Below are 288,358 nucleotides of genomic sequence, written 5' to 3' on the forward strand. Positions count from 1 at the left end.
GACTGGAGTTTGAGTTTGGCACGTCCCCGATGACGTGGGTATTTGTGATTGGAACTGGCGTGACGGGATCTCTCTGGGCTTTTCTTACACCTCCTGGAAAATGCAGGTGTCTCACTTACCTGCAGAAAGGTAGCACTGCCAGATGGATGAAGAGCCAACTCAGGGCTCACCTTGATGAGATTTTTCTGACTGTACATCTAATTTTTAATTGAAAATAGTATCAAAGTGTTATTCGTGAATGTGATAAAGGAGTTACGAAAGTGATGGAGTGTAAAAGAATATGTAGGTGGACCAGAAGGGCCTTAGTGGTTTTCCTTCCTCCCCGTAGCCCCGGATGACTGGGAGGTCACGGTTATTGGTGAGTTTCCCAATTGAACCAGACGCTGAACTATCCCCGACACTCGGCGATGTCCACTCCCATTAGGAGGTGCTCAGTTATGCACAGAATGTTCAACTTGGCTTCTCTGTGGAGCAACTGCAGGGCCTTCAGAAGGGCCGGAGAAATGCACGGCGTGCTCGGAGGCCAGTCACCCCCGGGTCCAGGGCCAGACGCCAGCATCGATGCACTGGAGCTGGTCCACGTGCAGAACGTGGGCTCCTCTCTGACGGCACACAGCTGCGTCCCTCCAGCCGCCCGGGCAGCTCTCCTGGGTGTTCTCGAGGCCTCAGCAAACAGCTCAGCTGGGGTTGAAGCCAGTTTGGAGACTGGTTTGCACTCTGAGAAAACGCTCCCTGCCTTCTCGCCTCGGCCGTCTCCACACAACCCGGATGTGTGTGCGCTGACCTTGGGGTCCAGCGTTGTCTCCCTCGGGTTCTGGGAAGACCTGCAGCTCCCAGCCCCAGGGGATGTCAGCTCTGCCTCGTGGAGCTTCCCCCTCACTCAGGAAAGCGGGGCACGGATGAGGTGACCCCAGCACATCGAATCTTACTTTCCATCTTGCAGCATTTCCTTGTGTATGAGAGCACGGCCACCGTGGAGATAGAGGCTGCTTTCTCAGGACACGTCACCGCAGGACCCTGGTCACCCAGCACAGAACTCGAAATACTGTGGCGGCCCCGGACGTGCTCCGGGACTCGGGGCCCTCCCTCCCGCCTCACCAGGCAGGGCCGAGGCGGCTCCCCGTGCATCCGGGAAGGAAAAGCATGTTCCTGGGCCCAGAGCGGGGCGCGTGTGGCAGGGCGGCGGGGGGAGGGCCGGGCGCTGTGCTCATCACAGGGCAGGAAAACTGGGAAGTGGACGGAACCGCGGTCAGAGTAGGAGCTTGAACACTGGCTGGCGCTGGCAGGCGCGCACACCTACCTCAGTGACACGGAGCGGCTCTGGGCAACGTACCCACGCTCCCTCCTTACAGCCCCTCCACCGCCAGCCCCAGGGGTCTGCATCCGCCACTCAAAGAGAAGGACCCAGCACCCAGGAAGGTTAGTGCTGTAGACGGAATGGGTCCCCCCGCCCAGTAATTCATACGTTGAAACCTAACCCCCGTGTGCTGTTGCTGGGAGGTGGGCCTTTGGGAGGCGATGAGGTCATACAGGTGGGGGATGAGTGTGATGGGATGAGTGTGATGGGATGAGTGTCCTTATGAACATCCCAGAGACCCCCTCACCGTGTAAGGACACAGGAACCAGGACTCGAGCCCTCGCCAGACACTGAATCTCAGGGCACCTTGATCTTCTCAGCCTCCGGAAGTGTGAGAAATAAACATCTGTTTTTTACAAGCCACCAGTCTATGGCATTTTGTTATAGCAGCCCGAGCAGACTAAGACAGCCAGGTAACTCAGCCTCATCACAGGTTTTGTAAGTGGAAGAACAGGGGTTTGATCCCAGACAATGAAATTCCAGAGGCCCTGTTTTTATTAGGAAACGTGGCCCAGAGGCAAAGACCGGCAGTGCAGGGTGGCACAAGGATACTCGGCCTTTCTTTGCCACCATCTTTGAACAAGCCGTTTGAACTCCATTGGTGTTCAAACCATGTCTCACTTAATAGGAATTCACTGATGTAGATACATTTTCTTTTCATTCTCAGGACACGGCTTATTATTTTTGTTTTTCCTAAATGCAGATTATGAATAGAGCTGGCTTTTAAGGCTAAGCCAGAGGCCTTGGAAAAGCAAAAGTAGGGAATTAATTTTGTTTTTAATACACTTGAACTCTGGAAACATCTTTTTCCTCTACTTATGTGCATGGTTCAAGTAGACTTAAAATAATGTATTATACTTTCAGGTTAAATAATAGCATTATGTTTTATAAAAAGAAGAGGCCTATTAGCCTTAAAATGGAAAGAATAATTTCAAACACTCCAGAGACAAAAAGAAAATAAGCATTTTCTAGAATCATCACCTATTGTGAGGTGTGTGCATGTATTTTTTTAAAACCAGGACGAAAGTGCATGCTGACAGCCTGGGTTGTGTGAGCAGTGCCAGTCACCGGCCCCTCCACGCTGCCCCTCCCCTGCCTGATGAACACGAGAGCAGCAAAACTTAATCCATGAAGGTCTTCACTGGTTCTTTATAGATGCCAGGGTTGTTTGATATTGCAAATTAAGGGGAAAATCCTGTAAGGAAGTACATTTGCAGAATTTCATAACGTGCAGAGTATGTAGATCATGAATTTATTTAAATTTTACTCAGGATCCCAAAATACCTTTGGGGTCAGACTTTCTGTCACACAGATGTGGCACCTGAAGCAAAGGTCTCACCCAGAGCAGCCCCTGCCATCCCGGCCACGCCGTCACAGGCGCCAGAAGCCCCCTGCCCAGCAGGGCTGGTGGTCTCTGCAACACACTTGGACGTGGGCTGCACACATCTGTTTTATTCAAGACACAAGTTCCGGGGCAGCGTCTCCTAGACAAGCAAACTGTGCATAATCGTCCAGGGCTGTAGCCTGAGAAGGCGGTGAAAAAGCAATTCTTTCTGCCATTGGGCCATAACCAGAGTGACCAGAGCTTTCCAGAGTCACAGCTGTAAGTCCTCTGGACAGCGCCAAACATGCAACCCATCAGGCTCACGTCAATAACAAGCCTGCTGCCTATTTTCACATCTGGATTCTTCCAGCTTCTTGCCAAGACTCCGGCACTCAGTGTAAGAATGGTGAGCGGCGTAGGTGCTTCTGGGAGAATCCCGAGTGCTTGCTTCTGAAGGGACACAAAGCTGCAGAGGAAAAGAGTGTCGGCTTCCGTGTCTGCGACACAGGAGGACCTCATCGGCAAGTGGGGACTGGCCGGCAGGAGCGCACGGCGCTCGGAGCCCCTTCCTGGGCAAGCCTCCACCAGCCCGCGATGCCCACCTGACGCCCTGGCTTCGGAGCCTTGTTCCACAGCTACCGTTGAAACCAAACCCCAGCCATTTTCGAACGTGTGGTTTAGGGCGCGTTTCAGTTTACTCACGAATAGAAACGGAGAAAAACTTCTTATGCCAAAGACAAAGCACGCGAGCCAGTTCAGGGGCGACTCTACTAGGCCGCTGCCACGGAGAGGACGTGCACTCGTGGGAAATGTGGGGGTCTCATCGAGGGGAATAAACGAGAGCGTGATCGCGAGTCCCAGAAGCCACACGTGGAGGGGTGAGCTGGGTCTCACCGGACCGCGCACGAGAGCAGGTGGTCTTTGTGGGTGGCCACTGCTGGGGACGCCATGGGGGGGGGCTTTCGTAACCCGGGCTGTCTCCCCCAGAGCACAGAGCTCAGGCGAGCTCCACCTCGTCACCTGCCTCCCGGGTCTTTCCAGGGGCCGGGCTCCAGCCCCAAAGCAGCCAGCCAGTCAGCTGGGCCGGCCTCCGTGGAGCCCTGCACGAGCCTCTGTTCACGGCGGCAGGATCCACAGCAGGCCGAACCAGCATCTTCCCTTTTCAGGAAGTTCACCTGGAGACAGAACAAGAGGATGCAGACCAGCCAGCAGAGGACAGAGAAGTTGAAACGCCACACAGACGAAAAGCACGAGACAGCAGGACCATGGGGTGTCAAGAGGAAACTCTCGGGAACCTGGGAGGAGGGGCTGGAACTGGGGTGGGGGGAGAAGCAGGAGAGGCAAAGACAGTGACGCCCCCCCCCCCCGAGTCACCACAAGGCAGGGGACCCACTACCGCCGGCTGCTAAGGGTACACGCTCGGGAGGAGCCTGGTGTCTGACCCTTGTATTAACACTCCAGACTTGACGGCCACCGCTGCCTCAGAAAATCTGGTTTGAGGATCTAACATAGTTTATGTAATTCTATTATTAGTAATAACATTAAGTGTTTGTTTGTTTTTTACAAATTTTAGAATACACACATAAACAAAAAGAAAAATTAAAAATCACCTCTTTGGTTTTACCAGCCAGACAGAGCAATGTTCAGTAGGTGGGTTTTTTTCTATATTTACCCAGGCAGAGTTAATCACTCATGTATTTTGGATCCACCTTTGTTAGAGGTTTAAAAAAGTAGATGAGGCCACAATAAAATGAGAAAAATGCAGTAAACTTTTCTTAATGCAAACTGTAGTATATTTAAAAGACTCATTTATTTAAAAATTAGGGACCTAAGCTTTTCAAGTATTTTGGTGTTGAAATTTTATTTCTTTTATGAAACATTCAGTGGTTATAGGTCAAAGAGGGACTATTTGTTGATGTGATTTTAGCTTGGGTTTTTAAAAATGTTTCTAATGTTCTTAGTTTTTAGCAAAATTAAAAATTGACAAACATGTCAGGATTCTGTTGTTTTTGGAAATTTTACTGCTGCATGAAATTCTAAAGTGTGAGAAGTACTAACCTAGTCTATGCGGAGATTGAGGACCCCCTGGGAGCTTTCCATACCAGAGTGACAGTTACGGAGAAAGCTCTAAATTCCCAATCCTTAATGGATGTTCACCCACATTCACATCGGCTTTCTTCCAGAAGCAGCTTATGCCACAGCTGCAAGGATCTGGGGAAGCAGAAACACTGCACAACACGTAAGATACTATTGTTTATTTATTAGGTGTTGGTGACATCACCACCCATGTGTCACCATGCCATTCCTTTGTTTAAAGGGTCTCTTTACCACTTCAGGAAAGAAGGTATAGGTATATTTCCCACAATGTGGAATAAATCACAGCCACAGTTCCACCCACGGAAAAAAAGCCAGCTCAAGATATCCCAGGCCCTCTTATCATCTCCCAAGTTTACAACTGAAAAGAGAAGGGAAATTACTGAGCCCGCATTCCAACAGTCAATGACATCCAGCCATTTAACAGACAGAGAGGGAGAGCGAGGGGCAGTGGGGACAGGGGGCGGTGACCGGCCTACTTCACACCCTCAGGACAGACAGGGTCCCACACGGAGCGGGGAAGGTAAGCCTCACATCCGTGGGCCCCATCAATCTTTGTGAAAGCCTTTCTGAGCTTGAAAAGCCCATGATTTTTCAATTAGCCGTTAAAATCACTGCTGCCATCCACCATAAGCTCTCCTCCTGGAGACATCTGTAACAGATGAGGAAGGAGAGTCAGCAGCTGCAGCCACCGAAGGGTTAACAGCAAATTACCCACCCGGACAGGACAGTATGGGGGCTTCGGGCTGGGGGGTGGAAAGCTCGCGCCCCCTTGCATGGGTTCAACGGATGACAACCACCCAACCAAGCCACTCAACAGGGTGCCCCGTTCCTGCAGGCCAGAACTTTCTGAATAAAGCTGTAGACGCAATTGCAAAAACTATTTCATGACGGATAATGACTTGACATGGCAGTGATGTGTATGCATCTCTGCAGTGCATACAGATGTCCAATTATAATGCTGCACACCTGAAACTTACAGAACAAAACAACAGAATGGAAAAGAATAGGGAAAAAAATGTACACCTACGTATAGCTGAATCACTTTGCTGTACAGCAGAAACTAACACAACATTGTAAATCAACTCTACGTCAGTACAGTAAATTTTAAAGAACTAAAAAACAAAACAAAATTATTTTAGAACAATTCTCCTTTTTCTATACAAACAAACACAGACGTGAATTCAAATCCTTGCTTAACTTCTTCGTTAAGCCTCCGTTTTCACAGGCACAAGATACCTAGAGTGCTTGTCCTGCCACCTCGAGGGCTCTGGACCTGCGCCCTGAAGGAGCCGATGGCAACAGGCCCTGTCACTTAGCACCATTCTGAGCACAGATACGAGGCTGAAAGGTAAAGACTGGCCGGTAAAACTGAGTGCTAACGTGGAACCAGCAGATCTCTGTAATCCAGCTGGACGGCACGGCCGAGACAAAGGCATCGGCTCTCACGCGGCACAGGAGTCCGCGGCGCAGAGGCAAAGGCGAGCACCGGCGGCTCTACTGGGAAACCAGAGCCGGGGCGGCACCAGCCTGCGCTCTGCACGCTGGACTTTACCGGACTGCTCCCTTCCTCTTCGCAACATCCCACGTCTGGATCTAATTATTTCCCCCAACGCACAGAACAGGTAGGTGAGGCTTAGCACCCCGGGCATGACCGGCTCTGGAACCCACGCAGGCGACTGCTGTCCCCTCCGGGACCCTCCAGCCCTGGCAGGAGCTTGGGCTCCTTCGCCAATGCTGGGTTGTGTTCTTTCAGCTCCTACTTTTTCAGTTGGATCTCATTTAATTGTTGTCATTTCATGCACTCACCTCGGGGCCCTGGGGTGCCCTCTGCACCTTTAAACACATCAGGCACAGAGCACACAAAAATAAATTCAATTTCAATCTTTCCACATGGTGAAAGGCAGCCACTTATAATAGAACCCTGATGTGTCTGTCTAAAACCCTCTGAGGAGCACCTCTTGGGGGAGAAAAAACTACCAATGCAACAGTTTCACAATCTCAGAAGTTAGGTCAGAAGGAAGGGGAAAAAAAGAAAGAAAAAGAGAAAGAGGAAAGAAGAGAGAGAGAGAAATGGATTATGTTCTTTTTCTTCCTAATTCATTATCCTGCTGTGTGAATTTCAAATAATTTTGAGGCCATTTCACCATAAATTTTGAGCTGAATTCTACACACCTTGGCTAAAGAAAATTTGTTTCAGGACACCCAGAAAGCCACAGATCGCTGGTGATGGGATTCTCAATGCAGTTTGCTTTTGTTTGTCTTTCCTTCCCCATTTTCTAAAAGTCTAAATTCAAGGGAACCATGGTCAGAGAACAGAAAATTGAAGGAGGCTTGCAGAGAAACAAACTCAGCTTCTATTTTCCTTCAAGGGGAGCGAGAATGCACACACATCGGGGTGGCCCTGCTCCCAGCATCACCCCCGGGGGCCCCATACTGCCTGCTCTCCATGGAAACTGGAAAAGGCGGCTGCTCTGACCCCGAACGGCTGACCCATACCGGTCTCCTGAGAGGGCTCCGTCCACACATCTGGCCCGCAGTGGGAACTCCAGGATAAAACACACCAGAGCCAACGCCTGCCCAGAGGATGAGGGGCAGGAAGGTGGGGGGCAAGAGAAGCCAGGGCCGCCTGCCCTGCGGTCAGCCAGCCCGAGGGCGAGGCACCCACCGCTGCGTGTGCACCAGTCCTGGGGCGGCCAGGCCTTCCAGCCCTGAGGGCAGGGATGCTGGGCCGTCGTGGGGCTGCATCTTGCAATCCTTCATGAGAAGCTGGGCTTTCACAGGATACTTCCCAGCATTCAAATGTCGACACGTGCTCACATTCAAGCCTCTGCACTGGCCACCACTGTGTGGGCAAAGGAAATGGCCGTGGACTTGGAGCCCCAGGGGCCGTCCTCTGCAGCCCGTCTCCACTCCCAGGCCGTCAGCCGCCTCATGTGCTCTTAAATGCAGCCACTTTCTTCACTCCCAGTACTGACCTGATTCCGGCAGACAGCTTTGCGCCTGTCCTCCCAGGCTGAGACCCTCCTCGGACCTCCTTTCAAAACAGGAGGCTTTTGCTCAAGGAGAAGTAGGGGACAATGGGCCCCTCACGTCCACCCGATGGCCTGGTGCCTGTGCTGTGCTGGTGCTTAAACATCTTGACTCTCAGCCCTGGGAAAAAGTCACTTAGGACACCGCATCTTAAAGTCTCTGCATTGTTCCCTCTCGTTATGTAACAGAGGACCCTGAAACTTCGGGATTTAGAAAAGCAAACATTACCATCTCCCATTCCTGTGGACGAGCTCAGTGGGGTCCTCGTGATGTAGGCGTTGGCTGGGTTGTGTCACCTCATGGGGGCTGGCTTCCAAGTTGGCAGAGGCCGGGTTCCCTGCCCCGTGGGCCTCTCCGTAGGGCAGCTCACAAGGCAGGAGCCCACTTCCCGGGGAGGGGACCCAGGAGGAAGCCAGGGGCGGGGAGGGGCGGAAAGGCACGCGCTCTGTAACCTCATTGCAGCGTGACAGTCCGTCCCTTCCGGATCCTACTTGTGAGAAGCACATCTTCGGGTCCAGCGGCATTCAGGAGCAGGGAGTTTCGCCAGGAAGAGGGGACCCTCCCAGGCAGTGGTGACACGGTTACGAATAATCGTTGTGGAAACAGCAGCCCCACAGAGGTGACAGGAGCGCCCAGGAACAGCTCCAATGCACAACCGCTGTCCCAGCGTCACTACTCACAAGGCCCTCTTTTACTCCCGCAAACGCCCCAATCCAGATGATAAACTACATGATGCTTGCCCTCCTGATAAGCCACCACCACTGAAATGTGTCCACAAGACGGGATCCGAACTTCCCTCCAATCAAGCTTCCTGCATTTGTTCTCCCAGGCAGTCGGTGGTCCCCTCTGTCCTGCCCCACGAGGCCTCCACGGAGCACCCACCATCTGCCTTTCTCTGCCTTAGTCCATATTCTTTTACCATATTTTTTACCACCTAAGTGTCTTCTTACTTTGAAAAACGATCAAATGATTATACATGCCAATATAATTTTATGGGATTGTGTGGAGTGCCGATTTTAGATTTATAGTTTGTTTATAAACATGTGTGGATATATTTTGTATATTATGAGGCAATGGCCTTATTTATCACGTATCATGCTTATTTATCAAAACAATACATGGGTGATACCATGAAAAACTTTCTGAAAACTTTCAACTGTTTAAAAATTTTGCAGGTGAAATGAATATGCCATGAGGGCAACTTTTTGCATTTGCTGTCTGAATGGTTTCTCAAACGCGATCGTGGAGAATCAGTAAGTAAAAGGCGATGTGAGCTTAATAGGAAAATGCTTCTGTTATCTGAACTGTGTTACTATTAGTTGAGTCTCTTTTTGAGGAAGTGCCTATCCACTTTTTTTTTCATAAACATTTCCTAAGGACAAAAGTATTTCTGAACATATGGGCCATGTCTCTGTTTTGGATGTAAAAACTTCTGGCATTTCGCTGACTTCATTTCATTCTGAGTCATTCTCTCATTTGCTATAAACATCAGGGTATTTTGATCAATTAGGAATAACTGAGATAGTTTGAGAATAACACGGCTATCAATGTCTTTCCCAAATGGGTGACTGATGGGCCAATGGGCTGTCTTCCTAATTATTTTTAAATCTGTATTTTCTATTTATTTATTGTTTCTGAAGCAGATGGTCTGAGTAGAGTTTTTGTTAAACTCCAGATGAAATGCTGGCTCGTCCGGTGCTCACAGTAAATTAAACAAAGACTGACCCGGCCAGGCGCTCAGAGGGCTCGATCCGTGCTGCCTTCGTAACTTGGTCGCTACTCTCAAACCTTAGAGGGGATATAATCGAGAACTTGCAATCCTTATATGGATAATCCCTACAAGGGTTCCGTGAGTTCAAGTGACGAAAGATCTTTCAAAACTGTGCTCCCGGTGGCCTGGTCTGCTGTGCCCTGGAACTGTGCAGCTCCCTGGTCTACAGGTGTACACACACACGCACACACACACACACACACACACAGACATTCATTCCTTCCTTTGGGAAAAAAAGTATCGAATACTGATCAAGGTACTGCAATACTGCCTAAAGCACTGGCCGAGACAAGCAAAGCGTTTGCTCCCATGAAACTTAAATTGTAACGAGAGACGCAGACAAACAGGTCAACAAGTAAACAACCATTTCAAGTCTCAAAAGGAGCTGTGAAGATATAAATCATGCAGTTTGAAGGAACGGAAGGTATGAAGGGGGTGAAGCCTATTTTAAGGTCAGGAAGGGTTTTCTGAGAGGGTGACTTTTAAGCAGAAAGGTGTATGTTGTGAGCGACCAAGCAGTGCAAACACCCGGGGGGCACAGCATCCCGGCCGAGCGCCACGAAATGCCAATGCCTGGGGGGCAGGTTCAGTCCATTCTGGGGACGGAAAAGCATTGCTTGAGCTGGTAGGTGCTTTCAGCTCACTGGGGAAACAAGAAATGGTTGGAAGGGGGCTCTTGGCTCCAGGCTGGTCCTCCAAAATGGAGGGTGGCCAGCTGGAACCTAAGGCTCCCACCATTCAGCAGCCCACCATTTCCCCGGGCTTCCATTCCCGCAGCCCGATTCTGACTGTTTCCTACGCCGAAGCCAAGTGGCCTCCCATCCGTCCAGCCGGGTCCCCATCCTGCTGTGCTGGGAGGGGCGCTGGGAGTGAGGTGGGGAAGGGGCATCTGCTCACAAGGTAGAGAAGCCCTCATTTCCTACAGACCCAAACTACCAGGAAGAGCCCCGCTTTCCCCGATTCTTTGAATCTTCCACCAACTGAATTCTGTAAATTAACCTATGGAATTCCATACATGAAACGAGGTTTTTCAACCTTGGCATTTAGACCAGAGAACTTGTGGTGTGAGGGCTGTCCTGACCACTGCAGGGCGTCCACTGGGACTCCTGGCCTCTATGCCCTGGATGACATTAAGGTCCCCCAACTTGTGACAAGTCAGTATCTGGCCTGTATCCAGACCCCAAGCCATTCTCCCAGGGTGGCCCATCAAGGCTTCCTGTGAAACCACAACCCCCCTGGTTTTCTTTTCCTTTACGTATTACTGACGTTAGCTTGGAAAAACTCACATACTCACTCTGAATTTCCGTCTCTTTATCTTCAAAATAAGTATGAAACTACCCCCCTCATGGGTATCTTGTGAGGATTAACTAAGAAGGTACATGTAAAGTACATGACACAGTAATTTTTCAATACAGTCAAGTTGCTTTTTTTTCCCCAAAGCTGCACAGCTACTTAATGGCAGCTCTGAACTAAAAGCCTGATCTCCTAGTTCTACAGCTTCTCTGTGTCCTCCAGGACTAAAGTTTTCTACAATATTCTCAGATGCCATAACTGGTAGGTCCTCCCCTCTCTTGAAATGTTTTGAAAGGAATGACCTGAATGAAGGGAGGGGGCCCAGGGCGGGGAGGCATGAGGCGGACAGAGAGAAATCCAAGTGGTTCCTTCTACTGCTGTATCCCCTCCCGACACAGGCTGTGGGAAGTAGGCCACACAAGGCGATTTGGGGGCTGATTTTACACAGGGAACAAATCGCTTCTGAAGAAAACTGTTAATTTTCTACACTAATTTCACCAGCAAAGAAAGGGTTTTTGCCGGTGTTTTGTTCTTCTAATGATCATCTTCCTGACTTCGTGGACATCCAAATCTAGACGGTTTAGAGTTTCACAAAGACAAATGAAGAGAGATGCTGAGTGAGGCCGAAGCTGGTCCTTCCCTTCCGGAAGCCCGCCTTTCACTCGACCCTTTGCCTCGGCTCTGACAGCAGCAAAGCGCCTCAGGCTCGGCTGTGAAGCCCAGGACGACAGAGCAGCATCCTTACGAGTCAGTTGATGCTGACGCAGTTGAAGTGTTTGGAGAAGCCTCCTGGGAACGAAAGTGCAGTCCAGCTTTTCTACAGTATTAAATGTCACGCCTCACTTTTCCGAGGCAGCGGGCCCTGCATGAGGCTCCTCAGGCCTTTCGAAGGCCCCCTGACCACAGCTGGGAGTACCGCCCTTTCTTAATGCGGCCTCACTTCACTCTCTTTGAATCAGGGGACCTCCCACAACTACTGGAATAGCCATCAGAGGTCATAAAGACCCCCGCCAAGGACTTCAGGAGCACTCGGGGTTCAGTGTCAGACCTCGCTATCCGGGGCGCGTACCTGGGGCGCCAGCTCCCCGTCCGGTTCCCTCTGTCCAAGGGCAGAGCCGCGTGCTGCCCTGTCCAGGGGAGGAACCTCTGCCCACAAGCTGCACGAAGACACGCGCTCTGGTTTTATTTTCCCCTCGAGCCAAATGGATGCTTCGCGAATGTGCGGCCACACTTGTGCAAGCCCTTCTCTATGCCGTTACTAGGAGATTCCTTCGCGAGGGTAGGACTGAAATGTAGGCTACTTTAAGCAGGCCCCAGCCCACCATGTCTCTGCCTTGTCCCACCGAGGATGGACCGTTATCCAGTGCATTCCTGATCTGTGGACTCCCCACACCCACGCATACAGGGGAGTGGAAAACGGATGGGAAAGCTCAATCCAATCTCATCTTGGAGTTTTGTTACTATTTTGCTAGTATGACACACACACAAAGTATGTATTTTACAAACATTTCTGAGCACTTCCCGTGTCCTGGGTGCTGCCCCAGACACCACGGACTAAGCAGCACTGACAGCGATCCCCGCCCCAGCAGAGCCCTCGGCTGACAATCATCCCCGTTTCCGCTCTCTCATCTTCCCCTCCCGACGTGCCAAAAGGGTGAGGCCTCGTGATCCCCATTTTACCGAGAAGGAAACCAAAGTGTAGAGAGATTAAAATCTCCCCAAAGGTCACCAACTAGAAAGCGTCAAAATGTGAATCTGAGTCTTGATACGTCAGGAGGCAAAGCCCTTCCCAGGGCACAGCTTCCTGAGGCTCCTCCACGTCGACTCACCCCCATGTGCTTGGAATCCCATGCTGGACTTTTGAAAAAAATTAAACCAGAGAAAAATTCAATGGGAAATTGATCAGCTTTCTTATCTGCCAAATCTGGACAAGATATTCAGACACGACACTTTCTGGGCTTTTAACTTTCCATAATATTTCTATCCTAATGTCTCAAACAGGAATTTAAGAAAACACCTACACACACACACACACACACTCACGCACGCACACACGTGCACACAGAGGCACCTGGACACATGCACACACACCTGCGTGCACGCACATGCATGCACACTCACACGCGCATACACACCTGCCCTAGGGCAGTAAAGCATCGTGCCCAGTGAGAGGTGACCGCAGGCTCACTTTGCTCCGTGTATTTTCCAGGTCCACACTATGTAAGAGGAAGAAGTCGTTGCTTCCTGCATAAGATGAGGAGTACGACTTGATTTATTAGTAAAAGCCTATTCAGCTTCCGGGTTAGACAACTAGTGATCAATGCAGCCTGAAGTCTCTGATTCCAGAGTTTCAGGAGCAGACAGTGAGAGTCTGGGGCAGCAGGGGTTTTAGCCAATGGCATCCTAATCTATGTGGCCTCTGAGGACAAGAATTGGGGCCACAGGAGACAGAGGACACATACATACATGAGCTGGTCTGTTTGCCAGTTTAATCAAGATCACGGGTTTTCAGCCTTTCCTTTTGTTTCGTTCGAGCCAGGAGCCCTATCTCCAACTCAGATCACGCAGAGATGCCCCCAACCACAAAGAGATCAAGGCGGAGCTGCTCTAGGCCGAGAGGGACCCAGCCCTCGCCCCTCGGAGGAGCCTCTGCCGTGGGGACCCCTGGGAGACACCCAGCCACCGTTCGTGGTGTGGATGGATGCAAAGGCCTGCATGGTGATGGCCGTTGCGCTAAAGCCTCCTGGGAAGAAGCAGCAAACATGGAGGAAAAGTTAGAGAGAAAGGAGGGAGGGAGGGGAACACATGAGCTGACCTAGATTGCCTTTTTTTTTATACCTTGAAAACGTTGATCTTATATTTTAAAATTTGCTTTTAACGGATAATGACTTCAGCACAAATTATAGGAAGGCCAAAACATGAAGGATTACAGGGATACAATATGTTAAATGTAATTTTCAAAGGTCCTTTTTTGTGAGGAATTACAGTAAATTTCTCTGAATACCAAGTGACTTTGAACTAATTTGTGCTGTGTGGCCGTCCGCTCTGTAACGGGACAGAGCTATTATTATGCTGTCAGCGAGGGGACCTCTTTTCTATACGTGTCTGCTCCCTATTCACAGAAAATCCTGCCTCCAAAATACTCTAACAAGTTGCTAAAACTAATGAAGAGGGTCATTATGCACTTTGAAAAGTCACGCTGTTATGTCGCTCTGGAGTCTTTGACTATACAAATGAAACATAATCTAGACCTTTCTTTTCTTTTTTTTTGAACTCTTTTTTCCTACTCTTTCCACAAGAGCTCAGAATGAAATCTTCATTCCTGACAGGTAATAAAGAGAAATGTTCACTCCTCTGACTCTTTAAAACACACCACACAACACAGATTTTCGGGGCAACCCAACACGTCAAATATTTTTTATAGTTATCAGATCATCTATTCCTCTTTGGGGTTCAGAAAGGATGTTTCTGTGCCCTTGGAGATGTGGCAGAAGAGAAAGCTGGGACTGTGTCAAGTCCAGTTACAGAAAGCACAGGCCCTGCCCATCCCTGCTCATCTGGTCCCCATCCCCCTCTCTGTGCACCGGCCCGTGCATCCAGGAGAAGGGCGACCGGTGGGCCCCCGTCCCTCGGGCCCTGCACCAGCTCCTAATTAGTCCTGCTGCCCCTGCTCTGCCCTCTCCCCACCTCTCCCCACCTCTCCCCAACGAAGACACTCCTCTCCACGCAAAGGCAGCCCCTTCTCTCCTTAGCTGCGCCCTCCCGTCTCCCCTCCTTGCTCCTTGAAGACGCCCACCCCACACTCTAGCATCAAGTGCCCCTTCCTTGGCCTAAACTGCCCTCTCTAATCCACTCTCGCCCTTCAGGACTCTGCCCAGGGGTCCGCTCCCCCATGATGGTGTTCCCCTCCCCCAGGGCTCGGCCAGGGGGCTGTTTTGTTATTTCCCACTGTACTCGGTCGCGGCCTACCTCTACCAAATGACTTAATCTCGTCTTATTATAATTGTCTGGGGTTGTGTTTTGTTATTTTTCTAATTAATAAATTTTACTTTTTCCAACAGTTTCAGGTTTACAGAAGAATGGAGGAGAAAGCATGAAAGGTCCTCACGTACCCCATCACCCCTCCCACCATTGCGCTTCCCCTGTTATTAGCATCTTGCATTAAATTTTCTCCATGTCGCTCATTTCTTCTTTATCACTGAATAAAATGCCGTTGTCTGCAAGTATCGCAGTTTATCTGCTCACCTGTTGAAGGACATCTTGGTTGCTTCCAGTTTGGGGCAATTAGGGATAAGACTGCTGTAAACATGTGTGTGCAGGTTTTTGTGTGGACGTAAGTTTTCAGCTCATCTGGGTAGACACGAAGAAGTGCAATTCTGGGCTGTACGGTAAGGACACGTTTAGCTCTGTCAGAAATTGTCACGCCGTCCTCAGAAGTGGCTGCGCCAGTCCGCGTTCCCACCGACAGTGAATGAGCGTTCCTGCTCCTCACCCTCAGCAGCGTTTGGTGTTGTCAGTGTTCCGGATTTTGGCCCTTCTCATAGGGGTGGAGTGGTATCTCGTTGTTTTACTTTGCATTTCCCTAAAGACATGTGATGTTAAACATCTTTTCAGATGCTTGTTATTTGTATACCTTCTTTGGTGTCCGTTCAGATCTTTTGCCCATTTTTTAATTGGGTTGTTTTCTTACGGTTGAGTTTGAAGAGTTCTTTGCGTATTTTGGACACCAGTCCTCTATCAGATATGAATTTTGCAAACATTTTCTCCCATTCTGCGGTTTGTCTTTTCATTCTCTCAATTTTGTTATGTTTTAATCTGCCTCAAGCCCCAGGAGGAAAGGTCTCAGGCTTTGTCTCGCTGGTCTTGGTAAGTCCCCCCACCTCGGATTCTGGCACATCAGCGCCACCGCCGACACCAGTATGCACCTGGGGACAGGAGAGCCTTGCTCGTTGCCCACCACTGCTGCGGAGGACGCCCTCCACCCACCCCCCCCAGCAGGGCTGGGACTGTCTCAGGAGAAGAGCAAGGCTGGATCTCATGGGCATGGTGGAGTTCGGTGTAAAGCGGCTCTTCCAGTGCAGGAGGCTTGGCTAGCAGTGGGCAGAGATCACGACCTGGGAGCTGAAGGTTGATGGGGCAAGACAAAGGTTTGGGGGGGAGGGTGAACTCTCAGCTGACGCTCCTTACAGAAGAGCTGATGGGCCTTTCTGGAAGCCCCTGCAAAGAGCAATAAAGTGATCTGCAGGAATACGAGTTTGCAGGAGCAGAGACGTTTCCGCAGTGAGGATGGTTGACGCAGCTGTGCCCTGCATGTGGACGGCTGGTTCTAGCTGGTGTCCGCTATCCCCACTCAGGGGTGCAGGCAGACGGACAGACAGCCGACCATGTCTCACGGCACTGGTAGCCTCCTCGTCTTCCCAAGTCCTGCTTTCTCAGACAGGAAATGCTGTCCAGCAAGAACATTCTGGAAAGACTCATGGGACATTTGCTCGTCTGCCCCAGGCCCTTTTTAACCCCGGACGACCACGCTTGCTTTCTCCTCTTTTAAACAGCAACTCTAAAGACATCTGTAAAGTACCACCCATGACTGCATCAAGAGCACAGAATTCAGCGTCTCACATCTTGCTGCACACTCAGTACAGTCCCAGGGTTGCTCTCCCTGTGTAAATCCCTGAGGACTGCCCCGTGATAAACTCACCCGGAAGGCTCCCCGTGTTTACTGCGACCACAGGATTCTCCTCTAATGCGGCTCTTCCAATGGAGGGGGGAGACCCTCCCCCGTAGTCCCCTCTGTGTTTTTATTCAGAGAGGTTGAAGTCTCTGACGGCTACAGAAGCATGAGTGATGGCTGAGGCTTCCCACCGTCCTCAGATACAGTGTTTTGTTTTTGTAACAGTGGTTCTTCTGATACTGGTATCGCTTGGCTATTCCTCCATAACCGCTGTGTGGGGTCTCCCCTCTGGGAGAGCTGGCCTGGCTTCTGACGCTGACCTCTGTGCCCCAGCCCCACTGCCCACCATTCCCCACTTGGAGCCCTCAGCTCCAGCAAGCACTGTCGTCCTTTCCGTCATGCAGACATTCAGGGCCCGTCCCTGCCCCAGGACCTTTGCACGTGCTGCTTTGCTCTCATCACATACCTCTCCCTCTGAGAGCCTTCTCTGACCCCCTACTGAGCGCAGCCACGTTCAGCTCCTCCTTAGCCGCTCTCCAGCTCTGTTATGCTCATCAATATCTAAAATCACACTGCGTTACTTATCTGCGTGTGTGTCTGTTGTCTGTCCCCTCCCAGCAGAAACTGAAAGTCCTCTCAAGGGCGGTAACACCATCTTGCTCCCGCCTGTATCCCTGGTCTCAGAACAGAGCCTGGCAGAGGGAGGAAACTCGCTCTCTGTTTATTAATGATTGAACACAGAAGTTTGGGCTAATGGAGACCCTGCATTCTTCACACTTCTTACTGCCCTCGTGCTGTAGCCCTTTAATGTTCAATCGGGAATGTGCTGCCGCGAAAAGCTTTCTGCACCCGTTTTATATGGTGCGTCTTTCCATTACGGACACTGGGATGTAAAGCGAGGGTCGCTGGTGCCTGAAGGCGCTCTCACCGATGGAGCACTTCCCGCACGTGCCGCAGCAGTGCAGCGTCCCCTTCCGGTGCTGGACCAGGCTCGGCCCCACCCCTTCCCCCGCCGCCGCCGCCGCCTTGAGTCTCTCCGGGAATCTCTACGACACTTTTGGTTTTTCTCTATTGGATCCTTTATCACATTTAATGTAATTGTTTGTCTTCCCAAATGTCTGCAGACTTTCTGAGGGCAGACTCCCTGGCTTTTTTATTCTTTCTTTTTTATTTTTATTTTTTAACTTTATTGCAGTATAGTTGATTTTCTATCTTTAGCACTTACCCCAGTGCTTTCGACATGATGGGAGCTCACCAAATGTTTGTAAACTTAATGAAGTCTTTCTCCACTATTTCTTTTCTGATGGCTTTAAAGACAATACCTTTAAGCGAAGTTTTCCCCACATATATGTACATTTATACATCCTCTTTTTACTATAAAGCCTATAAGATGTTCAGTGCAGGGTGCGTGGGGTTAAAGATAGTCTCCGAGAAAATTCACGCGGGAGCATTTTGGAGCTGGACCCTTTTGCCTATAGCCTCTGCGGTCATTCTTCAGTCAGCAAGTGGGATACAAAATAATCACCGACTAAGCAATTTCAGTTCTGTGAAAAGCTAAACCAGAGTGTGTTATATCCTAACCCTCCCCATCGCCTGCATCTCCACTCCAACCCCACGCAGCAGGAGAAGCACAAGGTCTAAACCCATCAGCCACTTGAACGTATGCGTTGGTGAGGATGACCGTTGTGATAGCAACCTACACTTATTCTACCTGAAACGACATGAGCTGTGGTGTGTCCCCTCTCAGCCCCATGCACACTGCCCAAGAGAAGGCCAGGCAGAGCGAGAAGGGGATGGTCGTCGAGAAGGTCCCTTTTTCTTCGACATTTCTTAGAGATCGTTAAAGCTAGGATGGCACCTCTGACACTTAGCGTTTTGCACTGGAGATCCAGGACTGAAATTTACAATGACTGATGATGTATTTCTCTTGTTCCAGAGAAAGAGTAAGACTAAGAGCATCTTCTCCCCACTTACACGGTGGTAACGTGAGGCTCGAGGGACGAACAAAGCAGGGGTTGGCACAGTGCTTGAGCCTGTTCAGCAGACACCACAAAGCGGCCGTTTTCTAGCAGAAAACACCTGAACTAAGGACCAAAAAGTATGACATGAGAAGCCAACCAATGGTCTAAGGAAATCTGTCACATGCTCACTGCAAGTCGTCCATGCATTTGTCTTTAAACATAGAGTCCAGGGCTTCCCTGGTGGCGCAGTGGTTAAGAATCCGGCTGCCAATGCAGGGGACACGGGTTCGAGCCCTGGTCCGGGAAGATCCCACATGCCGCGGAGCAACTAGGCCCGTGAGCCACAATTACTGAGCCTGCGCGTCTGGAGCCTGTGCTCCGCAACAAGAGAGGCCGTGACAGTGAGAGGCCCGCGCACCGCGATGAAGAGTGGCCTCCGCTTGCCGCGACTAGAGAAAGCCCTCGCACAGAAACGAAGACCCAACACAGCCATAAATAAATAAATAAATAAATTTAAAAACAAACAAACATAGAGTCCATAAATACACCAGGGGCCACTGCACCTCAATCATTTTATTTCTCAAGTCCCCATGAGGTGCATATGACTCTTACATTTTGCAAATGATGAAATTGAGACTCACTCAACACAAGAAAAAACAAAATTTATAACTATGTGAGGTAACAGATATTAAGTAAATGTACGTTGGTGATCATCTTGAAACATAGACGTACATCGAATCATTATGCTGTACACCTTAAACTCATACAATGTTATATGTCAAATATATCTCAATAAAACTGGGGAAAAAATTGAGGTCAAAGCAGTTAGGTAACATTTGCAAAAGGACACAGCTAATAAGTAACAGAGAATTTATAAGTTCTCTTCATCATGCAACCTACATCCATGAAAATACAAAAAAGGAGGTAAAAGTCTCCAAAGGGCAAAGGGAACTAGTAGGGAAGTTTTAAATACTGTCAAGGTGAAGTATGTCAGAGAACCGGGGCTGGGAAAACAGGAGCTGAACGGTGAGCATTCAGGGAATTGATCTGCAAAGAATAAGAAGAAATCAAATTGTCTCTGATGGGTGACGTATGCCTACAACTCTGAGAGATGCTCTTCTTGGGTAAAAATGGACAGTCGTAAGGAAAACGTTACAGGGGACACATGTGGATACGTCGGAAACAGAGGGACCCCCGCCCCAGCCTGAAGAGAGCGAGGGAAGGAGGAAAAAGAAGGGAGAGAAGCAGCAGACCCTATAAATGCAACGATCGGGGTCTCTTCTATGACGCTGAGCATCTAAAATGTAGGTGCTGAGGGGAACTCTCACCCCATCTCACCTGCAAGCAGACCCGTGTCCGCACTCTACTCGGCCCGCAAGAACCGCGAGATCAGTTCCAACAACCTTCCTCAGGGAAGTCGTTGCCTAAATTTCAAACATCTAGACTTAAAATGAATCATCAAGTCGGCTCCCCATGATCTACTAAAAAAAATATTTCTAAATGAATGTTGTGTACAACCTCCACTATTTCATGACTAAATAACAAGACCTGTTAAAAATATTTTTATAGCTAAAATCCTTCCAACATCAGGAGACCTCTGAGACCCAGCAGAACAAATGTTTAAATTCAGAATCTCCTCTTAAATAGATGCCAGAGCTAAAAGCTTCCTTGTTTCACAAATAGACATTCTAAACCCTGTTTTTTCCACTTTCAGATAAAAACTCTGGCAAGAAAATGGGTATTTTCTGTGCTTTCCAAAACAATCACTTCCAAATTCTCTTTTCTTCTTTGTTCAATAGGTAATCAGACTTCACAATAAACACAGATTTCCTGGGTCTTCCAAAGCTAACTAAGTGTACTCACAGGATTATATAAAACCTCCAGTCTTCATGACAAAACACACAGATTTTTCACACGAGCCCAGACTGCAATGCTCCAGGACGAATGGCATCATGCACTTTCTCTGAACCCATTGTTTTGAAATGATGAGGCCTGTTTTTCTGGGACAGACCAAGCAGCTTGGACTTGAAGAAATTAAAACTAAAATCATTTTCTTAAGTTATGTCTTCTTGACCCTTCTTTAATAAAATTGGTTATCTCTTGTTACACCTTTCTCTCTTCACTATTTAGAGAAATTCATAAATGTGAGATGGTAACCCCCGAGGAAAGTGACCCATTTTCATGCCACTTGGGTCACTTTTAGGGGATACATTTTATGGCCTACTTTGGACCCAAAGGTGGACACAAGACAAAAGCCCATCAACCTTCCATGAGCTAGATGGATGCTCATTCTTTCAATTTACTATGACACCTCTATTTCTCTGGGGCTTCTAGCTTACAGTGTATTATTATATTAATTTTGTTGACTTTAACAATATCTTAGAAGGTAAGTAGCATCTACACAAGTTTTCTAGTTTTACAGTTGAAGGAACTAAGACTCAGATGTCAACTATGGTGTCCCTCACAGAGACTCAGGTTCATCCCAGACTCTTCTCCACACCTCAGATGACCCCTGTCCACCACCTCCCCATCTACACAAACCAGCCAAGGCGTCCCCGTGGCCAGGGCCAAAGCTCTGGTGCTCCTGCTTCGTTCCCGCCCTCCCTTCACTTCACCTTCAGAATCTACCCCATCCTACCAGGCCCTGATGAACTACCCAGAGTAGAATTCGAGTGAAATGGTTAAAAACTCCAAAGAAACACCAAGCCCCATGTATCAGTATTTCATTTAAGCTTCATTTCAACCCTCAGCTCTTCAGTGCTAAATTATGAGTATTAAATTGCAATGGCTTTGTTCTTCTAAACCATAGGTGACCGATGGAACGTAGAACCTTGTAACCCAGAGAACTGTAAACTCACAAGATACCTCAACCAGGGTCTGAATGGTATTCGAATGTACCTGATAGACGTTCAGGAGACAGTCTGCCGTTTATATATGGATCTTCACCATCTACCCCGTATCTCCCAGATAAAAAAAGAAATGTATATCTGGTTTTGGCTATTATTTTTTGTTTGTTTGAACCAACGTTGAGTTTTATATTGATTTTCTGGGTTTTTTTAGCCAAATGAAATAAAGATGAATCTTTCCCACTATAAAAAATATTTAAAAAGCCAGGTGGTGGGTCCCACGGTGCAAATGTTGCCGCTATCTGCTTTAGCGCATCACAGGCATCTTTAAATTAACATGGTATTTTCCAACGATCTGTTTTTATTCAGCAGCCTTAAGGAGCCAATAATAAGGAAAGAAGAATGAGATCTTCCCGTGTCCCCTGGGTATGGAAGAAGCTGCCGCAGCCTCGCAGGGCACAGCAGTGAGGACCCCGGGCCCCACTCGTCCCGGGGAGCCTGGTTTGCATTCTCACCATCGTCACCATGTTTCATCACAAGCCCCCCCACCACCACCACCGTCAGAAGTAATCAGCCAACCACTCTCCCTCAAGATGACAGGACACACTCGGGCACTCTCTGCGACAACAATCTGCCCCGGCTGGAAGGGAGTCCCACGCAAACGCTCAGACACCAAGTGGCTCTTTCAAGCCAGTGCCAGTGACACAATTCACAAGGGAGCGCCATTTTGAAGCACTCACTCTGTCTTCCTTTGCACCTTGACGCCAATTCCTTTACAGCCCAAATCTGCAACTCAAAGCTGCATTTGGACATTGTGACACCATTTAATTGGCACCATCTGGACCTGATTTTGCAGGGATACTCTGGAGTTTCTGGGGCAAATTTTGCAAAGTGCAGTTCAACACTCCAAGTCATCAAACCAGAGGAGTTCCAGAAAAGGGGGGATAATGCCAGAAACATTTTGCTCTCAAGGGCAATGTGAGAAGAAAGAAAATGATGCCAAGGATGCCACACTGAGGTCTTAAGGAGAACCCACTAATCTTAAGCATCTGAACAAGGAAAGCGTGGATGCCGGTGGGTTTTTCTAGGTTCTTATCTAAAAGCGAAAGCTTAATTGTCTCAATCAACTCCCCAAATCCCTGCCAGGCTCCAGCCCTGGTATCATTCTTGATTTGCTCACACAAAAAGCAAAATTTGCCAACATTAAACATGCTCTGAGGACTTCTCTCGTAGGAGACAGAGCTAATGAATGACGTTACAGTTTGTGACCATAGATGGCAGAAAACCAGCATCCCACCAGGCACGACATCGACAGCAAGTCAGGTCATACAAATAATCACGGTTCAAGCAGACATGTTTATCTTTACTAATATATCATAACCTCATTTACATTTTTCTTGATGACTGAAAATTAATATTTGCACATTTAACTCCACAGATAATCAGATTTTCCCCAACAGTGGCAAACAAGTGAGGGCGGCAGCTTAGTTGCCTGGGAGCTTCCTGGTATCATTTCTCTGCCTTACTTTCAACAGAGAGGATCAAGTTACTACTTTAGAAAATAAGCAAAACAAATCATTAGTGATATTAATCATTGTCAGTTTATTTTTCCTCCTCTTTTTTATTTAGTTAGGTGCTGACATGTATAAGCTCTAAGTAAATTGAACGTCTACTTGTATTTTATTGCTCGTTACAAATCCTCAAACAACAGCAAGAGGCTCCGTTTATGTTAGAAACAGCAAAATCAATGTGGATTCTGGAGTTGCCCATGACGGATGGAAGCCCCACAGAGATGCTCCCTGCTCAGCGGAACCCTCAGGAATGTTGCTGCCGTTCAGAGCACAGGGGACCTGAAAGACAGCCCCCAGCCAGCTTCCACTGGTCCCACCGCCTGATTGCCGGGTTTGGCTCATTTGCAATGCGTACCCAGATCACTGACTTTCTTTAAGAAGTAAACCCTGAAGCAGAGAAGTCCTGGGCCATGTGTGAATACATTCTGGTGTTTGAAGTCTGTCCTCTACCAGGGCAGCCCTGCCATGGACCTTGGACCTGCGCTCAGGGCTGGGAGCCAGAGAAGGGGCCACCCGCCCTCCCAGGCAGCTGGTGACACCTGGTAAGTCACTTCTCCCTTTGGTCCTGGCCTCCTCATCCACAAATAGTTAAGCGTGCCTAAAATGCACACTTTCAGGGTTTTGTGTCCAACGCGTGCTATTGTCTGAGTCGCCCGTGACTGTGCGATGCCCTTGTCTTCTCAAGGCGGGAGTTATTCTAGGAACTGCCATCCACTTGTCATCCTTTTAGGATTCAAGACTCTTCACGTGTTTGGGTCTCACGGGATAATAAGGAAGGCCACCCGCTCCCATTCCTGCTGGGCCGCACGAATCCCGCCATCCCTCGGCAGGGACAGCAGGGTACTCGCTCCCTGTCAGATGCCTCGCTGGGCCCCGGGAGCCCCCAGATTCGACAGCCAACGTCTGCTTGCTTCGGTTCGCCAGCATGTACGGCAGGTGGACGTTCCCGGAATAAACTGTCCTGTGATGGGAAGACCCTTGTAACAGAGGGGTGGGGGACATGCCGGAGGTGGAGACGGCTGGCGTCTGGGTGGACAGAGGAGGGGCCCTGAGTGCGTGCCCTGCGAGCTGGTCCCTGGAGGACGCTCTTGACACGGTCAGAGGGAGGAGTGACCAAGGTGAATCTTGCCCCCGGGCTTGGGGGAGGGGGCAGAGAGGACAGACAGGGCAACAGGGGATGGAGAAAAGTCAGGAGGAGAGGTTTGTGGAACCAAGTGCATATCTTAAACACCTATCTTGACACAGGGATGATATTTTCACAGTAATCCATTTGCTGAATAAAACTAGAGCAACTATAAGTTACTATTTCTGCCTAGAGCTGACCTTTTCACCTTAAAGATAACCTGTTTTTTAAAATCCTGTTTAAAAAACCAAAAACCTGTATATTCTTCCTGTGAAAATGTATCGTGTGGTCCAGGGAAGTGTTGGGGTTTGTTAAGAACGTATCACTTCAAAGGGCCTGACTTTTCGGCCCCCGGCCTCCCTTCCCGACCGTTTGCCTGCTGACTCTGTGCTGCCGGTGTGGTCATATCCGCTGGGGAGTAGGAGGGTCCTGCCCACCGTCCATCGCTGCCCGTGAAGCTGTGTGCCGTGGGATCCAGTGCACGCCCCGGGCTGGCGGGCAGTTCCTTCAATGGGCTGTCTGAGTTTGCTGGTCCGAGGCCTTGGCTGTCCCATCAAGGGTCACCTTCACGTGTAAGGCAGCAAGCTGCTGCCGGCCGGGGATTCGGCAGCACGAGGGGGGTGGCGAGGCCTCCACGCCCGTGTTCTCGACAGGGCCAGGTGGGGAGGTCCCGCAGCAGCTGCCGTCAAGGGGGCTCCAAGTGTGTGCTCAGATCACTTATGGGGCAGGACTTTGAGGAAGGAGATCACAATGCACGGCAGTCCCTCTCTCCTGCTCCTGTTCTCCACGCATCTCGGGAGCCCATGCGGCAGCCGCCAACCGCCCCACGGGGCCCACTCCCACCAAGGGCAGGACCTCAAGCCCCAGTGGGCGGGGAGGGCAGTGCACGGGGCCCAGGTGAAGGGGTCCATCGCAGGGTGGAGGGAGCTCTCTCCTGCCAACACCCAAAAAACGGCGATTCTCAGACGATCACAGCCATCACGGGGCTCCCGGTTTCACTGTACGGCCCGGACACCTCTAGGATGCCTCCACAGACCCTGGGGGTACGGATCGGGCCTGGGGGTCCTCCCAGGGCCCCACCGTGATGGGCACAGTCTCGGAGGTTTACGTGGGCGCTCACATTTTAAAATTCTAGAGGTCAGAATGTTCCAAACCCAGCTGCCTAGAAGCAGGAGAGGAGCCTGAAGGTCAGTGCACGGGCCGGGCCCCTGCTCGACCCACGGAACACCAGCAGCACTCACTCCTGTGCTCGGCCAGAAATAAATAAATACCCAGCAAAACCAGGCAAGGTCCGCAAGGCATAAATGCAGACAGCCTCTCCCCGCAGGAGCGAAGCGAGCCTTCCTCACGCTGCCCTCTCTGCCCCCGCCGACCAGAATCTCCAGAACTCAGGCCGGGAAATCTCCTTCCTAAAAATCCCTGGGCCGGTTCTGACGTACAGCAGAGGGGTGGGCCGGAACCATCCCTGCCCTGGGTCACCTCAGCCCTGAGCAGACACCTGGCCGACCCAGCAGGGCTCCTCCAAGCCCCCCAGCTGTGGACGAGCCAGGAACTGCAGCAGATTCCAGCAGGGCCGCCCGGAGGTGGACCGGTTCTTTCACTACTAAGACCAGTTCTACTCCAAAGCTGTAAACCAGTGAAGCGGGCAAACCCACCCTGCGGTGCAGGCTGAGCCCCGGGAGACCTTGGCTCTGGAAGAGGCGTGTTAAGCCCGCAGGACTGTGCGTCCACTTTCCGCTCCTAAGTGAAGCTGGCGCTTCACGCTCTGCGGGCGGACCCCGCGGGAGCCACGGCGGTTTTGTGCTGACCCAGCCACCCTTTTTCACAGCCTGCGGGATACATTTTCAAAGCAATCCCTCAATGGTAAGCTCGGATGGGGAGCTCTGGAGCAAAATGCAGTGCATCACCCTCAGGAACCCTGAGACCCTTGGACCGGTGCCACCAGGTGCCACCAGACTCGGCCACGAAAGTAACGGAGTCACTGCCTGTGGTCTTCCGGAAAAACCATGATACAGCAGCGTGAATTTTTCCCAAGCACGTCACAGGATACAAACGTCTTACGTGCAGCCTCCCTGCGCTCCTGGAAGCGTGCTCTGCACACTGTCTGGAGAGATTAGGTACCTGCCTGGGGTCATGCGGTTCGCAAGGACCAGAGCCAGACCGAGGAGCAATGGGATGGCCCAGTGACAAGACACCTGGGCTCTGCATCCTTGGAAGAGATCAACTGAAAAGGGATCAGTCACTTCGGTCAGTTTACTACTAACTTACTTAGAACATATTTTAAGTGAGTAGGTCCGTGCATTTCCCATCACCTCCGGAAACACGCATCTTGGTGGGTTTCCCCAGGCTCTTCCACAGCCCCTGCGACACCTGGTCCCTTCTGCCCATCATTTGCTGGGGGTCTACAGCACACCACCCACCACGCTAGCCGACTTAATTTCATTAACAACTAAATACTTACTTTTACTAACTACTCAAAATACCACGTGTGAAGGGCCTATCAAACCCTCTCGAGCCCAGGCATCAGCCTCGGAGACTCAGAGGGCTTCCTTAAAATGGAGGCCCCGCCCTCAAAGGCAGGTAAGGGCACCTCGTCTGGGGAGGCTGCGCCCCGTCCTCTCTCAGCAGAAGTGCATCCATGTCCCTAATGACTCATGTTCCTTCCATAAAGTTTATTCCAGTAACACATATAAAGAGGCCAGCTCACGTCACATTGCAACTCATTATTTTTTTATTGAAGAATAATTGACACACAGCCTCATACTAGTTTCAGGCGTGCATCATAGTGATGTCGGATTTATATACATTTCAAAATGGTCACAGCGATAAGTCTAGTTACCATCTGTATTGAACTCATACAGATGAGTTCATATCTCGAGGATTTCTGCATCTATGTTCATCAATGATACTGGCCTGTAATTTTCTTTTTTGTGGTATCTTTGTCTGGTTTTGGTATCAGGGTAACGCTGGCCTTGTAAAATGAGTTTGGAAGTATTCCTTCCTCTTCAATTTTTGGAATAATTTAAGAAGGATAGGTATTAACTTTTCTTTAAGTGTTTGCTAGAATTCACAAGTAAAGCCATCTGGTCCTAAAGTTGTTTGGGGGAGCTTTTAATTACTTATTCATTTTTATTACCAGTAATTGGTAAATTCAGATTTCCCACTTCTTTATTATTCAGTCTTGGAAGACTGTATGTTTCTAGGAATTTATCCATTTCTCCTAGGTTGTCCAATTTGTTGGCATTTCATCGTTCAGACTAATATCTTATGATCCTTTTATTTCTTGGTATCAGTTGAGATTGTTACTTCTCCTCTTTCATTTTTTATTTTATTTGGGCCCTTTCTTTTTTTTCATGGTGAGTTTGACTGAAGATTTGTCAATTTTGTTTCTCTCTCCAAAGAACTAACTCTTAGTTTCATTGATCTTTTCTTTTTTTTTTTTTTTTTGTCTCTATTTGATTTCTTTCTGCTGTGATCCTTATTATTTCCTTTCTTCTACCTTCTTTGGGTTTTGTTTGTTCTTCCTTTTCTAGTTCCTTAAGGTATGAAGTTAGATTGTTTACCTGAAATTTTTCTTGTTTCTTCAGGTAGGCCTTTATGGCTATAAACTTCCCTTTTAGAACTGCTTTTGCTGCGTCCCATTGATTTTGGAAAGCTGTATTTCCATTTCATTTGTCTCAAGGTATTTTTTATTTCCTCTTTGATTTCTTTATTGACCCATTGGTTGTTTAATAGCGTGTTGTTTAGTCTTCACATGTTTGTGTTTTTTCCAGTTTTCTTCTTGTAAGTGATGTAAGTGGGATATTAAAGTCCCAACTATTATTGTATTACTGTCAATTTCTCCCTTTATGTCTGTTAATATTTGCTTTATATATTTAGGTGTTCCTATGTTGGGTGCATAAATATTTACAAATGTTATAGCCTCTTGTTGGATCAATTCCTTTATCATTATGCCATGCCCTTCTTTGTCTTTTGTTACTATCTTTGTTCTAAAGTCTATTTTGTCTGATGTAAGTATTGCTACTCCAGCCTTCTATTTTTTAATTGGAGTATAGTTGCTTTACCATGTTGTGTTAGTTTCTGCTGTATAATGAAGTGAATTCCATTTGCATGGAATACCTTTTTCCATCCCTTTGCTTACAGACTGTGTGTGTCTTTTAGATCTGAAGTGAGTTTCTTATAGGCAGCATATAGATAAATCTTATATTTTTATCTGTTCAGTTATCCTGTGTCTTTTGATTGGAGAATTTAGTCCATTTACATTTAAATTATTGATAGGTATGTACTTATTGCCATTTTGTTTATTTTTTTCTGGTTGTTTTTGTAGTTCTTTTCTGTTCCTTTCTTCTTCTCTAGTTCTCTTCCCTTGTGTTTTGATGTTTTCTTTAGTGTTATGTGTGGATTTCTTTCTCTTTATTTTTTGTGTATCAAGTATAGACTTTTAGTTTGTGGTTGCCGTGAGGCTCTTATGTAACAATCTGTACATAAAGCAGTCTATTTTAAAGTTGATGATTACTTAAGTTCAAATGCATTTAAAAGCACTACATTTCTACTCCACCCTCCACATACTTTACAACTTTTTGTTTTGTATATTCATTCATTATTTATTTTATTTATAGTTGCTTTTACTACTTTTGTCTTTTAACCTTCATACCAGCTTTATATGTGCTTGATACATCAACTTCACCAGATATTTGCCTTTACCAGTGAGTTTTTTTTGCTTTCAGATATTTTCTTATTTCTAGTTATGGCCTTTTCTCTTCCTCTTAAAGAAGTCCCTTTAACATTTCTTTTAAGGCCAGTTTAGTGGTGATGAACTTCTTTAGTTTTTGCTTGTCTGGGAAACTATCCCTCCTTCAATTCTGATAATAACCTTGCTAGACAGAGCATTCTTGGTTGCAAAGTTTTGTTCTTTTGTTTGTTCGTTTTTTTCCAGCACTTTGAATATATCTTGTCACTCCCTTCTGGCCTGCAAAGTTTCTACTGAAAAATACACTGATAGCCTTGTGAGGGGTTCCCTTATAGGTAACTAGTTGTTTTTCTCTTGCTGCTTTTTAAATTTTCTCTTTAACTTTTGACATTTTAATTATAATGTGTCTCTGTTTGAGACTCTCTGTGCTTCCTGGATCTGGATGTTTGTTTCCTTCCCCAGGTTAGGAAAGTTTTCAGCCATTATTTCTTCAAATAAGTTCTCTACCCCTTTCTCTTTCTTCTCCTTCTAGGACCCTATAATGGGAGTGTTAGTATGCTTGATGCTATCCCGGAGATCCCTTAAACTATCCTCATTTGTTTTTATTCCTTTTTCTTTTTGCTGTTCAGCTTGGGTGATTTCCACTACTCTGACTGCCAGATCACTGATTCGCTCTTCCGTATCATCTAATGTGTTGTTGATTCCTTCTAACATATTTTTCATTTCGATTATTATAGCCCTCAACTCTGATTGTTTCTTTCTTACACTGTCTAACTCTTCGTTGAAGCTCTCACTGTGTTCATCCGTTCTTCTCCCAACTTTGTTGAGCATCTTTATGACCATTACCTTGAATTCCCTATCAGGTAAATGACTTATCTCCATACCCTTAAGGGCTTTTTCTGAGGTATGTCTTATCCTTTTGGTCTTTCATTTGGAACATGTTTCTCTGTTTCCTCATTTTTCTTGGCTCTCTGTGTTTGCTTCTGTGTATTAGGGGAAGCAGCTACTCTCTCAGTCTTGGAGAAGCGGCCTTGTGTAGGCAATGATCCTTCTCATTCAGCCCTGCCCTAGCTCTCAGTTGTCTCTCAAACCTTTGCTGTTGTCTATACCGCCTGATTTTGTCTTAATAATCCCTGTTGTTGAGGGTGTGTTGAGACCTGTCAGTGTTCCAAGGGTAGGAATCTCACTTAGCTCCTACTCTCAGGTTGACTGGACGCCAGGCCCTCAGGCAGCCTGACTGGATGCTAGGCCCGCAGGCAGGAGCTTTTAAAGGATATAGATACAGATATAGATATAGATATACAGTCCTGTGGGGCAACAATCATAATTCCTGTTGGCCCCCAGACTACGAGATCCAGAGGTGCCCCCTGGGAAAGAGTTGGAAAACTCAAGGCTCCTGACGAGTGTACAGGTTCCTTTCTGGGGAGCTCATTGAGCTGTAGGGAAGCCAAGGGGGTGCTCAGGGATAGTGACCCCTCTTACTTTCCCTGGGGTCACCTCCTTAGCATCTGGATGTGAGGGAAACATGAGGCCTGTCCTTCAGGGTGAAGCTCCAGGCTAAGTAAATAGGCTTTTTTCACAGGAAGACTGGGGTTGTGTTTCAGTCGGCTTTCTGGGCCCCAGGGGTGGTGGCCGGACAAGAGCCGTTTTCATGGTTGTTACAGCCCCAGGGAGCTCAGGGACGCCAGCCCTGCCGGTCACCAGGGACACGTGATCAAGGGGTGTCCCCGTGTGGACTGTCCACACCCACTGACTTTAGGCAGCTGGAGAGTGTAGGGGCGGGGCTGGCTGAGCAGTGAGAGCCCCTTGTCTGCGCACACACGTGGCTTCAGGTCAGGGCCCAGGGATGCCAGGACTGCTCGCGCCCCACCCCCAGCCCCAGAGGGGCTGGCGCTCACCCCTTCAGCAACATGGCAGGACAGCACCCGCTCCCTCACCCCTGCATCCAGCTCGCCCGCCTGTGCTGGCAGCTTACACAGGGCACAATAATGGTGTCTGCCAGTGCCTGGGTCTCCAGGGGACATTTTCACTGTCCCCACCCCTCCGCCAATGCTCTCAGATTCACAAATGATGTTCCTTCACGTACAGTCTGGGAGCTTTTCCAACCACTTTTGTTTCACTGGTCTTAGGCGAGTGAGACCACATGTGAGCCCTTAAGAGGGGACTCTCGGTGTCCTGGGCACTTTGGGACACTTGGACGTCAGCCACATTGGTTTTCTGAGCCGGACACGTTGGGGGCTTAGCTCTGGTGCAGATCCCAGAGGCCAGGTGTCTGATGGGGGCCCTGCCCCTCAATCCTGCAGGAGAAGCCTGGTCCAGCGAGACACCCCCCGCCCCACCGCTGTGCGCCACCAGGTCCCTCTGCCTCCCCTGCCCGCCTCCCCATGGGCTTTCATCCTCTGTCCTGGAGCAGGTGCTCAGCTGGTTCTCAGGTTCCTTTCAGATGGAACTGATCCACAGGCAGCCGTGTCTTTACTGTGTCTGTGGGAGGGGAGGTGGGTTCAGGCTCTTCCTATAGCACCATCATGAACCGCCCCCATAGGTCGTTACTTTATTACAACCACTTTCTTCTGATTCTGTCTCCACCCGGTACTAGACCCATCTACTCATGGCTGTGGGTAGCACTTGTTAGAAACGGCACAGTCCTGGGCCTGTAAATGGCTCCATTAACAATAATTCACCAACTTACTCAGCACTTATTTAAATTTAGCAGATAAAGAACCAGGCTGGACAGAAAGTCATTAATAGCACTATTTATAATAATAACATTAATTCAGCACACTCACTATTCCAGGAACTGTGATGAGCCCTGTAAAGTTCTGTGAATTCAGTTTGACTTCAGGGAATCCTCTTATTAATCCTATGAGCCAAATGCTGGTACCCGCCCCACTGTTGGAAGGCAGGGGTATGACGGGCTAAGGAAACCAGCCATGATCACATGGGGGCTAAGAGCAGCTCCAAATCCAGAGTCCACAGAAGCCATGCTCTAAACAATCACTCTGTCTGCCTAGGAAGGAAAGCTCCAGATTGTCGAACTATCCCTTAGAAACCACTTCCTTAGATATTCCTTGGAATACCGCTTCCCAATCCCCAAATCCATAAATTCTGGGCTGACAATTGTACCAGCACACTTGATTTTAGGTCTCGATTGCACACCACTTCCAGTCTGCATGCTGGAGAAACATCCCCTGCAATGTTTCAGCACATCTTGGTTCCAACAAATAGGATAATTATAGGAGGGAGTAAGGAAGGAGCCATGTGGGCAAACGGTAACTAAAGCCTTTTAAATAACCCTCACAAAATTTCATGCCCAACTGCTGGTTCAGACTGCAAAACAAAGCTTTGAAGAAATACCAGGAAAAACTCATCTTCTCTTTTTTCCCGAGAAAATACAATTTTCATCAGACATTAAAGTCCTTTTGGGTAAAGAATCCATTCCAGTTGGCTAAGCCATTTATGAGACCTGTTTAACCCAAAATATAAATGCAATAAAATATGATACAGAATTAAGGACGAGATACTTAAGGATGACTTCTCAGGAAAACTTTCAAAAAACGTGAAATTATAGGTGACTCATCCTTCCAACTCTTATGACTAAAAAGAGGCATGTGACCCGTAGTGGGCCAACAGGACACTGTGTGAAATTCCTGTAGTGCTCATGAGCTTCTCTGAATTTGAAGAAATTCTCCCTCCTTCAGTCAATATAAATTTGAAAGCTTGAGAGCTTTGTGGTTGTCAGAAGCTACACGGCAAACCTAAAACACAGAATCAAATTGTGTTCCAGAGGTTTGTTGGTCTTTTCACGAAAGTCAAACCAAACCACAAAATCTCTTCAGATTCTTGAGGCCACAGGGTCTCATTAGAAACCAAAGCAAGAATTTTCTTACAAAACCATACCCAAAAATTGTCATGGTGAATGATAAATCCCAACCAGTCTCTATCCAGTGCCAAACAGCAAGGAGAAAATTATACGATTTCTTCAGTCTTTTGACTGAAAAAGACCTCCACCTGTTCTGGTGCCTCTACCCTGAGTGACCTACCCCTCCTGACGGAGCCCAGGGCATCCTCGAGACCCGGCCCTGTGTCACCCTGAAATTAGGAATAGGGACAGTGCTGTGTGACTCAGCCGGGACTCGGCCACCTCACCTGACACACCGATCGCTTCCGCATCCCTCCAGGTCGGTCGACATTTTAGTGACGTGCGACATCTAACACTGCAGTGTCTTCCAGCACCTTGATCACAAACGCTTCCCCAGTCATGAGGACTGGGATCCTGGCAGTCCTGCACCACGTGAGTGTAAAGTAGCGACCCTTCCCCTGCCTCTGCACCAGCACTAGGGCCTCACCCACTGCAGCCGGGGGCATCAACTCAGGAGGACCTGCACCCTACCCTGCCCTCCTCTGAGCAGGCCTAGACTTTAAAAGACTTTCCCGGACAGCTGTTACTCAAGTGCGGCAAAGGCAGAGCGCTGACCGCAGGAGACAGAAGGTTCTGGAACAGAAGCCACTGGGCATCTCCTCGCAGTCGTGCTGGGGGAGTGCCTAGCCCTGACCCTTCCCTGCGCCACAGACGCTGAGACGCGAAGGACAACATCCCACACACACCCTTTCAGCCACAGGTCCCGTGACACCAGAAGTCCCTGAGACTTTAAACGCCAGCTGCCATCGGGGTTCGCGGAGGCCATGCTCAGGCCGCCCCTCAGGACGGCCTCCCTCCCCGCCTCCCCCGCCCACGGCTCCTCCTCAGGGGCGCTTCCCCACGTTGCCCTGCTGCGGGGGGAGGAACCAGTCGCCCCTGTGACTGGCGCCCAGCCCGTGAGATCCTGAGAGCAGGACCCCGTCCCCTCCCCACTCCAGGCCCGTGGACACCTGCTTCCCAGCGGGGTCTCAGCGCATGCCTGCTGGACCTGAGGACGGAGGAACAAACAAGGGCTCCACTGGGGACGGACAGGCGGGCTGGAGACCGCGGATGAAGCTGGGCCAACGCCTGGCCCAGTGGACCCTGCAGCGGCTCCAGCCAACCCGAGTTGTGACCACAACCAAAGCTCTAACAGCCTCTGAAGTCAGAAATAAATCTCATTACACCCTTGGAAGCAGGAAATACGGAAGAGATCAGAGAAGTGGTTTTCATGAGATTTTAGGCTCAGAGCACCTGAAGTGTGTCTCATAAAATACGCATCAAAACTCAAGTTCACCGCTGGATGCAGATTTAAGGCTGGGCTGACCCGAGAGCCACCACACTCCTAGTGACGGAAGGGTTATCATAATAAACAAGGGACCCGTGACACGCAAAGGACCTCCCACCCCCAGCTGTCCTCCCAGCATGGTGTGGATGGTTTCCATATGGAGGTTTGCAAAACTATTTTACATTTTGGATAAAAGCCACACCCACTGTTGTCACGTCCCCCTTGTCCAGAATAAAACAAGGATGACAGATGCCCTCAATGCCCGGCATAAAAATACGAATGCTGTTTGCACATCAGCCCTGGAAGGACTCCCCAAAAGAGATGAGCTTTAAGGGGAATTTAGAAGAAAAGGCATATGCATTAGACAGACCCCAAAGTCAAACGCCTAAAGAAACATGAAAGGGAAAACTAAAATACAGGCACATGTGTTTAAAGAGCTGTTTGAAGGCTTAATGAGGAGCGTTAAATCGGAGCCATACTGTAGGATTATGGAGTTATTCCTGGCTTGAACCTTGCAAGATATTAAATGAACTCACGCTAATTTCTCTTTTTAAAAAATAAAATGGTAAGATCAAGAAAAGAATATTTAGTTTAGAATTGGCTGTCCATGGCTGTGCCCATCACTCATTTTCCTCTAAATCTCTCTCCTCCGAAAACAACTGACAGCCTGACAGATAAAAATATGCCAATATTCCATAAATAAAGAGCCATCAGAACAGACGTTAAGAGTAACTGATACACGCTAAGATGCTTCTCTCCTCACACAAACAAGCTATTATTTTAACAGAACTGTGTGGTGGATGCTTTCACCTGTCCAAATAGCAAAAGCAAGTCTCTGCAAAGTGGGAGTCAGAATGAAACGTGAACAGAAGCTCACAAGATTAACTGTACGGAAATGGAGCAATTTGGTGGCAGACAAGCACACCTTCCCCTGTGCAGCCATCAAAGTGACAGTCCTTTTGTTTGTAAATGCGCATTGCCTTGTGTTTAAATACTTTAACAGCACCCAAGGACAGAGCCAGACTTTCATGCTTCTAAACCATCTCTGGAATGTGTGTGGTGTGTCCATTGTTCATTGTGTGTCTGTGTGTGTGCATGCATGTGTGTCTGTGTGTATCTGTGTGTATGCATGTGTGTCTTGTGTGTCTGTGTGTGCATGTATGTTTGTGTCTGTGTAGATACGTGTGTCTGTGTGTCTGTGTTCATTGTGTGTGTCTGTGTCTGTGCATGCGTGTCTGTGTGTCCATATGTGTCTGTGTATGTGTCTGTGTGTATCTGTGTGTGTCTGTGTGTCTGTGTTCATTGTGTGTGTCTGTGTGTGCATGTGTATGTGTGTACCTGTGTGTGCATGTGTGTGTCTGTGTGTACCTGTGTTCATTGTGTGTGTATGACTGTGTGTGGCATGCATGCATGTCTGTGTTTATGCATGTGTGTCTGTGTGTGTGCATGTGTCTGTGTGTGCATGTGTATGTGTGTACCTGTGTGTGTGCATGTGTGTGTGTACCTGTGTGTTCATTGTGTGTGTGCATGCATGTGTGTCTGTGTGTTTATGCATGTGTGTGTACCTGTGTGTGCATGCATGTCTGTGTTTATGCATGTGTGTCCGTGTGTGTCTGTGTGTGCATGTGTGTACCTGTGTCTGTGCATGCGTGTCTGTGCGTGTCTGTGCGCATGCGTGTATGTCTGTGTGTGTGCATGCATGTGTGTCTGTGTTTATGCATGTGTGTGTGTGCATGTGTGTGTCTGCGTGTCTGTGTGTACCTGTGTGTGTGTCCATGCATGTGTGTCTCTGCGTGTCTGTGTGTGTGCGCACCCGCACACTTAGCTGTACTTGAACATCAAGAGCCACAGCTACATGGACCAACTCCACGTCTCAAAGGTGAGGCGAGGTCTCACGTCCACGTCCATCTGTGTGTCTCGGCAGGTGTGGGGTGCCCTCTGCAAACAGGGTGCTGCCCCCATAAAGCCACAGGCGGATGCAGCTGGCGACCAGCCAGGTCTCGGAGTTGTGTGGTATCACAAAAAGGACACAGGTCTCACGTCTTCTGAAAACACGGCTCCTGTTTAGGGCCCACATTTTTCTCTCCCTCTGCAGCTGTCTAACTATGAAAAGCTTGGAAGAGACATCAAAATGCGGCTATTTTTTACACGGGGCACATTCCATAAAACCCGAGCTTCTCCTGCGGAGTTGACACTTCTTCTCTGCTAATCCCCTGCCTCTCATCTTTCTCCCTCTCTCATCTCCCTAATCCATCTGATTCAACCGCCGTCTCCACTCACCTTCTGTGGCTCCAGGCCTGTGGCTCCACCCCCAGACCTCCACCTGCGCCCAGACCTAAAAACGGCACCACTCGCCTTGCTCTGGGACCCAGCGCGGCAAGGCCGCGTGCCCCAGAGCTCAGGCTCTGGGCTGTGCTGACCCCAACTCCGTGTATGAAAATGTGCCCACGTACGCTGTGTATGAACCAGACGCTGGGCGGTTAAAGTGTGGATTAGCTGTCAGCGATGGGGTGGTCAGAAAGCTCACTTGAGGCTCTGCAGTTCTGCTCAAAAACGTTCCTAACTTGCGTGATGTTTCCACGAAGATACATCAGAAGCAGGATTTAGCAGTCTCTTCTGCGATTTCATTACCGTTTTAAACAGCAGTTAATGGAATAGAACCAGGATGAAGAAATAGCTGCCACACGTGACTGCAGTATGACACCCAAAATGTAAAACGACCACAGGAAAGAGACCGCCGCTGTCTGTCTGCTCACAGACGGAGCCCCAGTCCTGCCCGGAGCCTCAACACGTACGTGTGTGTGTGTGTTAGGTGGGGACGAGGGTCACCACAGTCACCACGGCCTCGCCAGCCCCACGGGACACTTGCAGACACCGCGTGTCCTATCTGTTTCAGGGACAGATTGGGAAGATTCGTCGGAAGCATTTCGAAAGGGCTTTGGAGCCGCTAGAAAAATGCAGGCGTGAACTTCCAACAAGTCTCCAGAGGCAACCTGGTCACGGCAACCCTGGCACAAAGTGAGGGGAGAGGGTTTCCGTGTCTTTGGGGAGGGGGCACTGAATTAGGAAACAAAGGGTTGAATGGGTGCTAAATACTGAAAATATCTCAGCTCCAGCTCCCTCTTTCCATCCTAAATTCCGAATAACCCACCAAACAGGCCAAGGAATCACAGCAACATCCCCCTCCATGCCCTTTGCTTCCTTCCTTCCCCAAAATTTCCGTCTGTGGGTCTCATGTAAGTGGGTCCATGACCTTCTTGCCTAATTGTATCTTCCAAGGTAGCACAAACTTCCTGACACCTGTACACACACGTGCATGCACACATGAACACATACACACAAGGACACACCCTTGTGCACACACATCCCGCTCATAACACACACCACACACAACACGCACACGCCGCCCCCTCTTTCCTTCTTTCCCCCTTCCTGTCTGATCACCTCCCCCAGCCCTGAAAGACCAGCACCCCCATTCACCAGCATGGAAGCCTTCTGGGGAGAAAGAAGTCCGTCCTTTCCTGCACACGTGGTTTAGGACGCTTTTTCTCCCTGAAGCTCATGAAGAAAGCGACAACGTGTAGATTGATCATGACGCTGAAGTCCTGCCTCAGCCGTGACCCTGGCTGCCCTGGGACCTCGCATGAGCTCGTGACCTGGCCTCGGGGTCCTCGTCAGCTGACAGATGTGACACCCACCCTCCAGGGCACGTGGGAGGATTGAGTCCAGTAACAAACACCAAAGAACTTTGAAAAGCACGTAAACAGTTTAAACACGTTGTGCGTGGCTCGTTGATTAAATTAGAGTCGGCTCCAGATGCATTCCCACCTCTTTGAGGCAGATGTCATTGAGGGTGAGTACCACACTTCCTCCTAAATCATTCCTTGTCTCATCTCGCCCCGTGAAGAATTCTGTGTCTGGAGGAGACCCCCAATTCCCTGCCCCCAGGAGGCCCAGCACCCTGCAGTTTGGGGAGGGACGAAGCTCCTGTGCTCTCCTGGGGCAGATCCTGAGAACGCCGGGGGCAGATCCCACTTTTACAGCCCTAAAATTCTACATTTTTATGAGCTCTTTTTAAGGAAAAGAATACAAAATTACAAGTTGAAAATTAAGTACAGGACCTTAGAAGGGGCCTGGGCAAGTGAGGTGCCTCGTGGTAAATCTGCCTCTAAGCTGCTTCCCGATAGATGGAAGGTCCCCTGAAGACACGGCAGGGTCTTGTAATCTTAGAGGGGTCCTCGGGTCGGCGGGCAGTGTGTGCTCAGAACTGCTGTGGCCCTCCTGCTCCCACCTCCGGCAACACAAGTTAAATCACGTCCATCAGCAGCTATTTCGAGGCACCGCTTTCGGGCCAGGGCTGGTGCAAAGACACACGAGGCGGGTCCTGGAGGTGAGGACCCACAAGGGCAGTGGAGAAGGAGGATGTGCAAACGAGTGACCGTGACACAGGAGGTAAGTTCTACACTCACAGGATGGGCTGCGAACGCCTGTGGGCACAGAGGAAACAGCAAATCCTGTGCCCGCTCGGGAGGTGGCACTGAGCAGACCTTCAGAGGACTGCCTGGTATGTGGGCAGGAGCACGGGGCACATGTGTGTGACAGACCAGTGGCTGCAGCTGGTCCAGAGGCCCTGGAGCCTGGACCACGGCAGCAGCGGGCGGCGAGGGGACTGCCGCCATCATGAGGTGGCCAGCAAGGCCGGTCGGCATTACCAGGCAGATTTGGGTAGCCAGTAATCACAGAACACAGCATATCCACCAGGTCCCACTAAATAAAACATCATCTCACTGGATTTAAAGTGGGGACGGTAGCTAAGATGTCCATGTTAATCAAGCAATTAATCCATCAATGTATTTGCTGCATGCGCCGGCCCTGCTTCACCCTGAACCCAGGAGCGAATGACGAGATCCCTCCCCGTGGACACTTCGGGTTGGCCGGGGGGGAGAAGACCAGGACCCCCGGACAACATGAGAACCTTTCAGCGTTAATTCATTTGACACGGACTGTAAGTGCAAAGAAATTCAGAAACGGAGGGATTCCAGCGGGCTAGAGCCACAGAGGAGAGGAGCTTGAGTGTGTCCTGGGGGAGGACCTGCGGCTGTGGGCTCTGAGCATACGGCTGGGCCAGAGCCAGGGCCGGAGCCGGAGGTGGTTCTGGGCCGAATCGCACCGGGACCCCCTGTGCTGCAACATCATGGGTCCGGGGTCCTCGCACGGGTCACTCAACCTTCCTCATTTCCTCGTCACTCGTCTGCTCAACTGCCAGATGAAATAGATTCATCTCTTGTACTTCAAAATCATGTAACTAGATGTTCATAAAGCAAAGAGTATCAATTATGGGTTGTGTACATATTAAAAAGCGCTAAAGAAGAAAACTTGGACAAAGAGCTATTTTTAAAAAGGTGGTGGGTTTACTCTGGAGAAATGAAAACTATGTTCACACAAAAACCCGTGCATGAACATCTATAGGAGCTCTATTGAAAAAATCACCTAAAGATGGAAACAACAATGCCCTTCAATGTGCTAATGGATTTTTTTAAAATTGTGGTACATCCAGACAAAGGAATACTACTCATCTATAAAAAAGAAAGAACTATTGATACAGGACAAACTGTACGGAACTCAAAGGTTATGCTAAGTGAAAAAGCCAGTCTCAAACGTCTGTAAGTTGTATCATTTCATTTGGACATCTGTCCAATGTCCTCAAAACTACAGGGTCATGAAGAAGATCAGTGGTTGTCAGGAGTTCACTGTGGGGGTAAAGTATGAATACAGAGCGATACACAGAGAGGAGAAGCCATGGGACTGATCTGCATTCTAGCTTTCATGGTAGCTATACGTGTGTTACATTTTCTAGAACTATATGCCAAAAGAAGTGTCATTTACCATATGTTAGTTTAAAAAATAAAAGTAGAACTCTAAAAATTAAATAAATTAAAAGGTGGTGGGGAGAAAGGGGCACCGCTATGTGGATGACATTTTCTCTGTTGAGGTCGGGCGTGGGGAGAGCCAGCAGAGGGAGCCTCCAGAGCCGCCCCCCCCCCCCCCCCCCCCCCCGCCTCCTGGGAGCCAGATTAGCAGGCAGCCCCCGGGCTGGGGCGGAGGAACAACCCGCAGGTTTAGAGGCAAGCGAGCCCTGCCCCAGCAGAGTTTCCTGTCCTGAGGAAGTCAGTCCAGGGACTGTTCGCTGGCTCGTGTTCAAGGCAGCCGGCCTCCAGCCATCTGGGTCCCACCAAGCACCTGAAACTGTCCCTTAATGGAATAAACTGTGCAGTGTAAACAAACCAGAAGAGACGCATCTGTGGCCACGGGGAGCCCCTGACGTCTAAGAGGACGGTGGAGGCTGGTTCTGTGTGTGTTCTGGTCTGGACTGCATTTTCTTTCAAAGAATTCAATTTCTTTCCAGAGCAGGTGAGGAGAAGGAATGTGAGGCCGAACGATCAAATTTCATCCAAAAAGTACAGAAGTAATGGAATCAGCCATTACATTAATCCTAATCTTCAGACAGGTTTTTCTCAAAGTCAGCAGGTGCCAAGAAGTGGGCCAAAGGTGACAAGTGACACAATCTGCTCCTTCCTCCTGCAAAGGCCATAGCAAAACCCACTACCCTCACCCGACATCGCGAGGAAACTGCTCTTTTGTTGGACAAATAACAGATCCCAGTCATTATTTCTTCCTTAAACCCTTTGTCCGTGGTCTGAGATCAAAGCCGCCCTCACTTGCAGGAGGGGCTCCCAGCCGCCCCGAGGGGTCAGCGGGCCCCGGGCTGGGCCGGGGCCGCATTTCCAGGCAGTGAGACAGGAAGATCTCCAGGGGGACAGCTGCACTCTCTCCCGGGCTTGTCACTCACCAGTCGTGTGGCCTGAACAAAATGTCACGCTTTCTGAGCCCCGATTTCTTTCTCTGTAACTCAGAGATGCGCCCACCCCTCCTCCCTCAAAGGGTTGTTGGAAGGGCCATGCCGCCAGCAAGGCCGCCAGCAGTGCGTCCGTCACCCCAGGGGCAAAGCCGCATCTGCACGGTGGGGCGCTGAGGTCCGGGAGACGGCCCGCTGGACCGAAAGGTCTGGACCCCCAAGCAAGCCCCGCACAGCCCACTGCTCTGGGCCTCATGGCCTTCGTTCCCAAAACAAAGGATCCAGGGACCTCCCTGTTCTCAACACCCTTAATATAGAGGCGCCTCAACATTCCCTCCGGGTCTAAAATTCTGACTCTAATGCATAGCAAAGTACTTCGTAAAGTGTTAATTTTTACATAAACGTGAGGTTCTGTTAGTAAACTGCTCAACAGGCCTGGAGCCCCAAAATGGGACCAGGGGCACCCCACCTTCTCTGGCTCCACTCCGAGGGGCCCAGAGGCCTGGCGTTAGAATATCGGAGAAGAAGACACACCCCTCCAGCAAAGATGCTGGTTTCCTTGGGTTGGATGAAAAGAGCTTCCCAGGAAAGCTCCCCGCCCCGCAGTGATTCCTCACCTACGTAGTCCAGACTTCAAACCTTCCATCCCCAAACTTACTTGCAGAAAACCAGCTTCTGCAAACAGCCCTCCTCTGACTTAAATCCATTCACATACAAACAATATCTTTATTCCAAGGAAAAATGACCTTTTCCTCAGGCCTTGAAACACATTTGATCAATTGCAATGATCATTTTATAACATCAGTGAGAGCTCCTTTATTTTTAAGTGTTCAATAGGTATCTGAAGAGCTCTCCCAAGTAAATCGACAGAATTTTTAAAATATCAAGTTTCTCTTCTTAAAGCTCTATACAGCACGGAGACAAATACTGCTCAGATAAAAATCGGAGTGAGGACATTTGAGACCGTCCTAACACTCGGAGCTTCTCAAATACGTCCATCAAGGTCCCCTGAGAACAAAGAACCTTGAGTGAATAGTCCCGGAAGTCTGGGGACAGAACTGTACGTGGGCTGATGTCAAGCAAAAAACTGTCACTGAAGTGAGTGTTTTAATTTCAACATTCATGCAAAACGATTATTTTTTTTAACTTAATTTTTATTTTATATTGGGGTATAGTTGATTTACAGTGTTGTGTTATTTCAGGTGTGCAGCACAGTGAGTCAGGTACACATACACATATAGCCAATCTTTTTCAGATTCTTTTCCCATATAAGTTATTACAAAATATTGAGTAGAGTTCCCTGTGCTGTACGGTAGGTCCCTGTTGATTATCTATTTTATATATATTGATAGTAGTGTGTATATGTTAATCTCAAACTCCAAAATGTTTGTGTTTTAATGCATGATATTCCCTATGTGTGTTTTGATACAATGTGAATGTTTTAAATTATCCACCAGTTGAATTCCTTGACTCTGTGCTGCCACATCCTTGACACCTTTAATTCCAAGAATTAAAGTTCTTGGAAGCATCTCCGGGAAGCGGCGCCGCGCCTGCCTGTAACTGGTGGTCACTGTACACGGTCACAGGAGCTCTCGGAACTCAGCACAAGTAGGGCTATGGCTCAAACCTCTCGCTGCTGGGGTGTCTACACCCTCAAGTCCAAACAGGGAACAGTTCTGATGACATTTTGAGTGAGGAACTCCTTTTAACCTCCTTGGACTACTGGTGGCTCCACAAGTGTCAGGTAGGAATGGGTAGGAAAGACACCCCACCTCACGTCTTGTCCTGTCTATCTTGTCCCCCAGCTCGGAGTTGGAGCTGTCAAAGCCAACATTCTCTCTGACACATCCTACGGGTGTGCCACACACCTCCCAACTTCCTGTGGATTCTCAAGTACAAGCAGTGTGAAGGTGAAGTCAGGGCACGGGTACCATTTTTATTTACGTGTGAAATATCTCGGGGGTAATGAGGTGACCCTGCTACAGGCTCAATGTGGTGACTACAGCCTGTTTAAACTTGATCCAAAATCATACTTTCAGATGCTGCACCATCTTCTTACCATTTTATAAACGTATTAATTCACAAATGGCTGATTTCTCCAACTTTGACATTCACCTCACAATGGAGAAAAAGTATTGCCCTCCCTGTGAAAACACACACAAATTTACATCTACCTTCTCTGAGCAGGAATTCATCATCCAAAACTTTACAAAACTTGCTGTAAAGGTGTCCTTGGGTTTTTGTTTGTTGTGTAGCGGAATATGCTCATTAGCCTGCGAAACTAATATTAACTTCCAACAAGGCAAATCCCCGGATCCCTGTCCCAGCACAGTAAAGGCTGATTTCTCATGAGGCAAAGCCAGCCTCCTGCCCCTGGAAGCTCCTCTCGCTGCAACACGCAGCCTCCAGACAGAAGTGGGCCTGGAGGCAGGGGGGCACCTCTCCTCTTCACTGCCTCCACCTAACGTGGCCGCAGCCCCTGCCCATATGAGCGCTGGGCGAGCCCATCCTGGACCCCACCCTCTGCAAAGGAGGCCCTATTGGCGAGCCTGTATGGTCTTGGCCAAAGGGGTGAAAGCAAAGCTCTTCTGTGGCGTGGCCCCTGAGTGTGTGGAGTCCCCGGGATGAGGGGCCCCATTCGGGGTGAGCCTGGAGTGTGCAGTTGCAGGCACTGTCCCAGGGTCCAGCTCTAACCAACTGCTCCCATTAGAGCAAACTAGTCTTTCGAACAAGAGGCACTAAGACCTAAAATACAGGAAAAAGGACATTGGACTGAGGGGTTGGAAGAAAAGAAATACGGGGACAGGGGCCGCTGGGCACCCCAGACCAATGAGAGTAGTCTGCTTCCTTTGAGACAGAAGCATGGCCCTCAGCACGCACAAAAGGTAAAAATTCTCCCCTCTCTTGGAGAACAAAAAACATGTTCAATTAAGGAGCTCCTGCGCTAGAGGAAAAGGCAAGCGGGGCCCTTGACTCCACGAGGGGGCTTGCCCAGGGGAGCTGTTTGGAAAGTGAGATTTGTCTGCCACTGAAGTGCAGACTTTATAAAGAGTCCCACGCCCACCGCAGTCAAGATGCGCCGAAGTTTCGGGGTCCACATCCGCCCTCAGCGACAGAGGTGACGGTGCAGAATGGCTCCCACACGGGCACACGATGGGCCCTGACGTCGCCCAGCTGCTGCGGAAACCCCGGCCGTGGCAGCAAGGGCACTGGGAGCTGGATGCCTGGTGTGGGCGCCTTGGAGAGCCTGGGTGAGGTCGTGCCCTGTGCACTCAAGGGGTCGGTCAGCTTCTGGAGCCGCAGGGAGAGGACATTTTTAAACAGGATGGAATTTATTCCTACAACACAGCCGTCCCCCAAAGCCCTCTGAGCTGTCCTGGCCCCGTAATGGCCCAGAGAGGCCACGGGGACAGTGCCCCGGATATTCTTGTCCCCATCCTGTCACTTCCCGGCCTTCATCTAGGCCTCAACATTAAGCTGTAATTGTTCACTCTTCCCCATAAATGCAGGACCATAAGCTGCAAAAATGTAAGTGGAACAACATCCAAAAGTCCCAGATCCCGGGACCGGAATCTGTTTAAAAGAGGATTGAATAACTTAGCTATCGCGGGTGAGGGAGTAGGGTGCCCAGAAAATCCAAACCGAGTCCAGAAGCCAGAAAAGATGAGGACGTTGGCAGAGCTACTAGGTCTGAACTGCAAAACGCAAGGCCACCCAGGAGAGGTGACTGTGTATTTTTATCCCTGGGTAGCAGAGGTGATGCCACAGTCACCAGACACCCGGGAAGGCGTTCGCAGATGCCTATAGTAATTACCATTGCTTTGCAGGCAGAGCCCTGAGGATGACTAAGGACGAAGCCAATCCAGGGACAGCAAAGTACATCATTCTATTTCCTTTGCTATTTTTCCTAATAATGACAATTGTAATGAACATTTATGGAACGCTGGATTATACGCTGAGCATTGGGCCAAGCCCTTTATACGATTATCCCTTTCATTTCTAGAACTAATAGGCGTGAGAGGGAAATTTTTGAGTGACTGTGAATCAGACCTACTACACTGTCGGTTCCTTAAAGGCAGGCACTACATTCACTCATCCCAGCTCAGTGCTGGGAGAGGAGTAGGCATTCAATAAATGTTTGTTCTATCATTTTTGTGAAACCAGAAGCAGGACTTGTTAGCTACGAGCTGGTTAACAATATCAACCTGCTTGTCAGCCTTTAACCAGTGTTTATTAAACCTGTTTAATGTATGTTTAAAGAAGTGCATAGTTGGGGGCTTCCCTGGTGGCGCAGTGGTTGAGAGTCTGCCTGCCAATGCAGGGGACGCGGGTTCGAGCCCTGGTCTGGGAGGATCCCACATGCCGCGGAGCGATTAGGCCCGTGAGCCACAATTACTGAGCCTGCGCGTCTGGAGCCTGTGCTCCGCAACAAGAGAGGCCGCGATAGTGAGAGGCCCGCGCACCGCGATGAAGAGTGGCCCCCGCTCGCCGCAACTAGAGAAAGCCCTCGCACAGAAACGAAGACCCAACACAGCCAAAAATAAATAAATAAATAAATATATTAAAAAAAAAAAAAAAAAAGAAGTGCATAGTATTCAATCTCCTTTATATGATACTAAAGATGCCGCAAGAGAACAGGACATTTCATGGCAGGTCATTAAGAAAAGCATCATTTTCTCTCACCAGCATTTCAATGTTTCCAAGTTGAGTATTTCCATATAAATAGGAGACAGCATCTCAAATACCGAGAATAAAGATTTCCATCCTCTTTCATTGTCAGGGATTTTCAGTACTTCGAAAGAGAAAGATTTCTCAAGTCTATTATTTATAGCTGCAAACTCCTCTGAAATCATGTACTCAGTCTGACCAACAAGTACAGCAATTAGTACTAAGTATGGAAAGATGGGGCCACATCGGTAGAAAGGTTGAGCTCTACAGTGTGTCAATAAAAAGTATATTCCCTTTGAATGTTGGTAAGAAATGTACAAAGAGCAGTCCTCAATCTAAACAAGCTGCGATCCAAAAATGCACTTGTAAATAGTCCCTGGGAATTGAGAACGTATTTTCCCATGAACGCCAAGCTGTAGCTGACGGTTAGTGTTGGTGGTGAGGAGCCGGGAAGGCACTTGGCCAGAATCCCAGTCCTTGACCCATCGTCCTCCTGAGCGGTCTCGGTCGGCCTGCTGGGGCAGAGCCAGGAGGCGGCAGGACAAGCCCGTGTGCTACTACAGGTCACCCCGGCCTGGTGACTTACACTGGACCACACGTGGGCCACAGGGACTGAACCGTAACGAACGAGGCCAGAGCCTGGGCTGGAGGCTGCTGACTTCTGTCCGACGCTGGGCTTTGGAGGGTCGGTGAGGACGCTTTGCTCGTAACAAAGCACCACATGCTGGGGGCTCAAACAGCAGAAACACTGTCTCCCAGTCCTGGAAGCTGGAACCCCCAGATTGAGGAAGTCGGCCGGGCGCGTCCTCCGAGGCCTTGCCCCGTGGCCTGGGGATGTGGGCCCCTCCCCCTGTGTCCTCACACAGTCGTCCCCTGTGTGTGTCTGCATCCTAATCATCTCTCCTTATAAGGACACCAGCTATCAGATTAGGGCTCAGCTAACAACCTTTTTACCTGGATCACCTCTGAAAGGGCCTCTCTCCAGAAACGGTCACATCTCGAGCTGCTGGGGGTTAGTTCTCCAACACGTGGGTTTCTGCTCAAAGGTGTCCCTCCTTTTCAGAAGAGAGCAGCAAAGGAAAGACACATACCTGTCCCCAAGACCTAGAGCAGAACCGGCCCAGGCTGCCCAGACCAAGGACTTCTTAGGTGGGGAGGGAGCCCCCCAAGTGGCAGAAAGCCCCGGGCCCTCACACAAGCCACGAGGGAGAAGAAATCCCTCTGCAAGCCCTGTTCCCCTCGCCCAGCAAGAGGAGGACGTCAGCCATCCGGGAGCTTCTACCCACTCGCCAGCACCCCAGCCACGAGGCCCCTTTGTCTGGACACAGGACGTCAGGCAGGGAGGAGGGAGCGGGCTGGGGGAGGATGCCTGGAGCTGCCTCAGTAGGCTGGAGTGAATGACTGAGTTGTTTGGGGGGAGACCCAGCAAAAGCTTACTGAGCCCACAAAGTGGGAGAATTCTTCTAGTAAAGGTCCTGGGTCTCAAGAACAGAGACTCACTGGGAAGCAGAAGGGGACACTGGGGGAGGGGAAGAGTGTCCCCTCCTTCCATGAACTGCTGGGGGCAGAGGGGGGTCCTGGGCAAACTCTGGAGAACAGGTGAACTTTGACCTCTCGGTCCTCTGTATGCTTTTCCGAGTCCCTCTATCCTAGGGTCATGAGTTTCTGTTCAGATCTCTTCCAAAATCAGTGCTATGCTCTCTTCCTCGCCAAAATTCCCTATGCCATCACACCATTGCGTTAACGAGGAAAGGAATCGGATTGAGCTAACGCATGCAATGATATGCCGACAAATTATTCAGAAGTATTTCCATTTTAAAGGGGATCTAAGTGCATGTGAATCTACACCGGAGGAAACGAGGCAAGTATAACCATCAATGGGGATTCGACCGTGAGCTGTTCCAGGGCAGGAGCCGTGAGCCCTCACCTCTGCCCCCTGGACCACGCAGGTCTGAGAGGTGAGCCTGCACCCATGACGTGCGCCCCACCGTCCCGCCCACACAGGCTCCCCTCCTCCATTTCTGAAGGCAAAGGTGATCCGAGAGCTCCAAGCAGGCAACGTGGGAGGAGCGGGGGGGACGGCTGTGAAAGGTCACAGAACAGGAGCCCGTCCGACCTCTTCTCACGCACCAAGCGATGCTCTGGGAGCTGCGCGGACCTGAGCGCACAGCCCTCAAGAGACTCGCCAGGTCGGAGGCTGCGGCACGGGATGTGGTTCAGGCCCGAGGCACCCAGCCCTGCCTCTCAGCCCCGCCCCTCTGCGCCGCCACGGGCACGGGTGAGTCAGGGGAAGCTTTGCCACCACCCAAATACACTGGTACAAATACAACTGTGTCCGTACCCGTCTGTTAAGACCAAAGTAGACAACAGTGGTGAATCAATCAATAATTGTTGAAAGTTTCCAGTGAAAGACGCCGTGCCCTGCGCTGCGGGGCAAACAGAGCTGCGTAAGCCGAATGCCTTCCCTTAAAGAGGTTTAACATCTGGGTGAGCAGTGAGCCTGCTCGGGGCTCCCCAGCCTCCAGGCACAAACAAGGTCACCATCGCAGGGCCTCTGAGGCCCCTGCGCCACCAGAATGAGGGTCCCCAGGTAATGCCAGCTCTGCAGGTCGGGGTGGAGGGTTCCACCCAGTTGAGCGGGACCCCTGGAGCTTGTGACCTCAGCGGTCATGTGCCTCAGCTCCCACCTCTGGGCCCTCCCAGCCTGTGTTCTTCCCTGACATTCCTGCTCTGCACCTGGCGGCCCCCTCCTTCCCCTCAGACTTCCCTTGGGGCGAACATGCCCAGGCGCTCCCTGAAGGCCTTTGAGATCTGGACCCAGGACTCAGCAGGACAGCTCAGAAGTCCGAGACGGGCGTGGTCCTCTGAGGCTTTCCACACTGCACATCCTGGAGGTGATGCTTAGGCCTCCAGAGCATCAAATGTTCCTTCCTTCCTTCCTTCCTTCCTTCCATCCTTCCTTCCTTCCATCCTTCCTTCCTTCCTTCCTTCCTTCCATCCTTCCTTCCTTCCATCCTTCCTTCCTTCCTTCCTTCCTTCCATCCTTCCTTCCTTCCATCCTTCCTTCCTTCCATCCTTCCTTCCTTCCATCCTTCCTTCCATCCATCCTTCCTTCCTTCCATCCTTCCTTCCTTCCATCCTTCCTTCCTTCCATCCTTCCTTCCTTCCTTCCTTCCTTCCTTCCATCCATCCATCCTTCCTTCCTTCCTTCCTTCCATCCTTCCTTCCTTCCATCCTTCCTTCCTTCCATCCATCCTTCCTTCCTTCCTTCCATCCTTCCATCCTTCCTTCCTTCCATCCTTCCTTCCTTCCATCCTTCCTTCCTTCCATCCTTCCTTCCATCCATCCTTCCTTCCTTCCATCCTTCCTTCCTTCCATCCTTCCTTCCTTCCTTCCATCCTTCCATCCTTCCTTCCTTCCTTCCTTCCTTCCTTCCATCCTTCCTTCCTTCCTTCCATCCTTCCATCCTTCCTTCCTTCCATCCTTCCTTCCATCCATCCTTCCTTCCTTCCATCCTTCCTTCCTTCCATCCTTCCTTCCTTCCTTCCTTCCTTCCATCCTTCCATCCTTCCTTCCTTCCATCCTTCCTTCCATCCATCCTTCCTTCCTTCCATCCTTCCTTCCATCCATCCTTCCTTCCTTCCATCCTTCCTTCCTTCCATCCTTCCTTCCTTCCTTCCTTCCATCCATCCTTCCTTCCTTCCTTCCATCCTTCCTTCCTTCCATCCTTCCTTCCATCCATCCTTCCTTCCTTCCTTCCTTCCATCCATCCATCCTTCCTTCCTTCCTTCCTTCAGCAAGTCGCCCAGAGTCCCACTCCGTGCGCTGCACACCCTAAAGCCACGCAGTGCTCCATGCAGAAGTGACAGGGGCCCTTTTCCTGACTCTGGGTCACATTTGGTCACCCTGGGGCTTCTTGTGCCTGAAGACTCCCAGACTCTTGCTCCTTTACCTCTGCCGGCAGCTCTGGTGCAGCGTGAGGCTGGTGCAGGCCGGGGGACAGTCTCCAGGGAGATGTCATCGGCTCATCGGACCTCTTCCGGTTCCCCAGTCATCGTTTCACAAACAAAGACCCTGCCAACCACACGGATGCTGGGCTTGCAGTTCATCAGATGCCCAGACATGTCTGTAACCCCAGCTTCAGCTCCATCTGGGGCCTTCATGGCACGTGGAATGGTAAAGAATGAGATAGAAATAAATACCAGGTCTGCACACCAGTAGAGACACCAGTCAAGACGGTGTCCCAGGCAGGACAGATGGGGACAAGTTTGGGTTCCATGGTCACTTTCGGTATAGGAGCCGACAGGAGGAGAAAGGTCGCCTGTGACCCTGGAGGCTTTGGACAAGAAAACAGACACCTGTGCAGCTGCGTTTCCAGCAGAGGCTAGTCAGGGAAGGAAACATCTATGAGGGTGAGTCTGTCAAAGACAAAACGAAGCGCAAAACTTCCAGATACTTTATCCTGCTAGAGAGTGGAAAACCAAAGTCACAGTTTAAAGGAAAAGGGGGGCTCAAGTCGATGGCAAAAGCGTCGGAGCCAAAGAGGGATGCAGTCAGGAGCAAGAACAGGCCTCAGAGCCCTCCGCCACCTCAGGCCTCCCGAACACCTGCTCCCATGGCAGTACTGCAGGCAGCACTTTGGGGGTCGAGGGAGCAGGGGTGACCACCGGAAGTTTTTGACAACATGGATGGACCTGAAGCATGATGCTCAATGAAATAAGTCAGACAGAGGAAGACAAATACTGTATGCTTTCACTTTCATGTGGAATCTAAAAAACAAAACAAATATAACAAAATAAGCAAAACAGAAACAGATACAGAGAACAAACTCACGGTCACCAGAGAGCAGGGGGTGGAGAGACGGACAAAAGAGGTGAAGGGGATTGAGAGGCACAAACCTCCAGTTACAAAATAAGTCAGTCACAGGGACGTAATGTACGGCAAGGGAAATGGAGTCAACAATATTGGGATGACTTTGTATGGTGCGTAATCTATAAAAATATCAAATCACTATGTTGGGGGGACGTCCCTGGCAGTCCAGTGGTTAAGACTCTGTGCTCCCAATGCAGGGGGTGTGGGTTCGATTGCTGGTTAGGGAACTGAGATCCCACATGTGCCCGGCACAGCCCCAAAATTAATTAATTAATTAATTAAACAAATCTTCTTTAAAAAAAATTTTTTTTAACTATGTTGTACCTCTGAAACTAATATAATACCGTAAGTCAACTATACTTCAATCAATCAATCCACGAAATTGCTTTTTTACAGTAAAATATTCAATCAAATAGAGAGAGACAGAGAGAGAGATGATGGCATCCACAGGACCCAAGAGCCACAGTCGGGAAAGAGACCAGAGGACAGAGGCCCCTCAGGGACACTGAGGGGACATGGGGGGCTTTGTGGTCCCCAGACAAAGGCTCTCTCCTCGGAGCACAGGGGAAGTGGAGGTGAGGTGCCCGGAGCGCAGAGGAGGCCTGACGGTGGCACGCTGTGTGTGCCGAGCCTGGGGGGGCCTCAGTCGGCCCAGCCACAAAACGGGCTACTCTTCAGTGTCGGGAAGACACCAGGGGCCTTTAAGGAAAGCTCTTGGCACGGAGGCCGGTCAGTGCCAGCAACTGTTACCACAAGTGATTATTAACTCTCATGTTCTCCCTAGTTAGAAGGTGATGTTTATTTTTTTCCCCATTTGGTTCAATGGTTCAACAATTCATCACCACTAATGACCTCGTTTAAAAATGATTGTTATGGTCACCAAAAGAGCACAAAAGGCATCCCCCCAGGTGGTCCAAGCTCTGTCCCAGGCTGTAGAGCCTTACCTGTAGGTGTTCTCAGGGCAGAGGGTACAGCACATCCGGGAAGGAGCCCTCCCAGCCCCACCAGGAATGACGGCCCCCCCACACGACCCCCCGACAGCAGGGACCCCCTGGCCCAGCTCACACACCCGGCTCCGCTGCCCCAGCCCCGCTGAGCTGGGCCCGGATGTGAGCAGCCGCTGGGGCAATGTCGTCCCACGAGAGCCCTGGGGAGGCACCCTCTCTGATTAAGCAGGAGATGCACACAGGGGGCGCGCTCTCGGCCAGTCTTCTGTCCTGCAGACGCCGACCCAGTGCCCGGGTGCTGGAAATGCTGAGCACACCCCAGAGACGCTCACTCCGGGCCTCTCCTTAAGAAAGAACAAGGCCGGGCGGGAGGGGTTTCAGCTGGACGCGCCCTGACCTGCAGCCCCCATGTCCTCGGACCGTTTACAAGTCAGACACACAGATGCTTGAGGCTCTGGCCTGGCTTTGCCGCTGCCCGGCCGTGTGGCCCTAGAGCTCCTGTCACCTGAGCCTCTGTTTAGCGGGGGTCACAGAGGCCCTACCTGGAAGGGTCTCAGGGACAAAAGGACAAGCGTGTCACCGTGCCTCCAAAACCTCCGCAGCTGGCCCACCAGCCGCGCTTAACTGCAAAGTGCTGCCGAACGCGTGCCTGGAAACGTGTCTGCAGCTTGTTTCTGCTGGCGTTTGGCTTAACAATCCTGTCGTGGGCTCTGCAAACGGGTACCGTGCCCCCCGGCGGAGCATAGCAGGACCGCACCGGCCCTGCAGGGAAGGCCCTGAGCGGAGAGGGGAAGCCCAGTGTGCTTTGAGTGTGATTACCGTATGTACGATTTCGCAGAACCGTGTGTCCCAGGGACAGAGCTGAAGACGAGGCTGACCTGCCCCGCCGCCCGGGGGTCTGTGTCCTTACAGCCCAGGACAGAGAGCAGGCCGGGGGCAGGGGGGCTTCCTTGGACAGCCCAGGTAGCGCCCTTCACCAGCCACTTCGAGACCTCCTCCCCCAGCTGAACACAGGAGGTCCTGTAGGTGAGCTGATCGCCCACCGAGCCCGCTGTAAACTGAGGGCCTTTGATGCTCACGCCGCGTTATCCCATCAGTACTCACTGAACTCCAGCGAGTTGCCTTGGGTTACACAATCTTATTTTCCTCTAAAGCACAACAGAAAGCATACTTTAAAAGCACCCCAATACTTTGGAATCACCTTTAAACAAATCCATAAGGTTTCTCTAGGAAGTCAATAAGCACTTAACACAAGGATGCACTAAAGGAATAGCTCATTTTGACCAAAATAAACAGCAGCGTATTGGAGTAAAGACCTGGGCCTGGGAGTTTCCACTAAAACTCTAAAAGCCCAGTTTCCCCCTCACATATGGGAAGATGGAGAGAAAGAAATTCTCCTTTTCTCCCCTCCTTCACCCACACAGCCTGAGGTTTCCTCTGCAGGCGTGCAGATACCCAGCTGACACACAAGCAACGACAACTGGTCTGAGTCATCCTGGTCGGAGACCCACACACCGCCAGCCCAAGATCATCACCTTTAGCAGCTGGACCACGTCCCGTCTGAACCGTCTGCGGGGCTCACTCCGTCACAGCCCTGACGCACGCTGTGTCCTGGCCCCTATGGGATGGGCCCCGTGGGTAGCGATTGTTCCTCTTCTGGCGTAAGTTAACTCGCAAAGACCGCTGAGCACTTCCTGTGCACTGGGCTCCAAGCCTCTACACGCATCATCTCGTTCGGTCCTTACACAAAGCCTGAGTGGATGCAGAGCAAGGGTTTGTGCAGGACCAAGGACCCGCCAAAGTCACGCAGGTCAACCCAGAGCTGCTCCCGTGATGGTTCTGTCACAGGAGCCCAAGCATGGGAGGCGACACCCTCCCCTCCCTTCCGAAGAATCCTCCTCAACCTCAACCCCTTTCCTGAGATCCCCACCAGCTCGGAAAGCACTCAGGCACGGGCTGCCTCCAAGGGGGGCTGAGGTCGCTCTCACCTGCAGCGATGCGACAGGTGCATGCAGAGCAGGAGAGCATCAGGAGGGCACCTTGCAGACAAGATTCCCACGGCCACGGGTGCTTGGAGGCCACCCCCGGATGCTGGCTTCATTCCTAAGCAAAGACCAAAACCTTGTCAGATACTGTTTTCTTCCCCCGTCTCCTAGGCATGCTCTGCAGGCTTCCCACTTGGAAATGACTTCTGAGCTCTTCCAAGCCAGCCCTGGTGGGTTACAGTTAAAAGATGCCAAGTAAAGAATTCTGCTTACGTCCTAAAGGGAAGCCAGGGTCGCCCCCAGTTTTCCCTGAGTGAATCACCATGTGCATCACCAGGAGCACTGCTCATCTGGAAAACTGGCAAAAAGGCTATTAATATCACACTCTGAAATATTCAAAATGTCTTACTAGGCAATAATACTCACTACTTAGAAAACAAGTGCCTTTGTGCCATTACTCAGAAGTAAATAAACAGGCATCTTAACAGAAATAACAGGATTTTCATGTGGTAGGAGCAGACCTTAGACATTGCCTTTTTCTACTTCCCTTTCATCCTGGACACTAGGGTTAGAGATCGAATTTTAGTTCATTCTCTGTAAAATAAGCCTTCTAAGAGGAAGTGTTCATTAAGAAGTTAAGTGGCTTCATAGAGTTCACCTGCTTGATCCGAGGTAAAGCATATATATTTCAGAAAGAGTGAGTAGAAAACCACTGCTTCTACGAGATTAAGACCATTTCAACTTTGCCAGCCCCAGAAAAGACTCAGTGACGGGGCAGTGACGGGGCGGTGAGGGGGACGGTGAGGGGGGCGGTGAGGGGGGCGGCTGCTGAAGGGTGTCACGCAGGAGAAGAGGGCCTGAACCGACTGCTGCCCTGGCTCATCTGGGTGCATCGGTTTAATAAATATTCGTAGCTTTGGGACTCAGGGCACGTCAGTCCCTCCCTCTCAGGGGCTGCCTTCTTCCTCTTCATTCACTCAGCAAATATTTACAGGGTCACGACTGAGCCACACAAGCATCTGACCACATGACCTTCCAGGTCCCCCCAAACCTGGAGGCCGTGATCCTCCCCCTTGAGTGGGCACAGGCGATGGTCCACAGCGTGTAAGCATATGAGTCGTTTCCATCCACTGCTGTTCAAGTCTTCCGCGGGTATCAAGTCATAAGCTTTCCTCACTGTGCAGAGCAGAGAAGGGGATGCTCCTGAATAGGAAGCCCAAGGTCAGGGCCTCCATGTCTCTTACAATCTGCTAGGAAAACAGTATATATTCTCCAAATAAACATCTATCTCCTACGTGGTGGGAGTTGAGAGGTGGGGAGGGGCAACGCGGGAGGGAGCGAAAGGCGGGATTCTAAGACGAGGCAGGACAGAAGCCCACCTGGACAGGTGCGGGGAGGAAGGACGCCGCCCCCGAGCCCGTGGCCAAAGCAGGAGACGTTAGGACGGGAGGCCTGGTCTCAGTTCCATGTATCGCCTCCACGGGGCTACATTTCTGGGGGTGTCAGTGAGGGTGTCCCGGGAAGGGAGGGGCATTTGAGGCGGTGGACTCGGTAAAGACGACCCCCTCCCCAACACGGGGCCTCGTCCGATCCACTGAGGGCCTGGAAAGAACAGAAGGGCCGAGGCCTGCGTCTCCTCCTGCCTTTGACATCGGGGCTCCTGGCTCTCAGGCTTGGGAATCCGGGACCCACAGCAGCTGTTCCCCCTCCAGCTCTCAGACCCCCGGCCTCAGACGGAACCGCAGCCCCGGCTTTCAGGGTCCTCGGGCGAGCAGACGGCAGCTGGTGGGCCTCTCGGCCTCCAAAACCCCTCTCACATTCAGATCGCCACGCGTCGCTCTCGGGTGAGTCCTGACCGTGTGAAGGCTACTGAGCGCCGTGTAGTCCTGATGCCGGCCACCCGGGATCCACAGCGGCACAGACTGGGGCTCGGACACCACCCCAGACTGCCCTCCCCTCACTCCCGAGGCGGGGGGTTCCCAGGCCACCCGCTCTTCTGACCAACCGGCTCCCTCCACCCCGTCCGGTCTGGCCATCCACCGCAGCGACGTACAGAACTCAGGAAAATGCTGTGCTCATGCTGACAGGTATTATAAAGGATGCAAATCTGGACCAGCTAAGTGAAGAGACGCACAGGGCACAGTCTCAGAGGGTCCCAAACACACCCTCAGGGTGTGTCCTCCATGTGCACCACCAACCAGGAAGCTCACTCAAGTGTCCAGAGTTTTTGGAGAGTCTCGTAACATAGGATGATTGACTGAACCCAACCTGCCCCACCGCCATCCCTCCCCAGAGGTCAGGAGGATCAAAGCCCCAAGCCCCTAATCACAAGGTTCGTCTTTACAGCCCACCAGACTCCATCCTAAAACTATTTAGGAACCTGCCCTGAGTCACCTCATTAGCATAAACTCAGGTGTGGTCTGAGGGACCCACGTGAATAACAAAGGCGCCCTGACCACTAGGAAATTCCAAGGGCATAGGGTTCGGGTTAGTGGCTCCCTCCCTGGACCCTGGGACAAAGACCAGGCAAACTCTTCAGGATACAATAGTTAATAGGACTTATTAATAGTTAGGGGACTAAGAATTCTGAGGACACAGTAGAAACATTTAGAAACTGTTTAATCCAAAACCAGGTTTATTTAGATGCATTGAGCCCTTCAGCCAAACCTAAGAGAAGAAAACATTCCTAGGAATGTTATATTGCAATCGATAAAAAATAAGCACGGTGAAAATCATGAGATTTCAAGGATTACCTAAAGAAAACAAGAAGGGAAGCCCTTAGAAAGTAGAGACCGCTGACAGAAGAAAAGTAGGACTTACACGGAGATGGGAACCAGAAATAAAATATACACTAAATAAGTATAAATATTCATTTTCCTGGGAAAAAACTCAAAATATGGAATTGCAATTAGATAATCTATTTTAAGTCATGGTTTTCACAGCTTCAAAGGGGCAGCTGAAGCCCCTTTCAGACCAGGGCAGCATGAAGGAGAGGTGCCCAGATGTACCTTTTCCACCGGAAAACTTAGCACTGTTTTCAGAGCTCCCCTCCAAGCCTTTAATTGATGGATTACCCTAAGATTTGTTATAGAAAGTTACCTTAAGAAATGGAGAATCCACTTTCCCTTCTAAGTGACGAATTTCGTACCTTTCACTTGTACAGATACAGCTATGGAAGGGGAGGGGGCAGAGAGGGGGCAGACCCAAGTGCGTTTAGGAAGCAGGACACCAACCAAGAGGACGTGATGTAAGAAAGAAGAAAACTGAGTATGATGTCATCACCCATTAACCAAGATGAAAAATATTAAGAGGAGCAAATGTAAAGGTAATGCTTTTATAAGCGGATTTTGAGCCGTCATGTGGAGACGCACAGGAAGAGATTAGAAAGACAAACCTGGAGGTCACAGGTCCACAGTTTTCTCATGTTTTTAATTACTTGACAGGAAACTTTTAAAATTTAAAACAGTCCCTTTCAACTAGGAGAAAAATTGCTATCCCAAGTTTAATTATCTGTATTTATATTTGTGTATGTGTGTGTAAACAGATCAATCGATCAATAGACTAATAGACATATAGATGATAGATAGATAGATAGATAGATAGATAGATAAATAGATAGACAGACTAGTATAGTAGCTACCACCTTTGTAATCCGCATTTTTTGTCAGCCAACTTAACATAAGTTCTTTCTGGAATTCTGTCTATAGTATAACATTTACTTCCTCCTGACAACTGGTGGGAAGTTCACATTTGTGAAATCCTACCTCTGCCTCGTTCTATGTCAGCCACTTATGCATGAGCTGTCCCATTTACTCTACAGGCCTGAAAAATTGGCCGGGAAACCCTATCTTCACAAGCAAAGAGCCCCAGGCTGCCCTAAGTGCAGACCCACTTTTCTAAAGCACTAGACAGCAATCCAAACATGCTACACTGTTTTCATTGCTGACTTCTTGTAATTTAATTACAAAGACAGCAAACACTGTATCTCCTTTACTTTGCATTGCAAAATGAGTTACAACATGAGTTAAAGAGTTTTCTAGCCTTGTCCAGTGTCTGACCTTCATTAAAACCATCATAAAATAATTATAAAAAGGTATAAGATAAATGAGTTCTGAGTTCCAATTAAGTGACTTACAAATGCACTCCCGGCGGTTGAATTGGGAGGTGCTTGTCACTCGACTTCGTAGCCGGCCTGGGAGAAGCAGGCTCTCCATTTCCTGTGAGCTCACCCGCCTCTCAGTATAGTGGGAGGACTTGGGGAAACGATGTGGCCACTAGAGTGTCTGCTTTAAACACCCAACTGCCCACGATAAAGCGTCTGGCTCCTGCCCCGCGATGTGAACGACCAGTGCCCGGCACTGTCTCTCCGGCTTTGATAAGCGTGCACTGCCCTCTTTTCCTTGGTTGCTCTGGTGACACCACGACCAGCAGAAGGACCGAGGTCCTGCGGTGACTGCCTCCCGACTCCTGAAGGTCACTGGGGGCAGGGGACGTGGCCCACACCAGGGACAGGGCAAGGGCTCCAAGGTGGCCAGAGCCAGAGGCCCCAGAAGGCACCCCACCCCTGGGCCCAGGTGGTGGCACACCTCAGACCCTTCCTCCAGCTACGGAAGGCCCCCCCATGATCAGGTGAGGAGACGCCGGCATCCCGAGGCTGCAGAGGAGCCTGGGGTGGAGGCCATGGGCCCAGGAATAAGCAGGTGCTGATGAAAGACGTCAGGAAGGGAAGCAGCCGTGTGAGTTGGAAGAGCTTATTCCTGAGCTCCTGATACCAGATCTGGGCTACAGGGAGGAAGGCACCAACCTTCACAGACTCTCCCCACCCTCACGTGTGAAATGGCTCCAGTCCAAAGACATGAGATTCCAGTTCAACGAGAGTGGATCTGTGACGGCACTTTCAGGGCTGGCTGGTCGCCTTCCCTGATAAAAATTCTCACCACACTTGCTCACTGGGAAAAACAAAGAAGCCTTCGAATTATCTCCCCTCTGTACCTTTGTTGCCAGGCGTGGGGCTCAGTATGACTTTGCTTACTTTGCCTGTTGTGATGCAGCAACTCCGACGGGAGGCTTCACCGTCCCCTTTTCTCTGATGAGGAAATGGAAACTCAAAAACCTAAGTAACGTTCCCCAAACCACCCAACTTTGTGGAGAGAAAGGCCTCTCTCCACCCGGGGCTCCTTAGCCAGGTGAGTGTTTCCCAGTGTGGATCTGGGGCCGCCGGGTGTTATGTGGAAACAATGATCCACCTGGGAGCCGCATGTTTGTGCTGTAAGGTGCTACCTTTTCCCTTACAAGATGATATAAAGCTTCCTTTAAGAAAAAACCTTGAGATCTTCAAGATGGCGGAGGAGTAAGACGTGGAGATCACCTTCCTCCCCACAAATACATCAGAAATACATCTACATGTGGAACAACTCCTACAGAACACCAACTGAATGCTGGCAGAAGACCTCAGACGTCCCAGCAGCCTCAGGAGCAGCGGATTAAATCTCCACAATCAACTTGATGTACCCTGCATCTCTGGAATACCTGAATAGACAACGAATCATCCCAAAATTGATGCGGTGGACTTTGGGAGCAACTATAGACTTGGGGTTTGCTTTCTGCATCTAATTTGTTTCAGGTCTTATGTTTATCTTAGCTTAGTATTTAGAATTTATTATCATTGGTAGATTTGTTTATTGATTTGGTTGCACTCTTCCTTTTTTTATATATATAGATATATATACTTTTTCTTTTTTCTCTTTTTGTGAGTGTGTATGTATATGCTTCTTTGTATGATTTTGTCTGTATAATTTTGCTTTTACCATTTGTCCTAGGATTCTGTCTATCCAATTTTTTTTTTTTTTTTTTAGTATAGTTCTTAGTGCTTGTTATCATTGGTGGATTTGTTTTTTGGTTTGGTTGCTCTCTTTTTTCTTTCTTTTTATTCTCTTTTTTTATTACTTTTTATTTTTTTATTTTTAATTATTTTTTTATTTTTTTATTTTAATAACTTTCTTTTTTTCTTCCTTTTCTTCTGAGCCGTGTGGCTGACAGGGTCTCTGTGCTCCAGCCGGGTGTCAGGCCTATGCCTCTGAGGTGGGAGAGCCAAGTTCAGGACATTGGTCCACCAGAGACCTCCCGGCTCCATGTAATATCAAACGGTGAACGGTGAAAGCTCTCCCTGAGATCTCCATCTCAATGCTAAGACCCAGCTCCACTCAACGACAAGCAAGCTACAGTACAGGACACCCTATGCCAAACAACTAGCAAGACAGGAACACAACCCCACCCATCAGCAGAGAGGCTGCCTAAAATCATAATAAGGTCACAGACACCCCAAAACACACCACCGGACGTGGTCTTGCCCACCAGAAAGACCAGATCCAGCCTCATCCACCAGAACACAGGCACGAGTCCCCTCCACCAGGAAGCCTACACAACCCACTGAACCAACCTTAGCCACTGGGGGCAGACACCAAAAACAACAGGAACTACAAACCTGCAGCCTGTGAAAAGGAGACCCCAAACACAGTAAGTTAAGCAAAATGAGAAGACAGAGAAACACAGCAGATGAAGGAGCAAGGTAAAAACCCACCAGACCAAACAAATGAAGAGAAAACAGGCAGTCTACCTGAAAAAGAATTCAGAATAATGATAGTAAGGATGATCCAAAATCTTGGAAATAGAATGGAGAAAGTACAAGAAACGTTTAACAAGGACCTAGAAGAACTAAAGAGCAAACAAACAATAATGAACAACACAATAAATGAAATTAAAAATTCTCTAGAAGGAATCAATAGCAGAATAACTGAGGCAGAAGAACAGATAAGTGACCTGGAAGATAAAATAGTGGAAATAACTATCACAGAGCAGAAAAAAGAAAAAAGAATGAAAAGAATTGAGGACAGTCTCAGAGACCTCTGGGACAACATTAAATGCATCAACATTCGAATTACAGGGGTCCCAGGAGAAGAAGAGAAAAAGAAAGAGACTGAAAAAATATTTGAAGAGATTATAATTGAAAACTTCCCTAATATGGGAAAGGAAATAGTCAATCAAGTCCAGGAAGCGCAGAGAGTCCCATACAGGATAAATCCAAGGACAAACACACCAAGACACATATTAATCAAACTATCAAAAATTAAATACAAAGAAAAAATGTTAAAAGCAGCAAGGGAAAAACAACAAATAATATACAAGGGAATCCCCATAAGGTTAACAGCTGATCTTTCAGCAGAAACTCTGCAAGCCAGAAGGGAGTGGCAGGACATATTTAAAGTGATGAAAGGGAAAAACCTACAACCAAGATTACTCTACCCAGCAAGGATCTCATTCAGATTCGTCAGAGAAATTAAAACCTTTACAGACAAGCAAAAGCTAAGAGAATTCAGCACCACCAAACCAGCTTTACAACAAATGCTAAAGGAACTTCTCTAGGCAGGAAACACAAGAGAAGGAAAAGACCTACAATAACAAACCCAAAACAATTAAGAAAATGGTAATAGGCACATACATATCGATAACTTCCTTAAATGTAAATGGATTAAATGCTCCAACCAAAAGACATAGACTGGCTGAATGGATACAAAAACAAGACTCATATATATGCTGTCTACAAGAGACACACTTCAGACCTAGGGACACATACAGACTGAAAGTGAGGGATAAAAAAAGATATTCCATGCAAATGGAAATCAAAAGAAAGCTGGAGTAACAATTCTCATATCAGACAAAATAGACTTTCAAATAAAGACTGTTACAAGAGACAAAGAAGCACACTACATAATGACCAAGGGATCAATCCAAGAAGATATAACAATTGTAAATATTTATGAACCCAACAAAGGAGCACCTCAGTACATAAGGCAAATGCTAACAGTCATAAAAGAGGAAATTGACAGTAACACAATCACAGTAAGGGACTTTAACACCCCACTTTCACCAATGGACAGATCATCCAAAATGAAAATAAATAAGGAAACACAAACTTTAAAGGACATATTAAACAAGATGGACTTAATTGATATTTATAGGACATTCCATCCAAAAACAACAGAATACACTTTCTTCTAAAATGCCCACGAAACATTCTCCAGGATAGATCATACCTTGGGTCACAAATCAAGCCTTGGTAAATTTAAGAAAATTGAAGTCATATCAAGTATCTTTTCCAACCACAATGCTATGAGATGAGATATCAATTACAGGAAAAAATCTGTAAAAAATACAAATTCATGGAGGCAAAACAATACACTACTAAATAACCAAGAGATCACTGAGGAAATCAAAAAATGCCTAGAAACAAATGACAATGAAAACACGACTGCCCAAGACCTATGGGATGCAGCAAAAGCAGTTCCAAGAGGGAGGTTTATAGCAATACAATCCTACCACAAGAAACAAGAAACATCTCAAATAAACAACCTAACCAGACTTCCCTGGTGGCGCAGTGGTTAAGAATCCACCTGCCAATGCAGGGGACACAGGTTCAATCCCTCGTCCGGGAAGATCCCACATGCAGCGGATCAACTAAGCCCGTGTGCCACAACTACTGAGCCTGCGCTCTAGAGCCCACAAGCCCAACTACTGAAGCCCGTGCGCCTAGAGTCCGAGCTCTGCAACAAGAGAAGCCACCGCAATGAGAAGCCCACACACACCACAACGAAGAGTAGCCCCTGCTCGCCGCAACTAGAGGAAGCCCACACACAGCAACAAAGACCCAACGCAGCCAAAAATAAATAAATAAATAAACAACCTAACCTTACACCTAAAGCAATTAGAGAAAGAAGAACAACAACAAAAAAAAAACCCAAAGTTAGCAGAAGGAAAGAAATCATAAAGATCAGATCAGAAATCAATGAAAAAGAAATGAAGGAAACAATAGCAAAGATCCATAAAACTAAAAGCTGGTTCTTTGAGAAGATAAACAAAATTGATAAACCGTTAGCCAGACTCATCAAGAAAAAAAGGGAGACGACTCAAATCAATAGAATTAGAAATGAAAAAGAAGTAACAACTGACACTGCAGAAACACAAAGGATCATGAGAGATTACTACAAGCAACAATATGCTAATAAAATGGACAACATGGAAGAAATGGACAAATTCTTAGAAAAGCACAATCTTCTGAGACTGAACCAGGAAGAAATAGAAAATATAAACAGACCAATCACAAGTAATGAAATTGAGACTGTGATTAAAAATCTTCCAACAAACAAAAGCTCAGGACCAGATGGCTTCACTGGTGAATTCTATCAAACATTTAGAGAAGAGCTAACACCTATCCTTCTCAAACTCTTCCAAAATATAGCAGAGGGAGGAACACTCCCAAACTCATTCTACAAGGCCACGATCACCCTGATACCAAAACCAGACAAAGATGTCACAAAGAAAGAAAACTACAGGCCAATATCACTGATGAACATAGATGCAAAAATCCTCAACAAAATACTAGCCAAGAGAATCCAACAGCACATTAAAAGGATCATACACCATGATCAAGTGGGGTTTATCCCAGGAATACAATGATTCTTCAAAATATGCAAATCAATCAATGTGATAAAACATATTAACAAACTGAAGAAGAGAAACCATATGATCATCTCAATAGATGCAGAAAAAGCTTTTGACAAAATTCAACACCCATTTATGATAAAAACTCTCCAGAAAGTGCGCACAGAGGGAAACTACCTCAACATAATAAAGGCTATATATGACAAACCCACAGCCAACATTGTTCTCAATGGTGAAAAACTGAAAGCATTTCCTCTAAGATCAGGAATAAGACAAGGATGTCCACGCTCACCACTATTATTCAACATAGTTTTGGAAGTCCTAGCCACGGCAATCAGAGAAGAAAAAGAAATAAAAGCAATACAAATTGGAGAAGAAGAAGTAAAACTGTCACTGTTTGCAGATGACCTGATACTATACATAGAGAATCCTAAAGATGCTACCAGAAAACTACTAGAGCTAATCAATGAATTTGGTAAAGTAGGAGGATACAAAATTAATGCACAGAAATCTCTTGCATTCCTATATACTAACAACAAAAAATCCGAAAGAGAAATAAAGGAAACACTCCCATTTACCACTGCAACAAAAAGAATAAAATACCTAGGAATACACCTACCTAAGGAGACAAAAGACGTATGCAGAAAACTACAACACTGATGAAAGAAATTAAAGATGATACAAACAGATGGAGAGATATACCATGTTCTTGGATTGCAAGAATCAACATTGTGAAAATGACTATACTACCCAAAGCAATCTACATATTCATTGCAATCCCTATCAAACTACCAATGGCATTTTTCACAGAACTAGAACAAAAAATTTCACAATTTGTATGGAAACACAAAAAACCCCGAATAGCCAAAGCAATCTTGGGAAAGAAAAACGGAGCTGGAGGAATCAGGCTCCCAGACTTCAGACTATACTACACAGCTACAATAATCAAGACAGTATGGTACTGGCACAAAAACAGAAATATAGATCAGTGGAACAGGATAGAAAGCCCAGAGATAAACCCACGCACATATGGTCACCTTATTTTTGATAAAGGAGGTAAGAATATACAATGGAGAAAAGACAGCCTCTTCAATAAATGGTGCTGGACAGCTACATGTAAAAGAATGAAATTAGAACATTCCTTAACACCATACACAAGAATAAAGTCAAAATGGATTAAAGACCTAAACGTAAGGCCAGACACTATAAAACTCTTAGAGGAAAACATAGGCAGAACACTCTATGACGTAAATCACAGCAAGATCCTTTTTGACCCACCTCCTAGAGAAATGGAAATAAAAACAAAAATAAACAAATGGGACCTAATGAAACTGAAAAGCTTTTGCACAGCAAATGAAACCATAAACAAGACCAAAAGACAACCCTCAGAATGGGAGAAAATATTTGCAAATGAAGCAACTGACAAAATTTACAAGCAGCTCATGCAGCTCAATATCAAAAAAACAACCCAATCCAAAAATGGGCAGAAGACCTAAACAGACATTTCTCCAAAGAAGATATACAGATTGCCAACCAACACATGAAAGGATGATCAACATCACTAATCATTAGAGAAATGCAAATCAAAACTACAATGAGGTAGACTACCTCACACCAGTCAGAATGGCCATCATCGAAAAATCTACAAACAATAAATGCTGGAGAGGGTGTGGAGAAAAGGGAACCCTCTTGCACTGTTGGTGGGAATGTAAATTGATACAGCCTCTGTGGAGAACAGTATGGAGGTTCCTTAAAAAACTAAAAATAGAACTACCATACGACCCAGAAATCCCACTGCTGGGCGTATACTCTGAGAAAACCATAATTCAAAAAGAGTCCTGTACCACAATGTTCACTGCAGCTCTATTTACAATAGCCAGGACATGGAAGCAACCTAAGTGTCCATCGACAGATGAATGGATAAAGAAGATGTGGTACACATATACAATGGAATATTACTCAGCCATAAAAGGAAACAAAATTGAGTTATTTGTAGTGAGGTGGATGGACCTAGAGTCTGTCATACAGAGTGAAGTAAGTCAGAAAGAGAAAAACAAATACCATATGCTAACACATATATATGGAATCTAAAAAAAAAAAAAGGGTTCTGAAGAACCTAGGGGCAGGACAGGAATAAAGATGCAGACGTAGAGAATGGACTTGAGGACACGGGGAGGGGGAGGGTAAGCTGGGACAAAGTGAGAGAGTGGCATGGACATATATACACTACCAAATGTAAAAGAGATAGCTAGTGGGAAGCAGCCGCATAGCACAGGGAGATCAGCTTGGTGCTTTGTGACCCCCTAGAGGGGTAGGATAGGGAGGGTGGGAGGGAGACGCAAGAGGGAGGAGATATGGGGATGTATGTATATGTATAGCTGATTCACTTTGTTATAAAGCAGAAACTAACATACCATTGTAAAACAATTATACTCCAATAAAGATATTTTTTAAAAAAGAAGAAAGCTTTATTTAAGAAAAAAAAAAAAAAAGAAGAAGTAAAGAAAAATATTGATGATGGGAAAATCATCAAGATGTCATTGAAACGACTGCTCTGACAACCTGCACTACATCATTCTGCCCTGTTCTTAGCATCAAAGCCAGGCTTTGAAGCTTCACCAAGAAGTAGTTTGCTACCCTGGCTCTGAGCACTGACACCCTCATGAAACGCGTGTGTTTGTCAGTAACGCTCATCACACTGAGTTACAGCCCTCACGCCCCGGGCGGCAGGTACGTAACCTATCATGGAGCAAGCTCCACCTTCCCCGAGAATCATGCTTATTCTGGCCATCGAGGCCGGGAAACCGCAGGACCATCCAGAACGGCTGCCCTGGAGGTATAGACGGGCACCACATGAGACTTAGGGGCAGTCGAGCCAGCACCCAAACCACCGTCAACATCAAGCAAGGCCGGGACGGGATGGGGGGACCAGGGCGTCATAGGAGCCCACCCAGCGCATTGGGCAAAATGTGTCCTCCAGCCCCCGACCCTCCCAGTAAGTCACTGCTGAGTTAGTAAGTGAATGGAGATTCACTGGTGTGTCAGCCAACAATTTTTATGTATCAGTGACCACAAGGCAAGTCATTAAGCTTGGGAAATATGTAAAGAATAAACACAGTTCCTGATCTAAGGGGCTTACATCAGAACCAGAAGATTAACTGTGACAAAAATCAGTGAGTGAAACGTGCCAGAAAAATGAGGAAAAGAGGAGGAGGAGGACATGAGAAGAAACAGACTGTGGGAGAATTGTCCTGGGGAGGGGGAGGGATCATTTCCAGCTAGAGGTTTCGGGGGAGACGTATCACCTGAGCCAAGTCTTAGGCGATGGTTCGGCTGACACAGGTGGAGGTGGATGGAGGGAAACTCGGAGACCGGGTTTGTTAAGGGACAGCATCACTGGGTCATGTCAGAAGCCCCAACACCTGGGACACGAAGAGCCCAAGACGGCAGAATCCACATTAAGTCAGGTATTTTAATGTCCTAGCCATAAAGCTTTCCTTGTACCCTTGGGGAAAACAAACCCCAAATACTATTCATATATTCGTATTTTCAAAGAGTGAAAATAATCACCTCCAGCTAAACGTAACCCTGAGATTCAAGAACCGAGAAGCATCTCTCGGTTTGCTTTATCTTTCTTGTTAGCTGAAACCACAGCCCGCCTAGAACCGTACACGAGAACCTCAGGATTGAAGGAGCCCTGGGAAGACATGTCGCTAAAATGTGACACACACCCACCAAGTCTACAGAGAAGGAGGAGGGGCCACAGCCACGGAAGACACGGCTCTGGAAGCTCCCCCTGCCCGGGGGCCGGGACTGACCACACACGTGCTCTGCGTGGCGTCATCATATCTGAATCAAAATGAGACGTGCCATCAGATCTCTCCCTGGTGAGCAAACAAACTAGCGCTAATGCATAACCTGGGATTTCCTCAGAATCAAAAACATCCCTGCTGTCAGGTCTTTTGTTACCGTGAACCTTGACAACAGGTTTTGTCAAATGGTGTCTAAAATGCCGGAACCACGACTGACCCGGGCCCAGGAGGCGGAGGGGCAGGAAGACACACTTCATCCTCCTGGACCACGTAGACTAGGTGACGTGGGACGTGCCTGAGGGGCCGGCGCTGGGAGGAGGGAATGGTGGTCTGTGGGGGGCCGGGGGGAAGCTGGGGCAGCTTCACCATGTCACCCCCAGACCCAGAAGTGCTGCAAGCCCCCTGTGTCCTCACCCGCCCGGGCTCTCTGAGCACCAGTCACCCGAGCTGGAAACCCTGGGGCCTCTGGACCCTCCAGGCGGGCACCCTGCACCTTCCTCTGCCATTTTCCTCAGCCCTCCACCCCGGCCCCCTCTCTCTCCTGGGACCCTGGGAGCTGCCCACGGGCTTCCCGGCCCTGGTCCCTAACCCCTCCACCCTGCAACCCTGGACGGTGTGACACCGGCCACCCTGCCTGGCCGTGCTCCTCACCAAGGCATCATGTTGGGGCTGACCTTGTGGCCGGTCTAACCCAGCTGACGTCTGGGTCGGGGCTCTACAGACGGTGACTCACCCAGGGAGCCCACCAGTGAGGACAGCGGCTGAGCCAGAGGAGGCCCAGGTGACACTACTCACCCACAAGCTGACAGACAGACAGGGCTCGCCCAGTGTTCACTCCATGTGAACCTGCCTTATGTGTCAGGAATTTGTCCCTTTTCACCCTGGAAACATAAACTATTAATCCCCAAAGTGTAATCCTGGGTCCACCGTCATCAGAATCACCGGAGGGCTTGTAAACATGCAGATTCCTGGGTTCCCGTGAGTCTTACTAGCCCAGCGTCACTGACACAGGGCCTGGGAATGCCCAGATTTAACCAGCTCGTCTGTGTTTTAATCCACAGTGAAGCTCGGCACCGCTGACCTGTCGCGTGCTGCTCTCCCCACGGGTAGAGGTGGAAGGGGCTCAGGTGCCTGGAGCGCCACCAGCGGCCACGGTTCACGGGTGCTCCCAAGCCTGGCCCTCCTCCAGAACCATGTGCGGGTCCCTCCTCTGAGGAAAACGGGAGTCGATTCCCCGCCGGGGCCGTTTCCAGGGTCCGGGAGCCGCGGCTGGGAAAGGGCGTATGGAATGACAGCCTTAGGGGCCTGCTTCTGTGATCAATCCTCTCAGTGTTTTTTTTTTTTTTTTTTAATATTCTCCCCCAAGCTAGAAAAATGGTACAGATGAACCGGTTTGCAAGGCAGAAATAGAGACACAGATGTAGAGAACAAACATATGGACACCAAGGGGGGAAAGCAGGGGGATGGGGCAATGGGTGGTGGGATGACTTGGGAGATTCGGATTGACACGCATACACTAATTTGTATAAAATAGATGACTAATAAGAATCTGCTGTATAAAAAGAACAAATAAAATAAAATTTAAATTAAAAAAATATATATTCTCCCCTCCAAACTGGAGTCTCTCCTGCCCTCTTGCGGGGAGGGGCGCGTAGGAAGGGTGTCCGCGAGCACGGTGACAGCAGAAGGCGGACACGGCACAGGCTGTTCTCACACCCGCCGCCCCCTGAGTTTCCCTTCGACCCGCGCAGCGATGCAGGATGAGCGGCATCTAACCCAGAGAAAGCTCTTTACACGCCGTGGAGGCAGCGGCCCCAGAGGAACGCAGGTCACAGGGCGGAGGAGCCCCACCTTCGTGCTTGGTTTCAGGACACCATCTGTCGCGGCAGCCGGAGGGTCTCAGCCCCGGGCTCACACACGCGTGGGTTGCTTGTTCATCGCTACAGTTTAGGGGAGTCTCGGGCAAATGCCTCCCTGCAGCTTGTTTTTCCCATGTCTCCCCAGACATTCTCCCTCTGCCTGGGAAACCAAGGCAGAAGGGTCTGGGGACGGGGCAGAGGTCTCTTCCATTCAGCCCCGCCCTAAGCAGAGGGGCATCACCTCTAAGCCCGCGTCTGCACTCGCCCGTCTAAACTAAGCAAAGAGGATCCAATATGCGCTCAGCGCTGATCTTCTCAGCAGATCCTCCAAGGATAAAGGAAGGATCATCTGTTATTCTGTGTAAGCCTTAGAGTAGACTGTGACCTGTAAACAGTAGGGCACTCTTCAGAGAGAAGAGCCCTTATCAGCGTGGTCCTGGCCGAAACGGTGAGACTTCACGCCGGCTTTGGCCTCGCCCTGTATTTGTCCCCATCGGTGATGGAGGCTCAGGACTGACTCACCCTCTTCGTAAGGGGCTCCGGGAAACACGACCACCCGCCCCTCTGCAGCGCGAGCCCGTCACGACCCCCGGCCCACACGCACGGCACCCCCAGTGATCCTGAAAGGAGGGGGGGAGGAAGGGGGTGGCGGCTGCCTGTGCTGCACTCGGCTGAGCCGGGGCAGAAGCCCGTCAGGGTAACAGACACGCCAGGCTGATTTCTTCCAGGCACGAGATCCACGTAGGTTTTGCATGCCTCCTGAACAAAAGGTTTAAGTTGCTCTTAAATTGAATTTTAAGGACAATTTTTAGGTAGCCACAGGTCATCTGTTTGTTTGTTCAAGCTAAAATTAGAGCCGGCCGGCCGCATAGGTGGTCCCCAGAGCTGTGAGGACTTGTGCACTGCCCCCTGCCTGCAAGGCCCAAGGGGCCCCAGACACAAGGCAAACCTGCAATTTGGTGCGATTCCCATGTGCCCGCTCCCTTGTCTGGGGACTCTGGGGTCATTAAAGGTGCCCTGTCCTTCGGGCAGACCTTCCTCGGGAAGTGACTGGTGTCAAGGTGGAGTTTCATCTCACTGGCTGAGGTGTTATGTGTACACACACACGCACACACGCGCGTACACATAATGAGTGTGGTTACCTGCACAGGTGTATTTAAGACCCACCTACATACAGTACAGAGGCCACCTTTCCTTCTCGTCTTTCTTTTCCTTGCAGGAGCATTCAGTCAGTATTGATCGGCATATTTGGTTCTAGCCCTAACCTGATTTCTGGGTTTATTCGCTCAGACCTGTCCTGGAGCCCCTCCTCTGCCCCAGATGCCCTGGGGGTCAGGACACCAAGAGGGTTCCCCCCAGCAGCACCTTGGCTGCACTGAACATTTTGATCTTACAAACGAATGTATAAGGGTCTTCTTGTACATTTACAGAAGGAGGACTAAGGATTCATAGAAAAGGGTGTGTACAGAACTCCCAGGTTTATACTGCTTGCTTAGAAACAATAATAATAATAATAATAATTATTATTATTATTATTATATAATATTAGCCTCTAAATCATTCCCTTCCACCTGCTTGTTTTCTAACCTTTCACTGGAGTGAGGTTTCCTGAGGGCAGGTGTTAGGCTCACCGCTTCTGCATCCCTAACTCCTGGCTGACTTACTAAGTAAATCGGTATTAAAATGTTCAGCATTCAGAATATCTAAACAAAAGCATGGGATTTCCCTGGTGGTGCAGTGGTTAAGAATCCACCTGCCAATGCAGGGGACACGGGTTCAAGCCCTGGTCTGGGAAGATCCCACGTGCCACGGAGCAACTAAGCCCGTGTGCCACGACTACTGAGCCTGTGCTCTAGAGCCCACGAGCCACAACTACTGAGCCCGCGAGCCACAACTACTGAGCCCGTGTGCCGAGAGCCCGTGCTCTGCAAAAAGGGAAGCCACAGCAATGAGAAGCCCGTGCACCGCAACGAAGAGTAGCCCCCGCTCACCGCAACTAGAGAAAGCCCGCGCGCAGCTACGAAGACTCAAGGCAGCCAATAATTAATTAATTAATTAATTAACAACAGAATCTCTAACAAAAGCAGACAGGATGCTCCAGAAGTAAGTCAGCCTGCCCCATCCTCCCCACAACGCCGGGCTCGCCGGTGCAGAAACATGGGGGCTCCGGGACCCCTCAACCCACAGTAGCGCTGAGGTTTTTTATAAATAACGGAGATGGTGACACAGAAGCCACACATGCTGACCCTGGCAGACGAGCCCAGGGCTGGGAAGCGAGCAGGGCCGCAGGTCAGCAGAAGCAGGAATGCTCCTCTCCTACTGCACTGCAGGCTGATGACTCTCACAACCCAGAGATTTGCTGTCGTAAGTCCACTTCGGTGTGGCTTCGAGGAAAGGAAACGAATTGACAGGATGCTGAAGTATTTTTTTGCCTTTCAGCCTACATCCATGACTTTCACCTGGGCTGAGAGGCTGCTGAGAATAGTACCTGAGCTGGCTGGAGGTGAGAAAGGCCCATGGGAAACAGCAGCTCTGCGGCCTCGGATGAGCCATCCTTCCCACTGGCGCCCAAGAGAACATGATGCGAGGTGTCCTGGTAATTCTCTCCTCGCTCTGGAGACAGAGGGGACCAGCCTGTCAAGCCTCTGTTTTAGGTTAAGACCAAGAGGCTAAACAGAGCCAGTGAGTTGGGACAAAAGGGACTGAGCATCTGATTTCCTGTGTAAAGTGCCCAATCTTCTTCTGGAACCCCTGTTTGAACTGGTGGCTGCACCGCCATCTTGGGTCCCTGAGTGGCTGCAATAAGCAGTGTCCCGCCTGCATGAGACAGATACGAAGTGTGGATAAGAAATAGATTTTTTGTTTAAAGCCACTGAGCTGCAGAGGTCTCTTTGGTTGTTGCTATTGTTCCGTTGCAGCCTGACCTGCCGTGTCCTGCCTGACATACGAGGTCACCAGCAGGGCTGACAAGCTAGGTCAGGGCCAAAGCCAGGGCAAACAATGGTGCTACCATGCCTCTGCTCTTCTCTGTTTGGCCAGGAGAGAAGTTTCATCATCCACAAAACATCATATGAAAAACAGAAAGCGGGATCCCTACTTTGCAGGGCTGCTGTGTTGATATATAACATACGTAAAGGCTCTGATTCGGTTTCCTGCACATAGTACGTGCTCAGAAAATGGCAGCAATTATTATTACAACTTTTAGCTATAAGAACCCTCTCCTTTGAAATGTTTTGGGTATGACGTGAGTCTAGAGAAGGGTCAATAGAGCCTAAACCCACATTCAGGCAGGCAACAAATATTCATTTAAAAGCCTATCGTGTTCCAATCACTGTCTAGAAGTCCGCTCTGAGCCAAGTTTAACAAGCGGGAAGGGAGTCAGGGACGTACCACAGGGTGCAGCCAGAGGCGGTCTCTACTCGGGAGAGGTACAGGTTGCTATGGGAACTTGGCAGGGCCACCTTCCCTAGGCCTGGGCATCGGGGAAGGCTCCCTGGAGGAGGTGACGTGGAAGCTGAGATCGGGGAGGTAAGTTGGGGCTGGTCTGGCACAAAGAAAAGACGTGTGCTCACGCGAGTGGAAGTCCCGAGGGGAATGAGGGAGGGTGCACGGTGAGAACCTCAGGGGCCAGAAAGGACAACGTGAAGGGACGGAGGGGAGACGTGGGGCTGCGGACAGAGGAGAAGTCCAGCCACACTGAAACTCGCCCAGGCCGCCTTCCCAGCACAGGGACTCCTGGAGCTCGATTTCTCCTCCTCGTCCACCAGGAACAACGTGAGATGAGTCCTGGGGGCCCAGGGCAGAGAAGACTCTGTGAGCTCCCGGCTGGCATCCATGCATGGTCGGCCAATAACCCGACACTCGGCCAGCCCAGGGGAGCAGGGCTGACCTCGTGCACCACGTGGGCGCCCTGTGGCTCCAGAAGGACGTCCCCTCTCCCGTCTCCCCCCTCCCGTCTGCCCTGTGAGCCCGTGTTCCCAGGCTGCCCTGCTGGGCAATCGAGGACCCACCCGTTTTTAGGAAGCACGCTTGGCCGTCTGCACAGCTAACGTGAGAAGGAGGGAGCCCACCCCTTCCTTGCCCCCCCGAATCCCTGCAGAAAGACGTCCTATCCCTGCCTCTAGCCCAGCCCACCCTCTCCCGGCCCCGGAGGAGAAGTCAGCTCGCTGGGTCCCAGGGATTCCTGGACGCCCCTCCACACCGGACAGACCAGGGACCAGGAGACAGGGCGAGGCCTCATCACGGACATGGGTCCACAGACTCGCACGTGCCCGGGCAGAAGTTTGCACAGGAGCTTGACACCCAGAGCCAGTAAAGTCTGTGCCATGGAAAGCGAGTCAAACACAACGGCATCCGGCAAAGCAGCAGGCAGACTGTCAGCCTGTCAAGAGTTTTGCAGAAGGGCCAGCGGAGAAGCCAGTGAGTGAGTTCGGTCCACACAGGTCCCCACGCTGCCACCGCTGCTGGGAAAACACATCCCAGCAACTGGCATCTGAGCCCCGCAGCTGCGAAGTGTCACATGTACGGCCACAAGGGCCTCTGAGACGCAGGCGTGGAGCCAGCCAGGAGTCAGCATCCTACGGGGGCCAAGCTCCCTGTACCTGGATGGCTGCGAGCAAGAAACACCAATCTTGTGTTTTGAGGAAGATAAACTCTCCAGAACACAGACCATGGCTTTCCAGTCGAGCCGAGATGTGTTCGGGAGAAGCAGGGGCTGGGGAGCAAATCTCCCACAAGAATGACCTCAGAGGGGGAAGGAGAGAGGATGACAGCAATGGGAACCTGAGAAAACCCACCGCTTCCACCCAAAGTCTGACCAACCGAGGCTGCACTCAGGAGACTGGCTTCCCTGCTCCATCTCCTTGACAACCAGGCATCTTCACAATCACAAGACCTGCTTCCCGAGAGAGGCAACGTGTGCGCCTCCTTCTGAGGCCTGGTCACCCATCTCACCTGGAGAAGCACCGTCCTCTCCTCTGTGAGGGGCCCCCCCGTGCGCACAGATGAAGGAGACAGTCACAAGGGGCAGATGAACGCCCAGACTGTAACTTCTGGGGAATGACTCTCCAAAAAATCGTTTGTGAACTGGAAGAGAGGAAATCACTGGTGCATGAATTAGCAGCACTAAATTTGGGGGGTTTGTTATAAATCTGTTTCTTAGCCACTCTCACTTAAGCTCAGATGAAGCCAAAACATTGTCAATGTTAAAACGTTATCAAAGAATTGTCCTCCGGTGCAAGCAAATGTAGAAATGTCCTATCTCTTAAGGCATTTCTTTAAAGAAAAAAATCACTGGGTTATCACTTTAAATTCAAGCATCCTCAGAAGAAACGAAAGCCACAACTTCCATGTGATACGGTCCAAAGTGCTCTAAGACCTGAATTAGCAGCACGGCTTCGATCTCAAAGTTCTGCTGCATTAGACAGACAGCAAAGAGGGGTAACCAACCTCCAGCCCCTGAATGTGCATTTCCTATAAGAGATGGAGTGATCGCAGGGCCACACAAGAAGGGTCTGGGCATGGGAGACGAGGTGGGCACCAGGCAAGGACCCTCAAAGGTCCTTTGAGTGGACACACGGCCAAGTGAGAAATACTTCTTCCCATCTGGCATTTGCCACCGTCTTGGAGTTCACCTTGACTTTGGCACACCAAGAAGCAAACTAAAACGCAGCCAGTCATGAGTGATTACCTGCGCTTGGAGAGGCTGGCGTCCCCCGCAGGGAGGGGGCCGGTTTCCTTTCTGCAGCCGCATCTTTAACGGGTGAAGCCACTTCCGCCTCCTCTGCTCGTGCCGAGAGTGACGGCGTCCTCGGGGAGGTGGGGAGGGACCCTGATCTGATGTCCCTTTAAGAGTTCTCGGGGGTAAATTTTTCCTGCCTTTTCACTGTGTTCAAATTCAGGGCTAGTGGCCCAGAGCAGCTCAGAAGAACAGAAGCAGGCCCTGGAGGAGGGTCCCGAGTGGACATATATACACTACCAAACGGTGGAAAGCCCCCTGCTCGGCCGGAGCCCAAGCGGGTCCCAGGCTGGGCCCTGCGTTCCCAACAGAGCCAGGCGAGAGGCAGGCAGCCTCGAGGCAGCGGCCTCGCAGACAGCACGGAGCCTTCGTCGTCCCAGGCCTGTCCTCGGCTCTCCCCACCCCGACCCCGACAATCAGACTGAAATGCTGCTCCTGCGGCCTCAGGGGGCCGCCCCTGCCAGCCCGCACTGCAGAGGATGTTTAAGCCAGAGGATCAGTCCTGTTCTCTCTGCAAAGACCTGCGTGCCCATCCTGGCCAAAGAGATGCACCAGCACTTTTCACTTTGTGAAAGTCAGAATGATTCAGGACAAAAGGAGGAAAAATCCAGGCTAGTGCAAGATAAAGATTTAGAACCCATGCAGGGAAGTTATGATCCGCAAAGTAACCATGATTTAACCACATTACATGCCTGAATCTAGCCGTAAATTTGATAGCGTGTATTTACAAAGTAATGAAAGTCCACATATCACATTTTCAAAACCAATTCCGCAAATACGAAAGCAGATTGATTTGACTGCCGGACATTCCTTTGCGTATTTTTCTACTTGTGAAATTGAATTCTGTTCCTCACTGGAGCACCGATGTCAAAGCTTTGTAGACGCATTACAGAAAATACGGCAACAAGCGAGGAGCTCTCGGAGGGGCTGGGGCCCTGCGCTGAGCGCCTGGCAGGGGCCGTTCCGGCCGCGTGGCACTGAGGCTGCACAGCGGGGAGGGCGTGAGATTCAACACCCAACTGGGATGGTCTCAGGGCAGAACATTTAGGGTTAACCTTAACAGGCCTGCTTCTGGTTTGCTCAGCTTCTCAAAGAGGGCAATGCCACCTTCGCTTTTTTTTGTAGGGGGAGGGAACAAAATCTATTTCCTAATTTCCCCCTCTGCGTATTATTTACTGGTCCTCTTGTGGAATCAAACACTTTGCTGTCCTAAAAAAACAGAAGGATGAAACTTTGATACCTTCCTTTGACATTTTTTATAAGGTCTTACAGGGCTACACGTACAGGAAAGAACGCTGATGTGACGAAGGTTACAGAAGCTTGCAAGCCCATTTTATGGAGCTGTTGCACAGACTGCAGCTGCAGGAACGCGGGGGGCCGTCCCAAGAGGACCCACAGAGGCGCCGGGAGCACCTCCGGACGGCACCTCGGCGAGGCTGGAGCTGAGCGGGAGAGGGTTCCAGCCGCTCCCTGAGTGACCCAGACCATCGGGGGCCCAGGATTTGGCTGAAGCCACAGCTGACGTTTGCAAACCACTGGGCATCCTGCGAGCATTTGTAAACCTGCCAGTTAGTAGACTCGCCCACACCCTTCCTTTCCTGAGATTCACAAAAGGTCGAGGACCAACAGCCTAGATCTTCTCAACCGGAAAGAACCCCTGGGTTGTAAGCCTTTCAACGGCGAGGATTGGCACCTCCTGCGAACTACGAGCCTGCGAAAAGGGGCGGAAGGTGGGGGGAGACGTCTGCAGAGGAAAAGATCGACACAGACCTACTAGAGAATGGACTTGAGGAAATGGGGAGGGGGAAGGGTAAGCTGTGACAAAGTGAGAGAGGGGCATGGACATATATACACTACCAAACGTAAAATAGATAGCTAGTGGGAAGCAGCCGCATAGCACAGAGAGATCAGCTCGGTGCTTTGTGACCACCTAGAGGGGTGGGATAGGGAGGGAGATGCAAGAGGGAAGAGATATGGGAACATATGTATATGTATAGCTGATTCACTTTGTTATAAAGTAGAAACTAACACACCACTGTAAAGCAATTATACTCCAATAAAGATGTTTAAAAAAAAAACAAAAACAAAAAAAAACAAAGGAGGAAGCGAGGTGTGGGCATGGAGGGCAGGGGGAGAGAGGCCACCAGCCGGAAGGCAGGGGAGTGGCCCTCGCTCCCCTCCTTGCCAACAAGCCTGCCCCCGCCCCGCCTTAGCTGCCGTCAAAAGAGGCATCGGAGGAAGAGACGGGATTTAGCAAAAATGACTAGTGCTGAGTGCACAGAGCCACCTAACAATGAAAGTTGATTAAAAGGGTGAAGTTAAGCCAAAGGGGGAAATGAGCCAAGTGTTGACAGCAGCAAAAGCGTCTCAGAGAGACTCAAATGCTGAGAACTGCCAGCTCCTTCCTGGGGCCCCCGGGGTCATCCGTATGGGCACAGGCCTCTTTCCTGCTCCAGGACATTCTTGTAGCTAAAAAGGATTCAGCAGAATGATGCTCCTGACTGCCCGTGCATCAGTCCCTTGGGAAACCTGGGGGAGGTCCCCATTTGTTCTCTCCGTAGTGTTTATTAAGTGCCTACTACATGTCAAAGGGAAATCAAACAACCAAAGCTATATCCTCAGGCTTTTACATTCAGGAACTCACAGTGTCATCAGGTTTACTGGAGAAGATAATTTATTTTAGGTCTGGCTCACTGTCAAGACAGGAGAGTGACATTTTAATTCGAATGACTCTTTCTCCATTTACATAGAAGATGTGTATTTCTAGGGACCATAATATTTCACAACCTGGCTGCTCTGAGGGTGGTCCATAGATCAGTAACATTGGCAGCACCTGGAAACGCATTAGAAAAGCAGACACTGGAGCCCCGCCCCAGACCTGTAGAACGCAGCCTGCACTCTAACAAGATCCCCAGGGGTCCTTAAGCGCATAGGATTCTGAGAACCAATGGTCTAGAACAGAGGTTCTCAAACGTCAGCGTGCCTGGAACCGCCTGAAGGATGTTTGAACCGATTACTGGGTTCCAGCCCCAGACTTTCTGATTTGGTGGGTCTGGGTTTCCAGGAGCCACACCCTGAGAACTTCTGGTCTAGGGCACCCCCAGTACACCCGCAAGCCAGAATCTATCCTGTGGCTGAACGTGGAAAATTAATCTAAGGCACTGCGCCTCACTTACTCCACATCAGAATCGCCAGGAGGGCTTTTAAAACACAGACTGCTGGCCCTACCCCAGATTCCATGTGGATGCCACAGGATAATCTCATCAGAATGAAATTTAAGAATACCAAAGACAAAAAGAAAATTTTCTTTAAAAAAAATAAAGAGCCGATTGACTGAATTTCTGAAGATATTCTTAAGGTTTCTGAAGAACTAGAAACAAGAAGACAGTTTAGTAAACTGTATTTAAATGTGCAGGTGCTCATTTCCTTAGCCCTATAGGGTGCTGACTTTTTTTTGCTGCAAAAGTAAATACAGGTTTTTCTTTCCACTTTTACTCACCGTTCTTGATATGATTAAAGCCTATTACCTCCTCATTCTACCGTTTCTGCACATTTGATTGCAATTTTAATTACTGGTCATAAATATAGAAAAATTCTTGATTTTTCCTCTTGTCTTTGACCTGTGGCCTTGCCGGCCACCTCCATAAATTTTCTTTCCTCACCTGGACCACCCCGCATCGGAGTGCAGACAGATTCTGATTCACTGTGCCGTCAGCTCTCTACTCTGGATAAAAACTTCGGGAGAAGCATGGCATGGTGGGGATTTTTTTTAATAACATTTTTAAAATATTTTTTTAAGTAACGTTAAAAGGGGGTGGAGACTTCTAAAGTCAAAAAAACAGCAGTGAAGGTCGAGGAAGGGCTGATCCCGTCTCTGAAACAACGTTCTGCAGAGAGTGGCTTCTTGAACAGAGCAGGTGAAGGGGCGTTCATAACCGCGAAGCACACGCAAGCCGGGAGTCCGCTCCCACCCGCGGCGGAGGGGGGGCTGTCGGCCCGGCTTCGGGATTTGCGCCCCAGATGCACCTGCTCCCTCACCTCTGTCGCATGGTCGAGCTCTGCTGTAGAGAGCTGAGTGCACTGCCTCGCTGAACCGAACGCTCTGGGAACGCTTGCGATCGGTGTTTCCAACAGTGCCTCGGCATCATCGCCATAGCGGGGACCACTCAGGCCTCCTGCGGGCACAGCTGGGAGCCGCCTGGGACGAGCCTGCCCGGATGCCAGAGGGGCTGGGTCAGCCTGGGCACACACCTGACCTTCACCAGCTTCCCGCCCATCGCTTCTTGGAACTTATTCCTTCCCCTGACCTGTGACGCAGGCTTCTCGAAAACCTTGCACAATCCCAGGACTCACACTGGCGTTCCTCCCCTCTCCTGCCTGTCAGCGACCGTGATAAGGAAGTGTTCGCTTCTCTCTCCCTCCTTCACTTCACAGCCTCTTGGGGCAGGCTTTAGACACCTGTGCATCTGTAGTTACATCTCTCCCCCCACCCCCAACCTGGGAAGAATTTGTTAGCAGGGAAAAAACACACACTCCGCTCAGAAGGACTCAGAGGAATTGCTGACATCTCTCCCCTTCTGCCCAGCAAGCCTTGCGAACTAGATGTTTTCCTGGGTCCTCAGGGATGGTCAAAAGTAAGAGAAGCAGAGGCTAAACTCTGCCTCTTCTCCCCAAAGTAGCTGCTTGTTCTGTGTCTCTGGCCTCTCTGAGAGCACGCGGCCGATCCTTAGATATCTAGACTGCAATCCGAGCACATGAGCCACTGTCTACTGCAGTGAATTCTGCACGCTCTTCAGATCTGGATCCTAGAGACTTTGAGGAATGGGCACTTCACCATTCGCTCAATCTCAGCCCTCACTATTCTGGTGCCCCAGAATCACCCACACAAAGTCAGGTGAAAACCCAATTTGGGCTTTTGACCTCTCAAAGTTTTGATATTTCAGGAAGTCTACTGACACCCTGGCCAGCACTTCCATGAGCTAGGTGGTCACGCCCAACCCCAGGCTCCCTCGTTGCCACCCAACCAGCGTGTGGTCAGCGCCGCACATACATCTGCAGTGGCCTCGGCGCCTGTCCCGGCCACCCTGCACTCAGCCTGCTCTGTTTGCGATGACAACGCACAGCTGGCCTCTGTGACTGCAATCGCAAGCGGCCTCGGACAGCACAGCACAAAGCGCAGAATTCCGAGGGCTCCGCGGCCCGTTCGGGTGCTGTGTGCCGCTCCACACCCTTCCTGGGGCTCCCAGCAACCTCCATGCCGTGTGTGTTCCTGACACCTTCTCAGAATCCCATGCGCTGGCCCGAAGCCTCCGCAGTGAGTCTCAAGCAGCCCTGGAAATGGCACCTGGCTGGTGTCAGGGATCTAATGAAAGTCAGGGCGCGTCCCAGGGACGCTGGTCACCCAGCGCCCTCCCGTCTTTGTTCAGGGAACCCCAGGCGGGCAGAAGACGCGGCGGCTCACAGCGGAACCCGCGCCCCGAGCTGTAGGAGCACGTGGGCAGCCTTCTTCCACGTCTGGGCCCACAAAACTTCCCCGGATCCCCGGATCCAGAATCGGCGGCCAACCCGAGGGAAAGACAAAGCCTCAGGACTCAGGGCCTCGGCTGCCACCCGCCAGAGGGAGGACCTTCCTTGCTCTGATTCGGTAGGACGCGTGTGCCAGGGTGGCCCTGGCGGGTTTGACGACTAAGGAGATAGGAAACAAGAGGCAGGCGAAGCATACGCTGGGGTCCTGGGAGCAGCAGGGAAGGGAGGGAGAGAGGGAGTGCCGGACGCGCGGGGAGAGCGGCGGCCACGTGACAGCGGACAAGGCGCCGTGGCGTCGGGGCTGGTCCAGGCTCCCCCGGGCATCACCGGCCCGGATCCCGCACCCCCACGCCGTCCTGCCGAGTTCCCGGCGAGGCCCTGAGGAAGAACAGCACCGTCACTAGTTTCCCCTCTCGTCCCTCCCCCGTGGGAGCTGGGATGCCACCTGCACGCGGGTGGGGAGTCCGGCACCGGGTCCCTGTCCGGCCACCAGCACGTTCTTGAAAAAGCCTCAGCTTCGCTCCGGTCCCCAGTTTTCCCCTCGGGGCGCCACGTCCGACACCCACAGGCAGAGGCTGCTCTGCACCCCAAGGGGGGCGGTAGCCAGGAGCTGCCCCTCCCATGGCATCTTCCAGAAGCCGCATTTGAGAGGGGGATGCCTCAGCCCTGGGGCCCCCGTGCTCCTCTGTGGCCCCTCAGGGCAGAACCTCGGACTTCCTGGCCTTTCCCACTTTAAAGGTCACTCCTGACCCTTCCCACCTCACATCACATGTGCGTATTTGAAGGCAGCCCGCAGGCACCTGCAAGGCACCCGGGCCCCGCCAAGCCACCGGCCCAGCCGTGCGGCTCAGACAGATATCTGTGGTAGAGTCATTCGTTCCAGACAGCCTGTGTCTCGAATGGAAACGCCAAAAGCGCCTTGAGGGGGGCAGCCTGGGGCGTATCCTAGCCAGGAAATCTCATCAGGTTGCTTCAAGACTTCCTCAGCCTCCGCTCCAAAATACCAGCTGCATCGCAGCCGCAGGAAAATCGAATCCACCAAGTATATGGGTCTGTTTTGAATTTTTATGTAATTGGAAAAATGAAATAAATTCTTTAAAATTTGATTCTAATTTGCCTTAGCCTTTTATCGATTTTGTAGCTAATCAACCAAGATAGCACTTATTTCATTCTTCCTTAAAATCTGCCTCCTATACACAGCCTTTATTTGTGAATAAAGATGACTGATAGATATGATTATTTTGGGTGGCTGCTGTTGTTTAAATTTAGGTTACTTATTTACTTTTTCATCACAGAGGAATGAAAAGAAAGAGAAACTATCTAGCTGGCTGTCTGAAGCATACTGAAAAATGCTCTGGAGATTTATGTAGTGATGTAAAAAACAATTACAATTTTTTGCTTTGTCTAGAACATTAGGGAATTTGGGGGTCCATTTTGAGAGTTGTAAAAGCCAAAAATTTAAAAGAAGAAAAATGCTTTTCTTAAGACAAACCTGCTTAACATGCCAACTACCAACTAGGGATTCACGTCTGGGAGCAAATGAACGAGTCTTAAACATAAGAAGGAAGAGAATGAAGTAACTCTCACTCTTTTTTGTTGAAACAAAAAAGGAATTAATGTGACTTTAGGACAGGACTGTCTAGATCCTCTGGCCATTCTGAGCCACACGTTGGGTTAAACACTCACACACACAGCATCTGAGCGCGAAGGCTGAGTCAAACCATAAGCGACGCAGGTTCCAAATTGACTGGGGCAGAACTAAATCACACTCATTGTTTCTTCGTTTTGAGCGTAAGGCAAGATGCTTGGTTTGAAGCCGGAGGCTGTGGTCGACCTTCCCAGCACCCGGAGCCCTCTCCCCAACGCCCAGCGCTCTGGGTGGCCCACGATGCCACACTCATCCAGCTCTTTCCACTGCGCGTTCCTCAATCACGGGACTTTTTTCAGCCTTTGGGACAACGCTAGAAATTTTAGTATGAAAACCTTAGGCTTTGGGTGTGCGAATCCAAGTCTGGAACTTTGGGAGCAAGATACACAGCACCAAATTCCTTTTACCTCTTTCAGACAACTCATTCTCAATTTGCAACAAATAATTTATAGTTAGAACTTAATGCCTGCTAGACCACGGTCATTGGAAACATATGTCGATCCTGTTGTGGCTTCAGAAACAACCAGAAGTCATTTTATTTCCCATTTCAAAGACCAAAACAGTAGCTTACATTTTTAATACATAACCAATTGTTTAAAAACATCTGGAGAGCTATACCTTTCTACGTTTATAGACAGATTCTTTCTTTAAAGGCAAACAGGAAAATCTTACGAGGTCTCCTTCCTACAAATCCAATACTCTCCAGTCCATTGGTAGGATTCCTTTACCTGTGTTCTCACTGTTTCCATATTATTCAGACTCAGAGATATATCAGGAGTGTAATGCCATTGCAAATAAAAATTATTCTGCCTTGGATTGCCTAACAAATCTCACACTTTCCTTCACCGTAAAGCTTCACCAAGACACACACATAAAGGCACACGCACAAGACGTGGATGGCAAAGGGCATAAATGAGGCGGACGGCAGCCCCATGGCACCCCCGTCGCCACTCCATCCTCAGCGAGAACCAGTGATGCCCAGGAACGCTGGCTCTTGTTTCAGAGAAGGCTTCCAGGAGAGCCACAAGTCTGCAAGAACCTACATTTTAAATGTCTTTGAGTTTTATAAATTATAAGATGTAACGGGGTGTGTGTGAATTGTCCAGGAAATCTATCCACACATTTGGAATTGTTCTGTCAAGTCTCAGAAGACAGAAGACCTGTGCTGATTCAAAACCAACATCCAGTGACCTTCTTCTTCCGTATTCCAGTAAGCCTTTCCCACTGATGTGTAAAAAGCAATCTATCATCAGAGCCTGATGGTAATATTATGAGTCATGGATTTGCAGTTGGGGCTTTAATGATCTGGAAAATTCTCTGGATTCCTGTTTTTGAAAAGTTGCGGTCCATACGGCTTCAATTCGGGGAGACTGCTGGCAGGCGGCTCAGTTCTGTTTGTGTCTCTTAACATTTTCAGTCTTACTCTCCAAGTGAGGACCATTCCTCCACCACCCCAGGCAGAGCTCAGTGTTCCTGGATTCTCCCCTTATGCAGACACACCATCACCACCGCCACCACCGAAGGACAAGATCCCCAGCCACTGCACGCAAGTACGCTGGTTTTCACAGACTTCCATCGAGCCAGGACGTGGTTACGTTTCAGATCTCAGCATCCCTCTCCACAGGGGGTGCTGCAGACTGACATCTTCTGTCCCTCTTCATGCAACTGAAGAGCCCAGTGAGCCCGAAGAGTCTCCTCCCGTGTCACACCAGCTAACGCAGTCCCTGGGTTAAGACGGAAAATGCCATCCTGCAAAACTGTGTACAGATCGCAACCTGCCCCCCTGCATCATGCTCTGCCCACCTCTGCGCTTAACCTCCTGTGGGCAGCACCCCTGCCTTGGTGAATCTGTCTTCAGCCCGTCATCACTTTGCTCATATTTTTCTTACATTTACATGACCAGCTGAAAACCAACTAGGAGAAATTTAGAAACGCCCCAGCTCCAGGCTAACATACCAGCCTTGTAACAGACACCATGAGAAGGCTTATTCTAACTCCCACTTTCGGACCCTCACAGTCAGCCCTAAAATCGCCTGCTCATTCCGTCTCTCCTTTCTAATGCTTGGAGCTGCCGAGGCTGCCGAAGGACACTGCTCTTTCTTCATGGTCGCTCAACCTCTGGTTGCCCCTCCCCCGGCTCCCCCTGCAATCCCTACACCCACACACACCCCTGAGCAGTTACTAGGGGTCCAGGGTCTTTTTCCACCTGCTCGTTCCCCTCTCCCTCCTCTCAGCGGTCAGAATGGTGGGTGCCCAGGAAGGAAACCTCTAGAATCGGAGAGGAGACTGGATGATAAACAGCACGAAGTTTAGGGAATTTGGCAAAATCAGTGCAGCCCCTTATCCCCAGTCTAAGCCCAAATTCACTCCTCAAATACTGAAGAAGATGTAACTCTGTTCGCTGACGCCTCTGGGATACTCAGATGGCCAGCTGGCCCCTTCCCCTGGCCTCTCCCATCGCCCCTCAGCCCTACCTCGTCCAGAACCAAGCACACGAGCCCACGTTCCCGCCCCAGAACTGGCAGCACAGCCACCGCGGTGCTCAGACCAGACGCCACACAGCCATTCACACCGCGCTCCTCTCACACTCACATCCACCCACCAGCAGTTCTGCACTCAGATTGTATCCTAAACACACCCTAAAGCTGATCACTTTCCACCGTCTTCACTTCCATCACCCCGATCCCAGCCCCCGTCACCTCTCAGCTGGAGGAGAGTCACAACCGCGTCCTAACAGACCTCTCGGCTTGATCTGCTCAGAACCCTCCAACAGCTTCCGTCCTGCCCAGACACAGCCGGAGCCCCCAGGCCGCCACTCCGTGATTGGCCCTCCCCCCCCCCGCCCCGCCCAGCCCCCTGCCCCACCAGCTCTCTCTGCTCCCACCCACCTCATTCTTGAGGCTTTGCAGAAGCCTCAGGGCCCCGTCCTCGCCGTTCCCTCTGCCGGGAATGCTCTTCCCGCAGACACCTGCGTGGCTGACTTCCTGCCTCTGCCCCAACGTTTCCTGGCCGGGCGGCCTCCCCCCACCTGCCCCATGTGACCTGGCCCCTCACACCCCTTCTCCAAGACTCCCACCCTCTCCCGTCTGGGCTGTCCTCTGCCGTGATCACTGCTCTCTGACAGGTCACGTGTTTATTTATGTTATCTATTCACACACTACGATGTAAACTCCCTGATGTCAAGGGCTTTGCTTCGCTCACCGAATCCCGCCTGATCACAGGTGCACAATCGACATTTATTCAGGGACCTCACTCGTGAATGGCATCATCACAAAGAGCTGGGCTGAAGGCGTACAAATACCTGCTGCTGACCAATCCATAGCAGTCACCTCTGTGCTCCTGTCCTTACTGCCTCTCTACGCGGTGTATCACCCAAGGTGGGGCCAGCAACAGACACGGTAGCAAGAAGCTCCCTGAGTGCCACAGAGCCAGAGCTCTGAGAATGAGCTCTCCTGTCAAGCCTGGAACCCAATCCTCACTGCCCAGTTGCCAGGTAAATTGAAACTAGCAGCTGGGAAGACACCAGCGGCGCTGACTTCATCTTTAAAACAGACCTGTAGGGGCAATTAATCCATGACAGAGGCGGCAAGACTATACGATGGGGAAAAGACAGCCTCTTCAATAAATGGTGCTGGGAAAACTGGACAGCTACGTGTAAAAGAATCAAACTGGACTACTCTCTCACACCATGCACAAAAATTAATTCAAAATGGATTAAAGACTTAAATGTAAGACCTGAAACCATAAAGCTCCTAGAAGAAAACATAGGCAGTTTTTTGACATCAGTCTTAGTAATATTCTTTGGACCTGTCTCCTAAGGCAAGGGAAACAGAAGTAAAAATAAACAAATGGGACTACATCAAACTAAAAAGCTTTTGCAGAGTGAAGGAAACTATCAATGAAACGAAAAGGCAACCTGAACGGGAGAAGGTATTTGCAAATGATATATCTGATAGGAGTTAATATCCAAAATAGACACAGAACTCATATAACTCAGTAGCAAAAAAAACAAACGACCCAATTGAAAAATGGGCAGAAGACCTGAATAGACATTCTTCCAGGGAAGACATACAGATGGCCAACAAGTACATGAAAAGAAGCTCAACATCACTAATCATCAGGGAAATGCAAACCAAAACCACTAGGAGGTATAACCTCACACCTGTCAGAATGGCTATTATCAAAAAGACAGCAAATAACAAGTGCTGGAGAGGGTGTGGAGAAAAGGGAGCCCCTGTGTACTGCTGGTGGAGATGTAAATGGATGCAGCCGTTATGGAGAACAGTATAGAGAGCCCTCAAAAAAATTAAAAAGAGAACTACCATATGATCCAGCAATTCCACCCCTGGGTATATATCCAAAGGAAACAAAAACACTAATTAGAAAAGATATATGCACCCCAAAGCTCACTGCAGCATTATTCACAATAGCCAAGACAAGGAAACCCCCCAAATGCCCATCAATAGATGAATGGATAAAGAGGCTGTGGTATATACATATATCAGCCATAAAAGAAGAATAGAATCTTGCCATTTACAACAAGATGGATGGACCTAGAGGGCACTGTGCTAAGTGAAGCAAGTCAGACAGAGAAAGACAAGTACTGTATGAATTCACTTATATGTGGAATCTAAAAAAATGAAACAAATGAACAAACGTAACAAAACAGAAACAGTCATAGATACAGGGAACAAACAGGTGGTTGCCAAAGGGGAAAGGGGTGGGGAGAGGAAAGAAATAGGTGAGGGGGATGAAGAGGGACAAACTTCCAGTTGCAAAATAAGTGAGTCATGGGTATGAAACGTACAGCATGGGGAATATAGTCAATAATTATGTAACATCTTTGTATGGTGACAGATGGTAATTGAATTAATCGTGGTTATCATTTTTAAATGTATAGAAGTATCAAATCACTACACTGCGCACCAGGAACTAACAGTGTTATAGGTCAATTATACTTCGAAAACCAACAAACTCATAGAATAAGACATCAGATTTGCGGCTACAGAGGCAGGGGGTGAGAGGAGATGGAATTGGATGAAGGTGGTCAAAAGGTGCAACCTTCCAGTTATAAGATAAACAAGTACTAGGGATGTGATGTGCAGCATGATGAATATAATTAACACTGCTATCTGTTATACAGGAAAGCTGTTCAGAAACTAAATCCTAAGGGTTCTCATCACAAGGAAAAAAATGTTTTTCTATTTCTTTAATGTTGCATCTATATGAGATGATAGATGTTCACTAAACTTATCGTGGTCATCATTTCATCGTGTATGCAAGTCAGATCATTATGCTGTACGTCTAAAACTTACACAGTGCTGTGTGTCAGTTATAGTTCCATAAAACTCGAAGAAAATTAATTAACTTAAAAACCAGACTGGGGACTTCCCTGGCGGTCCAGTGGTAAAGAATCTGCCTTCCAATGCAGGGGACGCGAGTTGGATCCCGGGTCGGAGAACTAAGATCCCACGTGCCGCAGAGCAACTAAGCCAGCGCGCCGCACCTAAGACCCAATGCAGCCAAAGATAATAAATGAATAAATAAATAGATATTTTAAAAAAACCAGACTGGCAGGGTCCCTGCTACTCTGACTCCTATTTTGCAGGGGGGGAAGCAAAGCCGCAAGAGGTCAGCCCGTTCGGCCCGGGTCCAGCAGCAGGACGGAGCCCAGGTCTCGCCCAGCACCCTCCTGTCGCCCCGCCCTGTCCCCAGCTGCAGCTTCCAGAACCTTCTTCCTCACGCGCTCGGACCGGCTTTAACCATGGCCGGCACCGGTCACCACCCAGCGAGGCTTTGGGGCGGCCCCCGAGGACCTGGCAGGCTTGGGGCCGTCTCTCCTGTCCCTGGAGACAAAGGACACACCCCCGTGTATTTCGAGTGTCAGTAGCTGGATTTGCTGGAAAGGCCCGGCACTAAGACAGCCACCTCTGGGTCAGTGTGTCCACATGCATTTAGGACTGTCCCCTCCACTCTGAAATCAAAAGACAGTTTTTACTAAATGTCCTAAAACTTTCCCCTCCCGTTTGCCCTGTTGAGGCCCCATTTACACACCAATGTGCCGTGTGAAGGTGACTCAGCCCCTGAAGGGCCAATGACATCCTCCTGATGGGAAAATGAAAACAGGGAACAGTCATTTAGAATTCCACGTTGGAGTCCAGTCCCCAACAATCTGGACCTGGTACCACCCGGACCTGGATGTAAACTGCAGTCGGTGGTTATAAACAGTGATGAACACCGGTGACCAACAAGGCAGCCGGGACTCCCCGGGAAGCTTCTGCAGTGACATCAGGACAGGACGACGAGAGCTGAGGTCGGAGGCGCTGGCATGAAGGCCGCCCCGACTCGTCAGTGGGTGGTAAGGGAACCGCTTACAGACAATAGGGATCCACCGAGTCCAACAAAAAGTAGGTGAATTACAGGTCGTTTTGTTCTGCTTCCATCAATTACACCAGGCCTTCGTTCACTCTCTGTTCTCTCAGAAAGACTTCCAGTGCCCCCCCCCCCCACCGCCGGGGTGCGCTGCATGAACCCTCCCGATGCTCAGCCACCAGAAATAGCTCCCCATGTGCTGACGCTTCTTCACTTTCTCTCCTCCTAGTCCCAGAAGATTGCAGATTGTCCTACAAATCCATTTTCCCAGAGGGCTGTGCCCCTCTGACTCTAGGCCTCACCATCTAAACAAGTGCACACACACACACACACACACACACACCAGTAACTGTTCACTGAGTAATCAGAGATGTGGATCACACTACCCGTGGATCCGTGGTCTCCAGTGGGAGCTCTGAGTCAGGTGGAGGAAACGAGTAACAGGGAACCAGCCACTGACCACAGCGAGTCTTCTTAATAAGCCTTAAATGGATGATCGGACCGGGCGGGCTTGATGGGTTTTCCGTGATGGCAGAAAGAGCAGGTTGCATTTTTCAGTAGCAAATACCACGTGACATCATAGCTTCTAACGGTGCCGAGCATTTAGTAAATCTCACTCCACACGAAGGCAATGGTTATTTTCTGAAATGCTGAAATCTGAAAACTACTACAATTATACAGAATCTTTCAGAGTATTTCATTGGCTCTACCGATTGTTTTCAGCTCACAAATCTCTGCTGAACCTCTTCACTTTTTCCTTTGCCCAGAAACACGTCTGTTCTTTTTATTATGGGTTTACAAGGCACATTTGGCACGCAGTTCAGCTACATATGCTGACTCGGGCTTATTGAAGGCAGGTGCACACTTTAATATATGTGGGCAAAGGGACCCCCTTCCATCCCATAAAAGAACCCTGGGCATGTTCTCATGCGGAATATCTGTGCTCTTTATTCATAAGCCTGAAAAACTGAGGCATCTGTATTGCTTTTACATATTACCATGAACAAATTAGAATAAGCAGAAATCATGTTCCAACCCTACAACGGGACCATATTAAAGCGCCTGCGTCACAACCTGGCCTCTATTCGCTGGCTGAAAGGGACCCAAGAGCTGCACACTCCTCTGCCCTTGGCGTCTCTGTACTGACTTTGTATAAACACAGCCACACGGCACCTCGGGGACAGGTAAACAGCAGCCCGCGTTTCCATCAAAGCAAGATGTGTGCCCCCGCTTCTGTCGTCCAGGAAAGAGAAGCAGCTCTAACAGACAGACTGCTGTCTGTATTAGATGGAGCCACGGACAAGCAGCCATGGGACACGACCTCGCTCAGTGGCCTCCAAGGTGCCTGCGTCCTGTGGGGACCAACCCTGGATGCCGCTGGCTGGGGCCCCCGTATGTGAGCCAAGCACAGCTGCAGTGATGGTGTCTGATAGCAGGTCCAGGTGGGAAACACCTCCTAGGCAGGTGTGCTCCGCCCCTGGCGCAGCCAAACGAAGAAAGGGAAAGAGAAAAGCGAGGCTGAGAGCCCTCTGCCACGCTCGCCTGGCAGCTGCCGTGTCCCTGTGCCGCACGGCGGCACAGGCTGGGGAGCCGTGCGCCCACCTGCTCAGACCCGGCCAGGCAGGCTCAGGCTCCTCTCGCCCCAGACACAGCGTCCAGCCCACGCGGCCACAGAGCAGGCCTCTAGAGGGTGTCCCAAACAACCCAGTGAGTGGAGTGAGGGACCCGCGGCTGAGAGGATCCAAGCCGACCACGGAAGAAACGGTGGGTCATGAGAGGGCTTTGGGGAAGTGTCTAGTCAAAGCCCTCCTCCCACAGAGGGTCAGACCAAGGCCACCAGAGGTGAGGGGAGGCGCGGAGTCTGCATCCTGTGCTCCACACGCACACCTGAGCGCACCGATGTTACAGCACGGTACAGTTCGTTAGTCCATACGTGTCAATACCGCCACGCACATCACAAGTAGGCGGAGTCGCGCACAACAAGGGTAGGACCGGGCCTTGGAATCACACGCACGGGGCTGTGCGGGACGGAGGGCAACAGGCCACCTGGAGGGGGCCGGGTGGGAGGTGGCTCTCGGGCGGCACCACATCGACATAAAGGGCCGCCCGTGGGCACAGTACCTGCAGGTCCCGTTTCCAAGACTGCTCCCTGTCTTAACTTCTGATTCAACGAAGATTCTCCCTGACGTCCCGAACTCACCATGTGCACACCTGAACCCACTGCCGCCTCTGAAATCTGGAGCCCCACGGGGTTCCCACCCTTCAGGTGACCGCCAACTCACCTTGTCTCCCTCTCACACTCCCTACGCAGAACCACCGACCTTGCCGGTAATCAATACAATAACTACTATTTGTGGGAGGATGACCACATGCCGAGCCGGGCATTACACCCACATTATTTCATTTAACCCCAAAACAGCCCCACGAGGTAGGGATGATGACCATCTTCATTTTATGGATGAGGAATCTGACTTGGAAACTGGCCCAGGCTTAAACCTCCATAAGCCAGGACACAAATCCAAGTCTGTCCCTGTAGGAAGTCTGGCACCGTGTTCAAGGCCTTGGAGACGGGAGAGCAGTGCCACCCCGACTGGACCTTAGACCAGGTGGTGTTCCCCCAAAGCCCTTGTTAAAAACGCCCTGGTTGGCACTAAGCAAATCCAGACGATGCACATGTGCAAAAGCGCACTGACTCCTTCCCCAGTCTTCTCCTGGGCCAAGACCTTAGCAGCCTGGAGCCACTCACCCCCGCTCTGTCCTGTCTCCTCCTTTCCCAACCCCCTTGCTTTCCATTTTCCCCAACACGGAAAAAAGTCCTACTAGATTTACACAAGGTGCTTCAGTCATTCTGCCAGGCAGCTTCAGAAAGCTTCCTGTCCTGTAACTACGAAAGCACCGTAGGTTCAGCAGAAGTGGCCTTGCCAACTGCATCGCAAGGAAAGTGAGCACGTAGAACAGGTGGAGAGCACCCGACCTGGGCGGGCCCCGCGTGTGCAGGCTGGCGCAGAAGCCCCCGCCTGCAGCGACCCCCCTGCACAGCCAGACCGTGGCGCTCCTGCCCACTCCCGGCCTGTGCACTGACGGGGCTCCAGCTCGGCCAGGCATGTCCCCTCCGGGGCCACCAGCCAGCCCTTCATGCGTAATCGCGGGTCTGCAGAATCCACGCGCCGGCTTTGTTCATCCCCAGGTGGTGAGTGTGGTGTCATCACGTCCCTGTGCTGAGACCTATCACTTCACATCACTTCGTTTCCAGGAGAGGGAGACTGCATATTCAATTCCCTTGCCCAGGACTGAGCATCGCAGAGCTGCCGTTGAGAGCTGCCTTTGTTTCCTCAACACGACGGCTTTGACGGAGGGTCCACCAGGCACCAGGACAGCCAGGAGCACCTCCGGCAAGCCCCCCGCATGCCCAGGCTCTCGTGACCACAGGGGTATGACATCCCCCTGGTGCCTGGTCACGGAGCCTAGCGTGGGACAAAGTGTAGCTTTGGTTACGAGACACCAACACATGCATGGAAGCAGAGAAAGTGATTTCGGGGCAGGGGGGTGAGTAAGATTTCCACAATGAGGACATGTCTCCAAGGTGACCTCTGCGTCCACGATAAGGTATTTTCAAGCTGGCTTTAGGTTGATCTGACTCGGGAGTTGGTATCTATTCATTCATTGCCAATCATGGCACCAAGGCTGGTGGCCAGGGCCCAGCGTGGCCTGATTAAGCGAGGTGTGAGTGGGGACCCTGGGCAGGGACAGTCGCTCAGGGGAACCAGAACGCGCTCACGAATCACCCCTCAGCAGGCACAGGTGAGAAACGGGCTTCCTTCTCAGACCACAGGAAGACACTGGCCTTTACCCGGGGGGTGGAGTGCAGTTTAGACGCCCTGAGCAGCAAGAAGATGAAGCCAACAGGAGGGTCGCAGACGGGCCGGGGGACAGACGCTTGGATTCCTAGTCCTGGCGGGGCGTCCCCTCCCCCTGCCTTGTGCTGTGACGGGACTCAGCGTGCACAGAGAAGGAGAAGTGGGCGCCCGGCGGGGATTCGTGTATAGCTAAGAGCCTTATAGACAAGAGGTGGGAATTATCTGAGCGATCATGTACGTGAAAATCAGAGGCTACCAGGGCCAACGCAGAGGCTCGCAGCCCCGTGCACGCCCGCCGCCCTGCCGGAGGTCAGCACTCAGATTCTGGCCTTGGGGTAAGTTGCTGAGCTCTAAGGAGTGTGTGGCTGGCAGTGTAGGGAAGAGGTGGGAACCACGCCGTTTCCTGGGCGCCCGATGTTCGCCGGTCCCTCTGCTGAGCCCCTGAGATTCACCACCTCACTGAACTCCCACAGCAGCCCACGAGGGAGGGGAGGTTGTTATCCGCACGTTTGTGGATGATAAAGGGGAGGCACAGAGAGTTAAAGTCACTTGGCCAAACCCACACGGCAGGCAAGCAACAGAGGCGGGGATTCAAACCCGAGCCTGGGTGAATTCTAAACATGACCTGGGCTTCCGGACGGGGCCCCCATCTTCTGTTCCGCCTCTGAGCCCTGCATGCTCAGGAGTGGACCCTCTGCGTGCACCTCACTGCTGCTTTGTCACGCTTGCTGTCGCTCTCAGATCAGAGGCCCCGCTGGTCCAGCTGAAGCCACAAAAACTGGCTGACGTGAAGTGTTGAACCAACACACAAGGCTCCGAGAACTGCTCCCAGCACAGACAGCCGACCCTGTAACCCACACACCAGCCAATCGGTTTAGTTATTAAGAACCCCAACTTCACAGAGGACACTGACCCGCCAATGTGCTAAGAAGTGTACCCACTCCGCTCAACTTGTAAATGGGGGACTTGGCATGAACGTCCAGGCCTGCGGGACCCCAAAGTTGCTCAGACACTGTGCTGTCCTGATATCCAGGACTTCGGAAACGACTTACAGGAAGGGTTACTACGAATCTTTCATGTAGATATCCTACCACCATCTCAAAATAGATGTTGCAAGCTGAAATTACCGTCTTGCTCCCATGATTGGTTTGTCTTCCTAAATCCCCATGTCTGGGGCTGACGGGGCCACCTCTCCTGCACCAGAGCCGGAAATCGGGCTCACGGTGCACCAGTCGCCCTCGGGCTCAGCACAGCCCGCCACACCGTAGGACCTCCATAGATAACGACTGACCGCGTGAAACAAGCAAAGGAGTACAAGCGAGAGTCCATAACTAAGGGACTGAAAGGTGAGGAGATTTTCCTGCGGGTCTCAGAAAAGCCCAGCAAGGGTCATGCGAGACCACTGCAGAAGAATCACTGTCAAACCATCTGCTGTGACAGCCCAGCGGCCCTTGTCAGAGGCTCAGAGCGGCCCTTCCTACCAGGTCCCTGGGCGACGATGCCCGCTCCTCACCCAGCGGGGAGGGCCTCCCACCGCCCTCTTCACCGGCAGCTCCCACCGGCTCCACCTGCAGCACCCCCTCGGCTGCCCTTAAAGGGAATTCCAGTCAAAGGGGCCCTCGTCCACTTCCCCCTGGGCCCCAGGACACCAAACCTAGACACGCAGAAAATGACCAGGGATAAGGTGCAACTCACAGAAAAGAATCGCATCGAACACTGGCTCCACAATCAAGGGCGAGTTTGAGGCAGGAATGTTGCTACAACAGAGCTGGGATAGTTCTGAGGAATCTGAGCTGAAGGTGTCCTGTATTAATAGCAGTAAAACTCCATCTAACAAAACAACAAAGTGAGTGTAAATATAGGGAAGCAAACAAGCCTGGACTTCGGAAGTGCAAGGAATTACCCATTTCAGATCAAAGCTCTTAAAGATAAACACACTATAGGGAAAGAGTCAGGCGGGGGAGGGGAGGGTTGAAATGCAGCCTCCCTTTCTTCCTTGCAGCCGTCCTTCCTGGGGAGAATTCTCTGCTTCATCCCACAGTGATCAGGAAACCTCCTCCTTGGGAGGGGGTGGCAGGAGCCCCTGGCCTGCACTGACCTGGGTCTCTGTTCCGTTTCTTTTCTTCCACTGTAACCACCATGGGCTGGATACCTGTCGCGTGCTGGGTATCCTCACAGTAACCCCACGAGCCCCAGTTTCGCTCAGGAAACGAAGGCTCTGAGTGCTTAAGGGACTTGCCCAAGATCTCACAGGCAGAAACTCAGAGAACAGGGCATCACACAGAAGTTGGCTGATCCTAACAGCCGTGATCAGAAACTATGGTTTGAAATAATTCACCGCCTATTACTAATTAAGTTCCTACAAGGTGTGGACAAATGTTAAATAATAACATCAAATCATTTAAACCAGCAGTTCTCAAAGTGTGATCTGGGGACCCTCTCAGGGGGTCTACGAGGTCAAAACTATGCTCGTGACGACTGTCGGCTCCATGTGCCTCCCCTCTCATTCTTCTCGGACGTACAATGGGTTTTTCCAGAGGCTACGCGGCAGGTGCTGGCCCCTACGCTCTGAAGGCTCCTGGGATGCATTCTTGTATATATTCTTGTGACCTAAGTTTTTCTGAATTTCAATTTGTAAGACAGTCAATGTTGACTGCTATAACTCACATCGACGAAGGCTGTCTGGGATCTTCAATCATTTTTGAGAGCGTAAAGGAATTGTGAGGCCAGCAAGTTCAAGACCTTCTCACTTAAATAACCCAGACAGATCCTGACACACCGACCCGCTGGTGGGTTTTCTGCGTCCATCTCTTCCCGTACGCTGGCCGCGCTAAAATGTGGAAATCCTATTTAATCTGAGGTAGGTGTGGTACTATTTATAAAACTGCAGTTTTCATAAGGTGGTTTACATTGCATATTTGAAATCTGGAGGCTTTTCAGGAATGTATCATAAAACCACCTCCATAAACTGTCTCTAAGGAACAGGGGTGATAACACCGCCAGGAGACACTCAGTCGTAAGCAGGTTATTGCAAACTTACAAAACTTCTGGAATCATCATTTTTATTATTATTCTTAAGGGAGGCCGAGAAATCTTCCCATAGTTTTGAAGTCTTATCAGCTCCATTTTCAGAAGTTTTCACTTTCTCGATCTTCCCGGGACAATCTGCTACAGTCCTCACCCAGTATGATTCTGTTGCGAATCTCATGACGCAGGCCCAGCAGAGTGCTTGGTCTGAACAGAGCTTTAGCAACGGGGTTTTAGCTGCTTGTCTTGGCTAATTTACTGACACATAAAGCTACTCAGTGGTGTTTCATTTTTACTTCAGTAAGTTATCTAATTAGCAGAATAAATAGAAAAGTAATAATCTACTCTCTGATTCACAATTGGGAGAAATATAGATCCAGATGAATACGAAACTTAGGCAAAGTTAAGAGTTCTATTGAATTCAATGGTGTTAAAACGATAAGCATGACTTGGTGTGTATTAGACAACACAGGAAAATGGACCTCAACGGGACTGCCAGGAATTACTGTTGGAATAAATTAATATGCTCCGAAGAACGCGTGTAAATCTCTGCTGTAGGCAGCGTGTGTCGGAGGCCAGGGAAGGCTGGAAACACTTGGGAAAGAGGAAAATGAGAAATTTTTGAAAATTCTCCTAAAATGCAAGTTTCTGCAAACAGAGAATTTCAAGAGTGGAGGCTGTGATTTTGGTAAATCTAAACCAGAGCCTGGAGCTCTTAGGAACAAAATACACCAAGAGTCACTGTATCTACCAGGAACTATTTTAGCGTCTATGACATCACTGAAAATTTACATTATTCTGTGTTGTATTTTCTCCGAGAGATTTCAACCCAACCCGTGTCCTGGTTTCAGTTCTATGACAGAATCAAAAACTGTCCAACACATCGTGACGTCAGTCTTAAAAATGAGTAGCAGCCACTGATTCTCCCCAAGTTTGAAATAATAAAACTATTATTAATTATATTATCTCCACACGGCCGAGAGCAAATATTTTGTTGCAACTGTAATTAGGATGAAGCTGGCTCACTTTGAAAGCTCAGGTGAAGCTGCCCAGGGCCCGAGCTTCTGGTCCAAGGACACGCTTCCCTTAGATGTGCCCCCGCTTCGGGGTCAGGTGCGCGGGTTGGAACCCGACCCTGCAGTTCGCGGGCTGTGAAACGGGAAGATGCTTCTCCTCCGGAGCCTCTGCTTCTTCACCTGCTCCTGGGAGCCGCAGCCCTGGAATGCCTGGCGGGAGGGACACAAGCCCTGCCACCAATACCTGGGCGTCAACATCTCAAAATAAAGGTCACAATTGCAACACTATTTAAATGGACTAAGCTAAAAAATATATACCAAAACCTTTCATTATTGCTGGAAACACCATTACAAGATGAACTAGGGGGTAAAGTTCTTTTTTAATATATTTAGGTTACCGAGTGTTTGTTTTGAGTTAAGTAGGAAGTCGGTGTCATCATAAGCCTTGTCCCGGTTTACATTTTCCAGGGCTTTAATTGCCTCTTCTACGGGAGAGCTAAGAAATGTGTGAACTGACGTGTAACATCTTTACGAAATTCCTTTCCAACTTCCTTCAACAACTAGAGGTAGGAAAATGCCCTGAGAGGACGGCAGGTGAAGCGTCCATCTGTCCTAACGGCCGCGCTGTGTGATCCACCACCAGGCCCAGGGTTGCATCTTCTCCTTGGTTCCACGGGGAAGACAGGCCTTCCTTCAGTCAACATCCGAGTCCCTCTAACATGCACGGGACACGGAGGAAAATGAGAATTACACAGGATCCAGTCCAAACGGTGGAAGAGACAGCCAGCCAGACAGATGCTGACCCTCAGATTCCAAGAACTACACCAGGAGGGTTGTTGCTAGGGGAACGTTTCCCCCAACACAAGCACGCTCCTCGTGTTTCTGGGGTAGGAACCGCATGAGGGCAACACTCGTGCCTCTCTCCCCTTTCTCTCCCTCCTCCGGGGCGGAAGGGGTCGGAGCCCACGGCCCGCCCCCCGGCCTGGCCTGAGGGCCCCCGCGCCTGCCCCCCGCGGCCAGGGGCGCCCCCTACCCCAGCCGCACCGGCAGGGGTTCAGGGAGACCCTAGCAGCCCCGCCATCCACCCGCCCCGGCGCCACCCTGGCCGCCCCTCCCTCTCTCCCAGCCGCTCACACTCAGTGGAGGAGGAGGGCCGGGGCACTGACTCCCTAAGCTCCCAACACCTGGTTGCACAGACTGCGGACCTTACCAGGTGCACCAAGACCAGCATTTGGAAAACAAAATTCTACACCGCGGAGACAGCAGCCCCCAAGGCGGGCGGCCACAGTCAGCGCCGGTCGTGTGGGATGCCAGCCGCTGCCCATGTCTGTAGCTCCTGTTTCCTATGAGGCTGGAATTCAGCAGATACCCGCCACTTGGGACCTGCACCAGGGGGAGAGGCGGGAGCCTTGGAAAGCAGGCTGGTGCATGGGCTCCGCACAGGCCAGGATTTCCTTACAGAAAGAAGAGGCCCCTCCTGTCCAGAGGCCTTTAAGCGTTAAAGGAGGGAAGAACCTGGCCGTCCCCGGGGGCGGGAGGCTGGGACACAGGACGTCGAGCGGCAGAGCCCACCGGTATTGGGCTGCAGGCTGACTCTGACGGCAGGGCTCCCGAACCCACTGCTGTCCAGCAGCTGTGCAAAGTTGCCCACACCCATAAGCTCTCTGGTCGGCACAGACAGCTTTATGAATTATGTTAGGATCTGACTTTAGATTTCAGAGACATGAACTGCGGCTTCATCCTCAAGAGGATCATAAAGTTTTACTAATAATGACAGAAAAGGAGAATTGTTTTGTTTGCAGGTGTCTCCCAAGGGTCTAGAAAAATACCTTGTCCACAGCAGGTGCCCACTGAAGTTTTGAATGACAGAAGCATTTATTAAAAAGATAATATGCCACAATCTTGATTTGAGATAAAGAAATAACTTGATAAGATGACTGCAAACCCAAATATGAAGCCTGCATTTTAAAAGGCTGGTGCCCAGAATACTCTGCACCTAGGAATTCAGTCCGCTTGAATAATCAAAGAGAAACTAGATTGGCTTGAAAAGCAGGTTTAGTCTTATTATCAGATGGGGAGTGTTTTTTAATAATGAAATCAAAATAAAGTAAGACAGGAGAGGTATCTTTAAAAGAAATGTTGAGATTTTAGAAGCTGATTTGAGACTAAAGAAATATGAAAGGGAAATGACATCTTAATGGCAGATCACAAGGGGAAAACAGACAGACGCAGGGTTCACCACTTGAAGAGAGGGTATTAGAGTAGAGAGGGCTGCATTTTCTTCGTTACAGTTAATCAAGGGTAAATGGGACCCAAAGACATTTGATGAGCAAGATGAGACAAGCCCTCAGTAAGCAGACAGGGCAGTTTCCCCAGAAGAGCCAGAATCCAGAAACCCCGGAGAATCCCTTCCTAAGGCTGGAAGTGGCCGGGGTCTACAGGGGTCTGTGGGGTCTCCACTCCCTGAACACAGTGTGAAAGCTTCAAGCTCCTGTTCCAGACAACAGTGACTCAGAAAACCTGAACATTATTTCACCACAAGTACCCAGAACTGGTAGATTAAGTAGTAAAAACACATCTATTAGAGCTGAGCTTGAAGAAAGAAGGAGAAACTTCAAGGCACCAAATATAGAGACGGCTGAAATCGCAGAGCTGATCCTGCACCCAAGGTGCCGGCGGGGGTGAGGTGTTGGTAACCTTGGGGCCGGGTTTTCACAACCACAGCAACGGGCATTGGTCCCAGTCAAGGTGGGAGCTCAAACCAAACTTGCTGCGGAGGTCCAGACCCCCCAGGACTGTGTTCTCAGTGAAGAGATGGACAAGGACCCTCCCACGAGGACTGGGGTTCTTGTCTGTCTCAGCCTGGGCTCTGGGGGGAACACAAAAACAATAACCCTGAAATTATAAATCCCAGATGACAAAACACTAGTGTGTGGGGTTTCAAATGACCCACCAACATGGTCTAGGAACCCCACAAGCTGATAAATAACAGAGATTAGTCCTGGACCATCTTCAGTACTTCTCGCAAAAATAGTCATAAAACTATATTCTGGGAATGGCCCCCAACCTCAAACCCAACAGGATTCCAACAGCTAAATTTCTGCTAAAGATGAGCTCACAGCCCAAAACTACAAAACACATGAAGAAAGAATCCAGCAGCAGCAAGAGTCAGCACAAAGAGCAAACAGACCAATGGAATCCCTAGAACAGCAGATAACAAAACAATTTTACAGAGACTGTCACATGGGTATATTTAAATAGACGTAAGATGTCAAAGAATGTCGTATAACCTTAATAAAAGAATAGGCAATACTTAGAGGAGCCAATGAAAACTTCCATAAGTAAATGCAGTTATCAGAATATAAAATTCAATAGGTCCAACTGAAGATTATGTACAGGTTAATGAAAAATTATTAAATTAGAAGATCTGAGGAAATTATCAATAATGCATCACACAGAGATATAAAATATGGAAATTATGAAAAAGAATTAAATAAATAGATCCAATTTATATTAGAAAGCTTAAAGCACTTTATTCCCTCCTGTGTTATTCTCCATTTCAAAGTACTTCTTTTATCTGTTCTTTCAGCAAGGATCGAATATAAGTTCCAGAAAGAACTTGAAAATGGGTTAAAGTACTAAATGTGAGAAACAAAAACCGTACAAATGCTTAAGAGATTATCTTTATGATTTGCAGCGTGGAAGAATTTATGTAACAAAACTCAAAAAAAAATCATAAAGGAAAAGATTAATGCATTTGATGGCATTAAAATTAAAACTTCTGTCTGTATGACAAAAGATACTACAATCAAAGTGAAGAGCTAATCCACAAGAGAAAGAGATTTACAATCCAAACCGAGTAACTAACAAAAGATTTTTTATCCAGGGTATATAAGAATACGACCAATCAATATGAAATTAACTCAGCAATAAGCAAATTATATAAAAAAGGGATTCAGAGAGGAGGAATCCCAAATGCCCAAAAAATAAATGTTTCAAGCCCTCTCTAGTAATCAGGGAAATGCATGTTACAATAAAGAGATAACATCTACCTCCGTCTGACTGACAAAACTTAGTAGGTCTGATCCCACACAGTGTTGAGAGGAACATGGGAAGACCACTTGCCAGAGTGAAAATTGGTTCAACTTCTTAGCCATTTGGCCAGGTCAACGTTAAGGATGACCACATATTGCCCGATGCAATTTCCATCTCATTACCAACCCTCAATGCCCTCACACAAGTGTCCTATCAGAAACACAGGAATGTTTGTGCAGTGTTGACAGCAACAGCAAAACCGTCAGTCCACCGGAGGGAAATGGATAAAAGGTAGCTTATTAATATTATGGAATATTATATAGCAGTTTAAATAAATGGATTACTTTTATATAGTTATATCTCAAAAACATTATATGGAGTGAAAATGAGTTGCCAAATAATACAGTATCATTTATGCACATTTTAAAGCATATTAATAGCATATATTTATGTGGATATATACTTAGGGAAAAGTCACAAAAAACTGCATGGAAAATAATTAATGCCAGGATGTCAGTGGTGATTTCAGTGTGGTCATTTCCTCTGTGAAAGGCAGGAGGAAGAAGGAGGAGAAGAAAGAAGGTGGCTTTAAATATATCTTTACATTTTATTTATTTTTAGTGAGAAATGTGAACCGTGTGTGTCTATATGTTAACAACGCTTTTATCTTGGTGGTGGTTACACAGGCATCTATTAAAATATTTACACTTCATGATGGAAATGCCTTATCATTCAAAATGATTGTTTTAAAAACCTAAATGATTCTAGATAAAAGGAAGGAGGAACTCAGCTCCGTGTAGAAATTCATGCTAAGGAGAGGAGACGGTCCTTCAAAGATAAAAAAGGGGTAGGACGCCAGTCAGATGAAATAAGCACTGAATTTACGTATTTATATTTCTTTTAATCACTTATGTCACATCTGATTTTAAAGCAACTTTGAAGCACTTGACAGCAAATGACCCTCTTATAATTGACCTCTTAAAGAAGAATAAGAACCAGACTATGAACGAAGATATTGTGACAGAAGACCCAGGCTGGGGCAGGTACCATGCAGTGCTACAAGCACAGCATTCGGGCTAGGCTGCCTGGATGGGAACACAGGCCCCACCACTAACTAGCTGTCACCCGCACAAGCCAACGCCTCAGTAAACCGCAGCTCTCTCAGCTGTTAAATAAGGATTATGCTGCTACCTACTTTGTAGGGCAGTAACAAGGATTAAACGAAAGGATTATGTAAAGTGTTTCCTTAGCACCCTGAAAGAGGCCTAGTGAGTACTCAAAACATCTTAGCTGTTGTAAGTACTATTTTTGTTATGGAAGGTGAGCATATAACTTACCTCTAAGATTTCTATCAGCTAGACTAAGCAAAAAAGTAACTCAAGCAGTAACATGGATCCCATTACCTCAGACGGATGGATGGATGGATAGATGGATGGATGGACAGATGGATGGATGGGAGGAAGGGTGAGAGAGAGGAAAGGAAATATCTTACTAGTTTGAAGGTTTCAACATATTTTCCAAAGTCTGAATTCTAAAAGGATTTTTGCATGGTCCTCCACATAAGGGACCTAAATGAATAAAAAACGTATCTGACCCAATACAAACTTAGAAACTCCAATTTCCTATCCCACTGAACTTCACTCCCAAGAAAACTATGGCCCTGATAAATGCTCTACACCCGTGATGCACCAAGAGGAATCACTGAGGCACACACAGATCAGTCATGACAGATGTTTTATTAGAGGTTCTGTAAGCCTGGATAGTTGGGTAGGAATATCAGCAAGGAGACTAAAACATCACTCCTTTTTCCTAGTGTGTTTCTCATTACTAGAAAATGGTTTTCAGTGAGTAGCAAAATTGCAAGAGAATAAAATTTAAAAAATCACTGCCTTTCCAACCTCCTCCCCAGAAAGTATCAAATCTTGGAATTTTATTCTTCCTAGGTTTTTCCATTGGCTTAATCACTCTAGCATTACATACAAGAAAAAATTCCTTTGAACAGGTGCCCTATTTATGAAGACATTTATAGCTGCCATAAAAAATATAGGAAAATTATTATTCCTCCTCCTCTTCTCACTTTTTCTGCTAAAAAGTTAGAACAGTAAATTGGGTCTGAATCGCATGACCTGCTGTATTTACTGTGCCTAAATCTTCACATGTACAGAAACAAAGTTCATATTTCTTTTCCTTCCTTCATTTCCCCTGCAATTCTAACATACTTCTCCAGGGCTAACTCTGACTTTGAATTTGTGAAGAGTCCTTCAAAAGGCCAATAATAATAATGAAATGCTGTACCCAGGAAGCCTCTGTGCTCAGTTTCATACCCCTAAGTTACTACTGCTGATTGAAAAAGACTAAGTGACCAGGTGTTATCTTTATACTATAAAGCAGTGTATTCGAGACCTTAAAGGCCACTATCATGGGGAAGGCCTCATGAACTTAACAGTTATTTTCTTCATAATTACCTCTATCTCATTAAATCATAAGGACTTAATGACATTACTATATTTAAGGCTCTATTCGCATTATGGTAGGGAGCTTTAAAAACTCCCAAACGTTCTACATGCCATAGAAAAGGATAGGGAATCAGAAACATACTTGAATCATCTTGATATTAAAGTAAACTTCTATCTCCTCTTTTGGCACACCCATACAAAGATCATGCAGGAAGGGGAAACTTGTAGGAGCCTTGACTAACTTTGGCAAAGCAAGTCCTGAGCTGCCTCTTTGCATTGCATCTGTAATGTGCAGTCTGGCCACCCTACGTGATCTGAGTCTTAGCCATTTCTCTTGTGTCTGGACTCAGCAACAGGACCCAACCTAGAGAACAAGGAAATCTTCATTCTTCTCGGAAGAAGGTTTGGAAGCAGCTAGAGTCAAGACAGTCTTCAAAGAGGTTAATTAATTATTTGGGGGAGGAAGAGGGGAGGAGTGTGGGGTTGGGGTCTCTTAGATGAGAATTCCACAGAACATTCAGGCAATTCCTTTCCCACTCCGTCCTCCTCCCAGGAAGTCCAGTGTGTCAAAACGGAGCCTGTATCTTGTCTAGAAAAACTCAAAGGCAGCCGTCCCACACACAAATAATATGAAATAAATATTATAAACGAGATGGTGAGACATGACACCTTGGCTTAGCCTGGGCTGGGGAGAGAAGCCGAGGAGTCTGTGTGAGAGAAGCAAACACCAGCTGGGAAGCGAGGTTCAGGCCGAGGGCCTGACCCCAAGTTCAGAGTCGGACGGGCAGGGCAAGGATGTGTTCTGTTTTGTAACCTTATTTTTATGGCTATCTGCTGGTGGGCTGCTTCGCCTGGTTCTGGTCTATTTCAACATCCATTTATGCTCCACGGCCAGTTCCTAATAAACACATTCTTTCGTCTACCTTGCCAAGCAGGAGTCCTCAAACCTGGACCCACCCCAGTAATCGTAGGAGGTCTCCTCTCTGTTTGGGGGAGTAAAAGCCCCTCCTGGGAGCCTTCCCCGTACCCCTCTCCGCTGCACCCCTGACTCCCAGAGAGCTTCCTTCCCTTCCAGGGCAGACCCGGGTCTCCAGCAACTTGGAGAACCTTGGCCCAATGGAACACATGGGATATGATCTCGTAGTGAAAGAATCCACCTTGACTTTCAAGCCGAAAATGAAATCAACTAATGTTACTTGCAATTCCTATTTGATATTTTTTCCTGACCTAAATCACAAAATGACACGTAACAAAAGAACATTGCTCAGAGAGGAAAGTTCAAAAAGAACAGCTTATTCAGACAAGCGATGCCACATAAGCATCACAATAACTCTGACAGAGCTTGGAAGGCCACCTGGTGTGAGAAAGTGGCTCCAGTGGTGTCGGACCAAGGAGGGTGGGGACCCGGCCCTGTCACTTACCAGCAGCATGAGGAAGGAAAATCGACCTAGCCTTTCCCAGCCCCCCGTTTTCTCACTGCCCCCCACCCCACCCCCGCCCCCTGCACTGTCCTCAGGAGTCCGTGATAAGGCGCGGGGACCGCGGTGTTGGCACACAGCTGGCGTCTCGCCCGCTGGCTGTCCTTTCCCTGTGGTGTTGAATCCGTTATAACTCAGTGTGACCCGCTTCCTCCTCTCCCCAGACAGTCTTTCCATACCACGAGCCTGAACGTAACACGAGAACATGCCAAAGTTTGCTCTAAGCCAAATCTTCATGTACATCTTCTATTTATGACATCTGACCCCTCTTTTAATTGTTATCTTATTTTCTAATACGACTGTGTGTATTTAGGGTGTACAACATGCTGATGCGATGTACATACACACAGTGCAACAATGACCACAGTCAAGCTACTTAACATCCCATCACATGGTTACTGTGTGTGTGTGTGTGATGGGAACACCTGGAATCTACCCTCTTAGCAAATTTCCAGGATTCAATAGTCTTATTAAGTACAGTCACCATGCGGTGCTTTAGATCTCTAGATTCGTTCCTCCTACACAACCGTCACTTTGTACCCTTCGGCCAAGAACCCCCATTCTCCCCCCCACACACACACACTGGTAACAGTCTTTCCACTCTCTGCTCCCATATTTGACTTTTTTAGATTCCACATATAAATGGGATCATGCAGCTTTTTCCTGTCCGGGTCTGGCTTATTTCACTTCTCATAATGTCCTCCAGGTTCATCCATGTTGACAAAAATGGCAGGATGTCTGTCTGTAAGGCTGAGTAACATTCCATGGTATATGTATATACACCACATCTTCTTTATCCATTCATCCATCAATGGACACTTAGGTTATTTCCATATCTTGGCTACTGCAAATAATGCTGCAATAAACATGGAGACTCAGATATCTCTTCAAGACACTGATTTCATTTCCTTTGGGTACATTTCCAGAAGATTGCTGGATAATATGGCAGTTCTATTTCTAGTTTTTTGAGGAACTTCCATACTGTTTTCCATAGTGACTGCACCAATTTACACTCCCACCAAAAGGTTCCCTTTTCTCCACATCTTCGGCCACACTTATCTCACTTTTCTGGTAACAGCCATCCTAACAGGTGTGAGGTGATATCTCATTATGGTTTTGATTTCATTTCCCTGATAAGTGATGTTGAGCACTTTTTCATGTACCTGTTGGCCATTTGTATGTCTTCTTTGGAAAAATGTCTATTCATGTCCTTTGCCCATTTTTCAGTTGGCTTGTTTTTTTTGTAATTGAGTTGTACGAGTTCCTTATATATTTTGGAGATTAACCACTTATCAGATATGTGGTTTGCAATATTTTCTCCCAGTCCATAGGCTGCCTCTTCATTTTGTTGATGGTTTCTTTTCCTGCACAGAAGCTTTTTAGTTTCATGTAGTCACACTTGTTTTGCTTTTGTTGCCCTTGCTTTTGGTGTCACATCCAAAACATCCTTGCCAAGGCCAATGTCAAGGAGCTTTTTCCCTATGTTTTCTTCTAGGAATGATATGGTTTCCGGTCTTATGTTTAAGTCTTTAATCCATTTTGAGTTGATTTTTGTGCATGGTGAAAGATAAGGATCCAATTTCATTCTTCTGCATGTGGCTGTCCAATTTTCCCAAGACCATTTATTGAAGAGACCATCCTTTCCCAATTGTGTATACTTAGAGACCTTATCAAAAATTAGTTGACCATATATGCTTGGGCTTATTTCTGGATACTCTATTATGTTCTACTGGTCCATATGCCTGTTTTTATGCCAGTATCATAATGTTTTGATTACTATAGCTTTGTAATATAATTTGAAATCAGGAGTGTGATGTCTCCAACTCTGTTCTTTCTCAAGATTACTTTGGATACTCAGGGTCTTTTGTGGTTCCACATGAATTTTAGAATTTTTTTTCTATTTCTGTGAAAAATTCCATTGGAACTTTGATAGAAATTGCATTGAATCTGTATATAGTTTTGGATAGAATGAACATTTTTAACAATGTTAATTTTTCCAATCCATGAACATGGGGTATCATTTCAGTTATTTGTCACTTCTTCAATTTCTTTCATCAATATTTCCTCATTTTCAGTGTACAGATCTTTTACCTCTTGGTTATATTTACTCCTAAGTGTTTTTTTTTTGATGCTATCATAAATGAGATTATTTTCTTGCTTTCCTTTTTTGATAGATTGTTGTTGGTGTAAAGAAATGCAACTGATTTTTATGTGTTGACTTCCTATCCTGCAACTTTACTGAACTCATTTATTAGTTCTAGCAGTTTTCTTGTGGAGTTTTTAGGGTTTTCTACATACATGATCAAGTCATCTACAAACGGATAATTTTACTTTTTCCTTTCCAATGTGGATGTCTTTTTTTCTTGTCTGATTGCTCTGGCTAGTACTTCCAATACTACGTTAAACAGAAATGATGAGAGTGGGCATCTTTGTCTTATATCTAATCTTAGAAGAAAAGCTTTCAGTTTTTCCCTGTCGATTTTGATGTTAGCTGTGGGCTTTTCACAAAAGGCCTTTATGACGTTGAGGAAATTTTCCTTTACACATTTATTTTGTTGATAGTTTTGTCACGAATGGATGTTAAACTTTGTCAAATGCTTTTTCTGTTTCTATGGAGATGATCATGTGGTTTTTATCTTTCATTCTGTTAATGTGGTGTATCACATTGATTAATTCTCATAAGTTAAACCAACCTTGCATCCCAGGGATAAATTCCACTTGGACATTATTTGACCCCTCTTGATATCATCTATAGAAATGGAGAATTCTTGAAGACTAGTTTTCAAAATTAGAAATGATATATACTGTTATTCACCAATCAAATGAAACATGTATGCTTACTGTCTCAACAGATTAGTTTGTTGGAGGGAGACTCTATATAATCCTAAACCAATTTTTATCACACATTAATCCAAATTTACATACAGGCTTGTTAAGTAAAAGCTGGAATCCAGTGCCAAATTTTATTATGGGCTATAATTCACAAATTCTCCCAACTCTGCCTTTAGGAGAACGCACTTTGAGCAAACATTCAGCCTGGCGAGTCCTTACTGAACACTACAATGACCTAGTAATGGAAAAGGGTAGAGTCAAAATCAAGCTGTTCACTCAAGCACACACATTGGTGAAAAGCAGAAGCAAAGTCAGGGCATTAGAAATGAGATATAGGATTTCACACTCTTAAGACTTTTCTCCCACAAGTTTGTTGAGCTTTAAAGTTAGGACAATGACACCTATACAGGTGATAGATAAACCCTACAAGATTAGGGTGGCCTGGGCTTCACAGTCTAGGAAATTGTTTGTGGACTTGCCTCAGCCAGGAATGGAAGTTCTGGCTTACACATTTAGGATGAATCGGTGGTTTAACAAATGATAATACTCCAGTAATTTCCCTCTATGAACAGAATCTTTGTGAAAATCGGTGTTCTGGAAAAGAGGTACCTATGAGGTTGTTAGGTTTAATGGGCACAGAGAAGTCCAACTGGACACACCAAGAATTTGCCAGGAGACAAACACACAGAGAGGAGGACAAAGATATAGTGTCAGAGACGCAGAAACTGACGTCAGAAACAGCCATAAAACAAGGGAGTTATAGGAACATGATTCAAAAAATGAAGGTCACCTCCCCACGTCATTGGCCCTGGCGTCCCTGGATAGCGCTTATTTGCAAGGCTGCACTGTTACCACACTGGAGCATGAGAAAGGGGTTTGGAGAAGTAGTTGCACACGGTTAATGAGCGGGTATAGGCATCATTCCCCTCTACTGGCTAAGCTAATGAACTACACCACTAATTTTCACTTAATCACGTGAAAAAACAGGTTTGAGACAAAAAAAAATTGAAAAAGGAGGAGCAAGAATATAAAAATGCAGTTCATTTCTGGGAACTTGAGGTTACTTTTCATTACCAACTTCTTTTCATCTTTTTCTTGGTTTGAAAATGAAAACAAAATAAAAATAAAGCCCAAGTAGGCACAGTTAACGCCCCCACCGACCACGTGGCATGCTCCCCAAACTCCTTTCTATTTACCATTTTAGTTACGCTTACAGAAAAAATGGTCCCCTTGCAACTTAACCCGGAAAACAGACGGCTTCCGAGTAAAATGTTTTCAAGGATCTGTATTTAAAATACAGTGTCTTCAGCAATCAGAGAAGAAAAAGAAATAAAAGGAATCCAAATCGAAAAAGAAGAAGTAAAGCTGTCACTGTTTGCAGATGACATGATACTATACGTAGAGAATCCTAAAGATGCTACCAGAAAACTACTAGAGCTAATCAATGAATTTGGTAAAAGTAGCAGGATACAAAATTAATGCACAGAAATCTCTTGCATTCCTATACAATAATGACGAAAAATCTGAAAGAGAAATTAAGGAAACACTCCCATTTACCACTGCAACAAAAAAGAATAAAATACCTAGGAACGAACCTACCTAAGGAGACAAAGACCTGTATGCAGAAAACTATAAGACACTGATGAAAGAAATTAAAGATGATACAAATAGATGAAGAGATATACCATGTTCTTGGATTGGAAGAATCAACATTGTGAAAATGACTCTACTACCCAAAGCAATCTACAGATTAAATGCAATCCCTATCAAACTACGAATGGCATTTTTCACAGAACTAGAACAAAAAATTTCACAATTTGTATGGAAACACAAAAGACCCCGAATAGCCAAAGCAATCTTGAGAAAGAAAAATGGAGCTGGAGGAATCAGGCTCCCAGACTTCAGACTATACTACAAACCTACAATAATCAAGACAGTATGGTACTGGCACAAAAACAGAAATATAGATCAATGGAACAGGACAGAAAGCCCAGAGATAAACCCAGGCACATATGGTTATTTTTTATAAAGGAGGCAAGAATATACAATGGAGAAAAGACAGCCTCTTCAATAAGTGGTGCTGGGAAAACTGGACAGCTACATGTAAAAGAATGAAATTAGAACACTCCCTAACATCATACACAAGAATAAACTCAAAATGGATTAAAGACCTAAATGTAAGGCCAGACACTATAAAACTCTTAGAGGAAAACATAGGCAGAACACTCTATGACATAAATCATAGCAAGATCCTTTTTGACCTACCTCCTAGAGAAATGGAAATAAAAACAAAAATAAACAAATGGGACCTAATGAAACTTAAAAGCTTTTGCACAGCAAATGAAACCATAAACAAGACCAAAAGACAACCCTCAGAATGGGAGAAAATATTTGCAAATGAAGCAACTGACAAAGGATTAATCTCCAAAATTTACAAGCAGCTCATGAAGCTCAATATCAAAAAAAAAAAAAAAACCCAATCCAAAAATGGGCAGAAAACCTAGATAGACATTTCTCCAAAGAAGATATACAGATTGCCAACAAACACATGAAAGGATGATCAACATCACTAATCATTAGAGAAATGCAAATCAAAACTACAATGAGGGTATCACCTCACACCAGCCAGAATGGCCATCATTGAAAAATCTACAAACAATAAATGCTGGAGAGGGTGTGGGGAAAAGGGAACCCTCCTGCACTGTTGGTGGGAATGTAAATTGATACAGCCTCTGTGGAGAACAGTATGGAGGTTCCTTAAAAAACTAAAAATAGAACTACCATACGACCCAGCAATCCCACTGCTGGGCATATACCCTAGGAAAACCATAATTCGAAAAGAGTCCTGTACCACAATGTTCATTGCAGCTCTATTTACAATAGCCAGGACATGGAAGCAACCTAAGTGTCCATCGACAGATGAATGGATAAAGAAGATGTGGCACATATATACAATGGAATATTACTCAGCCATAAAAAGAAACAAAATTGAGTTATTTGTAGTGAGGTGGATGGACCCAGAGTCTGTCATACAGAGTGAAGTAAGTCAGAAACAGAAAAACAAATACCGTATGCTAACACATATATATGGAATCTAAAAAAAAAAAAAAAGGGTTCTGAAGAACCCAGAGGCAGGACAGGAATAAAGACTCAGACATAGAGAATGGACTTGAGGACACGGGAGGGGGAAGGGTAAGCTAGGACGAAGTGAGAGAGTGGCATTGACATATATGCACTACCAAATGTAAAACAGATAGCTAGTGGGAAGCAGCTTCATAGCACAGGGAGCTCAGCTCAGTGCTTTGTGTCCACCTAGAGGGGTGGGATAGGGAGAGTGGGAGGGAGACGCAAGAGGGAGGAGATATGGGGATATATGTATATGTATAGCTGATTCACTTTGTTATAAAGCAGAAACTAACACACCATTGTAAAGCAATTATATTCCAATAAAGATGTTAAAAAAAAAAGAAATATACACATGAAAAAATGAATTGAGATAAACAGAATAAAAATCCATGTATACACCTAAAAAAAAAATACAGTGTCTTCTCCTGAAAGGTGGGAACACCAGCTAGAGAGTTTGTGGAGCTGTCATTGCAGCCAAATCACCCCCGTATTGAAATCATGGCATCCAAGATGGCGACCCAGGATGGCTCAGAATTGGCCTCTCCACCGAGGTCTCGGCAAAGGCAGTGCTCAACAGGGCAAGACGCTAATCCTTCCCTCTCTAATAGCAGTTACAATGAATTCATTTTCTTTCAGCGTGCAGAAATACCTTCTCTGCAGCATTTGAGGCATGTTATTTATACTCTCAATCATTTCAAAAAGTCCTTGATCTTTATTTTACACGGCCATTTACTAGAACTTAATATGAACTCAGGAAAATGATGAGAAGACAGAGTAGATTATTATAATTGTAGAGGAAGTGGTTGTAAAAGGGAAGCATGCAGATCTGTTCTGTTTTGTGCGTCTCCAAGATGACTTGGAGCTGTATGCAGTACATACCTGGGATGGTATCAGAGCAGTTCATTCCATTAAAAAAAAAAAGAGAGATACTGTTGACATCTGAGAAAGGATTACATTTACTTTAATCTGAGCTCCCCTTTTGGGGAGGTGGGGGAGCACCATACAAAACTAAATATAATTAACATTTAAGTAAATAAGATAAAAATATTAGTCTTGGAAGTAAATCTGTGATTGATTTAGTCACAGAAGTAAAGATGTAGTCAACTGACACATCTAAACGTGCGATGTGTTCCAAGGACCACAAACAATCAAATGAGTGCAATGTTCTTCAAGGTTCCCGGGGCCTAGGTGGGGCACTCAGGTTAGTCATGTCTACACAGCCCTCCTTTGAGATCAAAGCCCAGCAAAGCATGGTTCTTTGAACCTCTGGTGGACTCAAGGTAGAAGGCAGCGTGTGGACAACCCACCAGTTGCCTAGGAATTTCAAAGACCAGAATAAAATTTAAAGCACTTGAACATGGAATGACTTATTTCGATTAAAATTAAAGAAAAACAAAACATGGACCTCCTTGATCACTCACTGGTGGGGAAATCATAATACTTTCTTAAACCTATTTCACAAAGACTTGGGGCCCTTGATGGCTCTATTGCAGAGCAGTTAGGAACTCCATCTGGGACAAACTCATTGGTTATTTTAAGATTTGGCCAGATTCTAGCTTTGAGGCAATATAAAGTTTCTACCTGCAGCCATCCAAGGTTGTTCCAAGTTATACTCACGATGTTCAGATCTGTGACATGACACACTTCCATGTGCATAGCACACATCCAGGTCAGCCGGCAGCAGACATCATATCTTAAAATTCCTACCAGGGACAAGGAAAATATTTAAACCGTACTCACATGGGATCACTCACTATACAGTCATTCAACAAATAGTCACAGAGTATTTTCTCTACTAGAAGCTGTAGCAGGAACAAAGATGAATCTGACACAGACCTCGTCTTTGAAGAGCTGGCACTAAGTACAAAATCAACTACAAGGGAGAAAGGCGTTAAGAGCCCCCAAAGAGCAACCATTTAGGGCGACGGGATCTCGGGAGGAAGGACTCCTGCTGCCAGGCGTTGTGTCGGTATTATGCAAAGGCCATCTCTTCTAAGCCTCACATCGGGGACAGTTTCTCTCATTTGACAGCTAAGGACACTGACTGAGTTATGTGACGTGGCCGAGGTCACCAGGCAGCGAGAAGAAAGGGCCGACCCTGAACCTCGGCCACCACCGTGGCTGCAGCCGGCGGCCCTGTCCACCCTCGACTGCCTCTCCCCGGTCTTGCTCTGCTCCAGACCCGTACACCCAACCAGCTACTCGGATAAAACCTGTAGCCTCTCGGCAGCCTGTCAGTTTAATTTGCTTTTCTTTATTCAGTTTAAAAAATCAGCAAAGATTGGGTTTGTAGTTCCTCCCCTCAGAGTTAGCAACAAACAGGCTAAATAAACATTACCTTTGATCAAAGTCAGCGTGTTCAAAAAATTAAATCTCCTTCTCTCATACGCGCTTCACCATTCATTACTCAAGACGGACAAAGGGAAGGATACGTACACACCCAGGAACCGTCTGGTCAAGGTTATTTATTACAGTATATACTGTGATCTACATGGGGAAGATCACTTCAGGAGATAAATATGCTAGAATAGGATTTAATCCATATAGCTAAGCCAGTGACGGCAGAAGCTAGGGGTATTTTTTTTCAGTCAGTGAAACGCCAAATGAAAGGGATGGATCTAGAACACGGAAATGAAGGTTTGAAGGTCTCTCTAATGGGACAGAAAGAAAAGGAACTCTGTAAGCAGGTTCATAGATAAACTAGATAATATTCTTCAAAAACAATGCAAGACACTGGAGTGTTTAAAACAACAAGCATTTAGAGAATGGCACAATTTGTACGGCCATAATGCACAGTGGTAAAGAACTAAGACAACAGTTATGTGGTTATAAGATCAGAGAGATAAGAGAATTTTCACACAAATATACAATGTAAGAATCCATTTTTGTTTAAGAGTTTAAAGCTTGTTTCCAAAATCCTGAACTAAAGTCTTCTGGTGCCATGCACCAATTCAGGCAAAGTCAAAGTATTTGGGAAACATTTTGAGGAGTATTTTTGTTTTGCTTTTTCCATCCAAAGGCAGGGTTGGACTGGGGGAGTTTGGGTATTATGTTGTTATGGGCTTTTTTTTTATCTTTATACCTACAAAATAAAGGAATAAATAACCAGTAAACCTCCCCAATCGGTTCAGAAGCCAGCAAAGGAGCTTTGAAATACTAAAATTATTATCTGCTGTTAAAGCTTAGGACAACTCGATAATTGTATCGAAGCTGGGCTCACACACACACCAACTTCCCACATCCGAACACCTTTAAGAAGAGGATCTGCTGAGAATGTGGCCTCAGGTTCTTCGAGCAACTGCACCACGACGTGACCAGGAAGCAACCTCCTTATTTTGATTCAACCTTGTGGTGTAAATACTTTAATAAGAACTTTCCTTTAGAGATTAAGGGGCCATGCAGTAACCCTCTAAAGGCTCCCAAGAAGCACCAGCTTTACAGAACGGACACATGGTCCCACAGACAAAATGCCCTAAACTGGTATAACTGTTTTCCTATCATGTTTCCTACCAGATGTTATACTTTTTGCCTCAATTTCTTTTCCTGAATAGTTCGACAAAGCTGTTCACTTACGCGGCAGCTTCCCAACTCAAGCGCGCGTACCCCTTCCGGACCAGGCAGAGCTGCGGGCCTTCTTCCCGCGCCGATCCGCGGGCACCCCGGGCACCTGCCGCCACCACGCCGAGCTCCCGGGGCGTGGGGACCACAACTCACAACAGCACCTGACCCCTCCCGGGCCTGCGGAAACGCCTAAGGATGAGGAACCGCCCTGACGCAAGCAAGGCCCCGAGGGTCCCGAGCGACAGGGCGAGTGGAGTGGGCGGGACTCAGAGAAGAGCGAGGAGGGAGGGCGGCGCCGGAGACACGAGCCCTGGGCCCACTGCCACTGTCGGCGCACTGGAGACACGTGTCTCCAAACGTCGTCACCATGGCGTCCCGGCCTGAAGAAGGCGGTTCAGAATCATCCCGGTATACCTACCCCCGAACCAGGACACCGCCGCAAGCGCTGGCGAAGCCCAAGGGTCCAAAGGAGGCCAGAGGAAGTCACGACACTCCTCAAGACAGGCGTCCTCGGAAAGGCCATGGTCCTAAACTGAGCAGCCGGCAGGCTGCGTTCGCTACCACCTCACGGATCCTCAGAAATCACGAGAAATCAACCGGCAAATAAGAGCAGGAGAATCCCTTAACTCCGCCAGCTGTGTGGTTACTCGACTGAACTGCAGGGACTGCCTTTCCCATAACAGGCTCAGGAAAAAAAAAAAAAAATCTAAATATAGCGTCTAAATAAATACAATACAGATAAAAAGAGACAAAAGTCATTAGCATCCAAAACAAAACGACCTCAATGTCTCCAAATTCAAGACAATCACAGTAAAGAGCTATTTTAGATAACACAACCTCACAGAGATTCAAAATCTCAGCTGGGGAAAGACAAATGCCTAATGCAGCTTCCCTCACCAAACGACCTTGCAACTTGGAGCATGCATTTATCCACATAAATGGTTCGTGGGCCTTTTTTTCCCCTGATGAATGCCACAATTTTGGCAAAAACGAAATTCACAGCACCAGCTATTTTTGTTATGCAAACACACTGAAAAGAATTCTGGCTATTTTTCATATTGAATCAAAGTATGTTTTCCATCTTGGCATAACTTTAAAACTGAATTCACTTTTTCTCCCCAAACCTTACTAAGCTACTGAAACCTATTTTTTAATAACATGTGAAAAACTAATCCCAGGCAAGCTTAAATATGAACTCTCTGAGACGCTGACCTGACGAGGTGGCATGTAATTCCACAAGCATGCTAAAACACTCTATTCTGATTTAACGCACTTAAATACATTCTAATGTGTTTTGTGCTATTTTGCAGGATACCTTCCCATTAGCCTCAAATTATCTTAAATTTAGAGATTTGGAAACACTGACCTTGCCATGTATAGTGGAAGTCTTACCAACTTTCATGTTATGAAGTAAGATTTTTGCTGACTCAACAAGCAAGGCATTCACTTAAGGTCATTCCTTGTAATAATTTTATGAGAGGCTTTTACTGTAGCTAGTCTCAGAAAACATGATTTGACCCACAGTAGATTCATATTTGTGTCATATAGCTGTGCTACATAATGTTAAACAGTAATTTTTTAAGTGGAAATTGAATACAAGGTTTTTTCCAGATTCTCCACCACTTCAGTCATTTACAGCGAGATGTTTCAACGTGTTTCAAGCTGTCGTTTTATTTCCACAATTAGAGTGTTATGTATATCTTTATAATTTTATGCAAAAAAAATAAGAAAACCTATGCTGAAGGAGTGAAAGGTATGAAAATTTTAACTAACAAGAATTTGAAAAAATCTGCTTGCACGAAGAAAAGCAGAACAAACCATCTGCTATTACATGGTGAAAAGAGACACTGTGCTTCCAAATGTGTGTAATCCTCGTTTGAAGATTTATCAACATCCATGGGCATTTCTGTATATTGATATTATCACATGTGCACTTCGTAAACACTGGCATCATTCCTTGACTTATCAACATTCTTAGGTAGAAAAATGCTATATAAATGAGAACCTAAGTACGTGCCAGGAACTAAAGTAGGCTCTGAATCTTCCTGATGGTTTACAAGACCTGCACGAATGCAGAAACATCTAACGGGTGGTCTCTAACCCAGTAACCCTGACCCATGAGAACATCTGTCCTTGCGACGGCTGGACCACACTGCCCCCACCATGGCCCGTGGACCCTAGCTCTGAACATATCTCAAGGCAAGGCAGTGGCACCTACACATCAAAACAATAATTTCTGAAATGACTTGATAGTTGAATATTTTTCAAAGCATAGGAGAAATGAGGAAGAGAAATCAGAACTTTGTCGTGTTCAAATTCAGAAGTGTTTTCATTTTGATTGACACGCTGCTGCCCAAAGGGGATCATCAAGAATTCTCTCTTCGCCACTGAGGGCCTCTGGTGCCAGCCCTGCATCTCCCTGTCACAGAACCATCCTGGACCCTCAACACCAGGAGCCCATCAGCCTTTCACGAGGAGCTGCAGTGTTTATTGAATTCCCCCAGAGACTATTCAACAGATATGGATGGAAAATTCCATTTATCTTAGGTAACAATCATACCTTTACATTTTACTTATTGGACAAAAATAGGACTAAAATGACAGTGTTCATTAATTTTGAAAATATCACCACCCTGAGCCTTTTTTTAAATATTTCCTATTAAACTTAGAGTCTTTGCTGTATTTAAACAGCAAAGACTGTAAGAGACATTTCAAGCCCTCAGGTGCATGGAATGTGTCACTTCCTACCAGGTGGAAGATACACACACACACACACACACACACACACACACACACACACAGCAAAGAGACAGCAAACATGGTCAAAACATGTTGCCACGACCTCTCCTAAAGCCTCACGAATTAAAATATGGATAATACACAAAAATTCAAAGTTTTGGGACCAGTATGACACCTTCAATTTCCTTCAGCTATTCTTTAAGCCAGTGTTGAAGTAACAGATATTGAATAAATGATCAAAACAAAGAAGCATTAGCACTGAAGCTCATCAAACATGTTCCGTTTTACAGACAAGGAAACGAAGCCCACAGAACTGAAGTAACTTGCTAGAAGTTGTACATAAATTAGAGACAAGAATTTGGGGGAACTGTTAAATTTCCACTGTAATTATAATTTTTGAATTTTTTAAAAACTCGCTTAAGCAGAGAGTACAGTACTTCTTTTACTAAAATGTTTTTATAAGTTTAAAGAGCTGAAATAACTGTGAACTCCTCAAATTCCATTCCTTGTGATAGAATTGGAATGGACCTTTTATAATGTGTTACAAATTCCAAAGGCAGAAAGGAGGGATGAGCGGACATCAGATGGAGGACGGAAAACCGGTCTCCTGAGAGCAAGCTACAGTCAACATGTCATTTAGATAAATTAATATCGTCACTCCCCAAAACTCAGCCAGATATTTTTATTTTGTTGGGGGGGGTAATTTTTGATTTATGGAGAGTCTCAAGAATTTGTTGCTTAATTCTACTTTGGTAATAAAATCTTTGGATATCCCGATTTTGAAATCTTTCAGACAGTCCATCATCAAAAGCCCTCACCTCCTAAAAGGCACTCAGTCATTTCCTATTTCATGCACTTTGCCCTAATCATCCCTCCGGAAGACTTCTGAACCGTGGGCAGCCGGGGTTTAGGACCTTTACCGTCAGGAGAAACGTCAGTATGCACCACGCCCAAGCAGGTCCTGAGCTCGGTGGCACTCTCCTGGCTGCCGCCTGGCGTGGTTATCTCAGATAACTGTGCTGTTTAAACCAGGTGTGCAGCGTTGGGTCAAGGGCAGTCGCTGGGTTACTGCTTGTGCAGCACTTTGGACTAGACAAACTCAACACTGCGCCTTCTGTACTCAATATGAAAGGTGCTTTATTTGACACAGGAGACCAGACAACAGTGCAGTAAGACGTGAAGTGGAGGAGTGGAGGCAGAGGAGGAAAGGAGCTCTAAGACGGAGGCCCGACCCTGACCAAGGCCCTGACTGCTGCTGCCCGCCCCACAGGGATGGCGGGGCTGCAGCTCTGCTCCCTGAACAGAGCATCTTGTCTGCAGCTGCAGACCCTGGTGCAGCTGACTCTGAGTCTCCGCGGCCGAGTCGAAATCCCAGAATCCGCCCCACCGAGAGGGTGTTCTACAAAACGAAGCCAGGCTATAAAATGAATCACTTGGGTGGCACGGCCTCTCAGATCCCTGCCACCTGTACAAGTCGATGACTTTCCTGGGATAATAGTATACAGCTAGCTCCATCTCTAAACTTTCCTGCAAGTGGTTCCTTCACAGATGCAGCAAAGACCTATTAGGGACCCATGCGGGGAAGGGGCAGGGCAAGGACCTAGAGGGCAGATGAGATCAACATACAAGCGGCACCCACCCTGGAGCAGAGGGTCTTGCGGAGAGGACGGCCCTACCTGGGTCACCTGGGGTTGGTCACACAGGAGAGGGGCTATACCCACAAGCGTGACAGAAGTGCAAGGCGGACCGAGGAACACAGACATTTCAACTGAACTTTTAAAGAGGTTACAGATTTCAGTGAAGAATGATAAGGACTCCACTCGGGCTGCCATTAAAACCTTATGGGAGGGAGACTTAGTTTAGATAAAACTCAACCTCTTCTAAAGTGTGGAGAGAATAACAAGAGGACATCAGTGCACTGGGAGTAAGGAAGGCTCTCCCCACGAAGGAGAAACACGTGGGCCCTGAGAGGTCCGCAGCCTCTAAAACTCACCCTTTGTTACTTTCAGATTAACATCCGCTTTGCAACTGCATCTTCAGCCAGCAAAGGTCCATCTTTAAAAGAAGACTAAGCAAGAGCACCTTCCGGCCAGAGCAAGCAGCCCGCCCACCGACACAGGGGGCTCCTCCAGCAGCGCTGCTTCTGCCCCGCAGCTGTGAGCTACCCCTCCCTCACGCCACAGGCGTCCACGGGGGAGCAGGCACGGTCCTGCCCTCCCCTGGCTACAGGTGAGACGCGCAGACGGACACCCTTCCCCCCAACAGCTCTGCTGACCTGGAGGAGCGTGAGTGTGTGTGCCACACGGCCTCATAAACGCTGATTAAGCCAAGAAATCGTACAATCGTGACCTTCGGAGGCGCAGGGCACCTTATGGAGCTCGTCCAGAAGCGGAAAAGGAGGCCCAGAAAGATTGAGTGAGTTGGTTCAAAGTCTCAAATCCATGCCCTGACTGTGGTCCAGCGGTCTTCCCCTCACCCCACGGAGCCTTCCCCACTACAGAGCACGGGGCTGCCCGCCCCTCCGATAAAGACTTGATCAATTACTTTTGATATGCACATTGGTTGAATAGCGGGGCTTAAATGTCTCCGAGCGCATTTCAAACCATTGAGACCAAAAGGAGCGTCTCTCCAAGGTCCTCTGACAGAGGAGGTGCAGGTGGGACACTGTGAGTAGAGCCTGAATCCGCGGGATCTGCCTGCGGCCGCCCCAGGGGCCCCCCGCCCGCTGTTGACCAGCGCTCTAGGAGGCGCGACAGCACACAACCCTGCTCACTTTAACAGAGAGCTGCTGTGTCACTTCTGTTGACCGTCATCTCAAATATAGTTAAGTACATAGTTAACTAACGATTTCTGCAACCGTGCTTCACACACAAAAGGTGCTGCTGTGAGTAACCTAAGTGAATTGGGCTCCCCGCATAGCATGGATGCTACCACAGAGACTGCCTCTGTGTGACGTACGTTTCTAAAGAAACAAGTCATTCCAGCTGAACAGAGAAACAGCAAATGCTTATTTTTAGGAGAGAACAATACACAGGAGAGAAAATCCTCCTCGAGCTTCCTGTGCTGTTAAATGTGAGCAGAGGCGCTCATAATGGAAATCCCTGTCTTCCTATCCCAAACACCTTCAGGAAAATTACCTGAAATTGCCCGCAAGAAAGCCCCATTTTATGCTATTGTTCTTAGAATGTGTAACTTTGGGGGGCTTGTCAAATTCTGATGTTTCCACAAAACATCAGCCTTTTCAACAATCTGTGAAAAACCTCCCTTTGCCACGTCCTGATTTCACACCTGCCACAGCTTCTGCTTCGATCTACCTGCTCCAATTCAACTGCTCCTTCCCAGAGGTCTTGTGCTCCTCCTGGAAACTCTGCACCACGAGGGCTGGAGCGGGAAACGTAGCTGGAAGCAGAACGGCCCGCTCCTGCTGGCTGGACACGAAGGCTGGGGGCAACGGACGAGGCAGCCAGACTTTCAGCACCCTGGGCCGATGGTGGTCTGACTTCCACCAAAATGGTGAGGAGAGGAACGCTAGGCTAGAACAGGACCCCATAAAAATTACAAAACAAAACTTAAATTTCAAATTAATATTACAACACAAGAATGGAACAAAATCATACCTTTTTAATTGCACTGACATGTTAAGGAAAGAAACACACACCTGAACAGATGCTTCCGAAAGAGCCAAGTCTCCCAGGTTCAGAGGCCGATGTAAACGTAGAAGGGCTGACTCGGAAACAGAGGTACCGTGGCCTGGAAACGACCTGAAACACCTCACTTCCAAGCCAGCACCATCTCCAGCCGAGCCTCAGACAGTTCCCCTGCCCTGTGCCCTCTTAGAAGGCTGGGGTTCTGAAGTAGAAGGAATGTAAGAATTTGTACCGCAGGCTTTTGGAACCACGTGCCCGAGAGGAGAGAAGCTCCTGCCATTTGGAGGTCAGCTTATCTCCAGGTCCTGTCCAGTTTGGGCTACAGGACATTGTCCTCTGCAACAACCCCTCAGCTTCGGGGTGGATTCTTTTGCTCAGCTGAACTCCATATCAACCAAGAAAGGGGGCGAACAGGTGGCGACCGCACCGGCCAGCCTTCCCTAAGCATTCAGGCCTCTCCCTGCCTCCCCGGGGGGATGGAGCTTCAGTGGAGGCCGATTTCCAGGAATCGCTGAGGGAGAAGAAGATGCAGCCACCGCCTTTTCCAAAGCCCAGGCCCTCGAGCCGCCTCTGCTGAGTATGGGCCGCTCCATCTCTTTTACTCTCGTCCTTCGTCCTGACTTTCTCTCCACCTCGCCATCTTATTTTGACATGAAATTCAGAGTATTCCCAGTTTATACCCATTTCTTTCTCTTCATCTCCATGGTGCTGTGTGTCACTCAACCTGGCCTCTACTCAGTTCTCCACCCACTGGCCAAGGCTGTGGAGCCAATACTTGAAAGCACAGGGATTTGTTTTTAACGAAATGAGGTAAGAGGAAATCCTAAAGGTTTTCCCCATTGGCATGTTGTAGGACTCATCACGGATAAGTCCCCATCCTACCCTACCCCACGCCAGGCATCCTCGGCAGGTGAAACATCAATATTACCATTAACATTTATAATCATCTTTTATTTTATCTGACTATTCCAGACAGTGGCTTTTTTCAGGTGCAAATCTCTAAGTTTAAGTATAGGTTCTCCTGAGTTTCAACCTGTAATGATTGTGTCTTCCATCTTGCCAATGGTTTAAGGACGCAGGTACTAATAAAGAAGGTATCGTTGTAAATCACTTTGAATCAAAGTGATATTCCTCATCTATATAAACACCAGTAAGTATTGCCATTCATATAAGCAAAGAATGAGGCTACATAAGACTGAGCAGAGCATCTGATTTTAGGATGAGGTTTTAGGGTGATGTTTCTTGTTGACTGCCAGCAACTTAGAGGCACATGACTAGAAGCATAGTACAATCATTTTCGGTGAATTTTTTTAATGTCACAGATCCAGATTTTGTCAGGGAAAATATTATTTAAACCTTAAATATTAAATAAATATTAAATAAATATTAAATAAATAAGAACATATTTAATGAGAATATTCTAACTGGAAATGAACATTTAACATTATTATTAATGAAAATAAGCTGGTTTTAGAAGTAAAGTTTGCATTTTAAGGTATTATCAGGATTTTGGGGGGAACCAACTTATTTCTTAAAGTAAAAAAACAAAAACATAGAAAAAAACAAAAAATAAAGTAATACATGACTGAGGCAAAGAGAATATCCACAAAATTACAAGGGATCCACGCCTGTAGCAGTCTTCACAGGGTTACCAGTCTAGTAAGCAGAGTCCCTGTGTAATTCAACTTTCATTCAATCATCTAACACGTGTTTATTCAGAGCCTATTGTGGGTCAGGCACTGTGGAAACATTGATGAATAAAGCAGATATGTTTCTGAGCTCTCATGGAGGAAGGTCTTAACATTGCAAGGCTAACATGAAAATGCTTCAAGGAATTAAAAGCCAAAATAAATAACAACAGTAAGATACATAACCTGCTGTTTTAAATGAATTCAAGTCTCTACGTCCAAATGGATTACACTCAAAATACTAAAAGCCTGTGCAAATATGATGACAGAATCACTGTATTTCAACTTCAGAGAGAACAGGAGAGGTGCCAAAGGCTTAGAGACAAGCAAATGTCCTGACTTCCAAACACAGGAAAAGGCTCAAGGAAAAATGGCTAAAAATTATCATTTAAGAGCTTATGTCAATCTCCAGAAATTTTTTTAAATAAATTATTAAACACAGGCTTGTAAACACTTTCAAAAGGAGGCGGCAATCACTGGGAACAACACTGATTCACCAAAAGCAAGACTCAACAAATTAACCCCATTGTGACTCACTGGCTAAGGTACCAGGGTGGGAGAGAAGGGAAAGCTATAGACACTTGGAATCTTAATTTCAATCAAGTATTTAGCGAAGTCTCTTGTGATATATTTTGTGGGTGGGGATAAAAATTAAAAGATAAAAATAAAGCTTTGTAGATTTCTAGCTGATTGAACTGCCAAAGACTGTTAATTAACAAAGTGAGGTCAATTTGAATTGCCAACAATATGCTAAAGTTTTAGTTCATGGGCCTGACTTGAACATTTCAGGTTTAAAAAATACAGAAAACACAATATTCGAGCCAATGGGTGACCCTATACAATACGTTGTATAACAGGATCAAGATTTAGAAGATCTCAATAGACTGGAACAAATGACCAAAACCAACATCAAATACACTATGGGATAATCATAAAGTGCTTCAATCAGGTTCAAAAAATAAACAGTCCCAGTTCCCACAGGTGCACCAAATATACAGCTAACACATGGAGCAATTCCATTGAGAGAAATCCAGAATGACTCCCACACATGGTGAGTGAGAAGATAACCCACATGGAAAAGGACAGGAAAGGCTGAGACGTACTCTCACCATGAACCCCACCCCCGTATGGCACCAAAAGATGGGGAGAGATCTCCAACTCCCAGCATCTCCCTGAGGAGATGCTCCACCCAACATCTACTGCCCAGCTTTTAAGGCTCCCACCCAAGGGATGGGCCACCGAGACATCTAGCTCTGAAAGCCAATGGGGCTTCATCCATGAATGAGTGAGCATTCTTCTTCCTCCAGCTCACTCCAACAATAAAACCAGGTCACCAGCACCCCTCTAGAAACAGATTGTACATGTGTCTGGAGCCCCAGTTTTCACAGCTGCCACCCAAAGGACAGGTCCCCAAATCACGTAGCTCTGATAGCCAAGCCTTGCAGTCACAAATTCCGCATGACTGTAGCCAACAAAGAAGCAGTTTTTACTTCTGCTATATACCCAGTGGCTCTACACCCAGGCTTGGCACAGAGGAAGAAGGCAAAAATGCCCATTTCCCAGTTTTCCCCTAAAAGTAGTTTAACTGCACACTTTCCCAGCTGCAGCCAGAAGGTCCTGCTTCTAATCAGCCTGCTTCTAGATGCTGACTGTGGTCCTCCCCTTTGGGACACTGATGGTCTTGGCACACCCTCAACTCCTGGGAGCCGCTAAGAACAAAGACAGCAGCATGGACAATCACTAAGGTTTGAGAGGCAGCAAGGAGCTCGAGCAGGGCTGATTGTTGATGTTCATCTCCTACATGAGGGCAGACTGAGGGCAAGACTGAGGTTACTGTTTTGTCTAATGTAGAGAAACCAACACAGAGGGTCAAGGAAAATGAAGAAACAGGGGAATATGTTCCAAAAAAAAAGAACAAGATAAATCCCCAGAAAACAATCCTAATGAAATGGAGATAAGTAATTTACCTGATAGACAGTTCAAACAATGGTCATAAAAGACATCCACCGAGGTCAGGAGAGCAGTGCATGAACAAAGCAAGAATTTCAACAAAGAGATTAAAAATATTAAAAAGCACCAAACAGAAATCATAGAGCTGGAAAATACAATAAACACACTGAAAAATTCAAAGGAAAGGCTCAAAGTCAGACTAGATCTAGCAGGAGAAAGGATTAGCAAACTTGAAAACAAAGCAGTGGAATTCATCCAGCAGACGATCAAAAGAAAAAAGTGAAAAAGAGTGAAGACAACTTAAGGGACTCATAGCATACCATCAAGTGGATGAATATACATAGTACAGGGGTCACAGAAGGAGAAGAGAGAAAGAGACAGAAAGTTTACTCAAAGAAATAATGGCTGAAAAGTTCCTGAATCTGGGGGGACAAAAGCAGACATCCAGATCCAGGAAGCCCAGAAAGTTCCAAGTAAGATGAATCTAAAGAGATCCACACCAAGGCACATTATAACTAAATAGTTAAAAGTTAAAGACAAAGAGAGAATCTTAAAAGCAGCAAGAGAAAAGCAACATACAAGGGAATCTCCATAAGACCATTAGCAGATTTTTAGACAGAAAATTTGCAGGCCAGAGGGAGTGGCATGATATATTCAAAGTGCTGAAAGAAAAAACTGCTAGCCAAGAATACTCTACCTGGCAAAATTTTCCATCAGTATCGAAGGAGAGATAAAGAGTTTTCTGGACAAACAAAAGATTGAGTTCATCACCACTACTGGCCTAACAAGAAATGTTAAAGGAACATCTTCAACCTGAAACAAAAGGACACTAATTAGTAACATGGAAACATATGAAAGTATAAAATTCACTGGAAAAGGTAAATATATAGTTAAATTCAGAATACTCTAATGTTGTAATAGTGGTGACTAAATCACTTATACCTTGTGTATAAAGGTTAAATTTCAGGGCTTCCCTGGTGGCGCAGTGGTTAAGAATCCACCTGCCAATGCAGGGGACACGGCTTCGAGCCCTGGTCTGGGAAGATCCCACATGCTGCGGAGCAACTAAGCCTGTGAGCCACAACTACTGAGCCTGTGCTCTAGAGCCTGCGAGCCACAACTACTGAGCCCACACGCCACAACTGCTGAAGCCCGAGCACCTAGAGCCCGTGCTCCGCAACAAGAGAAGTCACCACAATGAGAAGCCCGCGCACTGCAATGAAGAGTAGCCCCTACTCGCCGCAACTAGAAAAAGCCCGCGCACAGCAACAAAGACCCAACGCAGCCATAAATAAATAAATTAATTAATTATTTTTAAAAGGTTAAATTATAAAAGTATTAAATATAGCTATAACTATGATAATTTGTTAATGGATATATAATATAAATAGATGTAAACTGTAGCATGGAAAACATAAAAAGGGGTGGTGTAAAAATGTAGAGCTTTCGTATGCATTTGAAATTAAATTGTTTTCAGCTTAAAATAGACCTTTATAAGATATTTTATATAAGCCTCATGGTAACCACAAAGCAAAACCTATACTAGGTATGCAAAAGAGAAAGAGAAAGGAAACATTTCTAGACATTTATGCACCCAACATCAGAGCACCTAAATTTATAAATATTAACAGAATTGAAGCGAGAAATAGACAGCAATACAATAACACTAGGGCACTTTACTACCACACTTTCAACAATGAACTGTCATCCAAACAGAAAGTCAGTAAGGAAACATTGGACTTAAACTACACATTAGACCAAATGGACTTAACAGATATATACAGAATATTCCATCCAAGAGCAGTAGAACACACATTCTTCTCAAGCGCACATGAGACATTCTCCAGGATAGAATGTATGTTAGGCCACCAAAAGAAAACTCAATAAATTTGAGAAGACTGAAATCACATCAAGCACCTTCTTTGATCACAGTGGTATAAAACTAGAAATCAGTTACCAGAAGCAAGCTAGAAAATTCACAAATACGTGGAGATTAAACAACATACTACTGAACAACTAATGGGCCAAAAAGGAAATCAAAAGAGAAATCAAAAAATACCTTGAGACAAATGAAAATGGAAACACAACATACCATAACTTATGGGGTGCAGCAAAGCAGTTTTAAGAGGGCATTAATAGCGATAAAATAAACCACCTAACTTTATACCTCAAAGAACTAGAAAAAGAAGAACAAACAAAGCCCCAAGTTAACAGGAAGAAGGAAATAACAAAGATCAGATCAGATAAATGAAATAGAGACTAAAAAGGCAATAGAAAAGATCAGTGAAACTAAGAGTTTTTCTTTTTTAAGATAAAATTGGCAGACATTTAGCTGGACTTAACTTAGGAAAAAAAGAAAGTAGATTCAAATAAATAAAATCAGAAATGAAAGAAGAGACATTATAACTGATACCGAGAAATACAAAGAATCGTAAGACACTATTATGAACAATGAAATGCCAACAAATTGGACAACCTACAAGAAATGGATACATTCATAGAAAGATACAACCTACCTAGACTGAATCATGAAGAAATAGAAAAATCTGAATAAACCAATTACTAATAAGGAGATAGAAGCAGTAATTAAAAACCTCCCAACAAAGAAAGTCCAGGACCAGATGGCTTCACTAGTGAATTCTACCAAACATTTAGAGAATTAATAATGATACTTCTCGAACTCTTCTAAAAGATAGGAGGGGAGGAAGCACATCCAAACTCATTTTATGAGGCCAGCATTACCCTGATATGAAATCTCAATTTTTATGACAATGATCTGTTACTGAATCTCTAATTCACATTTTAGAAAAAAAAAATATGAACTTGCACAGGAAATTTTATTAATTGAAATGAATTGTTTCAAAAATAAAACTTTCAAAAACCTCACTTGTAATTCTGTACATTAATGTGAATGGAGCAACCTATCAAAAAAAGGATTAGAGATACATTATTTAAAATGACATTTTCACAAGACTATGTGATAAATATAGCTCTTGATATATTTTTTAGCAATATTATTATAAGCCAAAATTACTTCTATATACAACAACAAAAAATATGTTAAAAGGACTTTCTAGTGCTCAATCAACCATGAATGTTTAGTGTGTTCTTATTATGTACAATTAGCACAAAGTGATACATAAGGAGAATGTAAGATACTATTTCTGACTCCAAAAGCTTGAGATCTTACTTAGAAGAGGAGCTGACATTCCTGGAAAAAATTTAGTAAATTGCTAAGACGTGGATAAGACTAACAAGAGAAATTTTTATTCATTCCAAATATTTATTAAGTGACAGACACTGTATTAAACGATGGAGACAAAATGGGGATAATTACACGAGTAGCATGCTCTGTGCCCTCCAGGAACGCAATCCAGCAAGCGAGACAGACGTGTAAAGTAGTCATTGTGGCACAGCGTGGTAAGAGCAGAGGGCAGAGCTCTCCACCCGCACAGCTGATAGCAGAGGGACCACTGGGTTGACTGGAGGGGTCCTAATGGAGGGAGCCATTTGGGTTGGGTCTTGAGAATGAGTATGATGTTTCCAGATAAAAGACAGGGGACAAAGGTATCCCCGCCTAGAGGAATGACGTGTGCAAAGTGAGGGAAGAGTGAGACACCTGAGAGGGCTCGGGAAGCTGAAGGGAGTCTGCCAAGGGCGTGATGGGTCGGGGTCAGGAGCTCTGGGCGAAGGAAGGCAGATCCCCACAGCACCGAGGATGCTGTGCCCTTTGTGGAGAGCAGCATGGCCACATGTGCATTTTTGAGGCTTACTCTGGCTGTAATAGCAGCTGTTTACATAAAATAGGGCAAAATGTGGACAACAAAACCATTTAGGAGGCTTCAGGAATTGTCCACGACAAAACGGAGATGAGCACTGAATAAAGGGGGCCCCACGGAGTTACAGAAAGGGAACAGGCGTGAGAATCATTCAGAGGTAAACCACACTCAAACAGCACCTGCCAGGAATCCACCTGGCTGCTTCACCAAACACTGATGAGCTTCTACTTTGTGCCAGGTACTAGGTACTGGATCCTAGAACCACAGGGCTCAACAACTGCCTTCATGGAGCTCCCAGGCTACTAGGAGTTTCATTGATCCTTAAACAATCACACAAATAAAAGTCAAGTTGTGGGCAGTGGGCAAAATAGGTAAAGGGTCAAAAGGTACCAACTTTAAAAGGTACCAATTATAAAATGAGTCCTGGGGATGTGATGTGCAGCATGGCGACTATATCAATAGCTAACAACACTGTCTGCATATTTGAGAGTTGCTAAGAGAGTAGATCTTACACGTTCTCACTGAAAGAGGACAAATTCTGTAACTATGCGTGGTGACGGGTGTTAACTAGACTCACCGTGATCATTTCACAGTGTATACAAACACTGAATCACTGTGTTGAACACCCAAAGCTAATATGATATAACATTGTGTGCCAATTATACCTCAATAAAAAAATAAAAATAAAAATAAAATAAAGTTGGGACCGCCACTACAAAGGGCAATACAAGGGATTACGCATGCTTACGGGGGTTGACTTTTAACCTCTCGAGAGACATCAGGGAACGTACTCCTGAAGAAGCAATGTTTGAACTGAGGTCTGCGGGTGAGGAGGGATCCTCCAGCAGGCAGGTGTTCTAGGCAAGTCCCTGAGGCAGGCAGGTTCAGTCAGTGTGAGCCTCGAGGAAGACCTGATTCCCCAGGTCTGCACCAACCAGCCCTCTCTTCACTCCCAACTACAGTAAACTATAAACTCCGTGAAGATAAACCCTTTACATCGTCCAGCATCTGGGGTGGTTTTGCACACAGAAATGAAATAAATAATGATTATTTCAAACAGAGGTCCATCAACAGCTGAATTCTCACATCATCACTTGGTCTTCCTCCAAATTCTACCCATTTTTCATGCACCTATTCAGGTCGCACCCCTGCCTCCCAGCCAGTGCAGGGAGAGCAGAGAGTATTCACCTGGCCGGTCGGGCTCAGAGAGCAGCTGTCTTACACCGGCATTCTATGCGCCATCTTCCTTGATAAGAAAGGGGGGGGGGCGGTTGGAATGATGCCACATCTGTTCCTAATCCCACACACAGTAGGTACATGTTTAATAAAGACACTGCCAACTGATTTATTTCTTATTTCTTTATTTATTTCATATAATTTAAGCTTATAAAGTTATAGAGTTAAAACCAAATTATAGAAAACATAGAAAAGCAGGCACGTGACAGATTTGGAAGGCAAATAATATACTCACTGGGTTTAAAAAAAGTTCCTCATTCCAACATTATCTCTGTGTACTTTCTACAGAAGTATAGCATAGTTGTCCTTGAAACGCAGGGGCTCTATCTTGTAAATGAAAAATGAATCTTCAGGCTAAGGATATAAAAACCTCAGGTAGGCCTTTCCAAATTGGTGTGGGAGTTGAAGGGTTTGGAGGCATTCCAATCTAAGCACACAGAGACATTTATCATGTGCTGCCCAAGTTCATCTTCACTGCTATGTTAATATGAAATGTTCAGCAGTTATTTTGGTTGAGTTAGATTTATTACTACTTTTAATTTAAAAGAAAACAATCAAACAGAAGAGGGTCCTTTCTTCTCTCTCATCAAAACATTTGTATTCCAGAGACAGAGCAGTTAATGATGGAGAAATCAGAGCTACGTTCCATTAGCGAGAAGGAAAGCCAGTCCTCATCACACGCAGAGTTACAGAAAGATAGTTCTTTTCATACGTGGACAAAACGTTGTGAAACATTCAAAACTGAGGGCGGGTGGCTTGCTAAAAGCATGTGTAATTCCTTACCTTCAGCCTGTGGGCCTTGACTTTGCTGGGTCCCCGTGACCCAGAGGCTGCAGTTAGCCAGAAGCCACTTGGAGATGTCTCTTGATGAAAGCTTCACGTGGGTTCCTCTCTGCTGACCACTCATCAGGTATTCACAGGGCAGTAAAAGACTTGTTTACATCGCCACAAAAGAGAGAGGCTTTTGAAAGCACAGCAAGAATGTCGTGCATGTTTCCAAATACAACCAAAGACAGAATTAGATACTACCCAAAAAGCATGTTTGTGCAAACTTTTACCGACGTATGGGTATCATAACTGCCTTGTAACTGAAGGTAGTTGGCCCAGTGAATGTGTCATGTAAAAATCTGTATTATTCAGTACTTGGTGTTCTTAATGACCTTTTCTGCTTTGAAAGTCCCTGACCCTGACAAGCTAGAAACCCATCGGTCATTCCTTACATGTTACAAACAGCACCCTACTTTCTGGCAAGATGTCAAAGGGCCCGGCCAAATGGCTACTTTCTCCAAGTACAATTGATAGCGGATGACAATGTCCAGCTCTTCTCTAGATTCTGACAACTATGTAACAACAAATAAAAAACATTCAAATGATTTACTGTTTTAATTCTACATTGTTGTGCTCTGTGTTTCTTTAAGGAAGGTGCAAGTGTACGTGTGAGAGTCGTGAAACTCTGTGGTTACCATGGCAATTATCTGTGTTTAGAGAACGCACGGAGTGAAGGTCCGTGTCGTGGTTGAAGAAGAGTGCATGTTAGCGATGGCTTTTCGCGAGCCTAAATCATGTTAAGTCCCCAGTTTCAAAGCAATGTTGGAAAAAAAGGATTGTAAGCTTTTATGTGGAAAAGCCCTAAGTGCCAAAGTGTTTTGTTCCAGGGGCGACGCTCCTCCCAGTAGTTCGACGAGATCTGAAGACTGAAGCGAGGAGCATTGGGCTGGTGCGCCAGTGCAAGAGGGGATGTTCTGATCAGAGAGCTTTCCTCGCTGATTTACGGGGGGCCCACTGGCTCCCTTGCTTCCCACGATCCGGTGTGCAGCCCCTGTAACACCGCCTGGTAAAGCCCAGTTACCGGGTGAAGCCAGCCTGCCAGAAAATACCCCGTCCTGCTGCCTGACGGCTGCCACCTGAACGGAACTCAGCACCAGCTGAGGACAACACTGCACTCACAGAGGTCAGCAGATGCCGGACGGCAAACTGACGGAGCCGTTCTCTCTCTCGGGTCCCGAAAGGCAACTAACAACAGCAACCACCACCTGATTCAACAACGGGCAAAGGACCCGCTCAGAAGACGATATACAAACGGCCAATAAGCTCATGAAAAGATGCTCAGCATCGCTGGTCTTTAGGTAAATGCAAATCAAAACCACAATGAGATACGACTTCACACTCACTAGCATGGCTACTATTAAAGAAGAAAATACAGGAAACGACAAGTGTTGGGAAGGATGTGAAGAGACTGGAACCCTTGTGCACCGTTGGTAGGAATGTAAAATGGTGCAGCCACTGTGGAAACAGCATGGAGTTTCCTCAAAGATACAACAGAATTACCGTATAATCCAGAAAACCCACTTCTGGGTATATATTCAAAAGAAGTGAAAGCAGGGATTCAAACAGATAATTGTACACCCGTGTTCACAGCAGCATTATTCGCAAGAGCCAAACAGTGGAAGCAACCAAAGTGCCCATCAGCCAATGAATGGATAAACAGAATGTGGTATAAACATGCGGTGGAATGTCGTCCGGCCCTAACGAGTAAGGGAGTCCTGACACAGGCCACACCGTGGATGAACCCTGAGGACATTATGCTGAGCGAAATGGGCCAGACACGGAGGGACGGACACTGTGTGACCCTGTGTGAAGTACCTAAGAGAGTCAAATTCACAGAGACGGAGGGTAGGAGGGTGGTCGCCACAGCAGGGGAGCAGTGAACGGAGAGGTAGGGTTAGTGGGGACCGCGGCTCTGTGGGGAGATGAGAACATTCTGGGGATGACAGTGGTGATGGCTGCCCAACTGCGAACATGCTGAACGCCACTGGACTACATACTTTACAACGGTTAAAATGGTAAATTTTATGTCATGTACATTTTACCACAATTTTTAAAAAGCAAGGGGCCCGCGGTGCCAGAGGACCTCGGGGCGAACCATGTTTGCACAGCACAGCGTTATTACTAACCAGGCAACCGAACGTCAGCAGAGCTGGAGTCGTCCTGTTTGTAACCAGCTAGTCTAAAAATAAAATAGTGACTTTCCCCAGCTCACGGCTTTCATTATAAACGCCCAAAACAAAAATGTTTGCGGCTGAGTGATACTTACGAAAAATTCCTGCTCCCAGGTCCTCAGACCAAGGGGCCAAACAACGACTGGGGCCTCCCAGCAGGGCCGCCCTGAAGGCAGGCCGGAGCCCTCCCCATGCTGCACTGACTCAGCTCCGGGAAAAATCAGCGCTGCAGCATCCTCGCCGTTTCCTGAGGGCTGCGGAAGTCATTCCTAAATACTTCCAAGCTCGTGACAATGAAGATCACAAACTGATTTTGAAAATACAGTCACTCAAAGGACAAAGGGGTGAAGGATTGACAGCTGCCTCCTTAGGAAATAAACGCCGGTCCGTGGTCTGCACATCAGGAGACAGTGTGCAGCCCTGAGGGTCGTCAAGCTGGGGGTTCAAGGAAAGCGGACAGCGCTATCTTCTCTTTGGAGGGAGGGGAGAGTCATAGGATGGGAAGGAGTTGGAATGTTGCTAAGAAGATGAGTTTGAAGTATTAGCCTGGAAGTACAGAAAAGTAAGAAGGTGCAAAATAGTCAGGACACGGTGCTACGTGAATGTAGGGGTTATTCATACAGGTGAACTTATTTTTATAGATCACAGGGTTGATGCCTTTCACTGGAGCTAAATATGCCCCCCCCAGAGAGTGCTGTCCCGCGTGGGAGAGTACGTAACTCCTGAGTACTTGACCCATCCTGGCTCAGTCCCAGGCTAAGAATCCGATGTCTGATTGTCAGGAGATCCATCTTTAAGAATCATGTTATCACGTCTTAACCCTCCGTCACCGTGGTCTTCATGCCACCGAGCTTGCTTTACAAGTATTTATTTTAGGGGCTGGAAAAGTCCACGCTGCCTCTGGTGCTGGTTTCATCTCATCGACTTCAGAAAGCACGGTCAAGTGTGTACCCCATGGTGACTCCCCTGGGAATGTAACAGAACTGAACCGGCCAGAACTTCTTAAAGATGAAGGTACTTTCTAAATACAATCTCTCTGGAATCAAAGCACATTTCAGCCTCAGCCTGTACTGAAGAGAAAGACCTTTTTAAAAAGAGTGAGGGGAAGTTGGGCTGCTCTTTTCTCATTTGGTTAAGGAATAAGACAGCATACGGTACATAGTGGGTGGCTGTTCAAGTGTAACGTGGATGTGTCCAACCCAACATGGTTTATCACTTTCTCTACGTGGAACCAGCTGTTAGAATGGATTGGTGACTTCTTCTGCAGCTGAAGTTAGGAGGAAAAGAGCTCACCATCCCGGCATTCCCCAAAGTAATATTTATCAATTAACCTTTGCTCTCAGCACCGCTTCATCAAGAAGCACTTTGTGACAATTAACAACCCCGGCTGGCTGAGCACTTACACTGGGCCAGGCACTGCACTCCTGCTTCACACACACGACTTTATTTACTCCTCAGACCATCCCTATGAAATAAGAAAGTACAGTCTCCATTACGCTGAGGAGGAAACCCAAGACGGGACCACTTGTGACGTACTGAAGCCACGCAGTGGCTAAGCTTGAATCTCAACTGCAGAGCCCGGCTCCCGGCCCCCGACTGCCTCACAGGCTCAGCACGGCTTGCTCTGCATCCGTGGAAAGGTGGCATCCCGAGCTGGCCGGCTACTAAGCTCTTCTCCACCCACGGCTGACCTTAGCATGCTCCTGCCACATGGATCTTTCTTTCCACGAATGGACTGGCTTTTCCAGGCATTCGTTGGGTAAAAGAGCTTTAGAAAGTGACTCTCCCACTGCACCCCGGGGCATGTGGTTAAAATGCAGGTTCTGATCCAGCCCGGCTGGGCGGGCCTGAAGCTCCGGATTTCCAAGAAGCCCCCAGGAGGCGCCCAGGGAATGAGCTGTGACTGCGGGGTGGGGCCCTGAGCACCAGAACAAGACAGGGCGTCGAGCAAGACACAGAAGACGTATTGCAGCACTTCAGGAGAGCTCTCAGACGGCACCCAGTCTGCAGCCCGCCCCCAGCGGCACCCCCGCCCTTCCCATCCCCCACCCGCCGGGGCCCCCAGCAGAGGCAGCAGCAGTCCCAGGAGGTACACGGACATGCCGCGGCCCTCTGCTCTCAGAGGGCTTTGGGGCCAAATCTGAATGAGCGTCTTGGACAGTGGATTTGCAACTTTCACAACTTGTACAGAAGTAGTACATTAATTAAATAAATTCCGACTCCACCATTCGAGGACTAGACGGCCAAGGACATAGTAAGGGAATATTTCACGACATTAAGAGATATTCACAGTAAATGGAAGGAGATGGCCGTGATATAATTATATTGTGAAGAAATACTAGAAGTTTCCACTCCAAAATTTCAATGGCAGTTATCTAGGGCTAGGATGTTAAGATGGTTTTATTTCTTTTGCTTATCTATATGTTGTAAATCTTGGGCCTTCCCCGGTGGCACAGTGGTTAAGAACCCGCCTGCCAATGCAGGGGACACAGGTTCAATCCCCGGCCCGGGAAGATCCCACATGCCGCAGAGGAACTAAGCCCGTGCACCACAACTACTGAGCCTGAGCTCTAGAGCCTGTGAGCCACAACTACTGAGCCCACGTGCCACAACTACTGAAGCCCGCGCGCCTAGAGCCCGTGCTCCACACAAGAAAAGCCACCGCAATGAGAAGCCCGTGCACTACAATGAAGAGTAGCCCCCGCTCGCCACAACTAGAGAAAGCCCGTGTGCAGCAACGAAGACCCAACTCAGCCAAAAAGAAAATAAATAAATATATGTTGTAAATCTTTTACAATTAATACGTCTTAATTTGGAATAAGAAGAAAAATAATTTTTTACTACTTGTTTTTAAAGATTACTCTGAATCCATAATGACTGTCAGCAGCACTGAGATGGGATGAGCAGAGGTCGGGGGCCTCCAAACACAGGCAACAGGAAGCAAACAGAAGCACCTGTGAAATGTTCTTGCCAAAAACGATGAGCCTGAACGGAATCGACCCTCTAGAGCCGGCCTCCACTTGCAGGAAACATGGCAGGTAGAGGGCAAGTTCAAAGACTGAACAAGGAGGCCAGAGGACAAAGCCAGAATAGGGGACATTCTGCAGGGCAGCTGGCCCAGTTTCTGCAAGAATTCATGAAGGGGCGTGAAAAGACTCAAGAAAGACATTATAAATGAGTGCAACGTGTGACAGGTGCTATGGACTGAAGGCCTGCATCCCCCCAACCCTGTCCATATGTTGAAGCCCTAATCCCCAGTGTGATGGTACCTGGAGGAGGGGTCTTTGGGAGGCAGTTGGGTTTAGATGTGACGGTGAAGGTGGAGCCCCACAACGGGATTAGTGCCCTTATAAGAAAAAACAGAGACCAGAGCCCTCTCTCTGCCACAGCAGGACACGGCAAGAAGGCAGCTGTCTGCAAGCCTGGGGGAGGGTCATCACCAGACCATTCCCCCCCCCACCCCCGAATCGGTCAGCACCTTGATCTTGGACTTCCCAGCCTCCAGTACTGTGAGAAGTGACTGTTTGTTGTTTAAGCCAGCCCGTCTCTGGTGTTTTGTTATAGCAGGCCGAGCTAAGACATGCAGCCCCAGTGGAACAACCAAGTGTAAGGAGACGTTTTTGAGCCGATCAGGGTAATTTAGTTATGCAGGTAATGCTAATTTTCAGGTGTGCAAATGGCCTTGTGTTATAGAAGAAATGTCCATACTTCTTAGAGATGCAGTCTGGAGTATGCGGGAGTAAAATGAAATGAGGTTCCAGATATTCTTTTAATTTTATAAATGGAGAGTGTAAGCAAAGCAGCAAAGTATCGTAACTGTCAAATCTGGGTAATGGATATGCCAGTGCTCACTATACTCTCTATTCCCCCTGCTTTTGTGTGTTTGACATTTTTCACAATGAAATATTTTCATGTGGTCAGGGATTCTAGTCTTTCTACACTCAAGCAAAGTCCTAAGGTAATCTAGGACACAGATCCACCTGAGACACACGGGTACCTTTAAGCTGGAAAAAGAAGCATTGTACAAAGTGAACTTCAAATATTTCACATAAACTCACTTGAGTAATGGAGACAGCTGTAGGAAATCTGGATTTCGGGAGCTTTGAAGAGGGAACTTTGCTGTAATGAAGCTGCAGAGATACTGGTCAAGGCTAGATTCTGAACTCAGAAGCAATTCGCCCAGAAACACAGAGAAAATGAGAAGAATAAGAGCTGATATATGTACGGTGCTTTACGGCTCATGTGTATTTTCAGGTACATCGTATCATTTCATCTTCCCTTTTCATTTAATCCCCTTTACTTCAACTCTTAAGGTGTAAGATTACTTTCCTTTTATAGACATGTCTGCAAATAGAGTCCCTTGGTGCAGGGAATGTGAGAGAGAGGTGGCCTCAGCTTTGTCTGCTTGGCACTGGCAGCCAGGTGTGCCCTCTGTGCCCCTGAAATGTAAACCTGACACATCATTTCCCAAATTAAAGTCCCTCAACTCACAAGGTGGAAGCAACCCAAGTGTTCACAGACAGATGAACGGATAAACTAAGTGTGTTCCATGCGTTCAGTGGAATATTTTTCAGCCTTAAAGAGGAAGGAAACCCTGGCATGCACCACAACACGCATGAACCTTGAGACGTCATGTTCCGTGAAATAAGCCAGACACAAAACGACACATACTGTATGATTCCACTCACGCGAGGTCCCTAGAGCAGCCAAGTTCATAGAATGGGGGTGCCAGGGGCTGGTGGGAGGGGCAAACGGGAAATTACTGTTCAGTGGGGTCAGAGTTTCAGTTTGGGAAGAGGATGAAATTCTGGAGATGAACGGTGGCGATGGGAGTACAGTATGGACGCACTTCCTGCCACTGGATGCTGCACTCAGGTGGTTAAAACGGTTAAACGTTGTGTTCTGTATATTTTACCTCAATGTTTAAAATCCTTCCATAACTGTCACCTAGAGAGGAACAGTAAGTTCCTTAGAGCCGGAGGTCGCACCCCAGCCCCGCCCCCTCCCGTAAGCTCCGTTCCGAGGTCCCGCTGCAGGCGTGCGGCGTGCGGGCCGCGCAGGGGCCCTCCCCCCGGGGCTGTGTGTCCCCTCCTCCTGAGCCTGGGCCCCGGGGCTCAGGGGCCACGCCGCTGCCCGGATCCACGCCCCGCCCGCGCCAGCTGCGCAAGTCGCCGGCTCGCAGGCCTCAGCTTCGTCCCCTAGAAAGCGCAACGATAAACTCGCCGCTAGTGTGGCGATGACGTGAACGAGCACGTGCGCCCTTAGACTTGGGCCTGGCACACCGTAAACGCTTAACAAACTGTCACTTGTCGCCCTGAGAAGGTCCTCTGACGGGCTCGCGCCCCCTGGTCTCAGGAAGAGCGGGGCGCCTCCTCCTCTGCTCCCCACGCCGTGCCTTTCACACACTTCGGGTTTTTTAAGAAAGAAAGAGTGTTCGTGTTTGCGTAGACGTGTGTCTGCCGCCGAACCACGCGCCGAAGGTGAGACACCGCCTCCCGCCTCCGCCCAGGGGCAGCCCCGGCCCACCACGTGCCCCCGGCTGCAGGGAGGCTCCGTGGAGGCCGGGAGGCCCTGGGCCTCGGCACGGGCGTCTCGGGAGAGGACAGAAGGGCCGGCCTGGCCAGGCGCGGCCCCATCGCACGCAAACACTCACAGCCCGAAGGACGCGGACGCCAGCCGCGACGGCTGCCACGAGGCAGTGAGGAATCACCGGGCTGCGCGGGCGGCGGCTGAGCGGGGCCTGTCCCCCCGGCCCCCAGCCCGGGTCTCGCCTCCCGGATGGCGCTGTGCCACCAGAGCCGCGGGACAGGGGCGGGCTGGGCTCCGCGTCCCCAGCGAGAGGGCTGTCACTGACCCGCCGCCCTTGTCACGCGGCCTCCGCCTCCGCCTGCCGACGCCTCCAGCTCTGCCTTCACCTCGCACGTAGGGCCCCGGCTTCCACCCACCCCTCTCCGCCCCGCACCCTCTTCACAGGATATGTTAAGCCCCGGGAAGAATGCCTTAGTAAACATCACTTTCTGTCTAAACATGTTAATAATTGTCGAATTTGGTTTGAGGGAATGTTTTATTATAATGGCTGTTAACAGGAAGGTCTCCAGCTGTCAAATCACCTCGCACGCTTCACAGAGAAAAATCTAGGTGTCCCAAGGGTGGTCCAGGACCTCTGCGTGGATGAACAGTCAGGTAGACAGGGCGAGGCGGGGGAGAGAGGGAGAGAGCGTTCGTGACAGAACAAAGAGGGGATCTCAGGCTCACGACAGAGTGGTACCGACTTGTTCCCAGGCTCTGTGCTTACAAACCCCCGGGGGACCCGGCCAAAGCCGGAATCAGCCGCCCGGGGTGGGGACGGGGAGGGGCGGCGGCCCGGAAACCCTCCCAGGCCGCGGGCTGCACGACCACCGCGCTGGAACCGCGAGCCTCTGCAACGGGCAGACCTTCCCAGACGCACGAATAAGCAGTGATTCTTCCATCCTTCTAGAAAAATAATGATCACCTTCAACCAATGTTTCTTTGGTTTTGAAGAACTTTGGGGGGAAATATTTTAGACATCTACTTCCTCAGCAATAGCCCTACCGAGGCCTCTGAAGTAGGGCCTGAGACTTGAATCTTGAGGGAGCCACTTAATGAGAGAAAAATACTGATTTGGGAACAAGTGCAAGAGGGCTGCCGAAGGAGAGAAGTGAGGTTTCGTGTTAAAACCCAATTAACCAACACGTTCCCTCTACCCACTTCGAGAGCTTCTCCCAACGACCCCGATCCAGATGAAAGATGGCTCTTGTCTTCTAAACTAGATGAACACCTTAAAAGCTATGTTAAACACCTTATGTTTCACAGCCTTTGGGAAAGACTTCTTATTCAAAGATTCCTGTCGTAAACACTTCTGTTAAATAAATAGCATTCTTAATTCAACTTCATGTAAATCTGAGTTGTCCTGAGTTGAGTTGGATGATTTTGAATGAAAAATCACTCTCATTTTTCCTGTCAAATATTCAAGACCTTTTGACTCTCTCAAACCTAAGATTCCACAAAATCCAGACACACGTTCCCCCAAGAATTTGGCTGGTGTCCCAGGAACCCTGAAGCCTTCCACGGCCTGGCCCTCATTTCAGCCCACCCCCACTAAAACATTAAACACGTGAAAGCAAATGGTGCAGACAGAGCACTTCTTCCGTGAGAAATGAAGTCATAGCAGTGCCTCAGCCCGAACACGGCTGGCGCGGGCCAGGAGGGTCTCTGCACACAGCTATCCGTGGGCACGCAGTCAGGGGCCAGGGCAGCAGGACGGCTGCGCCCAGGGCCCTGTCGTGGACTGGGTCACCGCTGGCCACCCTCTGGCCCAAGTCACAGGTCGATTCCTCCCCTCTGGCTCCAATTCCTGCTGCACCATTTGGCCTGCAGGACCCCCAGGCCAGCAAGTGTTCCAGCAGCCTCCCCAGAGGCAGAGGGGCGAGCCTGGGCCCCCTGCCCCGCCCAGGGCTTTCACCAGCTACTTAGCCCTGGAGCCACTTGCCTTTTGTTCCCCTGCAGTCCCAGCAGGAACCTGATGCCAGGCTGCTAGCCCACCAGGCAGAGCACACATTCCAGAACCTGGGCTGCCTGCCAACCACCCACCAGAGGTCCCCACCCCCGAAACCCAAGCCCAGAGCCTGAGCCCAGGAGCCCAGGCGGATCCCGCGCTGGCACCGTGGGCCCGGGAGGCCTCCCCCATCACGACCTGCCGCAGAGCCAAGGCCCAGAGGCCAGAGACTGGGCACGGCCGGGCTCCACTGCCCTCACCTTTGGGCTGACTTCGGTGGCTTCCCACGTCTTAGCCCTGAAAACAAAACGAAGCACTGCTGGGACGCTGCTGTCAGCGGTTTGGTTACGTGGCCAGACAGTCAAAGGTTGCCCTGGGGTTTGCCGAGTTTGGGGCTTTCTTCTCTCATTGATGACTGTTCCCAGTACCCAACCCCCGACGCCGGGGAGCGCTGAGCCCGCATCCTGTCTGTCTTGGGGAGCAAGTTGAGGCTACTTCTAAACCTCACCTAGTCTGCTCTCAGTACAGGATACCCAAGCAGAGACCTTCATCACCACTGGGGACACCAGGACCCCCGAGATGTCAGAGAACTGTAAAATGAGGACAAGAAGGTCTCCTGAAGGTTCCAACACTCATCTTTGCCTACGTCTCACAGCGCTGGTTTCCTCTCTCTCTCCATCTCTCTCTCCCTCCCTTTCTCTCTCTCTCGGCTTTCCCTGAATTTCAGTGACCCCAGATCTAATAGGAAGAAAACCATCTGGGACCCCATCACCCTTGGGGGTCTTTTCTATCTCCTCTGAACCCCCCGCTGGGCCCCGTCTCCTTGGAGGCGGCACCTGACACCAGTGAGGGTCCCCCTCGGCCCCGGCCCCATCCTCCCTCTCCCCCCACCCTGTCTCTGCTCCTCCCGCTCTACCCTCATCCAGGGCCCCAACACACCCTGTGCACAGACGCTGCAGGTCTTCCCCTGCAGCCTGACCATCCTCCTGAAGCACCTGTGACACCCTGGGAGCCGCGTCCACCTGGGCCCAAAGCAGCGTGTCTGAGGCTGGGTTCACCCTCCCACAAAACCAGCTCCTTCTCCGACCCCCTGCACCACCGTCTCCCCAGGCAGCCGGGCCTGGGATCCACCCTGGTCACCCCATCTCCCTCTGTTCCCGCACCCACCGTCCCCGAGCCCCCTCTGTCCCATCTCCCCTCCCTTCCGTCCCCTGCCCAGTCCAAGCAGACTCTTCAACTACGTGCATAGACCACTGGACGGACCCCCTACATGACTCCTGTCCTTTGGAATCCAAAAGCTCTAGAGCAGAACCGGGCCTTAGGAAGCACCTCCTGTCTCCCTGTGTTCACGGGGGAGGGAGGGAGCGGAGGCCTGAGGCGGCCTCAGCAGGGCGGGCATCGCAGGATCTGGCTCGTGAACTGACTGCAACAAGATTGCAGCCAAGACACTCCCGTGCGGCATCAGCATGACACCAGCCCATCCCCTGAACACGGCCATCCCTTCCTGCCCCTGCTGGCCTCCTTTTACCCCTTTCCCTGGGCTCATTTGTCCCCGCAGCCGGCGAGGCCCCCTCAGGAGCCGCTCCTCCAGGAAGCCCACTCTGACCCTCCTGCTCCTGAACAAACACTTTCTCGACCTCTCTCGGGACGCAGCACATCTCCCCTCAGTCCAGGCCTCGGTCCTGCTTGAAACCGTAGACCACCTGCTCACTTTTTATCCTTTCCAGAACCTTTCGTCCTGAATAAGAAATAGTTACACCGAATGGCATCATATGGCTCCACAGAAGCTGGCGGTGGTCCCCAGCCATGGTCCCCTCCAACTCCCAGCCCCGCCAGGAAGTGATCAGGAGGGGAGAGGAGGAAAGAGGTGAAACCACCGTACAATGAACACCAGTAGCTGTCTTCACAGCAGGAACGACGGGAAGCTAAGCCCGCCAAATGGCCTGCGTCGGGTGAGCCCTGCCCTGCTCCCGGGACGTGGCTGGCCAGGCTCCGCTGCCCCCCTGCTCCTACGGAACAGAAGCCAGTCCTGTCCCTGTTCAGGCTGCAAAACCACAGGCCCACCCTGCGCCCCCTCCTCCTCCGTGCAACAGAAACTCTCACTACGTTTTCATCAGAAAGGAGTCCGTTCACTCTGAGTTGATATTTTGTATTTTGTTGCCCAAAGCACCATCAGGGAACAAACAGGGGTAACGGTTTCATGAGAAAACAGAGAGGCGACCTTCGAACTCCCGCCAGGCTCTTGAGGCCAAAGGCAGGCGGTGCTGGAGTGGAGGGGGACAGGCCCCGTGTGGTGGCAGAACACAGCACAGCGACACGGAAGGTGTCACCTCTCGAGGCCCTGTCACCACGTGTGTGCTGTTGACTGTCACAGGCCTGAGCCTGGTCACGTTGGTCATTTCTCCAAGAAGCCAGCATGGGGGGCGGGCAGGATGTGGCGGCTCCAGGGGATGCCCGGGCGGAGGGGGAGCGTCCCTCCCACCCCCCTCTGCTGATGCACAGAAAGGCAGTCAACAGCCGCAAGAAGAGCTGCGTTTCCACGAAAACAGGCTTCCAGCCTCCCGAGCTATTTCTATGGAAATATAATGTACCACTGGGTATAAATAGAACTCACGGCCGCCAGGAATTTTCTTTTCTGTTCTTTGTCCCTCTATAGAAGCTAAAGATATTCACACCATACGAAGAAAAACTAGTGGAGAATAATTTAAGACACCTCTGAAACGCCTGCTTGGGCTATTTTTACTTTTTTCATTCCATTGAGACAAAAGGTTCTAAAAATGGACTTGGAGAAGCCAAGTTCTGATACAGCCATTGGGTGAGTTCCTTGAGAGCAGGCGCCCCACGCTGCATTCCCCTGTGTCCCCGCAGGTGACCGAACAGGGCAGGGGGTAGGGACGCGTGTGGGTGGAGGAGCCTTACAGAAAGGAGGAGATGAGGCGTCCCTTCCAGAGTTTCAGGGCGGCAAACAAGTTCCACGAAGGAACCTTCTTTTCTGAAAACCCAGCAGGGTGAACAGGACCTCACAGCGGAACGAGCCGAGGAGCAAGGGCCGTCCCGGGAGGGAGCAACGTGCACAGAAGCGAAGACCTTCGGGGCCTGGGACAGGGTGGGGCCCGGGGCTGAGGCTGGAAGTGGCACGGGCCCAAGCCTGGACTCGGGGCCCTGAGGACTCGGGGACTCAGTCACGGGGCAGCAGGGGCCAAGGAAGCCCTTCTGAGGAGAGCAAGCCCACGGTCAAAGCTAAGCCACGTAGAGGACAGACAGGCCATAGGGAGGGCGCTGCGGGCCCAGGGGGAGCAGAGAAGGCAGGGCGATGGCGGCATGGGGAAGAGCTTACTCACGGGACTCGGCGGTGGATGAGACGTGAGCAGGGCAGCAGGGGAAGGAGCGAGGCGCCAGACTGCGGGAGGGGCCGACCCCCAGCAGCCGTGGCTCCCACCTCAGCTGCTCTGCCCCGGGGCCTCTGGAGGCTTGACACAGGGCGCAGTGGAGCTAGAGCCGAGGTGGCTGGGAGCCCAGCACGGAGGGGTCAGAGGGGCCAGGGAGCCACAGAGGACACAGGCTGGGGCAGGGCAGAGAGGAGGGAACCAGGCTGGAGGGGTGCCGTGGGCCCTGCCCGCCTTGGACAGGACCGGCTGCCCCGAACCTACCTCCTGAAGTCGGAACCCCCCGGAGCCCAGGCCCGGCCAGCCCGTGTAAGGACACTTGGAAAGGCTTCTCCCTAGTCCTTGGCCCCCTCCAGCGGAAGAAGCCCGCTGACCACTCACAACGCCAGAGGGAAGGGCGCTTGCCGTGCCCCCTGGTTCCCTGGTCTCAGCCAGCCCGTCTCTGTCCGGAGCATCAACATAAAACAAGGGAAAGGTCACTCAGTTACACGAAGCCAGTGATCTATGTGAAGCCCCAAGGCCCTCCCCGCATTCAGTTAACCTTGTTACAAGCCTTACACTTGCCCTGTAAAGCTAGAGCTCTGGTATTTCTAGGCAACGCCAAATATTCCCTCAGCAATTATCACATTGACAGGGTAACACGTCCTGTACGGGGGCCTTCTGAAACGTGCACACCGGACCGTGACCTTGTAAATGCGTTTCCACCCACATCCACAGGCTGACTGCCGCCTCCACCAGCCCTCCCCGCCGGGAACTGGGGGGCCCGCTGGTGAAGGCAGCTCTTGGCCGCGTGCAGGCGGAGGCGGCCATCACCGAGGAGCCGTGACTCGGGACCCCGACAGCCGGGGTGGACGTCGCACGAGCCCTCCGAGAGCCCAGGGGCCCAGGAGGCTCAACAGAGGCCACCCCTGGGCCGCCTCCCTCCTCTCTCCTGGTCCTGATTCTGCCTCCCAGTCACTGTACTAACTTGGCCTGACTTGGCCTCCGGGCGGATCCCCATCTCTGGCTCCTTCTCGGGCGGCTCGGTTCAGCATCCGGACGGTTCCTCCAGTTGCTGCTCTGTTTCGGCATCTCTCCCCGAGGCGTCCCTGACCCGCTAACCCAGTCCAGGGCCCCTCTCCCAATGCCCGGGAAACATTTCCTCAATATGACCAGCAGAGTGTTCTCTCGTGGGAAAAAACCCAAAGGAGAGAGAATCTAGAAATGGGGAAGGAAAAGCACCTTTCCCTCCTTTCTGGGGAAAACTGAGTTCTCTCAGACAGCGATAGAGGTGCATCTTGTGGTCACAGACACCGCGCCAGGGCTGCCCGGGCGCCCTACTTCCCGAGGACGAGGCAGAGGGGTCAGGGGATCCAGCAGGAATGAGGGAGGCCCTGTCCGCCCCTGCGCTCAGCACCTCGTAAGGAACAGCAGGACGTGTCAGCAGACAGACCATCCCAGGCTCCACTACAGGGACACGGAACACCGAGCACGTCCAACAAGCCCTGGTCCTGGAGGAGCCAAACAGCCTCACAGAGGCAGCCGCATGAACCAGAGAGCTGATGGCGGTGACAGGTGGCTTCTGTTCCAGGTCAAGCACCAGAGCAGCCGTGAGGAGACAAAATAAACTCACACTCATTTTCCTAAAATGAAGCTCATTGTCACAGCCATGGTATGAGATGGATATGCTTATTAAAGAGAGTGTGTGTCTCTAGCTGCTTTTTTGGGCCAATGGGAAGAAAAGTAATAAGTGATTTTGTTAATCATTATGACCACCATCATGCCCTTTACAAAATATAAAAGCATCAACAAATTAAAACAATTCTCACTCTGAGTCATAATAAAAATTCATTAATTCAGACTCTACAGGTACATTTTAAGAAACATTTTTAAAAAACCAACGTTATCCTTTTACTAGGAGAGTAAACGAGACTGGGGAGAATGCTAGGACACCTAAGAGGGGAAATGCAGAACGTTCTTCTGAACTGCCTTGACAGGTAAGTGCTGGGTTGTTTATTAACACCAATGAGCTGATCACCCGTCTCTCAGGCATTCGACAAACCACTCACCCCAAGTCTTCCACGCGCAGCCCGATTCAAGGCACTGGGAGTCCCGCGGCACAGCGGACAGACACGCTGCCTGGCCCGGCACCTGAAGCATGATGGCATATTTGACGACAAAAACAAGATCCTGCAAGTCAAGTTTATGAGAAATAAATCATGTATGTGGAAGTACTCTTGAAAACTGAAGTGTTATCCAAATGTTAGCCAACTGTTTTTTTTTTTTTTTTTGGCTGCATTGGGTCTTCGTTGCTGCACACGGGCTTTCTCTAGTTGCGGCGAGCGGGGGCTGCTCTTCATTACGGTGCGCAGGCTTCTCACTGCGGTGGCTTCTCTTGTTGTGGAGCAAAGGCTCTAGGCATGCAGGCTTCAGTAGCTGTGGCGCGAAGGATCTAGAGCGCAGGCTCAGTAGTTGTGGCACGCGGGCTCTGTAGTTGTGGCTCACGGGCTCTAGAGCACATGCTCAGTAGTTGCGGCACACGGGCTTAGTTGCTCCTTGGCATGTGGGATCTTCCCGGGCCACGGCTCGAACCCGTGTCCCCTGCATTGGCAGGCGGATTCTTAACCACTGCACCACCAGGGAAGTCCCTGTTAGCCAACTTTATCCACATAATCCCAGTTATCTATGTTCTTAAACCAGCAAAAATTTAATCTGTTTTCAAATATTCCAGCATGCAGACTTTCCCCTTAATTTGGAAAGAGCTTTCTCTCCATTTAATTTTGTTTAACTCTGATATGACTGTGTATCTAGAAGAGATCTGAGGTTCTGGGATCAAATTATACCACTTTAGAGGTAAGGAAGCCAAGGTCCAGGAAAATTACGTGACCCGCCCAAGGCCAAATAGCAAATTGGTAGCCAAACCAGAACAAACGCCCAAGTCTCCTGATGAGGCAAAAAATCTTTTTTCCACAAACTGCTTGGTTTGTCCTCTGTTGGAAAATCACACTGAGTGAAGATACTTGCAATACAGATTGCCAAGAAAGGCTTAGTATGCATAATATATAAATATCCCCCACGAGCAAACAAGAAAAAGTCAAGAGAGAAAATAAAAATAGGCAAAGATATCAACAGACAATGCCCAGAAGAGGGAATCTAAATTGTCAGGAAAATATATATATCACATCACTAGTAATCAGGAAAATGAAAAATGAAGCAAAACATAATTCCACATAAGCAAACATCTGAAGTCTGGAAACACCCCGTGAGGGCTGGAGCATGAGGCAGGGAGACCCCCGCCCCTGTGTGTCAGAGGACAGGAGCATCCACCAGTGTGGCCACACGGAGCAGCGGCCCGGCAACACCTCGTGAAGTCAGACCACCACCAGCTCCACGCTGGGGATGCACCCTGGAGAAGTTCCAGGCATGCTGCACAAGGAGGCGTGGACAGGAATGGGTTTCTGCAGCATTTTAATAGGGAAAATATTGGAAACAACTTAAATATACCTTGATACAGTGGAAAATCAATTGGGAATGGATAAATAAATTCTAACTTATTCATACAACAGCAAGATGGAGAACATTTAAAATGAATTAACTCGCTATATCTAAAATGGATAACTAACAAGGACCTACTGTATAGCACAGGGAACTCTGCTCAATATTCTGTAACAATCTAATTGGGAAAAGAATTTGAAAAAGAATAGATACATGTATACGTATAACTGAATCAATTTGTTGTACACCAGAAACTAACACAACATTGTGAATCAACTATACTCCAACATAAAATAAAAAGTTTAAAAAAAAATAAAGTTTACCCAAAATAACAAAAAATAAACAAATAAATAAACATGAACAGAAAATGAACTAACTAGTTCTACACATACCTACAGGACTAGGTCTCAGATGTATAATTATGAGAGGCAAAATAGTGCTAAATATAAGCTGTACAGTAGGATACTGCTTGCTTGATTTTTAAATACCCCCAAAATACCATAGATTATTTTAATTTTATACATACTTACATAGCAGAGATGAAAAGAGGATTTGCTTTGCAGGGAAGTTACTAAAACGCAGATGTAAATAGTACATGCCTGCATCAGGATAATGATTTCCTCTGGAGGAAGGGTGAGAAATTACAGCCAGAGGCTGGGCCAGTACTGTGGTGGGCATTCAACTGTACCTCTATTTTTATTTCCTTTTAAAAAGATAGGGCAGAATGTTATGTTTTTGCCTGTACTTCTCTGTTTGCTTTATTTAAATATTTTATAACCAAATTCAATTGAGAAAAGAAATTCTTACTAATAAGAAATTCTTATTAATACAACTTGTCCTATATATATATTAAAAACCCGATGTGCCGAGCAGAATGTGAATCTAAACAACATGTGGGTGACTGTGGGAAAATCTGTCCTCATATGAGTCTTTGCCTATTTCCTGCTGGGGTCCACTAAAGGATTAAATTGAAAGAGAAATCTTTAAGCACTCTTCCTGATGAACGTGAAGGACTCTTGGAATCACTGCTCAGCCTCAGTGATTTTCTTTTCAGAAGATAATGTTCCTAGACTCTTATTAGCTGTCCCAAACTGCTCTGTTATTCTTGTTTCATAGATAGATAATAGATGATAGACCAATAAATGATAGATAGAGATCAATAATAAATAATAAATGATAGATGATATAGATGATAGATAGATATAAATAATAGATGAGATAACAGATAGACAAATGACAGATAATAGATAGATAGATGATAGACAATAGACAGATATAGATGATAGATAGATAGAATGACTCATCCAGCCCATGAGGGAGTAGCTTTCTCTCCTAACGATTTATAAGATATTGGAGTTGGGGGGAAGGCTTGGGATATGAAAGGCCCTGGAGAGAAAAGGCTGGACCTTAACTCCCCTCTTCTTGAATGTGGGCTGGACTTAGTGACCTGATTCCAAAGAACAGAGTGCAGAAAGGGGAAAACAGTCACATTTCCACTGAAGAGGCCTGGCAGACACACCTTACGCACGTGCGCGTTTGACCGCACCAGAGAGGTGCCCTCTGACGGGATGTGCTTAGAAAGAACTCCATGCCTGTGGCATTCTGTCCCAAACCCATAACCCCAGAGTCAGAAATTTCCCATGATTTTCTATCTGACCCTAAGTTTGCCCTCATTTACCGTGTCCCACGAGTGCCACCTCCCCGGAGGTGCTAAATGATAATATTAACATCGGGTGGAGAGAGGGCCAAATGGCTTTTGAGATTCTCTTTTCAAACCTTGAGACATTGAGTCTATACACTCAACTGTCTTCAAAACCAGGAATTAGCTGATTCAAAATGCTGCCACCGTCAGGATTATAATCATTACACAGACTTCAGATCAAATTTTCTGGTGCCTGGATTGGAAGCTAACTGTTCCATAAGCTACTGATTAAGCCTCCTGACCGAAGCTCACTTGTCCCCAAGTATGGAGTGGGCACTGCTGCTCTTGGGGGCTGACCCTCAGCAGGAGGGCACCCGTGAGTGCACTGTCCCCGGGACGCACCTGGGGCCACTCAGCCACCTCCTGCCTCTCCAGCCCCGGAGCCTCCACCCCGCCCCTCACCCGGCAGCTGCTTTAGCCTCAGACACTCACCTCTTCCTCGGCAAGCCCTCCCCCGGCCAGTCCTGGCCACATCCTGGAGCCCCCGGCCCTCCGTGTCCGAACAGTCATCAAGGTTTCCATCGCACATTCAATGTCTGCACCCCCGCAGGCTGCCCCTCTGCTTTGTCCAGCCCTCTAGCCCCAGGGCCACCTGTGCCACGCACCTGCCCAGCACACCCCAGATGTTCACCTAACCACTGCTGAAGGACGTGATTTACACGCTCCGGGCAGGCGGTCACCCCCACTCCCCTGTGCAGACGGGCAGCCGGAACTGACCACGGAAGTAGGCAGAGCGGTCGATCCAGACAAGAGGCGTGGAGAGGTCTCCTGAACTCTGAGATCTGAGAGGGTTAAGACCTCGCTTCAGGCGGAGGGGGGAGGGAATACAAAGCCCCATCTTCAGGAGAATAAATTAAATGTACAAGAGCTATGACATTTATGCATTATGACTAGACTCCTTAAATACTGATACGTATCTTGGAAAAACAGACGGCAAAGTAAGGGAAAGTCCTCCCCACGACTGTGCTCCCCTTCAGGGCCCTCAGTCCTTAAAACACTAGGTCGAAAAGCTGGTCCCAGAAAGCAGCACGGCCAAAGGAACCACAGACAAGGTGACCGTCCAGAAACCACCGTGCTCTGCTGCCTCCTGCCACTGCTTACTGGAACCGGTTCAGAAGCCCAAGGCTGAAGTTTGGCTTTGAAAAATCAGTTGAGTAGTGAAAAGAGTTCCTTCTAAGCATCGTGTTTTCTCATACAATTCAACAGCATTGTTTACTCTGAAAAAAAAAATGACAAATTGAGCCTAAAGAACCTAACCTGTGCCCCTAAAAAAAATACTGAAACTCAAATATTTCAAGGTGAAAAAGAGATGATCATCCTGAAGCATCCTTTTCAGCATATGGTGCAGCACGTGTGGTCACAGAGCAGGAAAGCAGCTGTCGATGGCCAGAACCTCCACCTCTCCCTTCTCTGTGGCCACGACCATGAGCGAGAGGACCAGTTCTCCGTGATTTTCAACATGCACAGGGCCTGTGATTTCCACGAGTTCCCAGACCCCACCCACCACATCCCACTTCGGTTAGAGAAGGTCGTTAATATTAATCAGCGAATGCTCCAGCTTCTATCACGTGAGGGAAAGACGCTCCTTGTTGCCCAAACAGCCACATACCAAATGCATGAATTCATGGTGACTCTTAAAAACAGCACTTGGAGAAATTTCCATCGCTGAGCACAGGCTGCACCGTCACTGCTGCCAGACTCCAAGGACACAGTACCACACTCACCACCAGGGCACCAGAAGGACAACTGGACCAGCCTCCTTGGAGGACTGGGCGGGGAAAAAGCTTTGTCGACTCAGGATACCATCTGTGCCCTAACAGTGACTGACTACATAGTAATAGATCATCCTCATAAATGCCTCTCCCTAAGTGTCAACATGTACTTAAAGTTTATTTACCTTTATCATTTTATTCATTTCATTGTCACTTAGTCTATAATTATTTGTTATGACGTTACTTATTTCATCATTACTTATTCTGTTATTATTTGTTACGACGTTACTTATTGTGTTACAAGCAGACTGGGGACTTGACTTGTGCAGGCTGCCCCCGGTGCTATGTGGATCACAAGCCGGGCTTCCTGAGACTCCGAGCGTTTTTACCAACACCAGGGCTCACATGATGAAGGAATTTTTTTTAAGTCTTTGGGTTTCTCTAAATTTTTTTTAACTAGGAACGAGGATTGGTCTTTGGCCTTCTAATTTATGCCTCTTCAATTCCCGTCCCAGCTGTCAGCCTTGGACAAGAGAGACAGTGCATCTTGCAAATCTGATAAAGTACAAATTGATCCAGCAAAGCATTTTCCAGTCCTGGACGATACTGCTCAATGCTGAATGGAGCAGTGATCATCACTGTTGCTTGTGGTCAAATGACCTTAATGTCTCCAGCCTCAGTTTCCTCACCCACTTAGATAATAAAGATAATCAGCCTTCTTAAAGGACTTCTGTGAGCATTTAAAAGAGGACACATTTAAAAGCACAATGCATGACACACAGAAGATACTTAATACCCATCCCTCCCTTCCCCTCCAGCTTCTCAGAAGAGCCCTCACCCAGGAGTCAAGAAGATTCCAAGAAATTCCCAACAAACCTCACAACCTAAATGCAAGTCAAATGAATGTTTTTATACTCACTTTATACATTTATAAATTCATTTGGATTCTATTAATTCACATGCTGTGATCATTTCATCAAGGACCTTCCTTAGAAAAAACCTGCTTCACAAATAAGACAAATTACAACGCCAAGAATATCAAATACAGGATATTTCTAAGCCCTGGCCATGTTTTCCAGTATCTTGATGCAGTTCAGAAGCTCTGCTCACATGTGCTGGTTGTCAGTGCCTCTTATCAACCCACCGGTGCAGGTGACGATGGGGAGCAACAGGTTAACAACCAGGTTAAGTGCAGAGCAGCAGAAATCCACTGCCGTGATAAATCTATCATTGGAATATTTAATAATTCGGTCTTATTTCCTCTATAAGTATTCCAAATCAAGGCTCACACCAGATAGCTCAGCCGCCAACAGAAGGACAGAGAAGCCGAGGGCCACCCTCTCACCCATCACAACGTTGCTGGCGTCCTATCTCCCGGCAGCTGTGAGCTGATGCTGATACGCCCTCCACGCTCCACCTGGGTGCAAATTTGCATGTCACCTTCCCCAATCCTTGACCTACTTGTGCAACCAGATTACCACCTTAAACTGTTTACCCGAGATGTGTTTTGACATGCATTTTTCTCTTAGGCAAAACCCTCTGTGATTTGTGGGAAACTGAACTCACGTGTTTCTGGTTAGTTTATACTTTAAAGCACCAAAATGTTTTTTTGTAGAGCTATTTCAACGTCCAAAGAGTTTTTCAAAGACTTTTTTCTTAGAAATAGAGGTCAACATTTTGCCCAGGGAAACAATCCCCACACCCTAAGGACCAGGTTTGGCTCAAGATGTCCTTGGACTTGCAGAAGGCATTCAGTTCAGCAAAGAGATGTCACCACCAGAAGAATCCCAGAGTCTGATCAGTGTACCACGAGGGGAAGCCTGCCGTTCCCTCCGGGGTGCACCACAACAGCTTACATTCATCCCTCTGGGGGATCCTGGGTTTGGGCAGTCATTCTGCTCACAAAACCAATAATCTGGAGTTCATTTTTCCATTCAAACACAGCATCTTTTGAGCACTGCCAGAAAATGTTTGAAAAGATGTACCTGAAGAGTTGCCCATTCTGCTTTGAAATTTTAAACCTGATTACAAAATGTTTGTATTTAAGAGTGTTCTGAGGTTCCTATCTAATTCAAACTTCGGGTAGTATTCTGAAAGCAGGGAAGATCTGAAAACAAGTGAGTACGCGCCCCAGAGCTGTCCAACAGGGCTCAGCCTGCACGTCCCTCGCCCTCCCTGTCTCCTTACCGCTGGTTGTCACTCACTGTCCTGCCCTGGACGGTCTCCATCAACACAGCCAACTCTCCCTGAGTCTGAAGGAGGCCATCCCCACCCCTGGGAGACCGTCCTGCACCAGGGAATCTAATAGTTGATGAACTTGGGTGCCTCCACTTTAGTACACACTGTGGGTATTTTTATGCCGTTTGGATAAACTAATGGCCTGTCACACATTTGGGAATCATTTACTTCTAAATACAGATTCATTTTAGACACGTAACGTGTGGCAGGTTATGAGATGCATCTCAGCACGTTATAGAAGAACGCTCACCTCTTTTCGAAAGCAATGATCTAAAACAAAAGTACTACTATCAACTGTATATGAGAGTTGTTATAAAATCATGTGATCTATTTCTTTCACAAACACAACGGAACTCATGGAGTATCCTTCAAGGAAGCCACAGGAAGCACCAGAGGCAGACATAAAAAGCAAAGACACAGAAAGGCTGCCTCGAATGAGGCAGGAGACTAAAGAGGAAACAAGGAACAACCCCATCTAAGAACGTTCTGCCAGCTCAGAGGCAGAAGGACACAGCCAAACGTCGGCTCTGTGAGAATCCACAGGGTGTCAACTTACCATTAATGACATTTTTAGAACTGCGCCGTGACACCAAATCGGGCAGGCATTGTCATCACGAGAGTTCACTTATTTATACTCTGTCTTTTCATAGCGGCAGCCATGCCTAATTTTATATGTAAGAATTTCAGACGGGAATGTTGATAAAGGTCGCCATGGTGACCACACATTTTTGTCTCCATGGTGACACTCACAAATGGTAAAGACCCTTAAATTTAATTTTATTTAAAGTTCCAAAAGATTTTCTCCTCAGACTCAATAATATAACAACACTAAAGCAGTTCTGGCTTTCTATCTGCACTTATTCTTATGAAATGAAAGGGAGAAGAAAGGTAAAAGGAAGAAGAGATAAAAATTCTTTAGAACAGATATAATGTGGATGTGGTTTTCTTGCCTGGAAAACAAATCAATGGCCTTCGATAAAGAATAATAACAGTCTCCAATAATTAACCATCTCCTATTTTATACCTGTCTTCCTACTGAATCTTCACAACAGACGTTTGTCCTGTTTTACAGATAAGAAAACTGAGAATCTGAGAATTGGTTTGTCTAAGGTTCCACCACTGGGAAAGGATGGGGCTGGGGGAAAGACAAGGCTTTCTGACCCCCAAACTCCTACCACTCATTCAAGGGTATGAGCCAAGCCGACACTCACTCAGCTCGACAGGATGGGAAGAGCTTCCGTGAGAAGTGAAGTAAGTCATGAATCTCAGTCCCCATTCTCCAGACAGGAATTCAGAGAGACTCAGTCAGTCACACGATTGCTGGCGAGATGTAAGCAAACGAACAAAAGTTGAGAGAAAAGAACGGTTTTGCGCTCAGAAGTATGCCAATAAGGCCAAGAAGGTAACTAAAAGGTGACGTGACAGTGACGTATAAGCCAGAAAAGCCTAGAATTCTTGGGCGGGGCGGAAAGCTTCTCTCACTTTGTAGACCAGGCGTGCGCCGGAGAAGCTGAAAACAAAGTTTCTTGAAATAAAATCTGATTTTTCATTACCTTTATGTTTAAAACATAGCTATTTACCCCAAATCTCCTTTGTTGTTCAGTGGAAGCCTTGATGAGCCTCAGTGTCCCATCTGGACGGAGCGCTGAGCTGGGTCTAAGAGCCCCAGGCTCTGTCCCCACCAGCTCCAGCAGAGTGGCCAGGCTGGTCCAGGAAACCCCTTCTGACGTGAGCGTCTCCGTCTGACCACCGCGTACATCATCTCTGAGCCCCAACGTCCCACTCCCAGCCCTAGTCTTCTGGTGCCCTTCTGACCCTTTCCATGTGGCTGTGCAGAAGCCCCTCCTCCAGTCAGCCTTCACCAGGAGGGAGGGCCACCTCTCGTGACAGGTCCCCTCAAGACTTCCCGTCTGGAGAGCTACAATGTATGTTCTCCCTGATCAATTCTGCAAGGTTCACATTTTCTTAGAACATATTCATTTAAAAGGAAGGACACCTGGAGAACATGTTCCGTGTTTTTCAAACTTTCACTCTGCAAATCCATTCATTGCAATAAACAACCCTCAGGCAAAAAGTAGAAGCAGCAAGGAAATGGCCAATCCCCCTTCCTCACCCCGCTAATTGTAAGGTCACCTGTTTTCTGGTCTCTGTAACGGGGCCAAGGAAACGTGAACAGTAAACAGGAAGAGAGTGCTATGCACGCGGGCGGCCCCCCAGAACAACCGCTGAGGAGAAAGTGACAGAGCGTGGCCAGGTGTGCAGGGGACAACCTGGGGGAGAAGTTCTGTGACCAGCTGGGGCAGTGAATATGCTGCTGACTCAGAGCTTTAAAAATTATTCTTCAGTAATAAGTATAACCCACACTGATGAAGAACACTTTCCCGCTACGTTATCAAAGTTAGTGAGGCTGTGTGTCTAGACATCTGAAATACGGTGTTATCAGGGGACCCCAGAGAAACAGAACAAATAGGGATACAGATACAGACACAGATATAGATACAGATGACGTAAATATTCAGAGAGAGAGGGGGAGAGTTAGTTTAAAGAAGTGGCTCATGCAATCGTGCGTTTATGGGACAAGCCTGGAATCTGCAGGGCAGCCCAGCAGCTGGATACTCGGGCAGGAGGAGGTGCTCCGGTCCGGAGGCTGCAGCCCTTCTTCTCCAGGAAACCTCAGTGTTTGCTCTTCAGGCCTTGGACTGACTGATGAGGCCGGACAACACTGTCCAGGATCATCTCCTTCACTTAAAGTCAACTGACGTGAGATGTCAGTCACGTCGCAAAATACCTGGACTAGGTGTTTTTTTTTTTAACTTTTTATTTTATATTGGAGTCTAGTTGATAAACAGTGTTGTGTTAGTTTCAGGCGTACAGCAAAGTGATTCAGTTATACATGTACATGTATCTATTCTTTTTCAAATGCTTTGCCCCGACCAACCAACTGGGCACCACAGACTAGCCAAGCTGACACAGAACCAACCATCACACAAGGAAAAAAATCATTTTCTTTAAAAGGGAAGTGCCCTGAAGATGGCAGGGATGTCCCTGGGGCGGGGGTGTGCGTGGGAGCAGGGGAAGCAGCAGAAGCAGGTGGGGGGGGGGGGCGGCGGGGGGGGGCTGGGCAAAGACCCGTCACAGTCAGTCCACGTGCCCCTCTCGTAAAGGACACAAACAGGAAGCCGCCGGTGTCCAGGGGGCTGCCAGGCGTGTTTTGTGCATTTAATGGACATGTATTTCAAACAGCCAAGCAAAGCATCACCAAAGTAAAGCACTGCTCACCCTTCTGGTTCCCACTGCCTTTGACACTCTCAGTCAAAAAGAAGACGACCTTCAAGCCAAACAGTTTTTTATTCTCCTTGACAATGTTTTGACCTCTAATTCCTCCGTCTCTTTCATTTTTACCACAGTGAACAAGCCTCAGAGCACCCAAGGAGCTGTTTGGTGTGACACACGTCAAGGCTGAGTTGTAGGGTCACTGGGAGGATGGGTGGGTGGTGGCAGGGCTGGGAAGAGGCATGCAAACACATTAACGCTTTAAAGCCCTTCTGCATGGAATTTCATTCAGTTCAGGCAAATTTATACAGAAGTGACTGAAATATATATACATATTCCTAAAAAGAAGAGCTGCATTACAGTAAGAACGCCTTTATTATCCCAAATTAGCTGCGAAAATCCCTTCAGAGACTTCACAGGAGGTAAAAAAGAGATTTCTCACATCATCACAGAAAAGGAAAACCCCAGGATAAGAATATTCATACAATACAATACAATTTTGTTTCATAACACAGTCACACAGTCTTTTAATACCCAGCAATTACAGCAAAGGAGAAGAATGAAAATTGCTGCAGGAAGTGAGGATGAAACACTGGAGAGAATTCACGCAAACATAAAAAGAGGGGGAAAAAGAAAGAACTCTAGTTAAAGCCTTAGGAATCCCAGAGTCAGGAGGTCAGCGTGAGGAGGGCAGCTCCACGCCACACAGGCACGTCTTCACCCCTGGCTCACCACCCAACAGGCCTTCAATGATCCAAACTGTACTGCAAAGCAGTGTGTAGCTGCTGAGTGGGGCCTGGAGAGCAACAAATGGTTCCTGCCTTCAAATATCTTAGAGCCTAGTAAACATTCTTTTTTTTTTCTGAGCAATCTTGTAGTTTTTATGCAGTTTTTCTATCTTCTCTAGAAAACTGAGTGATTAAAAAACAAACAAACAAACAAAAAAAACAGGCAGGAATGATGTCTCTACAGCTAGACGTTAACTGATCCTACAGTGTCAGAAACCAACCGCACACTTGGGTGGCCAGTCCTGCCTCACTGTGGGCCCACTGGATTCTCCTCAAGATCCCAGGGTCCGACAGGCAGCAAACACCATGTCAGCCCGTGGGGATGGGAGAGAAAGGACGTCAACGCAGCTGATGATCTTAAGACGGCTTGCATGCCGGCGGGGGACACGGACGTGCACCCAGACAGCAGTGCCCGCAAGGGAAAAGGAACCCAAGGGAGGAAGGGAACACCAAGCTGGGAGCTGAGAAGTTCTCCCAGAGAGAGAAAGGTAGAAACCAGCCATGACTGAGGCTCTACAACGTGGGCAGATGTCATGCTGCTGGCGTTGATGCTGGGACTTAACGGGGAAACTGAATTTCAGTAAGTAAAAGAGGGTGCTCCAGGCAAAAGGGCAAGTCAATCAAAGGTCGCAGACAGAGACAGTGGGGCAGGCAAGATGTCCTGCAGCGACGGGGCTCCTGAGACCCACAGGCTCAACTCCACCTCAGGAGGACCCCAGGGAATCGTCCTGTAGCCTCTCTGAGCCTGGTTTCCTCCTCTGTAGATGGTAGATCAGGACACATCATATCAAACGATGACGATTCAAGGAGACGTCTGCATACTGCCCGACACCTAGCTAGTGCGATGTGCTTGCTTAAAAAATTAATAAAAATAAACAAACAAACCATGCTACAACCCCTAACAGATCTTTTAATTAGTCGAATTAAACTCCTCTAGATTAATTCCATTTTCTCCCACTCAGTATTCAATAGGCCTGTTGTTCTCCACATGCAGTATTCAGACCAAGGGCCCATGGACATTACTGTGGTTCGCACATTTCCAAATTCACAGCCACCTCCCTCAGGGTCCCACCATGAGGCTAGTGTACCAGTGTCCCAATATGTGCACCAAACGCTCAGAAATACTTGCCCAATGTCACCACTGTCTGCCGGGCAATCAGGAAAGAGGTGGAGAGAGGCCGTGAAGAGCTGCTGGCCACTTTGCTTTCCTTGGATGTAAAGATCTCTCCCTGAAAAGTACTGAAACGCTACAGACAGAAGCCTCTGCGAGGTGTGAACAAGGTCTCTGAAAGCTGAGAGACGCCTCCCAGGCTGGTGTCCAAACTTATGCTTAGGAGGACCTCCCCCGAGAAGGAGCTGTGGTTAAGCGGGTGTAAATCACCAGTGTAACTGCTACAGTAATAACATAACAAGTGCTACAAGCATGTGCTGGCAGCTTAACCAATTCCTTCATTTTACACATTACTTTTGCAGTATTTGCCCCAAACCCTGGAGAGAAAAAATATGAACTTTACTAAACAATCTATTTACATGACTGAATAAAGGTGGATCTCAATCAGTTCGTAAGTATGTTTTAAAATAACAAAAAGATATGAGGCCTGATGACCTGGAGAATATGGAGCAGCCTAAAGCCACTTTTTTAATTTAAAATTTTTAAACTTTCTGCTGGTTAAGAAGAAGAAGAACAAAAGCTCCTCCAATCCATCCTCAAGGCGACCACGTGCCCATCCTCTCTGAGCTCTGTTAACAGGCTCCGCGCATTTGAACCATGTCCCCGCAGGAGGGGCTACCTACGTAACCATAGACAGACACACAGATACACAGACACACACATGGGTATTTAGAAAACTACGGTTTTCCTATGTAAAATTTACACTGGTTTTTCTACAACTCTACAAGTGACAGGTGTGACAAGAATGGATGGTGTTTGCATGAACACAGCTGATACGCACTGGGCACTGCCGTCCTCGGCACACACAGAAGCCACGGTGGTTTAAGAAAAGATGAAGGCAAATCTTCCTCAAAACATATAGACAGCATCCTCCTCCTCCGAGACCTCACTTAAATGACAGCAAAGAAATGAAGTGATAAACCAACAATGATGCAGAGAAGGAGGGGGGAAGAGAAGTCGGCGAATTTACAGGAGTGAGAAGCTACAGAGAAGAACTGATGGAGCAGGACGGTTCAGGGAGCTCAGGAGGGCTGTCCTCCAAGTGGAACCCCAGAGACTCGGCACCTAGAAGTATCAGAGCCATGATGGACAGCGCCTAGAAAGCAGTGCAACCAAGCCAGGAAAGCAGAGGGGCAGGGAGGGCTCTGGGGAAGAAAATGAGGAAATAATGGAAAGTTATTGTAAGAAGGCATCAATTCCACACACTTCGATGTCCAACCAGGAAAATACCTCCAGGCAAAAAAAAAAAAAAATCTAACACTTTACCCTAAAACATCTAACCGCTACAGAAGAAAGACCTATACATTCTAGTATATAGAAGTCCCAGTAAAAAAATACTGTCACCACCTATCACCCTAAATCAAACCCCACCAATTCACAAACCCTATTTAAGTATATAGAGCTCATCATCAGGTTTTTAGTGCCTCACCTCAAAATTCAAAGGTCAGTCAGGAATCACCAACATATAAGCCTCCATCATGGGAAAAAAAAAAAAAAATACCAGGATAAATAGGAAAAAATACTATGGAGTATTCAGAAATAATTTGAATACTCCAATTTGTATAATCATTATAGATGGTATATATTTATAAAGCAAAAACAATGCAATGAGTAGAAAAATTAGAGAAAAATGAAACTTTTAGGGATGAAAAACATGATAAATTAATAAAAAGAGTGTAGGATAAATTGGGAAAACCTCCCAAAAACGAGAACTGTGTCTCTTAAGGAGAGACAAAGTTGAGATGATATTCAAGAAGTATATAGAATTAGTCCAAGAGGTCCAAGATCCAATTAATAGAACTTTCAAAAAGAGAAAAACAAAGGGGAAGAAATTATCAAATAATGTATTCAAGAGAATTTTCCAAAGATTAAAAGATAGCAATCTCCAGGTTTAAAATGCTCCCACATGCCTAGCATAATAATGGGTGAGAAAGGACCCACACCTGTGCCACACCTGGGGTCAACATTGTGAAATTCAGAATACCAAGAATGCAAGGAAATTGTCTTCAGGGAGAAAAATCAACCACAGTGTAAAACAAAAAACTACCACAGTGTAAAACAAAACGCATCAGGTGGCCTTCTCATCAATAACAGTGGATGCCAGTGACAATCAGAGATTCTCTCAAAACTCTGAGAGAAGTTACTTTCTACCTAGAGCTGTATTCATAACTGCAAACTGAGAGGATAAATTATCAACGTCTTCAGAACTGGAAGGACTCAGAAATTTCTTCCTGCACTCACATCAAAAAGCTATTTGAGGAGGGCCTAGAGCAAAGGATCAACCAAGGATAAAATCTTAGAATCTAGGAAGCAGTGAAACTAAACCAGGGAAGAAATAAAGAAAAGTCCCAGTACACCAGCCAGGCAACAGGCCTGGAGAGAGTTAAGTCCAGATAGAGGAGGGAGGCCCTTTGTTCAGGACTGGAAGAGGCCTCTGGGGAAAGATAGATTGAACAGCTGATTAGACAGACTGGGCAAACTTGGTTACAACTGAGAATGTGATACAGCAAAAGGACAAGACAAAAGTAAAAGCAATTATAAACTCCAGGAAAAACAAAAGGATGTACAAGAAAGAAAATATTTGGTTTACTTGGTTCTGCAGTGAATAATATTTGCATAGTCACAACAATAAGCCGTATATTATTTTTCTACTTGGATACTTAACCTATAGAGAATGAATGGATGAGATATATATGGTTACAGGACAAAATTAAAATGTTATTACTCTTGATATTTTAAAAGTAAGAAAGAAATGACAGAAGTTAAGAGAAGAAAGAGAGCTGAAGGGAAAGAGAAGCAACGTCAGGATGTGCCACCCCTGCAGCCCCACAGAGACCCCACCAGAAGGGCCCCAAGCTTGGTCTAATGCTCTCTGTCATCACCATGATATTCATAATACTTTTTAAACAAGGGGTGCTGCATTTTCATTTTCCACTGTCCCTAAAAGGTATGTAACTTGTCCCGGGGATGAGTGCCCACTTAGAAGCTGACATACTCCCAGCACTTAATGCAACAAGAAATCAAGCTATACTTATACTCCCTAAAGTGACAAAGTAATCCAGCAATGAAGGGACTCAAAATGTGGGTTGACTGTATCGAGATATTGGGAGAAATGCTGATGAGGATATGTAACTCCTCATCTGTCCCATCAGACTAGAGAAACAACAGTATAAACCAATATTTAGGGACTGGCAACAACTAACAGAAGAAACAGCTAGAAGAGATACAAGAAGTCGGGCCTGAGTAAAGGGACAAAGGATGAGGAAGGATGGGCCCGGGGACCACTGCTTCTTTTTATAGGTCCCAATGTGCACTGTTTTTTAAACCTTGCACATGTATTACTTTTGTTTTTAAATTAATTTTTAAAGGATAATTTTAAAATCAAAATATAGCAAAGATACATTCTATAAACATATTCTAAAAACTAGTTATACAAAGCAACTAATCATATACCTAAACATTCTAATTTACTACAAGTGTTATATGATTTATATCTTAGAACAGGAAGTGGCAAGCTCAGAACATGTATGACATAGTTTCTGCCCTCTAGACGTTCACTCATGTTGTAAATCATGCTGTCTCAGCCAAGGTCAAGGCTATACGGAAAAATAAGAAATTATCAAAGCCAAGTGGCTTACAATGGTCGTGTTTGCTTTAAAAGGCTGTTTGTCTCACTTTTTTTTTTTTTTTTTTTACCATAACATTGAGTTCGAAAGCTGGGCATGTGCAAATACCAATACAACTTTCAGCAACTGGTCCCTATTTTGGTTAAGGACAAAAGCAGCAGAACTCTTCTCCTTGGAAAAATAACTACTTAGTGATTAGTATTCTAAATAAAATGGGGCAGCAGGAGGTTTGAGGAAGCCAATGAGAGCTCCAACCCATCAGCAGCTTTCCCCGGACGCTGTTCCCCTGCCTGATGCAGACAAAAGCACTCCATTTTCAACACCGCTGGAATGAAGGATCTTCCTCAAGTAGGCTACAACAGCTGACATAGATACAAAGGATGAAAGCTAAGTGTTTGGTAACGTAGTAACACCCCATGTCATGAACAGACGCTGCAGCGGGTCCTGCACCGTCATCCAGTGTCCAGTCCTGGACGCTTGGCCTTAATGGAAAGAGTAACTGAGGTAATAGCTACATCCCTGCTACCAGATAAAATAATTACGCTTAAATTTAACCAAGACTTAAAGGCTCAAATTCCCCTTCCCAGCACAAGTTTAAAAAAAGAAAAGGACAAGGAAATCCCAGCATGAGAACCACAGACCATCAGGTGCATAAACCAAAACTTGGCATTTCCCGGGTTTTGCTTAGTTACAGTATTTTCAGAAATTGTCTTAATGCCAAGATGATCAAATTCCCTTAATGTGAAAGAGTTATTACCAATCACACGATAATCTTTCAAAGTTGCTTTAACCTAGTTGATCTCACATCCCACAAATGAAGGAGTGGCAGGCATGTGATGGTCTACGAGGGGCCACACCTGAAGGGGAGTGAGGAGGACAGCTCAAAAGCAAAGGCTCTGCCAGCTCTGATGGCCTTGGGAGCTTGAAAGTCCTGCCACGCACCTCAGCGTTGGGATACTCTGAGGAAGAGGAAGCCCATGGTAGGATCTGTCTGGTGATTCCTGAAGAAACCAATCCCGTCCCACCGAAATGACGGTGTTTCCTGAGGGGGAAATGAAAGGCCTGTCCCCTCAAGCAGCGGTCCGGAAGAGGTGGACCAAGACCTAAGAGCTGGACTGTCTAAGCCCAACTCCAGGGGTCCACAGCCTGGGGAGGGAAACATGAACAGCAAGTGGTGGGGAAGAGGGAGCAGGCGGGGGTCTTCTCACCTGCTGGCTGGCAGGAGGGAGGGCTACCAAAGCAGCCGAACTAAAGGAAGATAGGACGAAGGGACAGGACGGGCAGGGGCTGTCACTGCTGTCTGGGGTCTGGGAGCCCGGCCGCAGGGCGCGGAGGCAGACTGGCTCTAGAGGAAACCACGGAACACGGAGAACAGAAAAAACAGACGGAGATGTGGATTTGACTTTCTGGCCCACCTCCACCCCAACAGTAGCAAAATTAGTAACTTTTTTCCTTCTAACTTTTCATCTTGAAATAATTTTATAAGAGTTGCAAAAATAGTACAAAGAACTTCCATACGCCCTTTGTTCAGATTCACAAGTTTAACACTTTGCTTTATCATCCCCTTTCTATATATAACACGTTTTACACATTTTACATATACTATACAATATCATATATAATTACATTCTTTCTGAACCTTTTGAGGGTTAGCTGATGATCTCCTGCCTCGTCACCCCAAAATCCTTCATCATGCATTTTCCAAAGACAAGAACATTCTCCTGTATTACAATAAACAAATACTCAGAAAAGTGAGCTTTGATTTGATACGGTTATCTACTCCACAGTCCGTATGAGATTTCACCAACTGTCCCAACAATGTCTTTCCATCCGTTTTACCCAATCCAGAACTCATGCGTTGCACTTAGTGGTCCTGTGTCCTGAATCTCCTTTATTCTGGAACATTTCCTCCACTTTCCTGGTCTTTTGTGACACTGGCACTTTTGAAGATTTCAGGTCAGTTGTCCCTCGATTTGAATTAGATGTAGGTTATGCATTTGGGCAGAAATGTTAGGTAGAAGAGGCATCACAAGAGGACCTGTGTGTTAAATAGTTTGCCCTGTTGATTTGGTGACAGAAACTTTGCTTTGAATCCTTGATTGTTAATATGGGTCTCCCAGGTTTCTTCACTATAACGTTGCCATTCTTACCTTTGCAATTAGTAAGCAGTCTGTGAGGAAGACTTTGAGACAATGTAAATATCCGGCTCCTCCCGAGAAACTGTCAACCAATAGTTTCATCATCCATTAGTGATTCCAGCCTGAATAGACCTTTACTCTGACGGTTACAAAGTGGTGATTTTCTAACTCTATTCTTTCTACAGGACAGTCTGCTTTAAGGAAGAGCTTTCCTTTATTCTCCATTTACCTACTTATTAGCACCATGAACCTGGGGATTCTCATACAATTCAGTGAATCACAGCCTATTCCTGTCATCTTTCATTTTGCCACTCAGATTGTCCCTCGTTTGCAGTGAGAGCCCCTGGCCTGTCTGTGCTCCTGTGTGGTGTCCTATCACTGTGTGAGCGCTTCCTCACCTTCTGACTTAGTGAGATAAGCCAGACTCATCTTGTTCTTTCTCCTCCTGGCCCTGAATCCAGCCATTTCTCCAAAGAATGTTGGTTTATTTAGTGGGCATAATATTTAGAAACCAAGCTCTAAACACACCGTGTGCTCACATATTAGCAGCTGCTTACAGGGAAGCATTCAAGGTCAATCTAGAGGGGTTTTGGGGGGGCGCGGGGGGGTGAGCTTTGCAGAAGGAGTTTCTAGCTGGCTGTATATTTAAGTTGTATTTTAGCAAGCCCATGGGAAATGTGAAACACACCGTCCTGTTTTTATTTTCTGATAAATGCTGCTGTGGAGGTGCTGGCGTGGCTGTTGTTCTAAAATCCCAGGTGTTGTCTGATGCACAAGCACCTCCAGTCCAGCCGCACCGGCCACTTCCCTGGCCACTCATGTAGCCTCTGTGTTTGTCAGTAAGAGTAAACTAACCCAAATTGGCTCTTCCTGTACATCGACTTTTTGGCAAGGATGCAGTAACCCAACTAGGGCAGTTGCATTTATCCTGTAACAAGTATTTGTGTAATCATGCAATCTACCAGAAGCCATGAGATTCAGGTGGCTGAAAGCACTGTCCCCTCACGCTGACCGAGCCTGCTGTCTGAATAAATGGTCCATGTCCTCTAAAGACTTCTTCCAACCACTCACAGATGCTTTTCAATCCCTTCTATGTCAACCTTCAAGTACAGCTGCATTCCACCTCCTGCTTTCATTGGCTGGACCTCACCACATAAACCCAAATGTTCAGTGACAGGTTATTCTAGCCTACCACAGTAAAATTAATTTGGGGGAAATAAACGAAATAAGCAAACCCTCACGGGAGGAGTTTACTACTGTCGCGTGCCGGTTTCCAAGCCGAAACTGGAAGGATTAGTCCAAATTTCAGCAGCTAGGTGGCATGCGAAAAAGAAAATATTTATTCTACACAGTGAATTTTTTAAGCATTGTAAAAATTTTGCTTCAACAAATTGTATCTCGTGCCACTTCATTTGTAAAACTCTTCACCCAACTGAAGGCAGGAAAAGAAACTGCAGAGAGGTTTCAATGGGAAATGGTTCCAACAAAACCCCTTCTCAGATACCCCTGCCTGTTAATTAAATAGAAACTAGAACAAATATTCTCAGCTTGTTATAAAACAAAACATTATCTGCGTTATATCCATAAAAAGTTTTTCTACCAGTATGTTAAGAGGTTTTATCCAGAATGATGAAATTATTTTCATACTCTCATATCTTTTGCTAAGTTTTCTACAATGTATATGTATTACCTTTGTTAGAGACTCAAAAGATAATAATAAATATGAGTTTATGGACAACAGGAAAAGAAAAGTACCAGAACCAGCAGCAGTTAGGAGCTTAACAAGAGACACTTCTGGGGTAGGCCTGGATGGTGGTGGGGAAAATGGCATTTAATTTCACAGTCAGTAAGAAGTTCCACAGCTGAATTTAAACAATTACAAAGAGAGAAAATTTCTTTAGACAGCAACTACAGAAAACTCGTCAGTTTTCCGCTTACCAGGGTTTTCTGCCAATTCTCAGCAGAAAAAGGTTTAGTTTTGAAAGACTATTTTACGTTGCTGAACCCCGAGAGGACATCAGCTTCCTCTCGAGTCTGGAGACCTGAGTCTCCCTTTGTGTGCAGAGGGAAGGGGCTCCAGAGCGCAGGCAGAAACTGCCGCACGAGGGGCAGAGTGCTCCGGACGGTCCCCTGTCCTGCCCCACTTCAGTACATCAAAAAGACGCATTCATTCAACAAACGTTTTCTCAAGACCCACCATGTATGCCAGGAACTCTGCTGAGCATCAATACCACAGAGATCAACAAAATATGGTCCCTGAGCTCAGACGTTCAGGACAGAAAAGACAGGACGAGGAAAACAGTACATTGAAAGAAGAGAAGGCTTTCTGCGTGGAAGTTCTTAGAAAGAGAAAGAGTGAATGAAAATAAAGAGCAGGGGGGAGGAGGGAGGGAGGGAGGGAGGGGGATGTCTATCCTGTGATACCACAGCTCCTAAGCACGCTGATAAGCCAGCTACTTTAGTCTAAAGCTCTTCAAAGCAGAGAAAAGGCACACTTCTTTGCCTTAATCACGTCTAATATTAACCCACTACTGCCACCCTAATCTCTCTGGTTAGCGCACCACGTGAAGCATTGCCTACAATCTCAGAGCTGAGGGCCCCAGACTGAGAGCTGGAGCCTCTGTAGGAACCTGTGGTGGTACCCAGACTTCTGACACTGTGCAAAGGAGGTGGACAGTGGAGAAGTTGGGGTCTGCTTACCCCAAGCACCGTCCAGTGGCCTGGCCAGCAGAGTAGAAGGGGTCTATAGCAGAAACGTGGGTGTCCTGCTCCTATGTCCTCAGCATTTACCGTTTTCCTACAGGCTGGCCCAACTCCCCAACTGCCAACCCCTGTAACCCTCCCGAGGACTTCGCCCCTCTCTCCAGGCAGGCCAGCTGTGCTGGGGAGTCCGCCCCTCTCCCAGGAGTGGCTCTCAACCGACAGACAGAGCACGAGTCAGTGGGGAAACATCTGTTTCCCCGCCCCGGGCGGGGTTCCGCAGAGGCACAGGACCGGCACTGGCCCCAGAGTTCCCAGCAGGAATAAGGCCCAGACGCCCTCAGGGGCACCTGCCTGAGAACGTGCTTTCCTCCCCGGGCTCACTCCCTTCCTGGGTCTCCTGGGATCACCTCCCAGGGAAACTACTCGCGCTGGGATCCTTATCTAAGAATCCACCTCTGGAAGAACCCGCACTGAGATAGTGTCCAACCGCAGACAGCTTCCCATCCCAGCTGGCTGCCCGCTCACTCAACTCATTCTGCCACCTTCCCTAAAAGGGTGGTGCACGCACCAAACGCAGGTATACTCACGGGATCTCAAAGCCTGCCCCGAACATTCATCAAGTCACTAGAGTCCAGTAACTAGAGTCTGGGAGATCCTTTGTTGATTTTATATTTCTGGCACATGCATGGAATACAGCTAAGGATTTTGGTGTGCCTTGATCATTCAATTTAGATAATATATCACTTATTTCCAAATCTTTTCTTAAGCACTTGAACTTTTCTCACATTCCAAGCCACAACGACATATTCTAGACCCATTATCTATTACAAATTATAACATTCAAAAAGTTACAACATTACCTGAAGCTAATCTAATACTGTACATCAACCATACTTCAACAAAAATTTAAAAATTAAAAAGTTACATGTAAATAATTTTCTTGTTAATACTTACAAGAAAAGAATGTGTTGATTTTACGTAAGAAATCAATAAATAAGTTCAGCTTTATCCCTCTGTGGAATATACCTCTTTCAACAATAAAATTCCTACATATTCCCTTAAGAATCTCATGAAAGCGCTAAGCAGAAAAATAAACAGTTACACATACGTACAAATTTTTGCATTCAATATCTGGGTCTAAAGATTAGGTGCATCTGAGATCTCCAGGTTAAAAATCCTGACCTTATAATTAAGATACACAAGGCATTTTAGAAGTGAGACAAATAACACATGAATTGTTTTTCATCGTAATTGTACTAATGAAATACACTGTACCACACTCAGCCATAAACACAATTCCTCTATTCAGCTGTATGGCTGCATGCTGCACCTGAGATTAAAAACCAACTCAGTAAATATTGATGGAGTGCCTGCTTTATGGCCCCGGGGAGGGCCAGAGGCTCGTTGCCATGCTTACATCGAACAGCTTACACGCCCCACTGCGGGCAGCCAAGTCACATGCCGCCTACTCCAGTCACCACAGTGAGAAGTGGCCTCAGTCTCAGCACACCCCACTCCTCCCAGACCCACGCCCGCGGCCCCAGCTTCTGCTCTGCGCTGGTGGAGGGTGGCCCGCCTCCTCTCTCGCGGCTACATTAAGATCGTCTGATACTCAGAGTATAGAACAGCATCTTGCATCCTATTTAATAAACATCTGGTGAAGGAATGAACGAATGCATTGATTTTTGAGGTGATCATGTGGAAAAACAGGCCATGAAATTCGAAACAGCAAATGCTACTCTCTCCACGACTCAACCCAGCAACTCGACGTCACACTCCCCTGCTTCCTGCGCCCTGCAAAGCACGCGCACCCAATAGGCTCCTTCCCACTGACGCAAAGAAAACTTTATCATACACATTGGAGCAAAGTGACTCGAACAGGGTGGCCGCTGCACAAAGCAACAGTGGGCGTCGTCAGGAGCCCTCCTGCACTTAGCCAACGCCACACAGGCCAGCCGAGGCAGCGCCGGCAGCAGGAAGCCGCGCCGTGCCACCCCGCCACCACCTCCCCCCCACCCCTTCTGGGCGCCCTTGGCCCCCACGCTTCACCTGGGAGGCCTCAGCTTCCTTGTCTGCGTCGAGGGTAACCCTGAGATGCCCCAAAGCAGCGGACACATCGCTGTACGCCGGCCGTTGCTACGGTTATGGCCCCGCCTGCGCCCGACCCACCACGCCCCACCTTCACAGCTCAGAAGCAGCACCGCTGCCTCGAAGCCCGTCACCTCAGCGCCAACCACAGTGCCCTCCAACCTTGAAAAGAGAACCCCGCGATCCACTTACTGAGCCTTGGCCGTGCAGCAGGCAGCGTGCTGGGGGCCGCGCAGATGACGTCAGCACGCCCCACCCGGCGGCCGCGGTGCGGTGCCCGGGCTGGGAGGGACAGCATGCGGGTTCGAGCTGCCCAGGAAGGGCCGCAGCAGGTTCCATCAGGCGGGCACAAAGCGGACAGGCCGCTCCCAGTGGCTGCGACCGCGTGCGCACAGGCCCGAAGGGAAGCAGGTTTCTGTGCTGTGGGCATTTACAGCCGTTTCCTATGGCAGGGTCCAGAACTGGAGGCGGGAGGTGGGCGGGTATGGGCTGGAGTAGAAAGGCTTGGAGACCCCGCAGGCTTGGAGACCCCGTGAGCGAGCTTAAGCCCAGGAATGCACGCAGGCTGGCAAGGCAGACGGGTGGCGGGTCAGGGTAGGAGGGTCTCGCGGGCTGCAGGGCGCACGGTGGGTGTCCGAGACCAAAGGATCAGAGACAGGAGGCTTAGCGAGGCGGCTGCCGCAGGAAACCAGGCAGGAGCAAACGGCGTGGTGTGGGCGGTGCAGCGGGGGTAAAGTCACAGCCGATGGAAGGGAGAGACGGGAAACTCACTGAGCTCCTGGATACGGGGTGACCAAGAGGACGGCGTTAAGATTTCTGCCTTGAGCAACTGAATGAATTCTGTGCAATGGGGAAAACGGGAAGAGGAGCAAATCTGGAGGCAAAGATCATGAGTTCTGTTTCAGACCTGGTGACGTGGAGATGCCTCCGGACACGTGAGCGGACGTAACTGCTGGGCAACCGCGGAGGTGAGTCTGGCGCTTAGAGACGGAATGCGTTTGGGTGGGCTGGCTCCGGGTAGTAACTGGATCCTGGGAGTGAAGAAGGAGCCAGGCCGCCGGGTAGGCAGGGTAAGCACACGTTCAGGGTACTAGCAAACAGGAACCAAGAAAGACAAGATTTGAAAGATTTCACATTTCCTATTTCCAAAAGTGCAAAAAAGCTAGTTCCCACAGTGAAACTCAGTGCTGAGTTCATTGGTCGCTATGTCTGCTTTGCAGTTTAGAACGCATTTGAATTTCTCGTGGCCATGGAGGGGAAGATCTTGTATTGTTCCCGGCTAAAGATCCTAAATCAATCCTGAATGTAAGCACTGCTGCAGAAATCTCAGAGCCACCACAAGAAACACGAGCTCCAGGCAACAGAAGCAGTGGCTCTCTGCACGGGCACTCATGGGGACCTGCAGGTGGCAGGGACCTGCAGGTGGCGTGGGCCTGAAGAGGCAGGGAGGGCCCAGGCCCCGCTCACAAGCCAGCTGGGCGGTGGCAGCACTTCGTGAGGCCCTACCTTTAGGACCTTGCAGGTGACTCTTAGTACATGGTCTGGGTGCTGCTGTGTTAATACCCTCCTCTCTCAAGTGGAATTTTTGCACTTCACAGGAGATGTTTTGAAGACCATGCCCAAACCAAAATGCAGAGATCTCCTGGTCTAAATTTCAGGCTCTGAGGTAGGTCTTTGAGGAGAGACGCCTACTTCTCAGTCAGGGGGCTGCTTTCCTGGCAACTTCCAAGTCACACTACATAGGTGGCCCAGTTCCTCCGCCCGCTCGTGTGGAGGAAGCCATAGCATGGCCATCACTCCTCCATTCTGCCTCCGAGGCCTGGATGGCATTCAAACTCACCCTCTACCAAGTCCCAAAACCACTTCTGGCTCTCGAGGTGCCGGCCGTTTATAGAACCTCCGAAAAGCCATAGTGAGGGCCAACGTCAGCAAAAGCTTGAGGTTTTCACTCAAGTGACAGCCCACTGTTTTGAAAGTTGGCGCTGGCAGGAGAGTGCCCCCAGGGCTCATAAAGCTGCTTTTCCATAAAACCTTCTCAGGCCTTGTAAACACTCTGTCCTTTGCGGATGTAAATGTTCTCAAGGTGTATTAATGAAACTGAATCACTTCCAGTTAAGCGAGTTATTAATAGCTGCTGACTCTTCCCCCCAGTTCTCAGACTCAGAAGAGGGGGTAGGGCGGGGAATTCTGTTTACCTGCATAGCCGGAGTTACTGCTTAACCAAGCCGTGCTCAGCATGTGTGATAAGAGACCAGAAAGTAAGAAACAGTGTTTTTTCCTTGGAAGTTAGCAATTAACTTATGAAAAGCAGAGAGATGTGCTGGGCTGATTTGACAAAGGTTCTAGAAGGTGGCATTCACCTTCCGCTAACCCCACGTCAGCAACTTGCAACCTTGCAAATAGGAAGGCCAAGGAAACCCAACTGAAATAATTTGGAGATGGGGTGCAGATCAAACGGAATAAAAACAGTTCAGCCATTGGAAGGAAAAACGTGTGGAAGCCAGAGCACACGGGCAGTCATTCCCCCCCGTGCTCCCCAGCCCTGAGGAGGCTGCCTCCCTGTCCCACGGGAACCTCGTGCTCCCCAGGCCACATGGTGAGGGCGGCAGGGACACGCCTGTGACCCAGGGCTGGCCCTGCTGGGGAAGGAAGGCTGAGAGGAGGGAAGACATCGTCCCCAGGGCATTCAAATCTTCGTGTGCTCCTCTATAAGAGAAATCAGAGGACCCAATACAAGGATATTTTTAAAATTTACTTCTCGGGAAGTAAAAGCGAAAACTCTTTTCTGGCACAGTTTTCTCCTGCGCTGCGTTGGAGTCTGCGCTCTAGGTGCTAGGATGTTCGGGGACAGGCAGTGAGATGGAAGGGGGTAACCACCCCGCTCAAGGAGCGACACCTCCGCTCTCCCACGGGCGTCCTGTGGGAGACTCACATTCTGAGACGGGAGCTGCGGGCCGCCGGTGCAGGTCTCCCCTGGCCGGCCCTGCTCCCTTGGCTCTGGGCGACCAGTTGTTCTTGGCTGGTCGTACTGCCGGCTTGACTCTGCTTCAAATATGCATGCATACTTCTCTTTCCTCCTATGTTTACAGTTGCTTTTTAAATTCGGCTATGTTATCAGAGGGGGTTGTGAGCTCTTAGAGCGAAACCATTAGCGGGCAATCTGTGCTCTTCACTTAAGTCCTGGGTTTTAATACCTAATGTATTCATTGAGAAAGCGGCTTCGTCAACCTGCTTATGGCCACTCTGCTGCAGCATTTGTACTTCTCTGTTTATCTAGGTGTGTTTTTTTGTTTCCACATTTTTTTTTTAAAAAAAGGACATTTTGAAAGGTTGTTTTACGACCGTGGTGTTGAGTCCGAGAAAGTCCCACATCTTAACCAAGAATATTATCAATGTGCCGTGGATAAAAATCAAGAGCAAACAAAAGCCCAGGTGAAGGGGTAACTGAAACTGAAATTTATAACCTGACGCTGCTTATCCGATGGCCGAGGTTGCCAAGAATCCGTCTCCTGGGTCCTTCCCCTCCGCACACCTCACGTCTCGCTCTCTTCCCCCTTCTTCCCTCCAGCAGGCTCGGAGGAGAAACCAGGGCGTCTGGGGAAATGAAAAAGACATGCTGTGGCATCTGTCTTGAAAAGGCAATGAAGCAACCGTGTCTGAGAAGGAGACCCATCTTCTTAGGGCTGGTGGCTTCGTGCCCTGAACCTTGGGGCCGAGTGTGGCCGCTCGCTTCGCCCGCTAACACCCAGGGTAGAAACGCATCTCAGAGGGCGGCGTCGGTCTCACACCTCAGACCAGTCAGACACTCCGAAGAGCAGGACAAAGGAACACTCGACGCTCGGCTTCAACGGTAACGAAGCCGACAGACTGGCTCTTTGAGGTCGCGCACACGCACCCGGGGTCCCCTCTCTCCGTGGAAGTCAAGGCGTCGCGTGCACAAAGCTCCCCGCACCCCCGTGCCGCCCGCGAGGCCCTGTCGCACCTCATGGGAGGGAGGAGCCGTCGTCCCGGAGTCAGTCCTGTGCGCGGACACGGCAGGGGCGCCGTCCCCAGGCTCCCGGCGGCCACCTGGAAGCCCCCTCACGCCGAGAACCTTAGTGCGCACCCGTCCGCCATCAGCCACCCAGGCTCCGCGCCCTGCTTCACAAGTACCTGCCTCCTCTTCCGGTTCCAGTACCGGACCCGCCACCGTGGACACGCCCAGAGTGCACGTGCGCGTGCACGCATACGCAGGACGTGCACGTGCACAGGCACGCGCGCATGCGCACACACCTCGTCCTCTGGGTCGCTCTTCCCAGTGTACGAGTCTGCGGGGGAGGCACCAGGGGCGCTTGAGTCCCCGCGCCCGCCTCTCCCGCCCGCAGACGAGGGCCCTCCCTCGGGCCACAGGTCGGGGCTGACGCCCGCTCTGCGGCCTGGCCTGCGTTCTTCTCCTAAACATATGGTTCCTGCCTTCGTGTTTGGGTTGTTTCCGGTGTTGCGAGCTCCGGGGCCACGCGCACACCTGCGGTCTCAGGGGCCCGCCCGCGGCGGGGCTGGGGGGCTGCGGAGGAGCCCGACGCCTGTGAGGCATCGAGAAGCACCAGGCCACGCACACAGGGACTAGTTCATCCTCATTAATTCCGTGTGTTTTTTTTCTGACTGCACTTTACAGACGAAGGCATCAGTGGCCAGAAAGGACAGTTTGCCCCAAGCACACAACTAATGTTGATGGTGACAAGATTTGGATTCAGGCCTGCCTGACTCCAAACTGCATGCGCTTTCATTTAAGTGAAGTTTCCTGAAGATCAAGGTGTAGGCCAGGAAAAGGAAGCCGTCCAGGGAAACCTAGACCAGGAAGAATATTAGGTGAACGATGACTGCCACGCTCCGGCATCAAACCTTTCCCCAGAGAAGAGGGCCTGCCTCTGGCTGGATCTGTAAGGAGTGCACAGCCTGGTTGGTCTCGTGGTTAAAACCTCCTCCCGAGACAGCCCGTGACTTTTCTATTCCAAGTCCTTGGCACCGGATCCCATGGCTCAACTCTGGATCACCCAGGATCCAGTGACGTGTGGAAGAGCCCCAAAGCCTCTACAGATTAACACAGCGTGAGGTGTGAGCCTCTGCGACTCACGTCAGCCCCATCTCCCTAATGCCCAATCAGAAAGAGGACTCCAGTTAATTTAAAACCTACCTCTTTGACGAGATCTAGATGAAAGTCTCACTGCTCCTGCCCTCTCGCTTCTGCAAGGACACTTGGGCCAGATGCTTGGGCCACGTTCTACCCTGGTGGTTAGAATCTGGTCCCACGTCCAAAAGTCTGAACTAAAACACATTTAGATTTTTCACAAAGAGTTGATTGGGTCCACCGTAAAGCTGTCTGCTAGTTCTGTAGTTCCGACGCCTTAACCAGACAGAATAATAAGCAGCTGCTTATATGACAACAGTAAAGAAGAGGATCTGGAGTTAGAAATGTGAGTAGTTTTTCTTTTTTCAAGGATATAATCTTCATAATTATCCTGTTAACAATTAGTTCTTTCAAAAAACGCCCCCTTCTATTTAGTGTTTTATCACGTTTACTTTCTCTGCAACTAAATAGTCAGACACATGCAAGAAAAATTATATATATTGTCAGTGTCCATTTTACTAAAAAAAAAAAAAAAAAAAAAAAACACGGTTGTTTCACTTACGTTTTGATAACTGTAATTCTGGTTCTTGGGTGCTGGAGGACAACAAAAATTTACAGATCTCCACGAATAGTTCTAAATTTAAAATGAACTCTACCCTCCACATAAAAACACGACTTGGCATTTCTTTTTAATCCTCCTTTTCCTACCCTAAACCCTATCTCTGTCAGTTATGCAATCTCTGTAACCCCATTCAGAGCAGGATGCTGCCAGCATCAGATATGACACTTAACAGACTCCTATTTTTCTCGTATTAGTCCAACTTCTAATCCGCACTCAACCAGAGGGAGATAGACCGATAGAAGGCACTGAAGAAAGACTCTATTAATTTTACAGCCTTTCAATTAAACTGTTACTTCTGCAACTTCCAAGTCCTCATCTGACCATCTGGGAGAGTACGCCAAGACATAACCCTAAGACAAACAAGTACAAAGCTTGTTTGCATTTTGCAAAGAGCTGGAAATCAAATACATGTTTACTGTGAGCTAAATTCCATGAGTGCCACAACTAAACATTGTATAACCCTATACCTATATTCCAGCCCTCTTTTGAGAGTGGGAAGAACATTTTCTTCCTCCCCCTTCCCCCATAGTGTTAAAATTCTGTTCAATTTAAATCATCAACAGCAAAAATTTTTGAGGCGCAGCACAGCATATCGGTTAAGAGCACAGATTCTAGAGCCAGACCTCCTGGGTTACAATCCCAGCCGTATCACTTTTGGCTTGTGCGGATTACTTAATATCTCTGTGCTTCAGTTTCCTCATCTGTAAAATGGGGATATTACAGGATACCTACCTCATAGGAAGCTATGGAGATTAAATAAATTAACATTTGTAAAGCTTTTTTAAAAGGCCCAGAGAAGTGTTTACTAAATAGAGAAAAAAGAAAAAACTAAGTGCCACCACCAGTCACACATCAACTCCAGCCTTTAAGGAAATCAACTAGTTAGGAACATGAGACAAAGGTAAACATAGGTACAAAGAAACGTAACAATTACGACATAAGTATTGGCTTTTGCTAGTGACTGTGAGTGAAAATGACTGGAATATTTGCATAAAAATAGACAATAGTCCACGAAGTCCTTTGAATTGATAAGGTGATGTAATATTTATACTATCAGTCATAAAAACTAAAGTCATTTTATTCATGACAATGGTTAGGTTTAAAACTATCATAAAAGGGGAAATAATCCATCATCTTGGAACTTCCAATTCTGGATTCCAAATCTGGGCCAGTATTTTTACTGCTGCATTTTTTTCACCAGATAAGTTAAGAATGTGAGATTCCCTCTGTTTCTGGCCTGCGAGAAACAAATTCCAGCTTATGCTATAGTGTCATTAAATGCTAAACGGTGATGAGGGTGATATATAACAGTTTTCTCACCTTGACCCTTTAAATAAGTGTCACGTTTGGAGATTCATCAAGCTAAAAGTTATTAACATCTTTATTTTCTTAAGTTTTTAGTAAAAGTGAAAGTCTATTTTAAGGTATCCATTTTTCCCCAGAGCCTACTATGTCCCTGAAATAGGGCTATATTCCACAAAAAAGAAAGGACTCAATGAAAAAAAATCTGTTCTAGAGGACTTTGCAATCACCCTGGAAAAACAAAACACGCTGATATTCTTGAGACAACCAGAGAATAATATCAGGATTGTATGTAAGGAAGTACCTGGTGGGGAGGGTCTTCACTATGGAGAAGAGCCTTACACCAGGTCTCCAGAAGGTCGAGTTTCAGGTAGAGACACACAAAACATGTACATACAAAATGCCTTTGAAATTAACTTAATGGTTAAGTAAGGAATTGTAATAAATGCCGTAGTGCTGTAAACCAGGAGCAGACTTCACTGAGATGAGACCATCCATCAGAGGCAGGTTAGGGCATTCCCATTATCTCACACTACAAGGATGACATTTCAGTAAAAGTAAGTCTGTCACTTTTTCTGTGATTTACCTGATGAAAATACTGGTTAATATTCAGATTTTGGAGAGTTGATACATGTTTTTTGATAACGAAAATGAGGAAGTCATTTGTATTTGCTTTTGAGCAATAGCCTTGGACAATGAAATAAAATAAACAGGATGGAAAGCTAGGACCAGGAAATTCAGAGATGAGCCAAAAGCTGGCGGAAGCAGGCTCCCAGACTTTAGACTATACTACGAAACTACAGTCATCAGAACAGCATGGTACTGGCACAAAAACAGACACATAGATCAATGGACTAGCAGAGAGAACCCAGAAAAAATCCCACACACCTATGGTCAATTAATCTACAACAAAGGAGGCAAGAATATACAATGGAGAAAAGACAGTCTCTTCAACAAGTGGTGCTGGGAAAACTGGACAGCTACATGTAAAAGAATGAGATTAGAACATTTCCTCACACCATGTACAAAAATAAACTCAACATGGATTAAAGACCTAAATGTAAGACATAACACCATAAAACTGCTGGAAGAGAACATACACAGAACACTCTTTGACATAAATCATAGCAATGTGTTTTTGGATCTGTCGCCTAAGGCAAAAGAAATAAAAGCAAAAATAAACAAATGGGACCTAATTAAACTTAAAAGCTTTTGCACAGCAAAGGAAACCATCAACAAAATTAAGCCAATCTAATGAATGGGAGAAAATATTTGCAAATGATATGACCAACAAGGGGTTAATATCCAAAATATATAAACAGTTCATACAACTCAACATCAAAAAAACAAACCAATTAAAAAATAGGCAGAAGACCTGAATAGACATTTTTCTGGAGAAGACATACAGATGGCCAACAGGCACATTGAAAAGATACTCAACATTGCTAATTATTAGAGAAATGCAAATCGAAACTACAGTGAGATGTCACCTCACATCTGTCAGAATGGCTATCATCAAAAAGAACACAAATGACAAATGTTGGAGAGGATGCAGAGAAAAGGGAACCCTCATACAATGTTGGTGGGAATGTAAATTGATACAGTCACTGTGAAAAAAGAGTATGGAGATTCCTCAAAACATGAAAAATAAAACTACCATGTGATCCAGCAATTCCACTCCTGGGTACATATCCAAAATAAATGAAAAGACTAATTCAAAAAGATACATGCACCACAGCATTCATAGCAGCATAATTTATAATAGCCAAGATGTGGAAGTAACCCAAGTGTCCATCAACAGACAATGGGATAAAGAAGATGTGGTATATATAGACAATGGAATATTAGCCATAAAAAAACAATGAAATTCTGCCATTTGAAGCAATGTGGGTGAACTAGAAAACACTATGCTTAGTGAAATAAGTCAGACAAAGACAAATACTGTATGATATCACTTATATGTGTAATCTAAAAAAATAAAGGAATATAAATGTGTATATATACACACACACACACACACACACACACACACACACACACACACATACACACACAAAACAGGAACAGGCTCACAGATATAGAAAATGAACTAGTGGTTACCAGTGTGGAGAGGGAAGAGGGGAGGGGCAAGATGGGATAAGGTATCAAGAGGTATAAACTACTATGTATAAGATAACCAAAAAGGATACATTGTAGAGCTCAGGGAATTATAGCCATTATTTTGCAATAACTTTAAATGGAATATAATCTATAAAAATACTGAATCACTACACCGTGCACCTGAAACTAATATTGTAAATCAACTCTACTTCAATTTAAAATAATTAATTAATTAATTAGTTTTTAAAAAATGACTAGGCAGCAGGTCCAGAACCTGGAAGACCCCAGAAGCAAGGGCACAGCAGAGAAAACAGAGCAGCATAAGGACAGGACCAAGAGCCAGGCCTGGTCAGAAGCCACTGCAGCCTGAGGCCCACATGTGGAAATAGGCAAGGGGCCCAGCAGCCTGTGCTGGGGGCAGGACAGTTCCCCTGGGGCTTCACACCAAGATTTCCATCAGATATTCTGATTTCAGATAAGGCTCAGAGTCACTTAATTTTTTTAATTTACTTTTTAAAAATGAAATACTTTGTATTATGAAATTGCATACTGATTTTTATTTTGTTTGATTTTTATCAAAATTACACATGTGCTTTAGTTCAATGTCAAATTGTTCTACAAGTCTTGTGAAGAAAAAAACCATAAAACCTCCTGCCCCATTTTTCACTCCCCAAAGGCAACCACTTTCAAATCTTTTAGCTAATTATTTTCACATTTGCATCCATGTCTCTAAATAACTTGCATATATTGCTACTTCAATTTTAGGGATTATCTGTTGACTCTCACCCCAGCCCTACATACACATACATACATTATCTTTCCAAAAGTTTCCAATTTAGTTTGACCAATATTCAGGGATTACATTATTATATCTCTGAAAATCCTATTCACAGATTATTCATGTTATACAATCGTTTCTTTTCCTAGCTGACACAATAATTTGCTTATCTGTTTTTCATTTTCTTTCATTTCTATGTTCTTATTAACTCAGTTCCAAATTCTCCTCTAGTTCTGTAAACCTCCTCACAATACATTCAAATGCAAACATGTGCTACCTGCTCTCCTTTTCCTTTTGACCTGGTGGGTTTATGCCTTTTTAACATCGCCATGTTATTGTCCGTTTAGCAGCGCCAGCAGAGAGAGGAGGGGCCACGGCGGGTGTTCACTCTGCCCTGCTCGCCTGGTGCCAAGAATCACTTAGCGTTGCTTGAACCTAATACTTTCACCAGCTGATGGCTTAATTGGGGTTAGGGCCCTTGGGAAACTGAAACACAAGGAGCAGAAGAAGTCGCTGAAAATGGAGCTGAGGGATTCACTTTCAGCGCCCAGTGTTGGATTTCCTGAGCTGTGCTGCAGATTGACCTGCAGGGCTGATGGGGGCGAGCCTCAGCCTGAGGGAGGAGATGTGGGCACCGCTGCCCACACAGCACGACCTGGCCTCTCTGCCTCGGCCACCATCTGTCTCCTCAGGTGACCCTCAGGCAGACTTCCCTGCGCTGTCCTGCTCAGATTATCCCGGCACCTTCTTCTCAAGAGACAAGGGAATCAGCAAACACAAAGCTAAGGAAGAACCATTTCTCTCTGCCTCTACCTCCCAAGCATATTGTGTTTATCACTTGAGGACACATTTTTGGTACCCCAACCCTACAGCCCTGAAATGATTAGGGCTTCAGAACTGGTGCTAGAAAACACGGGAAGCAGGGACAGTGTGCGCTAGCAAGATCCCAGCCTTCTTTGTGGCCAGTTTCCTCCCACCCAAGGCTGGCTCCCCACCCCCGGCTCCCAGCCCGTGTGTATTGGGAAGAGCAGTGGTTGGAGAAAGACAGGTCTGGACTCCTTTGTTTACCAGCCATGTGATGCTGGGCAAGTCATTAAACCTCTCTTAAGCACTTTATTATTTGCAAACTGGAGATAACCATGCTTGCCTTGAAGAACTATTATTATGTTTATAGTTAATACATGGAGAACTTCCATTTCCAACAATATTAAAGATTTAATAACCTGGAAACTTTCCCACTATAACACAATTTAAGATACTACATAAACCATGAGATTCCTTTTAAATGCCTAGCTGGGTTCTCAAAAAAAGAAAAAAAAAAAAATTGGAACTCCCCAAAGACCAGAAATGAAACTGAAAACCAGAGTGAGAACTGCGTGAGCCCACACTGACAACTCCAGGGAGAAGGGGGTAACAACCTTAGTTCCCCAGAGGGACCAGGAGGTGGAATGGAATCTCCCACATAAAGACACAACTTTTGAAGAATCAAGGAAACAGTGAACTAGGGAAAATTCACCCCCAGCACAGGCAGAGAAAGAGAAAGCCTTTCTATCTCTGATAGTTTTCCCCCTCTGAGAATTCAAAACCTCAGGCCAGATCTCACACAAGTTTGGGGAGATTGTGCTACCCAAGATGAGATCCTGGATCACATAGAAAACCATGCAGAACCTCTCTGGAGGGACATAATTCTCAAACTCGGGTTCATGTACAGCACAAGAAGCAAGAAACCACCAGCAATGGGAGTCGGCAGATGAAATAAACAGCAGGATTCAATTCTTAAGAACTTCTGATAATAGACCTATTGTTTAGCAACTAAAAAAAAAAAAATTAATGATTTAAGAAAAAATAATAAAAATGTAAGAAATAAGACACTCTTGAAAAAAGGGAGACACAGACTTAAAAAGCAAATAGAGCTTATAGTAATAAAAGTATAGTCAATGAAATGAAAATATCTCAGTGGATGAGTTTAACACACTATTAGACAAAGTTGAAGGAAGAATTAGTAAACCGAAGATAAACCTGAGGATATTATACAGAATGCAACAGAGAAAGAAAAAAAAGATTTAAATAAATGGAGGTAAAATGAAAATGTCCAATATCTAACTGTAATTCCAGAAGAAATGGAGACTGGTATTAAAAGAGACGTTGTCTAAAAATGAGGTACATAAGGTGCCTAACAATAAATATTAATGATTTTGTCTTTAGTCCTTATATTTATGTAACTCTGAAGCTCAAATACTATGAACCACAAGAGCACAGAGATTGCTGTAGATCTTCTACATCTGTATTCATAGAATATTATAAATGGAAAGAACCTTAGCGGTGACCTAATCATACAACTTAATGGATAAGGCTGAGTTTTGACCCAGCTCTGTCACTTACCAGCATATAACTTAATTCTCTGAGCTTCAATTTCTTCAGCCATAAAATAGGAATAAAAACAACTAGTCTTCAAAAAGAGTTTCTGTGACGATCAAAAGGAAAAATGCAGGGAAAACGTGTAATATAGAGTCTGGTACAGTGAGCATTCAACAAATGAAAGCTCTCAAGACTTCTCATTATTCATTTTCACTTAAAATGAGAAAATAGAAGCCCAAAAAATCTAAATAACTCCTGAGGGTCACACAGTGTACTCCCAGTAGCCCAAGAATTAGAATCCAGTTCTCTCAACCATATTCCTGTGCTCTTCCTGTCATGTTTCACCACCTCAGAAACATAGAGATGAGGGAGGTGTAGGCTGCCCTTAAAAGAGCCACATGAAACTTGGGAGACATGGCCCAAATGTTTTCCATCCTGGCTTGAGATGACTTAACATACTGTGTGAAGACACAATAAGCTTTCAAGACACAAACAAATGAATACTCGATGATGAAAGTATAGGCCTGTGGGGAAGACATTTCAAGCAGAGGAGTGAGGAGGCAGATCCAACACTTCAAGGCATATTAAGGCAAAATCAATGGCAGCTCTGCTTCTCAGAGTGATGAGGTGTATGCAGGCACCAGTCCCATGCTCTGACTGTCCCAGGGAACAGGAGCACACAGGCATATCAAGGAGATAGGTGCCTCATCATGATATATTGCAAATAACTTCTGGAGCTCAACTGGAAAAATTAGTCAATATCAACGTGTGTACTTTAGTAGCTTCAAAGCAAATTTGAAATTGTCCATTGTCAGAGGTATGGTTCCCTGCTGGCCCCAAGAGAGTCTGAATTGGGCTGTCAATTGTGCAGTCAGGAGACTAACTATAGGCTGCCTACAAGAGACTCACTTCAGCTTTAGGGACACACACAGACTGAAAGTGAAGGGATGTAAAAACATATTCCATGCAAATGGAAAGCAAAAGAAAGCAGGGTTGGCTATATTTATATCAGATAAAATAGACTTTAAGACAAAGACTATAATAAGAGACAAGGAAGGGCACTATATAATGATAAAGGGGTCAATCCAACAAGAGGATATAACATTTATAAATATTTATGCACCCAACATAGGAGCACTCAAATATATAAAGCAAATAGTAACAGACCTAAAGGAGGAAATAGACAACAATACAATAATAGTAGGAGACTTTAATATCCCACTTTCATCAGTAGATAAATCATCGAGACAGAAAATCAATATGGAAATATTGGGCTTTAACAACCATGAGATCAGATGGACTTAACAGACATTTATAGAACATTCCTTTAAAAAACAGCAGAATACACATTCTTCTCAAGTGCATGTTGAATATACTCCAAGATATATCATATGTTAGGCCACAATACAAGTCATAATAAATTTAAGAAGATTGAAATAGTATCAAGCATCATTTCCAACCATAATGGTATGAAATTAGAGATCAATTATAAGAAAAAAACAAAAATTTTAAAATATGTGGAGATTAAAGAACATGCTATTGAACAACCAATGGTTAAGGAAGAAATCAAAATACAAATTTTTTTATTTTTTAATAGAAAAAATATTTTTAAATATAAATTTCAAAATATTTTGAGACAAATGAAAACAGAAATACAACATACCAAAATTTATGGATGCAATTAAGAAGTTCTAAGAGGGAAGTTTATAGGGATAAACACATACATTAGGAAATAAGAAAGATCTCAAATAAACCACCTAACTTCATACCTCAAGGAACTAGAAAAAGAAGAAAAAAATGAAGTCCAAAATTAGTAGAAGGAATGAAATAACAAAGATCAGAGTGGAAATAAATGAAATAGAGACTAAAACGACAGTAGAAAACATCAATGAAACTAAGAGCTGGTTTTATGAAAAGATAAATAAAATTGACAAACCTTTAGCTAGACTCACTAAGAAAAAAACAGAAAGCTCAAACAAATAAAATCAGAAATGTAAGAGGAAATATTACAGCTGATAACACAGAAACACTAGGGATAATAAGAAACTACTATGAACATTATATGCAAATAAATCAGATAAACTAGAAGAAATGAATAAATTCCTAGAGACATACAATCTACCAAGGCTGAATCATGAAGAAATAGAAAATCTGAATAGACCAATTACTAGAAAGGAGCTTGAAGCAGTAATCAAAAACCTCCCAAAATACAAAAGTCCAGGACCAGATGGCTTCACTGGTGAGTTCTACCAAACATTTAAAGAATAATTAACACCAATCTTTGTCAAACTCTTCCAAAAAGTAGAATAGGAGGGACCACTTCCAAAATCATTTTATGAGGCCAGCATTACCCTGATACCGAAGCCAGAGAACACCACAAGAAAAGAAAATTACAGGCTAACATCCCTGACGAACTTAGATGCAAAACTACTCAACCAAATATTAGCAAACCGAACTCTAAAGTGTATTAGAAGAATCATACACCATGATCAAGTGGGATTTATTTCAGGGATGCAAGGATGGTTCAACATATGCAAATCAATGTGATACAACACATTAACAAAATAGAAGGATAAAAATCATATCATCATCTCAATAGATGCAGAAAAAGCATTTGACAAAATTCAACATCCATTTATGATAAAAAAAATTCTCAGCATACTGGGTGCAGAAGGAATGTACCTCAACATCATAAAGGCTATATATGACAAACCCATAGCTAACATAATATTCAACAGTGAAAACCTGAAAATTTTCCCTCTATGATCAGGAACAAGGGTGCCCACCATAATCACTTTTATTCAACATAGTATTGGAAGTCCTAGCCAGAGCAACTAGGCAAGAAAAAGAAATAGAAGAAAAAGAAATAGCAAGGAAGAAGTGAAACTGTCTTTATTTGCAGATGATATGATATTATTTACAGAAAACCCTAATGAATCCACCAAAAAACTGTTAGAACTAATGAACAAACTCAGTAAAATTGCAGGATACAAAGTCAACAACTGGTACAACAGCTATGGAAAACAATATAGAAGTCCTTCAAAAAATAAGACTACCATATGATCCAGCAATCCCACTTCTGGGAATATATCCAAAAGCATTAAAGCACAGTCACAAAGAAATATTTGGGCACCCGTGCTCACAGCAGCACTATTCACAGTAGCCAAGAGGTGGAAGCAACCCATCCCTTTGGATGTGGAAAGCAGGAGGACAGCGAGGAGTTAGGAGATCTGACGGAGGTCCCCTCGGGTGGCCAGGCCTCTCGGGTGTGTGATGAGACTGGAACGGGATAGAAGGTTGGCGTTGCTGAGTGGGGAACAGCCTCAATGCCCACAATTCTTGAGTCAGAGCAGTGTGAGAAGCACCGAGGTTGGAGTGTGGGGCTGGTGCTGACTTGTCATCACGACCGTGTGACTTTCTCAGCACTGCTCACAAACCCTAGTGAGGGGAAGAGGAAAAGGAGACGCAGGCCTCTGTGGCTGACCATGCGCCGGGAGTGAAGGCTGAGTGGTAGCGCTGAGAACGTTTGTTTCACAGCCATCAACTCAAAGAACATCCACTGAGCACCTCTTGTGTGTCAGACAATGTGTCAGGTACTGGGGTAAACATTTTCCCTGTCGTTAGAGAAACCATAGTGTCTTATCAGCTCAGCTGCTACAAATACCACAGATGGGGCAGCTTAAGCAACAGACACTTCCCACAGTCCTGGAGGATGAGAAGCCCAGGTCCAGGGTGCCAGCCGGTCCAGTTCTGGTTAGAGGTCTCTTCTGGGCTTGCAGAGAGTGAAGAGAAGCAGCTCTGGTCTGTCTCACTTCTTTAAGGGCACTGATCCCTGCATGGGGGCCCCATCCTCACGACCTCATCTCAACCTCATCACCTCCCTCAGGCCCCACCTCCTGGTACCATCACATCCAGGGCTAGGCCTTGTCCCAGTCCATCCGGCTGCTCTAACAAAATACCACAGACTGGGTGGCTTATAAACAACAGGAATTTATTGCTCTAGAGGCTGGAAGTCTGAGATCAGGGTGCCGGCACGGTCAGGTAAGGGCCCTCTTCCAGGTCACAGACTTCTGGCCGTGTCCTCACATGGTGGAAAAGCGAGGGACGTCTATGGGGTCTCTTTCATAAGGACACTAATCCGATTCACAAGGGCTCCACTCTCCCACAACCTCATCACCTCCCAAAGGCCCACCTCCTAACAGCATCACGGTGGGTGCTAGGATCTCAACATACGAACTTGGGGAGGAAGAGACAGGAGTAAGCCTACAGTGTCCATCCAGCATGACACGTGCTACAGGGACTCTATAGAAGCACATCGCAGGGGCCCTAACCCAGCCTTGGAGGGTTAAGAAGCTTTCCACAGGAAACGACTTCTAAACTGAGGACACCAGAGGAAGAGTAAGCCAGTAAATTGGTCAGGGTAGAGGGTGGTGGGGGAGGAGTGTAGAAGATCAAGTGATGAAGTTGGGGACGCTGACTGCAGAGAAAAATGGGCCCGAGTTGCAAAGAGCCACCCGCCAAGCTAAAAAGCTTGAACTTGGTCTTGAAGAGCAGGTGCTGAGGCAGGGGGCCAAGCAGAGCAAGGCAGCGTCAGGCTCGGGCTCAGGGTGCTCCCTCTGGCTCTGGTGGATTCGGGGGGCAGAAGGCCAGAAGGCAAGCTTGAAGTTATATAAAAATATTTCCAACGCCACTGGGTTCAAAACAACGTCCACCCACCGCCCACCCCTGCCCCGCCCCGTATTGGGTCAACATTCAAATGTTAAAGATAAAGAAAGTAATAAAGATAAGACAGGTGTGAACCCGAACACTGGCCTCAGAGCCCAGACAGGTGTGCAGATAGCAAGGCCTTATCCAGAACACGTCTCAAGACACTTTCCTTTTACACCCTCTCTCACAAAACCAGCGGCAGGCATTTTTTTTTTCTTTTTCTTTATTTATCATTTACAGTGACAAACAAGCATCTTTTTTGTTCTATGAAATAAACTTACAAAACACTGTAGTTTTGACGGTGAAGGTGATGGATGTAAGTCAGTCCAGTGCACCCTCTGGGCCGGGGTTACTCCCTGTGACCCTCCACATCAGCATCAACTGGCTCTTTATTAAAAACTCCCGTAAATGCCCTCAGAAACTGGGGGCGGGGGGGGGGGGGAAGGAATATGTATTTTAACCAAGGTCCCCATATTACTGTAGTTTGCTCCAGCCACCATGACAAAGTGCCACAAACTGAGCGCCTTAGCACAGCAAGGGTACTTACCTCGTGGTTCCGGGATCTGGAAGCCAGAACACAACGTGTGGGCAGGGCCTGCTCCCCTGAAGGTGCTAGAGAAGGCCCCTCGCCGCCTCTCTCCTGGCTTCTGGTGAGAGGTTGTTCCTCAGCTTTTAGACACAGCACTCCAGTCTCCGCCTCTGTCTCCATGGGGCTGCGTCCAAATTTCCCTCTTGTTAAAGGACACCAGTCATTGGATTAGGGCCCGCCTGATCCAGTATAACCTCACTTTAGCTAGATTGCCTCTGCAGAGACTCCATTTCCAAATAAGGTCACATCCATAAGTGCCAGGGGTTAGGATTTCAACACATTTTGGGGGGACACCATTCAACCCATAATCGTTCCTGTGAGTTTCATGGCTCGTGACTATCAGAGCATCCAGGACCTTGGATAACAGATTCATTAATGGCCCATTAAGGCACGAGGCCACCATGGCGCCCCGACAGGCTGGGCTCCTGCACACCTGGTTCGATCTGAGGGTGCAGGAGGGGGAAGAAGTGGGTGTGGGCAGGCGGTAAGATGCACAGACCTCTCCCTGTGGGACGCACACGGGGCCACAGGCTCCACACTGCAGGCCGGCCTGCCCAGCTTTCCAGCAGCACGGTGCACTTTCCAGGGTGGACACAGGGTCACAAAGAACCCATGGAACAAATAAAGGCATCTCATTTTACCTGAAGATCGAACCCAAGACAGAGGCCTTTCCCATCGAGGTGCAGTTTGTCTAGACTGTGGACCTGAGTCTGTAGCTCTGCCTGCGCTTGCGATGAGTGTTTTCTCAGGCTCTGGAGTGAAATGACCCGGTTCAAATCCTGGCTCTGTCACTCACCAAGTGATCTTACACAACGTACATAAGCCTCAGTTTCCTCATCTGTAAAACGGACGTGATAACCGGAAGGACCTGGTAGGATTAAATGAGATAATACATGGAAGCTCTTGTCACATAATCCGAGTTTAAGACATATGAGTTATTCCTCTAGAGCATCACCACCACGGTCACTGGTGACAAGCTGATATCTGATGGAACTGACTTCTGTCGTTCCAGTACTTAGCATCACTCCTCCATATGATCGTGTAACTCGAAACCTAGTAAGTTTATGAGCCAGTGGTTTCCTCCGATATCAATGAATGAAGGCAAAAAGTCTTGAGACTATGAAGTGCGTTTTGGTCAAGACTTCTTGATAAACCAAAGCACTAATACGTCTCCTTGGGGATTACAGAGGAAGGGCTAGGTCTTGGAATATATATTCATTATATTCTCAGTAGCCTACTTAAAGTTGCTATTTATTGAAAAGTTTTATTACATGCCCCATGAAATGTAATATGATTTACTCACACATATAAAAATAGAATAGCAATGTTCTCCCCAAATTCGGTAGAATCCAAGGAGCACGTTGCCAGGTGAAAAAGAAGGTGGCCCAAAACAGGAAGTCGCCAGTTGTGACCAAGAAACACCGAGTTGCAGAGGCCCTCGGTCTGTTTGTTTGCTCATCTAAATGCACAGGGGTCAGCGTTTGAGAAATTGGTGGGAGAATGAGAGCAGACAGCCCCTCCGCCCGGCTTCCACAGAGGCTGCCGTGGGCATTATTGTTGTGGACTCATTGCATCTTCAATCATAGAAATCAACACTGACACGTCAGGCAAGGGGCCAAGTTCTTCCAGAAGGCTGCCGCTTGTCCTTTTCACATTGCCACCCACATCAGGGCACTGTGGCCTCTGGTGTCAGAGTGCCACGGCAGGACTTAAATCATGTCCTTTCCAGGCACAGGCATCACGCAGGCTGTGCTCTGCCCACATGTCAATGACCCACCTTCTGTTGGGGGCAAGATGAAAGCCAGTTACACAACAGCACAGATGTTGGTTTCCCTGGTTGATGCTGTGCGGAGTCCTGCCCCTCACGGGACAAGGCTGTCAGGAACCGCGCTCTACGACCAGACACACGTACTCGATGCCAGGATGCACCAGACACACGTGGGCTCCTGGAGGTGTCGGGGGCTGGTCACGATCTTGCCCGTCCACGGCCCGGGCCAGGCTGCTGGCAAAGCCGACTGGGTACCTGTGTTGTCTGCCTTCCATTTAGAGCTGATAGCAGAATGCTGTACAGTTCAATTATCAGAGCAGTCAATTATCAGTGCCTTGGTCCTGGCGGGTAGGAAGGTGGGGCAGAGGTGCCATGAGCATTCTCCGTGACCCCGTCACACCCACTCCACGATCCTTAAGGAGAGCTGTTGAGACTGGGCTCTGATTTGCTGTGATTAAAGCAAACATGCAAAAGGTGAATAATCCATTTGAGTCAATTCCCTTAAAACGTGTATTTTTGTGTCTGTTGCACGTTGGGCGTTCTGTGGAGTCATTGGCGTCAGAGTGGACAAGACACGTTCGCAATGGAGCTGCTGCATTGGGCACTCAGAGGCAAGCGTGAGGGGCTTCAGAGCCCAGGGGAGCTGGGAAGGGAGGCAAGGGGAACGTGTCCAGGAGCAGAACTGAGGCGGGGCTGGTGGGAGCCAGGCTGCCTCCAGGGAAGCGAAGCAGGGTCGTGGGCAGGGCTGGAGCTCGGGGGTCAGTGCACGGGGATGGAGACCAACCTAGAGACGACTCCAGGTTCAGGTCAGGGAACTCAGATACCTCACCGAGTCCAGACTCCAACCTGAAGACAGGGGAGATGTGATTCAAGGCGATGATCAGATTTTCATCAGAGAAAACATCGTACAGGGTGAAGGGCAGATGGGAGGAGCTGCAATCAGGGGCAGGAAGATCCCATGGAGAGCTAATCCCCACAGAGCCCAGGACCGAGAGGCTCCGGCTGGATTGATGGGGCTGAATTCTGGAGGTCCCCAGGCTCCTAGGGACCAGCCAGCGGGGGGGTGAGCACACGCTGAGCACGGGAGGGTTAAACATCACTAGAGCACAGTTAAACAAGAGACGCCACCTCTGCGTGACCAGTGTCCTGTTCAAGGAAGCTGTGGACACGGTGTGCAAGAGGGAGAAGAGGCTAAAAATTCCAGTGCGCAGCTCTCGGTCCTTCCACGCAGTGTACAAACACTGTCCCTGCCGTGAGGCCGCAGCTGCTCCGTCCTGCACCTGGCTCTGCTCGTCACCCACCCCAGACCACTCGGGCAGAGCCTGGGCTCCAGGAGGCCCCTCTGTCTCCACTCGCTCTGCTGGCCTCAGTTCCACTCCGCACCCATCTTCACCCCCAGGGCCCCCCAGAGCTGTGGCTTCACAGGTGACTCCAGTGCCCTCAGGCCCACAGTCCCTGCGCTCTGCCCGAGTGTGTAGCTTTAGCTGTTGGCCCAGATGGAGCGGGGCCTGACGCTCAGGTCCATCCCCTCGGGCAGTAGCTGCTGAAGACCTCCTGTGTGCAGGTCGTCACCTGGCACCATGTCTGCAAGACACACAGAGGTGCATCAGACCGTCGGCAGGAGTGGGACCAAGGCTACCACAAAGGGGTGTGAGAGACAACGCAGGGTGAGACCCCCGGGCAGGGGGGCCAGCGTGGCATGGACACTGGCCCACAGACACCGGGCACACTCTTAAGGGCTGGTAGGCAATTTTCAGTGGTCAAATGTCCAGGAACTTTCAAAGGCAGTTGTTAAGCTGAGGGTAGTTTGAGATCAGCCATGATGAGAGTAGGTACACCATGGAAATCAGCAAACCCTATAAATCAGGCCTCCCCCATCCCATCACCCTGCCCGTCTCCTTGACACCTGCCGTGGTAGCTCTGTGGTGCTGCCCCCTTCTCCCCTCCAGCTCTGCAGTCCATCAGGGAGTGTAGGACACCAGCCCACATCACCATGGAGTCTGGCAAACCTTGTGCTGAACCTCAGCTTGGAATTGGACCTTGATGCTATGAACAGCAGAGGATGGGATGCGGGGGTCCCAGCCACAGAAGTGGGGCGGGGGCTGGAGAAGGGGATTCAGCTCTGTGACTACAGATGGTGAATAAGAGGTCAGGCTGTGCGATCAGCCAAAGAGGAAACCGAGGGGGGGAAGGAGGGGCCAGCCGGGGTCCCTCCCTCCTTCCAGGACACGGCTGTGTGCCCTGGGCACAGGCCTGACAGCTCCATGCCTGGTTCCCCATTTATAAAGTGGAGGTGCTAACGTCTGCCCAAGGACAGGTAGGACCAAGGGGCGTGGTGCCTGGAGCATCCCAACAGCTGGGCACAGAGCAAGCCCCGCTCAGCCACTGCTGTCTTGTCCTTGGACGTTCCCGATATCTTCACAGGAGAAGCAGGAGAGAGGTAATGTGGACTCATCGGAGGCTTGCTTCCTCTCCTCTGAAAACCCCAGGCATGTGTTCCCACGACTGGACTGGATTTCCAGAAGTTCCTAACCAAGAGCTCCCCGACGATCTCGGTCATGGGAATCTTCTGGGAAACCCCTTCCGGCACAGAGTCAGACTCACTGAAGAAGAGCGCCCCGGCAAGCCCAGGTCGAGCCTGTATCAGATGCTCTGGAAGCCCTCCGCCACCCAGGCTGGGGAGCCCCGCCCAGCTGTGGGCCCCCAGGTGCGTGCCCCCCCCCACTCAGGTGTTTGGCGTCTGGAGATCCCGGATGGGGCTGATCCCATCATTGAGAGGGTTTTTTAATCTTAGAATCGGGAGAGCTTTATTGCAATAAACAACGTGTGCTTCCTCACAAAGTAATGTAAACCAATAACAGGCTCCAATAATGCCATTTTTTAAAAGGCTTTAAATAACTTTCTCAATGCAAAACAACCCACTCAAGCAGACTTAAGTCATTTTATGGGCCAGCTGAACCATCGGCGCTCCAAGAGCCGCGCTGAGCCCCGAATCGGAGCAGTTTCATCCCCCAGCAGTCGGTGCCCAGCGCTGCGGGTTAGATGCATGGGCTCCACGTGGTACCCACCGAGGGATGCTGTCTGTCAGGTCCCTTACTCCCTCCCTTCGGCTGGCGCTGTCCTCCTAGATTTCCCTTCACTCTTAACCGCATCTCTATTATGAACCAAAAAAACGTTCTCCTTCTGAGCCTCCCCTTCCTGGTGAACCAGGAGATGCATTCAGCAGCCGTGTTTCCCCTGATAAATTAACCTTCCTAAGGTCCTCACAACGGTGACCTCCAATCCACACTGCGATCAACAGCGGTTCAGCCGACGCTGCCAGCCTGATAGCCCACTCAATGCCTTTTAATTAAAATTCCACGTTGGTGTTTTTGTTTTCAAAGGAAGGATGGCGCGCATCAAGGTCACTCGGTGCCGGCTGCTGGGAAGAACGCCTAGCCGCACACTTAACCCTCGGCAGCTCCGGGGAGGGCTGGCTCACTGCAGCAGGAAGGGCTTCTGACAACTTTCAGCACGTTTTCCAGATATAAATAGGCTCTACGACATGATCTATTCGAGCAAGGAAGACTGGAACAAAAGTAGGTTATTGACTGGCAGATGCCTGCCTTCCACTGGGCACCGGAGCATCAGAGATTGGGTGCTTTCCAGCTAAATTTAGCATCGCGTTAATGTGCTGGGGAACAATGCCCTTTAGAAAAGCCATATAAATCAGAGGAGGAAAGATTACTAAAATTTATGAAGCAATCACTGTGAGAAACCCCTGGGCACAATCGCTGTGATAAATACCTTGTTAAGCCCCCTGCCCATCCCCGCCTTATGTTTCTTGTTAACACGAGGGGTCCATTACTGAGGTTGCCACTTCCCCAAGGAGAAGCCATCTGCATTTAGGATTGTGCAGCAATCTGGGCCCAGTCCAGCCTGACAAAACCCCTCCTAGAATTACAGAGATGGAAGAGCTCTCTGAGCAGGCAGGCTCCCCAGATTTTCCAGGACGATTTCAATTTTTTTTTCATTTTGTTCTTTTTAATCACCAAGTCATTAAACATGAAAGCGAGTAGATTTTCATGTTCACTCTTGGCAAAATTTTCCATATAAGTAATGGCACAAGTCAGAGAACAATCATTTGTCAGACCAGGCAGCCTGGTTCTGGGGTCAGAAATTAGGATCCATCGTTGGTTTGAAGTCCCCCATTTTGCAAATGGAGGTGAAGGGACATCTTCCCACGGAGAACGAGCCAGCGCAGGTGAGAAGCGGATCTCTCCAGGGTGCCGTCCTGCCTTGGAGGGAAGACTGGTTGATAATCACACTAGTCGATTCTGCCCCATGGTCCCTCGTGGGCCAGCTGATCCTGTGTGGGCACATGGTGACACAGGGAAGAGTCTATCTAATTCCAGCTCCGTGGCTGATGGTGTGGCCTTGGGCAGAATCCTCCAGGCCTCTCAGCCTCTCTGTTTCTTCATCGGTAAAGTGTAAATAATAAGCATGCCTACCAGGAGGAGTTGTTGTGAAAATAAAACAAGGAAATGTCAGTCAAGGCACTTACTGTGGTATCTGGCATGTAGTAAGTGCTCAAGAAATATTAGGTCTTATTACGCTAGATGTTGATGATTCCCCAAAGGGAAAAAAGGTAAGGGAAATGGGGGGATTTTGAGAATGTTGACTCTGAACTCTGTCTTCATCTCCCCGAAGCCAGAGGATGCAGGGTAGATGGAGAAGTGCAGAGCTGTGATTTTCCACGAGAGCACCTTCATTCATTCAAATGTGTTTGGAGGGCCTCATGTCTTATGAGGAGGTATTGTGACTCTGTCCCCCTCTCATGAAATGGGTTTTGATCAGTGCTCTGACCTGTACTGGAAGATGATAACGAACTAAGTCCAGACCGCTGATTGACTGATCACAGAACACAGATCATTTTCGTTTTTCATGGTGATAATGTGGATGTTATTCACAACACACAATTTTCAGAAATAAACTGAGCCCTAGGAGAGGTTAGTGTAATTGGGACAAAGCAAAGGCCTTTCACGTATTGAGCAATATGACAAGATTCAAAACAAGTTATTTTCTCTTTAAAACTTAATGTCCTTTAACCATTTCAGAGCAAGATGCGACTGCTGGCCAGAATAGTGCTGAGAAGCAGCGAGAAAGGTCTCCCACCCACTGGAGGGGTGACCCAGGTGGGGATTAAGTGCCCGAGAACCACCCCAGGCGGGGTAAGTGGCTGGTGTGTGAGAAGAACGGGGAAGAGAGAGACCACGTTCAAATCCTCACTCTAAGCTCTATCACTCTTTCCGTCACTTGAGCACATCTCAAGCCTCTGTAAGCTTTAGTTTCTTCATCTGTAAAAATGCAAATAACAAGGCCCACCGCCAAGGTTGTCGTGAGGATTAAATGGGCACCTGGCCCTGAGTAGGTGTGGAACTCAAGACACCCCCTCCTCCCTGGAGGACAGCCTGCTCGCCTCCTGCCTAGCCCCGACCTGGGCTCTCACCAGGCGAGGGAGAAATTTAGAGCAAGGCCAGTCCCAGGTGTGCCCCACCGTCCTCCGCACCCCAATGTCTTTGTGGAGATGAACTCAAATTATTACAAACATCAAGCAGCACTTGCACGTGACTTGGGCCCTCCCGCCGCACTGAAACTCTGCAGACCTTCGAATCCCCAGCCTCTGTCACGGGCCCCTGTCCTCCCGATCCACACACGTGGGCTCCCCCCACCCCCCGCTGCTTCACCCTCGACTCTCTCCCCCTCGTAAGTCTCACTCATGTCCACGCCTCGACTCATCTCTCTCAAATCACAGCTCCCAAATCTGCATCTGTGGCCCTGACATCTTCTCCAAACCCCAGAATAGGGGCTGAACACCCCAGTACCTACAGGGGCCAGGTGGTGTAAATAACTCTGACAGGCTGGCCAGGGGGGCAGTAGGGAGTCGTGGGAACTGCAGCAAAGTGGGAGCACACACTCACTCCCAACCGCAGCTGACTGTTGTCTTGGGAGAATGAGCGCTTGGTGCTCCAAATCTTAAGATTTTTCAGAAGAAGTCAGAAGTGCAGATTTTTATAAGCAATTAATGAACAACTAATTCTTTTTTAATGGTGCGGGTGAAACCCATACAGGGCAAACAAGCCACACCTGGAAGCCAGACGTGACCTGTGAGCAACTATTTACGCATAATTCCAGACCCACAATTCACCTGCTCGTTTTAAGCCTCATTTTCAAATGGACCTCTCTGGACCCTCAGAAGTAACATATTCGGACCCACCGTAGCCTCCCCCAAACCAGCTCCTCTCAGTGGTCTGTAACGCAGACATCACCGACCCCACTCCCCCGAGCACCCGAGTGTGAAGCCTCCACATCCTCGATGACGTTTTCTTCCCTTTTCTCTCAGCTGGCCAGCTCTGCTCTGTTACCTTTGCAGCGGGTCTTGAATCTAAATCCTCCTTTAACCCCTTGTCACCATGAGTTCTCTGCTGCGACATTGCTGTAGACTCACTGGCCTCCCAACTTCACTTCACCTCCATCTTAATCCATCTACGCGCTACGGGCTGGTTAATCTTCCTAAAAACGCTCCTTTTCAGGTAACTCCCCTCCTCCAAGCTTCACAGCCTCCGATAGTCTCTGAAGTTCCATATGCGCTTCTCAGCCCAGCATCTGAGGTCCCCAGTGACCTGGGGCGGGTACAACCAGTTGTCCTTTAACAGCTGTTCTCTCCTCCTCCTGTGGCAGCAGGACCCCCGGTAGTTTGCCAGGAACATGGGCCCCTAAACCAGAGTATATTTCCCAGCATCCCTTGCAGCTGGGTGTGGGCACATGGCAAGTTCTCAACAACGGAATGAGTGTGAAGTCCTGGTAGTCGTCTCTGGGAACCTCCTCTAAGAGATGAACACGTGCCCCTCACCCCCTCCTCTTTGTCCCTTTGTGCATCCTGACTCTAGAACATGATGCTGCCATCTGGGACCATCAGCTAAGGGCCTACGCTGTGCACTAACATGAGAGGAGTATGGGTGTGGGACACAATGTGGCACCGTGCCAGCCCTGGGGACCACTGGGCTCCACGTGTGCTCATCCTGTTTAAGCCATCGCCCCCCTTGGTTTTCTGTCACTCTCAGCCAAACCTCATCCTTGCTGACACCGATCCCACCTAACATACCTCTTCCCACTCACCAAACCGTATCCCAGCCATCATCCCAACTAAGCTACGTGCTGTTCCTCAAAATGCATCTGCTTTCCTACCTCTGCCCTTTCTCCTGCCTCATCTGGACGGCTTTTCTCTTGATGAAATTCTATCCCTCTCCCAAGACCCTCTCAAATCTCACATTTCACTTCCATCAAATCATTCTTCACCCCCCAAATAGCACATGATTTCTCTCTCTAAATCCCATCAGCTTCTTCCTTATTCCTCTCTCACTTCCTCTTGCATCACACTTATCCTAATACAGTACACACACACGCGTGCACACACAGCCAGCTGTGTGCCCAAACGTCGCTGCCCGATACCTGTGGAACAGTGGGTCTGTGACACAACGTGTTTCATTGACTTGAGGAGGAAAGTCACCAGCAAGAGAACAACAAATGGGCTAAAGGTGTGGGCAGAGGGAGTCCCCTCACAGGCCTTGGGATGCTGGGGACAACGGCGGGGTCGTGGGGAGGATCTGTCTGCGTGTGAGCTGGACGTGCTGCTTGAGGCACCAGCAGACAGAGCCATCTCCACGTCACCCCTCAGAGCCACGTCACCCCCGAGTCTAGGGACCGAGGACTTGCATCGAGTCACCACACTTTGCCGCTGGCTCTCCCTCTGCCTGTCCTTCCTGAGGATGGTCCTGAAGTCACCACCGATCAACGGGCCGTTGTCTTTCTACTGGATCAGGAGCACGTTTTGCACCTTCTGACTTGGGTGTAGCCTCTGCTGCACCTAAGGTCCACAAGCCCTGGATTTTTCTTCTGGAACCCGTCTCTGAATGACAGCAGGGATCGCTTGGCTTGGCAGAGGTCCAGGTTAGGGTTAGGTGACATACGGCCCTGTTGGATGCAAGCCACACACCAGCTTATCCGGGGACCGGGCTGTGTACCTGTGAGCTGCTCACCTAAGACCCCCCTTTACCCCTTGTCACCAGAGACCTTTGACAAAGGAGGACGTTTGACCACAAACAGGAAAGAAGGGAGCTGGGAAAGGAGACAGAAATGCCCTCTCTCCCCGACCCCCGGCTTCTCAGACTGCGCCCGCAGGGACCAGAGGCTCCCTTCCGATGAGCCCATGTTCGCCTCTCTCCTGGGCAACATACGTTCCGTGAGGAAGTGCGCGGCCCTTCGGCTGATCTGCACCACCTCTGGAAAGAGAGGCTTCTTGGCCCGGCCTCCGTCCTCCCCACTGTACATCCTGGATTTCCTAAGCACACAGGTTAGCACCCAGGGGACCACAGACAGGAAGGCAGGAGTGTGTCCGTGTCACAGGCCGGGTGCCAGAGATTCCTGCCCGCTGAGGGCAGGGCTGAGCAGGCAGGAAGGGCAAGGTACTGGGGGATGGAGGGGGCTCAGTTTCCCTAAGTTACAAAACAAGTTGCCCGCACGGCCCGAAGGCCAGCCTGCCCGTGGCACTCTCACCCCTCGAGGCCTCCAGTCCCGGTGACTGCGCTCTCACTACAGACACAGAGGATTTTCCAGGCACTTTCAGACAAAGACCTTGGCTTGGACCTTGGGTCTGTTGTTTTTTAACCAGTCCTTTGTTTTTACTGCTTTTTTTTTCTTTCTTTTTGTGTGTTACTTTTAACTTCGTCTTTATTTTTATTAACATTTGTTTCATCTTTTACTTCCTCTTTTGTTTAGTGGGAACAAGAAGTGACTGCTTAAAGAGCCTGCACCACAGCACTGTGCCTCTGAGATGTCTCAGGCCTGGGGTCAGCAGACTCTCTCTGCCAAGGGCCGGAGAGTAAATGTGCTCCGTCTTTGCAGGCCACGTGGTCTCTGTCACAGCCACTTGCTGCCGTTGTTAGAGTGTGAAAGCGGCAGTGGACAGCACACAAACAAATGAGCATGTCTGTCCCCCAATAACACTTTATTTCCAAAAACAGTCAGCAAGCAGATTTGACCTGTGGCCTCAGATCCAGAGCTGATCCCGACAGAGAACCCAAGAAAAGAGCCCAGGGAGGGAACCAATCTTATCAGCCCTTCAGCCAGGCACACGTTCCTTGTCCCAGCCTCCCAACACCCGTGGGACCTCCTGGCTCTCACCTGAATCTCTCAGGAACCATAGCTCTTGGTCTTCAATAATCTCCCAGAGCCCTACTGGGAGACCACGGATGGGACATTTCCTTCTCGCCTGTTACCAGCACTGACCCTCACATGCCCTAGTTTTATCTCCTCCCAACGCCAGACCACAGTCTTATTCCTGGACAAGGTGCTAACAGGAGTCTACGAGGACACAGCAACAAAAATTATTGGTGGTGTCACAAAAGAAGTCACAAAGATGACATATGAGCTAGGTCTTTGCCAGGCCAAGAAGGAAAAAAAGCACGTTCCAGGTAGAGGAGAGAAACTGCTAAACAGAAAACTGGCATGAGATTTTCATCTTAGAAAGACAAACAGCTTCAACAGGGAAGGATGGAAGAGGGTGGGACCAGAGGCAGAGACACAAGGCTGGCCTAAGAGGCCAGGCAGACCGGGATGAGGTCCCTGGGAAGGCAGGGCAGCAGCTGGCATCATGGACTGTGTTTTTGTGTCCTCCCCAAACTCATATGCTGAAATCTCAACCCCTAGTGTGACGGGGTCAGGAGGTGGGTCCAAGGAGGTGATGAGGTCATGAGAGTGGGGCCCTCATGATGGGATTGGTGCCCTTAGAAGAAGAGACGGCAGAGAGCTTGCTTCCCCTCTGCTCTCTCTGCCACGTGAGGACACAATGAGACTCAGAGGTCAGCCACCTGCTCCCCAGACGCCAATCTGCCGGCACCTTGATCTTGGACTCTCAGCCTTCAAAACTGTGAGAACTAAATGCTTGTTGTTTAGACCATCCAGTCTGTGGTATTTTGTTAATGGCAGCCCAAAATAAGGCAACTAGGAAGCCATCTCAAACATGAATCGTTTCTACTATGATATTAAAAGACTTGAGTAGTCAGCTGTGTGGACAAGAGAAAGAGGATAAGCTTGGGTTAAGATTAGGTTAGCTGTGGGGTTAGGTAGCATTCAGCTTAGGATCAAGGTCAGGGTTTGGCCCAGAATTAAGGCTCCCACTGGTTTGCTTCCCATGTGAACATGTGACTCAAGAGGTTCTCGTGACCCATCGTAACTCACCGAGTCTCAGATGCATTCTTTTCACATTTTACACATCTATTTTTCACACATTTATTTTTCACCTCTCTAAATCTAGGAAGTATCTTACGAGCGTTCTCGCATTTTTTTGTAATATGCTGAATGTGTTCAAAACACAATGGAAAATCAAATGGTTCATGTTACTTCAGAGGAAGCACAAGCATCGTGGTGTGTCGTCTGTTAGTCTCGTTTCTAAATCTTGTCTACTAAGGAAGCTTTTAGACTCAGAAGGATTTTCTTGAATAAAAGCTAATCAAGCTCTCTTATGCATTGGGTGCAGTGTGTTTCCTGGAGGGACCACAGGGGAGCAGGTCGAGAGCTGGGTGTGTTCTGGCAGCAGCTCATTAAGAAGACATAAAAATTAAAGAATAAAAATCGAGGTGGCCTCTGTAGAAACTGAGAGGGGAGTTCTTAAAAAGTCTGAAAACAGAAAATATAGGAGAGAAAATATGAGAGCAAGAGGTATGGAAGTTTGGCTCAGGAATCTAGCAAGCAGGTGGGTTCAGTAAACAAAATAGCATTTTTAAAACAACTTGTGACTCATTACCAACCTACTCTATGATTTGAGTTCATTTAGGTCTTTTGCTGTTGTTCAAACCGGACTGTGTGAGTTATCTTATAAACAGAGTGTCATGTGAACATGTTAATTGCCTGAGTCTGCGAAAGGGCTAGAAATCCTAAAAGGTGCCTAAGCATAAAAAAATAGAATCTCCCTGGAGAGGAGTTTCGGTTTTCCTGTCTCTGGCCACACTTCCGGAAGAGGGTAACCACCTCCTGACGGGAATCCCCGACTCTGGTCCTTCTTCAGCACCGTTTCCCACACCCCAGATGGCGCCCTAGGGCCTCCAAACTTGTCCAAATGTTTCTGCTCCGCTCACAAGGCCCCTGAGCGGGCGGACATGGCAGGTCCTCTCCTGTGTCCTCTGCTGCCAGAGGCTCACTTCAGTCCACCCTCCGTGCCTCTCCTAAAGGTCCTGCCCACCAAGTGCCACCCCTCCATGGAGGCTTCCTCGGCTGCAGTCAACAGGCCAGGGAAGGGGATGGCCACGCCAGAGCTCCTGTGACAGACACCTGTGTGACCCAGTCCTGGTGACACAGCCCTCCTGGGGGGCTCCTGCTGCCCCCTAGGTGACCAGGTTCTGTATGACTAAGACTCTCTGGCCAAAGCTGATTGGATGAGAATGGGCTCCTAACCTAGGCCGACAGTCATAGGCTGGCCGGTGGCTGCTGAGCTTGACAGGGGCAGGTGCAGAAGCTCTGCTTAGAGAAGGATGGGAGAAGCAGGCAGAGCCATGAGAGCCCCGCTCTTCGAAGTCTGGACAGGAGAGAGAGAGTACTTATAGGAGCAGGGGTGCAGACATCAGCAAGTGGGCAAGTTTCGTTAACAGCAGAGCCTTACAGAAGGAGCCGGAAGTCCTGCAGTGGCCAGCCCACGAGGCAGCCCTGTTACCAGAGCAGACTCGAGTCCAGGGCAGCTTCCCGAGCCCAGTTTCTACGGGGCCAGATCTAACTCAATGTCTGCTTTCCCTAAGAACCCAGCGTGCAGAGCGTTTCCTGGATTCTTATGAAGTCTGAATGACAGAGATTCCTGTTTCCCGCGTGTATCCGTACAGTACTGAAGGGAATCTGAATAAGTGTTAATCCCATAAAACAGAAGAACCATACACACACAGCGAGCTTCACCAGCCGCTGTTCCCTGAACGTCTGCAGCATTTCCGGCCTGAACCATGCAATCTGGCACTTAATGCAGAATGTCTCTGAAGGTCACTAGTTTTGCATACGCTTTAATTTTGCTTCCCACTGGTCATACACTTCCTTGGGGCGGGGCTCATGCCTCATGTGTCTCTTTTATCCCTCACGTCCTGTACGACCTTGAATAAGTTACTTAACCTCTCTAAGCATCAGTATTCTTGTTTTTAAATCTGGAATAACCGCAGTACCTACTTTAAGGGTGGTTTTGAAGAATAAATGAGAACTCGTCTGCAACGTGCTTAGCACAGCGCCTGGCACCCTGTGAGTGCCCAGTGAGCACTGCTAGGGGCGCTGATGGCAGGGCTGGTGACGCTGGTGGTGATAGTGATGGTGATGCTGGAGGTGCTGATGGCAGGGCTGCTGACGCTGGTGGTGACGCTGGTGGTGGTGGTGTTAGTAGTGACGTTGATAGTGATGATGGTGGCGGAGGTGATTCTGGTGGTGACGGTGATAATAGTGATGGTGGTGATGGTGGTGGTAGTGATGCTGATGGTGATGCTGATGGTTTGATGGTGATAATAGTGATGGTGATGGTGATGCTGGTGGTGGAAGTGCTAGTGATAGTGGTGGTGGTGATAGTGGTGCTGGTGATGGTGGTGGTGGTGATAGTGGTGATGACTGTGGTGATGATAGTGGTGATGGTGGTGGTAGTGGTGGTGGTGATGGTGATGGAGGTGATGGTGATAGTAGTGTTGATGGTGGTGATTTTGCTGGTGCTGTTGTTGCTGGTGGTGATGGTGATGGTGGTGATGGTGGTGATGGTGGTGGTGGTGTTGATGGTGATGGTGGTGGTGGCGATGGTGCTGTGATGATGGTGGTGATGGTGGTGATGGTAGTGATGGTGATTGTGGTGGTGGTGATGGGTGGTGATGGTGGTGGTGGTGTTGATGGTGATGGTGGTAGTGATGGTAGTGATGGTGATTGTGGTGGTATTGATGGTGGTGATAGTGGTGATGGTGGTGATGGTGGTGGTGGTGTTGATGGTGGTGGTGATGGTGGTGATGGTGCTGTGATGATGGTGGTGATGGTGATGGTGGCAGTGATGGTGACAGTGGCATGGTGATAGCGGGTTGATGGTGATGGTGGTGGTGGTGCTGGTGGTGGAAGTGATAGTGGTGGTGGTGATAGTGGTGCTGGTGATGGTGGTGGTGATGGTAGTGATGGTGATTGTGGTGGTGGTGATGGGTGGTGATGGTGGTGGTGGTGTTGATGGTGATGGTGGTAGTGATGGTAGTGATGGTGATTGTGGTGGTATTGATGGTGGTGATAGTGGTGATGGTGGTGATGGTGGTGGTGGTGTTGATGGTGGTGGTGGTGCTGGTGGTGGAAGTGATAGTGGTGGTGGTGATAGTGGTGCTGGTGATGGTGGTGGTGATGGTGGTGATGGTAGTGATGGTGATTGTGGTGGTGGTGATGGTGGTGATGGTGGTGGTGGTGTTGATGGTGGTGGTGGTAGTGATGGTAGTGATGGTGATTGTGGTGGTATTGATGGTGGTGATAGTGGTGATGGTGGTGATGGTGGTGATGGTAGTGATGGTGATTGTGGTGGTGGTGATGGTGGTGATAGCGGTGATGGTGGTGATGGTGGTGGTGGTGTTGATGGTGATGGTGGTAGTGATGGTAGTGATGGTGACTGTGGTGGTATTGATGGTGGTGATAGTGGTGATGGTGGTGATGGTGGTGATGGTAGTGATGGTGATTGTGGTGGTGGTGATGGTGGTGATGGTGGTGGTGGTGTTGATGGTGATGGTGGTAGTGATGGTAGTGATGGTGATTGTGGTGGTATTGATGGTGGTGATAGTGGTGATGGTGGTGATGGTGGTGGTGGTGTTGATGGTGGTGGTGATGGTGGTGATGGTGCTGTGATGATGGTGGTGATGGTGATGGTGGCAGTGATGGTGGCAGTGGCATGGTGATAGCGGGTTGATGGTGATGATGGTGATGGTGATGGTGGTGATGGTGATGTTGATAGTGGTGGTGCTAGTGTTAGTGGTGCTGGTGGTGATGGTGCTGGTGGTGGGGAGGATAGTATACATCATACCGTTCTGAACATACAGTAGATAACTTAGAAGTATTCACTGTCATGTGGGTCACCTGGCAAACCACATGCTCAAGGGCTCTCAAGGGGAATAAGAGGTAGAGACGAGAAGAAGTGAAAGCCAACACCTGTGGAGCAGCTGCGGGACACCAAGCCCACCAAGCACGACTATTATCTCATTCATACTTTACAACAACTCACTGGTAGAAATCCTAACTTAAAGATGAGAAAAATTAGGCTCAAATAAATTAAATAACTTGCCCGATTTTATAAAACTAAGTAATGACAATGCCTGGGACCCAGATCTGCATAAGCCCAACTGCCAGGCCTTTTCCATGACACCAGGCTGCCCTGCAAATGAGCCTTTGAGGACTAACGGGTGGAGGGAGGGGCAGCCCAGCGACACTCTTCCAACGCAGCCATGGTTTCAGAACACGGACTCTGTCTTTTCTCAAAAAATGCCATACTTCTGCACACTAAATATGCCATTTGCACCCACATTTCCCCCATCAAACTCCATGTTTCATTGACCCCTGATCAAGGTTTACATAAGCATCAGGAGAAATAAAGTCAAATTACCCCATTTCAACTTTGACCTAGAAAGGAGGAGGAAACAAAAGTGAGGTGTCAAGAAGCAGTACCGCTGCTGAGGTCAGCGATGGGCCATTAAGACGCTGCAGGTCAAGTTCCTTTTAGAACCGTCCTCAGCAGTTGGCTGGTTCTCGCCTTCAGATGACGGTTCTGAAAGGTCTGCTCTGCAGGACCCACGTGGCTGCGCTTTGTGTCCTGACTCTGGTCCGGAAGCTGCTTTCCAGGTGATGGAGTGGAGGAGGGGGAGGTGATGCTTTCTGAGTGTCCACTACGGCCAGGAACTTAACCTCCACTCACTTGCTGAAAGATCTGTGGTCCTCTCTCCTCCACGCTTGATGAGGATGTGGAAGAGGCCCGGGCAGGGACTCCTCGGTGAGTAACGCAGAGACGGGACTTGGGTCCAGCACCCGGCCCCGGTGCCTCGGGCTCCAGGCGGCACCGTCACCCCACCTGCCCCACGTCCCCTCATGAGAGGCGCCGATTCCCCAGAGCAAAGGCTTTGTGGTCCAGCTGCCCCGACTCAAACCCAGCTGTGCTGGGTGACTTCCCGCTACTTACCCAGCGTTTCTGGGCCTGTTCCTCAGCCTACTTGCCAGAGTGACGTGAGCAAGAATGTGTGACGTGAGCGGAATGTGTCTGGAATGCGAGACACACACACACAAGTCCTGCAGCCCCAGCACGCACACTGTCCCCCTGCCCGTGGCAGGTACTGTCACTGTCATTCAGCACACTACGACACCTGCTCTCTGGGGCTCTGTTCTCTCTCTTTCTTCCTCCGACTTTTGGTGCTGATGCCTGACTAAAAGCATCATAGGAACACCAAAGCCCATTCTGTCCAGTCAGCAGCTGCCGAGGCAGGGTGATGGTGAAAAGAAAATGAGATATGAGTTAGTAAAGCTGATGCAGCAGCTAAATGGCTAATGCAGTTTTGGGCTTTGTTCCCAATGGTTTCATCAGCAGAGAACAGAGGTGAGAGTCCCTCTTTAATAGCCTTTCACAAACCCACCTGGAAAATTACATTAAATTCCGGGCACTTCAATACCATAAAGATGCAGAAAAGCTGAAGGGAGTTCAGAGCCGAGTAATAAAAATGATGGGGAGGTAGGGAGAATTGATTTAGTGGGAAAGATTAAAATAGCTAACTATGTACAGCACGTCTGGGTGGTGACTGGTGAGGAGCCCAGGGAAAACATAGCAGCCTATAAATAATGGAGGCATGCAAACAGCCACAGAAACCCTCTTTAGCTGGTACCAGGAGGCACAGCCAGAAAGGAGGGTAGCATGGAGGAAAGGACAGTTTATGAAGAACGTACAGAAAGCTGTGTGGGCATTTTTTTTAAAAGGCAGAGAGACGGAGACAGAGAAATTAAAGATACCATGAAGTAATGTTCCAATCCGGCAGGAGGAAGTCCTACTTCTCTAAGTCCCACTGGTTTCCAGCTCACCCTGCGTGACTCCTACCCCAACTGCTATAGCCCTAGGCTGTCACCTTCTGTTCCAACAGACGGCAAGCTTAGCAGAGTGGAAACACACCAGGTTCGCTCACCGGTGACTCCCAGCACCTGAGGCAATGCCCACCTCATAGCCATCGTCCCATAAATATCAGCCGAATGAAAGCGGGGTGAATGACCAGTTTGCAAAGAAATAAATGAAAGAAAGCATTTATTACCAAAAATGACATGAAGTAACAATAATGTTAAGGCACCAAAGGCCTAGCAGGATCATTGCTATGGATTGTAAGATATAGAATTTTAAGATTAAAAGGGCCATTAAAAATCTTATATTTCCTATAGGATGGATAAACAACAAGGTCCTACTGTATAGCACAGGGAATGATATTCATATCCTGTGATAAACCATAACAGAAAAAAAATGAAAAAGAATATATATATGAATAACTGAGTCACTTTGCTGTACGGCAGAAATTAACACAATATTGTAAACCAACTATACTTCACTAAAATTTTCTTTAAAAAATCTTACATTTCAATGATTCTCAATTTTTTCTCCAAACCAGCTCCCGTGTGCACCTGTGTTTTTGCACAATTTCCAGCACGCTAGTGTATGTCCATCCCTGTCTCTCCACCGTGAAAATGCCTATCAGAAAGCAGCTACATGAGAAGGACATTCTCACATGGAAAACCTCGAAGCCACTCTGATCCACTATAACAAAAAAGTGAATAATCCTCGACTGTCCTGAGAGGCCCTTCCTGAGATCCCCACGGGGCCCCGCACAGTCCCACGTGCACACGAACACTTCCTGAGTTTTTAAATTTTGAATTACAAGGTATCTGCTCCACTGCTCCCACCTGGTTGTAACCTGTGCGTAACTCAGCACCTCGTTTGCTGATTAGGTAGAGTGACCTGCCCCGGGTCACCCAGTTCATGGTTCAGCCAGAACTGCTCAGGGTTTTACTGAGCTTCCCAGGGGCCGTTTAGTTATTTACAAAGGCAGAGACTGAGGCTTTAACTTAAGTAACTCAAGATGGAAACCACACAGGCCACCTGCCGAGCATCCCACCCCTCGGGGCCGCCTCCTGGGGGTACCCAGCCACGCCCCAGATTTCTCTGCAGCAGTTCATCCGACAAAGCTACGGGCACCGGTCTGCCAAGATTTGTGGTGAGGGCAGGATTTTCTCTGTCCATTTAGCCAATGTTGATGAGCCGTGGTTATGAAATTTGGAGGCAAAGTCCAGACAGCCCTTGATGCATAAACTTGTTTCTGGAAAAGTCAACTTCAAAGCCCAAAGTCCATCTGTGGAATCCCAATTCCCCCATTAACACCCAAAATAAAACAGTAAATACATTTCAGGGAGAAAGCAAGCAGAGGGAACCCACTTCTCGATTGACTCCAGAGAGCTGCTGCTGCCCCCGGGCTCCGGGCACATGGGGGGCGCAAGGGGGGCACTGTGGATAGAGCCCAGCCCCACTCAGGAGCCCGCCAGCATGGGTGGTGGTGTCACCTTTGAGACGGTGCTCACAGGGAGCAGAGCAGGATTCGGGCTAAAATAATAGGTTCCCTGTGAACCTATGTGCTGAGTTTGAAGTCACAATGAGCCATCAGACAGAGGCATCCAACAGGGAGTTGGAAACACGAGCTGCCAGCCCCAGGGAGACATTTGGTATCACATGGTGGTGAATTAAAATTTCAGAGAGTGAGCCTGAGCACAGGCCATTCAGATTATCTTCCGCCCAGCAAGGAGGGAAGGGCAGGGAACATCTGGCCATGCTCTCCAGAAACCCCCTAAATAAGGTCGGTCGCACAGTTGAGGCAGGTGCAGGAAAGCACAGAAAAGGCTCCTGAGTTTCCCTGGTGCCCGTTCCTCCTGCCTCCCTGAGCTGACTTGGTCCCCGAAGCTGCGGCTCCCCTTGCGCCCGGTCTCCTTATACAGCCTCCCCTACTGCCCAGTGGTTGTCTCCTTCCATGTCCTCTTTCGCTAACTCCAGACAGACCAGTTATCAGGGGAACCTTGCGGTCGCAGTTCAAGCACCACCATACAGCAATAAAACAGAAGCCCGCTGTTTTGTTATAGAGGTGGGAGAATGTGGTTTGTGCATCTTCTGAAACTGGTGTCATAAGGAGCTACAGAGCCCTCTGAGCTGAGTTGTTATTATGTCTGACGGATGTAATACTAAGACAATCCCATATACCTCCACCACCACACTTTTCCTAGTGCTAGATTCCTTATACGTATTTTTCGTCTTCTCTGGGTAATCTCTGAAATGGTTTCAAAAGTCATTTCTAAAATGCAGGTGTGGCCTCTACCGATAAACCACCAAATTCCCAACCAGGGAGAAAGCCCAGCAGTGTACCTAGCCAACAGTCACTGACAAGGTGGCTTTGCTCAAATGGGTAGTTCGGGAGTGGAAAATACACGGTGGAATTACGAAAGATTGCAAAGCCATTTTCCACGAGACAAATTCCTCTCACTCCATGAACGTAGATGGTAGCACAACTTACGGGCTTTTTTCTGGTTTTGTCTTTAGGATTTGTTCCTCGCTTAAAATACCCAGCAGGAAGCTGCTGAAGGTGTACAACTAAGGCCCTGCCCTGATAGGGGACGTAGAGGTGAGGCAAAGAGGCCAAACGACAGAGGGTCACTGATGTGCTTGCTTCTTCTGAACGGCCCAGAGGAGGACGTTTAAGGCGCTGTCCCACCAGCCCCTCAGACACTGGGCTTGTCTACGTGGTCAAAGGTGAGTCTCAAGGTCATGTGGGACGGAGAGAGATGGGGGAGTGATGTGTGGTGTTTGAGACCAGGTCTAAAAATGCCATAAATCTCTTCTGCTCTTGTTCCATGGCTAGAAATCAATTGGGTGGTCCAGCCCAGCTACAAGGGATGTTGAGGTAGCTGGCAGGAGGGATACCTGCTGCTGAACATGTTGACCAGGAATCACAGCCCACGGTCTTCCCCCATCGAGCCCAGCGACAGGGGCAGCCCAGGCAGGTACGTCTCGGGGCTGCTGGACCACTACCTGCCAGGTCTCCTCTGCATGAAGACAAAATAAACCGAAAGAGAAGTCATGTTTTGGGGTAAATAAAGTGAAAATTAGATCACTGGTCTTCTAAGGCAGACTGCTCCTCACTCCCAGTGGAAACTGAACCAAATCAAGTCACTCCATTTCTCTAGCTCCCATTTGTTTCCAGTTCCAAAGAAGAAGGAGGAGGAGGAGAAGATGTCGAAGCAGCAGCAGCAGCAGCTAGTTCTGGGCCATGGCCTCACCTCCCTGGAATGTGGCAAAGGTAGGTGAGATCACACTCGCCCTCTGGTTTGCTGCCCGGGATGCCCTGCAGCTTGAAAGGACCATAGATTTCGTGTTCGGGCTGCCCAAGCAGAGTCAGGAGGTGCACACGGAAACCCACCACGATTGAAAGAAAATGCTAGGTGGGAGTTGCCAAAAAGTAGAACTCCTGGTGGGCAGCACCGCTCCCGTGCTGTAATACAGTATGAGGAGGAAAGCTGAGGTCAAGGTCAGAGAGCTTAGGTTCACTCACAGGACTAGAGTGAACTAGCTAGTTTGTTTTCTGTGAAACAGAGATAATTAGTTCCTCCTCCTGTTATTTTAAGGATTCAAATGTAAGGTGTGGAAGGACAGCCAAATCCCGCTGCATGCTGACTGTGTGCCAGGCACTATTCAAAACGCTTTACAAACTTCACTTATTTCATCCCGACAACAACCCTTACAGAGGCAGGGCTAGAGGACCAAGCAAAAGCACAACGAGAAACACGGTCGTGTCCCAGGATTCAAATTCAGGCCACCAGACTGCAAAGCATATGCTTGTAAACCTGTGCTAAACGGCTTGGTGGAGAATGGGTATTTAATAGATGCAGACACATGACACTCATGTAACTTCCACTCTTTTGAAAATGTCGATCAGCCTCAGTGATCTTCCATCCCATGTGAAGATGCAAATAAATATTCTTTATAAGCTGGCATCTCCCAAATGTGAATTAACAGCAGTATAAACAATTACTATTTCCATGGGTTCAATCCCTCTTTAAACAGTTAAGCAGCACAGTGGGAATGTGAAATTTTTAAGTCCAGTAGATTCCTCTTCAATGTAGGCACAAACTGGCCTAATTTCTGTTGGGACAAACCATAGCTGGCTTCTTTGCTGCCCTCCAAAAGCAAAGTTCTCATTCTAGTTGTAGAAACAAAGCTTTGATTGGACCTCCTCTCCTTTATATATAACTTGTTTTCAGACCATTAATCTGAAATCCTACGGTCTTGACCTTTGTATCTATCTTCAATATAAAGTCCTACGGTCCCAAGAATGGGTGATTCAGTCACTGGATTACACGTTGTATTAATTCTTCCCTCTAATCTCTCGTGAACTTCACAGCATAGTAGGCATTCTGGCACTTGCTTCAAATGCTCAGCCCTTTCCGGAGAGCAGTAGCTAATCGAAGGGGTTTGTACATACATTTGTCACACGGCCCTTAACAGAGTTCCCTGAGTGTGCTCAGAACCATCAGGTGTGGTTCCCAATTTAGCCTCGTGACAAGTTGTCACCAGATAAAAAGAGCTAAACAGGAATTTTGAAACTTAACTCCTTTAGTTCTGAACTAAAAATACAGAACTAATCATCACAAAGCAAGCCCAAAAAGGTATTCTGACACTACATATATGTCTCGATTGTCTTGCTGTTGTTTTTTCGTTTTGCTTGCACGCCTCCTTCATCATATGTTGTAAGTCAAGCCACTTACTCCTGCCGATGGTGTGCTGTCCCCACACGGAGGTTTAGTTTGGAATTGGGGGGGAGGGCTCTCTGGGCCATCACCCATCAAGAGCTGCTCTCCCCTGCCCCCAGATTCATCTGCCTCTCTCTGGAAGATCACCCCAGTCCAGAAGCTGAGTTTTAGAAAATGGTGATCAGGGACAAATATCCTCATACTGTTTCCCTGCCTCTGGGTGTTCCTTTCCCTGCTGTTTAGCAGACGTGAGGACCTCTTCCCTGACGGAAAGGCATCAGGCTGTGGCTGTAAGTAAGGGGAGCAGACTGACGTGCCAGGATCACACTACCCCCATCATCTCATTTCAGCTACAGGATAGCTCTTTATATAAATAGATTAAATATTTTATATAATGCTTCTAAATTTTTTCACCGTGGTATAATTGCCATGCCATAAACTGCACAGAAACGTAGAATGTGATAAGTTTGACGTATCTGCACACTCAGTAAATCAAGATCATTAACAAATCCATCACCCAAAGGTCTCCTCATGGCCCTTGGTCGTCCCTCCTCCCACCCCTGCCTGTCCTGCTCACCTCCGGGAAACCTCTGATCTACTTTCTATAGCTGTGTGTTGGATCTAATTTTCTAGCATTTTATTCAGATGGAAACATACAGTACATACTCTTTTGTCTAGCTTCTTTCATTCAGCACAATTATTCTGAGATTCATCCATGCTGCAGAGTGTTTCAGTAATTCACTCACCTTTATAGTCAAGCAGTATTCCATTGTCCGGGCGTATCAGAGTTCATTCATTCACCTGGAGGGTGCATTTGGGTTTTTCCCAGTGTTTGGCTATTATTTTAAAAGCCGCATATGCCTTTGTATCTCTATTGGGCGCATACATAGGACTGGAATGGCTGGACCCTAAAGTTGACACGTGTGTAACTTTTTAAGAAACTGACAAAATGTTTTCCAAAGAGAGTTTACAACTTTACACCCTACCACCTATGTGTGAACGTTCCAGTTCCTCCAAATCCTCACCAACATTTAGAAGGGTCAATTTTTTAAATTTTAGCCATTTTAAGAGGTACGTAATGGTATCTCATTGTGGTTTTATTTCCCCTCTCCCTGACGGGCAATGATGTTGAGTATCTTTTTAGTATCTTTTTACTTTTTAGTATCTTTTAACTTATTTGCCATTTGCATATTCCTCGGTGAATTGTCTGTTCAAATATTTTGCCTGTTTTCTTGAGTTTCGAGAGTTCTGTATACATTCTGGATCTAGGTCCTTGGACAGAAAAGTCTGGACATAATTTGCAAATATGTTCTGTCAGTCTGTGGCTTTTCTTTTCATTCTCTTAATGGTGTCTTTGAAAGAGATTGTGTTCTTTCTGTGTTGTAACTGAGAAATCTTTACCCAAGTTCACAAATATTTTCTCCTCTGTTTGATTCTAGAAGTTTTATAGTTTTTTTAAAATTAATTAATTCTTTTTTTTTTTTTGGCTGTGTTGGGTCTTCGTTGCTGCACACAGGCCTTCTCTAGTTGTGGCGAGCGGGGGCTACTCTTTGTTGCTGTGCACGGGCTTCTCATTGTGGTGGCTTCTCTTGTTGAAGAGCACGGGCTCTAGGCACGCAGGCTTCAGTAGTTGTGGCTCGCTGGCTTAGTAGTTGTGGTTCATGGGCTCTAGAGCACAGGCTCAGTAGTTGTGGCGCATGGGCTTAGTTGCTCCGCGGCATGTGGGATCTTCCTGGACCAGGGCTCAAACCCATGTCCCCTGCACTGGCAGGTGATTCCTAACCACTGCGCCACCAGGGAAGTCCCAGTTTTAGGTTTGATGTTTAGGTTTATAATCCATTTTGAGTTAATTTCCATATATGGTACAAGGTATGGATTTGAATTTTTTGCATATGGATATATCAAATTGTTCATACCATTTGTTGAAATGCTGTCCTTTCTCCACTGAATTCCCTTTGTATTGTTGTCAGAAATTAGTTGTCCATGTTGGTGAGGATGTGGAGCAACTGTAACCCTCATTCATTGCTGGTGGGAATGCAAAATGGTGCAGTTTGACAGTTTGACAGTTTCTTACAAAACGAAACATACTCTTACCATGTGCTCTAGCAATCTTACTCCTCGATATTTACCCAAAAGAGATGAAAACTGATGTCCACCCAAAAACCTGCACGGGGATGTTTATAGAAGTTTTATTCATAATTGCCAAAACTTAGAAGCAACCAAGATGTCCTTCAGTGGGTCAATGGATAAATAAGCTGTCGTCCATACGGGCAATGGAATTTTAGCACTAAAAAGAAATGAGCTATCAAGCCATGAAAAGACTTGGAAGAATCTTGAATGTATATTACTGAGTGAAAGAAGTCAATCTGAAAGGGCTACATATTGTATGATTTCAACTTCTAGGAAAATGAAACTATGGAGACAGTAAAAAGATCAGTGGTTGCTAAAGGTTTGAGGGGTGGAGGACAGAAGACTTTTACGGCAATGAAAATACTCTATATTACACCGTAATGATGAATGCATGTCATTATACATTTGTCCAAACCCATAAAATGGAAAACACCAAGAGTGAGCTGTAACGGAAATTGCAGACTTTGGGTATTATGACGTTATGTGGACGGGGGTATATGGGAAAGCTCTGAACCTAAAACTGCTCTAAAAAAATAAAGTCAATTTTTTAGAAGTATAAAGATTAAAATAATGAATGCAGCATGTCAGATCTCTTTTTCAGTGATGCTGCTGCTGTATTACATTTTCTTTATCAGTATTTGCTTTTTAAGATAAAATAGAGAGTAATAAATATAATTTTTAATTGGGTGTCTACTGAGGTATGGGTCTATTTATGGACTCTGTATTCTGTTCCAGTGATGGATTTGTCTATCTTTATGCCAACTGCACAGTCTTAATCACTGTAGCTTTATACACCTTGAATTCAAATGGCATCAGTCCTCCAACCGTGTTCTTTGTCAGAGTGATTCTGGATATTCTAGCTCCTCTCCATTTCCATGTGAGTTTTAGAATCAGTTTGTTAATTTCTAAAACAAAAACTGAGAAATTCTGATTGGGATTAACTTTGATCAACAGAGCAATACACAGGAAATTTACATCTTAACAATACATAAACATGGTGTATTTCTCCATTTATTTAGGACTTCCTTTATTTATCTCAGTCATGTTTTGTAGTTTGCAGTGAATTGATCTTGAATATACTTTGTCATATTTATCCCTAAACATTTGTATCCTATTAAATGTTATTTTTATTTCAATATCTGATTGTTCATTAAGAATATGTAGAAATACAACAGATTTTTGTATATTGCTCTTCCATCCTGCAACTTAAACTCATTTTTTAATTCTAGTGGCTTTTCTGTATATATCATCAAATTTTCTGTATAAGTGATCATGTCATCTGCAAAAAAAAAAAAAAGACAGTTCTTCTTTCTTTCCAATCTGGGTGCCTTTCACTTCTTTCTGCCTAGGATCTCCAGGACAACGTTGAACAGAAATGGTAAGTGTGGACAGCCTTGCCTTGTTCCTGAGTTTGGACTAAAGCACTCAGTCTTTCATAAGTAAGATGTTCACGTAGTTATTTTGTCGACACCTTTTATCAGTTTGAGGAAGTATCTTTCTATTACTAATTTGCTGAGGGTTTTGCCAGGAATTATTTTAATTTTATCAAATGCTTTTTCTGAGTTTATTGAGATGATAATTTGCTTTTCTTTTTTGCTTGGTAATAGATGAATTACATTAATTGATTTTTTTTGTTTTAGAAAACATGCTTTTATTAATGCATTCTAACTATTTTGTTTACATCATACTGTTGATTAATACTGAATTTATTGTCCAGTAAATTACATAGATATGCTCCTAGTAAGCCATGTTTCTCCCATTCTAGTCTTTCACAGTTTTTTAGATCTAAGTTCATATTGTTATATTTACCCTTTTAAATTTCATCTTGTTTTATTTGGCTTATTGCCCAAACTGTAAAGATGTTTTTTAAATTGAGATATAATTGACATATAACATTGTAAATTTAAGGTGTACAATGTGTTGATCAGATACATTTATATATTGCAATATGATTACCTCCGTAGTGTTAGCTGATACCTCCATCCATCACGTAATTATCATTTCTTTTTCTTTGTGGTGAGAATATTTAAGATCAAGTCTCTTAGCAACTTCAAAATATGAAATACAGTAGTGTTAACTATAAGCACAATGCCGTGAATTAACTATCCAGAGCTTATTCATCTTCTAACTTCAAGTTTGTACCCCTTGACCAACATTTCTGATAAGAGGTTAATTTCCAAAATATACAAAGAACTCATACACTCAATAACAAAAAGACAAACAATCTGGTTTAAAAATGGGCAGAGGAATTGAATAGACATCTTTCCAAAGAAGACATACAAATGGCCAACAAACAGATGGCAAGATGCTCAACATCACTAATCATCAGGGAAATGCAAATCTAAGCCATAATGAGATATCACCTCACACCTGTTGGAATGGCTGTTATCAAAAAGATGAGAGATAACAAGTGTTGCCCAAAAATGTGGAGAAAAGGGAACACTTGTGCAGTATTGGTGGGAATGTAAATTGGTTCAGCCACTATGGAAAACAGTATGGAGGTTCCTCAAAAAATTAAAAATATAACTACCATATGATCCAGCAATCCCACTTCCAGTATATGTCCAAAGGAAATGAAAACAGGATATCAAAAAGGTATTTGCACTCCCATGTTTATTGCAGCATTATTCACAAAAGCCAGGATATAAAAACAACCCAAGCATCCATCAATGGATGAATGGATAAAGAAGATGTGATACATACACATACACACACACACACACACACACACACACACACACACACACAGGAATATTATTCAGCCATGAAAAAGAAGGACATCTTGCCATTTTCAACAACACGGATGAACCTTGAGGGCATTATGTTAAATGCGATAAGGCAGACAAAGGAAGACAAATACTGTATGATATCACTTATATGTAGAATCCAAAAAAGCTGACTTCATAAAAACATAGAGTAGAATCGTAGTTACCAGAAAAGGTGGGGTGGGGGAACTGGGGAAATGTTGGTCAAAGGGTACATTAATTGATTTTCAATTGGCAAGTCAATCTTGCATTCTTGGAATAAATCCCTCTTGGACATGGCATATTATCCTTTTTTTACATATAGTTGGATTCAGTTTGCTAAAATTATATTTAGAATTTTTAAATCCATGTTCATGATGGATATTGATTGGTCATTTTCTCTTCTTGTGAAGTCTTTCTCTGGCTTAATTTATAAGATGAATTTTAAAATATTTCCTTCTCTTCAATTTTCTGAGTTTATCTTAAAATGATATTTCTTTTTCCTTAAACATTTGGTAGAATTTACCAGTGATGCTTCTGAGTCTAGAGTTTTTATTTGTGGGAAGGTTTTTAACTGCAAATTCATTTATTAATTTTGTAATTAATATTAATATCTATATCTCATTATATTAATGTTAATATTTAACATTTAAATATTAATAGCAATAATATTAACCCTATTAGCAGAAATAGGGCTATTCATGTTATTATCTACTTCTTTTTGAGTAAGCTTTGGTGTTTGGCAGTTTATGTTTTTCAAGTAATTTGTCCATTTAATATAAACGTTTTAATTTATTCAATATCAAACGGTAGCATCAATTGTTCCTAGTATCCCCTTATTTTATGTTAACATCTGTAGAATCTGTAGTACTGTAACCTCTCCATTTTTATATCTATAATTTGTGTCTTCTTACTTTTTTCCTGATCAGTTTGCCTAAAGGTTTATCAATTTCATTGATCTTGTCAAAAACACAGGTTGTTTTGTTGTTGTTTTGTTAATTTTTTCCTACTGTTTTTATATTTTCTATTTCATTAATTTCTACTATGATCTTTATATGTCTTTTGTTCTTCTCACTTTAGGTTAAATTTTCTCTTCTTTTTCTAGTTTCTTAAAATAGAAGTTCAGATCATTGATTTGAGAACTTTCTTCTTTTCTAATAAAGGAATTTAGTAAATATCAATTTCTCCCTAAGTATTAGCTTAGCAGTGTTCCACAGTTTTTGATCTGTTGTATTTTAATTTTTATGTAGTTCAAACTACTTCATAATTTCACTTGACTTCTTCTTTGAACCATGGGTTCAAAGTTAGAACATTTATAAGTATGTTGTTTAGTTTTCAGTATTTGTGGATTATCCAGAGAACTTTCTGCTAGTTGGTTTCTATTTTGGTTAGAAAACATACTTTGTATGACTTGAATCCTTTTAACTCTATTGAGATTAATTATATGACTCAGAATATCTTGGTAAATGTTCCTTGTGCACTTGAAAAGAATATATATTCTGCTATCGTTAGGTGGAGTGTTCTAAAAATGTCAATTAGGGGGACTTCCCAGGGTGTCCAGTGGTGGGACATCACATTCCAATGTGGGGCGTGTGGGTTCGATCCCTGGTCGGGGAGCTAGGATCCCACATGCCTTGCAGCCGAGAAACCAAGGCGTGAAATGGAAGCAATATTGTAACAAATTCAATGGAGATTTTGAAAATGGTCCACATCAAAAAAAAAAAAAAATCTTAAAAAACTTAAATTAAAAAATAATAATAAAATTAAAGTGTCAATTAAGTCAAACTGGTTGGAAGTATTGTTTAAACATTCTATATTCTTAATGATTTTCTGTCTACTTGTTTTATCAATTATTGAAAGAAGGTTCTTGAAATCTTAAATTATAATTGTGAATTTGACTATTTCTCCTTGCAGTTTTATCACATTTCACTTCATGTATATTGAAGCTCTGTTTATTAGGCACACAGTTTGGATTTTTCTGTTCTTTTAAAGAATTGATCCCTTTATGATTAAGAAATTACCTTCTTTATCCCTGGTAACATTTTTTGCTGTGAAATTAAGTTTGCCTGATATTAATATAGCCACTCCAGCTTTTTTTTTTTGTAGAATATTATCAAAGTATATATTTTCTCATCTTTTTACTTTTAACCTATTTGTGTTTTTATATTCAAAGTGTGTTTCTTGTAGAGAGTATACAGTTGAATCGTGCATTTTTAATCCAATCTATCTCTGTCTTGTGGTGTTTAGACCATTTGCTTTTTTTTTTTTTTTTTGGCCACACTGCACAGCGTGTGGGATCTTAGTTCCCCAACCAGGGATTGAACCTGGGCCCCAACAATGAAAGCACTGAGTCCTAACCACTAGATCACCAGGGAATTCCCTAGACCATTTACTTTTAATGTGACTTTTAGTATAGACAGGTTTAAATCTATCATCTTGTTATAACTCTTCATTTTATTATCTTAGTGATTGGTTTAGAGTTTATACCACACATCTTCAACTTATTGTGGTGTTATACCACTCCACCTATAGTATAAGAACCTTACAGTAATGTACTTCCATTTATCCACTTCCAAATTTGTGTTATTATTGTCATATATTTTACTATTACAAATGTGATGTATCTCACAGTGCATTGTTATTGTTTTTGTTTAACATCCATCATCTTTTAAAGAGATTTAAGTAAGAAAAAATCTTATATTTACTCATGTAGTTATCATTTCTGGTGCTCTTCATTCTTTTGTATGCATTCTTATTTCCATGTGGTATCTTTTTCCTTCTACCTGAAGGATTTTAAGGTTTTAACATTAACAATTAATACTTATAATTTTAACATTTCTTATAGTATGAGCCAGCTGATGATGAATTCTTACAGCCTGTGTATGCCAGAAAAAAGTCTTCACTTCACCCTTGTTTTTAAAATATATCATTGGGGCTTCCCTGGTGGCACAGTGGTTAAGAATCCGCCTGCCAATGCAGGGGACACAGGTTCGAGCTCTGGTCCGGGAAGATCCCACATGCCACAGAGCAACTAAGCCCATGCGCCACAGCTACTGAGCCTGTGCTCTAGAGCCCGCGAGCCACAGCTACTGAGCCCATGTGCCACAACTGCTGAAGCCCGTGCGCCTAGAACCCGTGCTCCACAACAAGAGAAGCCACCACAATGAGAAGCCCGCGCACCACAACAAAGAGTAGCCTCCGCTCTCAGCAACTAGAGAAAACTCACGTGCAGCAGCGAAGACCCAATGTAGCCAAAAATTAAATAAATGAATAAATAAATTTTAAAAATAAATAAATAAAATATATCATTGGTGGGTATATAATTCCAGTTTGACAGATTTGTTTTTTCGGTACTTTAAAGGTATTATTTCATTGTGTTCTTGTTCACATCATTTCTGACAAGAAATCTTCTGTCATTCTTAACTTTGTTCCTCTGTATGTAATATATGTTTTTTTCTTTTTTAACTGGCTGCTTTTAAGACTTTCTCTTACCACTGTTTGTCAGCAATTTGATTATGATGTGCCTTGGTATAGGTTATTTTTTTCATGTTTCTTATGTTTTAGGTGCAGTGAGCATCTTGGGTCTTTGTATTTATAGTTTTTATCAAGTTTAGAAACTTTCTGGTCATTATTTATTTAAATTTTTTGTCTCCTCTCTCTTCCTTTTTGGGGACTCCAGTTACATGGATATTAAACTTCTTGAAGTTTTCCCACAACTCACTAACGCTCTGTTCAATTTTTCTTAATTCCATTTTCTCTCTGTCTTCCATTTTAGATAGTTTCTATTACTGTAATTTTGAGCATATGCATCTTTTCTTCTGCAATGTCTAAACTGCCATTAATCCTATCCAATGTATTTTTCATCTCACACATTGTACTTTTCATCTCTAGAAGTCAAATTTGAATTTTTTCTTGTATCTTTTCTTGTCTCACACTATTTTAAAATACAGAATATAGTTATAATAACTGTTTCAATGTATTTTTCTGCTCATTCTAACATCTTTGTCAGTTCTGGGTCAGGTTGAATGGAATGCTTTTTTATCCTCGTTTTGGGTTGTATTTTCCTGCCTCTTTGCATGTCTGGTGATTTTTGATTGGATGCCAAACACTGTGTATTTTATCTTGCTGGTTGCTTGGTATTCTTTATTCCCATAAATATTATGGAGTTTTGTTCTGGGATAAAGCTAAGTTTACTTGAAAATAGTTTGATCCTTTTTGGTGTTTCTTTTAAAATATGTTAGGTAGAATTGGAACAGTGTTTAGTCTAAGGCGAATTATTCTCCACAATTGAGGTAAGACCCTTCTGTGTTCTCTACCTAATGCTCTATGAATCTTGAGGTTTTCTAGTCTGTCTGGTAGGAAGAGGCACTGCTCCTCACCCTTTGGGAGCACCCAGTACTGTTACCTCTCATCCTTTAGGGTGGTTCTTTCCTGTCCTCAGGTAATCTTCTTATATTCATGTACTAATCACTATATAGCCCCTTTCTAGAGAGTAATTACTAATCAAATGTATTTATAAATCGTTCATACATTTGTCACATGCTCCTTAATATAGTTCCTTGAGTGTGCTCAGAACCATCGAGTGTGGTTCCCAAATAAGATAGCCTCATGACAAGCCATCACATGTTTCTGAGATAAAAACAGTCACACAGGAATTTGGAAACTTAACTACTGTTCTGAACTACCAATAGAGACTAATCATTATAAAACATGACCAAAAAGTATGCTAAATTACATCATATTGACTTTATGCATGTTTTATTTTTCAGAGACATTTTTCAGTTCAAAGTCAAACCAAGAGGGAATTCCTTTGAGAACAATTATAAGCATCCAGTTGAATGGGAACCAAAAGAAGATCTCCAAGTGGCACAAGCCCATTATAGTATAAAGTACCTGCTTTAAAGAGATGACACTCTGCTTTAAACCACATCCTAGTCGTCTTCTCCAGGGAGAAGTGATATTTTATATAAAGGAGACAAGAAGAAAATTATGACAATAAAATCATGACACTTTCACAAGAGGTAGGCATAAGCTAAGTGAGTCAATACATATTCACATTGCATATGAAAACAAATTTTAACAATTCTGTTTTACTTTATAATCCCCAGAATATGGTAATATACCAATATTTGCCTGCTTAATAAATTAATGAGCTTCAGGGAAAAGTTCCCTTCACTTAAATTTTGGTCAGGTTCTAAATAATCCACTGGGTATTATATAGACATGTTGAAAAATCATGGGTTTCCCTAAGAATAAAACTCAATAGTTGACCAATTTTAAACGGTTTAAAAAATTTAAAGCATCAAATGTGACCCATGACTACAAAAAAATAACTTTTATTTATCCCAACTACAATAATAATATTTATTCTTTCTATTTTATTTTTAGTTTTCCTATAATTTGAGCTCCTACTATTTGAAAAAAAACATGACCCAAGTGTCTATAGCAACCAGCTAATTAGGAAACAGAACAGCTCGTTTGAGAGCAGTCTGGCCATCGCAAGGAACTGATGCATTTGGGAACATGTTTAGGACCACGTGGAATGCAGAATGGGGCAATGGCTCACGGAAAAGGACTCGACGTGACTAGACTGTATTTTCAGGCAGGTTAATTCATGTACTTCAGGAGGAAGCATTGTTAATAATCTACATTTTCAAAGAAATAGCACTTTGCATCTGGAACCAAATGAAAGCTCTGAGATGAGAATAGTAGAATCCAGCCTTCTTGAATAGGAAATATGCCAGAGGAAGAAACAGGAAGCATGGGTATAGGCACATTAGAGTCACCACAAAATTTTAATTTGCTTCTTTGAAGCAGGTCATCAGAAGAAATAGTCTGATTTCAAACTTCGCACCCATCTACCAAAGTAGCATTCATAACTCAAATTGATCTCTTGATGGCACGACATTGGGTGAATGGCAGTGTCAGGGAAATGTTCTGCCCTTAGGTTTTCTCCATCCAGGAACAGAGAGTTTCTTTTCTTGCCAATATGTCCTGCTTTGAATGCTGCTCTAATTCAATTAGCCCTCATTCCCTAAACCAAACTCAACATCATAAAACTCTTCTGGAGAAATTCTAAAGACCACCCATCACATCCCACCTGTTCTACTTATTATGTAACAGGCACTGAAGCATCTCTACTCGTCAAACGTAGGACAAAGAGGGGAAGACCCAAGAGAGTGGGAAGCCAGGGCACCCCTACAACTAGAAGAGGAAACCAAAGCCACAGGGGAAGCCAGAAGCTGATTAACTACAGATTTTTAATTCTGGTGAAGACAAAATGAAAAGTTTTATCCCTCTAACCGAGATGTATAATTTCATCTCTATGGTATAAAAGCTACTGTTACATGCCCATTCATATTTCAGTGAGGTGGGTTGTAAGGGAGATGAGGTATTTTCCAAAGCTTCATTGGTTCTTGTAGCTTCAGAGTCCTGGTATCCTTAAAAGACAGCCAAATGTGTAATTGATAAACTTTTGGAATTCTGGTGCCTTTTCCTTTGGATTTTCCCAAGGAAGGAAAAATGGGATGGCCTCTATTTCAAAAGAAACTCATTAACTGCCAAGGAGGAGATCATCTACCGAAAGAATCTGTATCATCAAATTTGAGGACACATTTTTAAAACACTGTCCCGGGGGTGGGGGAGGGATGGAGTGGGAGGTTGGGATTAGCAGATGCAAACTATTATATATAGGATGGATAAACAACAAGGTCCTACTGTAGAGCACAGGGAACTATATTCAGTATCCTGTGATAAACCGTAATGGAAAAGAATATTTTAAAAAGTAAACAAAATAAAAAAAAGAAAACGCTGTTCTACTTAAAACAATAGGACTTGAATGGGTCTGCATCTAACTGGGTTCTTACATATTCATGTAAATTGAATACATGGCTGAAGACAGGTGAAGTCCATGGAGAATTGTCAACATTATCCTAATTGCCTTAAAACGTGGGCATCCCAGTCCTACAGTATCTTAAACTGCATGTTGATATAACAATTGACATAGAACCCAGCCTGGTATTAAGTAGCAAGATCAAAATATTGTCTTTTTTTCCTCTACAATATCCTTAGCACTGTTCCATGTCATATAGCAGCTGCTCAATACATATTTATTGAAAGAATGAAGTGGATATTTTAAAGATTATATTTTCACCTCTTTTGTTACCCTATAGTTTCATTGCTATTCTGTTGTGAATTTTGCCTGTGACATGAGGTAAACGTGGAGGGGGAAAACTAAAGTGAGTAATATTAACAAAAACTAATAGAGTCACCTTCCTCTGAATAGCAACCAAAAGTAGCCAAAGAGCATTCTGAGCGTGGCCCCAGTAGGCACAGGGCAGCAGAGATGGTCTGACTAAAGACTGGTCCCCTTCATCTCCAGGAACCAAAGCCACGACTGATGCTGGCCCATCAGCCAGCACTTTTCACATCCTCAGGGTCCATCACAGGCATCCAGGAAACATCAGGAAAAGATCCAATGAGCCCCGATTCTCCAAGAACAAAGCACTTAATCTTGACACGGTTAGAAAGCCAGTGACTATAAGGTCTCTCTCTTGTACCTCCTGCTCGTTTGCATCTCAGCTCAGACGTGACGACCTCAGGCCCTCAAAAGTCCATATGGGATGCACGGATGTCCCACGGCCCCCGGTACCCTCCCACCCCAGGGTCCATCACAACACCTCAGGATGCCTGTGGTTTAAGTTCCGTGTACCATCAGAGACCATGCCTGCCCTTTTATTGCTGATGCCAGCTCCACAATACGACAAAGGAAGGAGGGAAGGAGTGAGGAAAAGAAAGACAGGAAGGGAGGGAGGGGGCAAGATTTGGTCAGCCATGGAGTGAAGAGATGCTTGGAGTACCGCTTCCTTCTGAAAGAGCAGCTATAATTCTAACAGCTTCACGGACTAGGAAAAGCCCTCTTTTTATGAATCAGAAACAGAAATCCCCCAAGGCTGTCATGGACCAACCCTGTACACCCACAGACACTAGAAGCGAGAGGCAACAGCCAGGTGGAGTTTACAGAATGCTTTGCCACATCCCACAAAATGCTTAGGAAAAAGCCTGCGTGAGTGTGTTTACGATAGGTTTCTCCAAGCCGGGCCATGAACGTTGTCAGTAACGCTTGCGCTTCCACTGTGTGAGGAGGGCAGACTCAGCTGCTCAGCTCTGAATGTCCCCTTTACACACTGTCTTCTAACTCCTTCGTTCCCAGGATCAAATGTTCCCAGCTAAGTCCACTAATAACAACAGGAATCATCACCAAAACCACAAACTGAAGGCTCTTCAGAAGGGGATGGGAAAAAACAAGAGCCAGCTACCAGCACATCTGGCCAAGAGGTACTGAGATATCGGGGATGCCTACCACTTGTTTTAATTGAAGTTGTTTTAAAAATGTTTTCCAAGATATATGCCGGAATACAGTTGGAGAGAAATGAGAAACCTACGTATGAATTTTCTCTCTGACGATCAACCAAAGTAGCAAAGAGGCCTCTCCTTGGTGTTCTCCTTGCCTCGCTGGTGGCCGTCACAACACCGTCCGACCTTACAGCCGGCGTCCACCAACCTGCCGAGTACGAGCTGGTGCATCGCCGAGACGTAGAACACACACACGTGAAGAACGCTCGTTACCATTTCTTTCCAGAGAAAATTATAGAAGAGGCCGTTTCTCATTTCTGCACGCTCCCCCCGGTGAAGAAGAGGTTACAAGAAAAATTCTTCTGAAGACCTAAGGGAGGCGGCTGCCGAGGCGCAGGGCAGGCGGAGCGGGGAGCCACGTGGGGCGCGGCTCCGGCCCGCAGTCAGGCCCGCCCGCCACACCCGAAGCCCGGGACGCGGGGCTACTTACTGACCGACAGGTAATTCCTCCCACCCCACCTGTAACAATAAAGTGTCAATTTTCAAATGTGAAATGTCTATGGATGCCCGTGGGTATTACGTCACGTGTCTCACACACACACACACACACGCAGACACAGGGGCTTGGCGAACGCATCTTTTGAATCCATCTGGCGTATTCCCCGACCCCCGCCGCTTCATTGCTCTTTCATGCAAGTGACCACAAACAGTGGATCTAAATCCGGCACATTTCGAGGTCAAACGATGCAGCAAACAGAACTTGACCTCGGACAATATGCCTCTGTCCACTCACCATCCACGTCAACGTGCGTACACACTGCGTTTTGCTTGATGCAAGTTCATAAATCTTTATCCCAGAAGCTTCCGCGCTCCCTCATCTAACACTTACAGAAAAGACAGGACATCCGGATGCGTCTGTGCCCCCCATCATCGCCACACCCCCTCGTCCCTCAACACACACGCAACAGCTGTAAGAGCAAGGAGATCGTGTTTTTAAAATTCCATCGGTTCACGTAGGCACAGAATCGGAAGCAGCTCCAACATGGACATCAAGTAAAAAATACCAGTTTTCCAAAGTCTGTAATTATGTATTTACACAAATTACATAATCCTGTATGTATTTACATACAATTACAGATTATCAAGTAAATAACACAATGTTGTGTTAATGAGATGAGATCGAATGAAAACCATAAATGGAAGCCGTCCACTTATCCACAGAACAGGACTTGGCAGGGACAGGTGCCCCAAGGTACCTGGCACGTCGGCACCGCCTGGGGACATTCGCATGACAGATGGGGGGGGGTCAGTCCGTGCCTGTTAAGTCTGTGACCAAGGTGCAGTGTTGGCACAAACGACATAGCGGTTTGGCTGGCCGGGCTTGTGTTTGTCAAAACTGGACCCATCATTCCACAGAGGCTTGAGCAGCCACCCACGGCCTTGGGTCCCTTATGACAAGAACCAGTTGCAAAGCCAGGAGCTGGGGCGACTCACTCTGTGGCCCAGCAGGACAGCGCCCGCGCCAAAACCCTGAGCCATCTACTCTCCCAGAACACTTATGTACAGAAATTGCATAAGTCAGTATTTATTTATTTACAGACCATTACAGTTTATCATATCAATTGCCAAAAGCATATAACATTTTGTTTTTCTTTTTTCAAAAAAAAAAGTAACCAAAACAAAATAACTCCAAAAGTCGACATTAAAGTAGCATTTTCTTAGGAATGCATGGAGAGTTTAGTCTTTTTCACAAATTGTTTTCTTTCTTTTAGGCTGATTAATCTAGCATCTCATGCTACTCTAAGATTACTTTTGGCTATTTCCTAAAATCAATTTCTCCGGTGCTAAATATTGTACCTATGACATCCTAGAAACTTGATTCTTCCCTGTGATCAGATGTTTAATGTTTTTCAGCCAACAATATTAAATGCCTTTTGGAAAAACTAAAGCCTGAATATGTGCACATTTTAGCAGCAGCAAAGGGTTAAATAATAAATAAGAATACTACCTCTTGGAATTAAATGCAGTTTCTGTTAAGAAAGTTTAAAAAAAAAAAAACAAGAAAATAAACGAAGAGGACATTCTGACTTTTACCACAAATCAGCTATTTTACATTGCTTCTGTCCCCTCCCCCCCAGCATATTTCTTAATTCCAAATGTTGGACTTAGTTTTTCTTTAATGCACATCAACAGGAGGCCATGTCCGTTCTGCCCTTTGGACCAGAGATGGGCCCCCGGCGCTCATGACAATCAGCCATGTGCTTCTACTTCGAAACAGCTTTGACTCACCAGTGGCATACTTTTACTTTTCATAGAGAATGTGCATCAGAGCAAAACAAAGTTGGAATATTAAATTTTAAAATTAGTTACATAAATCCCAACACATTTTTTAACTGTCACTTTCAATTTCCCACACAAATGGCCAGAAAGTGTTATATGTGGTATGAGAATTTGTTATAGATTTCTTTTTCTTAAATATTGCTTTAAGAATTTGGCTCTTTTCTCCTTAGTATATAGTAAGAAATAATCTCCCTTGCCCAAGGGCAAGTTTCAAAATTATTGCTACTAAAGAAATATGTATTCTTATGCTTTTCAGCATAAAATGTTATAAAAGCCTTGTAAAAGATAATCTATAGAGTAACCTCCCCTCTAAAAAAATTGAGTGCTTGTGAAGACCATTTTAAAAAACAAAACGCAGTCAACAAATATATACTTTCCCCCTCATTGTCAGGATTGATGGAGATTTATTAGTTTCATTTTGCAAGTTTTACTTGAAGGGTGCTTTTACCAGGTATTATGACAGGTCACACCGAAAGCAATTTTCTATAAAAGAGGTTACAATAACCCCTATGGTACTTGTGTAATTTCATATTTGAGAGCCAAGTGCACAAATAAAAAGTTTATAAGAATTACCCTGTTGTTCTGACTCTGATTCTTGCCCCCTAAAAAAAAAGAAAAATCTGTGCCAAGTAAGCTTTTTTTTTGTTTTTTCCTTTTTGAGAATTCTAATCCAGTACAATGTTTGATATGAGTCCTGTTGTTCTGGAGATCGACTAAAATAAAAGCACTGTTATTGTTTAGCTTTGGTATATTCTGCGATACATTTAGACAAGTAGAATATATACCAACCCTTATATTTTCCAACCGTGAAGTTACAATGAGGGAGGAAGTCACTTATGAGAGAGGAAATATTACAGACACAGAATAAAAGTTTGAGACCCAGTTTATCTTTAATCCTCTGGGATAAGCTATGGAACAAGCAGTCTGAAGAGTGGACACTCAGTGTCATGAACGGTATGCATCAGTTTACAATAACACGGGCACAAAAGCGATTGTCGCCTTTAGGACACTAGGGCCATCTGAGTGTCTCGCATCCATGCACGCCACGTTCGCTGCATGAATATGCCACAGGTTTGTAGCGGACGTTGCCATTTAATGCCTACAGAGCCTAAAGCTTCCAAAGTGCCTATCTGGCCTGTACATATTTCATTAAAAATAAACTCTATAGAATAAATAAATATATAAAATAAATAAAATGTTGCCTTTGGAATTTCTATAAATAAATTTAACTTTTTTTCTTTTTTTTTCTTTTTTTTTTTAACTAAGAGGTCTTTGCTTTAAATTCACTGGGATGACACCCGTGACAATGAACCGAGAAAGTCCTGTCGGTCAGACCGCACCCTCCTGCCTGTGAAAATGCAGCGGGGCCCGCCTCGGGCCGCCAGCCAGATCCCGATGCATCCAGGTGTGCCAGCTCTGCTGATGAGGATGAAGGACAAGAGACCGGACGGGAAAGCGCATCTATCCCCACATGCATCGGCTGGTCCTCTCTGCTCCCTCCTCTCCGCAGCCCCACTCACCCCCTCACCCTGCGGCCTCCTGCCTTCTGCTCTCCACCCACCCAGCAGCAGCGGGCAGGGGGTCCCGAGAGAGGACGAGCCTGGAGAACAAAATCAGCATGTCCCCTCCACGCCTCCGTCAGACTATGCATGCGACAAAGTTTGGCAACAGTGGAGCTGATGTGATGACACAGCAAATCAATAAGAACCCACCGCGTGAAACCTTTATAGTGGTTACTTTTTTAAGGGCTCAAGTGAAGAAATGGTCTTTGTCAACTTTGGCTTAGGATACCCTTATAGAGTTCGGGTACTTTGTCGGGGTCCACTGGTCTGGGTAAAAAATGTGTGAATTTCTGGTGCCGTTTAGTCCTCGTTCCTTCTCTGGGGGTCCCGTCCTTATTTAACGCGACATAGAACCGCCTTCCAGTGTCCACGTGTTTGTACAGATTCGAGGAGTACGTGTTATACCAGTTTTCTTCAAACTGTTCTCTGAATACACACTCTTGGGTTAGTTTTTCCTGTTGAAAAACAAAAGCAAATATTTTGCAAAAATTAGCTACTTTCCGTACCGAAAGCAATTGCTACATAACATAACTGGTGACAAAATACCAATTTTAACCCACTTTAAGTGCACTTTGCAAAAACTGCTTACCTCTATAAATTTAACTACCTCCTAATTTTTTTTCATAATGATTAAAGCACAAAAGAGTCTAATTTTTTCTACTTAAACTTTTCCACATGCCAATTATCCGAATGAGTCAGCAGGCAAAGGCAGCTAACGCCATGAGCTGTTCCCTTTTTCACCACAGCAATTAGGATGGTGACCAGCCTGGGGGGAGGGCCTCTTCGAAGAAAGAGTCTCAGAGCACTGCTTCATCTTCAGCGTATTTTTCAGAAAGTCCTTGCCACACAGACCAACATCACCAGTGACGTCAGCGATTTTCTGCCCTTTGAAGCAGTGGAGGTTATTCATTACACTAGAAGAGTGGTTTTCAAACTTCAGTGTGCAGAAGAATCACTTTGGGATGCTTTTTTTAAGTGTAAATTTCCAATCCCCAACCTTTTAAAATTCTGATCCGGAAAGTCTGGAAATATGCATTTTGAACAGGCCTTGTGGAATTCTGATGCAGCCACTCTTTGGTCCACATTTTGAGATACGATGCTTTCTATCAGGACTGGGTCTTCCTGAGTACAAAGATGTAAAGACAAACATCCTAGCCCTCCTGCTTCCTTGAACTTAGAAGAACCACCACACACTCCCCCCCAGTTTAAAAGCAGAAAGGTTCCACAGTTTCATAAATGTATTACACTTCGCCCTCCACCAGAGCTTTAGGAAAGCCTGGGTTCCCTGGAACCCCATAACCTAGGGCCCCTGCAGCCGCGTGTCTCGAGGGCAGTAAGGACCAGAAGCGATGCACACGTCACACCCCAGACCGTGAACTCATTCCAGGCACAAACACGTGCTTCTAGCTGCGCCTGGAGAAGTGAGGCAGTGGGGTGGACCAGCATCTTGTTCTTCTCACCACGTTGAAACTTTAAGATCAGCACCTTCCCAGATGGCAGTGTTAAAAAATAAACACTAAAATGACGTTTGAAAACATTCCCCTTGCTCTTGCCCACCTGGCCCCTTACGTAAATAAGAAAACCTACAAATACATGTCCACGCACAGTTACACACTTGAGGACACAACTTAGTGCACTGATTCACAGTCAGCCGGGCAGAAGGCATCATCTCCAGCTGCCGTGGTCACGTCGGGAGAGCGAGGGTGGGGACGGGGGGCGTGTCAAGCTGAGGATGCTGAAAACCAGCGGCCAGCGTGAGCTGGCTTCCCCACATCACTCCTCCGTTCACGGAAGGCTTAAACCACCCAGAAACACAGGGGACCTGCACCTCCTGGGAGCTGCTCTTCTAGGTCAGGGGTCCCCAACCCCCGGCCACCGACCGATACCGGTATTGGCCCGCGGCCTGTTAGGAACCAGGCTGCACAGCAGGAGGTGAGCGGTGGGCGGCGAGCGAAGCTTCATCTGCCGTCCCCATCCTCCCCCATCGCTCGCATCACCTCCTGAACCATCCCCCCGCCCAATCCGTGGAAAAACTGTCTTCCACGAAACCGGTCCCTGGTGCCAAAAAGGTTGGGGACCGCTGCTCTAGGTGATCAAAATGTACTGAGCAGGTTGGTAACAAACTCTTATCTCCTTGGACCAGTCTCTGCTAAGTGAGCTGAAACAAGGGAAAGGAACAACAGCAACCAAAAGCATCGAGCAGGACAGAATGATGGGGAAACTCTGGACAGCTGATGCTGGGTTTATAGGGACAAGGTGTGTTGCAGGGGGCGAGTGGCACCTGCAGCTCCCCTCCCCTGGGCGCTAGCAGAGAAGCCCCTCACCTCCCTCCACGAGCAAACCTAGAGGAAACCCCCTGTGCTGGGGAGACCAGGCTGAACGTGATTTCTGTTTCATCTCCATTAAAGCGGACAAAATAAAAATAGTGTGTTAAAAGACTTTAACAGCTATTTCAGACTTTACTTCCATCTGTACAATAAATATTCTCCCCACAGACAAGATTATTCCTGGCTTAAAATATCTGGTTTGAGTTTGCAGTGATTAAGTAAATTTTCTAAACAAGCGATGTTCATTTATTTTCTACTTAATAAAGGTGGACCGAAGTATGGAATTGTAGAGCCTTCAGTTCTACCAAGGAGATGAAAAACGAATTCAAATTAAGCTTTCTTTTTCTCAGCAGGAAATCACTTTACCTGACAGATACTTTGTTTAAAAATTAAGGCTCTCCCTCCTCCTTCTGGACCCCAAGGTATGGCCCAGCTTCCATCTGCTTTGTATACAAGTCGCACCTGCAGGGCGATGGCCTTTCACGGATCGGGAGGAGACATGGCCACCTCAGGGTCTGCACACCATGAGGGGCCTGGCTTTGGAGCCACAGCCCCTGCTCCGGCAGCCTCACCTGGAGCAGGTCAGTGTCAGCACCTGAGGCGAGGACATCACAGGTGCGTGGCCGGGGATCGGCACCCGGCGCCCAGGACATGCCCCCAGTCACCATGGGTGCTGTAGACACTGGTGACGTCAGAACCTCTCAGAACTGGAGCCAACCTCAGCCAACAGGTATTGCAACTTTCCCCAGAAAACGCCCGGGACAGGGGAGCCCAGAAGGGAGGTCACCTGCCCCAGACCCCGCACCTTCCACTTCTCACTAACGGAGGGTTCCTCCAGACCCCCCGTCCGTCCAGGGACTTCCGAGGCCCCTTCCAAAGGGCCGGGCGGGGGGCTCCATGGACCACGCTCTGGAACTCGGTGCAGCCCCTCTGATTCTGACAATCACATGTGCTGCTTTTCTTCTTTACCTCAAAATGCAAGTTTTTAAAAACACTATTCATTTTGCAGGTGGAACGGGTGGAGGTGGAGAGAAAACAGAGCGGATGCACAGAATTCGGCAGTGTGAAGGACGCTGCACGCTAAGACTGAAACACTAATGAGTCCAGTATTGAAGATAAGCCTCAATTCACATGTTTTGGGGGTATTGTCAGTTTGCGGGGAAAAAAAAAAAAAAACCCTTTTAAAAAAGTTGAACCAGGTTAAGAAACTGAACTAACCTTTTCATTGCTCAGCAAACATGGCTCTGTTCCCCTTATGAGGCTGCTGTAACATCGTTTACACACACAATATAACGCTCTAGGCAACGTGGAAAACGAAGTGAACTGTTCCACGTAGAATGGTGTCATCTACAGACAGCAGCTTTTGTGATGGTTAAGAGTTCAGTCCTCTCCTTCACGGGAGGGTTGGATAACCTCAGTTAACTAGTGAAATGAGGCCGTGCAGACATTACATTGCAAAACCCCTGATCCAGTTCAGCTCCTGTAATTATTACACAAGGGGTATAACGCCACTCAGATAAACCTGCAGACCTTAAAAAAATTTTTTAATTTAAATGATCATAAAAATTAAAGACCCTGATACCTTTCTATACCATGTATATGCTTTCAAATAATTTCTTCTTGCTATTTGGGTTTATGTTAATGTGTGATTTTTGTTTCAGACAAAGGTAGACAAAGCAGCAAGATTTACAGAATTAATCTCTTTATGATTAGACTTTAGTACTTAGCGATAAAATACTTAGTTGAGGTGAATATATTTATGTTACATATTTGTACTCCAAAGTGATTTCTCTAAATTAAAAATAAGAAAGTGAATGCAAATTGGGACAGCAAAAAAATATATTAAGCTGTATTCTTATATATACACAGAGGAGAAAAAAACAGTTCCTGCCTTCAAATAAACTATACACTTTAGAATTATAGAACTCAGATGTTTTAAAACTCACCACATGTTTCCAATGCAGACAGTTTATAGAGTATTCCACTATAAAGTGATCAATTCTTCTTTTATTGTATTTCCATGTTTTAATATTTTTGGGGGGATTATTTAACTATAGCTGTTTATGGCATACCTATCTTTGAACTGCTGGATTATGTCACTCAGCTTGGGTGGAGAATGTGGATTTAATTCAAAAGTCTCCTAAAGCCCATGCTTTGGAACAAAATCTGGTGAATGTCAGCAACTGTGGAAACCCCTTTTCATTTTATATCATCAAATTCTGAACAGTGGGAAAAACTGAAATTAAAACTTCAAAACTTTTACCAATCCTATTAAAACCAAAGTATGAGATAATAATGTGAAAATTATAGTATACCCCAGAGAATGTTTAGGAATGTTATACGACATAAACTCATATGGACACTAATCTTAACTATTTGACAATTGGAAAATGTGTAATCCACATGGGCGTTACCATGCCTGATTCCCATCTGTACCCATTTAAAAACTGAAATCAGAAGTTTTCAAAATTTGAGATTCAAGAGTCCTCATTGAAAATGTATAGACTTATGCTGCTATTTTAAAACCTGATTTCCATTTTTATACATATAAACATATGGTGTAGCTTTAACCATACCATCCAAATGGTTGCTTGTGTTCAACTCAATGGGTTGTTTGAACTCCCTGCATAAACTCACAACACATAAATCCCAAGGTCAGAAACTGCCTTGATAGAGTTCCCGAACCTTTTATAAGTTACTGATTTGATGTACTCGCTCGTTCTCTGCCTACCGTTTACCCCAGTCATGGTATTTAAACCTCCCGTAACTACAATTACTCGTAGAGATGTACCTTCCTCATTAATAATCTAGCAGTAAAGTCTTAATGGGAATTGTTGCAAGGATCGCGGTGATTAAATATAATGACGAAAGGATCATTAATAAGAAGCTAGGTATTTTAACGCTTCTCTCCTGGGAGAAGTCCCCAAACAGAAAGCAACAAACACACAGAACAGGCAGGAAGGCACTATTTCTCATTTTATTAGACGCTCCATTCAGATCCAGCCCCCTTAAGCCCTCAACACGCCTCCCTCAAGGCCCATTTTTCAAAACCTCTTTAAAATCCCTACCATTCCCAACGGGCCTGCTTTTACACCCATGATCCTGGCCATCAAAACTGCCACTGGAATTGTGGGAACAGTTGAATCAGTTGTGTCTGGTCAACGTACACAAACGAAGCAAGTGGGCGGGCAGCGTTTGTCTCATCAAATACACAAAAAAATAAGAATTCCTACGTTCTCTCCACTCCTCCCCCACCAAACCAGACAAAGCAAAACAGAATTCAGCTTCGCTCCAGAAGCTGCATACTTAGGTGTACCTGTGGACTCGAAGGTAGGGCCCAGTCTGAATCTGGAGGAACACACCGACATTTCCTATGGCGTGGGCTCACCAGCCATGTGGTACCCACCACACAGCCAAGGACAGAGCCTGCCGCGTGTACCACAGGGCAGACCGGACAACTTAGAGGCTGTCCTTAGCAGCCACCCTAGAAACAGACATTTGTTTAGCAAATCAAGTGAGCTCATAAACTTGCAATACATGTTCAGAGATGGAGCCCCACAGGGGAAAGAAAATCCTGCCCAAGGTTGAACAGAATTCAAACGGAGAAGTTTAATATTCACTTTATGAAATATTTTTGCTTCTGCCAGTGGGTAGACTACGCACATTTGGTGCTTCTGCCGAGAGCCCTACAGGAAAAGCTCGTGAAGTTTCTCTTAGGGTCTTAGAGCACAGGTAACATTTCTTATCATAAATGATCATCTGATAAGAGAAGTAAGTCATTCAGCGACCACTTAAAATGCACATCAGAGATTTGCAAAAGCTGAAAAAACTTCAAGCTAAATATTTATTACTCTTTGTAAAAACTGAAAGTAGAAGGACAGACCATGGAGGAGACTGGACAGCTTCAAGGCTGGGAGGTGGAATGAAGGAAATAATTCCTATTATTAAGGACACCAGGCAGAGACAATGGAACCCAACCACCTTGTCTGTAGGATAATCAGCAGGCGCACCGCAGGAGGGAGAATCGAAACAGAAACACGTACCAGAGATCTTCTATGGTAGACAAAGCAGGCTGAATTCAGGCCTTGAGTGCAGAAATAAAATTAGAGAAACTGAAAGATTAACAAAGATAATGGCAAAGTAAGCGCAAAGGCAATTTCTGAAGAACTAAAAGATTCACAGAATTTCTATGGTAAAGGAATGTCAACCTCCTACAGACACACACACAATGGGGTTGATTAGCCACCCTGGGCCTCAAGCTCCTTCTCTGTGAAGAGAGGGGATTGGACTCAGGGATGTCCAGGGTCTCTCTGAGTCTAAGGCTGAATGATCCGGCCTTGGAGCATCCAGTATGGAGGCCTAGCCACCCACAATGACTCGGGAAGGACGCACTGACCAGGAAATGGAAAAGAAGCTGCAGTGTTGCTGGAAAATAAGGGAAGAAACACGCCCAAATGTGCCGCCTCCGTTACCTCTGCAGAGACGGAGAGCTAAGTAATGCTTCCAGAAGCAGCCAAGCGGGGAGGCTGCTGTTTCGGGGAAGAAAGGACGGGGAAGAAGACACGGCTTCGGCACAAGGGGCCCCTCCTTCCCTCCCTGGGAGACCGACAGGATGTCCCCCGGTGTTGGCCTCAAAAAACACGGCTCACAAATGAACGTCTGCCTGACCAACAAACCCTACGCCATCAGCTGCCCGAAGAGGACTTACTGGGAAGAAAAACCAAATCCTGTAGGAAAACAAAAAGTTATCAAAGTCATAGAGCGCCCAGAGCTGGAGGCAAAGTTGGACGTGTGCACAAGGCAGATAAAAGGCAACGCTGAAGAGAAGTGACACCAGGGCTCCGGAATTTCTCAGACACCCAGCCACACCCCCCTCCGAGGCGCACAGAGAAACCCCAAGTGGGCTCACGAGCACATGCGTGTCTCTGGCACCTCTCGACTCCCCGGGGCCCCCACCTGCCCGCCACCAGCTCCAGCTGGACTCGCGTCAGCTGTCTCTGGAACCAAACTCTTCCTCCCAGCCCCCGCCTCGCGCTGGAGAAGTGGCCCCACGCTCGTGGAAAGTGACCGGTACTGCTGTCCCTTCCTCACACGCGGGTGGCTGTCCCATTCTCTCAGGGCCCCTCTGCGAACGGCCCACTTCCAGGACGAATCCGAGCTAATGCCATTGGCCAGTCTGCCTGCTCCCCCGAGGCACCAGAGCCATACACCAACGTGGGCCGCTTCCAAAGCAGCACCTTCACCCTGAAACACCGAGTCCGGGGGTGGCCACTGCGGTGCTGCCACAGCCTAGTGACTTCACCAACACGTGGGCATGAGAAATCATGCTCACCATCACCACGATGGGAACGAAGCCCTTAATAAGCAGTCCAACTTTTTCATTTAATTAAGTGGGTAAAATAATAATGTGCTGCATTTGAGAAGAAGGTGTATAAAATTAACCTCAACAAATAAAGCTTTATGGTTAACGTTTTCAAGTATAATGCAAGGGGCGCCATAGTTCGATCTGAAGGGACATGTTTATTTACTGTCACAGACTGTGTCCTGAATCTTAACTTCTGAATTCAGACTTGCAAGAAGCACCATTTCCGTGCGCCTCCATGCAGGCGTCTCCTTCTGGGGCCACACTTAGCCCTGACGGAGGCGAAGGAGCAGCTGCACAGCCCCCGGGGGCCAGGACAGCACTGGCCGCATCCTGGGCCCCGTCTCCACTGTCCTCATTACCCTGGTCCCTAGGCCCAGCCCAGCCAGTCTGAGGAGGATGCCCAAGGCTGCACAGCCCACGAGCCACGGAGCTAGCGTCGCAGGCCCTGCGTTGCCCCTACTCCACACCGCACCTCCAAGTTCAAACTCTTCAGGATGCAAGTACAGGCTTGAACCTTCCATCGAAACACAGCAAACTGAAAATCTACTCAAAAGACAGGGAGAGAAAGAAAAGGAATACAAGCCACCCCAGAGGGTCCAGAGAAAACGACCTGCCACACAGCGATTCATAGGGAAAATGGAAGAGAGGGAGGGAGGGAGGGCGGGCAGGGAGGAGCCTTGGGCTGGGAGTAGACAGCAAGCGTGTACACACGTTCAGGGCAGTGTGGCAGCCACACGGACAAAGCCACTCCCGGCCACGGCAGAGCCAGCCCAGCGCGCACCGGGCAGGGTGCCCTTGGCATGACCTTGGCAAGTCCGAGCTCACAACACTGCACTGAGCCGTGGGCGGTTCCCCACAAAGGAAAAGCAGACTGCAGCAGAGAGCTCTCTGAAAAATCACAACAACAAAAGATGGAGGAAGGAGGGGATGCATTTATGTCAGGATTGTAAGCATTCATGGAGCCCTTTGCGGGGCTCCACTCAAGCCAGAACCTCTCCGTCCTTGGGGAGCCTCGGCGGCGGGGTGCTGGGAAGGCAGACACTCTTCTCAGCCGCCTGCAGGGATGCTGCGGGGCGCCCAGGTCCAGGTCGACGGACAAGCAGCGGACAAGCCAGTCCTGGCGGGGCTGGGGGGGGGGTGCGGCCCCGGGGCGAGCAGGTGGGGCTTTCTCTGGGAGGGGGTGTCTCCCGGGCTGGACACGGAGCAGCAAGGCTGCAGCACCCCCGGATGGCAACGATGATGACAGTGGAGGACCCTCCAAATGTCAGTGTCGTGGCCTCTGGCAGCAGCTGAGAGAAAGAGAAGCAGAGCCAGGACCGCTGGGGGTGGAGGGGGAGTAAAGACGGCAGAATCAGGCTCCTCCCGGCAGCCACGGCTCCAAAGCCTGCAGCCCTGAAGCTGCTTTCACGCCAGCCTTTCCCTCCGCGGGACCACCTGCCTACTTTTCTCCATCTCCTCTGTGAGTTATCCTGACGTCTCCTCCCAGGCCAGGGATGAAGCTCCCTCCCCCATGCTCCCCAAGGCCTTTCTGTATACAATTCTGTCACAACACCAATCACACCAAATTATAAGCCTTGGTTTGCGCGTCTGACTGCCCCCCAAAGCTGCAAGGTCACCCCAGGAGAAAACAGCACTTACCTGCACGGGGTGTTGTGTGTGGATCGGGGCCCTGCACCACGGCTCCCGGGGAAACACAGGGTGAGGGTCCCGTGAGCCTCTGCTCATGACATTTTTGTCAACCAATCAATACATGACCTTGTTTTACATCTGTTTCTGTTTCAAGTTAATAGTGTTGGTTCATTAGCCGTGGACGCAGGCAGTGACTTAGGCCGACGGAGGCTCCTCTGAGGTGCGTGTATCCTCCGTGAGGCTCGCCCAGCCTCCTGCACTTGGGACACCAAACAGCATCTCAGCACTCGGCCCCGGGGGCATTCTAACCAGCAAAACCACCACCAAAAGCACAGAAACGTGAGACCCGTGGCAGAGAGGGCGCTTGCTCACGGGGCCTCAGCCAGGAGCTGCCCCCTCGAGATGGGGCCTCAGCCAGGAGCTGCCCCCTCGAGACGCGGCTCCTGCTTCCCTGTGCAGGCGTGCAAGCGACACGACTGCGGGGTCACGCACCAGCTGCAGCCAGCAGACAAACGTGCGCGCACGCAGCCTGCAGTCACGAGGGCCAACTGTACTCCTGGCACCTACGGAAGGGCCGGCCCGTGTGAGCAGTGACACGGTCACGTCCCCTGGCTTTGCGAAAGCAAACGAGTGTGCAAGCGAGGGGAGCCGAGTGTGGCGGGGAGCGTGCGGGGAGGTGGCGACCGGAAGAAGCGGAAGCCCCGCGTCCCCACCATCCAAGCAGCGGCCTGGCTCTGCGTGCCCGACAGACGACCCTCTGCAAAGAGACGCGATGTGCGCAGGGTGCAGGGAGGGGCGGACCGGAGCACGAGCTCAGGGAGGGTTCGGCCCGGAGACCCCGGACCCTAAAGAAAGACCCTCCCTGCGCACTGAGCGCAGCCCCGGGTCCTGGAGCCTCTCCTCCCACACGGGCCTACTGGGCCCAGCTCGTGAGCTTCGACCATTAAACCGGGTCCTTCCCGAAGCCCGCGAAGACCTGTGCTGGGTGACTCCAGCCATCACTAACTTGCGAGGTTTTCCACGCACCTCAGACCATCAGGGGAGGCAGCTCCGCTGCTTAACAACGGAAACGTAACTAAACTTAAATAAATAAGTAGATGCGTTTTTTAAAAGATGATTTTCCACTAATTAACGGCCCGGAGTATAGATGCTAAGGAAACAAATGAACCACTAAATAGAAACTAGGCTACTAGAAAGAAACAGTTGTTTCAAAGTCCTATCTGTGAAGACGAGACTACAATCCTGCTCTAATACGGGGTTATTTCTGGCAAAAAAAAAAAAAAAAAATATATATATATATATCTTTTATTCACAAAAACGGATGGCCACTCATGCATATGTATCAGGCAAGATTTACTAATTCACCTGTGTTCAAATAGTCCTTACGTACTCTGTTACCTTGACTCAGTCGCTAAGCCCCTAAACTCTCATTCCCATCACCTCTAGAACAAGGACACTCTGAACGAAATCAGCTCACACAGCAGAGGATGCTCTTCTGAGGCGCTGCCCTCCTGTCTTCAAAGTCACCACTTGATCCTCTGAACGCTGGCAACGTACACTAGCAATTGAAGGCCTTGCTCTATCACCCGAAGTATCTATTTAAAACCGCCCACTTCCAGAGCACGCCTGCCATCAAGGAGATTACTGCACAAATGACCCTTTTCATTTCCTTTACAGGAATGACATTCCTTGGAGACTCGACATACAGGACACGCCTGACCGTCCACCATCAAAGTCATCTGAACTGACACAGCACAACGACAAACTGCTAAGTCCAGTGTGGACAGGCCATCGGGTACGGTGTCCTGTTCCATAACACACACGTTCACTCTGCTTGTTCCAAAGCCCCTCACAAGGGCGCCGCAGCACCTAATGCAAACAACAGGGACCCTCCCTGCCAGGGCCTCCCAGCCCCAGGCGTTTTCACAACTGGCACCCGCGGATCCCAGGAGGATAAAGGACCAAATCTGGGGGCAACACGCTTCCTGGAAGAGCGTTTTCTCTGACCCTTCATTTCATGAAAAAGTAAAGGGATCATTTTAAGGCCACTCTAGACCCTTCAGGTGACCGCGCATAACCGCGTACTGCTGTCCAAGAATGCGCGTGTGTCTCAAGTTACCCCCAGCGCTAAGCAGTACTACTCTCACCATCAGGGCTACTGGGAAGAGAAACGACATCCTTGGAACGTCGGTGAAGGCCAGGTGACACCTGGCTTCCCAGTAATTCGCACCGGAAGACATGGGGGGAGGACCTCCTCCCCCAGGAGCCCTGGGGGACAGGTGTGCCAAGCTCAAAGCCCGGACACTGAAGCGGCATCTCAGCCATCACATCAGACCCACCCTGCTGCTTCACAGTCTATTGGTCTTATAGTCCAGTGTGAATTTTAATATAAATATGTTTTGAATTGCAGTTGCCAAAGAGGCGTAAGGGGTTCGTGTTTGTACATATTCAAATAAGATAATAAAAATAATCTAAGGCAAATGGGGTTCTGAGGATCTGAGATACTTCACCGTTTTCCTCTTACAGAGGTGGACATACTCCTTCATCCTGGGACGGGTGGTCCTTCAGGACCCCTGCTGCTGCCCCCACGGTGGAAACACCACACACGTGGGAACACCGCACACGTGGAAACGCCGCACACGTGGAAACGCCGCACACGTGGAAACACTGCACATGTGGAAACGCCGCACAAGGGACTGCTCTGGCTCACACACGTCCACCCAGTAGAGACAACTGCCCCAGTGTCTGGGGCTTTTTTAAGTTCCTGTGCACTGGAAACACAGTCCAAATCCATCACACCTTGGTTACTGATTACATGCACTCACATAAACCCCATCGGGCCCAGCTGTGTCTCTGGAAACGGAACAACCAACAGCAGCACCTCTGTCAGCGCGGTGGCCAGGCCCCACAGAGCTGGCCTGAGTCCTCGCTCCGGCCCACCGGCCCCCGCGCTCCGGCCCCGGAGCGAGTCACCCCACCCCCTCCCCTTCAGCCGTGACAGTTAAGCAGGGTCCCGCGTGTGGAAGCCCAGGACGGTCAGGAGGACAGCAACATCCTGGGTAGCGCTGTCCGCGAGGGCATGACCGGCTGAACAGCCGGGGTGACGAACCCTGTGTGCCAACTGCTCATGCAGAGCGGGCCTGCAGGAAACAGACAGACTGTAAAGACAGAGTCGGGCTCCTAAGAACTGAATGCAGCGGGAAGGACCAACGGGGAATGAAAGCTCCGGACAGAATACAGTAAGTGCTAAAAGGGGTACAAACCAGAAATCCATGTCATCCTTGTCACCACGTTTACAGATCCCATGCTCTGCTTTCCTGTATTGTTACAGTTTTAGTGATTTTGCTACCTTTTTTTAATGAAAAGGTCAATATCTCTCATTAAATGCAGGCTCCTTGAAACAGATTAATTTTTTTTCAAGGCATTCTTTTTTAAAGAGATATTTATTACAGTCAATTATTCTTGACACATTGAAGTATCTTGATGATACTCAGATAATTAAGATTAAGACCCTAAAAGTAACTGAGCCTTACTTCTAGTCTCTTTGATAAGAACAAAAGTGACAAATATAAACTAATACTCTAATCCTCTGCCCAAGTGTGCACCCAAATGAGTGTGCATGTGAGAGATCTAAAACCCTCCCTAAATTTCACCCAGGCAGGATATTCTAATCTTTACATTTGAAACATTATGTGCCCTTCCTTGTCTGCTCCCCCTTTTCTAAGACTCCTATTCATCCCTCAAGACCCAATTAAGCGCTACCATCCAATTTCCCCAAGCAGTTATTTAAACACTCTTCTGGACTCTCAAGATACTTGTGATTCCTCTAATACAGTGCATTTCACATTGCACTGAATTATTTGTATTTCTCCTACCAGATTTTGAGATACTTGTTGCACTGTCATGCACTTAGCACAATGCTGGGCACATAGTAGGTATACATGTTTGTGAACAAATGAGCAAATGAATGGAGGCATGGATGAATGAACACATGAATACCATAATCAAACTCCATCCCAGAAGTAGAACGACTCAGGTTTTCCTTAAATCATATAATGATACACATCAGCAATAGAGTTTTTCCTATTTCCACAATCTAATAGGATGTCACAATCCCACATATTTTTCTGAAGAAATATTACCCCATTCACCTCTGGCCTTTTAGATCTAATCCTAATGTAAACTTGGAAACAAAAGATCTACATAGATGAAAAGAGAAAAATAATCCCAAAATACATTTTACATTAATTTTTGCTACATTTACACATTCACTTACTTTATAAAAGTGATAGCTATTTCCCCAAATCTATTTACCTTCTTTCCCAATGAGATCAGTCTTTTCAAGTTTTCCCCAATGTTTAGAAACACACCTTTTCCACTTTACTGAGCTTCACACAACTTCATACAAGCAAACTCCTCGGGCTAGTTTCCAGCATATTTAATAACAGTATCGTTGCCTGTTTCTCTCTTTCCTTCTCTCCATCTCATCAGGATGAAAAGGGGACATGTGGGTGTCCCCCCCATTCTCACTGCCACGCCAGGATGACAACCACAAACGCAGTGGAAAGTGACTCCTGGCCACCGAGGAGATGGTCTCCCCCATGCCTCCCCACACCTGCATGAGGTACGGACCACGGGCAAACCAGGCCGGCTGCTCGGAACAGACGGTCCTGCCGCATAACATCATGCGCGGAGAGCACCCTGTGGGCCAGGCAGGCAAGACTCGGGAGCGAAGCCTGGAGAGTCCTGAGATCCAGAGCAGGAGCCATTTGGGCACCTAAGTCCAGCCCTTGGTTTCGCGGATGGGAGGAGCAGGCAGGGCACCCACCGATGTCCTGACGCCCGTCCCCATGCTCACCCAGACACCACCTTCTCCAGCCTCGGCCACTCCCCCTGGGGACAGCTCAGCACGGGGGTGGCAGGGAGGGACCCCTCCCTCCAGCAGGGCCCTAGGGACACGCTGACCTCAAGGGCTGCACCTCCAGGGCCAGTGAAGCCACGAATGAACCACGACGTTCAATCGGCTTCAACCCAACATGTGCGGGGCCCGGGCTGTGGCAGGGCGGGTGGGGGGGGGGGGCGACATTCAAAAGGAAGCTGCAGCCCAGGCCCTCGACACGCTGGGGACACGGCCACACGGCCACACCGGAAGTGTACATTCCTCGCGTGATGACAGAAACACAAACAAAGCATCCCCGGGGCCCAGAGGACAACACAAGAAATGCTGACCAGAAACTAGGGTCCGAGTTAGGGGTGTAGGGAAGGTTTTGCAGAAAAGGCAGCATCTTCACGGAATCTGAAATAAAGAAGGCTGCCTCCGCGGGCACAGGGGGGAGGGGGCGGCAGGGCGGGGGGGAGGGGGCGGCAGGGCGGGGGGGAGGGGGGCCTGACCGCGGCCCATCAGACCGCAAGTGTCCGGAGAAGAGCAACGAGGCGGGCGCGGCCCACACAGGGACAGGGGCAGAGACGACAGAGCAAAGCGGGCCAGCAGCGTGGTTCGGGGAGAGGACGCAGCAAGAAGGGGGCTCGGCCTGCAGAGGCTTGAGGGATCCGAGCGGGAAGGGACCCTCCCATCAGGGTGGGGAAGGGGACGAGCGTAGACGCGAGCCGCCTGAGACGCTTTCCCACGGCGGGAAGCGGTCCTGGTCACGCTGGCCTCCCAGCAGGGCCCTCAGGTGAGAAGGGACGAGAGGGAGAGGGGCCTGTCCCACCTCTGCTGGGTGCAGGCGGAGCTTGAAAGGCCCTAAATCAGGCAGCAGCGCCTCCAGTCCGGCTTCCCTGCCTCCCAGGAGACGGCCTCCCGGCCTGGCTGCCGCCCCGTTGTCAGCGGGGCTCGGCCCAGCGGGGCTCAGATGCGGCCACAGGGAGGCGGGCGGCAGCAGGGAGGGGGCAGGCGGCCCCCGGAAGCGCCCCTGCGCCAGGGACGCAAGGCCATCGGCTGTCCGCGTGGCCCGAGGGCTGAGGTCAAGCAGCATGGCCTCTGTCTACTCACTCATCGCTGCCTTCGGAACGCTTTGCCTTAAGGCATGTTCTATAAAATAACGTAACATATATGAACTACGCGTTACATGTGCAATTTTCAAATAATTTAAGATGCAGTGTTGAGATCCACACTCAAAAAATCTGGAGACCACGGTGATAAACTACAGTCCCTTCCACCCCACCCACAAAAGGTCAGACTGCGACCCAACACAGAAAGCCTTCTACTGAGCCCAACTATGACTGAATTAAATCCACGTTATGGACCTAAAAGTGAAGGAAAAAGTGAGGGGTGACAAAAGGAGAACATCACTTCATGTTTTAAAAATCTAAAAGCTTCCTTACATCTTGAATCTTTGCACTTAAAAGCGTTGACGAAGATAATTTAGAAAGTAAATAACTTCATCTAGACCAAGAACTGTGTTTAAAAAACTAAACTCAATCCTATGCTTAAAAACCTATTTTAAAATAATCCATTCTCTCGAGGAAGCACTTTTTTAAAAAGACAAATGTCTAACAAAATCAATCAATCTACATTCAGATTTTACCAAAGCAGAAAAACCACCCTTGTGTCATGAAAAATGGTGGGTGTTATATTCAAACTATACCATTTATTGTCTCCTGGAGTTTCTGAGTAAAAGTTGGATACTACTCCCAACCCTTGTGTGTGTGTGTGTGTGTGTGTGTGTGTATGTGTGTATTTACCAGTATGTGGATTAAAAAAAAGGATATCTAGAAAAAATTTCTCCTGATTCTACATAAAAATGCCCTTCATTTCTGCCAACAGAGGACTCCAGAACTTCTCCCATTCTGAGCTTCTTTTAATTTTCAACTTTTTGTAGATCCTAGCCAAAGTTCTCATATTGCAGACAATATGGATTAAATCCCCATTTGACCACCAATAATGGCAACAAGAAACTAAAGGCTGACTTCACTACAAATCTTTTGTTGAAAACTCAAGTTATATACAGTAACTGATAACCTAGTATTCACACTCATACCTTTAGCAAAAATGTATCAAGTTCCTACTGTGCAGTAAAGAGATACAAAGTCTGCCCCTCCTCTCAAAGCAGAAGGGGGGGGGGAACAGGGGACTCTTGTTGATTTCTGCCCCCCCAATCCTGGCACCTAGAACCATACCTGGCGGGCTACAGTAAACGCTCTTCTTTGCCTCACCCAAGGAGCTTACGACCCAGTGGAGATGGGAAGTAAGACAGGGGAAGAAAGAAACTCATAACATTTGCAAATAATTATTATATTTTTATATTCTTATTCACATACAAGAATATCTGACAATAATTTCCATCTCCCTTCTCTCTCTACATAATGAAAATCTTATGTAGCTCAGAGAAAGGGTTTATACTCACTGCATGGTCTATTTCTAGTTTTAATTACAATGCTTGGCAAAGCTTGGAAGATCATTTCAATTTGTTTCAAAAATAACTCCCATTCAATACAAGAAGATGGGATTTTTCACAGTTGTGAATTTTGTATTTCCTTGACAATGAAAATGGCTTGGCATATAAATAAAGCATTTGCTTAGAAACTTTGGTCTCGTGAAGATCCAGGGCTGATATCTATTAATAAAAATGAAGTGGTTTTCTTCAAAAAGTGAAAACCTACACTCCCCTTCCCACCACTGTTTCATTTCCATTTATAAGCTAGAGAAAGAGCAGTTCCCAGCAAACGTGAGTCAGGAAGGCTGGCAAGGTCTCTCTCTCATGGTACTTACTGATCCGTACAGCTCCCCCTTCTCGTTCATGCCGAGGTAGAGTCCGCTGTCCACGCCTCGAATGCTGACCAGGCCCACCGCTATACTGATAAACTCCAGGATGCCTGTGAGACCAACAGCAGAGGGAGACAGGTCAGAGCACAGAGCATCTCCCCTGGAGCGTCCACATCCCTGGGAGCATCTCCCCTGGAGCGCCCACATCCCTGGGAGCATCTCCCCTGGAGCGTCCACATCCCTGGGAGCATCTCCCCTGGAGCATCCACATCCTTGGGAGCATCTCCCCTGGAGTGCCCACATCCCTGGGAGCATCTCCCCTGGAGCATCCACATCCCTGGGAGCATCTCCCCTGGAGCGCCCACATCCCTGAGAGCATCTCCCCTGGAGCGCCCACATCCCTGGAAGCATCTCCCCTGGAGCGCCCACATCCCTGAGAGCATCTCCCCTGGAGCGCCCACATCCCTGGGAGCATCTCCCCTGGAGCGTCCACATCCCTGGGAGCATCTCCCCTGGAGCGCCCACATCCCTGGGAGCATCTCCCCTGGAGCGTCCACATCCCTGGGAGCATCTCCCCTGGAGCGCCCACATCCCTGGGAGCATCTCCCCTGGAGCGTCCACATCCCTGGGAGCATCTAAGAGGAGGGCCGCACCTTCACCCGAGAAGTGTCTTCTCTTAAAACCACTGCCCCAAAGAATTGATTTTTCAACTAAATTTTATCTTACAGTAACGAGACAAAAATACTTATCAACACAACACATAACAAAATATTTTTTAAGTAAAAAAGCTAGCATTTACATAGATATGGTAAGAAGTGACATGTCAGTAAACCAATGCACATGTTCTAATTAACTTGAAAGAGTATAATGTAAGAGAAAACTTACTTCCACTTTAACAATGTGAAATTAAGTATCTGTGTATGCCCATGGATTGGAAAAAAAAAGTTCTATTCAGAGACGGGTCTATGCCCCTCATAATAAGAACAGGAGATGCCAACCAAAGACTTGTTTGGTTTACACCAAAAGTTATCCAGCTCTCTATTGTATAACTGTATTGAGCTCCATCTGGAAAACTAAAAAGCCCACACATATCCCAAATACTTCTGCTTAAACAAAGTATTGATTTTCACTGTGCTTATCTAAGCCCCAAAGAGATAGTTAAGCAATTAAGATAACACAATATTCTGGGGAAAAAAAATGCTGATTCCAAAAATGCTCTTGATTTAAAATAGGCATGGAATACTATATCCCAAAATCAAATCAACATAACGATCTTCTTTTATTTCCTTCTTTCATCTTGCTTACCTCACTAAGAATAACAATACCTAAGCTGGGCATAAACCCAGAATTTTATGGTCATACAACAGCAGCTCCAGGTTCTATAACCATATTGTTGTTTTAACATGATTACCCAATGGTACATTTGGGACGATGCTAATATCACTCATGCTCAGCCATTTTCTCCATTTTGTCTTAAAGTGCTACACTTTGTGTAAACCTTGTATTAACACATACCAAATATTGAGTTGTTTTAAAAATATCTCCAAATATTAAAAAATTTACTTACATTTAAGAGTTTAGAAAGAAACTAAGGGTAACACTCGGCTAGAGTCAGTCTCGTGACTCATAGAAAAGCACTTACATGTATTTTTAAACAATTAATTTTGCAACTCTCACAAAATAGACTGTGTTGCAATCACAAGAAGATATGAACTACATAAATCTAATAAAGCAAAGGTTCCAAGGTGATGGACAAAGGGAAAGAGATTTCTTATAAAGAGGTATTCCTAATTCTGTTATAAGCACAAAATGCAACAAATATTTTGAGCTTACAGTTTACAGAATGTCTATCTGGACCTGCAAAACTATGTATTTTAACAGAATGTGAAATAGTGTTGGATAAATATAAAGAGAAGTTACAAATTGCGTTCTGGATCTGATAACCTGTGACTCTCTAGTGAAAAATACATCTGAAATAAGTTCATTACCAGCCATCCCGACCTCACAAACCAAATGGAAAGACAAATAAGGCAGTAGTTCCATGAGAGTCATTTCTTGTGGGATGCACGCCCTTATTGATGAATCATTTTATCTCATTATACTACATCTAACTCTTATGATTAAAAATAACTTACATTGTAGCATTTTATTACTATAGGAGTCACACACATGTGAATCTCTTCTTAGCTACCTGAAAACACACAATATAAGTCATAGTTATCCTGAAATAGTATAAGGAATTCATTAATGTCCAACTTTCAGTGTAAAATGAAATCATTTGGCCCCTTTGCATCTGACCGATTTAATACACCATGTCAATAAAACTGAAAGTCATAAAACTAAACAATACTTGCACCTTCTAAGAGGATATCTGATGATCTTTCTCTTTTCCCTAAACAGGAGGCAGCTCTGAGACTATTAACTGACATTGCCCATCAGAGCTAAGAAAAAATAAGTGCATGTGATCTCACAAAACCATGTAACTGGCTGGTCAGCAGAACATCAGGAGTAATAATATCAACAACGACAGCCGTAATAGCTGGACTCCTTGAGCATCTAGTCTGTGCCCAGTGAGAGGCCTGATGTCATTCAGTCCTCAGAACAGCCCTAGGCATTACCATATGCTAATCTCCAGATGACACGTGGGGACACTAGGTTCAAGGATAACTTGCCCCCAAGCAATCAGACTCCAAAGCCTAGGTCCTTACTGACTAGGTACACCTCCCCATCACTTTTACCTTTTCTCACGGATCCGTGATTTCTGTACCACTTTTACATAGCTATTCCCTCACTAGTGACTGGAAGATGTTACCTAGGTGATACTCTGCAGGCCCAGCACGCAGGACTAGAGCAGAGGAAATGAGCTCCTGGGACCGTGCTCTCATCACACAGAACTTGGGAAGGTGGGCACCTCCTGTGTGTGCAGACTATTCACACGTTGTTCTTTGTGCACATAGGTTTTTTTTTTAAAGGACTTAAGGTCCGAAATGATTATTATACATTTTGGAAATGAAGGTAGTAAGATATCTATCTTGTTCTCTCTTTCTGGCATCAGCAAGATATGCACTCACTCATTCAATCAGCAAACTAAGGAGTGACTCTGTTGTAAGCCAAGCACCATGCCCTTTGCTGAGGGTATGAAGATGAACAAGGTCTAGCCTACACCCTCAAAGAGCTTCCTGTCTAGTGGGAGGAAGGACAAATAACCAGACAAATGTAATAACGATGTGGGAATTGCGGTGAGAGGCAGGTGTTCAGGGTACGCTCAGTGTCCAAGGGTGGGCGGCTCACTCAGGCTGGATGAGGAGAGTCAGAGGGGCTTCCTAACAGGAATCGGGCCGAGACGGGCCTCCGAGGGGTGCTCCACGTGAGAAGGAACTACATCTAGGGACCCCAGGTGGAAAAGGTTTCATCATCTCAAACCAGCACCCCTATCTCTGCAGCTCCTTGAGAAGCAGAGACCTCGAACGAGCAGCCCAGCTTTTTATGAGGCCACCTCATGATCCGAGGACAAGCAGAACTCAGAAGATCTGAGTCACAGCCGTGCCCTCACGTGCAGAGAGGGCCGAAGCTGCGAGGCCAGAAAGACCTGGCAAGCTGGCAACCAGCTCCCGCCCCCCGCAGACTGCAGCTCCGATCATTCCTGCCACCATCGTGTCCACCGTGAACTCTAGAACCTCAACCAGCTCAGCGAACCTCTCCCTGGGCCTGAGCCACTGCCGAGCAAGTGATCCCAGCCGCACTGATTCGAGCGGGGCCGCTCCCCCAGTGTCTGTTCACGTGGGCGTGAGGCTCAGGAAAAGCCCAGGAGAAGGCTTCTGTGTAGAAACGGTGACAGGCTTCACCATCGACAGGAGAGGAACGGAAAGAAGGAAAGAGCGAGGAAGAGAAGAAGAAGGAAAGGGAAGGAGGGAACGGTGGGGCTGTGCCTGAAATTAAAGTGTGGCCCTCACATGTGTCCCAGGGGGGCCCATCTCTCTTAGGCAGTTCAGAAGGGCCACAGCAATGGGCAGTGATGGAGTGGCCTGGGAAGCATGAGGTCAGTGACGAGTGGCATCTGGCGATTCCCTTTCACGGCAGGCAACAGTTCCAGTGAGGATGCACTCACTGGGCCCAGGAAGCCTGACGGGGTCTGGTGGGGTCCACGGTCATCTGTGGTCCACAAGAGGCCAGGTCAGTCCCTGGGACCACTTCAGGAAAATGACCTCAGCAGAGCATCATCCTCGCTCCGGGCTCACTAGGTAGTAGCGCTCAGCCCCCAAGCTCTGTTCACGTGGACCATGACCCCAAAGCCGGCCCAGCTCCCAAGAGCCCCTCTGCATGGGCCTCACCTCCACGCTGGCCATGGGAAGTGGGAGGGCCGGCCCGAGCAGCTCCACTCTGGCCCGTGTTAAACAACCCTCCAGCCTAAAAGCCCCCAACACTTAACAGAGCTGCATTCTTCAGAGGACAAGAATGTGTGCAGACTGTGGAGAGAGGCCTGACACGAGGCTTTCGAAAATAGATTAACCGGCCCGCGCCCCGCCCCCCGCCCCCCGCCCCCCCACCAGAGCTCCCTGCTGGCCGGGAGAATCCCGCACCAGGGTTGCCTAATCAATCAGCTCAGAGTCCCAATCCCAGCAAGCCCGAGTCTGCAGCAACTTGAGCAAATCCCAGAGTTCATGTGGGAAATGACTAGCTGAATGGGAGCCATAACCCCACCGATTTTTCGAGAATCTGAACCTATCCTGAAAACAGCTCCTTAAATAGGCAGCCTTTTCCTTACTGAGATATTGAAAAACCAGACACACAGAACGGCATTGTTTCAAGTGCGAAACCCTGGAAGTAAGATTTTTTTGAACCTCTTTCTTTTTAAAGCGTACTGTTATCATGTTTCTCCGCTCTGGTACAACTTCACCTGACCCCTGGACCCGGCAGCCCCAGCCGGGAGCCCTGGTCCTGATGCAGGCGGCCTGGCGGAGCTGCACTCGGGCCGGAAGACGCCCGGCAGGGACGCAGGCATCTCCGCACCAGACCGTCCGGGGTCACCCCGCTCAGGCTCCTCGTGCCAAGTCAAATAACGGATCAGGCCCGACGCTCACTTCTTTATTATTCCACATTAACATTTCCTCAATTGATTTTCTGCTCACTTTTTCCATCTAGCAAGTGCTCTAAAGAGGAAAAAAAAAAAAAAAAGGAAACGAACCGTCTGGCTCCCCTGGCCTATCACACAGAGATACGAGTCCCGGTTCCCTTTCTCCAGGCTGGGCCTCAGCTCCACGCCAGCACCCCCGAAAGGAAAACGAAGAGCTCCCTCTAGGTCCTACCTAAGTTGTCACCGCGCAGCTCCTGCTGGGACAGCAGTAAGGTCCCCCGCCCACGACCCGCACCGCCGCCGCAGTGCCACCTCCACGCTTGCCAGCAGCTGCGGTCACCTGCGGCTGCGGGGGGTGGCACGTCATTTTCCCCGCACGCTTCCTCCTGCCTTTCCGTTTCAGGTAGAAAAGGCACCTGTTTTAATCAGGGTGCAAACCCCCCTCGCCCCTACCCACAGCTACTCTTTCCTATGGACTCGGAAGAAAAACCGGGGGTGCCTTCGAAGTCCCCAGAGCGCAGCGGGCGAGGAGGGGGGCGCACGCGGGGGAGGGGGAGGGCCCAAGGTGAGGCGGGCGGGGGCGGGGGCGGGAGCGCCAGGTGCGATAGCCGCAGCCCCGCCCCGGGTCCTAACGCCCGCCCGCCGCCTCCGGCACCCCGGGCGGGGCCGGGAGCCAGGGTGGGAGGCTCGGCCGCGCCGCGCTGCAGAGGTTGCTAATATTGGGACCTGCCGCAGCGGCAGACCGCGGCACTGCTGTCACCCCGGGGACGCTCCTCCCTGCCACCGGATGAAAGCTGAAATAAGCCTCCCGCCTCGCCCTCCCTCCCCGCCCCCACTGCGCACACCACCCACTCAGCCGCATCCAAACCCGGGTGAGGGCGCGGCGAGCGCCGGGCGCGCCCCTCCCCCGCCGCCAGCTCCCGGCCGACCCCCGAGCTCGGGCCGGGCCCCCACGCCACCCCACCCCCGGCCGGGGCTTCCGCTGCCCGGCCTCCCACCCAGCACTGCGCCTACCAGCCCGCCGGCAGCGCCGGGCAGACAAGGAGTGGACGTGTCACCTCCGGGGTTGGAGGTGGGGTGCCGAGGCCGGGTTTTTGTTTTACGGTCTCTGTTCAGCCACCGTGCCAGCGTCCTTGCCGGCTGACCCCAGAGCGCGCCTCTCGGCTCCCCGCTTTCCGGTCCCCGGTCCCCTCCATCCACCCTCGTCCCTCGCTGTCCCCGTGGCGGAGTCACCGGATTCCTAATGACTCGGCTGCGTGTAGCGAACGTCCTACACGAAAGGTGCCTGCGTTAAAAAAAAAAAAAAAAAACCCACGGTGGGGGCGGGGTGGAGGAGCCCCAACCGGAGCCTCCCCGTCTCTCTGCGCGGGTCCCAGGCGCTCCCGGCCCGGGCTCGGCTGCACACCAGGCCTCCGGCCGCACTCGGGCGCCCACCGCGGGCTCCCCGGGCCGGAGCCCGGCCACGCAAGGCGCGGAAAGGGGCGCCGGGCCCCGCTCGGGAGCGGTAACAATGGCACGCGGCCCCCGCCGCCTCCGCCGCCCTTTGTCCCCCTCCCTTCCCCGCGGCTCCCGCCCTGCCGGCCGGCCCGACCCACCTCCGGCGTCGCGAGCCCGCCGCTCCCGAGACCCGGCTGTGAGCGTCGAAGGAGGGAGAAGGGTCCGAGACGGGACGGGGCTCAGGGGCCTCGGCCCCGCCACCGAGTCCCCCGCCGCGCGCGCCTCCGGCAGCTCCCACCCCGCGCGCGGCCGCGCTGCCCGGGCGGCGGCTGGATCCGCTGGACCCGCGCTCACACGCGGCGAGCGCGAAGGGACGCGGCTCGGGCAAAAGGAGCCCGACCCCTAAGCGCGGCCGGAGCGCGCCAGCCGGCCGGGCGCCCGGGACACAGCGGTCCCCGCAGCCGAGGGCGCCCGGGGCGGGGGCAAGCCGCCGAACCCGAGCGCGTCTAGGACCGCGCGGAGTTGGCCGGCGGCCGCTGAGTGGCACCTGCCGGCCGGCGCGCCGGGGACCCGTCTGGGCTCGGCGCCCCCGCCCCCGGCCGCCCCGGGTCCTGCAGCAGCCCCGGGAGCGGCCGCAGAGAGCACTTTAGGAAAGTTTCGTCCTCGCTCCGCAGCGGCCAGAGCTGCCTCCGCTTCTCGGGGCTACGTTTCCGTAACTGAAAGCTGCAAAGCAGAGAAGGGAGGCAGCCCGCCGTTCACGCCGGTAGGTTCGGTGCGGGGTGAGCCGAGGCAGAAAATCCCGGGGCTCGTGCATCCGGGACCAGCCCCGTCTCAGGCCCGAACCGTCCTCACCTCCGGCATCGTCTGCGGCCCACGAACCTACACAGATAGTTTAGATCGTGTTCAACATCTGGCGTTAAAGCTTGAGGAAGAGAAATCACCACAGGACTTTGTTTTTACGACCTAGTTTAAGTGTTGTCAGGTGGGTTTACTCAATAAGTTAACTCCTTCCAACAGTCTGGTTGCCCAAACGCCCCCCCTCCTTTTTTTTTTTTTTTTTTGGTAAGTAAGGAAAAAACCCGAGTCGCCCCTCCACCATCAGTTCCCCCAACCCCGGGACTGTGCTCGCCGAGTCGCTGCTGTCGGGCTCAGGGTGGCCCAGCAGGCACGTGTGTGCACTCATTAAAGGGGGCAGTCACCAGCCCTCGGGTCTGCAGCCATCCGTGCTGAGTCACAAATACCCTCCTCGGGAAATGAAATCCTCGGAATGCCCTTTAAAATTAGCTCGCAGCTTTTGCACGGGCGCACACACTCACACCAGAGCCACACAGGGCTGCACGCCATGGAAATTACAGAGCGCAGGGACTAACTCGTGGCTGGAAGGACAAACGCCCCTGGTGAGCGCCCTGCCCCTTCCCGAGTCATTTTCCCCCAGCGCCTCTGCCCCTGCAGCCCAGAGTCTAAAACACGACTTTAGTCCTCTTCCCAAGAGAACAATCAGCAACCTTCGCCTAAACGGTTCCAGACCCTCACGGTGGGAATAAGCAATACGCTTAATTTAAAATTCAAGCAGGATACTTATTGGAGGAAAAAAGGGAAGGGGCAAAAACTTCATTTGACACAAGATGATAAACACTGCCTTCAGGAAAATGCATTTTAAGTTCTCAGTAGTTAATCATTAAAGCTTTAAACTCGTGGAATCAGTCCATTCAAAAGAAACTTCCTAAACCCGATCTTCCCGTGTATCTGATGCAAAAGAACTAGGGGCTTGTGTTGTATTTATAAATCATGCCCTCCTTTACAAAGAAAAAAAAAAAAAAAAAAAGCCTTTCAATGTAGACCCGCATCAGTGCCAGCGGCAGATCTGCAATTCCGGAGGCTTCCCTCCCCGCCCCCCGCCCCCCCCCCCGCCTTGAGCTAGCAAGACAGAGACAGACCGAGACAGAGAGAGGGAGAGACCCCTTCTCGCATCCCCCGCCCAGCCACCTTCTCGGTAGTTACAATCCGAACATGCCAGCACGGACAGTAAAGGGTTAATGGTGTACCTACCAAATCGGCTGTGGTCTTTCCTGGTTCCCTGGATAGTACCATTGGGGAAGATTTCTAAGTGAAATCCAGTCCTGCAGTAGAGCTGCCTCCGCCTGAGAATCCCCTTTAAATGATCCAAGTCCGTGACTGCAGGTCCCCTGGGAAGCCCCCCTGCTTCGGACTGACCCAGGTGGTCACTTAACAAAACCGGGCTGTCCGCCGGCAACACGGGCACATTCCCAAATGGTGCCGCATCCTGCACACCGAAATAGTTCCCAACTTCACCTAGGGGAGCCATCAGAAGACTCGGCTTTCGGAGCACAGCGATAAACAATAATGATGGTGCCAACCCAGGAGCTATTAGGCGAGGTATATCCAACTCCCCTCCCTTACTGCAGTTGCAGAGAGAGAAAAAAGGTCCTTTTCTTCAATCCATTAAATGGATAAATAAAAGTCATCTGCTGTTTCACTGGCACAGGTTCAAGGTCAAACCACGGATAGTCTAAGAAGCCACCACTTTATACTCACACACTGACATATTGATAAACGTATCTATGTATCTCTACAGATAGATTCCCCGGCTCTCAGCAAGCAGGAAGGTCTTCATCCCATCCGACCGTAATAAGGAAAAAAAATCCGTAGTTTCTCCATTTGGTTTGAGATCAGAATGACCATAGCAACTTAAATGCCTAGGCGTTATTATAGGGGTTTTTAAGATGCACGGGCTACGTCAGAATTTACGGATCCAGGAAGGCATGCGCCGTTTTCACTCTAACCGACTCTGCAGATATCAGCAGGAATCCTTCAAGGGGAAAAAAAAAAATCTCACGTTGGTGGCGGCGACAAATCTGCCCCCGTCCTCCCTCCAAAAATGAGAATAATGGTAATAAAACAAAAAGAAGGAAAAACTTTAGGCGTCCAAAGCTGGTATCCAGAATTCTCCAGGGGCTCGGCAGGCGTCCATTGGCTTAGCGCGGGCGGCGGGCGGCGGCGGGAGCGAGGGGCGCCGCGGCGGGACCCGCGTGCCGCCGGCGGCCGCGAACAGGTGTCGCCGCGGGCGCGGGGCGAGGTGGCCGGCGAGCGCTCCTCCTGCGCAGCCCCGCGGCGCGCAGAGTGGCGCAGGCAGCGGCATTGGGCTGGGTTTAAGGTAGCGCCGCGCCGCCCGCGCTCCCCGCGGTCCTAGCGCCCGCCGCGCCCGCCGCGCTGCGGCAGGCCCCGAGCCGCGTGCCCGAGCGCGGGACCGGGGGCGCCCCGAGCCCGGGCCTCACAAAGGGAGCGGGAGGCCGGAGCCCCGGGCCTCCGGGGCGGCCGCTCTCCTGCGGAGTCGAAGCCGGGAACCGAACCCTCGCTCGATGCGGTGGCGGAGGTGCAGACTGAAATCGGGAGACTAGTTTTCACTTGGGCTCTGATGCTGCTTTGCGTTATGAAATAAAACTTAGCTGAGAGTTGGAGGGAAGGGGGTTGGTCTAATGAGCTCGAACGGACACCGCAGTTCCTCTCTCCTTCCTCCTGCAGACACACAGGCGCAAGCTGTGCGGCAGGTGAGACGGGGGTGTGCGCCCAGCCCCCTCCCACGCGCACACACAGGCCGCCGTGGCCGCGCTCCCGGTCTGGTTCGGGGCTTCCTGGGCATCTCGGGCCGGCGCTGCGTTTAGGTCCCGCCCCGCGGTGCGGCCGGCTTGGGGGCGCCAGAGCACCGCCTCTGTCCCCGAGCTCGCCTGGCGCGCGTCTGCGGAGAGTCCGGGTGCAGGAGCGCGCGCCGGGGGCTCCCTACCCCAAACCGCGCTCCGAGGGCCAGCAGGGCCCGCCCTCGGGGACGCGAGAGGCGAGGACCCGAGTCCCCCACGGCCCGAAGCCGCCGCCGAACCGGGGGAGCCCGGCGCGGGGGGCGCCCGGGGTCGCGGCCGCTGCTTCCTGCTCTGCCCCCGCGGGGCGCATGTGGAAGCCTGAGCCCCGAGCCCGGGTCGCGGTTGTGCTCGCGGCCGGCGGCCTTCGCGCCCAGCCCGGGGCCGGGACAAAGAAACCCGCCGCCCGAGCCGCCCGGGAGCCGCCCGGCGCTCTCTGCGCCCGATCCCCGCGGGGCCGGCTGGAGCGCGGCGCCCCGACGCTCGCCCCCAGCCTGCCCGCGCGCCCCGCTCGCCCCTGCTCCTCTTTGTTCACATTGTCTTAGAAAGGGCCCGACTCTCGGGGCGAGCTGGTGAAAGTTGCCGAGACTGAACACCGCTCCAGACCGCGGGACGTGCGAGTGAGAAGCAAAGTCGAAAGCAGCCTAGGACCCCTGCGCGGGGAAAGGGAACCGGAGCCTTTTTATGGGGAGAAGTCGGATCCGCCTCGGCGGTCAGCTCGAGGCTGGCGGCGAAGGACGGGGCTGGCCCTACTCGGGACGGAAGGCTTTCGCCGGAAGATGAAAGGGAGCAATGAATTTGCAGATTTCTCGGGCGCCGGAGGTGCCGGCGACCTGGAGCGACCTGCCCCTGCCCCCCGGGCGGGAAGGTGTGCTTGGCCCGCCGGGAGGAAGGAGGGGGCGCAGTGTCCTCCCTCTCCGTTCCCACACCCTTTGCCGCAGTCCCGGGTCATGGGGCGTCCGGGGCTGCCTCGTGCGTCTCGCTTACGCGTTTAGTGAGCTCCAGAGCCCTGCCCCGTGGTATTTACAGCAGTCACGTCGGCGGTGGGCTTTAACCTTAACTGCTCAGTGGCAGATACAAGAAGCTGGGGAGGAAGTGTCACTTCTCATAAAGCACCCGAGTAGCTCGCATTCATCACGCAGGCGTTACTGGACCGCTTGGGTACAAGGCGCGGGGTTGGCTACTTTTTTGTAAAGCCTAATGAAGAAAGACAGGCAGGCAGACAGAGGGAGCGATGGAGAGAGGGAGACGCTTGACAGGGCAAGACGAGCAGCACGTGGACATGTCCACTGAAGACAGGCCTGGGACAGGTTCCACCAGCTGTCTCCAAGCACATTCTTTCGGTCTGAATTTAGACCGTCAGCCAGTGAGCAGAGACCATTTCCGCTTCCGAAGCATCGGCAGCCCGGTGACTGTCCCTTTAAAAGCGACGCAGCAGTGGGCGAGCGGGCTGGGAGCTGATGGAGCGCTTTCCCGGCTGGAAGCCGCCTCCTCGGGCGCCTCTTGCCCACTGCAGTTGCCTAGCCCGCGTTTCCTCGCGGCTCCAACTCCAGCTGCAGGAAGCCTGTGCTGCTCCCTCGCCCCTTGAACTTGCCCATCAGGCTTCTCCCCCTGCTTCTCTTGGGTCGAGCTTTCCTCTTCCAGTAATAGGCACGGTATCCTTCCTTTCACCGATCACATCCCGTTTCTCCGGACCTCACCCACTGCCCAGGGCTGACTCCCTCAAGATCTCGCCCAGCCCCGCCGTGGTCGAGAGCTCCGCTCACAAATACTCTTCAGTTAGTACACAGACGCTAAGCTCCAAGAGGACTGAGGCCTTGCTTCCTAGAGACAGGTGGTGTAATTGGCTTAATAACACCGCCTTGGAAGACTGTTGTTAGGAATAAAAGAAAAAATGCCCATGAAACAGGCAGCACACAATAGGCACTTACGACACGGTAGCTATTAGTACGCTCCTCCTAATATAGCTCCGTGGATGTCTGTTGCCCATGGGGTGTTTAGCAAATGGTATTATTGATTTGAACCCCAACGGTCCCTTAGGCTACCTCTTCCCAGCATATTAATCCCTCTTGTTTCTCCTTTTTCCAGTTTGTCACCTGTCCTTCCTGCTGATAATTTGGGACTGAGACCCAAATAGGAGAAGTAACAAAGGAAGTGAAGAGAGATCCGGAGGGGAATGCGCACTTGGATAGGGGTCTGCACGTCTGGACCCGGCTTCCCCCATCCCACCCACTCCCTGTGATTTCCCGTTCCCCCCCTCACGGAACTGCTGAGCGGACGCAAAGACGGGTCTAGGATGCATGTGTGTAAAAACGGCCTGGAAGCTATCGAGTCTCTACAGATCCAAGGTGACCATTTGGGAAAAGTGCCCTGTCCGCCTCCACTACTTCATTAGCATGTGTCTCCTCCTTTGATTTCCCTGGACCCCCCAAATGCAGACCACCACAGAACGCTTTCATTCCTTTCCTACAACAACCAGGTGAGGGTCCTTCTGTGTCCACTTCCCCCATCCTCCCACCCCACAGCCTTTCGTCTACTGGCGGGCTTTGGTGTGGGAACTCTGAGGAGTGGTGGGTGGGAGCATTGGTTGGGAGGTTCAAGTCTGTTCCCAGTCTGACCCCCATGTCTGACTGGGTTTGAGCTTCAGTGGTTAAGAGGACAGAACCACTGTAGCCAACATTAATCTATGGCTTACTGTGCTCCAGAGGTTCGACTAAGTGCTTTTGTGCTTCATCTTTTTAATCCTCAAAACTACCTTACAAGGTAGGTACTGCTATTGTCCCATTTTACACATGAGGAAACTGGCTTATAAAGGTTAAGTAGGAGGCACAGTGCCCCGGGGCCAAGTCCATAGACCTCAGAGCCCCACGGTGCAGACCCCCAGCTGCCCTCTGTTATACTGCGCATATGCTTCTAAACATTTAGAAACAGCATGTTTCCATAAAATAAACATATAGGAATAAACAGCTTATATACATGTATAAACAACCAGTTAAAATGCATAATTAAGAAATAAAGACCACACAGTAGGAAAAGAAAGATAAGATTTCTAGGGAAAAAATTAACAAAAATGTGCAAGATTTATATGAATAAATGTGTTTAAAGCTCTCTAGGGACACAAAAGAAAACATGAACAAATGGAAAGCCACACAATGTTCTTGGATAGAAAAACTCAATTTCATAAATATGCAACCATTCCTAAATTAATCTAAAAACCACTTAACATCATCATAATAAAAACACCAATAAGTGTTTTTTTATTAGAAGAACCGATTGCTAAAATTAATATACAAAATTAAATTTAAATTGAGAAAAAAAAGTTTGAAATTGACAAGAAAAATAAAAGGGTAACTAGCCATACAATATTTTAAATATTTTAAAGCTGTACTAATTAAAACAGAGTAGTATTATCCTATGACTTATTCATATTAGCATATGAATAAAGAGATAAAGCAATAACACAGAATAGGAATTATAGAGATAGACTCAAACACATTGGAATTTAATACATGATAATCAATGGGGGGGAAAATGAACTATTGAGTAAATGGTTTTGAAACAACTGAATAGACAACTAGAAAAAAAGCAGTAGTACCTATTCTTCACACTCTGCATGAGAGTAAAACCTAAATGGAACAAATATTTAAATATAAAAAATAAAGCCATAACAAGTACTAAAAGAAATAATGGAAGAATTCCTTTATAATCTGAGTTGTGAAGGCCTTAGTAATTGCATCACATAATCAAAACATCTAAAAGAGAGTAATGATAAATTCAACCACACACAAAACATTTGTTTAACTGTGTGGGGGAAAACACAAATTTAAGAGATAAATGACAAAATAGAAAAAAATGGGCATCTCATATCAAGATAAAGGACTAATTTCCCTAATATATTAAGAGCTCCTACAAATCAGTAAGAAAAATATGACTTCTGGTTTCCAGTCTGACATGCAGAACTTGGAGGTCCCCTCTCCTCACAAAAAGAAAAAAGTTGAACAGACTGAAAGTCAACAACACTTCTTAGATCCATCAAAGAATTGAGGTCACAGGATAAACTGCTGGTCTGGAAACTGGAGAGATAAGACAGACAGATACAGAGAATTCTTACTGGAGCAGAAGCCCACAGCTGGAACCGGTATCAGTAGGAACACTTTAAAGTGTAACTGATGAATTGCTGGGAGCTCAGTGTGGACAAGCCGAAAAGCCCAGAAGAGGCCCAGTCTTAGACGGGGCCTCACACTCTCCTGAGATTTACCTCCAGAAGCCCCATCAGGTTCTCACTGAGGATTTCTGAGAAAAATCCCCTCCTGCTTCCTTCAGGAAGAGGGAGGAAGTAATCATTTTGAAACATGCCCAGAGTTCTCTGTTCTCCTTAACAAAGCCTGCCTTCAAGGGGAGCTATTTTACCAGGACCCAACCCACCTGGGGGGAGGGGAATATCCAACTCCAGCCCACTCCAGCCTTCAATGTGGGGAAGGGAAACACCGGACCCAGGCTCACTGAAAGACGGAGACCTAGTCATAGGACCACAGAACATTTCCGTGTCCCCACCTCACCACCACATCCACCGGGCTTCCGTGTAATAACAGGGATTAGAACTAAAAGAACTGCAAGACGCAGACCCTATTTAAGGAGTCTCCAGGGAAACCCAAAGACAACAGGGGAGACAGAAACAAGGACACCAGAAGAAATTTTAGCCCTTGACACCATAGCTACTGCAAACAGTAAAAACAGACTAGCTCCTAGCCAGATAAACATAAAACCTCACACTAAAGAACTATCTACCTCAGTAATTTTTACCCAATACATCCAACTAGCTTTCAACAAAAAATTACAAGGCATGCTAAAAGCTTTAAAAAACAAATAAACCAGAGTATGAAGAGACAAGCAAGCATCAGAACCAGACTTAGACAGACTCATATATGACGGAGATTTTGGAATTATCACACCAGGAATTTGAAATAACCATGATCCATATGCTAAGGGCTCTACTGGAAAAACTGGACAGCATGCAAGAATAGACGGGTAATGTAAGCAGAGAGATCAAGACTAAAGGAAAGACTCTAAAGGAAATACTAGACGTCAAAAACACTCTAACAGAATGAAGAATGCCTTTGATGGATTCATCCGTAGACTGGACACAGCCAAGTAAAGAACCAGTGAGTGTGAACATATGTTAATAGAAATTTCTCAAGCTGAAATGCAAAGATTAAAAGAGAGAAAGGAACAGTGGAACAGAATAGCCAATAACTGTGGGACAATTACAAAAGCCGTAACATACACATAATGGGAAGATCGGAAGGAGAAGAAAGAGAGAAGAAAAAAAAATAAAAACAGAAGAAATATTTGAATTGATAACAGTTAAGACATCTCCAAAATTGGTGACAGACTCTAAGCCACCGATCTAGGAAGCTCAGAGATACTAAGTAAGAAAAATACCAAAAAATCTATGCTGTATATCATATTCAACATATCATATTCCATGTCTACAATGTAGACAACCAAAGACAAAGAGAAAATCTTGAAAAGGGCCAGAGAGGGGAAACAAAACCCTATCTATAGAGGAACAAGGGTAAGAATTACATCGGACTTGTCTTCAGAAACCATGCAAGCAAGGAAAGAGTGGAATGAAATATTTAAAGTGTTGAAAGAAAAAAGAAAAATACTAACAACAGGATAAAATAGTCAGTTTACAGAAAAAGAAATGCAAATGGTTCTTAAACATCAGTAAGTATGCTCAACTCCATTCATAACAAAAAAGGAACAAAAAATAAAACTGTGCTGATATACCATTTCTTACCTATAAATTTGACAAATATTAAAAATAATATGGGGCTTCCCTGGTGGCGCAGTGGTTGAGAATCTGCCTGCTAATGCAGGGGACACGGGTTCGAGCCCTGGTCTGGGAAGATCCCACATGCCGTGGAGCAACTAGGCCCGTGAGCCACAATTACTGAGCCTGCGCGTCTGGAGCCTGAGCTCCGCAACAAGAGAGGCCGCGATAGTGAGAGGCCCGCGCACCGCGATGAAGAATGGCCCCCACTTGCCGCAACTAGAGAAAGCCCTGGCACAGAAACGAAGACCCAACACAGCAATCAATCAATCAATAAATCAATCAATAAAAATTAAAATAATAATAATAATAATATGAACTGGTGTTAGAGTTTGGGGGATTCAGGCACTTTCATACATTACTGTGGAGATAAAATTGAGACAGCATTTATGAAGGGCACTTCAGTAATATTTACTAAAATTACAAATACCCAGGTCCTTTGACTCAACAATCTCTCTTCTGGAAATTTATCTTAGATATCTATGGGCACATGTGCAGAATCGTGTGTGTAGAAGATTCCTCACTGAAGCACTATTCGTGGTAGCAAAAGATTGGAAACAGCCCATCAAGAATGTCCATCATGAATGACTGGTCACATGAATTATAATAAATCCATAAAGTAAAATCTTGAGCAGTTTGTTAAAGGAAAAAAAAGGGGGGGAAGCTTTTTGTATACTGCTATGAACTAATCTCCGAAGAATATTGTTAAGGAAAAAAATACAGTGCAGAACAGTGTATATGTTTTGCCATCATTTGTGTCCTAAAAAGAAAGCTTTTCTATTTATACATGTAAGTAATATCTCTATAAATACATGCAATCTCTTTGGTTGCCTCCAGGAAAAGAAATTGTATAGCTGAGGGATAAGGGGTAGGAGGGAGAATTCTCACTATATACACTTCTTACCTTTTTGAACCACGTGAATGTAGTATCTATTTACAAAGGCATAAGCCCGGTTTAATTTTTTTAATAATTACATTTCCCTCCTTCAAAGGAGTGGAAGCACAGTGCCTGATGCAAAGATCTTGGGAGCAACCGCAGAAGATGCTGTGAATAGGGACCACGTTCCCACACACGACCCCAGGAGCATGAACTGACACATCTCTGAAAACGTGACAACGTCTAACCCCTCAGGCTCCAGGGCAGCCCTGTGGGTTGCTTCTCCTCGCTGTCTCTTCCACTGCAGTGCCTGTCTTTCCTTAGCCGTGCTCAGCTCTCTTCCTGCCCATCTTGCCTTCCTGCCTGCCCCTATGTCTCCTGTCACAAAACGTGGCTGACAAAGCCCGGGACTTTCTTCACTTACAATTGCCCCAACATGACATCACTTTGCTGCCCACCTCCCACTCCGAGTGCATCCTCGTGGCCAGCAAGCTGCCAGCTTCCTCATGTGGTCTCCCCTTCTCGTTTGCCTCTTTAACTCCATTTTTCTTCACCTTCATTTTGGTCACTCCGGTGTAGCCCATTTTAACTTTTCTTGCCTATTTCCATAACTTTTAGAATACAGATGGAGGTCAAACAGTAACAACAACAAAACAATAATATGTATCAAATATATTTATAGAAAGTTAATATTTATAGAGATATATATTTACAGAAAGAACTTCACATACATTATTTCATTTAAACTTCATTACAGTGTGACTCAGACATTATTATCTGTCTGTTAAGGTGGAGGAAACTGAGGCTCAGAGAGGTTAAGACACCTGACTGAAGTCACACAGCTAAGTGAGGGAGCAGGATTCTAACATAGACCTTCCAACACCAAATCTTGAGTTTTCTTCTCCTTTAATATCTCGTGAAATTTAACAATAAGTTAGGGCTTCCCTGGTGGCGCAGTGGTTGAGAATCTGCCTGCCAACGCAGGGGACACGGGTTCGAGCCCTAGCCCGGGAAGATCCCACATGCCGCGGAGCAACTAAGCCCGTGCACCACAACTACTGAGCCTGCGCTCTAGAGCCCATGTGCCACAACTACTGAAGCCCGCGCGCTTAGAGCCCGTGCTCCGCAACAAGAGAAGCCACTGCAGTGAGAACCCCGCACACCGCAACGAAGAGTAGCTCCCACTCGCCACAACTAGAGAAAGCTGGAGCGCAGCAAAGAAGACCAAACACAGCCAAAAATAAATAAATAAATTTATAAAAAATACATATATATAAATCACCTGCTTACCTTGGAACAATGTCCCTGCTCTGTAATTTTTGTTCCATCTAGTTTCTTCCACAACGTTCTGTGTCTTTAAAGATATCGTTTTTGTAATTTCTCCAGTTTTTCCTAGCTGCAGTAGGACAACTGGCCTGCCTCAACCAACCACCTGCTATCCAAAAATAGTGGTGAATTACTATGTCAAGGATTCTACCGTCTATTTCATAGTGTCTTCCAGTTTTCAAAGATCTTACACATCCACTATCTCAACTGAACCTTTTCCCAAGTCTGGGACATGGATAAACCAGGGCACCTGCCTCAGAGGAGTCACTGAAGTCGTACCCCCTGGGCATGACTGTCCATGAGAAAAGTCAAGAGGGCTTGTCCAAGTTCTTCCGAGACCTAGCTTGTCTGCACTGATGCTAATTTAAGGACGTAAAAATAAATGAGAGGTTATTCACCAGGCTAAAAGCATAGCCTTCAACAACTAAATTAGACTTGCCAGCCTTCACTTATAAGACTGCATGAATGCAGACAGGTTCAAGGTGAGGGTTAAGGTCATCAGTGAATTACCTTCTTAGGTCTTCATAAAGGCGGCTTTACAACATTTATGAAACAATCACCTCAACCAGCATTTTCTACTGAGTTACTGAACAGAGTAAACACAAAATCAAAAATTACATTCCAAATTTGTCTAAGGATATATATATGGCAGTAAAATTGTACCCTATATGAACCTCCTGGCACATTAATTTTATGGATTATGTTGGTATGTAAACTCACCTCTAGATAGCTATGCTGGCTTCTCGATATTATAAAACAGAGAGAATATGTTTATCCTTACAATCTCTCTAGAGAACTTTACCAAGCTAACCTTGCAAGAAAGTGGAAAGCACAGCATCTGTAAGCATCTTCTTGTAGGTATCTTGGCCAGTTCAACAAAGCACTTTCCCTGGGGCGCAGCGGCTGCTGTTTGGCCGAGCTGGTCCTCAGCATGGTGGTAAGCAGGATTTCTGCAGTAGCCTCTCAACGAAATCCAGAAAGTCTCTCTGCCCAAAACTTCTCCCCTCACACTAATGCAATTAAAACCCAACAACAACAACAAAATCAGAGGGGAAAAGAGAGGGAGTCTTATTCATGAACTAGCCAGACCCAGAAGACACCGTGAGTATCAAGTGGTGTGTGAGCATTTATCAAGAATAATTAAATAGCATGGGCTCAAAGAAAAGTAAGAAAATACAGAGACACCCAGCACACTACATCACGGTAGACAGTTAATGTTGGTGAGGCGTTCTTATTTGAAATATACAGGAGCAACTTGAGGGCAAAGGAAGTGAAAGTGTTTTTTTTTTTTTCTTTCTGTAATCATTTTTTTTAGTATACTTTTGGAGTATAATTGCTTTACAATGTTGTGTTAGTTTCTGCTGTATAACAAAGTGAATCAGCTGTACGTATACATATATCCCCATAGCCCCTCCCTCTTGAGCCTCCCTCCCACCCTCCCTATCCCACCCCTCTAGGTGGTCACAAAGCATCATATTGATCTCCCTGTGCTATGTGGCTGCTTCCCACTAGCCATCCATTTTACATTTAGTAGTGTATATATGTCCATGCCACTCTCTCACTTCATCCCAGCTTCCCCTTCCCACCCTATGTCCTCAAGTCCATTCTCTACGTCTGCGTCTTTATTCCTGCCCTGTCAGTAGGTTCATTGGTACCATTTTTTTAGATTCCATATATGTGCGTTAGCATACGGTATTTGTTTTTTCTCTGAAAGCATGTTTTAAACACCAGCAGTGGTGATGTTTCCTTCTCCACAGTGCTGTAATTTGTTCATGTATGTATTTTAATCAATCGCCCGTATTTGGGCTGTTTCCTTGAGTATGGCATCATTTACTTCAATACATTAATACACACAGGGAAAGGACAGTAAAGAGTTCTTAGTATTTCTAAGTATACCCTAATATGGAGAGAATGCTATATTTTGAATCAGTTCTCATGTGAAAAACTACAAGGAGATCCATCTGACAGTACCCATTCTTAATCTTTGAACATTTCTTTAACGATAGCTGAATTTTACTTATTTATTTTACTTGCTGTCTTTCCAATTGGGTTGGATGCTCACGTAGCTCTTTTTCTGTCGGTTTCAAGTACGTATGTGATTACGTGGATTTCGAATGGGATAGTTAACAGTGACTAACCCAAAACCTAAAAACTATGGCTTTTTCCTCTGTAAAGATTATTGGAATGTGAACTAAATTTGAAAACATAAATTGAAGTAAAACATCAATATTCACGCACCTAAAGAAAGGTGTGCTCCCCTTTGCTAAGTTGTAGAAAACCACTTACACTATATGACAAACTATGGAACCAGATCCTGAATCTCTGACATACTCTTTTCCACAGAACAATATGCAAAGGGATGTCCCCCCACAATTCATAAACCTCTGTATCCACAAAAGGAAAGATAAAGTAAAATAAGCAAAACAAGACACTATAGCAAAGTAGAAAGAGGACAGTTCAGAGCCCTGCCACCTGGCAGACGAGACAAGCTCTTTAATGGTCCTAAGACCAATTTCCTCATCGGTACAGTGAGGATGATAATAATATTTGCCCCGTACTTGTTTTGAGAATAAAAACAGAGAGACCATGTAAAATGTCTGATACCTAAAAGAGGCTCAATAAAAGTACGTCTTATTAATGAGCAGAAATTAATTTTACATAAACACTAAAGCTATTTTCAACAAAGGAAAAAGAAAGAGGAAATGATATTTATGAAGACTATGTAATAACAAAGGGAAAAGCAAAAAAACAAAAAACCTTTTAATACAGTATGATCCCCACCATACAAACCCACGTTTGAATGGGGTAGGGGCTCGGGAGGGAAGCCTGGCGGACAGACGGAACGCCAGGCCCTGCTTGTTATGATCGTGAACTTGCCGAGTGTTTGTGTTCTAGTTCACAGGCTTTCAGTCGTGTGCTTAATGTTACTTACATAATGAAAAAAGTTGTTTTTGAATTTTGAAAGCTAAATGATGCCCTTTCTCATAAAAATTACCAACTTCCTAGCCGAGACATTCAAAATATTGTTTTATATACTCCAGAGCTCTTTGTGTAATTGCTAATAATAATTTCATTCAGTTCATCATTTATTGAGCCTGTGGGCCAGAGTCCAGAAGGAAACAAAATAAATGAGATAGGGTTCTGTCCTCAATATGTCCCTTGACAATAACAATGGTGGTAGTTCTCTTATTGTCAATCAGCTTGTTCATTAGGCTTCCAGGGAAACAGAGAAAGAGAGAGAGTGGGAGGGGGAGGGGAGGGGAGGGGAGGGGGGAGGGGGAGGGAGGGGAGGGGAGGGGAGGGCCCAGGAGGTTGATCGCAAGGCATTGTGGGGGCTGGCTTGGCAAATTCAAACTCTGCAGGGCAGGCCTGCAGGCTGGAAACTCTGGGGCAGGAGGAATGTCTTCTACTTCAGGGAAACCTCACTTCTGCTTCTAAGGTTAAATTGATTGGATCAGGCCCACCAGATCACCTAGGATAATCTCATCTACTTAAAGCCATCTGATCCAGATGTTAACACCACCTATAAATACCTGAGAGCAAGCCTGCAGGACTGTTGATTGGATAACTGGGGGCTACGGCCTCTCCAGGTGGACACTCACACTGACCCCCCCACCCTCCACAGGCACCCAACTTTGCGCTCCTTTATCTTCTCCTACTTCTTCATTTACTTAAAGCCGCTGGTGTCTCAGCTCATTTCAGACCCCACCAGAAACAGGGCTCTCAGGAAGCAAGGTCCTTGCTAAACCCCTGTTTTCCTTCCCAAGGGCAGCTGGACACAACACTTGGTTGTTCGGGAGCTTTCCACGTAGCTGAACCATCATTAATCAAACACGGTGTTGTTACTACACGGGTATAAAAGCTCTGTCACAGTGTTCTTATTCTGGGTGAAAACAAAGGCCATTGCTTTGATCCTGGCGAAACCAAGGTAGAGAGGAACCAGAAAAGTTCACGAACGGCAAAAGCCACTTCCTACTAACCGCACATCACGTGCCAGAAGCCAACACTGCAGTCTCCAAAGGTTCTGTGATTCATTAACCTTTATTTTTACGTTTTTATTGGGCAGTCTCCTGTTTGAGCTTACTTGAGGCTGTGGTCCCTTACTTATTCACATAACCAGCCTTGCTCACATCACACGTGTCTACGCTGCGGCCATTCTGCCCCCGGGGACCCTAGGCAACAGCTGGAGCCCTGTTTGGTGGCCACCATTGCAGGCGGAGGGGTGCTGCCGGCATCTACAGGTAGAGGTGCATCTACAATGGACAGGACAGGACCCCACGATGAAGGATTATCCAACCCAAATGCCACTAGTGCCAAGGTTAAGAAACCCTGGTCTAGCATGAGTCCTGCCACAAATTCCAATCAAGTTCCTCAAAAACTAAGGCTATAAAGAAAATAAACTTGCTAAATTTTCTTAACTTCTAGTTTCCAGACATTGCTGACATTTACCTTCAAAATCGTATTAGAGTTTTTAGTGATTTTGAAAGAGTAAGATGAAGAAAATATGTCTGCTTTGAAACTAGCTGAAACACACATGTTCTGAGTGAAAGTTACTGTTATTGATTGTAGTATTAAATCTTTAAATATGATCACATGTATGAGATGTCCACCACAGTGCTTAGTTTATCATGAAACATAATTTATGTTATTGATTTTTTAAGTAACATATTTCAAGTGATTTATTCAATTTTCACTTATTCTTTAACAGAACCTACATTAAATATCACGTGCTCCTTTCAAAATCCATTTCACCTCAAATGTGGAAGGAGAGGAAGTTTTGTAGATCATAACTGTAACATCCTCACGCCCAGTGATTCTAATTTACGTGTAATACATTTTCTGCTAACAATCCAATATATTTGTCATTGAGGAAAAAATAAAGGCTAAAAATAAACTGAAAACGGTGGGTTTTTCATTCCCCATTGTATTAATCAGGATTCTCTAAAGAAATATAATCAATATGATATATGTGTGTTCGTATAGAGAGAGAGAGAGAGAAAGAGAGATTGATTACATGTAATAGTATTGCATTACATATTTAAAGACATACACAGAGGGAGATTTATTGTAGGGAACTGGCCCCTGCGATTAGGAAGGCTGGCAAGTCCAAAATCTGCAGGGCTGTCCAAAGGCTCGAAGCTGCTGTAGAACCAGGAAGAGCCCACGTCCTAGTTTGAAGGCCGTCAGGTGGGAAAATTCTCTCTTACTCAGGAGGGGGGAGTCAGCCTGTTGTTCTAGTCAGGCCTTCAACTGATTGGATGAGGCCCACCCTCATCTTGGAGGGCAATCACTTTACTCGGGCTACTGATATAAATGTCAGCCTCATCCAAAAGAACCTTCACGGAAACACCCAGAATAATGTTTGACCAAATTTCTGGCACATAAAATTAACTATCACACCCACTGAGGGAAAAAATGACACCAGGAAAAGGGAAGAAAAAATAGAAATAACTTAAATGTCCAATAATAAGGAATCAGTTAACTAGACTAATTCAGCCACAAACTGATATACATAAACCATTACTTTTTAGTGCAGTGGAAGACTGCTTAGCATCATGGAAAAGTTTCTTAAATACCATTGCACAGCCTCTACCATTATAGACGTGAATTCTTATTGTACCTTGATATATAACTCATCCAGGCCTAGAAATTTAAATCTATTTAATGCTCGCAGGTACTCACTTATCAGAGCAGTAAAATGGAGTCACGTAATTGGAAGGAAAGTTTGTGATGATCTCATCCAAAGGCCCGCTAAGAGTGATAAAGAACAGTAAGACGGTGATTTCAGTTTACCTTAAATTATTGATGGAACCTTGATTTCAGACACTTTAAAATAATAAGCATTTAAATATCAGACTAAGATTTGATGCTGACCACTAAAAAGCATGGGAAAAGTACAAACCTATCATGGCAAAATAATGCTTCACTATTCCTATTTTTTGTTAACACACACAAAAAAAGTCCTATTTTTTGGTTACACGGGAGGGACCGATTTGTGCTCTCCAGAGTATTGTTACCATCAGAGGAAACCCTAGGCATCGGTCTGGGTCCTGCTGATGATGTGTGCAGATTCCGTGTAGGGTGACGAAAAAATATAGTTGCTTGGGACTCATCTCAGACGAACTGCTAGGATTTCCCTCCCCTTCTGGTGAGAATGCTGGTCTAGATTTTTACTTAAACTTTTGACTTGCTTCTTTCAGACATGCCCAAAGCAAAAAGCAAAAAAGGGTGTTGGGCGTGCAAATTACGATACCAAAAAACAGGCCTACAATTTCAGAAACAGTGTTTTCACAACTACATTTTCCCACGTCTAAAACAGAGGGGTTTTTTTTTTTACCAGAGAGAGTCTTACTGAAGTCATTTCTGAAGTTAATCACAAAAAAGTAAAAAAATTACGATTTTAACTTGATCAGTGTCAGGGACCAGCCTTTCAGAATTCAGTTATAAATTTATAATACATCTATCTGCTAACAAAGAAGAATGTCTATAAAATACGTTAAGATCCTTAGACAAAAAGGTACTACTAGCCCCAAACTCTGAAGCTACAGCATTATTATAGCTACAGTAGTCAACATAATCAGAAAATTTTTCTTTAGTTTTGCAAAACCAGTTACTGAAATATATTACCTCTATTGGGAGGTTAATGAATTAATTTTTCTTAAACCAAATTCAATAATTTATTAAAAGACCTTCCTTCCCACAGCAGACAGCTTCCTCTAAGTGGCCACCAAATAAAGATGATGCTACTGAACCAGGTCTGTGCACCAGGGGTTCCAGAACTTTACCTGGAAGTTACCTGGGATCTTTGTTTAAAATGCACATTCCTGAGATCAACCCATACAGATTCCAATTCAATATGTCTGGAGTGGGACCAAAACATCCACATTTTTTTTTTTTCTTTTGGCTGCATTGGGTCTTCATTGGGTTGCGCGGGCTTCTCATTGCAGTGGCTTCTCTTGTTGCAGAGCACGGGCTCTAAGGCTCGAGGGCTTTAGTAGTTGTGGCTCTCGGGCTCCTCTAGAGCACAGGCTCAGTTGTAGCACATGGGCTTAGTTGCTCCCCGGCATGTGGGATCTTCCCGGACCAGGGCTCGAACCCGTGTCCCCCGCATTGGCAGGCGGATTCTTAACCACTGCACCACCAGGGAAGCCCCCAAAACATCCACATTTTTTTTTTTAAAGAAATTCACATTCTTATTTATTGATTGATTGATTGATTGATTGCTGTGTTGGGTCTTCGTTTCTGTGCGAGGGCTTTCTCTAGTTGTGGCAAGCGGGGGCCACTCTTCATTGCGTTGCACAGGCCTCTCACTATCGCAGCCTCTCTTGTTGCGGAGCACAGGCTCCAGACACGCAGGCTCAGTAATTGTGGCTCACGGGCCCAGTTGCTCCGTGGCATGTGGGATCTTCCCAGACCAGGGCTCAAACCCGTGTCCCCTGCATTGGCAGGCAGATTCTCAACCACTGTGCCACCAGGGAAGCCCCAACATCCACATTTTTAAAGCATAGCCAAGGGACTCTGGGTGGATAGCCAGGGATAAATCAATCAATAAATAGTTAATAAATTAATAAATGGTAAAGATTTCATATGTATACTTAGTTATATATTTATTCTTGGCTACTAAAACACAACAGTTCTCATGAAGGAGAGGGCCCCTCCCTTTCTAGGTGTGTATACCTAATATAAATATTACTGCAAAAGTAATACAGGCTTGCTGTAAAAAAACATCCAGACAATCCAGAAGCATACGAAGTAAAAATTTTAAAAATCCCTCCCCTCCTCTCATGGGCACTCTAGTCCTTAATGTGTATCCTTCCAGACCTTTTCTAAGTAGCGACCTATATGTTTAAGGTTGTCTCTTTAAATGGGAACGAATTACACAGATGATATGCAGCTTGCTTTTTAAAAATCAGTGCTGAGCCATGGACACCTTCCTCTTCAGAACCTGCAGACTTATCTCGTTCTTTTCTCACAGCCACTTCATTTTCTGTAGAATCGATGCACTGTAATTCAACGATTTCTCCTATTGATGAGTGTTTGGGCTGCCAACAGTTTTTCCCTCTATGGACGATGCTAGGCAATATCCGTTGACCTGAAGTCAGGACCCCTCCTCGCAGGACCGCAGGACATGATGCTCAGAGGTGAGAGGTGCGCCCGGGGTCATGCAGCCCAAAGCACCTGCCCCTTTAGCACCATTAGTGGTGTCACCCTTCTCCCCAGGAGGCTTTCCTAACCTGTTCGTAATATTCAACTCTAGCCGATCAACATGGATTGAGGTCCTGCTAAGCGCACAGCCCCCTGCGACGTGCTGGGAATTCAAGGCTGCATGTCCCCGCCCTCAGGGGACTCGCCATCACACTGTCAGGTGCCAACTGGTGATGGAAACAAGAGTGGAGGGAGAACAGAGGTTGGGGCGATGGCCTCCCCAGGCCCCGCTGTCACCCCCTGCAAACCTTCACTAACTATGCCCGCCCCATGAACCCAGCCGCTCCCAGTACCTGGCCGCCTTTCCGGAAATGAAATCACCTGAGAGCATCCCACACAGTTCTCCTCTGGGAGATGCTGGCTGTACATCTTGCAATAAGGAAGTAAATAAACAAGCATATAAATATACATTACACACACCTGCGTTGGGGGGTGGGTACAGACAACACACCTGGAAGTGAGACCCAGCCCCGCACGTGGACGTCATGCTGCGCGTTCCTTCCGGGAATTTCCATCTGCAGGTCAGACACAAAACGCATTGGCTCTCTAACGTGCAGAGCTGTGTGTGGTTCAGGTTCTGTGTTTATCTCTCTAAGGCGATTCGCTGTTCTTTTATGTTCAATATGTCAGGGCTGTTCCAGGTACGACGTGTGATTGATCTCCTTTCTTTTCCCCGGCTGGCATCACACTCTATCCCTCCACACCCTCAAGTTTAGATTTCTTTCCTAGTTGACTTGTTCCTTCCGTTCTGTCCTCAGCAGAGACAGTCACCATCCTCTTCGGATAACAATTCTTCGTAATCTGAATGCCATCACTAAGTCTCATTTCCGCCGATTTCCTCATCCCATTTTCATTGTCCTCAATTTCCAACCTTACACTATGTCTTGGATTTTCTCTGCACGTCCCATGCAGTAGGACATGCTCCCAACACCACCCGGGGGTGAGCCCTGCACGTCAGGCTTTGTCACCCACATGTCCAAGTCCCCAGAAGGGGCTGCTCCTCCTCAAGAGGACCTGTTACCTTCCAGGCCTTCAGTTCCCCTCTCCCAACACCACTGTGCTGGTCGGCAGGGTGCCTGACTACACCTCACAAGAGGAGAAGCTTTCGCGTTCTGTAAGATAGTACCTGCTGCTGCTTTCCAAAATGTTCCTCGTCTACTCAAGGTATTTTATACTCGTCAGCCTTGATGTTACAGTACTGATTGTGAAGGTGATGTTTTCATGCCAAGCCCCAGCCTTGCCATCCTTGCTAAGTAAGCATACCCTCCGGCACGATAGGTCAGCGAATGTTGACACCGGGTCAGAAACCAGTTTTTGAGCAGGAAGCTAATGCTAACGTCTTCCTCATCCTTTGTGAGTGATTATCTCCTCTTCACCTTTTGGGGCAGATTGACCCTCAGGTAAAATACGAGCTCCCCCCCCCTTCCTTTCCCTTCACTGTAGGGACGTTTGCTGTTGTTCCTTAGACCCTGCAGAAAGGAGAGAAAACCCTAAATGAGGGATCTGAACAACCCTGAAGGCTCCATTAGACCTTGGCAGACACCCAAGGAGACCACCAAGCTTGCTCCTAAGTGCACAGTGTCTAATAAAAATGTGATGATGATTACTATGATACATTTATTGAGCAGCAAAAATGCGCTACATTTAAAAATGTGTGCGCTCTGTTATTCATACCCCCTGATGGGTGTGTAGAAACTGCTGGCTCTTTACTTTCCCCGAGTACTTGCATCTTGTTTTCCTGGCCTGATGACTGCCCATGGCCACCATTCTGCTCACGTGCTGGCGTTTTTCTGTGGACCAAGGGCCGCACCTGACCCTCACCTCACGTCAGGACCACTTAATTGTGGGTCGAGCTCCGTTCTATGGAGTCAAGGATATTTACCCAGCCCACTGGATTTTTTTTTTTTTCCTATTTCTCCAGAGGAAAGCATTTGTTTGAGCTTTCAAAGTGAGGAATTTGCTTCTTCACCCAGAGATCACACACACACACACACACACACATACACACAAGCAACTTCATATCCTGAATCCACTTCTGATTTAGAAATCACGGCAGGAAATCACGGCCCTCTCAGGCGAACTCCCGTTCTGTTTGGAGAATAACAACAACAAGAAATTAGTTCCTCGGGGAATTTGCCCCAACAACCATTGCTTTACAAGTACTTTATCAACTCTTAGGCAAAGTGTCTTAAAATACAGCAAATGTTTAACAAGTGGGAAACCACAAGTTGCGTTTCAAACCAGAAATAGGTGCTTTGTGAACTGCTTGCTTTCTCTAAATTCTGCAGTGAAAAGAATAAAACCAGTCAATAAAAAAACTCTTGTTGTAAATCAGGTGAAGTCTGTTTTTCTTTGTACCTGCCCTCCCTTAAAGCTGCAAGTCACCAAAATGACTCAGCCAAAGCAGAGAAGGACCATTGCAGGACCCAGCCGGACGGGGCGTCTGCACCCAGCACACCGAAGGCCAGTTCTTAAAAGGTCCCCTCCCTTTTTGCACCTGCAACTATTTTCAGGCACAAGTAATAGAAGTTAAATTGGGCACTTGTGAGCTGAATTCAGCCCTAGCTCCTCATTTCGACTGAACGGGAATCATCTTCTAGTGAAATTACATTTTACGAGCAATTTTTGTGTCTGCGTGTTGCGGCTGAAACCAACCACCCTAAAGATGACAGCAACCACTGTCTTTAAAACTTAGTAGTACCCTAAAAGTACTTGTCATTCTCTCTCCTCCTGGCTTTTCTAAGATGATAAATCAACACCTGTCACACACATGCAAATTCAAAAAAACTAACATAAATTCAAAGCTTCACATGTTTCATTTCCCCCCCTAAAAAAGTCTGGATTTGAGTCAATAGTTACGCTCAAGAAAAATTCCTCTAAGAAAAAAAACCCAGCTTATCTCCAAATCCACCCAGTAAAAATACTGTCCTAATTTTTTTTCTTAGTTGCTCTATTTAAAAATAGTTTGCAATTCATGCAACTCCTGCCTTTCTACACAGAGGAAGTAGTATATGTGTCCATGTTACGGCAAATTTATCAAGGTGCTAAGTGCAGTAAAGATAAATGAGTGAAGTCACTTCGAGAAAGAGTGCCCGTGACTAGAACTGAAGGTCTCTTCCCGGGAGAGACTGGGGTGGGCAAGTGAGGTGCCCAGGATGCGAGGTTCAGGAGGCTCTGGCGAGCTGACCCTGCCCTGGAGGGGCCCCGAGCGGGAGGCCTGCTTCCTCCCTTCCCCAAGTCTAGGTCACGCTGGGGTCGGCAAGGATGATGGGACCGGGCGGGGCTGGTCCCTCTAACAGTCCCTTAAAGGACAGTGGCCCTCACTGCCAGGCCTGGAAGCCCCCGTCCGGTCCGCTTGTGGCGTTAAACCCGTGATGCTGAGCTGGGCAAGTCCGTTAAGTGGGATCCCCGTCTCCTGTCTCCAGTGCCCCTGATGAAATGTTGCAGGGAAATGGAGGAGTAGGCCTGGGGGCACAGGCTCTGTGCTTGTGGGGGTGCAGCAATGCCTTTGGGGGAGGGGCAGGGCTCCGCAGGCAGAGCTCGGGGGGCTGTCAGTGCACGAGGGGGCAGACAGGCTAGAGTCCGTCTGTCTGTCTGGGCTCTCTCGGGGGCTGGAAAGGCACCCCTGGACCCCCAGCCACTGGCGCTGGGGCACTCGTCACTGAAAGGCCACTGTCACTCCATGAGGCTCGTCTCTAACTGGTGCCCACGGCCTCATTGCAAAGGCCCCACGGTCATTGTCGCCATCAGCGGGGCTGCCATCAGGCAGTTGCTGAGAACTTCCCAGAGGGGCTCGCTGGTGGCCGGGGGCTGGGGCTCACTCATGTGGAAGAGCGGCCGCGCTAATTCCCAGGCCCCCGGCCATTAGGGAGCGAAGCAGCTCATTAGAGGTCCTACCCTCTCAACTCCAATTACCCCCAGATAATGATGGACCGGGTCCCGCCGCAGACGCCCAGAGCCACACAGCTCTCCCCTCACCCATGATCTCGTCAGCGCATCCTCAGAGCTCAGCCCCAGACGCCGGCCTCCTCCTAACCAGCTGGGAACGGGGGCCCAGAGCGCTGGTCGCCATCCAGCGCTTGCAGGGAAAGTGCGGGGCATGCAGAGGAGGGTAGAAAGTTTCCCCCAGCTCCTCATCTTCAGAGCAAGGGGGGCAAACCATGAGTTGCAGAGCTTTTAATGTCTCTTCTCTTTGCAGAAAACTGTACAAAACAAAAAGCCAACCCGAACCCCTCCCTGTGTCATATTAATTTAGGAGTAAAAGGTGAGGCAGGGAAGCCAAGAGGGAGAGAGGGAAACACTTCCCAGGAAAGCAGAAAATGGCATGAATCTGCTCTAAAAACAGCATCTTCACCACGTACCGCGTGTTGGACCACTGGACAGAGACCCCTGGGCCTCAGGCACTGCTGTGCACATGCTTTTGTCCGGTGTCATCAAGTTTAACTTGTTTCCTCCATCGCTGAGCTGCTTAGTTCTCTATCTGTGTTGCAATTTCACGCTGAGTTCTAAAGCCACAATTTTGAATTTCCAGCTTTCTGGCCACGTCAAGGAGTTTGTGTTTGTCCACCTGTGTCCTCACCTGCAGCCCCTTCCTTATACCTGGGTGCCATGTGAAAAGTGTCATGTGACTCACATCTGACCCTATTAATGGAATGTCTCCAGAGCTGTAACTGTCTAATCATGAGGAAATGTATCATTCCATTATTTCACTATCTTAAATGAATCAACTTGCTTTCTCTGTTATGTCAGTATTCTTTCCAATATGCAGCAGCACAATTTGGAGACTATTATTTTACTGACAGCTCTTGTTCATGGGCACTAATGAAGGAGATATTTTCACAGATAATCCAAATAGCACAGAGCTCATATTTTATAGGGATACTGTTTGTTTATAGGGATGCATATTTCCTGATGTCCTAAACTAACATCCCAAAGTCCCGATGGAAAAAAATCACAGCTGTTTGGAATGTAACAGAACTGTCAAAAGTGACACGCAATCAGCTGTGCAAACAGCAAAACCTAAGTCACCCTTCTGTTTACCCTGTGCCGGGGTGAAAATATAAACGGTGGTTTCCAGGTGGAAAATAAAACCAAAGAATATAGGCGCCCCCTTGTGGACGGAGCCGACACTGCACGTCAGGATGGCTCGTCCACATCAGACTACGGCCCAAATCACAGGTAAGTTTTCCAAGACGTTCACCTTCCTAATTACTACTCAGGTGAACACGCGTCCTGCTAGGCAAGGACATCGGAGCTCTCATGTGCTGTGTAATCAGGGGCCTTGCCTCCCAAAGTCTCCTTAGCAGACCCACTGTGCATCTCCAGAGCCCCCGGGGCTGGCGGCCCCTGTGCTGGGAGAAACGCCCACCCTTTCGGGACACCCCGGAGACGCCCTGGCCTTATTGCTGCACATCGAAGAAACAGGGCCCCCCTGTCGAACACTGTGCGTTCACGGAACCTTCATTATGTGGAAAAGAAAACCTGACCTGAGTAAATCTCGGGATCCTTGTCCTCAGAGACGTAACAGTGCTGTCCTTACGTTTGGAGGGCACAGCAGGGCCAGAGCTGTTTGGGAGCATTAGCTGTGGGTGCTCCGTCCTCAGCCCGTCAGTGCCGCGGGGGCAGCGGCCTTCTCCCCTTTTGACTGTAGCACTCGGAGGCCTTGCTGACACATGCTGGGTGCTTGGAAACTGGGTGTCACACAAATAAACCCCGTTCCGATGTCCGAATTTGGCCTGCTAGAAGGTGGGACCTGCACGCAGGACTGGTCAGGCCTGCGAGGGCAAAGCTCCCCTCCTCCGGCCACAGGGGAGCAGGGGGGAAGGAGTGAGGGTCGGGCAGCGTCCACCCCCTGCCCGCCCCTTTGGGAGGGCGGCAGGCTCCCCAGAGCCCCAGGGAGCGGGTCTGGCTGGGGCCAGAGAACGTGCCCCTCTAACAAGTTTCCAGGTGACGCTGTTGGTCTGAGGACCGCATTTGGAGAACCACTGATGGGAAGTGCCGTGTGCGTCTCACTGTTAGAACCTCCTGGAAACTTCTGAAAATGTGGTGCCCAGACCACCCCCGGGACAACTGAAATCAGAATCTCTGTGCCAGGGGCTCAAGCCCAGATAAGCTATCAGTTTTGATGACAGAAACACACAATAACAATGTGTCTCTTTACTACTAAGGCTCCCCTGATATTATCTCACTGGAGCCACAGACAATTCCGGGAGAAAGGAAGGGAAAGTTTTAACTCAAGAGAGAAGAGCAGTCAGGTTATAAGTGGCAGCTCTTGGACTTGACTTGGAGGACTGGTCTTTTAAAACGTCAACTCCAGAGTCAAATGCACTTGGGATGGAGGTGTTAGGAGGTGACGGAGATTAGCAGTGACACCTGAAGCGAAAGGGAACCAGGGTCCCTCGGTGGCCGATGGGCCCACAGTGGCCCAGCGGGGAGAGGAGGGGTGAGACACACTTGGCTTCTCCCTCCTGTCCGTGAGTCCGAGCTGAGGACAGAGCACGGGCAGTGGGAGAACCTGCCTACCACACAGCCCAGACGAGTGACACCACGGCTGACCAAATGTGAGGTGTAGACCCGCCCCAAAATAGTGCCACCCGAGCCATCAGGCTGGTGACCACGAGCTATGGAGCTGACCTCCCTCTGCCTTCCAGTGGGGCACCCGTGGGACAAAACATCTTCCAAAGACACTGTCATGGACATGTAGAGCATTAATTTCATATCACGATTTTTTATTGTCAGTCAAAAGAAGGAAACACATCTTCCGGTCACCATCCATTTAGAGAAGCTGGATGCACATTACACACAAATACATCCATAAAGACACATAAGAAAAAAGAGAAAGTTGAAGGTAGGAAAGAAGTAAACAAGAGTTTGGTCATTCACAACCCGACGTCATAGGCTTCAGGTTTGCTAGTCTGCTTATAGAACGCAAAATTATTAAAGCCTAGTAACAAGATGGTGTTTAAAAAAAAAAGTAAAATCTTTATCTGGAGGAAAGTCACTAACTAGGAGTCGGTAGGCCTGGGTTATTGCAAGATCAGCACAAAAAGCGTCCAGTCTCTGTGTTCATTTACTTCCTTTGTAAAATTAGAGAGTTAATAAAAAATTTCAAATGTTTCTCCCAAATCTAAAATTATATAATGCCTTTAACAATTGAACAAGAAATTTCAAATTTTACCTTTTTCTTTTCTTAACTCTAGATTTGTGTATCCAATATTTTGCCTTGTTTTTATTGTATGTACACGAGTCAGCTATGACCCCACTGAAAATTAGTCAGTTGCAGGAGGGTCAACTCTAAAAAGAGCAGTAAATCTGTAGGGTGGTTCCATGACTTCCTCGCTGCGGGGGAGCACAGCCCCAGAGTCAGGGAAGATGACTGGAAATCAGACTCCCCCACGCTTGGATCCTTGGTCCCTTTGCACCCAGTTTGGTGACTCACCCTTCCGGCTGCTGGGAAGAGTGAACGGCCTCACACCCAGGGCATCCTGCCAGCCGTGTGGCCATTACTAACCACACTTAAGTTCTAAGAAAAAACTTTTTTTGTTGTTAGTATATAAGAAATTTGCAGAATCCCATAACAAAATTTATCATGAAAAAAGAGTGTTTTTAATTTTCTGCTCAATTAAATAGTCATTCAACAATAAAATTAACTTCCAGAGAATTCAAGCATTCCTATCATTACATACAAAGGTCAAATGGGTCTTTTTCCCTTGTCATTAGTACAAATATTAGAATAATAATACCTTTTCCTCTATTCAGATGGCACCTCTTTTCCCAAGGAGTTTCATGTGTTTTTCAGAAGTATTTTCTTTAAATATCTTGACTACAGGAAATAATCCCAGTTAAAATAGAATGTGTTTTATAGGAAACAATAATTGTGATGTAGTTTTACAATCTTAAACTTTATTGAGGAAAAAATTACATACACTTGTTATCTCCAATATTATTTTTTAAAGCATCACATTTAAGATAGACTTTACTATTAATTATTATTATTAACAATAATCATATTAATTATAATCATTAGCCTTTGGCAGCTGCTCACACGGAGAAACTAGAGACTCAATAATCTTCTCCGAGTTTAGCATTTTCATGCAACGTATAATTTTGAAATACTGAAAATAGATTTAAACACTAGTAATTCTATACTTGTGTCCTTAATAGTGTTGTGACCTAATAGATTTCTTTCCTACTTAAATTGTTTCTTCTACTTAATAGCAATTATCCAAAACTCTGTAATTCACATTAGACTTAGATACTGAGACCCTAATAAATCTTACTGGAGTTTGGAGTAAAATGTATCAATTAACATTGTTAATCTTGACATGATTTATCATGCTTCTTAATTCAGCTTATTTTAGAGCCTAGAGACAAATATATATATATAATTTCATATTATAACACGTTACAAAGAAAACGGTCAATAAAAGAAGTAACAAAATTAATAATTCTAATAAGAATTAACAAGAACTAATTCCACTACTGTTACACATCCTAAACTTTCTAGAAATAATCATTTCACCCAAGTACCATTATCAATACTTATCAGAGAGGAATCTGGAATATTCAATTGCTTCAAAGGAACAGTGTGAGTGATAGCATGTGTGCCTTATAATTTTTTCCAAAAATCATTTACCTTTCTCAGTCCTGTTTGACCTGTATTTTTCCCAATATCTTCCTTTATATTTATATATACTACTCTGTGCTTTCTGTACCCAAATTGATATCCACTATAATCTATTTCATTAAATTTAAATAATTCAAGCATTTGCTCTTGAGTAAATAACATTAGGAACTATCTCATATTCCATACACCTCATCAAAATTAGTCAGTTGAGTTTTTGGAAACTCAAAGTAGGATTTTTGACATCGCGTGGCTCTCAAGTCTTAGCGCACTTGAGAATGTGCTGGGGCCTCCCAATCCTGTGGAATCACAGGCTAGAGAGTCTGAAAGGACAACTCACTGTGGAACAAATGAATTTTGCATGAAACACCACTTTTGCTTCAGTGCTGGGTTTATGGGACTAAGGCATGGTTAGTCATCACTAAGGCTAACTAGTCTCTGGTCCTCCTTCCCCGCCTCCCCGGGCGTATGGAAGACTGTATTCCCAGGTCTCTCCCCCAGTAAATGTGAGCTGGATGACAAGTGTCACTGGAGAGTTTACGGAGCAGTTTTGTGTATGATTCTCTATGCTCACTCTTCCCTTTACATCATAAAGGTAGAGGCCTCCCATGGAGATAGCCTTTCACTTCTTTGCTTAGGTTAATTCCTAAGTATTTTATTCTTTTGGTGCTACTGTTCATTGTTCATGCACAGAAATGCCACTGATTTTTGTGTGTTGACTTTATATCCTGCTACTGAATTCATTTGTTAGTTCTAACAGGTTTCTGTGAAATCTTTAGGGTTTTCTACATATAAGATAATATCATCTGCAAATGGACTTAATTTTACTTCTTCCTTTCTCATTTGGATGCCTTTTCTTTCTTTTTCTTATCTAATTGCTCTGGCTAGAACTTCCAGTACTTTGCTGAGTAGAAAGGTTGAGACGACATCCTTGCCTTGTTCCTAATCTTACAGGAAACACTTTCCATCTTTTACTGTTGAGTATGAAGTTTGCTATGGGATTTTCATATATGGCTTTAATTATGTTGAGATAGTTTCCTTCTATTCCTAGTTTATTCAGTGTTTTTACCATGAAAAGGTGTTGAATTTTGTCAAATGATTTTTTTCACATCAATTGAGATCATAATGTGTGTTTTTTTCCCCCTTCATTCTGTTGATGTGGCAAACTACATTGATTAGCTTTCATATGTTGAACCATCCTTGCATTTCATGAATAAATCCTACTTGACCTTGATGTGTAATTCTTTTAATATGCTGCTGAATTCTGTTTGCTAGTATTTTGTTGAGGATTTTTGCATTAATGTTCATAAGGTATATTGGTCTGTAGTTTTCCTTTTTTGATTGTGTCTTTGTCTAGCTTTGGTATCAGGTGGTGGTGTTGGCTGTATAACACTGTGACTGTGTTTAATACCACTGAACTGTACACTTAAAAATGGTGAAGGTGGTAAATTTTATTGAAATGTATTTTACCACAATTTTTTTTAATTTAATGAATAAATAATAATTGTTGAAATGTTTAAACCTCGATGGATTAAATAGCAGAAAATATAGCTGAAGAGAAAATCATGAACTGGAAGATTGATCTGAAAAAACTACTTGGAGGCAGCATAGAGGGACAGGAAAGTAGAAAATCTGAAAGAAGCACTAATAGATATAGGAGAATGGAAAGTAAAAGTCTCACAGAAGGAGAAACTAGTCAGAATGGAGAAGAGACAGTAGTTGGAAAGATAATGACTGAGAACTTTCCAGAACTAAAGAAAGACATGAATTCACAGGTATTAGAAGTACAACATGTATTGAACAAGAAAAAAAATTTTAATCCACAGCTACACACATTTCAGTAAACTACTGTTCACAACAGATAATGAGAATCTTCAGAACAAAATGACACATCACCGAGAACCCACAATTGAATTGTGAGTGGAGGCCTCAGAAGCAATAACCAAAGCAGGAAAGCAGCAACATATCTTCAAATGTATTGAATTGTATGCCCAGAAAAATTGAATTTCAAGAAAAAGTTCAAAATTAAGACATGTTCTGATAAATTAAAAAATGAGTGCTAACCAGTAATAAACTACACTAGAGGAACTTCTGAAAGATGTATTCAGGAAAAAGGAAAATGGTCTCAGGAGGGACCGAGGCACAGGAAGGAAGGGTGCACAAATAACTTCTTTAGAATGCAGGAAAATCTAAGTAAATATTTGCTTTTTGAATCAATAATAATGTCTGGTTTGTAAAGAAAAGGATAGGACGATGAACATAACATGTAAACTAGGAGAAAATGATCAAAGCTAAAGTGTTCTGAGGACCTGAATTGTTCACAAAGGGTTAAAATATTAACTTTAAATGTTGATAAAGTAAGTATGCATAGTAAGATTTCAAATGTGAAAATAGAGTGTGTAATTTCCAGCCAGTAGACAGAGAAAAAGTGAATTAAATGACAAATCTTTTTAAAAATTAATATTTAAGGTCTCCCCTGGTGGCTCAGTGGTTAAGAATCCGCCTGCCAATGCAGGGGACACGGGTTCGAGCCCTGGTCCTGGAAGATTCCCACATGCCGTGGAGCAACTAAGCTCGTGTGCCACAACTACTGAGCCTGCGCTCTAGAGCCTGTGAGCCACAACTGCTGAGCCTGTGTGCTGCAACTACTGAAGCCCATGCACCTAGAGTCCGTGCTCTGCAACGAGAGAAGCCACTGTAGTGAGAAGCCCGTGCACCGCAACAAAGAGTAGTCCCCGCTCGCCACAACTAGAGAAAGCCGATGCGCAGCAATGAAGACCCAACACAGCCAAAAATAAATAAATAAATAAATTTATAAAAATTTAAAAATTTTTTTAATTAAAAAATTAAAATTAATATTTAAAAGGAAAGAAAGAAGAAAAACAGCATAGGAAAATCTAGACAAATAAATAGCACCAAGATTATTGAAACAAATTGAAATATGTCCATAAGTATAATAAAACTTAGTAGACTAACCTTGCCAGATAAAAGACAGGCAAAACCCAGCCAAATGCCGTTCACAAAAATCAAAACATATGGACATGTTAGTTTACCCTTGAATACTGAAAAAGACTTCCAGGAAACTAATAAACAAAAGATAGGTGGAGTAGCTGTATTCATTACAGACAGAAGAGCTTCTCTGACCACAAGGCTTGTTAAGGATACGTCACTTCATGATGATAAAAAGGTTCAGTGTACCAACAAATTACTACAATTTTAAAAACTTATATGGCTAAAAATTTTAAAAGCAAATATTAAATGTCCATCGACAGATGAATGGATAAAAAGATGTGGCACATATATACAATGGAATTTTACTCAGCCATAAAAAGAAACGAAATTGAGTTATTTGTAGTGAGGTGGATGGACCTAGAGTCTGTCATACAGAGTGAAGTAAGTCAGAAAGAGAAAAACAAATACTGTATGCTAATAGACATATATGGAATCTAAAAAAATGGTACTGATGAACCTAGTGGCAGGATAGGAATAAAGACACAGACAGAGAATGGATTTGAGGACACGGGGAGTGGGAAATGGTAAGCTGGGACGAAGTGAGAGAGTGGCATGGACATATATACACTACCAAATGTAAAATAGATAGCTAGTGGGAAGCAGCCGCATAGCACAGGGAGATCAGCTCGGTGCTTTGTGACCACCTAGAGGGGTGGGATAGGGAGGGTGGGAGGGAGACTCAAGAGGGAGGGGATACTGTGTTATGTATACATATAGCTGATTCACTTTGTTACACAGCAGAAACTAACACAACAATGTAAAGCAATTATATTCCAATAAAGATATTTTTAAAAATAAAAAAATAAAAATGAACTGGGCAATTTAAAAATAAATAAATAAAAAGCAAATATTGCTAGAACTACGGGAAGAAAGTGACAAATTACCATCACAAGATGTATATGCAGAGTAGGGAGAGTTCAACATATCCTTCTCAAACAAGACAGGTCAAGCAAACAAACAAGCAGAAAACAATAGCAACTATAGCTATAGAAGAATATGAACACAACAAACAAGCTTGACTTATTGGACATATGTAGCATAGATTTAATAATTAGAAAATATACATTCTCCTCAAGTGCAAATGGAATATTTACAGAAAGTAATATAAAGCAAGTCTTTACATTTTACAGAAATACCATACAGGTCACATTCGCTAAACACAAGACAGTAACGAAAAGAAAAACAAAAGTCCCTGTATTTGGAAATTAAATAAAAACTTCTGAAAATGGATCAAAGAAGGTATCATAGTGGAAATTTTTAAATGTTTATAAATAAGTAATAGAAACACCATATTTGAAAGCCTGCTGGGATATAGCAAAAGCAGTAGTTCATGAAAATGTAAAGACTTAGGACGCTTATTTTAGAAAAGAATAAAGACTAAAATTTAAGTGTACACTTAAGAAGTTAGTAAAAAGGAAAAAAGAGAAGGGAAACAGAAAGTAGAAAGCAGGAAACAAAAAAGAGAAAAACACAAATTAACTTACTATGAAAACAAAAGAAGATAACAAAGAAATAATGCCCTAAGACGAGTCTGATTATCTAAATCAGTGGCTCTCAAACTTCACCTTGCAAGAGATCAAGCGGAGAGCTTGTTAAAACATGGATTGTTCAGAACCATCCCCAAAGCTTCTGAGTCAGTAGGTCCATGATGGGCCCAAGATTCTGCATTTCTAACAAATTCCCAGGTGGTGGTGGTGATGCTGGTCCAAGGACCAAACTTTAAGAACCACGATCTAAGTTAATGGTCTTTAATCCTAACCAAAATAACCGTAACAGTACTTTTAATTCCAGTTATTGAAGACAGATTACACATAACGCATTTATCTTCTCTCCCTTCTGAGACTCTGCTAAAAGGTAAACCCAAGTAACCATCAGCAGGTAAGAAAGTAAAATAAAGTTCTGGAAGAAAGCAAGCGATGTAGTGGTGGCAAAGCCCACAGTGAAGAAAGCCACAACTTCCTTGAAGACGAGAAGGCACTGAACTACTCCCCACTAGAATGCTAGACGGGATCAGGGTCAATGTAGGATGTGTGACGTCAGACGAATAGGAACTCAAGGGGGAAAAGGAGAGAGAAAATAGAGGGAAAAGTCATCAGTGAGATACACAAGAATATAATCTGGCTTCAAGTGCCTTACGATGTGCTTGGAGAGATACAGATACAAGTGAAGATGATGATTATCAAACAGTCAAGCTGGGTAACAAGTAACGTAAGGAAAGATTTTAGAAAAGAAGTAGTGCTTGACCTAGTTCTAAATCGCCTTATGTTACATGGGTCGCAAAAGGTTTTTTGTTATTGTTTTTTTAAGTTCTTTTTTAATGCTTCATCTTCTAAAGTTGTTTGTATCATTGGTGGGTGTCAAGGTAGGTTACAAAACTTATCAAATTATTAAGGCGAATTGCTAAAGTATCTGATACAAATTAGAATGTTAGACGTATTCATAGCTTCAGAAGGCAAGCAGGAAAAGTAGATAATAGAAATATTTTATGAGCAAAAGGTCTTCAAATAATATGAATATACTCAAAGCAATATATTTTTATTCCAAAGACCACGGAAATCCAGGAACATCTAAAGTACACTATACACCTTAGGTGTTTGACATTAGGAAAGATTCCATATGAATTTGTGAACTTATAACTAGAAGGAAAAAATGTAAAGGATTAACTTTAAAACTTTAATAACAAATACTTAGTTGTACATTGGGTGTTCATATTTCTTTAAATATTGCTCTAAATCACGTATCATTCTTATGTGCAATATCATAGAACAGAAGAGGAATATTAAAAATAATTGAAAAAAAAAAATTGAGCCCTTACATGTTACCTTACATTTTCTGTAAGTAAAAGGAGACTCAAAGGTATTAAATGAGTCCATTAATTGTTGTTCTCTTATTTTAATCAAGATTTTGGTTTAAAGAAAAACCTTAACAGCAGTTAGATTTTTATGTGGTGGTATGAAATTGAATTTAGCTTATTTAGAGAGAAGCCTTTGTTTGATGGTGGTTGGCACCAATCTGGTGACAAACACCCAAACTGCAATGCTTTTTAAGTGACATTTAATAAGTAAAGCTTCACGAGTGCTAGATTTGCAAATGGAAAGCTATAAAGTGACTACAAACATCTTACTGTAAGTACAGTCAATTCTTCATCTTCATTGGGGTGTTTTTTCCCCCCAGAGGACATTTTCTTGGACATCTAGGGGTCATCACACTTTTGAATACTTTTTAGGAAGAAATTAGGCAGAAAGTACACAGCATCTTTTTTTGAAGTCTCGGATACCTAGGGTTTCAATGATCATTGTGTTCCTAAACTTCCCTCTTTTTTCCTTCCCAGAACTCTTCTACATCTTCTGCCTCAGCCAGTGTTGCCGTGGGATGTGCAAATACAATCCTTGGATTCCTCCATTATTTAGAATGTGTTTTGAGAAATCAAATAGATTTTCTGGTTAGACGTTCTCCAAGAGAGCTGGCTTTTGTTGTTGGTCTCCTCACCAGGAGACCAGATGGCCTCACACGTTGTGGCACACGTGTTCATGCTTTGAAGCGCCGCCATCCAGCTCGAGAACTGCTCCTACCCCACGTGGTTCATCAGAATTGGGTTCCTGGTCTTCACGCATTTTGAATATCTTATATCTCCCTCCCACCTATTAATAGTTCTATTGGGTTAAATATAGATGAGATGTTTTAGTGCTGGTGCCACCTGTTGTTGAAAAATACACGTGAACATGACTTTTGCTGGTGAGCCTAGAAATTGGATTCATCTTGGCTTTAAGATTACCAAGTGACAGACCACAATCTAATCTTTAATCTATTACAAAGAGACTACTGCAGGACTTCCCTGGTAACACAGTGGTTAAGAATCCACCTGCCAATGCAGGGGACACAGGTTCGAGCCCTGGTCCGGGAAGATCCCACATGCCGCGGAGCAACTAAGCCCGTGCGCCACAACTACTGAGCCTGCGCCCTAGAGCCCGTGAGCCACAACTACTGAGCCCGTGCACCACAACTACTGAAGCCTGTGCGCCTAGAGCCCGTGCTCTGCAACAAGAGAAGCCACCGCAATGAGAAGCCCGCGCACCGCAACAAAGAGTAGCCCCAGCTCGCCGCAACTAGAGAAAGCCTGGGCACAGCAACGAAGGCCCAATGCAGCCAAAAAATAATTAATTAATTAATTTTTAAAAAAAAGACTACTGCAGTGGGAGAAGATACTAAGTAGTTGTATTTTATGTCTGTTTTTATTTGAGATTTACCATTTTTTATTTGAGATTTGCCATATTCAGTTGACTAACTTTGTAATAATGGTAAGCAAAGCATATATTCTAAGTACAGAAAAGAGATTACAATTCAAGTGAAAAAGCAAATAAGTTAAGTGATGAACTGTACCGCTTATGTATAGACAAAATGGTCAGTGTTACAGTCAATTCAGAAATTTAAGGTATTTTGTACTGACACCATGTCTTCAAATATCATAACATAGACATACTTTGTTAATTTTTCCATTTAAACTCCAAGAGTTGGCTTGGGATAAAATGTTAAAGATATAATTTAAAAATAAAGCTTCTCTTTGTGGCTGCCTTCAAAATTCAAACAAAACAAAACATCCATTAAAACATGTTTCCAGTCTTATTCTCCACACCCAGGAACTGAAAATGTTAAAAGGTTAGAAAATAAGAGTTCTGAGGAAAGATGAAAGGCACCAAGGTTATTTCTAGTCTCCTGTGAGCCTTTGAACAGAAATGTCCTTGGGCCGAGGGCAGGACCCAGTCCCTAACAGTGCAGCACCCAACTCGACCTTCAACCCCTGATCCTGCGGGGAGTGCCAAGAGCTCAGTCTCAAGGTGACCGTCATTAGGGCCAACTTCCCATCCAAATAAAACGCTTTTAGAAATAACCTCAACAGAGGGCCAATCCTGTTTTCCCGAAACACTTCCGGAGTGGGAAGTTTAAGGCCTCCTGAAGAAGCCACTTCCATTGTTGGGCATTCATAACTGTTGGGAAATTCATCTTCAAATTACATAAAACTAGAAATGCTTTCTAATTGACTAGAAGGACTTAAGAATTGCAGGCAGAATACTTTCCAGGTCATGGGCTGCCCGCACAGCTTTCTATCTGATGGCCCCAACCAAACACTAAGGTTGTGATACTTTTACGTGTACGTATTCTACAACTTTTCAGGGACCCATCATAAAACATAAACTCAATAACCAATTATATAATTAAAAATATAAAATCAATAACAAAGCTCCCTTCAATCAACAAATAATTTTTTAAACTAGGCCCTGAGGAGGACTAACCCTTATTTCCCTAGGATCCTAAGTCTTTTCTTATCCCTTTGGTGTTTTTCCATTTTATATTTTTTTCCCTCTCTAGACACAGCTATGTTTAGTAAATAATAATGCTCTTGTTTCTAAGTGTTTTTCCGACAGGATAAATTTACTTTAAGCCTAAAGTATTTCTACAGTATAGAAAGGCTGGGCATCACCTTTCTCTCTAAAATCCTTTCTTTAGTTAATAATATTCATCCCTGACTCTGACTGCTCTTCACAACTCCAAACATGCATTTTTCCCCCCCTGCTGGACTTCCCTACATCAACGGTTCAAAAGTACCAGGAGCCCACAAGAGACTCTCCACGGCCCCTCACCACGTCCTTGCATGAGGCTCCTCCTGGGCACTCCGTTTTCCCTCCTCATCTACATCCCGTCCGCTGCCACGTTCTCGTGATTCTATTTCCACCTATGCCTCGATTTCCCCTGTTCTCCACGTCCTCCACCCCTTTCCTAGGTCAGATCTTTACATCCTGACTCGCGGACCATTTCAACAGCTTCCCAACTGACCTTCTGGTTCTCCAATGAGACACTTTGATGATTCTCCGTTAAATATGGAATGAAGTCCAAATCCTTCAATCTGGAATTCAAAGAAAAACTCTTGTCTTCTGGATCGTTCGGCCTCTTTCCAGCCTTATTTCCACTTCACGTCCCTCTCACCACACCCTCCTGTTGCTCCTTCCCCCGGGACCTGCCCACTCTGTGCAAATCAACACCTTTGCCCACGTATTCCGAGGGCAACGTCCTTCAAGGAACAGCTGCTAGCTGACACACTCTCCATTCCTGAATTCCCAGTACAAACGCCTGACCTCTTCCAAGGCCCTCCCAGTCATTATCAACCCCTCTGTCCCCAAACATTTGAACCTGGATTGCAGCATTTATCACATTTTACCTTATATCATAGTTACTTATATCTGAGTCTTTCTCCCACCAAACCGGAAACTCCCTGAAAGCAGGACTGTGTCCCAGTTATTTCTGCATCATCCACAAATTCTAGCAAAATCCTTTATTCATAGTGGGTGCTTTATAAATATTTGTAATAGGAATGGACAAAAGTTTCATGAAAATCAGAGCAGATTAACCTATAATATGAGCCAGCTCTTTAGGAAATGTTAAGAGAAGATGCCCTGTTTTATAAATGTTTTTTTATGTCTATGTATTGATTAACAAGATACTGTATGTTGCTACTGTGTGCTATGGAAATTAGTAAGACAGGAGAAAAGAGAAAATTGGTTGAGAAAATCAGTTCCACCAAAACGTGGCTGACGGCAAACGTAATGAAATTTACAAACCCTGCCCTATGATTTGTCCTCAGAATGCCGGATTTAACACTTATAACCTATTGGGGAATATGCTAGTGTCCCTCAGAAGTTCTTTGGTCACATAATATATTTCTTCTTTGCTTTTGGGCTCAAAGAAAAGGGATGACAGAGAGACTGAATGGAAAAGGGAAGGAGGGGAGGACAGAGGAGGGCAGAGGGAAGAGTAGTAGGAGAGAATGAAAGGGGCAGAAGTGATTTACAATCCACTTAGTGTCCGGTGTGCTCAGCACTCTGCCCTCTGGTCCCCAGCAGTCTTTGATCTTCTTCACGGCTCGTCCCATCTGCTCCCTAGAGAAGCTGGAAGGACCAAGGGTCAGAGCAATGTTACTCCTTCTCTTGTCGAACTTCAGGCTCTCCCTGGAGTCCTGCTTCCTTGCTGCTTTTACTGGGGCTAAAATCAACGACCTGCATGTATACATCTGTGTGTCTATATTTAAACGGACTGTTGTGGGTGAATTGTGTCCTCCAAAAAGATGCTCCAGTCCTGGCGAACGTGACCTTATTTGGAAATAGTCCTTGCAGATGTAATCAAGTTAAGATGAGGTCATAGTGGACTAAAATGGACCCTAACCCAGGGACTGGTGCCTTTGTAATAGAAAAGAGAAGGAGGTTTGGACATGGACACACAGACACACACCGACGGAAGACAGCGTGTGATGATGGAGGCACAGGTTGGAGGATGCAGCTGTAAGCCCAGGAGTGCTGAGGATTCCCAGCAGCCACTACGTGGGAAGAGGCAAGAAGGATTCTTCCCTGGAGCCTTCAGAGGGAGCACAGCCCTGCTGACACCTTGATTTCAGACTTCTGGCCTCCAGAAGCACGAGAGAACACGTTTCTTATGTTTGAAGCCCCCCAGTTTCTGGTAATTTATTATGGCAGCCCTAGGAAACTGATGCAGGCCCTAAGGATGCTAAGTCATCAGAGGGGATCTCAGACCAGAGAAGAACGCTATAAAAGTTCTCTCCTCCTAAGATCAAAGCTAATCCATTTGCCCAGATTGCTAAAGAGTGTGGTTTGCTCCACTTAGAACAGATTTTGTCATATTAAGTTCTGGCTGGGAAATTTCATTTTATTACTGTTTAAAATCTCAACCAGAAGAAAGAAGCTGTCTTGGGAGAAGAGAAGAAAGAAGAAGAATTAACAGATGCCTGGCACCTAGGAGGTATTTAATAAACACTCGTCAAATGAATGAGTGAAGTGAATGGAGAGAGAATTATCAGAAAATGTCGTAAGACATAAAGGCAGAACCTCTGACCCACCAGCATAAAGAACTTCCACAAGTTAATCGGAGTTACACAGGAACATGGGCTTACGACTGGGCGTGGGGGACCCCCAAAGTCAAGAGCAGTTACACAGCATAAACTACGGGTAAAGCAATACACGACAGCAATGCAGAAAGCGCTATGTGGTCAGGGAAAGAAAATGTTTCCTAAGTGGGTGGGCTCTGTAGTGCATACCCACTGCTCAGGAAAAAAATGTGAAAAGTCAAAATAATTGGTTACGATGTGAGCAACTAATTTTGTCCTTCTCCCTTCCCCCCAAACTAAACCTGCCCCATTCCACTACCCTGCTCTCCAGCTGAAATGCTGTCGTTGAGCAATCTCTGTCTAGTTGAACGTTTCTTTGATAACTTCCAGCCACCACACGAATCAAGCTTTTCATTCCTTTTTTGCCCCTTGTGTCCAACAGAACTTTCTGGGATGATGAAAATGTCCTGTATCTGCACCGCTATCCCACACAGTAGGCACTAACCATGTGTGTGCCTGAAATGTACCCAGAGCAACTGCAGAACTGAATTTACATTTTTCATTTAATGCTAATTAAACAGCCGCAAGTGGCCAGTGTCTCCTGTACGGGACAGCACAGCTCTGGACTATTTTTGAGAGAATCCCAGGCTTTTTCATGGCTTTCATCTCCTGCTTCCTCACCCTGAAGCTCCGGTCTAACCAGGAGACAGTGAATAGCCATCCATCTGCACACACTCTGCCTACCGGCCTCACGATCTGCAGAATGTCCCCAGGCAGTGAAGAGGCGGCCTGCCCCTGCTCTGCCTGTGAAGGGGCGAGTTTGGGGGGAGTTGATGAAGTTGCAAAGAAACCCACCATCCAGCCATTCGGATAATCCATTACTGAAAGGAATTTTATCACGAGACTGAATGATCCGGTTCCTCTTGGAATTTCCATCTGGTATTTGCAATGACCTGTGATGACAGGTAGTTGGCATTTCTTAACAGCTACTATGTACAGAGTGATTTTCTAGACACTCTATAAAAAGTAAAAAAAGGAGCTGGCCAGGAGGGACGTTCAGCGAATTGGGAAAAATCTATCGTTCAGAAAGAAATAATACACATTTTTTAAAAATCAGATGAATT

General features: G+C 47.2%; 1 protein-coding gene and 1 long non-coding RNA gene across 2 annotated transcripts; both read right to left on the minus strand.

Moving 5' to 3' along the window:
• Nucleotides 1-5,379: 5,379 nt before the first annotated feature.
• Nucleotides 5,380-152,786, minus strand: LOC133076609 (uncharacterized). The gene is made up of 4 exons (XR_009697560.1): nt 152,735-152,786; nt 53,252-53,366; nt 52,799-53,015; nt 5,380-5,427 (listed from the first exon to the last, which is right to left on the minus strand). It is a non-coding gene; the product is annotated as an uncharacterized LOC133076609 (long non-coding RNA).
• Nucleotides 152,787-221,343: 68,557 nt separating this feature from the next.
• Nucleotides 221,344-250,935, minus strand: FGF9 (fibroblast growth factor 9). Its single transcript, XM_061170975.1, has 3 exons — nt 249,861-250,935; nt 241,307-241,410; nt 221,344-224,729 (listed from the first exon to the last, which is right to left on the minus strand). Exons 1-3 carry the CDS (start codon nt 250,135-250,137, stop codon nt 224,484-224,486), a joined length of 627 nt encoding a protein of 208 aa, XP_061026958.1. The 5' UTR covers nt 250,138-250,935; the 3' UTR covers nt 221,344-224,483.
• Nucleotides 250,936-288,358: the final 37,423 nt, after the last annotated feature.

This window comes from Eubalaena glacialis, chromosome 16, assembly GCF_028564815.1.
Source record: "Eubalaena glacialis isolate mEubGla1 chromosome 16, mEubGla1.1.hap2.+ XY, whole genome shotgun sequence".
NCBI classification, from domain to species: domain Eukaryota; kingdom Metazoa; phylum Chordata; class Mammalia; order Artiodactyla; family Balaenidae; genus Eubalaena; species Eubalaena glacialis.

Excerpts from the sequence above, each read along its gene's own strand:
- FGF9 (XM_061170975.1), bottom strand. The coding sequence starts at position 250,137 with ATGGCTCCCCTAGGTGAAGTTGGGAACTATTTCGGTGTGCAGGATGCG. Across the intron at positions 241,411-249,860 it reads GAAAGACCACAGCCGATTTG|GCATCCTGGAGTTTATCAGT; the intron begins GTAGGTACACCA and ends TTGGTCTCACAG. Across the intron at positions 224,730-241,306 it reads AGGGGGAGCTGTACGGATCA|GAAAAACTAACCCAAGAGTG; the intron begins GTAAGTACCATG and ends GTTTTTCAACAG.